Here is a 253,978-nt window from a genome sequence, read left to right on the forward strand (position 1 = left end):
CACTGGTGACTGCGGTTTTCTTCCAGGAGTCTGGCTTTTGATGTCTAACACCCAATCACGTGTGAGCTGTAGCAAAGTTCTCTCCTGACTGCCGGTACCCAGGGTATCGCGTGTCACGTGGTGGACGCTCAGTAAATATTTGTTGCAGGAATAGCAGCAGGCCTTTGCCCCCTTTGTTCCGCTCCCTACCGTAGTAAGACGTTTCCAGCCAGGAGCACCCCCTACGTCGTTTTCTCTCTGGGCTCTCCAAAATCTGAAGCAGCCAACTGTTCTAGGTCGGTGTTACAGACTCAACTATGACCCCTGTCAAATCCAGCCCCTAGCACCCCAGAATGTGACTTTACTTGAAGATGGGAGCCCTGAAGCGGTGATTAAATTGAAATGAGGTCAGTCCAGTGGGCTCCGATCTGATGTGACAGCCGTCCTTCCTCCTATTTTATCTTGTTTTATTTTACTATTTTGAGACAATGACTCACATAGCCCAGTTCAGCCTCAGACTTCTTGTGTATCTAAGGATGATCTTGAATTTCCGATCCTCTCGCATCTGTCTTTCGGGTGCAAGGATTACAAATGGGAACCGCCATGCCCAGTTTACGTGGCTTTGTGCATGCGAAGCAAGCATTTTACCAACTGAGCTGGATCCCCAGCCCCTGGCTGCTGTCTTAATACAGAGGGGAAATTCAAGCTAGGCCTGGTGGCACTAATGTATAACGTTAGCTTCTCCAGATCCTGAGGCAAGAAGACAGCAAATCCAACGGCTGTCTGGTCTGCAGAACAAATTCAAGGCCAGCCTAGGTAGAAGGCTTGCTTAACATGTACAAAACCCTGGGTTTTAACCCCAGTACCATAGGAGAAGGGGAGAAGCAACCCAGATGTTGTGACACCCCAGAGATCCACAAGTAGAAAAGACCCCACCCACTAGCAAGGGGAGAGGTCTCCCTTGGGAGATGCCACTGCTCCCAGGACCTAATTCTGGGCCTTCTGGTTTTCTGAACTTATTTGGTTGTTTCTACCCTGCAGTTTATGCTGTCTTACTGTGATAGCCCCAGTAGACTAACACAGGCAGAGTTCCTTCACAGCTTACCTGGGGGTCCAGCTGACTCTCTGCAAGCCCTCATGAGCAACTGTGTTTCCTTGATGCTTCCCAGGGATGTGTCTTTCCAAACTTAAACTGTCCCCAAAGTGCTGAACCTGAGTGTGGAAGGAAGACTCACCCAGAGCCCCAAGAATCCTGGCTGCCTGGTTGCTTATGCTGTGACTAGCCAGGAGAAGTATGCCACTGACTCCAATTTGCAGAGAAAAGAGCTGAGATGCTGAAATAACAAAACACAACACAGCATGCATCCTTGCGTAGGTGTGTAAGTGTGTGGGGATGTATGTCATGCACATGTGTGCATGTGTGTGGGCTCCTCAGTGCTAAGGGGAGTGAAGGGGGCTTGGAGACCAGAGGTTGATATTGGGATGTCTTCTCTTTCCCTCCTTCCCTCCCTCCTTCCTCCTCCTCATTCTCCTTTCTCTCTCTCTCTCTCTCTCTCTCTCTCTCTCTCTCTCTCTCCCTCCCTCTCTCTCTCTCTGTGTGTGTGTGTGTGTCTCCCCGTCTCTCTCTTTGACAGGATCTTTTCACTGACCCAGAAACTTGCTGTTTCAGCCAGATTGACTGGCTAGTAAGTCCTGACATCCCCACCACCTGGTGCTGGAGTTACAAGTGTATACCACCACACCCAGCCTTGATGTGAGTTTTGGGGATCCAAATGCTTATGGGGCAAGCACTTTACCCACTTGCTGTCTTTATAGCTGTCTCCCCTTTTCTGCGGTGCTGGTGACTGAACCTGGGGCCTGCTGGTGCATGTTGGACAAGTGCTATATCAGTGAAACTTCATTCCTGTCCACTTTTTACTCCATTTTGAGGCAGCTTCACTAAGTTGCTTAGACTGATCCTGAACTCACGATGCAACCCAAGCAGGCCTTGAACTTGTGATCCTCCTGCCTCAGCCTCCCAAGTATCTGGAATTACAGGCTTGTGCTCCAGGCCAACTTCAGGGCAGTATCTGGTTTTAAAGGTTCAACAAGAAGAGATTTGGAAGCCCTGTCCCTCGTTGCTCCAGCAGACCGCATCTCAGCTGATGAGATGGCTCTCATTGGTCATTTGGTGTTCTTCAGTGACTGTCCTAATGCCACTGCTGAAATGGCAGCCCGTCATCCAGGGTAATGGACTTTCCAGAGTGACGCGCCCATCCTCTAAAAACAAAGCCAGAGGCCCCAAGCCTTCCCGTGATTGCTCGATCCTTACTCTGCTTTTCTGTGCTTAGGGCATCCTTTATTGGGCCAATTCATAGCCTGTGGGAAGAGCTCCCCAGAGACGGACTCATCAGCTTGAGGATACTCAGAATCACAGGGGGGTGACTCTGGGGCTGGGTGGACTTTGTATACCACACATCACCACAGCCTGTCTTCTTAGTGGAGAAGGCGGGTGGTCAACCCTTCAAGAGCAGTCTCCGCTGTGTTCAGTTCAGACTATGGTCTTCCGGCCCACCAGCCTTGGGTGACCTCCCATCCAATCAGAAGCCTAAACTTGTGACTTCAGAACTACACAATCCCACTTACAGTCTAGAAACTTGTGAAAGTCAGCAGGCCTCCCAGAGTCACCCAAAGATGTGCTGTTTCTTATTGTCCTGTTTGTTTAGTACGGAGTCTCCCTAGGAAGGCCTGGTCAGCCTAGTACTTCCTGTGTAGACCAGGCTGGGTGTGGTCCTGTATACCCATTGTCCTATTGGAGGTACTCAAGAAGTAAAGGCTCTAATACAGATACCACACCCAGGAGAGAGCAAGGGTTTGGTTCTCAAAGCTCCCACGAGAGTTCTAAACCATCTGTAACTCCAGTTCCAGCTGTCTGTGGTACGCAGACAGACATGCAGACAAAACACTCATGCACATAAAATAAAAGTAAATATTCAAATTAGTTAAATATTATGGTTAATTCTGGATAGCGTGTTCAAATATAGTCTTTCACAGAGAAAGGGAGTTGTTCATAGAGTCACATCTGTAGCTGGTTCTTAATTCCTTTACACTTTTTGAGGGCCTGCCACCCAGCTCCCAAATAAACACCCAGAGATTTATTATTACTTATAAATGCCCAGCCTTAGTTTGGCTTGTTTCTAGCCAGTTTTTCTTAAATTATCCCATCTACCTTTTGCCTCTGGGCTTTTACCTTTTTCTGTTTCTAGATATCTTATTTTCCCTTCTTACTCCGTGGCTAGCTGTGTTGTCAGGTGGTTGGCCCCTAACATCCTCCTCTCCTCCTTTTTTTTGTTCCCTCTCTTCTCTCTTTCTCCTTCTATTTATTCTCTCTTCCTTCCAGCTCCGCCTAGCCCTCTCCTGCCTAACTATTGGCCATCCACATCTTAATTAGACCAATCAGGTGTTTTAGGCAGGCAAAGTAACACGGCTTCACAGAGTTAAACAAATGCAGCATCAAAGAAGACCACACAGCTTTGCATCATTAAACAAACATTCCACAGCATAAATTAATGTAACACATCTTCAACTAATATTCCACAACACACCTCCTTTGTACCATACACGCCTGGCATGCAGAGATCCTGTGTTCAATCCCCAGTGCTGTCGGGGAAGGGAGAAGTGTGGGAGCAGATCTTAAAAACAAAACAAACAAACAAAAAAAACAATACCATGCATAGCAGTTCAGGTCTATAGTCTCACCATTTGAGAGGCAGAGGTGAGAAGGTGGCCATGCGTTTCAGGCTAGTATATATCACAAGTTTCAGGCCATTCTGGGTTGAATATTGAGAATCTGTCCAAAAAAATCTTATTTCTCATGTGTAAGTATGAAATGTTTTAATCCATCAGTGTGTAAGATAGGCGTGGTGGCATTTGCCTGTAGTCCTGGGACTGGAAATGCTGAAGCCCAAGGGTTGCTTGAGTCCAGAAGGCTAAGACTAATCTAGATAACAGTCTTAAAAATAGAATTTTTTAAAACCATGCACAGCAGTGTATATGTGTAATCCCAGTGCTTGGGAAGCTGAAGTAGGAGGATCCGGAGTTCAAAATCATCCTTTGAAAGACCTATAGTGAATCTAAGAATGAACTACACGATACCCTGGCTCATCCTCCCCAAAATTATTAATGTGAAAATTGGAAAGCATTGCAGCTAATTCAAAGAACATGGTGAAGAGCAAGCACATTCATAAGGCAGAAATATTGTCTTAAAGGTAAATAATATAGAAATGTAGCCATACAGGCAAATGGAAACAGGAAGTGACCATGTCCCAGTGGGAGAAAAGGCTAGGCACTGGGCCTTGCCAGTGGTGGGTCCATGCTTACACGAGAAGAACCACTTTGTGCTGCTGTGGCTTATCTACAAATGACATGGCTGCAGTTCAGTCACAGAAATGAGAACCGCACCCTGGGAGGAGGTGCTGAGGAGGCAGGGCCCTGCTCTCAAACATCTTATAGGGTAAAGAGGAACAGGACGGAGGATGTAATAAATCCTAGTAATCATGACAGTCTAGATGACAAACATGTCACAGGTCCCTAACAAGTGCCTGTCACTGAGTAATTGGAAGACTAGTTCATTGGAAGTGCAGGGGCAGGAACAACTATTTTCTATTAGATAACTGGACAGGTCACAGTTTTGGAAAAAGAGAAATTAAAGCCCACCCCTCAGGAGTAGTCTTTGTAGTAACACACAGAGACATACATAGTGGGCCCTGAGTTCAATTTCCAGCCGTGTAATGAGGGGAGAAAGTGTGGCGGTGGGGCACCAATAGATGGAAAAAACAAACATGTCAAATACAGTCGTTTATGTTCATGACCCCAGCATTTGGAAGGCTGAGGCAGGGGGGTTTCCATGAGTATTTTATTACTTTTTTGTTGTTGTTTGTTTTTTAAACAGGATCTCCTGTAGGATTGGAACTCATTATATAGCCAAAAATGGCCTTGTCCTGATCCTCCTGCCTCTATCTCCCAGATGCTGGGATTACATGCATGCCACCATGTCTTATTTATGTGGTGCTGGGGGTCAATCCCGGGGTCTTATGCATGCTAAGCAAGCAGTCTATCCGCTGAGCCACATCCCCACCCAGGTTTTATTTTAGATTGTGCTTTTGTGTTACATGCTTGTAAGATGAGACCATTGTTCCAATATGTTATTATGCAGTTCTTCCAATAATGTCCCTCTGTATTCATGTAAAGTTGGTTCCAAGATACCATCCTCCCCAAGGATACATGAATCCTCGCATGTGCAAGTCCCTCATGTGAAACAATGTGATATTTTCTTAGAGCCTTCATACTTCCTCCTGTATGTGATAAATCATCTCTGAACTTGTTATACTTAATGATGTAATGCTATGTACTCATTTGTCATATTGCATTGTTATCAGAACACTGACATGAAACTGTTCTGTATATGTTCAGCACAGACACAAGTGTGTAGTGTGTGTGTGTGGTGTGTGTGTGTGTGTGTGTGTGTGTGTGTGTGTAGTGTGTACCCATGTAGAAGTCAGAGGAGGATGTTGGGTCTCTTTTTCTCCTAATCTTCTCCTTAATCCCTTGAGACAGAATCTCTAACTAAACCTGGTGTCAGGCTGGGGGCCGGTAGGCCTCAGCAATCCTCCTGTCTCCACCCCCTGCAGAGCAGTGATTCCATGCAACCCTGCAGGCAAGCCCAGCTTCTTACATGGAGGTTAGGGATTCAAACTCAGGGGTTTGTGCTTGCACACGCCCACTGATTCATCTCCCCAGCACCAGACACATTTTTTGGTGTTATTATGGTGAGTGTGTGGTGTGGTGTGTGTGTGAGTGTGGGCGTGCAGGTGCCACAGTGTTCCTGTGGAGCTCAGAGGGCAACTCCCATGAGTCAGTTCTCTCCTTCCACCTTGCTGAGACAGAATCTCACTTCTTTTGCCCTTGCTGGGAGCTCCACGTTAGCTGACCTGGTGCATCTGTGACAAGCGTGTAGTCCACATGTACACGTGTACACCTCGGGCCAGGTGTAATACACACCTGTTTGCTCAGCACTTGGAAGACCGAGGCAGGTAGGTCATGAGTTTGAGACCAGCTTGAACCACAACAGAAATGCTGTAAAACACAACTGTGAAAAAAGAAAACACCTCACAGAAGCCAAACCCTATTGAGATTAGGCACACAAGCATCACGCTGGGAATTTTTCTATGGAGATTCAGCACATAAGCATCACGCTGGGAATTTTTCTATGGAGATTCAGCACATAAGCATCACGCTGGGAATTTTTCTATGGAGATTCAGCACATAAGCATCACGCTGGGAATTTTTCTATGGAGATATGGCACACAAGATCACTCTGGAAATTTCTCTCGAGTCTGCTGCCATTTGTCCATTCTTACCACCCTCCTCAGAAGTATCAGGGCTAGGATATCTGCTGCGCCCTCAGTGAGTGTTGCCTGTTCTGGAAATTCATTTGAAAGGAATTATATTGCACTCTTTCTCTCCTTCTTCCCCTCCCCATTTGTATTTTAAAAAGTTTTAATGTCTGTGTGTGGGGGGAGGGGGTGTGTGTGTGGTGTGTGTGCACACATATAAGGAGGGCAGAGGACAGCTTGCATGTGTCAGTTCTCCTGGGATTGAACTCAGATTATATGCTTGGTGGCAAGCGCATTTACCAACTGAGCCATTCTGTCAGCCCAATAAATATCTGTGGTTTTTTTAAAATGTTGTTGTTGCTTTGTTTTGCTTTAATTTATTTGTATATGTGGGTTGTATGTGGACTCATGCCATAGAGTGCATATGGAGATCAGAGGACAACTTATGGGGGTTAGTGTGTGGACCTAGATATTGAACTCCGTTGTCAGGCTTGGTGACAGGTGGCTTTATCTGCTGAGACAAACACCTACAGGCCCAACGTGCACTCCTTTAGAGGAGGTCTCTTCATTCCTCTTTTCTCCTCTCCTTCTTGAGCCTAGATTTCTCCTCCTATTTATTCTTTCTGCACGCCAGTCCTGCCTATCCTTCTTCTGCCTAGCTATTGGCCATTCGGTTTTTTATTAGACCAATCAGGTGCCTTAGGCAGGCAAGGTGAAACAAGTATAATACATCTTTACATACTTAAACAAAGGCAGGAGAAACAAATGGAACATACTTTAACACAGCTAAGGTAAAATTCTGCAGCATAAATAAAAGTAACACACCTTTGCCTAGTTAAAACAATGTTCTGCAATAGTCTCTCACTCAGCATAATGCCTTGGGAACCCATGTCCCCAGTGTGTGTGACAGTCAACTGACCCATTTCTGTAACTGGGCAGTGATAAGAAGGTACCATCTCCTATTGATCGGGTCTCCTGTGGAAGAACACCTGATCTTTGGAAATTTGGGCTATATTTTTGTTGTTGTTGTTGTTGTTATTGTTTTCTGTCAAGATCTTACTATGTAGTCCAGGCTGGCCTTGAATTCATGGGCCTCTTGCCTTGGCCTCTTGATCGTTGGTATTGTGTCAATTTGAAGCTCTTTTGAAGAAAACTGCTGATCATTCTCTCACAGGTCACTTTGTGACTGTTCTCTGTTTTCCTTTTCTTGCCTAAGTAGATAGAAACAGAATTTCTGGGCCTAGAGTAACCCAGCAATAGTGCGTGTGTGCATGCACGCTTGCAGGTATGTGCTGGTGGGTGTGTATTCTAAATTTAATTGACAGAGTATTTCTTTTCTTCTTTTCTTCTTCTCTTTCTTCTTCTTTTCTTCTTCTTTACAAGACAGAGTTTCTCTGTAGCTTTGAAGCCTGTCCTGGAACTAGTTTTTGTAGACTAGGTTGACCTCAAACTCACAGAGATCTGCCTACCTCTGCCTCCCGAGTGCTGGGTGGCGTGTGCCACCACATCCTGCTTGGCAGAATATTTCTTTGCTTTTTATAAAATTATAGTTCTCAGAATAGAGACTAATTTTCATTATTAGATTATGGTGTCTCAGAGGGAAGGAGACATGCCTATGTCATCTTTTTAAAAACAGCATTTATCTTTATTCTTAGGAATGTATGCATGTGTACTGTGTGTTTTGACTTATCCATCTGTCCTTACAACCTCCAACTCTACTCAGAACCTACCATCTCCCTCCCTCCCTACTCATATTCTCTTGTTGTCGATGTTGTCAATAGTATCTTGAGTTTAGTTAAAGCTGACCATGTGCGGATGAGGTCATTCTATCTACTGAGGCCTGGAAAACCTACCAGTAGCCACACACTTCCAAAGTGACTCTCCTTCCATTGGCTGTCCACTAGCAGCCAACAAGTCTCCAGCTAAGGATGCTGTTTCTCAGGACACAGCGACTGTCCCAACAACAATCTGCACGAGCCCCCATTGTTCCCCATCTTGGCCAACCACTAGTCTTTATTTATATGTACATATGTGTCCACATGTATGTGTTAACACATGTGTGATGACCCTTGGAGGCCAGGAGAGGTGTCAGATCCTCTGGAGCTAGAGTTACAGGCGGTTATGACCCACCAGATCCGTGTTCTGGGAACTGAACTCCTGGCCTCTTCAAGAGCATCAAAGGCTCTTAACCATCAGTCTCTCTCCAGTCCCTGTCTTCAGTGTTTTATTTGACCAGAATTCCCAGTGCCTCTGGCTCTGGGCCTTGGAAACCAGGAGGGGTTTTCCTCTTCTTCGTGTGGGGTTCTGCTTCATGCCTGGCATTAGCTGTCTGTCTGAGGGTTTTCCCTGTTCAGATGCTGGTAGGAGTAACTACAGATGTAGGATTCAAATTCAGTTTTTCTGGCCCCATACTTTTTTGGGGTGGTCGATTGCTGTGAGGCTTTTCCCCTCCTACTCAATTTGAAGAATATTGGAAAGGGAGGCCCCAGTGTGAGGGAGTGGTGCAGAAGGGTCCTCAGAGAGCAGGGCTATGGGGATGGTGGTTCATACAAGAGCTGGAGTTTTTGGTCAGTGGGTTTGAATGAGTTGAGGGATGAGGTAAAGGCCTGCCAAGGACAAAAAAGAAAAACAGAAAAAAGAAATCACTGATCAAAAATATTGAAATTTTTAAAATGTATTTATTTTTCTGTCTTTGCCTTTGTTTGGCTGTTTTGTTTTGGGACAGGGTTTCTATTTGTCATCCAGGCAGGCCTCGAACATCTGATCTTCCTGTCTCAGTCTCTGGCTGGGATTACAGAAAGAGGATGTCTTAATTGACTTTATTCGGTAATTCTACAATGGGGCAACCCTTCACCTCACAAAATGGAGTGCATTCCAGTGACTTGAGCAGAAACCAAAAAAGGTGACTCCTGGTGAGGCCATCCAGGAAAACTGAACAATAAGTCAACACTGGTGGGTTGGGAGCTGGCCAGTTCGGGTCACCTTTCTGTGGAAGGGTTAAGGCAGGGTCAACTCATTATCAGGTCAATTAAACTGACCCTTTGAGAAATGGTCTCGGGTCACTTCATCAGCTTTGTTTCAGCTTGGTGATATGGAACCTTAGTTTTGTTGTGGGGTATCCACCAGAGAAGGCTGCTCAGGCATGGGTTTAAGCCAATAGGAAGTCTTCATTAGCCAGCCGGTGACTATCCTGAGTGTTTGGATTCCAGGGTAGCTCTGAGCCTTCCTCAAGGTAAGTGGGCTTTAAAGCATAAAGCCATGTTCTGAGTTGGTACACTTCAGTCAACAAGAACAGTGAGCTGGCAATGGGAACAGGGAGCCAGGAGCAGAACTACAGAAGTCAGAAGGCGAGGTTAGCACATTCAGAGACTTTCCCAGAATCATGGACTTTGATGGATTAGGGCTCTGTTTTCACTTTGGAAGGTGGTGGTGTCTACCTACTGAGTTTTATGACCTGAATGGTACTTCCATCATGGAGTCAGCTGTGCTAAGGTCTGGGGCTTCTGTAATAGGCCCCCAGACCTTAGCACAACTGACTCCATGGTGGAAGTATCAGTCAGACCATTAAAATCAGCATGTGAACAGCATCCCCTGCCAGAATGAAAACAGAGACCTAATCCATCAAAGTCTGGTTCTGGGAAAGTCTCTAATGGACTAACCTTGCCTTTTGACTTCTGTAGTTCTGCTTCTGGCTCACTGTTCTTGTTGACTGAAGTATGTCAGCCTAGAACATGAGTTTTTTGCTCAAAACCTCGTCCTGAGAAAGGCTTGGTGCTGTACTGGGATCTTAAACACCCAGTGTAGTCACCGGCCAGCTAATAGAGACTTCCTATTGGCTTAAACCCACATCTGAGCAGCCTTCTCTGGTGGGTACCCCACAACAGTCATTCACCTGTTTTCTTGTGGTACTGCGGATCAACCCAGAACCTCAGGCAGGCTGAGACATTTGCTCCTACTAAGCCGTATTTCCACCCCTCAATTTACTTTTTATTTTGCGGTTGGGTCCCATTAAGTCTCAGGCTGGCCTTGACTTCTCTCGTTAGCGCAGGAGGGACAGAGAGGGGGCACTTCAGATTCTGTATTATAAAGATACATATGCACTCCACTCTGTAAAATGGACCATCCCACACAAGAAGCAGTTTGTCTGTTCTGAGTTCTCTGTTTGCCTGAGCCCCGACATCTACAGAAAGAGGGAAGACAGAAGAGATGAGGAGGAGAGGGACAGGAGGGCTACAAGAGCCTCAGTTTCCCTGCCGATGAATGCTCAGTGGGGACTCAGGATTTTACTGGGCGCCTTCCCTCTCCTTTGCGAAACAGTGAAGAATCTTTCTTACACAGGATAGGGGAGAAGCTTCTTTAAGCATGTGGTTGCAGCTGGAGTGTTAGACCTGGTGAGAGCGTACACCTTTAATCCCAGCATTTGGAAGGCAGAAGCAGGTGGGCCTCTGAGTTCTGATCTAGCCAGATCTACAGTGACTTCCAGGACAGCCAGGGCTACACAGAGAATGAGACCATGGGCTCAATCCAGCACTGAGGGGTGGGGAAACCATAATGTCTCATGGAGGAGATGACCGAGAAAGATTCTTTGTGCTTTTCTTTCCCTCCTGCCTTGGGCCAAGTAGGCTGTGCAAAAGCAAGCTGACTGTTCTGCTGTGTTAATGCTGTCATCTTTTGGGGGGACGGTGATAGTGTTTCCCTGTCACCTGTGCTGTTGCCCCTTTTGGTCCTGTTGCTGTCACCTCATCATTATTAATATTATCTTCACCATTACACCTGATCCTTGGTAAAAGGCAGAGAAATGATTATTGTTATTGTGATCATTATGTGTTATTGTGTTGGGGGTCGAATCCAGGACTCATACAGACAGGGCAAATGTTCCTTCAAAGATCTATAGCCTTATCCTTGGAGCTGCCTCTTCCTTCCTTCCTCTTCCTCCTCCTCCTCCCCTCTTTCTCCTCCTCCTCCTCTTCCTCCTCCTCCTCCTCTTAGGCAGGGTCTCATAATAGCCCAGGCTGGCTTTGAATTCACTGTGTAACCAAGGCTGGCCCTGAATTTCTGCCTCAGACTCCTCAGTGCTGAGATTACAGGCACACACCACCGCAACTAGCTATTTTTTTTCTGTTGGGATCATGCTGGCCCCAAGTCGGAGATCCTTCCACCTCAGTCTCCTGGGTGCTCTTCCCATAAGGAATCACTCTGTGTAGTTCATCCCTGTGAGACAGAACTGGCCGAAGCTAAAGCCATCAGATGCCACTGTAAACCCATGGAATATCCTTTTTGTTTGTTTTTGTTTATTTTGAGACAGGGTCTCACTATGTAGCAGTGGCCCGCCTGGAACTTACTATGTAGATGAGGCTAGCTTCAAATTCACAGAGATCCATCTGCCTCTGCTTCCCAGGTGCTGGCACTGAGGGCACGCGCACAGTTCAATTGGGTGTGCTGGCACACGCCTTTAATCCCAGCACTGGGGAGGTAGGAGCAGGTGGATCTCTGTGAAGGTTAACCTAGTCTACATACACAATGAGTTCTGGGATAGCCAGGACTACATAAAGAGCCTTGTCTCAGAAAACAAATACCCCCCCAAAAGAATCCCAAAAATTCTAGAAATAAAATGAAGTGTATGAGTCTATAGTTCTCAGGACTTACACAAGGCTGTGCAGCCCTCCTGGGGTCTAACGGCACACCCAGTAGGTTTCTTCTCCCAAGGCTGAGGCATTACTACTCCACTGCTAATACTGGCTTTCTCTGGACACTTGCTGTAACTACAACATACACATGTGGTCCTGCCCTCACTTTGCAGAGTCTTCTGAGGGTTGATTTATCCGCAGTGTATGCAGTAACACTTCATTTTTCACGGTTGGGTAACACCCTGCTTTGCCATTACACTAAGCCGTTTGTTTATCCAGGCATCAGTTGATGGCCAGGAGTTGCTTCCACCTCTAGGCTCTTGGGAGCAATGCTGCTGTGCATGTTTGGTGACATCTCTCTGAGCACCTCTGTTTTCATTTCTCCAGGGTGTGTGCCCACTTTTCTGTCCACATGTCAGCAGGAAGATACTTTTATCCACTCAGGCCAAGATCCCTCTGAACATCCAGGGAACAAAACAGAGACACTGAAACTGTAAAACTGTACTCCGTCTTCAAGGCCCACTTCATTTTGTTTGTTTTGTTTTGTTTTTTGAGACAAGGTATCTCTGTAGTTTTAGAGCCTGTCCTGGAACCAGCTCTGTAGACTAGGCTGGCCTCGAACTCACAGAGATCTGCCTGCTTCTGCCTCCCGAGTGTCTGGATTAAAGGTGTGCGTCACCATCGACGGGCCTACTTCATTGTTGTGAACACTTATTGTCTATGTGTGTATTCTCTACCTGTTTTCAGGCACTGTGTTGTAAATAACAGGGAACAACACAGAACAGTCTCATCCTTTAGAAGGCTGAAGATTCAATGTGGGCAATAAGGAATTAAATATGCTGGTATAACTTCCTCCCTGAAGCTTCCCACAGCATCCCAAGAAAGGCTAAACTCTACTCTGGTATTCATTTATTTATTTGGTTATTTTTGAAACACAGGGTCTCTTGCAACCCGTGCTGGCCACAAATTATTATGGAGCTAAGAACAATTTCTTCTTCTTCTTCTTTTTTTTTTTTTGAGACAGAGTGTCTCTGTAGCTTTTGGAGGCTGTCCTGGAACTAGCTCTTGTAGACCAGGCTAGCCTCAAACTCACAGAGATCCGCCTGCCTCTGCCTCCCGATTGCTGCGATTAAAGGTGTGCACCACCATCGCCCAGCAGCTTCGAACTTCTGAAATTATCATTATTAAAATATGTGTGTGTGTGTGATGGTATGAGTGTGGAGGTCAGAGGACAACTTTTTGAAATGAGTTCTCTCCTTCCTTTGTAGGTAGGTTCCAGGTGTCAAACTAAGGTCACCAGCACTTTTACCATCTGAGCCACCTAACTGGTGCTGTGGCCTTGAACCTCAGATCTTTCTGCTTCCACTTCAGGACTGTGTGGGCCACTATGTCAGATTTGGCCAGGGATGAAACCCAGGACTCCACACATATTAGTCCAGCACTCTACCATCTGAGATATTGGCCATTTGAGACAGGGTCTCAGGTAGCTCAGGCTGGTCTCCCAACTTCCCAAGTACTGAACCTACACGCTCACACCATATTTGACCATTTATCATTGTTTTGCTTCAAAAGTAACTTCTCTACTAACACACTGTGATAATGCACGTACAGCCCTTGGCAAATCTGAGGTATTATTACAGAGACAGGGTTTACTCTGTGTCCTCCCATTTGTGCCCACGTGGAGGATGATGTATCAAAACATCGGCTTACAGTCTGGCATCCTCAGCTCTCAGGACAGTCCCATGAGAGCAGGCAGTAATATGGGAATATCTTAACGTGCTGACTTCGATGGAGCCTTTTCTGGCTCCATCAAGGTTACCCAAGCCAGGGCTTTCGGGTCCTTGTCTCTCAGTTTTGAAGAATGAGATTCATGGACCACAGAAAGTGAGTTTTACAGGAGAGGTGGACGCAGTTGGGAGCTGAGGGAGAGAAAAAAGGCCAGCTCCTGGGCCGAGGGAGGGAGTGGGACCAGCTCCTGGGCAGCACAGGGTCGAGGGAGAGAGTGGGATTGTGTTGAGTGCCACTGCCTGGGAGTTGGTGGGGGATTCCTGGATGGAGGAAGGGAGGGGGATGAGCTGGTCAGTCCAGGTGTCAGAGGTCTTTGCACTTTGGGTCCAGGAAAGGGCTACACTAACAAGACATAGAGCCCCTTCTTGGTGTCTCCAGCCTCTGGCTGTGGTAAAACCAGGGACACCTCTGGTTTAGACACTTCAAATATCTCTAGCCTCAGGCAAGTACAAGGCTCTGGGTATGCCCAAAAACATTTTTTTGGGCATTCAGCCAAGTAAGAGACTTCTTCGGGCTTTTTACCAAAACTAAACTGCCTAGTCAGTTTTCACCTGTTATCAGTAGCTGGGACAGTTTACCTTGGACCTGCCTTTCCCCACAAGTTTCCTGAATTCCTCGGACATTCCACTCAACTGGGGTCTTGGAGCCTACCAGCCGAGCCTTGGAATCCACTCAACCCGTAGTTTTCTTAGACACAGCCTGGCTATAAAACACCATGATGTCATGGGGGCCATTCCCACATTACAAGGTAGATCTAAGGATTGAAGAGATCTGAGGGAACTTGAAGGCGTTTCTGGGGTGGGGGTGGGGCAATGCTATGACTTGTCAGACTAAATAGGCCAATTTCTTTATTGGCTAGCCTACTACACAGGGAGATGGGGGGGGCTCCTACACGGGACTGGCAGGAGTTTGGAATTTCATAACACACGTGTTTTTTGTTTGTTTGTTTGTTTTTAACTTGGTATTGAACCTAGAGCCTTGAGCTTGGTAGGAAAGAGCTCTCTACCACTAGGCTACAGCGCCAGCCCAGTTCTAGTTTTAATTACCTTTCTTGGTCTGAGTATTCCTAAACCCAAGCACTTCAGAATATATGAATACGAGCTTCAGAATATGAGGCCAGAAGGCTCCACTGGGACGCCAGTCATTTCCAGGTCCCTGATCCCGCCGGGCCCTTCCGATGATAGTAGTAGGCGACAGCACTTCTTCCCGGGGCAGAGCTCCCGCGGGGGTCCCTGGAGAGATCAGATAGTCCGTTGGTTTCTTCCGGGATCACCCCAGCTGGGCCTTGCGGACCTAGGATTAGCAGTTTGGAGTCCCAGGACGAAGGGGCGGAGCCGGTGACGGCGCGGGGGTGGGGGCGCGGCCGACGGGTCACATGGTGAATCAGCCCAGCGGCGGGCGGAGCTGCCCGGGTACTTAGTGGGGTGCCGAAGAGGCCAGGTGCGGCTCGGTTCGGCTTGGCGGCTGCAGGCCGGGGCTGTAACGCTGCGCTCGGTGAGTGTGCTCGGGGCGCAGTGGCTCCGCGACAGAAGTCACCTTAGCTGGGACCGGGGGCCGGGCGGCGCGCGGGCGGCGGGGACAGGGCCCCTCGTTCGCCCAGGGCGCAGGCGCGGTTCCTCCGCGGCCCTGGGTGCTGTGCACCGAGAATGGTCTTGCTCGGCGGGGAGAGGATTCCTGAGTTCGGGCACTGCAGGCCAGCTGCACTGGCGGCCTGCACGCCCTTAGGGCCGGGCACGGTGACCCCGCGCGGGTCGGCGTACCTCCTGTGGCCTTGGCGCACTCCAAGGGCGGAGCTGGGGACTTCGGGGAGCTCTGAGGGAGGAGCCTGTAGGGAAGGGTTCGGCCCTGGTCCTCCTGCCAACCCGCGGGCTCCGGGTCTCAGGGGTGCTCAGGGCGGGTATTGACCTGCATCTAGTCCAGGTTTATGGCTTATTCTAAAGAATCTGCCCCGGCAACTTACCACACAGAAGCCCACGCAGTGCCTGGCACCCTAAAAGACCGGTCCTGTGGAAAACAGGAACCTGGTGGGTGGCTGGGGTGAAACCTACACGGAGAGTTAAACCGAGAAATAGGAAGAGAAGAGGAGTGGAATAAAGGATAGGGATACTTGGGTATCCCTTTCTCTGGACCGGGATGGCCAAGATGATGGGAATGTGGAGGGGTAGAGGAACGTGCAGGACAATCTTTATCAGCCAGAACCCTGCTAGCCCGGAAGCGGCGTGGGGTGGGTCTGCACTGGCAGGGTGTTGGGCAGGCAGACCAGGCGATAGGTGAATTGGAGTTAGTCCCTTCGGGGCCTGCTTAACCCTTGGTGTCTGAGGAACACTGATCCCCAGGTGCCTCCTCTGGGAGGGCCGAGGAATTCTATCCAAATTCAGAAGGGTAGCGTGTGGAGAACGTTGCTGAAGGTGCTCCCATGGTCCCGCGCAGCCCTCGTGGGAGAATTGCTTCTCATAGGTTCTGGTCATGGTGGCCTAAAGCTCCAGAGCTCCCAGAGGCATACCAGAACCAGGCGATCACAGCGCTTGGAAGGCTGAGACAGGAGGATCGCTGTGTACTGGAATCTAGCCTGGGCTACATAATAAATCCCAAGGCAATCTGACTACAGAGTGAGACTGTTCTCCCAATCCTCCTTCCTTCCAAAGAAGGACGTGTTTGAAAAAAGGCACCCTGGAGGAAATGACCTGTGCTCCTTTAAAAAGCATGCGTCCTGGGCCTGCAGGGACTGCTGGGGGCGAAAGGTGGGCTCATATTTGTGCTTCACCAGCCCAGGGGGGCCTCGGAGGCTTCCAGTACCCCTTTTGATGTTGACTATTTCAGACTAGTCAGGCTCTTGGCTCCAGGTTGGAACTGCCCCATGGAGGTGCTGGTTCAGCAGTCTAGGCTGAAGCCCTTTGTGGTATGTATGGGTGGAAACCTTTAGGTGTCAGAGTCGCGGGTTGGCCAACTGACTTTTGATGGTCTGTTGTAAGGAAAATACTAGGTATGCGTGAGGTTGAACTATATGCAATGGAACTTTTGAACGTCAAAAAGGAAACCAGGGACTTCAGTGGTGGGGTCAGCTGGCAAAGGTGAGGTATAGAAAAGTCTGTGTAGTCTTTGCTTAGCTCACAGTCCGAATCCTTGGTCTCATCATCTCAGTACTCACTGGGAGCTGCTTAAGAAAGGCAAGGGGATCCATCTGGAGTCCTTTTGTGGCTGTAGTTTGTATTGGGCCCTACATTGAGCGTGGTGGAAGTTCTAGGGGTGTAGCTCTGCCTGCAGTGCTTGAACTGTCTGGTTTGTCTGAGGTGCTGAAATCCAACCCAGGGCTTTGTGCGGGCTCATCATGCACTCTGCCCCTGGACTATACCATACCTAGCCAACTTTAGCCGGCCTCCTCCTCCATCCCTCCCAGCTTTTTGAAGCAGGTCTTACCCTGTGTAGTTCAGGCAGGCCTTGAACTGAACAGTCCTGCCTCACCCTCCCACATGCTAGGTCATAGACATGAGCTGTCACTCCTGGTTTAGTCTCTCTCTCTCTCTCTCTCTCTTCTTTCTTTCTTTCTTTCTTTCTTTCTTTCTTTCTTTCTTTCTTTCTTTCTTTCTTTCTTTCTTTTTTTTTGAGAATGGGTCTTATCACTCACTGTGTAGCCTTGGCTAGCTTGAAACTAGGTTTGTAGACCAGGATGACCCAAGCATGACAGAGTGCACAAACTCAGATAAACCTGCCTTTGTCTCATCAGTGCTGGGATTAAAGGTATAAGCCACCGTTCCTAGAAGGCCCGTCGTTTTTAGCTTCAAGTCTGAACTCCCCTTTCTGGAGATCTGATTCTCCCAGACTCAGGTTTGGGGTAGAGGTGGGGTGCTTCCCTCTGAGGAGACATGTTTCATTGTGATCAGTTTGACTCCTAGACTTGCTTTGTCTTTGATGAGGACTTTGGTAGCTGTTCTTTTTCTTGTCATTCTTTTCTACTTCTGTGCTTGAAATACAATGTATCCAATCTGTACCAAACAATGTATACAGTTGTTCTATGTAACTTAATTTTACTATGTGTCTTGTTCACCCAGTTTATAAGATTTGTTAATGTTGATACCTGCAGATTTAATGTTTATTTTAATTTGTTGGGAGTGGGGAGGGGGTGGCAGTGTGACAAAGGTCTCATGTAGCCCAGCTCAGACTCATTAAATGTAGGTGAAGATTAGTTTGGAGTTTTTTGTTCACTTTGTAGACCAGCCTGGCCTCGAACTCACAGAGATCCACCTGCCTCTGTCCCCCCCCCCCCCCCAGGGCTGGGATTAAAGGCACATGCCACCACGCCCTATTGTTCCTCCTACCTACCTCCCAAGTGCTGAGATCCCAGGTGTACACCTGTCATGCCCAGGAAATTTAGTTTGTTAGTCATTTTTTTGTTTGTCTGTTTGAGATGAGGTCTTTCTATATAGTCCTGACTGTCCTGTAAATCAGGCTGGCCTTGAACTCACTCCTCAGCCTCCTGAGTGCTGGGATTAAAGGTGTCTGCCATCACACCTGATCTTGAATGTGTTCACCTGGAGGACAGTTAAAATTTCCTACTTTTGTTTCTTTTCCTCCTACCTTTTCACTCTTGTTTCTAGTGAATTCTCTTGGGCAAAGCAAAATAGGATAAACTGCTAGATGGAGACCTGCACACATTTTGTTCTGCTGGATAGCGGTGATATCCCCTCCCTTCTGTGGCTGTGTCACCTTGCAGTTCAGGTGTTCCTGTTCCCATGTCCCAATTGGATCTTACCAGACCCTAATTGTCAGTGTGATGGCTTTCGAACGGTCCGCGTGCCTTCATTGCTGTCAGAGTCTTGATTAGTGAAGCTCTCCCTGGTTTTGTGGTTGGTCACAAGTAGCGCTTGTGCTAATGTTCATTTTGTTGTTGTTGTTTTCAATATTAGGGTTTTAGCTCAATGTGATAGCGCACTACTTTAATCCCAACCCTCTGAAAATTCAAGGCCAACCTGTGTCTACGTATCAAGTTCTGGGTCAGTCAGGGCTACATGGTGACCCTGTCTCAAAAAATTAAGAAAAAGTTTGGGTTTAGATTTGAGTTTTTTTTTTTTTTTTGAGACAGGATCTTATATAGCCCAGGTTAGCTTCAAATTTGATATGTAGCCAAGTATAACCATGAACTCAAGTTTTATTTTTTCTGCCTGCGCCTTTCACGTGTTAAGCTTAACACATGGATCCCACCATGCATCTACAATTGTCTGAGTTCTTTAGGTCATAAACCTGGGTAACTGAGCTTAGCTGGAATTAGTTGTAGTTTCTAAATAGGTCTCTGTGTATGTATATTTGTATGTGGGTAGCGGGGGGGGGACAGGCATTGACACTCCACTTCATAGGACAGCTCTACTTAAACCCCAGAGCTCACTGATTTGGCTAGTCTAGCTGGCCAGATTGCCGCAGGGATCCTTTTTCTCTGACTTCCAAATGCTGGGATTGCATATGCAGGCCACCAAGTCCTCAGCATTTCCATGGGCATTCGGGAGTCAAACCCAGCTCCTCATGATGCTGAACCATCCTCCGAGGCCTAGTTTTTACAATCCAGGAGGTATGTGAGGTTGGGGGACTTTGCAGATGGGAACAAAGCAAAGTCACCTGCAAGTCTGTCACGTTGTTAGAGTCAGTTGGGGAATGATGGTGGAAAGTGATCTGGAATTTGATCTCCAGAAGGTTATTCATGCCTACACAGGTATAGCCATTTGGGGCTTGGCCATGATCTCCTCTCATGCCTTAGTTTCCCTCACCCGTGAAATAGAAGCCTTCTTCGAGACTGGAGGGCTCTTTCCAGAACTATTTTGTAAAAGCTGAAGGCTGGGAAGGACCTGTGGTCTGTAATCTCAACTGTAACCTGTTTTTACTGGGCCAGTAACTCTATAGTCTAGCCAAGATGATACGGCTTTCCAACAGGCAGGGAGGAAGAGACTGGGGCTGCTGAGTGCCAAGTTAGTGTCCGCAGAACACTAGAGAACACTTGGACGATCTGCTCTCACAGCAGAGTTGGCTGCTCTCTGACCCTCTGACCTGCTGATTTGGCCCCGGCAGGAGGTGCTCATCCAGGAGGTGCTCATCCACGGGAGTCACATGTCCTTCCTGCTTGCCTAAGGCCGGTGGTGCTGGCCAGCTTGTGCTGGTGAAAAACCGGTTCAGCATTCAAGCAGCCTGCCACTCGTTCTCAACTTACTGATCCCCTCTGGGCTTGGGGCTATATACTTTGTTTTGATAATCAAATAGTATAATATACACCGGCATATAAGACTTTATTACAAATTGTATGATGATCATAACTTTTTTACCCCAATCAGGAGACCTGGTAGGGAGGAGAGGTGTTGTGAGACGGCCTCATATTCGAGGCTGGCCTCAGTTCACAGTGTAGTTCACAGTGTAGCCGTATCCTGCCTCTTTGAGCTGGTGTTCTAGGCATATGCCATTTCGTCTGGTTTAATGTGATGCTGGGGACTGAACCCAGGATGCTAGCTAGCGAGGCAAGCACTCTGCCAGCTTGAGCTTATCCCTGGTCTCCAACTGTATACTTTTTAAGATGATAATTACCCCGGGACAGTGAGCATTGATTGCTGCATACATAGAGAGCTATGTAGCCAGTTAGCAGAGACCTGATGCTGTACCTGATGGCTCTGCCTGCTGGTGGCTGCCCCGAGCCTGGTACAGGGAGACACTGTCCAAAAGAGTACCTCTGTCTATCACTTCTGTTAGCCTGGGGAGGAAGTCTTTCTTTCTGGGACCCCAAGAAAGGAGGCAATGCCCAGCTCACAGACAGAGCATTTCGGTTGCTTGTTTACATGTCTGCTTGGGCCTCCACGTGACCAGCCTGGAACTTAGTTTACCCTGCAGTCGAATTAGAGATCAAGCTGAGAAGTGTAGAACACGATTCTCATTTACATCTCAAGATCTTTAAAAAGTCTTGTACTGTGTATATTTTAGGTGCAGACTTGGGGAATACACTACCCCATGCACCTGGGGAGCGTTTCTGCAGGTCCTGAACAGAGCTGGAGAGCAAAAGCTTCTGGGAATGTTGACTGTCCACGCAAATTGTCTTATTTTCGACCAACAATGAAATGTTTTTCCTCCGAGGGCCTGTCCTAGTTAGGGTTGCTATTCCTGTGATGAGACACCATGACCGAAAGCAAGTTGGGGAGGAAAGAGTTTGCTTGGCTTCCGCTTCTACATCGTAGTCACCATTAAAGGAGATCAGGACAGGAACTCAGACAGGAGCCAATGCAGAGGCCATGGAGGGGAACTGCTTAATGGCTTGCTCCTCCTGGCTTGCTCAGCCTGCTTTCTCATAGAACCTCCTCCATCAATTGCTAATTAAGAACATGCCCTATAGGTCTGCCCACAGTCTGATCTTATTATGGGGGCGTACTCTCAATTGAACTGGTAAGCATTCTGCCTCTGAATTATGTCGGTAGCCTCCCCTTCCAGATGTGCCTTGGGTAGAAGGTAGCTGTGCTGTGGATAGCCCCAGGTTGTTTTTGTTCTCAGGGGTCAGCCATGAATCAATCACACTTCCCTACTAGGAGCTAGGAGCAAAGATGTGAAATCTGCAAGTCCACATCGAGGCTGTGATTCAGACTTCTCAAAAGGGGGCTTCTCTGGCCTCCTTCAGGTCTGCCCTGCACACCTTTGAGATTAGGATGTCTGCTTCCACCGTACCTGTCCCAGCATGGGGAGCGACTGAGCAAACCAGTCAAAAGGACATGAAACTCGTACGGTCTTGTTCTGTGGGTAGACTGAAGTGGTCAAAACTTGAGGAGCAGGCGCCCAAGCTGAGACAAGTTTGTTTTTATGGAAGAGAAACTCGTAAAATGCAGTGTTGAGGTCCCAGCAGGTCTCCCCGTCCAGCTTTCCCACCTTCCTAGCGTGGAGCCCCTCTGCACATCTGTGACGGATGGTCACAGTGTGTGGCTATCGGCAAATGAAGACACTTCATGCTTCTGATAGTTTAGAACTGGTGTGGAGAGGTCAGCCTTATGTTCCTGTACCACTGTCAGGGAGAGCAGAAGAGCCCGTGCCAGGACACGGCAGGTGGACTGTGGGTCTTTGAGATCTACATATTCTGTCTCCTTATAGCCTTAAGAATATGATGTAGACTCTGGTCTGCCTGAGACTCTGTGCCTATCAAAGAAAGCTTTCTTTGTCAAGCTTGTGCCCTCTTTTCCTCCCCCCAGTTTTTTAGGGTACCATTATATGATGCTTCCTTCACTGTGGCATCAGTTTCTCCATGGATGTCTGTTCCTTTTTTTTTTTTTTTTTTTTAAGCATCCCAGGGGCTATATTTGTCCGAGGAAGGGCATTCAGCTAGTTTGGGAAATCATTTTGCTGTTGACGGCATTACCAGTTCCCCAGCCGTTCTGTGCATGTGACAGTGTTGTGTAGAGACAGCAATAACAGGACATTGAGACATCGATTGCTGTATAATTTAGAAAGGAAAGAGGGTGGAACCCAGGAGCAGCTGACCTGAGCTAGAAATAAATTCTACCCACAACTGCCCTCCATCTGTACACCTGAGTCTGGTTAGCGGTAAATGTACTTGTCTGTTCCAGCCCCTTTCTTTTGTGAAATAAAGACTTTCTGTTAACTTAAAAAAAAAAATCATCACAGAATTGGGAAATAAAGGGAAGTGCTTGCTAAAGTAGGGGAAGTGAAAACCAGGGGCTATTTCAGGCAAAGACACGGAACCCGTGACAGGTTTACGGACAGCTTAGCTTATCATGGTCACTACTGGCTGTGTCACCGAAGTTCCTATGTGTGTGCTAGCTAGGAAGACTGACATTCTTAGGGAATCAGTGCCCTAGGTGGGGACAAAAAGCGTCATATACTTCCGGTGATGGTCTTGGGACCCTCCGTGTGGAATTCCTTTTGACAAGGCTTGTGGGTTTTCCTAAGGATGGAAGCTTGTGTTAAATCGGACTCCTGCCAAGTGGAGGAGTGGGTTTGGAACAGACTGGAATCAGCCAGCACAAGCTGGAAGGGAGAGTTGTGGGGAGAGGGTGGAGCATGTGCACTGATGCAGGGTCTCCCTCCCCTCCTCTGCTCCCCACGGAAACGTGGTACTTATTCCCACCTTGGAGGTGTAGAATCTGAGCCTCAGCAAAAGTCAGTGTTCCAGGATGACAGCGGCAGAACCAAGATCTAGACCCTGGGTATCCAGTCTCCTGCAGAACCTGGCCTCCTCAGCAGCTGGAGGCCAAGTGAGGAGCGGAGAATCTCTGTTTGGGAGGTGAAATCTTTTTCCTGGGGTTCATCCTGGTGTGAATAGAGCTAGACATTGACTGGGGACAGCTGAACCACTGAAGCCCCAGTATGTAGGTTTGCAGCCGGGCAGGAGCTGTGATGGTGGAGAGAATAAAGTCCGGTAGTCAGAGGCGGGCTGCAGAACCAATGGAAAATGAGTTTCCCAGACAGTGTCCTGGGAACCCTTGGGGGCAAGAGAGTGCCTGCTGCCACAGAAACCAAAGATACCTTGTTCAAGTTACCATGGAAATGTGCCTCTCTACTCGGCTTATATTTAACAGCTCAACAGATGCCACGTCCTCAGAGGGTATCTCGGGACACTGTTACTCTCCACACACATGGTGAGAACCCATGGGTGTCAGTTCACCATAGGAGAACCTAACATACTTACCAGCTCCTTCATTAGTCCAGACTTCCATCCTAGGGAGTGGACACACCAGTGTTTCTACATCAGGCCTCCTGTCGTGGATGAAAGATTCAGATGCTGGGCTTTGGAAATGACTTAGCTGGTAAAGGGTTTGCACAAGGGTCTGAGTTTGATTCCCCAGGAGTGAGTAATGCCCCCAACCCGTGTGAATACTGGGAAGGCAGAAATAAGCTCACTGGGCAGCCAGCCCCACTTCTTTGGTAAGGTCCAGACATTGAGAGACCCTGTTTGGAAATAAGCTGAATGGCCCCTGAGCAACACCGCCGTGAATGTCCTGGTCTCCAGAGGTGTGCGCACATGTTATACTTGCATACGCTTGAACATGCATGCACACAGAAACACAAAAAGGGTAAGATGCCAAGTACAAGACAGAGGGGGGTTTGGAGGTCATGTGATGGCTGACACATGGCCATGTGAGACAGGCTTCCCATGAGTCACTGGAGGTGGGGGCAGTAAGTGTTGGATAAGTTGTACATATATACGTGTGGCAATCCATTTCTCACTATTATAGAGATACTCAAAGCTGGGCATGTAAAAGAAAGGGGGTTTATAGAGCTCACTGTTTGTGTGTGGGGGGGGGAGGCTCACAGGTTTGGCATCTGTCCAGGGCCCCTTACTTTGGAGCACACCATAGTGCCAGAGCTGTGGCAGGAATGCCTGTGTCAGGGAGCCTCTACATAGCTAGAAGGGAAAACAGAAATGAGGTGGGGGTCGCACCAGGACCTCCCGCCGAGCCCAACCTTTTAAGCCCGCCTGTGTTAACTGAGAACCAAGTGCTGTGCACACGAACTTTCGCACATCTGAGGCACTCGTGCATCATAGCCGGACAAGACAGAAACGGAGCCCTCAGGGTGCGGCCACTGCCTGTGTGTGCTCTCCTTAGGACAACGCTATGTCTCTGCCCCTGACCTGCCCTCTAGCAGACAGCCCCTGTCTCCCAGTCATCTGCTGCTTCTTTCTCACCTAACTGTGGCGCTGGGGTGGTTTTACTTCATTTCTGCAGTGTGGTTTCCTTTAGCTAGTTCATTCTGGGTGACTGTTTGCCCTCTGTTTAGCCGCTTGCAGTGATTTACCAGTTCCTATGCCATTGGACTTTGTCTCACTTACGGGCTGTGTTCAAATGTTCGGTGGACATTGGTGTGCCTGTGTCATTGTGTTTAGGGGTCACTGTGTATGAGGTAAATGTTTAGTGACCATATGCAGATGCCACATGTATAGGTTCCAGTTGACAGGTCTAGGCTGGCTTCTCTTATTGTTCTCCCCCAGGAGAAGCAGCAACCTGCTTTGGCCTCTGAGACTGACAGCTTCTCGATTTTTACCTATGCCTCCCTGAGACTGGACACGTTCATATCTGTCTTGGCCATTTGCACTTTTTCTGTACTTGCTACATCCATTTTCCTATCCGGTGTTTCTGATGTGAGTGTGTGGTGCTGCGGTTGGAATCTGGAGTCTCAGCTATGCTAAGCCCATGTTCTGCTCGGCTGCATTTCAGCCCCAAGTCCTCTGACGTTCAAGTCTTGTTTTTTGGAGGACATAAAGCCTTTAATGGGAGCACTGTTTTTCCATATATCTTGGTTGCTGTTTTTATTATGAAGACTTGTTTATTTGTTGTGTGTGTGCACGTGGGGGTCAGAGGACAGCTTGTAAGAGTCAGATCTCTCCTTCATCAAGCAGGATATTAAACCAAGTCCCTGGGCTTGGCTTCAAGTCCCTTAACCTGCAGAGCCATCCCACCAGCATAAGACTTTTCATTTTAATGTGCCGCCTAACAGGTTTTGTTTTATGCTAGTTTTAGGCTTTCCAAGGAGTTAGTTTTGTTTGGGCTTTTTGCTTGTTTTGTTTTGTGTATCTTACTTAGTATAGCCCAGGCTGGCCTTGAACCCTTGCTCCTCTTGTCTCAGCCTCCAGAGCCCTAGGGTTACAAGCATGCCTCACAAACCTGCTCAGGCTTGCATGCTTTGATGTCGCCAGGTGTGCATACTTGGCCCTCCTTGTTTTCCCGGGAGGGGCAGCCAGCTGTGCAAGCACATCTGCAGGAGCTTGTTGGTCACTTCCTCTCTCCCTAGCCCACACACGCTTTTTCCCCATACCCAAGATGAGTTTTGAGTAGTCTGACATTTTTTTTTTAATGGAACTTTTCTGAGCTAGTATCACCAGGCATTTTATAATACATCATGATGTTTAGAAGGTCTTCATGGGAGCTTTTTCAGAATAGTCTTTCTGTCCATACACGTTGTTGCTCAACACCCCCCCCTCCACACACACACCAGACTTACTGTCATTCTAACACATTGAGGACCCAACTCTGTTGCTTGAACTTAAATGAGAGTTTTTAGTTTGCCTTCAGTATGCTTTTATGCCTATGATTCGGCACTCAGAAAGCAGAGGCAGGCCAACCTGGACTAAGTGAGATCCTTCTTAACTTCCCACTCCACCAAAAGTTCTCTAAGTATGTAAGTCTGTGTTCCAGTGTCCTTACAACACGTGACCCTAATGTAGTGCACTTGCTTCTGTAAGTCCTACAGTCGAGACAGGGTCCCAGCCCCACCCACACCTACTGTTGCTCCCTCTAGGCCCAGCCCCAGCTGTCAATACCCAGGAAAGACCTGACCTTTATAAGCTACTTGCTCAAGAGGGTGACTCATGGTTTGAGCAGGAAATGGCTAGTCTCCTGACTCTGAAACCAGTTCGCAAGGTCCAGAGGCCAAGGTATTGATGTAATAAGTTTTTCTTCTTAGGAGCTGGAAGCAAAGCCCTTGGTTGACAGGAAAAACCAGAGGGGCTCCTGAGAGCCTGGTGCCCCTGGCATACTCAGTATGTATGGTTCCTTAGTTCTCAGCAACTAACACCGGTCCAGTTTCTGTTGGCTTGAAATGTGCAGGGTTTACACCACATCCAGTTTCAGGATAACTGTCCTTCTGGAGCACTGAAAGAATCTCTTAAGCTTAGTTGTTGATCAGGTCCAGACAGTTTTAAAATAGCCAGGAGGGGCATGCATACTGTTACATGTTGTGTTGCAGGATCCCATCAAACCAGGCTACATATTGGGGCCATAAAGGCAGCCAGGAGGCCTAAGCAGTGTCCTTGTGTAGAAATTGTTTGGATGCTACCTATGTCTTTTTTTTAGGTGGGTGCAGATCCGGCTTCCAGAATGTGGTGGTCCTTGATCTCTCTCTCTTGCCTGCTGGCACTGGCGAGTGCCCACAACAGTCCTTCCTTCCACCCACTGTCGGATGACCTGATTAACTATATCAACAAACGAAATACGACATGGCAGGTGGGCAGTGTTGCTAATCTCCTATCTCTTTCTGTGGGTCCCTGCTTTGAGTCACCTTGTGCACACATTATTTTCTGGAAGTTGAAGCTTAAGGACCACACCAACTTCCTCTCTGAGCTCCACATTGTGTGCATGGGAGTACGCACGTGTGTGAACACTTGTACATGGAGGTGTGAGGAGGGACAGTGAGCTCCAAAATCAGGTTGACCCTAGGAAAACTACCATGGAAGGTGAGGCGGTTCCTTGGTAGTACTTCACGCCCTCATTTCCTCCAGGTCTGGGCAGGTTCTCTTGTTAACAACCTACAGCAGAGTAGAGAAGACACGGCGGTCTGAGAGCAGTGCTGACCCTGAATCGCTCTGCCTGTTCCTGTAGCTCCCAGAATAGGGCAAGACCCTTGGCCTACCGTCCTGGGAAACCCCCCCATGGGTGACTGTCCTGGTGTGACTCTCTTTCAGGCTGGACGAAACTTCTACAATGTTGACATAAGCTACCTGAAGAAGCTGTGTGGGACCATCCTGGGTGGACCCAAGCTGCCTGAAAGGTGAGCGATACACCACAGAGTAGACACTGCCCCTGCATATTGGCTTGTGAGCAGTAGTGCTAGTGTTGGGGTGTAGGCGAGGTAGAGGAAGCCCTCTCTGGAGTCCCTAGGTGTGCTCTTCTGGGCTGCAGAGACTGCCTCAAAATCTGATTTACTACCTTGTCTCTAAGTTGTCTCATCCTCCAGCGAGGTCCCAGGCTTGGAGTTGAGGTCTGGCTACACTCAGCTTTAAATAATTTAGGGAAAGTCCACAGGAGCTGCCATTAATGTTTTACTTTTCTGTAAAACTGCAGTGGGCATGCTCATGTAGACGTCTTCTTAGCAAGGATTAGGATGTCTGTCAGGATGAGGTAATCAAGTGTTGGTACACAGCAGTGATGATGTTATCTAACTCAGGTCAGGCTGTAGGCAAGGCACAGTTTAATATTTTAAAATTCCAAATTAGATGGGAAGAGATTAGAAGCATTTAGAATCAGGGCAAGATTTGTATAGAATCAAAGGCCCATGCTGCAGAACTTTGCTTGGCTCTCTCTTCTGATTACAGCTACACACAGATACACTGAGCCCTGAGGGGTCTTGCTATGGCCTTGAACTCATGATCTTCCTGCCAGACAATGCACCTCTACATCCAGCTCTGACCCCAGTCCTGGGCATCAAACTGAGGACTTACACATGCTTGACTTGACAGGCGCTCAGCTGTTGAGCTGCATCTGCAGACGTAGTGAGAGAATTGGATTGGTTTCTGTAGACAGCTGTACCATCTAGGGTAGGCACACAACACCCTTGTGCATTGCTAAATGCCTTTTCAAGGAAAATAAAATGAATCCCAGGACTGGAGAGACGACTTGGTGCTTAAGAATATTTGTTGTTCTTGCAGAGGACTTCCTGGCACCTATATGGTGGCTCAAACACATCTGTAGCTGCAGTTCTAGGGGATCTGGTACCTTTTGATCTGAGGGCACCAGGCACACACAGAGTGCACAGACATCCATGCAGGCAAACCACCCGTACACTAAATAAATAAATCTAAAAGAAAAGACTAAGGCACGGGTGGACCTGCACCTCCACTACACCAACCTAAATAAACCTGAAGGACTAGTGTTGCTGAAGTGGTTTGAATGAGACATGGTGGGGTATGCTTGTAACTCCAACATTCACTAAGGACATCAGGCTAGCCTGGGCTACATAGTCAGACCTTGTCGAGAGAGAGAGACAGAGAGAGACAGAGAGAGAGAGAGAGAGAGGCCAACCTGTATCCCACAGGTAGAATGTTTGAAAAACACCCATTAAATAAGCGTAGGAAGGGGTGTGTACACAGTGCTGAGACCTGCCTGTGTCTCACCACCTCTCTAGGATGGACAGTCCATCCAGGGACAGCCTCTCTTTACCTGTCCTCTCAGGAATAGGGGAGCAAATTATGCTTTGTAACTGAGTCCTTCTTTGCCCCAGAGTTGGGTTCGCTGAGGACATGGATCTACCTGAAAACTTCGATGCACGGGAACAGTGGCCCAACTGCCCAACTATCAAACAGATTAGAGACCAGGGTTCCTGCGGCTCTTGCTGGGTAAGACCCTGCTGGTGGGGCGGGCTTCCTGAAGTCTGGTTGGGATGTGATCGGGGTATCTAGGGAGGGACCAGATGGGACAAGGCAAGTGAGGAGATATTGGAGTCAGTTTCTTTCCGTCACTACGGTTTCTGACCCTTGTGGTTTCTGATCCACTTCATCCCTGATTTGCTTCAGAGATGAAGTGGATGATGGACATACAGTGGGGTCGTGAGATCGAGGTCCATGAACAGGCTGTGGAGCCGTGTTCCCTCAGTAAACACAGCAGCTCTGACTCAACACAGCTTCATGGGTGAACAGCTATTCTGTGGTTTTTGAACTGTGGCAAAATATGAATGACAAGAAAATGCAACCCTCTTAACTAAGTATGTAGTCCAGTGGCATTAAATATGCTCCCAGTGTTGGGTGCCCATCTCTACTGCCCATCCACACGGTCCTTTCATCTGCCCCAAATGAACCACTTCGGTCCTACTGACTCCCTGTGGCCCTCCTGTGCCTATGGGGGCTACCATCTGCTCTCTGCTGGAATTTGCTCCTTTGTGAGCCAAGTCCTCAGCCAGGCTTGGATTGGTCTCTTTAATGCTAAGTGTGAGCCTCACCTGCCATCGAAAGAGTCTCACCATTCAGAAGGTTCCATATATTTCAGGCGACAATCTTGGGACCTTCAGTGTGGAGTTCCTGTTGACCAGGCTTATGGATGAATGTTCCTGAGGGTGGAAGCTTGTTTTAATTCAGACTCCTGCCAAGTGGAGGCTGAGAGTGGGTTTGGAACAAACTGGAATTAGCCAGCATAAGCTGGAAGGGAAAGTTAGGGGAGAAGGTGGAGCATGTCCAGGACCCTCGTTGCTTCAGTTAAGATGGGCTCCTCACCAGTTGGGACTTCCTATTCCTACAGGCATTCGGGGCAGTGGAAGCCATGTCTGACCGACTCTGCATCCACACCAATGGCCATGTCAACGTGGAGGTGTCTGCTCAGGACCTGCTTACCTGCTGTGGTTTCCAGTGTGGGGACGGGTAATTATTGGGCACCTCTTCCTGTAGACCCTTAGCCCCTTCCTCCTTTGTACTGAGTAACTCAGGGCTCCCTGGGGAGGGGAAAGCTGTTTTTGTGGCTGGGACAGAGGGAAACATGGGAGTCTGCAGGCAGACTTGTTATTATAGTTGCTGCTGTTGAGCTTCTCGGGACCTAGAGTCCTGGCAGAATACTATCTCTAAAAGTTTTGCTTACTTTCTGTTCCCTGTCTGGTTCTTGTCCCACTTGTTCCCCATCTCTTCCCTTACCCCCCAACTCAGAGAAGTATACTAGTCTACTCTAGAAGGATGACAGATCCCAGCTGGGGAGTGGGGTCACACTAAACTCAGTCTGTAACTCAAGCGCTCACCAGAGTCCCCTGGCCCTTAGCCTCCAGCAGTGGTGCAGGTTAGACATTCCTGAAAGTTCCAAAAGGAATGTGTGTGGGCCTCACACCAATATACAGCATGGATACTCCAGACAAAGATGATGGATGTTCTATGCTGAATGGACCAGGGAGTGTGAGATTTTCTCATGCTACTCAGAACAGTGTGCAAATTAAAATTGAGAAATTAATTCTGGAATTTTCCACTTAATATGTTTGGACCTTAGTTGAAGATATAACTAAAACCTCAGAAATCAAAACTATCCAGGTGTAGTGGTACATGCCTTTAGTCTCAGCACTTGGGAGTAAGTGCCAGGACAGCCAGGACTTCATAGAGAGACCCTGTCTCAGAGAGAGAGAGAGAGAGAGAGAGAGAGAGAGAGAGAGAGAGAGAGAGAGAGAGACAGAAAGAGAGAGAGAGAGAAATTAAACTACAGATAAGGGAGGGACTGCTGTGCTCAGGGACTTACAACATCTTGTGCAGTTTTGAGAACCACTGTTCCAAAAAGGGAAGCTTTGAAGGTCAGTTTGATATGGACATGGAAAAAAGGGAGTCCTTGTGTCCTGGAGAGTCCCTGGAGGATTAGTGTTGCTGAAGTGGTTTGAATGAGACATGGTGGGGTATGCTTGTAACTCCAACATTCACTAAGGACATCAGGCTAGCCTGGGCTACATAGAGATGGAGCTGAATCGAGTCCCTGGTGAATGATAGTGGCGAGAGGATGAATTGGGATATCTCACTCCTGTGAGAGGAGTCTTGTGAGGACCCTGTATTCCCAGGGACAACCTCGATATTTGCGGTGATGTGTGGGAAAAGCTGGAAGTAGCTCAACATTGATAGATGCTCTTTTCCAGCTGTAATGGTGGCTATCCCTCTGGAGCATGGAACTTCTGGACCAAAAAGGGCCTGGTTTCTGGTGGACTCTACAATTCCCATGTAGGTGAGTATGTGCCTACAACCCCTGTCTTTCAGGTGGGTTTCATGGGCAGGTGTTGGTGGCTTCCTTTTCTGTTGTAAAGGGAGGGTCAGCGGTAGAGGGCCAGCTGATTGATAGTTAGCCAGACCACCTTCAATACAGGAGCAGCCCCCACGGGAAATAGACGTGGTCTGGCTGCATCCCAGCTCTAGCTGGCCCAGGGAAGGAAGCCTTGCATTGTGGGTTGCAGGCTGATGTCATCTTGTTCCCTCCATCTCTCAGGCTGCTTACCATATACCATACCTCCCTGTGAGCACCATGTCAACGGCACCCGGCCCCAGTGCACTGGAGAAGGAGACACTCCCAGGTGTACCAAGAGCTGTGAGGCTGGCTACTCCCCATCCTACAAAGAAGATAAACACTACGGTAAGCCGGGGCTGCTGAGGGGGAGGAGGCCAATGCCATTGAGTGTTAAGAATCCAGCACCGGGGGTGATGGTTGGGGCGCGTGCTTTTAATCCCAGCACTCGGGAGACAGGCAGGTAGATTTCTGAGTCCAGGGCCAGCCTGGTCTACAGACAGAGTTCCAGGACAGCAGGGCTACACAGAGAAACCCCAGGAGCAGCAGGAAGAAGGGAAGTCGAGTAATTCATACCTGACTCCTGGGCAGAGCTGCACACTCCATACTCTGGTCCATACTCTGCCCTGCCTCAGCCCATTGAGCTCTAGGGGACTAGGCAGACCATTGTGTCGCAAGGTTTAGAACCTGGCTTTAAACTGTAGGGTCTTCTTGGCCTCTTCTGGAGGGCTAGAGAGGCTGGAGGCACCTTCTCACTCTGCCTGACTTTGTTCCTTCTGCAGGGTACTCTTCCTACAGCGTGTCTAACAGTGAGAAGGAGATCATGGCGGAAATCTACAAAAATGGCCCAGTGGAGGGTGCCTTCACTGTGTTTTCAGACTTCTTGACTTACAAATCAGGTATCTATTGACTCCAATGGCAGCCAGGGTTGGAAGGTCAGAGCTCAAGGGCCCAGGGTCCACATGAGCCAGCAGGTCTCACTGGAGGTAGGCAGAGGCTTTGGGAGAGGAGAGCCCTGGGACTCAACCTCCCTCCCCACTCTTCTGGGCAGATAGATAGTCAGGTGATGGTGCCCGTCTGATGATGGTCACGGCTTCCCACTGCTGTGCTCACTGGCTCCCTCTGTGCGTGGTCTCCACAGGGCCTCTTAGGGCTCCTTTCCATCCCTGCATCCCAGCTCAGCCCCCTGTTCTGCGGATGATTGTCCTTCCATAGCAACCATAGCAGCCACCTCTGTCCTCGTGTCTCATCCACATTTGACTGTGTCATTCTTTGTCTTTGTAAAGGCCTAGGTCACCTCAGCCTTCCACGTAGCCGGGATCACAAATGTGACTTGTGATTAGCAACTCATAGCGTCTGTATAGTCAGGGTCCTCTAGAGCAGTGATTCTCAACCTGTGGGTCGTGATGATCCCTTTGGGTCAGTTTGTTAGCACCACGCTCTAACCAACTGAGCTAACCGGCCAACTCCTTTGGGTCAGTTTGTAACAATGAAAATACATCCTGCATATCAGATTCTTACATTATGATTCATGACAGTAGCAAAATTACAGTTATGAAGTAGTAAAAATAATTGTATGGTTGGAGAGTCGCCACAACACAAGGAATTGTATTAAAGGGCCACAGCATTGGGAAGGTTGAGAACACTGCTCCAGAGGAATAGAACTTACAGAATAAATGAATCTATCATCTATCTATCTATCTATCTATCTATCTATCTATCTAGTCTATCATCTCCCCCCCCATCTAGCTAGCTAAAGGGAATTTATTAGAATGACTTATTATTCATCTAATTATTCATTAGAATGACTTATAGGCTATGGTCCAGATAGTCCAACAATGGCTGCCTATAAATGGAAGGTCTAAGAATCCAGTAGTTATTCAGTCCACGAGGCTGGATGTCTAAGTTGGTCTTAAGTATACACTGGAATCCCAAAGAAGTCTAATACATGAAGGAATGGACTTGCTAGTGAGAACCATCAGGCAGAGAGAGAGAGAGAGAGGGAGAGAGAGAGAGAGCGAGTGCGAAAGCGCTTCCTTCTTCCATGTCCTTCCTATAGGCTGCCATTAGATCAGACCCAGATTAAAGGTGGATCTTTATTTTAAAGCCAACCAAGTGATATTTTTGTAGGATCCCATTTTAATATTAATTTGCATACTTAAGTGTGTTGGGCTTCCCAAAATATTTCTACAGTGCCGGTCATGGTGGATATAATTCCAGCACTCAAAAGGCAGAGGCAGGCAGACCTCTGAGTTTGAGATTAGCTTGGTCTACACAGTGAGTTTCAAGTCAGCTAAGGCTATTTAATAAGACCCTTTCTCAAAATACACACACAGTCAGGTATACTGGCAGCCATGTGTAATCCCAGCATTCAGGATGCAGAGGCAGGATTATGAGTTTGAGACCAACTTGGGCCTCTTAGACCCTTTCTCAAACATACACACACACCTTCTATACATATATGCACATACATACATATGTGTATAGTTATAATCTCCTGATACTATGGATACCCTTGTCATAGTCGCTGTTCTGCTGCTGTGAAGAGACACTCCTTTACTTACTCACTGTTCTATTGCTATGACAAGACACCATGGCCAAGGCAACTCTTACGAAAGAAAGCATTTAATGGGGGCTGGATTACAGTTTTAGAGGCTTAGTCCATTATCATCAAGGCAGGGAGCATGTTGGCACACATGCTGGAACAGTGAGAGCTGCATCTTAGCCCACAGGCAGACGGGGTGGGGAGAGAGTGTGGGACAGGATAGAGGCTAGGCCTGGCTTTTGAAACCTCAACACCTACCCCCACTGACACACAAGACCACAACCACATCCCTTATCCTCCTAATTCTTTCAGATAGTGCCATTCCCTGCGATTCCATGGCCTTGCTCGTCCTGAGCCCCTCTCCAGTCTTCTAGAGATTTCTGTGTAGAGGAGTGGTTGGTTCCTGTCAGCCTGTTGCTTCTGACTGGATAGCCAGTTGTCTCTGGGGACTCTGGGCAGGCAATAGCCTGCGTGCAGTCAGGACTGCCTTTCTCTTCCTCAGGAGTGTACAAGCATGTGGCCGGCGACATGATGGGCGGCCACGCCATCCGCATCCTGGGCTGGGGAGTAGAGAATGGAGTCCCCTACTGGCTGGTAGCCAACTCTTGGAACGTTGACTGGGGTGATAATGGTGAGTAGTAGTCCTCTTCCTCAGACTACATAATGAGCCATGAGCCCCTTTGCTCCACTGTGGCCTGAGGTGTGGTCCTGACGGCCTAAGTGTATAGATTGGTCTATACCATCTCTGAGCCATCTCTGAGCCCCAGCTCCTCATGGTTCTGTATACAGGTTCCATTGCACAGGCAGTGTGTGGAGGGAACCAAGGGATGTCTCTCAGATGATGCTGGGGGCCGCATGACTCACCCCCTAGGTCTGGATGAATCTGAGTATACCAACAGGTGTCAAGACCCAAGGCTGCTGGACTTGGTGGCCGTAATCCCTGCACTCCTATAGCTGAAACACTGAGGATGCTGAGGCTGAAGGATGGAGTTTGTGTCCAGCTTGGGTTACAGAGTGGGACACCATCTAAAAGCAAGGGTTAGACCAAACCCAGAGCATACTTTGAAAGCATTTTTTTTTTCCTCCCCAGGCCTCTTTAAAATCCTCAGAGGAGAAGACCACTGTGGAATTGAATCAGAAATTGTGGCTGGGATCCCTCGCACTGACCAGTACTGGGGAAGATTCTAATGTGCTGTGACTGGGTTGGCCAGTCCTTAGGGAATTTCCCCTAAATTTAGCTGCCCAGGCTGGGAGTGAGGCAGACAGGACAGTCTTTGATTCGTTGAATTCACCTATGATTCACGAAGCTTCCATCAAGGCTTGAGCAACTGGACCAGAGCGGCCAGCCATCGGAGCTGTCCTCTTCATTCTGTCCTTAGCTGGCTCCCTCCCAGCCTGTTCCAGGGCAGTGACCAGCCTGCATCCTAGCCTCCCCCTAGATTAGTGCTGTTTGTAGTGCCCACTGCTGTGGCTCTGCCTGCCACCCCTGTCCCCCCAACCCCAGTTTTTCCAGAGCAGGATAGGCTTTGGTTGCAAGTTTTCCAAGAGAATGGAACACCTACTTCATGATGAGGACAAATGCCACCTGTCAGCTGCACCTTGAAGCCAGTAACTCCCTCAGTCAGTGGCAAGCATTGACGTTGCCTGGTGCAGTTCTCTGGAGAAAGCTACCTTTTCCCAGGACACCTTGGTGATGTGGCAAGTCTTCCCAGGTCTTGCCCTCAGCCAATGCTTTTTCAATAGGAGTTATTTTTTTTTTTTTTTGTGCACCTCAACTGAGTATGTGAACAAACAGGTCTAATTAGTTGAAGAGCTGTACTGGTTTTACAGATTCTCTCCTAATCGTATGGCTTAAAACAAATGGTCCTGGTTTGCTGGGTGACCTACTGACCTCAGACACCACAGTGACGCTAGTCTGGCAAGAACCCTCTTTTATTTTGTAGAGTTGCCACTTCACCCTGTCAGTTTAACAAGTTTATTGACTGTGCCAATAAACCAGTTCTCCCTCTGCCTGACGTCTGTTTCATGGCCTCCTGGAGGCAGGGTGAACAGTCCTGGGCTGCATTTTCAAGCTGTTTGTACCTCTCCTTAGTTTCCTGTCACCCTCCGAAACCCTCTCTAAGCCATCCCCAGGGCTGTGCTCAGCCTTGGAGAGTCTTCCTGCTCAGAGATAAGCGAGCTGCACATTGACCACGCCTGGCATGCCTGGCACGTGTGTGTGTGTGTGTGTGTGTGTGTGTGTGTGTGTGTGTGTGTGTGTGTATTTCACGTGAGAGTGGACTGTTATCTTCCTAGAGGGCCCCATCTCCTTGGGGTGGAGCCAAAGCTTGTGCACCATGTTTTAAGTTTTCTTGGTCACTGAATACATGACTGGTCAAGGAATTCATTTATAAAATCATAGTTTAGTTATAGAGAACAGGAGGCTTCCCGAATCAGCATTCACTTTATTATCCTGTTGACCTATTTCTTTCCTGCTAGGTGGGAGGGGCTGGTTTTTTTCTAGAAGCTGAGGAAGTTTGCCTTCCCCTAAGTTGGGGATCAGAACTATATTGAGCTCTTAAAGCCTGCTGAGTGCTGGAGATGTGAGTCAGAGGTTAACCTGGCTTGGGTGCTGGGGCTTCGGTACTGCAAGACAGTTCTTGTCCCTAAACTACATCAAATAATCCCTCCTACGCTGCCTTTCTTGGCTCATCACAGGCCCACCTCCAATTCCATTCCTACCCTACAGCCAGTGGAGACGGGCCAAGAGGAGTCCAGGAGAGAAACCTGCCTTGTTGTACTCTTGGGGACGGCTCCGGATGGCTTCCATAAACAGATTATCTATGTGTGGGTTGTCGCCTGTGCCCAAGTCAGTAGCAGTGTTCCTTGGGTGCAAAATGACAAATGGGCACTCAGGAAGCAGAGGAAGAGAATCTCTGCGAGTTTGAGGCCTACCTGGTCTACAATGAGACCCTGTTTCAAAAGATAAAAAGTAGGTAGAAGAACATTTCCTTTCCAGCTGCCCACAGGGCCTTTGGTTCAGATTTTACACATCCTTCCCTTTCTACATGTTAAACTGGAGCACTGTGCTGTAAGCGTGCTGGTGTTGCAGGGGATCCTCAAACTGAGCCAGGGTCAGTCAGTGCTGGGCAGCAGTAGTCATTTGCTGCCTGACGAGGACATTTTTAGGTACATTAACTTTTGGGCAGTGGTCTTCAAACAGGTCCTATGACCCAAAGCATTCATGCCTCCCAGGAACTCATCAGGCACCATGCTAGACTTACTTGGTCAGAAGTCTGGTTCCAGAGCAATCACATACACACTGAACCTTAGTGAAAGTTACCGGAGATCCTAAAAAATGACACAGCAGGGGAAAATCACCAAGGGGCTGCCCCAGGCATGATTTGCAGATAACCAGACCCTTCCAGCTGCCGTAATGGCTGGACACGGGTGTGCTTCTGAGGAAGCCGGCACACTCCAATGTGTAAGGAACCACGTGGCTGATGGAGATGCTATAAATTCCATTGAGAGTCAAAAGCAGACTGGGGCTGTCTCATTGGTGGAAAGAGGGCTTCTCCAACATATGATCCAAGCAAGACCCTTGGTTCAGTGCCTAGCAACAACAAAGTAACAACGGGGGGGGGGGGGGGGGGAGATGAAAGGAAGGTGTGTCAGATGTAACCTATTATATGTGTTTCAGATAAATGGCTTTACAGAAATGTTCCATGCTAAATATCTGGATATAAACAAAACTATTTGGAATTCAAGGGGAGCGTGGCATCTTGTGCTTTATTGCCATGGGAAAACAGTCTTTGGGTTTTGTTAGAGATGGAGTCTTATGTAGCCCAGGCTGACCTCCACAACTGAGAATGACCTTGAACTCCTGATCCTTCTGCCTCTGCCTCCCAGGTACTGGGATTATTGTAAGAAATGATGAGCTTTTCTGTGTTTCTTTTGAAGAGAATTTAAAGAATCATGTAACGCATTACTTTGACTAGTTTCAACAGGGTGATACTGGCCCAAGGTTGAACCGCAAACAACCAATTAAATGAAGTCTCCATGCCCCAAGTGGTACCCCAGTCATAGTAAGGAAATTGTGTTTACATACAATGCTGTATGAACCGCCATGCTGGCTGAGGTACCTCAGTGGTGAAGTCAGCATACCCAGTAGGCTGAACAGGGGAGCAGAGTGCACTATACATACATGTCTCAGTGTGGTTTGAGGGTCCCCCAAAGGCTCATTTGCTGGAAGCTTGGTCTAGGGTGGCAGTGAGATGCTGAGGCACAGTGCAAGGTGATTAGGTTTGAAGTACCTGTCCTCAAAGGGGGTCAACGCTTGTCTTCCAGAGTTAGTTCTGAGACCAAGAATGGGGATGGCTCATGTCTGGAACCCTTGCATTCAGAAAGCTGATGGAGGGGCTCACCATTAAGTTCAAGGCTACACAGATTTCCAGGCCAACCTGAGCTAGTTTAAGACTATCAACATGCCTGGGCTTTGACTGTCTCTTGCTTCCTGTGCTCTCTCCTGCATGTCTTTCCATCAATGTGGTGTTATTACCCATGAGGCCCTCCAGAGGCTAAAGATGGGGCCACCTCATCTTGGATCTTCATCCTCCTAGGCTGTAAAGGAAATAAACCTCTTTCCTTGGTAAAGCAGCTGACCTTGGGTATTATGTTATAATGGGAAACAGGCCAGCCATGTTGCCTAGATTCTCTCTGCTGTCATGATTGTATAGCTGGCTTTCAGATACACAAGTAGCCAGGGGCCGTCATACAATGGAACAGACCAGGTTAGAATTCAAAACAAAACTACCAATATAGAACTGACCCTCCTGCCTGCTATTGTTTATCTTGAGATTCCAGTATAAAAATGTGGGAGGGGAAACTGAAACAAACGTCTACAGAGGTGGCTGATCGAGCAGATGCTAGTGGCAGGCTGGAGCAGCAAGGTGATGTACTCCTCAAGTAGCACCAGGCAGCCATCAAGCCCTTGCCAGTCCTTAGCAGCTTTGTTGTGGTGACAGATGACAGGACCTTAAGATCACTATCATCTGTCTGGGCTTTCAGGTAACCTGCACTTGACAAATTTAGTCATTACAAGGGATTTTTAATTTGTTACTCTGTGGTGCTGGGGATCAAATGTCGGGCGTTGTGGTAGTTTGAATGTAATTGGCCCCTTAATCCCAAAGGGAGTGGCACTATTAGGAGTGGCCTTGCTGGGGGAAGTGTGTCATTGTGGAAGCAGGCTTTAAGGTTTCAGATGCTCAGGATACCACCCAATGTGTCCGTCGACTTCCTGTTGCCTTCTTATCAAGATGCAGCCAGCACCATATCTGCCTCTATGCTGCCATGCTCCTCACCGTGATGATAATGGACTGAAACCCCTGAACTGTAAACCGCCACCTCAATTAAATGCTTTATAAGAGTTGCCGTGGTCATGGTCTCTCTTCACAGCAACAGAAGCCCTAACTAAAACAAGCCTTGTGCGTATTAGGCAACTGTCCTACCAACCACCTGAGTTCTAGTCCAGGCCTTACATGCTATTATAAAAATCTCAACATCAAAAGCTTTTACTGGAGGCCACGCTTCTGACAAGTGACCAATGGCACCGATGAACGCTTAAGTGCCCTTAGAGTGAGAAAGACACACCTGCATGCTTGGGAAGCTTGGCAGCCTCACCTAGAACGATGATGATTAACGCCTTCCACTGTCAAACTGATGAGAAAAACAGGAACAAGACGGAAGGAAAAGTCACTTCATTTTCTATTGTGATAAGTATTCAAAGGCTGTCTCAAATTAAATAAATTCAATTATTACTCTAGCCAGGTTCACTAGGGTCTTGTGACCATCACATGTGGCCACCCCATCTAAAGTGCAGCAGTGAGCATGCTGCCAGTGGCTACAAGAGGCAGACCACAACCCAACAAGCACCAGGCTGCTGGGGGCAGGCGTCCTTTCCTCCGCAGTTTCTAAAGGTCCCACACATAGTTCTCCGAGAGATTAAAGTAGGGAAAGCGAAAGGGAAGTCAAAATCCACCAGGAGGAAGGTTAACCCATTTCACGTGAACTTCGGCTTCCAGCCAAATAAAAATATCAGTGTTCTCCTGTCTGCATATAGTCTTCTGTGACCTGGGACATGGTGCTCAGGTACTGCCAGCTCAGGGCAGCCAAGAGCATGACAAACGACAGGTAAATGGGGGAGTAGTGGCTTCGGGAGATGAGCTGACAGTTGGGAAGGCTCTGTGTCCTGATGGTGGTGATGACCTGCTTGGTTTTGCTAGAAGATGGGTCTGAGTTGGGGATCCGGTGATAAATCTGTTAAGGAAAGAAGAGCAGGTACTTAGCACTGTTGAGTACGCCACACTTCTATCTTCCATGGTTTGGTCACCAAAAAGAAAACTCAAGTTCTGAAAGCAAGAGTGACTTGCTATTCAGAAAGTTGAATTAGCTCCTAGGCACGTCCTGCTGACGAGGACACACACAGTGCAGCACACATCCCACCAGGGAGCTACTAAGTACCTGGAGAGCTGCCACTGCACCACTACTTCAGATCCCCAGTGTCTCATGGGGGCAGGCACAGAGCAGGTGCCCGGTGCATGTTGGCATCATGCAGTTAGGCTGACCAAGGGATGTATTAGAGGGGAAAGACTGCAACAGCGGCAACAGCAGAGGGCACTATGCCATCCTGCCAAGACTCCTTACTTACTGCACTGCTCCTTACAGGAACCTCCCCCCCATCTGTGGAGTCCCTCTCCTTCCACATCCATGCCACCACACTGCCCGAGTCATGCCCTTAGTGACTCACGTCTGAGCCCCAAATCCACTCAGCTGTTCACATGATCAACAGAGATGGACAACCTGTTCTCAGGAACCCCTGTGCTTTCCCCATTACCTGCAGACTATCTGAGCTTATTATGGACATGAGGTGACTTGGGCCATACCATCTCCAGATGCACAGGCCACCAGGTACCTCTCTTCACACAATGCTATTGCCACTTCTTTCTCTCTCCCACTACTCCTTCCACACTGCATGTCTATATACCTTCATCAATCTCCTGCCTACCCCCCCAAATCTCCAATAAATCAAACTGACAGGAAGTGATGACAGTCTGAGCCAGAACTGGAGCATCAGTGGAGAGGATAGAGCAAGCATTTTACAGAATTTAGCCAAGCACATGGTGTACGTACAGTTTATCATTTAAGCACTCAGGAGGATGGTGAGTTGAGCACAGCCTGAGCTATACAGGGAGATCATTTAAAAATAAACAGGACCCAGGGCTGGAAAGATGGCTCAGTAGTTAAGAGATGTGTTCACATTAGCCCTAAGGAAGCTCACAGTCATCTGAAACTCCAGTTCCAGAGTTCCTGGTAATGCAGGACTTCATGCTACAGAAGCCAGATCACCTGAAAGGTGAATGCAGGTTGTAGCGTTTTGTATTGACACCTCATTGGTAGACATGTCTGTGTACCGTGTGTGTGCAGTGCCCATGGAGACCAGAAGAGGGTGGTGGATCTCTGGCCATGCAAGGGCTCTAGGATGTTCCTGGGAGTCCAGGATTAAGGCAATGTCATTAACAACTAGAGTTCATGCCCAAGGCTGTAGCTGGGTAACAGCCATGAAACATCTACATGAGAGGAAAAGAAATAAAATCAAGAAAGAATGCAAAGCAACCCACATCTAAAGACTACGCAGCAGAGGCAGAAAGGTCGGGAGCAGGCAGAGGAGAGGATAAGCAGGAGACAAGCATCGCTGAAGACGGAAGCAGCAAGGGCTCCAAGGAGAAGGAGTCCCTGCGTCAGATGACCTGGGGTAGGGGTGATCTAAAACAAACTGGTTTGGGGGTTTATCACCAAAGGCCATCACATTTCTTCCTCTTCTGGCTTATACAAACCCAACTGGTAATCTGTACAGTTAAGAAGGCCCAAGAGCCTGGCAAAGCCCAGCCACATGAAGGCACAGGAACATGAAAACAATGGCCCTTGCCAAGGCTTTCAGTTGGCAGAGCAGAGGATGGACGTTTCCAGGTATTTGCCCACATATTACTTCTGTCCCAAAATAGCAGGAAGACTTCCCTGGCTGACAGGTTCGCAGGCTGCTCTGAGCTAGAGTTCTTCAGCTACTGTGGAGCCATCTGTCCACCGCTCAGGACGACATGGGCCTTCACTGCACCTCTATGTAGGCATTAGTGGCCTCTGGGAAGCCTTTCCTTGGTACATTCTCAGCACAACTGAGGAGACACACTACACAAGGGACATGTCCGCCTTTCCTACAACGGCAGAAGTGGTCCATGAGGAGGAACAGGATTGGCTCCAGCTGGCATCTAGACACCAGCAGGTCAGTCTACCTGGAGACCTCATGTAAGTCTTAACTCATTGTGAGACAGCCTCACGTAGCTCAGGCTAGCCTCAAACCTGCTGTGCTGGTGAGGATGATCCTCCTGCCTCCACCTCCCAGTATTGGGATTTCAGCCATGTTTCACCATGCTGATTTATATGATGGGGGCTGGGGATCAAACCCAGAACTATGTGCATGGTAGGCGACACTTCCTACTAAGTTATACTTCCAGGCTGCAAGCTTCATTATAAAAACAATACTGAGAAATCTTCCATAAGCCATAAGGCTGACCCTGAACTCAGATTTTATTGCCCAAACTTTACAATTCCACTTTTTTCTGCACTGAATCAACCTAAACATTAATATAATCCTTTACTTTGCATTTCACTGCAGTAACTTAAAGAAAACTAGAAACCCTGGGTCAGAGGTCGGCACACGTTCTCTTTAAGGACCCAAAGCTATTTTTAGCTCTCTGGCCTCTTCTGTTGTAACTAGTCAATTCTGCCCTGAAGTTGCACAAGCAGTCAGACAAGAAGGGGACACAGTGGCTGGATTACAGCAGCGGCATTCACAAAAGCAACATGCCACCTTTGGCCTCAGACTCAACCCACCAGCAGTACTTCATTCTAGCAGCCAAGAAGCACACAACTCAAAGAATGAACTTTAGTGCCCATGAAGGTTTTTTAAAAATTAGCGATCAGTAAACCAGGTAATCCCCAAATCACGCCTGTAGTCCTAGCAGTTGGGGAGCCGAGGAGGGAGGATTCCAGTGAGTTCAAGGCCAGCCTGAGCAGACACCTGCTATGCATGCTCACCCAGCAGGGGGAGGTGTGCTTGGCTTTATAAGGTGGTTTTGGCATTTGAAATGAGAGTTGCAGAAACAGACCAGGACTTAAGAACCACACAGCTTAACAGCCTTACTTTGTCTATGTTCCCTCCTGGAGTTTTCAACCGAGGTTTGTGATATGACAGAACACACCACACTGAGTGTCAGGACACGAGCATTGAGTATGAGATTCACTCAGCCATGCTTTAGCCTCCAAAGCCTCCACTTCATATCCTTCACCCATCAAAGAAGCTTGGTCAGTCTCTAACATCATCTCACAGTTCAGGAGACATGATTCTTCCTGGGGGCTCTGTCTATGGCCTTGCTTCTTTTATGTCACCATGGGTCCTACAACAGGGCTCTGTGTATGTGTATTTTCTTCTTCTTTTTTTTCTATTGATTTTTATTGAGCTCTACATTTTTCTTTGCTCCCCTTCCTGCCTCCCCTTCCCCTTCAGTGTGTGTATTTTCTTTTTGCTTTTCGAGACAGGCTTTCTCTGTAGCTTTGGAGCCTGTCCTGGAACTAGCTCTTGTAGACCAGGCAAGCCTTGAACTCACAAAGATCCACCTGCTTCTGCCTCCCGAGTGCTAGAATTAAACGTGTGCACCACCACCGCCCGGCCAGTGTATGTATTTTCTAATAAGAGATACCAACCACTCTCTTTAGGCTATAACACTAAGTAGTAAGAACTAACTACTATCCAAACGTGGTCTGGTTAAACAGTGACATGACTTCATGCATAAAAACAGCTACAAAATACCCAGTATATTAACCGAAAACCCACCTCTTCTATATACTGTTGTATGATAGCTTTGACGGCTGGCATGTTGGTGGCATCCATCATGAGGGTAACTGCTTGCCCCTTCCGAATCTTCACTACCCCTTTGAAAACCTGCTGATTGTTGTAACAGGCAGCCAGTGTAGCGATGGCCATTACCTACAGGTAACAGGAGGAATCTCAGTTCATGAAGATGTAACACACAGCACTGCACGCACTCCCGGGAGCCAAGTCTTTTTGTGGAATACCAAGTGTTAAAGAGCCAATGTGTACCAGCCAAGCAGTACCACCCAGGGTAGGCCAGTCAGGTTCTACCTTTCCAGCTCCCCTCCTTTCTCAACAACAGGGCTAAATTATTCTGCCATTTAGTAAAAAATTCCAACTTATTTACAAACACAAGTAAATCCAACTTTTCCACACGAAAATTGTTAAGTTATTATAACAGAAATATATTTCAAAATAGTATCTGGGAAAATTTTTTTAGTTTATCCTATTATGAACATAATCATTACACATCAAAAACTGTGTGAGATGAAAACAAGGGAAGAGGGTACCCGTACCCAAAACTAAATGATTATTACCCGGATAGAAACCTAAATACAGATTTAGCTGAGCACCATTCAGGGCTGTCAGTACAACATAAAACCAAGCTTCTGAGGGAGTTAATTACAGAAGTAATTGGTAAAGGAAATTAGTAAGTGTGAGAATACAGAGGCAGGGCTAGAGAGATGGTTCAGCAGTTAAGAGCACTGGGTGCTCTTCCAGAGGCTCCGGGTTCAATTCCCAGTACCCACATGGCAGCTCACAACTGTCTGTAACTCCTTGGCACCCTCACACAGACATACATGCAGGCAAAACATCAACACACATAAAATATAAATTAAAAAAAGAATATACAGAGGCTAGGTCTATATTACTATCGAGTACAGAGGATAAAAATCCTTAGGTATTTAGTGAAGATGTTATTATATTTATTCATTTCATGTATATTTGCAATGTGAGATGCCAGGAATCTTAACTCAGGTGGTTACCTAGTGCAGAAGCCACGACCTACCAAGATGCCTCATGGTAACAGCCTTATTGGTTTTAACCAACATGCTGGTGGCCATCTAGGCTGAGGCCACACTTTAATTATTAGCATAATGATCTAGCTAGTTTAGAATGGATGATGGGAAAAGGGTAAATCCAGAAGGAAGGTTCTGGGGGGAAAAAAAGTTGACCTTGCTCCTGAAAGTGATACAAGGACCATGCTGTTGCTCACTAGCTACTCCTGAGCAAAGGAAAACACACCAGAGCCACTTTCCTAATAAACCATGGCCCTGAACACAGCAGAGCGAGGCAGACACTGTTCTACCCAGCCCAAACGCAACATTCCATACCTGCGGAATAGCACAGAAGTTAAACACACTTTGGTTCCGGAGCCTTGACAGGTAGGTGATGACGTCGGGGATATGGTGCAGGGTGTTGGTTATGAGTTCATTCAAGCACTGCACAGCCACATCTATGTTTTCTGGCTTAGCAAAGTCTTCCAGCTTCTTAACATATCTGCCCCACACCTGGCAGCCAAGAAAGTACAGAACCAGTCAAGAGGTGCACAGGTGGAAAACTTACATGTATTATAAGGTTTCTTCAGGGGTTGGAGGGGGCTCAGTGTAGACCATGTAGCATGCGATGAGTGGGACCTGGGTTCCATCCTCAGCATCATACGAGAGCTGTGCTATTTATAGTGAAATCACTTTACTGCTCACCGAGATTCATCTGTCTTAGGTTTCAGGTAACAGCCATTTACGGCAACTAGTCAGGTCCAATGACAACAAAAGAGGCAGAGTGGCATATGGGAACGTGACCTTGTAAATAATGTAGCACACACCAAGCAATGTCATAACGACCTCAGTCTACAGAGGCTTCGCTAACCGGAAGGATGTGAGTCTATTACTGAACACCCCCAGTACACACAAATCAGCTCCAGCACCACAAGCAAACTGTTCAAACCCCAAGATGGCCAATTCTGCTAAGAAGGTTGTCGAGCCAGAACATGGAGGGAAGTAGGCAGGTGTGCATCACAGTGCCACTGCCTCCCAGATTGCAGTAACTTGAACTTAGGGTAGTACTCTCTGGCCCCTCACTTCCTAACTGTGAGTTTACTGGGTAGTTTTATTTTTTGTTATTGTTTCTTTGGAAGCACAATCTCAGTGAGTAACCTCAAAATCCTTTTCTCCAGTTCCAATCTCTGGAATGCCAAGATGTTAAGTTTGTAGTTATCCTACCTGGCCTAGTTTCAAGATTTTTTTAAATTTAAGATCACTAAGCATGACTATTAAAAAATCTCACTACACACACGCACACACACACATATATACACACATACATATTTTATATATATAAGTATATATATATATATAAAATATGTGTGTGTGTGTCTGTGTATATGCCACATGTGCGTGGGTCCTAGGAACCAAACTCAGGTCCCGTGAGAGAGCAGCAGGTACTCTTAACTGTTGAGTCTTTGCTTCAGCACCATGTTATCAATTCTTAACATGTACCCAAATCTACCTAGACAGAAGGTACTAGGCTGTTTGCAGAACCTGGGGGTGGGAGAAACTTGCGGAATAAATGCTCCACCTGCTTCAACAATTATAGACACATAACAAACCTGTTCAATCTACACCCTACTTAAAGATTATTTTAAAGTAGGGCTGGATTTATTTTTTATCCATGGTCTGATTTCCATAAGGAAGTTGAACTTAGGGCCTCATGTTGTGGGATAATGCTCTTGTACACTGTAAAGACTTGTCATTCATATTGGTTTAATAAAACACTTATTGGCTAGTAGCCAGGAAGGAAGTATAGGCGGGGTGACCAGACTAGAAGAATTCTGGGAAGAGGAAAGGCAGGCAGTCACAGTCACCAGCCAGATACAGAGGAAGATGAGAATGCCTTACTGAGAAAAGATACCAAGCCACATGGCTAAACATAGACAAGAATTATGGGTTAATTTAAGTTATAAGAGTTAGTTAAAAATAAGCCTGAGCTAACAGGCCAATTTATAATTAATTAAGCCTGTGTTTTTCTTTGGAACTGGACAGCTGCAGTACCAGGCAGGACAAAATACTTCCGTCTACAGCCTCATGGATGCAGGCAAGTGTTCTACCACTGAGCAAAACTTCCTGCCTGGAACCTTTTGTGTATAAATAAAATATCAGGTCACATCTAAACACAAACGATTAATACTTAATATAAAAGTCTTCAAATTTACCTTCCCCCTCACAGTCTGCTCAAATCTAACCAAGATTCACATCCAGTACATGCTGGCTATCACTGAGGAGGTCTCCCTAGCCATTCACTTGTTGAAGAAAAGGGTGTGTTGAAAAAAGATGTCCTGGAAGACATTTTGACTTTTCTTTTTCTCCGACCAATCCCATAGTGTTTATGCATCCTGCTTTTCTTGTAAATGACAGGCCTGGCAAAAATACTCCACTGGTGATCTGTGTCATTTGCCTTTGTCTTTTGTTGTGATTCCTGAGAAAAGCAAAGTTCATGTGGACTTCTGGAAACCCTGTTGCTGGAAACAGCATCAGATCCAACAGGCTGAGGGGCTCAGGCTTCTAAGTATGCTCCCCAGCTCCAGTGTCTATTCCAAAAGCAAGTTGGCACCTGTTCAGTGCTCGTCATAAAGGATGCAGACAACAGGTAAAAGACGAAGAGCGAGCTGCGGGAGAAGGGTGCAGAGCTCCCTGCCCTCTCTGGTGTGCCACCCTTCAGACACTCCTACTTAGTCACCTATTAAGACTGAATCCTTGTCCTTTCGGGGTTTTGATAGAGGCTTCATCATGAAGACGGTATAATCAAAGGCCAGTGGAGGTCAAATCTATCTCTACTCACAGACTGTATGGAGCCCACAGCTACCAGATACCTGTTTGCAAAACACCCATGGGCATCAGAAAATCCCAGTCTTGGCACTAGGAGGTTGAGGCAGGATGAGCACTAAGTTTAGATCAGCCTGGGCTATATGGCAAGCCCTTGCTCAAAAAAATGTAAAATAAAAGATCCCAAGGGTTTTAGGAGGTCTGTGCCTGGAAAAAAAAGCACGAAGTGCATATTCTTATTATAAGTCAAAGATGAGATTAATGGCAGCACAGGCAACCAGCAATTTTATGATACCAGGTTTATGTAAGAATTTCAGGGGCTTTTTTTTTTTTGCTTTTGCAGTGCTAGGTATCAAACCAGCTTTCCAAGTATCAGACAAGCCCTGCACCTCTGAGGTACACCCCCAGTCCTTTGCCCAATTTCAGTATTTGATACCAATTCATTTTTTGAGTGTTTACTCAGGCTAGGCCTTGAATTCAAGATTTTCCAGCCTCAACCTTGAGGGTTCTGGGATCGCAAGAAGGTTCACCATTCCCAGCTCTGCTACTAAAATCATTTCATAATGGGATTACTTTTTCTTTTTTCTTTCCTTCCTTTTCTTATCCCCCACCACCCCTGCCACACACGGTTGGTGCCAGGGGTCAAAAACAACAACCTCACACCTGTGCAAGAGCGCTGAGTCACTTAGCCATTCCCCAGCCCCCCACCATGGGCACAGGAAACATTGCGGGAAACCTGCCATTTAAACAGTAGCAGAGCATATTCTACACTGGGGGCTTCTCACAGGGCTATAACCTGGAGATGACTCCACAGCAGTGTGGCTCATCTTCTCCTTCCTCTCCTGTGAGAGCAGGCGCATTGAGAAATTTTGCCTTTGCTGTCAACAGCCTCACCAGCAGCACAGAGCCCCATGGTCTCACCTAATGAGAAACGGCTGTTTGAGCCGACTCACGCTGGCTAACTGTGAACTGAATGTCTGCCTCGTTTCTGTCACACCTCTAGTCTATAGTACAACTCTTCCTTTTTTTTAATTAATTAATTTATAAAAAATGTTTCAAGACAGGACTTCTCTGTGTAGCCTTGGCTGTCCTGAATTCACTCTGCAGACCAGGAGGGCCTTGAACTCACAGAGATCCACCTGCTTCCCAAGTACCCAAATTAAAGGTGCCTCTTCTACTCACTCTGCAGACCTGTGCAGGGTCATGAATCACAGGCTCTTGATTCATGCTGTGTCTGTGAGACGCCTGGGCGTCGTCAGACAAGGCCCTTACCACTCTCCACCACTGAGGCATCACCAAAGCAGACAGCCAGGCAGAAGCTTTTCTCACGTCTGTTTCCCCAAGTCACCCGGAAGCGTAAACACCCTATGTGCTCATTTTTCTGGAAGCTGGCTGGTCTCCTTGTTGGAATCTTAGCACCTTCAAGGCTGGGTTGGAAAATCTTGAGTTCAAAGCTAGCCTGGCAAATGCTTAAACTTTAAAATTTGAGACTTTTAACAAAAAACAGTTCCTTTTATATTAAATATGAAATTTACATCTGTTATATGCATTGCAAATGTATTTTCCTCACTTCCTTAGCGCGCACAATGTCATGAGCCACACGTGCGGCACCTTTGTCCCTCGCTGTCAGAGACTTCCTGATCCAGTCCATCCTACTGTGCTGGCACTCCTAATGCAGGTCTGCAGTCAGAGGACTCAGGCCGTGCGTAGAGGAATACATGAAGGGAAAAGACCCAGCTCTCAGAGTTTAAGTTGGTTTGCCTGGGAGTTATCTGTGACTTGAAGGAAGTCTGCCCAAGCCACGCACAGAGCCTGAATCCCAGGACACAGCCGGTCTAGCCCAGGCAAATGACTAACACATGCAGTACCTCTGACAGTGCCTAGGGTAGTTTGATTTAGTCACTGCGACCACTGGGTTAAATGACTCATTTTTCAGAGTCTAAAATTGTTTTCCCCCAAGTACCCTGTGTCAGTTACCTCTCGAGGCCAAAACTCTCTTCCTTCTTGTTGGTCTTCCAGGTAATCACGAATGATATTTGTTTTCTGCAGGAACAGACCCATTGAGTTGGCACACTCTGTGTCTTCACCAACTAAGGGGTCTTCAAACTCTGAGGCCGAGAACAGACGAGAAAGGCCAATTCCTACCAACCCAGCAACGTAGTGACAATACTGCAAAAGATTATTGTGTAAAGTACTTTAATAATGACATAGAAAAGTCTTGCCAGGCATCTTAGCTACAAAACAGGGAGTCTAGAGCAGAATGTCTGGGCTATCCTTCTGATTAAAACACAAGCACATGGAAAGAATACAATCAAAATGTAATGACATCGTGTTCCTGACAGCAAGTGAGCACTCTGCAAGCATTCAATCCACGAACATCCACAAGACCTCAATGAGCATGTCAGTCTATTTTGTGATCTGAACCTAAGTTCTGCAGGAAATAGAAATCACACAAACTCTTTAGGTATTTGAGAGGTCAACAAATAAGGGAGCAAGCCACACACATTGTCAAGTCTCCCTTTGAACAGATGAGCAATCTATTGTAGCCCACAACTCCTAGCCTGACCTATACTCCACACTACCAGTAAGGAGGAAGCTCTGGCCAGACAAGCTATTACTGTGTCTGCTTCATCCCCACTCTCCTGACTCTCCTCAGGAAGATGCACCATGCCCACAGGGATAGCTCAGCTCTCCACGCGTCAGCGGTTGCTATGGATTCAGTTTCTCTAAAAGCACAAGCTGGGAAGTCTCCCGAGCAACGGTGCTGAGGTGGAGATGCCTCATGGGAGACGGAGGCCATGAAGGCTCCAGCTAAAGTAGATTAGTGCAAGTTATAAATGAGCTTCAGGCTGGGGCTCCCATCTCTTGCTCTCGTGCGCTCTCCATTGCTCTGGACATGTTACAGTGAGAACCGCAAGAAGGTTCTCTCTGGATGTGGCTTAACTTCACAGACATTTGAGAAAGAAGGCATGAAAAACTTGGAGACACCTAATTCTTCTTCTTCTTCTTCTTCTTTTTTTTTTAATCACTGGGGATTAAACCCAGGGCCTTAGGCAGGCTAGATAAGCACTCTACCACTGAGCTTCTCCTAAAAGCAAAAAGAGAAATAAACCCATCTGATGACTCACACACTAACGTGTGCATACGCACAGCATTCCATAACAGAAAACAAAATAACAGTAACAACAAGCATTGTTCTTACAATCTAAAAAGCACTGTCATTTCTGCATTACAGGAAATGATTTGGTCATTTACCTGAAATTTCACTGCAGCTCAGGATACTCTTACAACTCACTTCGGCAGCAGCGAGCCCTCTAGGGCACGGACTACCACTGACAACATTAAGATAAGTGGGTTTAAGGACACAGTCAACTTCAACAGACGTTTTCTGGTTAAACCAGAAAACCCAGATCTAGAGGCTACGCTGTCCTTCCTGAGTTTCACCATGGGGACAGCTGGCTGTCTAACTTAGCAGCTGTAGACCCTGCTTACAGAGACACTGACCTTGTCCCAGTCCTGTTTGGAGGTCACATGCTTGTCCACAAATTCTGCCATCCCACATCCCATTTTCTGGCAGATGTCAGCAATCACTGTTTGATATTTCTCCGCCAAATTTCTAAACTCCAGGGAGATCTGAAATGAAGAGCAAACAAAACAAAACACAAGATTACACACTTCATGGTACAAGCAGAAGTGCACAACCCCACAGAGCTCACAAGCCAGATCAGACAAGCCACTTCCCTTCATGAGTCAGGGTCCCCAAGTACTTCCTTCTTGAAGCTAGTGTCTTTAATCCAAGCAAATGAAAATAAAAGGTATCCAGTAAAACAAGAATTCTGTCTTCCTGGAACCCGGAGGGAAGATCTGTATTCTTCTTCAGGCTCTGATACTTAACACAAGCCAGGAGGGCTTCTCCCACCCTTGGGGGATCGAGCCACAACTATGGCACTCTCCCAGGTCCCTATATCACTTGCTGGTCGTTCCAAGGACATGAAGGCACATTATGGTGATAAATCTCTTGGGACAATAAAGGCCAAATCCCAAACAGGGCAAGAGGCTCAAGGCACTTTCATTAACTTTCAAAGGCAAACTTTTCCCCTTATAGAAGGCCTTGGACAGATTACAATTAAAATACTGGCTGATTTGTTGTTCTAAGCCCCCACCCTACTTCTGAGGCAGGCTCTTATTGTGATATTCAGAACTGGCTTAAACTCTTGGTCCTCCTACCTTCGCTTCTCTGGACTCACTGATGTGTGCTGATGTGTCTGGATGTTTTAGCCTTTTCTTGTTCTTTGGACTTTTTGGTTGCTTTTCAAACAAGTTTACATAAATCCTGGCCCCAAACTCACTATGTAGCTAGCCTTGAGCTCCAAATCCTCCTACCTCACCCAGCTATGAAAAGGCAGCAAAAGAGATGCACATATCAGTACCATTTTGCTGGGGTCAGGCACTCTGGGTTCCAATCCTGACTCCCCATCTAGGCAAGGGACTTTAATTTCTCTATACCTCAGCTCCCTCATATGCAAAAATGTAGAAAATACAGACACACTAGAGATGGTGTAAGTAAAAGCCAGGGGTGGTGGAACATTACAAAGGCTGCGGCAAACCCGATCACACACTTTAGGTCATAGCTCTGGGAAGACAGAGGCAGGCAGATCTCTCTGAGTTTTAGGTCAGCCTGGTCTATAGAGTGAGTTCCAGGACAGCCAGAGCCACCAAAGAGAAACCCTGTCTCGAAGCAACCTACCAAAAACCCCTAAAGGCTGAAGCAGACAAAAACAAGACAGCATACTCACATACACTGTGCATCCAGTAAAGGACGGCTTATTCGCAGAACAAGAACACGTGCAAATGGAGGTCCGCAAGTCACACGTGGCAAAACCATTTAAATTTATCAATGGAGCTAATAAACTGCCCTTGAAAGTACATTCTATCTACCTGGCCTTGATAAGCACAAGTGTTGCCTAGCCGTGGTGCTGAGTGCCTTTAATCTCAGTACTTGGAAGGTTTCTGTGAATTCAAGGCCAGCCTGATCTATAAGAGCTAGTTCCAGGACAGGCTCCAAAGCTGCAGAAAAACCCTGTCTTAAAAAACAAACAAACAAACAAACAAAGTGTATTGTGTAAGAACCTGAACCTTTTAGGTTTGAAGTTAAAATGCCTGGTACCTTCCAGGTTTTTCAAGTCAAACACCTCTGCTCCCTTCCCTTCCTGCTGCAGCTCCGTCCTTTACTCCTAAAGAAAGGTGTCCCAGGGCCAGAATTCCTCTACAAGCTTTCTGAACACACCTTTTCCATGTCTTCCTCTCTTAAGCCGATTCCCAGAAATGAGGGTCTCCCATTCATACAAAAACATGGCTTCTCGATGCTTCACCTCCATCAGGATATAAATGGCTAACAATAACAAATGGCTTCTTTTCTGGCCTTTATTTGTAGCTCCCTTTTTCTCTAGCTGGGACAGTTTGCTGTTTCCTAACCTTCTTGCGCAAACAGGAAAAGATCAATTTACTGCTCACCTCTGAAGCCCTTCAAAGCCAAACATTCTCTTCCATTGGACTGCCACATGCAACAAGGAAGACACTGGGCTTTACCAACATACTTGACGTGGATCTGAAAATTACCTATCTCCCCTAAAATACTTGAACATTCTCACAGTTTTGTATTCCTTCTGTTGGGCAGATGAGGCTAACTTATTTGTTTTGGTTCTTTGAGACATGATTTTTCTGTGTAACAGCCCTAGCTGTCCTGGAACTCCTTCTGTAGACCAGGCTGGTCTCGAACTCAGAGATCCACCTACCTCTATCTCTTGAGTACTAGGATTAAAGGAATGCACCACCACTGCTTGGAGGTTACCTTAAATTTGTATGATTCATGTAAGAAAATTATCCCACAACCAGAAAGTATTTAATGGTTATAATGTCCCAGTATGAAAAGTAGTTTGGGCCAGATATGATAGCACACATCTTTAATCCCAACACCCAGGAAACAGAGGCAGGTAGATGGAGGCAAGTCTGGTGTTCCTTAGGAGGTTGGAGTAGGAGGGTTACAAGTTCAAGGACAGCTTAAAATACAAAATGGGTTCATGGTCAGCCTTTGAGAAAAAGGCAGGCTAAGGATATAAAACAGTGATAATAAATAAGAGTACCTAGAGACCAAAGGGCCCTGGGTTCCATACCTAGTACTGAAGAGAAAAGCAAAATCTACGTCTGTTTCTAAAAAGGCACACCATGGGGTTCACAGCTTGTCATCGACACTGGCAGGGCTCAGAGGCTCAGTGCTGAGTTTCAGAGGAAACACGCACGGGCCATCAGGTACCTCGAAGACACCAATGCACCAGCTTCTCCCCTAGCTCAGAGCTCTAACAGTTCAGGCATTTCCCCAGACTTTCTTGGAGTCGTAACACAATACACTAGATTTTGGGCTTTGGCCCTGAAAACACCTCAGCAAGTGGAAACAGCCCTTGTCCAAAAGGAGTCTTTCTCAAACCTGGCTGGACTCCCGCCTTCTTTCACCTGACTCCCTCCCACTCAGACATGGGATAGATTCCTTCATTGTAAACATCATATGAGGACTGTTCTCCAAAACTCTAGCAAACTATGCACAAAACAGATGCCCTCTTTAGGATATCAGGGACCACGTGACTTTGCTAAACATGCAAATTCTAGAAAAGGACGAAGTGAGGTCCATGTACAAGAGGTTTAGGACCCCCTAAAGCTTGGGACTTTAACTATAAGCCACCTCAAGAGCGAATACCTACACAACATTTAGTATGTACCAGGCACTGACCTAAGAACTTTGTACCTAGGAAACTATCCAACTCTTGCAGCTCCACCCATGCAGATTGGGATACTGAGTCACAGCTCAGGGGAAATGCCAAGGATCTCACCTCAGCTGCTGCAGGAGCCCACACCCTGCCCACAGGTGTGACCCATGCTGAGCAGCAATCTCAGCCAGCCAGCCTCACTGAAAGCTACCCTACAGTCGACAGGTATGAGAGAGCCAGTCTAGACATCCACTTTTTTAAAAAATGGTTTTTTTGAGGGTATCTTTTAGAAGCCTGAACTGTGCAAAGTACGGAAGTCTTTCTGTGCCAACAGACCAGGATATCTCAACGCCCTGTAGAAAGAGAATTAACGACACTAGAATCAGGGAGCTGTTATCTCTCTACCACACAGAAACCGAGGTAGGGAGGGTCTCTACCTCATTACCAATTAGTAAGCTGGGATCCTAAGCAGAGACACCTGGTGCTGGACTCTCAGCTCCCAGAGTTCTCGGCCATTACGTCTCCGGCTGCCCTCAAACTGTTCCCGTCACCGCTCTCTCAGCTCCGGGGCTGACTAACAACAGCACTGCCAATTAGCAACATATGTACCCAGAAGAGAGTCCACTACCGTGGGGAAGTCCTCCAGCACTTGGCGGTGCTTCTCCTTGCTCTCCATGAACCGCCACTCTGGTTCATAGAGGAAAGTGTGGAAGTTGCGCAGCATCGGGATCTTCTTCTCCACACTGATGGTCATGTCATCTTCCACGGTGTCCAGAGCGCGGAGAACCAGATAAAACACACACACTGCGTGGCTGTGAAAAAGGAAAGGCTATTAACATGGCAAGGAGCATAACCTTTCAACATTTATTTATTCATTTAATAATCCATTGTGTATGGATTGATGTTATGGGTGCGTGTGTGTGTGTGTGTGTGTGTGTGAGTGAGAGAGAGAGAGAGAGAGAGAGAGAGCGAGCGCATGAATGTACCCCAGCACATGTGCGAGGTCAGAGGACAACTTCTGGGACTCAGTCCTCACTTTGTACCACGTGGATTCTGGGGACCCAACTTAGGTCGTCAGACTTGGCAGCAAATGTCTTTACCTGCTAAACTATTTCATTAGCCTCTTTTTGAAAATAATTTATTTTTAAGTCACATTTAAAGCAGAATAGTGCTTCATGCCTGTAATCTTAGCTTTGGGGAGGTTGAGGCAGAAGAATCTGGAGTTCAGGACAACTTGGGCTACAGAGTGAGACCCTCCTTCAATAAGTCACTTAACTTGTGCCAGGGCCATTTTCTAAGTGGTCTTCCCAGTAACTCTACAGAGCTAAGAAGTGATATTCAAAGACTATGAATCTTATATTTGTTATCCTATCTTAATGGGAGTGATAAACTCCACAGTTTTGTAAAAAGTAAAGTGAAAACCTAAGCAGGTGGGTGCTATACCACTCCTAGAATGCTTTACAGTTAACCAATGCATGTCAGGGACCAACAGTTTAGACCCATGTTTAGAAGGAACTAGGATTTTGCAGACTTAAAACTTTTCAGCATGAATGCTGTCGTGGTCACCACTGCAAACTTGTGTGCAATGTGAACATTCTGAAGACTCAGTATGCTTAAAATGTAAGGTGACAAACAAGCTAAGAAAAAATGCCAGGCCTGCTCACTGACAGGTGCGGGTGCCAGGCCTAAAAGACGGTAATAAACATGGCTGCCCCACCCCCTTCTCTGAAAGGACTGGCCCGAGGACAGACATTGGTAGATGGCCAGGTGTCTGGAAGGGCATTTGCAAGTAAACACGTTGGCACAGTGTGTGGGGGGGGGGGAGGGTTAGTACTGCCTAAGCCACAGCAAGGAGCCCATATCCTTCTTTTTTTTTTTTTTTTAAAGGAGCTCATAATTCTAAGTGGTGAGTCAACGTGGCTGCAGTGACTCAAAGTCCCCTGGAAAAGCGGTTCTCCCCAGTCAGGGCTCTCCACTAACCGCATTTCCCCATCCAGCGCCTGGATAACAGCGGCGAAGCTGCGACTGGTCTGATTCAGATACTTGTAGCAGGTCTTCAAGCTGCTGCTGAGCGAGTCCTGTGGGCAGAGAAGACACACCGCGGTGGTAGACGTGGAGCAGGAGTGGGGCTGGGGCAGGCAGCTAGCAGTTGGGCTCCGAGACCGGGACCAATCCTTGCAAGGCCAAGCGGTGGGGGGCCAGGAGCAGCACCGTGGGGGCGAGCCAGGAGTCCTGGGCGCAGCGACCGGGCTAAGCACCAAAGTGCGCTTGACCAAGGCCATGGCCTTGGTGCTGCCGGCGGCTGCCATGGGGAGTGCAGCGTGGGGAGCCCTTCCTCCATAGGCGCCCACCTCAGGGTGGAGATCGGACAGGGCTAGCGCTGGCCAGAGCAGAGGGAGCAAGCCTCACTCACCAACACGTGCAGGTCAGGACCACGCCCCCTGTCGTTTCTGGCCACGCCCCCACCAGCACGAACCCCTTGCCCACCCTTCTGCTGCGCTTTCTCCTGCCACGACAAATGGTCGGGGTGAGGGGGACGCGGACTGGCGCAGCTCGGAAAAGCTGGCTCTCTCTCCCTGTGTTTTTCCAAAACAAAACTATTTATGCAGGTTCCTCTGAATCCTTCTCAACTTGGCTGGCCTATGGTAAACTGAAGTGCTCTGTGTTTGTTTGTGGTCAGTCTGACTACCGAGCTCTGGCTGGCTCGCAAATCGTAATGTAGACCAGGGTGGCCTCGGACTTGATCGCGCACCCTCTTCTACCTCCCCCGAGTGGAGTGCTGAGATTAGCATATGGACCACCACACCCCAAAACGGGTCTATCTTTGCACGGCCCAATTTTAGTTGAAATTGTCCAACCTAAACACGTGACCACACTGGCCCAACTAAACCATAACCCTTACCCTCTCGTTTCCCTTAATAATATCAGGGATGTGCAGTGAGTTGGTCTTCGCGTAGGAAAACAAGGACTAAATACACTTTGCAAGGAACTGGAGGTTTGGAAGGTGTCTTACTACAAATGCAACATAAACCTGCGGATTTGTGCTATGTGTGTGTTTCATATGAACGTTTTATGTGCAAGAAAACTGAACAGAAGGTATAGCATTTCCACTTGCCCCTTGCACACAGTCTCTTCATTCATTCTAGGAAACAGAAAACACAATTATCTACTGGGGGAGTCGTTTTTGAGATACAGCATATCTGCTAGTAGGCAATCCACAGTTGCACTGGAATGGCAGGGAACCTTGGACCCTGGTGAGTCCTGGGAGCTATGTTCTTTTTTATTTGTATTTCCTACATTTCCTAATATGAATACACATCATTTTGTCCAAAGAGTAAGGCTTTCTTTAAAAAAAAAAAGATATATAATCCTAAATTTCATTTCGTTGTTATTTTCAGTAAGATATATTAGTTAAAACCAATACTTACTGATCAGTATATTTAAGTAAAATTCACAATCGAGCACATGAAAACAACCCAGAGTTTCAGTGAATAAAAAAGCAATACATTCATGGAGGATTTTAAAATACACTCTTTCAGAACATAGAAAGGTAAGAGTTCACAGGAAAAAAAACTGAGTAACTTCTCTTTTGGGATACTGTGTTACTCTTGTAGCCCAGGCAGGCATGGAACTCATGGCAATCCTCCTGCCTCAATCTCTTCACTGTTCAAATTACAGCTGTGATCCACACTCGGGGTGAGCATCTCTTCGGCAGCTCATTGACTCCCATCCTGAGAGCTTCATATCTACAGTGACAACGGTCTGGGGGCTGCTCTCACAGGAAAGCAAGCGGACAGTGGCACTGGGTTTGGAGAGCAGTCTTAAGGAGCAGTCCCCACCCCATCATCTGAAGAGACGAGCTACAGGATTCGCTTCCTCTGTGCCCTCCACATCACTCATTTGTGTCTGGTTGCAGCATGTCACCCTGAAGAACAGGCCCCCGAAACGACTAAAAATAATCCTACCAAGAACTGCACTGCTCTCTGAATGTTGGCAAGATTTCATATGTGAACTTCCTGTATGATGTCACAGCTACTGTCCTTTAGGGTCTCCCACGTTTTTCACTGCTGCTTGAGGCTAAATACATTCCCAGAACTCTCCAATGCAGGGAAGACAGGACTCAAGGGCATTTAGGACGAGGGTACAGACTTAGGCTCCAGCTGACAGCTACCAGCACCACTCCTACTTCCCCCTCTGCCCCTCTGCCATAGCCACCCCTCTTTTTGTCTTTTTCAGACAGGGTTTCTCTGTGTAGTCCTGGCTGTCCTTGAACTCACTCTGTAGACCAGACTGGCCTTGAACTCAGAGATTTGCCTGCCTCTGCCTCCCAAGCGCTATGAGCTAGCTATGAGCTATGATTAAAGGCGTGTGCCACCACTGCTTGGCTGTCTTCCCTTATTTTTAATAAGAGAGGTTTGCTTAGGACAAGGAAATCTAACTCTTAAAAACCCATGAACCTCAGAGCTGGATTTAACAGCAAGATTAACAATTGGCACTTATTAGGCACCCACTGTATGTCATACATAACACAAACATTACCTTGAACCCCTCCTAAATGTTCAAGGAAGGTGTAACAAGCTACAATCCACGCCACACAGGTAGCAGAGGTGATACTTTTTAGTGTTTTAGACAACAAACCATAGCACAGTCAATAATGTTGAGTCTTAAGAAAAAAACCTTTCAGTTACCCAGGCACAGTGAGCACAGCTGCGACTTATTACTTGGGAGGCTGAGGTGAAGGGTGAAGACGCCATCTGGGCTATACCCCAAGATCTCTTGGCATAAAGGAAAATAACAAATAAAAAATGAAACAAAACCCCTTTCATTCCCAGCCTGGAACAAGCAGGCTGTTGCTAAGGCACTGTATCTCTGTGCACTGCTATCTTACCGATGATAAAGAAACACGGAGATTAAGTTACTAACGAGAACATGAATGTCTAAGTAGTAAGAGTTACACTTGACAGAAACCAAATCTCCTTAGAAAAGGTTGGCTTCTTCTATTTTGTGGCCTCTGAGTAATGCCACAAAACTTGCATATGGGGGAATGCATTTAGATGTGCTGATATGCCCAGTTAATGACAAATTATTTGAACTTGATTTTTTTTTTTTTTTTTTAGGGTACTGTGTCAGTGTGTAGCCCTGCCTGCCCGTTCAAAGATTAAAAGCCTGCACCACTATGCCTGGCCTGAACCACGTTTGTTCCTTGTTACAGAAATAATCAGCCCTCAATATTGTTCAGGGTACATTTCCCTCAGTGTTTTCTTATTGTTGTTACTTAAGAAAGAAATGTTAAATGAAGGGAAATTCGTTTTCCTGTTTGTTTCCCCTAGTTAAAAGTATATTCAACTACTGCTATTTATTTATCGACCTGAGCTATTATCATGGCATTTAGGGTGGTCTGAAACTTCTGGGCTCACGTGAGCCTCCTGCCTCCACTTCTGGAAGAACACGCACCACAGCATGTGCCTCATCTGGTTAGCATGCATGAGGCCTTGGGGTCAACTTCCAGCACTGGGAGGGGGCTCTCACAGGGGCTTACAAAGTGCTCAGTAAACACACTGGCCATCAAACCCTCCAGGAAAAAGGGACAGCCCAAGCCAAGTCTTACATCCTCTGCCCCTTGCCATGGCCACCCACAGCCTCCAAGAGTCTCATTTTATAGAGGGAGAGAAAAACAGTCCCCTGCTGTAGATCACAACCCTAAGGTCTGCTATCCCTTGACCTCACCACTCTGACCTCCTGCGACTATGCTTTTGGTAATTAGTTATGCCTGAAACTCTGGGTACTTGTCTTACCTTCATCTCCCAATAGGACATGTTTGACAAAAGCCAGGGTCTTTGCCTAGTGTGTGGGGGGGTTTTTTTGTTTTGTTTTGTTTTTAATTTAATTACACAGACCAGTTCTTGCCTGCTAGCTGGGTTCTGGCAACACCTGAGCTTTTGAGGCTGAACAGTCTCCAAGGTAGAAAGAAGCAGAGGTGCCTGTGTGGCCAGGCCTGGCTGGCCCTCCCTGAGGCACACTTACAGGCCTGTGAGGGGAAGCTGCATCTGGAATCTACACCTGTAATCTACAAAGTGGCAGCAGCAACAACAGGACTTGTCCCTTTCAGATTACTAAGAGTGACAAAGTGCACTAAACTGTTAACTTGACTCTTCCCATCATGAAGGCTTTCTTCCCTCGCACCTGGCTCCCCCGGTGACATCTGGGGTCCAAGTGCACAGTAACAGATGTGACACATGCAGAATTCTGAAAAGTGTATGGGTATCGGGGTCTGCTCTCTTCCAGTGTCCATGAGTCCCAAGACAAGCCTGCAGGCCGATGAGCTGTGTGTCTCCCCTAAACTGACTATAACCTGCTACCACCCCTTCATCCAACCACAAGCTTGCCTGTCAGCTGAGCATGCCATGGAGAAATGGACCCAGTTGTCCCAGACCAGAAGCCCCAGCTGTCCCAGACAACTGTGAACTAAGTAGCAGTTGTTATGTTAAACCATTAAGTTTGGTTCCCTAAACCTAGGATAAACACACGCACAGCATGATTTGACCACCTCGCCTCCTTTCAGTAGTTCACCGGCATCAGGAAACAGCACACATTTCCCCAACTCCAGTCCACAGGTTTGGGATGATTTGTCCTCAGTAAAAGCTACATGAGAAGCTGGCAAGATTCCTCAGGGGATTAGGATGCTTGCTGAACAAGACTGGTGGCCTGAGTTCAAATTCCTAGTACCCGTGTAAAGGCAGACGGTGGAGAGAATCAACGCCACAAAATTGTCCCAGGACCGCCACATGTGTGCAGTGGCAAATGTGTACGAGTAAACACACACACAGAAACGCGTTCTTAAAAATCTAATTTAGGGGCTGGAGAGATGGCTCCGTGGTTAAAAGCACTGCCTGTTCGTCCAAAGAACCTGGGTTCAGTTCCCAGCACCCATATGGCAGCTTCTAACTACCTGTAACTCCGGTTACACATTTACACAGACATACATAAAGGCAAAACCCCAGTGGACACTAATTAAATCTTAAAAATTAATTTTAAAAATCTAAGTAATATACTCAGATAATAAATGGCTATAAAACAACATCTTCTGCCCTGGAACTCACAAACTAACCCTAGGGTGGCCTAGAACGCACAGAAATCTACCTGCCTCTGTCTCCCAAGCGCCAGGATTAAAGGCATGTGCCACCATGCCCAGGAAAGAAAGAAAGAAAGAAAGAAAGAAAGAAAGAAAGAAAGAAAGAAAGAAAGAAAGAAAAGGAAAAACATTATTACTATTTGTTCATTTATTTTTGTGGAGGATAGCAAGGGCCACAGCAGATATGTGGAGATAAGAGAACAACTTGCCAGAGTTGTGCTCTACTTCTACTATGTGGATCCTGGGATTGAACTCAGGTTGTTAGTTTCACTGGTGGATACCTTTACCTGCTGTGCCACCTTGCCCGTCAGGCTACGTGATAGTTCCTAAGTTACCTTACTTTTTAAAACCTCCGAACCACTTAAGATAAGCAGTTGTGTGCATCAAGCCAGTGTGTCCATCTCTTAGCTGGCTTTGAGCAGGCTGCTTAATGTACCTCTGTGGTTCATTATCCTAAGGATGAACAGTGTATTGGGAGAGAGAGCTCTGGAGGGGTTGGAGAGACAACTCAGTGGTTAAGAGCAAGTACTGCTCTTGCAGAGGACTAGAGTTCAGTTCCCAGAACCGGTATCAGACAGCTCACGACCACCCCTAACTCTAGCTCCAGGGCGGGATCTGATGCCCTCTGCTTACCTCACAGGTACTGTACTCACCTCCACAAACCCACATAGACACTGACAGACACAGACAGACACAGACACACACACAATTACAACATTAACAGTGAATCTTTTTTAAAAGAGAGTGAACAATCTCTACTCAGACCGAGAGTCAAAACCCAGCTTCCACTCCATAGCTACAGGACCTTAGATCACTTACTAACTTCTCCGAGCCCCTTCTATAAAACACAAAACCAGTAGATCCTCAAAGGGTGACAGATGAGAGGTTATGTAAAACAGTGTTTGGCACGGACCAAGAGCTAAAAAACATTAGCTAACTGTCATGGCACTCTCTAACTAAAGAGCACACACTTCCGTTTCAAAAGCCTTTCAGCAAGGAGGAAAAAGTCCCAGACAGGTGTCATTAAAGATCTGGGATGTCCACAGTGCTAAGCCTGAAGAGACTGCCTGAAAAAGCAGGTGAACACTGGCAAGGGGCAAACAGGTCAAGGTATGACGCAGAAGAGCCTCCTATGCAAGTACCGGCCACTGCATGCCAGCAACAAGTGCGTTCGGCTCTGAGCTAGATCTAGACAGTCGGCTGCTTTAGTGCTTTGTGAATATTTAATCTCTTAGTAAAGATATATGAGGAGAATGAAGTAAGTGTGACCAAAAGAATACATACTTAACCTCAGGTACAGTGGTTTGTTGTATTACTTTTGGTATTTTCTTGCATGAAATATCTTGTAGTGAAAATGCATTTTTAATTGGGTTTGGAAGCTCACACCTGTAATCCCAGCACTCAGGAGGTTCAGAGTTCAAAGTCAGCCTGAGTGAGTTTCAGATAAGCTTATACCCTGTCTCAAAAAAATAACGCCCAGAGTGCTATAGGTTCTGAAGTAGCCAGACGAGAATTGCCCAATTACCATAGAACCATGGAAACTGAACTTTAAAGGAAAAGGAGGAGCAGGGATGTGGCCTGGAAAGTGTCATACTACAAATAACTAAAGGACACACCTTTGTGGCAATAATACTTTCTTGGTCTGCTGTTGTTCCAAACAAGGTCTCAATATATGTTCAGAACTAGCCACGAAACTCAGTCTGAAGAGCAGCCTGACCATGAACTCCTAGAAATCCACCTCCATCTCCTCCTCTTGTGGTAGGATTAAAGGCGTGTGTGCCACCACGCCCGGCTGTGAATCTGTATTCTTAGAGAATATGAGAGTTTTAATACCTCAGGGTCTGTATTCCGAAACTGGCTCTAAAAGCAGCAGAACAAAAGGTTGAAGTTCAGTCCAAGACTTTCTAAAACCTCAACTCCCTGGAAGGAGGGAAGGCAGTGAACACACCTCCCTGGTGGGGGAACTATCACCGCCAGAGCCGTCAGGAGACCTGAACTGTAAGCTTAGGCTCCCCATCCCTGCAAGAAGCTGACAAACAGAGGCGGCTCCCCCCTCTAAGAGTTCAAATGAGCAACAACCTCCAGCCTGGAAGCATTTGGATTTCTGAAGATTTGTAAATGTGCAATGTGAATATGTAATCTTGGTAAGGGTGCCCAAGTCCAAACAGGCAATCCTTTCATGCTTCACCTGACCCTCTCACGCACACAGCTGACAGGTAACTTTTTACTACACTCTAACGTATCTGCATTTTCAAGATGATCTGTCACCTGCACGTGTGAAATCAGGTGTGGAAGCGGGCACTGATGGCAGCACATCCGCACTCAGAGAACTCTGACTAATACTGAGCCAAATGAATATTCGCTCACAAAAGTCACAGAACATTTGAAAGCTCTTACTTCCTTATGGTAACCCTGAAAAGATTAAACTCACATTAAACTAACAAGAACTGATTTTTCCCCCGCCTGTCAATTTCCTTATGACCTTCACTATCCCGCCACACTCGGGAAAGGGCACCAGGTTTAAAAGTCTAGAAGATTCTCCAAGGCAGCTTCGTTCCCTAATTCATCTTCACACATGTTGACAAGCTACTTTCTAGAAAGCCATAAAGACACACTTATGAAGAAAATAACCTTATTTTCTAGTATCTTAAAATCCAGAATTGCCAGGTGTAGGTGGTGGTGCACCTTTAACCCCAGCACTCAGGAGGCAGTGACGAGCATGACCAGAGGATCTCATCTGGAAAGTTAAGCTCCGAGGCAGCCAGGGCTACACAGTGAGACCCTGTAGAATCAAACTGAGACTTTTAAATTGGAACAAGCCTGCGAAAGAGAATCTTACACCTGGAAGTCAGCCTGGGAGCTGACTACCAGACTACAGGGTCTCTGAAGTTAAACAGTACTAGAGAAAGCAGGTAAGCGAACCTCACAGGTCAGAACGCGTTCCTCAGATTTCTACAAAGCATTCTGGAGACACTTTAGAAGGGTCCTGACAAGATGAAATCAGCAGTGACTGGAGAAGGCAGTAAACTGGCCTCCCCAGAGGAAGTGAACTACCTGTCGCTGGAGGTGTCACAAGACCAAGTGACTTGCATTCTAAAGCAGAGATTCTTTGCTTTTGGTCATTTCTCCCTGTAAGAACCTGACAACTGTGCACCCTTCTCCCCTGATAAGTACTCTTTGCATTTATTTCTTTGGGGGTCCTATCTGTCGATGCTACACAGCGACCCATGACTTACCCAAAACAGCACCTATCTATCCCAGTGCAGGTGTCCCGGAAATAAGCATCTGCTGAAGGGCAGAGAGGTGGCACTTGTCAGAGCTAAGGAGGATTCTGCATTACGAAAAAAAATTAAAGTGATTCAATGAAGAATCTCTTTAAATAAAACACAGTGTCTGTGATGTTTCCAGCAGATGGGAAAATTTTAAGGCTTCTGATATAAACCATTAATTCAACTGGATGTGCATTCGTGCAACCTTTACATTCTCTTATTACAAGAGTGAACATCACCATAAACGCACACATTTAACCAACGGTACAGTGCGATGAAATACAAACAAAAACCATGCTCTGGCCTTCCAGCAGCCAACAGCTGGTAAGAACTTGGAGGTTATGGACACAAGAAAACATACGAAGCACCCGGGAAGGAAATAGGGCTACAGGAAGATGAGAGAGCATATGAGGGAGATGATGTGTCTGAAAGCTGGAAGGAGTGGTGGGTGTGGAGTTAAATTTTCTCAAGTCTGTTCTCTCTAATCTCAATCTTGGAACGCAGCTGTTGGAATAAAAATAAACCTTCAAGTTTAGGAGGAAAAAGTGTGCAGGAAAACAGGTAGGGGGTAGGTTGGGACCTGTAAAGAGGATGATAGGGTCCAGCTGGGGTGTGGGACCCAGGCCAGAACCCCCCCCCCCCAAAGAGACCGGCGCTCGTGGCCGTTCTCCGTTATCTCCGGTGCATGCGGCGGCCACAGACCCGCGAGGGTACAGGGATGCTCGGCCTACCTGGTCCATCTTTGGTATGAACTTCCGCTGGCCTCCCATGCGGAATCGCAGCAGATTGTAGAACTCCTCCGGGTGGCCGAGACACTTCACGAACTCCATCCTGGCGGCTGCCGAACGCGAGGCTCACCTGTCTGTATCTCCGTCTCCCACCGGTGTCTAGATACTCGGAATCGGCCAGGGCGAGGAGGCGGGGCCAGCGAAGGAGGCCCCGCCCACCTCCCGCCCTCCTCAACCGGCCCCGCCGCTCGCGCCGCCAGCCTCGGACGAGCACAGTGGACTGACGGGCGTTGATTGGTCAGAGCCTCTCGCACCAGGAAGACGCCGACCAATCGTAGGTCAGAGGTGCCTGGCGCGATGAACACACCCTAGAATCTGATTGGAGGGCTAGAAAGAGGCCAGCGAACACGATTGGTTCCCAGAAGAGGGTCTTTGTTTGCTAGCTGCCGTGTCGGAGGTGGGTGGCGAGCTCCGCGCGTGGGTAGCCTGGATAGACGTTCAGGAGTGCGGAGACCCACGCGTTCTCAGGTGCCGGGAGGAGAGGCACCTCCTCCCCTAGTTAGCATTTACCTCTTGAGACGCCTAAGGGATGGGCTAGGAAAGCGGCGTCAGACGGGGAGGAGAGCAGGGACTGGAAATGTGATTGGCGGCTTGTAGATAGCCGTAGAGGATCACGGTAACCGGAGCTGCCTGTCTCTCGGGCTCTACACTGTGTCCTAAGGAATATAAGTTTCCAAGAGAAAATAGGCTTCGTGATTTAAAAGAAAACAGGGTAAACAGAGTCTTGCTTTCCTCCGAGTAGTTTCTTGCGGCTTTCCTGAGCCCCATGAAGCTTCAAGTGGGTTTGCCTACAGTATTTCTAAGATGCCCCCATCCCTCATTTGTGAGACACCATGGAGATGATTCTTGGATTGTATTTTCAAAGCTACTAAAACAAAGAGAACTGGGCTCTTGATGGGCATACCTCTCATGTTCTGGTTAATGTGAACCAGGATTTATGCGGTGCCTGCAAAATCTGCACTAGATTGGGCCCCATCTGGCATGGGAGGGGCAGCCAACCACCCCTCTAGTTAAGGGTTGCAAGGGTCAGGGAAGGGCTCCCTCCCTGAAGATCTATAGGTGGCTAATGGTTGCTAGTGGAAAAACTTTTTTAAAAAGTTATTAACCTAAATGACACACGAGTTTTATTATGAACTCTTCACACTTGTATATAATGAATGTATTGTGATCATATTCCCCTTTAGTTCTCATACAACTCCCACACTTGTCAATCCTTTTATTTTCTTTTTTATGATTTATTATTTGTATCAGTGTTTTGCCTGCATGTATATTTTGTGTGAGGGTGTTAGACCCTGGAGTTACAGACAGTTGTGAACTGCCATGTGGGTGCTGGTATTTGAACCTGGGTCCTCTGGAAGAGTAGTGAGTACTCCCAACCTCTGAGCCATCTCTCCAGCCTCTTTTATTCTTTCAAATAGGCCCATTTATACTTAAATCTTTTTATTATATTTTGATGTGTGTCATCACACACATTGCCAGGTATGGAGGTCAGCTCTTTCTTCCTCCATGTGAGTCCTGGGGATAGAATTCAGGTCATCAGGTCTGGTGGTGCCTTTATGTGACCTAAGGAGGGGCAGATTTTCTTCAGTGGTATGACCACTAGAAAGTTACCCATGCTTCTGTTAGTATCCCTAAATAAATCTATTGAGTGATCAAAAAGAAAAATGACAATTTCAACGAGGAAGATCATGGGAGGGGACAAGAGAAAATGGTAGGGGGGGAATATGATCAAAATACTTTATATACACATATAAAAATGTCATAATGAAGCCCATTATTATGTATGGTGAACATGTTAATAAAAACACTCTAAAGTATGTACCTATTTGGTTCTGAATGCTCATGTCCCTCTGAAACTCCCATGCTGAAGCCTTAGTCTAAAAGGGGGAACCTTTAGAGATGGAAGTTTGGGAGGAATAGTGTAGAAGCAAGATCATATATATGGTAGATTTTAATATGATTCCCATGGTATTGATGTCTTTTCTGCAAGGAAAAAAATATCAGACGAGCCCCCCCCAACACACACACAGAGTGAGGTCACAGTGTTCTAGAATGTGCCATCTGTAAACCAGAAGAGGGAATCTCATCAGATAACTGAATCTGCCTTGATCTTAAGACTTTCATCTTGTAGATTCATGAGAAGTGAGAAATTACCCAACCACCCAGTTCTTTATTTTTTAAATTTCCATTTAAAACATCAGTTTATTAGAAACAGTTGGGGAGTCAGTTAGACTTGGTCCCACACTTCAGGTCATCCAAGAAGTGGAAGAGCCCTTGGTAACACTTAAGCGCTTACCTGCCTGTAGCCTTACTGTTCTAGGGGCAGCCTCAAAGGCACCCACGTCCAGCAGCAATCAGAGGGTGTAGTGGGGCCACACCCACAGCTTGCCACCTTACTGTGGCACTCTCCCAGTGCATGCTAAGTCTTCTGGGAGGCCACTGTTGATAATGATAACCACGCCCCGCAGAGAGTGCTCATCAGTGAGCAGGTGGAGGATGTCAAAGGCATGCTTGATGATGTGCACAGTCATGAACATCGGTATTGCTGGGCTATAATGAGATGCTTCACAGTAAGGTGTGGTGTGAGCTTTGCAGAAGCACTTGGTGGCACAACACCAGGCATCCTGCACCAGTGCCTGTTGGGTCTCTTTGCTGGGGTGCAATCCTGAAGGTTACTGCCACTGATCTGCACATGGTCAGTGCTCCAAGTCTCCCAAAGCTTCATGTCAGAGGCTTCTGTTACCACCCTTGTGACTGTCTCCCCATTTATCCTCGGGACACAGCTAGGACATCTCTGGCACAGATGGAAGAGCTGGTATTTTGGTAAGGCGTGTGACAGTGGCTTTGGACCTTGTCTATTGTTTGTTTTCTCTCTGAGGCGGAGTCTCTGCAAAACCAGGTTAGCCTACCTGGGTGCCACTGCCTCAGCCTCCTGAGTAGCTGGGATTACAGCACCACCAGAGTTTAACTGTGTGGTCTTAAGTTCCATAACTTCCCCAGACTTTGTTTACTCACCCATAAAGTAAGGACAGTAAAGAATAAGTGCTCAGGACTGAGGAAATGGCTCACTAATCAAGAGTACACACTGTTCTCCTAGAGGACCCAAGTTTAGTTCCCAGCACCCACTCAGGTGACTCATAACCCCTGTAACTCTAGCTTCAGGGGATCTGACCTCCTCGGGTACCTGCAGTATTGTGCAGATAACCCCACACAAGACACATATTAAACATAAAATCTTTAAAAACAGAAAATAAAGCATTTTTAAGTGATGAAGTGTCCATCTCCATGGCTCATCCTGAAGGTTCTGAACAAGACCTAAGTGGCGGGTGCCTGGCGTGGGTAAGCAGACAGGGTGTGCTGGGAGCTGGAGATGCAGCTTCGTGACTAGGAGCACTCGTTCTTCTAGAATGATTCTCAGCACCAACACAGAGCAGGTCACAATTGCCTGTGAATTTCGCTCCAGGAGATTCCAACATTGCTTTCTGGCTTCCAAAGACACTGCATTCATGTCCACATATTACACACACACACATACACACACGCACGCACGCATACACACACCTTTCAGAGGTCAACAGAAGCCAAGATTCATCTAGTTCTCCAAGGCAAAGGGCAGATATGAAATTGCCTCCCATCCTACTCCTAAGGGGATTCATCAAGCCAACCCTGCAAGCCTGGGCGGCCCCCTTCCTAATGGTGAGAGCTGGACATAGCTCAGTGGTTCAGCCATTGTTCGGCACAAGTGAAGCCCCAGGTTTCATCTCAGCACCACAAAGCAAAGAAAAAAAAACCAACAACAAAAACCATTTCTGCCTAATGAAGAGAACATAGAAAGCATCACACTGTTTTATTTTCAAATGTTACCCTAGTTCCATGAATTTGCTGCTAACAACCCTGAGCACCTGAATTGTCACAAATGCCCATCTTAACCCAGTAATTTTTCTCACAGTCCCTGGGCACACCTCCCTATCCACCCTGGGTCTCCAGTCACTGGGAAGGCACCAGGCAGGCTGATCAGCAGTACCTGCCCGCAGCTGTGCCCTCATCCCTGACCCCTCCAGGGGAAAGAAGAAAATGGAGGGACTCACAATCAACCAGTTCCTAAAGCACAACATAACATTAGCAAGGCAGCCTGGGAGCATAGTATTCCCCAGCTGTCCCCACCAGTGCCCCTCCACCCCCAGCTGTTCCCAGTCCCCAGCTGTTCCCACCCCCTAGCTGTCCCCACGCCCCAACTGTTCTCAGTCCCCCAGCTATTCCCAGTCCTCAGCTGTTCCCACCCCCTAGCTGTCCCCATGCCCCAGCTGTTCTCAGTCCCCCAGTCCCAAGCTGTTCCCAGCACCCCAGCTGCCCCCACCCTCCAGCTGTTTCACCCTCCATATATTCCCATCCCCAGTTGTTCCCAGTCCCCCAGTTGTTCCCCATCCCCATTTTCCATGCCCAGCTGTTTCCAGTCCCTAGTTGCACCCCACCCCAGTTGTAGTCCCCAGCAGTTTCCATCCCCAGCTGTTCCCAGTCCTCCAATTGTTCCCAACCCCAGCTGTTCCCCATCTCCAGCTGTTCCCAGTCCCCCAGCTGTTCCCCAGTCCTCCAGTTGTTCCCAACCCCAGCTGTTCCCCGTCCCCAGCTGTTCCCACCCCCAGCTATTCCCAGTCCCCCAGCTGTTCCCCAGTCCTCCAGTTGTTCCCAACCCCAGCTGTTCCCAGTCCCCCAGCTGTTCCCACCCCCAGCTGTTCCCCAGTCATTCTTTTTCGGATCACTGCTGCTCCAGGCAGTTTCTCCAACCCTCTGTCAGGATTTTGACAACATGGTGGGATTATACAGAATTAACCAGAAAAGGAAAACATCTATCCCCCTGAAAGTTGTGGCTGATGCATAATCCAATGAGATGAATGTCAACAATACTGACCCTCCGGACCCCATCCCCATCCTGTCATACGAGTCCTGCCTACACCTTTCTCTAGGACACATGGTATCTGGATCTTCAAGGCTACAGGTTCCATGAAGATGGCCAAGTGTTTTACGACGACAGCAGATTCTACGGCTCCTCGGATGGCAGCCGGGGCTGGCACTGAGGGCACCACCAGGTAAGCCTCTGGAGTCTACCAGGGGGCCCAAAGCTCGCCTTCATAACCTGGTGACCAGAAGGGCACTGCTCCTTCTTGTAGATCTGTGTGTGCTGTTCCTTGCCTTGGAGTTTGTCCCGAAGCCAGTCTGAACTGAACTCCACCACATGACTCACGAGGGCCTCTAAAGAGGAAGAACTCAGGAGCGAACCGAGAGAGAGAGGATGGATCCCTGCTCTGTACAAGGCTTCATTCTTTATAATGTTCCCTGAAAACAAAGAGAGGCATGGGGTTAGGAAACACTCTTGTCAACAGAACCTCAAACTCACTATGGAGCCTAGGCTAAACTCGTGATCCTCCTGCCTCCTCCATCTTCCGAGTGTTGAGTAAAAGATGTGTGCCACCATACTAGCTCGCAACCTAAGTTGCGATGAGTGGAGACCAGCTTGCTGGGCCACCGAGCAATGACCTTGCTAAGGAGAGGAGAGTGAGCCCGATGACACACGGTGGCAATGGGTGAAACAGTTGTGCTCCCCCCACCCCCAAGAGTTTCACAATTGCACTTCCAGTTACAGGTTCTCTGTGAATTTGAGTGGCAGGCTCCCTGGACTCAGCTCAACTGCGCCTCTCACCAGCAAGGTGCCCTTTGCTTTAGTTTCCTCATCTGGATAAAAGAGAAAGCTAACAAGCGATTATCTCATGGAGTAGCCTGGGGCCAGGACCGTGTGCCTGGGTCGCTGGAGTCATGTGAGTTGCGCTGGCTGTCACCGCTCTCCGTATACCTCCAAAAGCTGCTTCTAGAAGCCTCGTTGCTCCTCTGGCATAGAAACTGGTTCACCCATGAAAGCACAAGGCTTTCCCACCTTGCTATAGTGAGCCGCACCCGTGGCAGGCAAAGTCACACTTTGTAGAAGGGCGCAGTTCTACTAATAGCAACTGCCAGCTGTGCAGCACTCACTGCTTGCTCTCCTGTGGGCAGCAAGAAGGCTGCCCTCCCTGGACCTAAGCACAGCACACTCCTTGTCTCGACTGGAAATGCCCAGTTTCACCACTCAGTTCTCGTGCCTTCTAAGAGCTGGGAGCTGGCCTGATGTTTGCCTCTTGGTTTGACAGCAGGAAGCTCCACCACCCAAGGTGTGTAGGAACACACTTTCCTCTCTTCTGATGGCCTTAAGGACAACCATTCATGGCATGTCATGGCCCAGAATCTTCTATATGCTCCAGAGGTCACCAGGCTTTAGAGGATACCAGGTATAAGACATTATCACCGTGTTAGGTGACACTAATACACCATCAGGAGGCTCACAACTGACAGTTCTGTCATGTCAGAACACAGTTCAAGAATGGAGTCACGGCTGGAGAGATGGCTCAGAGGTTAAGAAAATTGCCTGCACTTCCAAAGGTCCTGAGTTCAATTCCCAGCAACGACATGGTGGCTCACAACCATCTGTAATGAGGTCTGGTGCCCTCTTCTGGCCTGCAGGCATACACACAGTCAAAATAATTGTATATATAATAAATAAATAAATATTTTTTTAAAAAAAAGAATGGAGTCACATGAGGAAAATTCTGAGGACTTGTGAGAAAACTCAAAACACACACACACACACCAAAAAAACACAAGAGTCTTGTGCCCCCAGTTTCTTCAAAACAGAGTTCTTGGAATGTATGTTCATGCATTGATGTAGGTGGGCTTTCTGTCTATGTGTTATTTTCATTGGTTAATAAAGAGACTGCCTTGGCCCTTTGATAGGACAGAAAATTAGGTAGGCGGAGTAAACAGAACAGAATGCTGGGAAGAGGGCAATGAGGTAGATTCCACGGAGCCAGCCACCAGGTCAGACATGCTGAATCTTTCCCGGTAAGCCACCAACTCATGGTGCTACACAGATTATTAGAAATGGGTTAATATCAAGATGTGAGAGTTAGCCAGCAACTAACTCTCTAGAGATAATGGGCCAGGCAGTGTTTAAATGAATACAATTTGTGTGTTGTTATTTCTGGGGCTAAGCTAGCCGTGCTGGAGCTGTGCGGGACGAAAAGCAGGCCTGCCTGCAGCTCCTCACTACAATGCGTCCCTCAGGTATAGGAGATAAGCGTGTGTTTACTTCATTGTTCATTACAACTGCCTATTGTGATTTGTTTAGGCCTCTGTGGAAAACCATGTTTTTACGCTTTGTGGCTTGTCCTTGTGATTGTAATACAGCTTGAACTCATGAGAACATCACTTGGGTGACCCCTCTTAGCCCTCAGAGTCAAGCTGTCTGATGCTCTGAATAAATTTGGCTATTGCATGAAACTTCAGTCTGTCTCATTCACTGGCTCCATTTACCCAGGTCCCACTGCCTCTAGAGCAGTAAACTCTATCACGTGAATGCTGGGCCAGACAGAGAAGTGAGGACCACCTAATCCGACCTCTGAGTCTAAAATCTAGGGATGCTTGAGCCAACCTCAAAACCAGGAGTGTCAGCACAACTGGGATAGGAGCCCTCAAGTCTTGACTGCCCTACAGATGCGTGACTTCCCATTAAGAAAGCTGTGGGGTTCCTCCCCATCGCACGAGTCATACCTAATCCTGAAAAGTATCTCTGGTCCAATAGCGTATAGCACACAGGCTGAGCCTGGCTCAGAGCTTCCAAGGCTTGTCCTCGATGGAACTTATCAGACAAGATGTCGCAGGTGGGCTCAACCTCTGGGGGAGGACTCCACGACATCTGGCAACTATAAAATGCCAGGAAGCCACCGCCATCAAAATGGAGTACCAGCCTGAAGAGACAGATGGGATCGTACATACAGTGTTCTTACATACAATGAGATCATACATTACAGCCACCAATGTACATACAGTCAGTTCATGATACATAAACAGACTCCTATAGAGTCAGTTCACATGTATGTATAGTTATAATATAACCATCTCACACATGCAACTGTTAATGTACATCATCATATAGTCACCCCTGTATAATTATATCACATGTGCGTACAATGACCACTATGTAGATCACATTTATACACAGTTACCATTGGACAGACCACACACACACACAATTTCTCCTCGACAGCAATCAGGTAGACTGTTCATTAAGTTTCTAGACTAGTCTGGATCAAACTGGGAAGTTAAGGTTCCATGGTCAGAATCATAAACATCTCAGGGCCAAATGGAATGAAGTAAACCATGCATATATGTTGTTTTCTAATTACGTTGTAGCAATACGTGTTTGACAGACAGAAACATGAAAAGCTGTAAGTCTGAATCCAGGTTAGTGGCAAACTGACCAGAGGTGGGCAGGTGCATTAGGGAGCAGATGCAGAAATGGTGGCAAAGAGGGCACCACTCCCAGTTTCAGGCTGGCTTAACCTAGATACGTGTGTATGTCTCCTACACACCCTGAGCCTTTTGAATGTAAGGACAGAAAGGACACCTCACACTTTGGTAAGGAAACAATGGGATACTTTGTAGGGACAGTTAATCCAACAGATATGTCTCCACATGGAAGCAGGAGAACCCGAGTCCATGGCTGACCTAGTTAGTGTTCTTAGGAAGGGCAGAGAAAACTTCAGAAAGCTAGGAGGTGGGCACTGTGGTAATGCCTGTAATCCCAGCACTCGGAGAGGCTGAGACAGGAGGATTATGAATTCGAGACTAGCCTAGGCAATATAGGAAGACTCTTGTTATAAATAACAGCAATATTTCTTGCTTTCTTGTTTTCAATGGCCAGAGCCAACAAAATGGCTCAGAGGGGAAAGGTGTTTGCCATCAGCCCTGAGGACTTGAGCTTCATCTCCAGGACCACATGCTCCAGAACCCACCCACAGAACCAGGTGCTTCAGGTTGTCCTCTGATCTCAACACAATATGGCTTATGCATACGCTTACACATACACACACATACACACACACACATACACATACACACATATGGTGCGGGAGAATTATCTGTATTCTGTCAATCATATTTTAATAAAACGCTGATTGGCCAGGCAGGCAGTATAGGCGGGAAAGCCAGACAGGAAGTAGGGGTGGAGCAAAGAGACTGGGAGTATTCTGGAAGCAGAAGCTCTCTCTCAGCCATTCCTGCGCAGACCACCAAAGAGGCAACATGTAAGCTGTCACACTGAGAAAGGTACTGAGCCCATGTGGCTAACGTAGATAAGGATAATGGGGTAATATATGTTATAAGAGTTAACAAGAAGCCTGACCTAATGGACCAATCAGTTTATAACCTTATGGAGTCCTGTGTGTGATTTTCTTTGTTGCTTGCCGGCTGTTGGGGTACTGGGCTGGACAGAAACCCCAACAAGCCGGCCCTCATGTTACACACATACACATAATGAATAAGTGTAATAAAAATACTTTTTCAAGGATTGGAGGTGAGGCTCAGAGGACTTGCTTAGCAACACTGCACAGTGCCACAAAACAACCCATCAAACATAAACCAGAGTACCTGTGTGACTCGCTGGAAGTGGAATCTTTTGCTAAAAGGCAAAGTTACACGTGACCATTGACCATAAAAACTTAAAAACCCTGAATGCCGAAATGCTTTATAAACGCACTCAAAGGCTGCACACTGGCCTGGAAACAATCCTGACAACACAGGCTACCAGACTTCGTATCTAAGAGTTTAAAGAATGTCAGCATGAGGATGCTGAGTTGACCTAGCAGGCTTCCTATGAAACCCTAACCTGCGTTTGATTTCCAGGACCCACAGTGAAAGGAGAGAATCAGCTCCCAGAAGCTGTCTTCTGACCTTCACACTGGGATGTACACACGTACTCATGCAATAATAATGAAATAGATACTTGTTATTGCTAGCATGTATACAAATAGCCCAAAGCCAGTAAGGATTGAGCAAATCTAGCCATGAGAATGTTCATTCCCTTCCGGAAGCAACCGGGAACTGACTCTCAGGAAATAATCCTACACATAAGCTTTATACGTAAACAGAGTCCTCAGTGTTCACAAACCGAGTAAGAGGGAAAACCATGCCCCATTAAGAGTCTAGATATACTTTTCTTCTGAGTCAGTTCACCCTCAAGTGTCATGTTGGCTGGAAACCCACTCTGTTCTCTCAGTGACCCAGGCAGTTAGAATCTTTTGGAGTGCAGACCACAGTCCTAGTTCTTAAGGGTGAATATACACCTCTTACTTGCTATGGAATAAACCTTTTTCACTGTAAAAAATTGTCACTTGAATGGGTTTAGTAAAAAGCTGACTGGCCATAGCCAGGCAGGAAGCATAGGCAGGACAACCAAACTAAGGATATTGGGATGAAGAAAGACAGAGGCAGAGGAGTCGCCAGTCAGACAGAGAGTAAGCAGGACATGCCAGAGACGTAAATGCCATGAATCTTGGGGTAGCACAACGAGAAATAGAAATAAGTTAATTTAAGTTGTAAGAGCTAGTTAGTAATGAGTCTGAGTTATTGGTCAATTAATTATAATTAATAATAAGGCTGAGAGGTTATTGTGGGAGCAGGTGGGTGGGACAGAAAAACTCCACCTACACACTCTGCTTCCTGGATAGCAAGGTCTGGCCGTCCCCAAGTGCGACTGTTCAGCCACTGCCTTGCCACAGAGGGGACCGTATGAACACTGAAAACCCTATTAGGAGCCCTGTCAATGTCACATCATTACCTAGGCACAGGGTCTCTCCAGTCACCTCTCTTGTTAGCTTTCTTTGCTCTGGAGAAGTCATTCACCCAGATGCTGCCAAACAAACCAAATCTGACCTCTAGCCATCTCTGGGCAACTGCTAACAGGCTGTGTCCCCCAGGACCACAGGGATCATCAGATCCACTAGGCACAGGCTCCCCAGATCCAGAGGGGCCTGCAGAAGTTTCCTGAGCATGGGGCCCCAGGGCCAGCTCTGGGTCCTGGGCCTCTTTCTGCCACACTCCTTGTACAGGCTGAGGGCTGCTGCCGAGTAGCTCCATCTCCTCCTCTGGATCAAACCGAAGGAATAATTGTTTTCCATGCACCTAGCAAAACAAAACAACAATAAAAAAAATGAACATGTATTGGTCCTTAGAGCCCTACACAGGCGCCAAAGCTTCATAAAAAGCTTCTGCCAACAGTCTGGATCCTTCTCCTCACCCAAAGCTTGCCCGAGCACAGAGGATTTCTCTGTCCTTTGCTCTTCTGCCCCAGTGGTGTCAGCAGCAGGTGAATGGCTTTCCAAATGCCTGAAGGTAATTGGAGGAGTTGGATTAGTAATGGGATAGGTCGATGCCAGACAGCAAGGCCACCCAGAACATCCAAGGGCAGATGTTTCCAAAGACTTCAGGACCTCACTAGAGATTATCCAAATGCTCATTCATTTATAGCTACTCCTGACTTCATGACACATTTTTCTAGGCTAGGGTGAACCAGCATGTACACACTCAGCCCAACTACAGCTAAAGAAACGTCATAAGACCCAGAAGCATCCCCCACCCAGCAAACTGGACCTGGAAAAAGTTACCAACCACAGGAGAACTCACAAACTAAACAAAACAAAGAACTATAATCCGATGAGTGTGATGGCTCACGTCTGTAATCTCAACACTAAGGAGGCTGAGGCAGGGGGATTGAGAGCTCAAGATCCAGGCCATTGAGATGGCTCAGTGGGTAAACTCAAGCAGCAGATGAGACAAGGCATCCCTCTGTGAAATGGGAAGCAGGTACGGGATGCTAACACATGCGGAACAGTGAGACGCAGGGACCTGCCCTGTTGAATCCCACCCACTCTGACTCTAGACAAGCCCAAGGGTGGGAGGCCTCAAGAACTTGGCAGAGGGAGAAGAGCTTGAGGCTGGTGGCTAAGTACAGCAGGTTAAACCCGTAATGCCAGCACTGGGAGGTGCAGCCAGGAGAATCCCTGGAGCTCACTGGTCACTTAGTCTAGCCAAGTGATGAGTTCCACACTCAGTGAGAGATGCTGTTTAAGAAGATAACATGAGAACTCTTGCGGGGAAACCCCAACAGCAACTGATAACCTCCACATGTACAGGTATACTCGTGCAGGCATCCTTGTACATATGTTATGTCCCACACACACATGCATACACACTCGTGCACACGCACACTTGCACAATCTTCTCCCCTGAAGTATATCTATATCCTCTAATCTTCAAGGACCATCCCAAGTCCCATCTCCAGCAGGACAGAAGGACCCCTTCATGTCAAGGCATTACTGGGCCTTAATTACAGCTATGATTCTCTCCACTTAGTCTTGTTGGGCAGTTTTCTTATTAAAATACCAATCCTTCCTTCCCTACCTAAATCTACATTCCTTGGATGAAAAATCCTTAGAAGCACCATCTGGCAGTCCCAAGCTCAGGTCTCTCTAGGGTTTCTACAGCATGGACGTCTCCTCTGTTTCCTATAAAACAGGATCCATTGCATCTCCAGATCCCCTACCATACATTTATCTGTTTCCAAATCTATTCAGTGATGTGTAAGTGCCAGCTCTATGACAACTCTCATTATAAGTGCTGGAGGACCAAAGCCATGGGACCCGAACGTGGGACAGTCTCTACAAAGAGCCTGAAGTCTGGAAGACCCGAACCCTTAAACTTGGACAATTCAGAGTCTCAGTTTCCAGTGATGAACTATAGGGGAAGGGCTATGAGACATCTTCCAATCAAAGGATGATTCCATAGCCTATGAGGAGCGTGTGTACACATATGCATGCACGTATATAAAATGGAAGAGAACTCATAATCTAGCAGGGACTCGTATTGTGTGTGGGTTGTAAAGTCTACTCTTACAAGGGTTTTAACAAACAAGTATGTCTTAGTCTGTGTTCTATTGCTGTGAAGAGACACACTGACCAAGGCAACTCTTATAAAAGAACACATTGAACTGGTAGCTTGCTTCAGTTTTAGAGGGTTAGCCCATGATCATCATGGCAGGGAGCAGACAGGCATGGTGCAGTATTGGGGAGCTTTATATCCTGATGCAGTGGCAGCAGGCAGAGAGAGAGAGAGAGACTGGGCCTGGCATGGGCTTTTGAAATCTCAAAGCCCACATCTCCAACAAGGCCTCCAGTCCTAATCTTTCCCAAGAGTTCTGGTCTCTGATGACCAAGTATTTAAATATCTGAGCCTATGGGGACCATTCTCAATCAAACCACCACAAAGGGTTTTATGCCCCATATGCAATCGAAGAAATGAGAGCAAAGACAATGAGAACTTGCTTCAGATCACACAGCTAAGCAGCCACAGCAGGGACCAATTGCTACTGGACAAAATTCACCCCTGCGTGCAGATGCTCATAACTAAGCAAGAATACAAGATTGACAAGAACACAGCCTTGCCCTCTTTCTGTCTCTGTACATACCACAAAGGACAGACATTGCAAGAAGGATGCACCAGGAGGAAGTCGAGGGTATTGCAGGAGTACAGAGGAGTCATCTCTCCGCCAACGCAAAGCAGACAGGACAGCGTGACCAAGTGGAATCTGAAGGGAGGCTAACATTGCCATGGTGAACTGAAGAGGCAGGAGTGGAAACAGTTGAGGAAAAGGGAGGATGTGCCCAAGCAGGGGAAACATGTCTACACTGAGGGCAAGAACTAACCGAGCTATCACATGCAAAGAAAGACTTGGGGCTGGGTGAAAGGCCGGAGAGACAGGTAGGGAGGGGTCAGGGGTCAGTGCACATGGAGTCCCTGAGGCCCCTGAAGGAACTCTGATTCCCATTCAGGATGAGAAGGGTGTGAATCCCAATCTTCAATGGTGCTCATTCCTTCTTTCACAGCTGGCCTGCGGGGGCCAGTGGCACTACACCAGAGACATAGGTGAGAAAGGAGAGAAGTTCTCCAGATTATGCATGGCCCTTTTAGTATGTTCTTTCCAGACCCCAGTCCACTGTGACGGGAAACATCACACTGCAGGGCCACATGCGGTCCTAGCATTGCTGTCCACTGCTGAAAGAAAAGAAGTCATAAAACATCTTGGCTAAATGCCTCCAGGGGAGGTGGGGTGAGCCAGCATGCTTGAGATCTGGGGAAAGCAAAACTCACCCGGGCATCCTGGAGCCACAAAGACTGGAAGGAGGCAGGGTTCAGCTTCTTACTGCTGCCTCCTGTCTTGACCACCTTCTGGCCCACGAAAGGGGAGACAAGGCGGTGAAACTTCCTCACAGATGGCCCTTCCGGCATCTCTGCAGGTAGACAGTGGCAAATAAGACCACAATGACTTAGCTCGGTCCTCTAGAGCATATCTGATGGTGTGGTACCCCAAGGACCGAATTTGGGTCACCCACTTTAAGGGTGTACGTGCCAAAATGGGAGCCTGACTGAGGTGAGAGGAGTCACATCTCAGAGACAACTGAATTGGGGCAGGATAAGGCCCAGCTTTGGAGCTCTGGCTTCTCTTCCTGGTCCCTCATCCTTATCCATGCAGCAAATAGAACCAACATCGCATACTTGATGTCATGTATCAGGCATGGTCTGATTCAAAGTCAATGCCACCTCAGTGGTTACCCACTCCTTATTTGTTTGGCTTCTTGAGTCAAGAGTCTCACTATGTAGCTATAGGTGAGCTGGCACTGTGTAATTCTAGCTGTCCTCAAGACTGACAGCTCTCCTCCTGCCTCAGGCTCCCAAGTGCTGGGATTACAAACATGCAACACCTCCCTGTTACTTTTTGCAAGGGTATATTAGACCTCTACGTCATCTCCATGCCTTCTCTGTCTTTCCCAATCCCACCCCCAAAGCAATCACTCCAATCCTCTGCTCACTTACCCATCCTCGGCTCTGGCTCTCCCAGGACCACCCCAGGGGAGGGAGAGATGCACTAGTTATGAGATCAGTAAAAGTGGTTCTCTCTACAGGACTACAGTACTGGCAGAGCTCAGAACTGTGACAAGCTGACACCAGCCAGGCAAGGAGGCTACCAACCAGCTTGAGGTCTGATAACACGCCCGATGGCTGAAGAGCTACAGTAAACGCAAGGCAGGACTGCCTGCCACCCCTTGCCTCCCTGTTCTGTTCTTAATCATTCAAAGTCACTGAGAGGGGGCTGGAGAGATGGCTCAGTGGTTAAGAGCATTGCCTGCTCTTCCAAAGGTCCCGAGTTCAATTCCCGGCAACCACATGGTGGCTCACAACCATCTGTAATGAGGTCTGGTGCCCTCTTCTGGTGTGCAGACATACACACAGACAGAATATTGTATACATAATAAATAAATAAATAAATAAAAAACAAAGTCACTGAGAGCCACCAGGATGAGTGGTCTACATCCTGACTGTGCTGAGTGGGAGCTGCCCTACCCACCAAGGTTCCGCCTAACCTTATCTGCCACTCACCAGCCCCAGACTCCATAAACCATGGTGAAAATTATCAAAGGCACACAGCAGGTAGTTATTTCAGTGTTTCGAAAGGCGGGTTGGTTGTTGGCTTTCTGTTGTTTTGTTTTGGTGGTGGTGTTTTTTAAGTCTCACTCTGTAGCCAAGGCTGGTCTTGAACTCTGAACAATCCTCCTGTCTGAGTCTCCCCAATGTGAGCACTGGGATTACAAGTGGGAGCCACATACAACTCCCTCCCTCCCCTCTAAGACACTTAAAACTGATTTTAACCAGAAAATCGAGATACCCTAGACACCCCACAAATTCTCATAATTCATAAGCAACACCTTCAATAATGCTATTTTTCTGTCTTTTTTTGCTCATATTTTTTGCCTATATTCCAGATGCCAAGCTGGCCCATAGCCCTCTGTGTACGGATGGTCTCCACCCCATGGCCCTGTCATTCCAGAACTGCATGGCCACTCCTGGTTTATGCGCAAACCCAGGACATCTTGCAAGCTAAGCAACCCCTCTACCAACTGTGCTAAGTCTCAGGCTTCAGTGCAATATTTAAATTCATCCACACTTGGATTTCCACCCACACTCTTGGAAACGTGGTAAAAGTTCAACTACTCAGACCTTCAGGGGAAACTGCTGGGCTGGAAGGGGGCTTGCCAGACACTGGAATCCAAATTATCTCTCAGCTAAGAAACCCCCCTCCCCCGCCTCCGTCAGAGAAAGTTCTGGAAAAGTCCGCCTGTACAATGCACCGTAATCTTAAATTTCTACCGCCTGCCGGATGTGGTAGTGCAAGCCTTTAATCCCAGCAGCCCCAGAGGCAGAGGCAGGAGGATCTCAAGAGAACTGAGGCCAGCCTGGTCTACATAGTCTCAAAACAAACAACAACCCCGCCCACGGGCATGCTTTGGTGATCAGGAAAGGGATAAGATAATGAGAACCTTGGGCTTCGTTTCTAGGGCGAGGTGGTCAGGCTGTGCAGGACGTGGCCCCTGTCGTCCAGCCTCCAGGCTGAGTCTTAGGCAGCTGCGTTTCTCAAATCTTCAGAATGATTGAAGCGGGAGGGAACACGTGAAGGTCACGAGGGCCAGGGACGGCGGAAGGCAACGTGATCAACAAAAACAAACGTGCGACCTGGCTGCGCGTGACCGGAAGAGAGGTTGCTTAATTTTTCTGTAATTGACTTTTCACCAAAGGTTAAAAAGAAAAAAGAAGTGTTGACAACGTGCACGTGTGCGGCCCCGGGAGGGGGTGGAGGAGGCCGGGGTGCGCCCAGGCGGGTCCCGCAGAGCTAGCTGTACTCTACGAAACCGGGTCCCAGCGGCTGCTGCGGGAGCGCAATCCGCTCGCGCTTTCCAGTTCCAGACGGGAGACAGTGGTGGGGAGGACACGGATGCGGGGACGAGGGACGACAAGTTCAGCCTGAGGGAGGCGAGGTGGCCCGGCGGCCCGGAGCCGAAGAGCTCCTCCCGGGGATAGGCAGGAAACCGCTTCCGGGACTCCAGGGCTCCTCTAGGGACCCAGCTCGTCCTGGAGGTGGGTGGGGAGCTGCGGGCTTCTCTCCAGGGAGCTCTGGAGATGGGGACCCTCCGAGGTGGAGGAGCTACAAGCTCTTCCCCTGGGAGTGCTGGAGGTGGGGTTCGCCCCGGGACGGAGAGCTGCGATCTTCTCTCCTGGAAGAGCTGGAGACAGGGTTCACCTCGGGATGGGAATTGCGGGCTCCTCTACTCAGGCTCCTCCCACAGGTAGGAAGGATGCTGCGGTTTTCTTCCTGTGGTAACCACTGGAGACGCAGCTTTCTCCCTGGGCAGCTTCCGCTCTTTCGAGGCAGGCTGGAAGCTTATTCGCCTGCTCCCCGGCACCCACACCCCTCTATTCCTCCTTCCCCACGACTCCCCGCGGGCTTGCCAACTCCCAGAGTCTGGGGGAGAATGGACTGGTACCAAGAAAAGGCAAGCGCTCAGGTGCTGGTGGTCTTCACAGGGTACAGGCCAAGACAGACGTTTCCGGTCCTCCGCACTCTTCTGGGAGGTTTTGGTTTTATGAGAAAAAGCCTCACAGTAAAATGCGGGCTGGTTTGGAATTCACTGTGGCACCCTGGTTACCCTTGAACTCCTGGGTGACCCTCCGGTCTTAGTCTTTAAAGTGCTGGGATTTTAAACACAGCACGCCCGGCCTGAAAAACTTTTAAAGAATGAAGTTAGTTTTTACTTTATATTATTTTCATAGTGTTTGAGTTTTTACTATGTGCTTTAAAAAACTTTTTTTAATTGTGTATTGAAATTTTTATTTGGAAGAATAAAGATGGTAGCGGGTTGTTCAACGATAGTTAGGACTTCAAGAAGGGTGGAGCCAGCACTTTCCAGGAAGCTAGCGGACCTTTGGCGAACTCCGAGCAGGCCTACAGGAGGTGGCTAGGGTGTCAGCCCCTGGACCTTGCAACTGAGGGCCCCAAGAGGACTTGGCCAGCACAGGGAAGACAGTCCTGCCTCAAGGAGTAGCTCAGCTAGTCTTTCACCATAGTTCCTGCTGCAGGTCAGAGAGCAGAAGAAAGGAGAGGAGGCCTCTGACATCCGAAGGGCAAAGGTCCCTTAGGGGCAGAAGGTGAGCTTGAGGGGGCAGCATTTTAAGGAGGGGGGAGGTCCCTATTAATGTATAAGTACTGGAGTATGGTTTCCCACTTCTGCAGCTGGTCTCTTCGGAGAATCACATCTGCTACAGGATTCAGTGCATTCCGGTGGCAGCTTCCACGCGTGCGGGACACACACACACCATTTTGTAGACTGACTGTGCTGGATAGAAGCCATAGCCCAAATCCCGCCTTATCTGGTGGAATCAGAGCTGTGCACCTAAGAGTTCTCTTCTGAGACCGAGGAATGCTACAACTGAGAAAGCGAACTGTTCACAATTTGCTGCTGTCACTTAAAATCGCCATTTTAGTTTACTGAGCACACGCTGTGTGTAAGACACCTTGGAAAATCTTTACGTAGACTGCCTCGTTGTTAGCTGTCGGAAAACAAGCCGGCCACAATACCTAAATCTGGTGTTTAAATGGGACATCTATGCCACAGCGTTACAGACGTAAAGCCATATTTCGCAAACTCTGGTATGTGTATGAGTCACTTGGAAACGTTTAAGTGTTGATTAATCTTTGTTGCAAAACATGATTGCAAAGATGTAAAAATGTTTTGATAAGGATGTCAATTGTCTAGCCTTCAGTAGTGCTCAATAAGCAGTAATGCTTTTGAGTAGAAAAGTTGGGTTGGGGTTGACCTCAGATTTAACAGCTGGAAAACCAACTATAACAGACGTGGAAAGGGAGACGAGAATGCCTGCGCCCCCACGTGGTGAATGTGTGAACTGCAATCACAGTGCTTCCTTGCTCTCTAGGCGGGGTGGGGGGTGGTGTCCAGTAAATGCGTCTTTCTCCCACCAGCTGTGGCCATAAGGAAGTTCCTTGGATGGCAACATTAAAGCATTTGGACCGTCAGATGTACCCTGAGACCCCTCTGATCTGACTTTCCTTTTTGTAGCTAGATTGCCTTCAACTCTCCCATGCCGTCTATTGGAGACCATTGACACACTCATTCTTAGCAACTGAACCCCTGTAACCCCACTGAACTCCCATAGGCTTGTACCTCCAGAAAGGGATGGAGGGATTGGCAGAAATTATCCAGCCCTCATTAAACTAAGGCTTTCTTCGGGCTCCATTTGTCCCACCAAGCATTAGGGCACCCTAGACAGGTGTGATGGTTAATCTGACAGACAGCCTTCCAACCCCAGACTACACCAGAGACTAAGAACTCAGGCTGGTCTTGAACGTGTGAGCCTCCTGCCTCCGCCTTGTGAGTGCTGGGGTATCGGGTGTATCCCACACCTGGTTTAGGCAGTGCTGAGGATCGAACCCAGGACTTCATGCATGCTAGGGAAGCACTTTACTAATGAAGGTAAAGCCCCAGTCTAAACCTTTCTCCTTCATGTCAGTTATCCCAAGGTAATTATGGCAAGGGAAAGGTGACAAACACAGTCAGCACGCCAAGCATTGAGGACAGGGGTTCCTCCTGATAATCCTCCGGCCCTGTTTGGTGCAAATTGAGTGATGAGAAACTTGTAGCCATTGCCATCAACCCAACCACACCCGGTCACAGCTAAGCTGCCTCCTGCTCAGAAGCTGGGGCCAATGCATATCCGACTGCCTATGGACTTAACCTGGCTTCCAGAAGGTTTTGTAAGCCAAAAGTGTGACCATAACGCCATGTGATTTGTTATGTAGACTTGTCCCTTGAGAAAGTGATTTATCCTAATGACATCATTTTGTACCCTCTCCCTCGCTTCTCCCTCCTCCCAAACGTGTCCTAACAATTTGGAAATGCATCTTTGTTGTTGTCGATGATGACTGAGATAATGTTCACGACCAGGCCCGTCTGCATCTTTTATAGTCTCTTGGCTGCAACAACTCAGGCTTCCTTAAGGCAATAAGTCTGATGATCCAAGAGGCCAGTTATCTTACTGGAGAGAGTGTATGCAGAAAGAGGCATCTGCTGAGACAATGTAGAATTTTGTTCTGAAATCCATTTCTAAAGAGAAGTGATGTATGCAGGGCGGTGGTGGTGCATGCCTTTAATCCCAGCGCTTGGGAGGCAGGGACAGGCGGGTCTTGAGTTCAAGGCCAACCTGGTCTACAAAGCAAGTTCCAGGACAGGCTCCAAAGCTACAGAGAAGTCTCAAAGAACCAAACCAAACCAAACAATGTGAATGCTTTAAGCAAAAATGCCCTAACAAAACCCATGGGCCTCTTTGGCCGACAATTTGGAATCTCTCTTCTTACTAGGACTCACTTTACCTGATTGACAGTAGTGGGTTCGGCTATTCTTTTAAGAGTTGTTAAGTGTTTCTTGGGCCAGTAGGATTGGGTCACTTGAGCCAGGCCGTGGTGGTGCACACCTTTCGTCCCAGCACTCCGGAGGCAGAGGCAGGTGGATCTCTGTGAGTTCGAGGTCAGCCTGGTCTACAGAATGAGTTCCAGGACAGCCAGAGCAGCTCAGAGAAACTCTGTCTCAAAAAGGAAAACAAAATTAAACAAAAAGAGGTCACATGAGCACAGCGCTTGCCACACAAGCCTGACCACCTGAGTTTGAACCCTGGACCCATGTAGAGGTGAAAAAGAGAGAACTAACTCCCAAACGTTGTTCTGACCTCCACTGGTGTGCTGTGGCATGTGTGCCCCTTCACACAATCAACTAAATAATTTTGAAAACACTTTAAAACATTCTTCCGGTTTTACATAGAATTGTGTGTGTGTGTGCGTGTGTGTGCGTGCGTGCGTGCGTGTGTGTGTGTGTGTGTGTGTGTGTGTGTGTGTGTGTTATTACTACTAGAAAATAACCAGAATGCCATGAGATCTGAGGCCCTAGATGTCTGGCAGATGTGGCATAAGCTGGACCTGAAGGTGGGTGATATGTAAGCCCAGCCATGCCGCAGGGACCAAATGGCACACGGTCTTAGGACCAACGATTGCTCCGCGTTCCTCATATTTCTGAGGTGAAGCAGATCGGCAGGTGTGACCTGAGGATAAAGGAAGCAACCGTCTTTGTCTCACTGGGATATTTGTCCCTTGGGGGCCACTCAGAATGTGTCCTGCATCCGGAGACAGGAGAGACCGAGGACCATTCAGTTAAAGGAAGCACAGGCTAGTACCCAGGCAAATGCTCTAAAATGGCTCCACTCACAGGGGATAGAAGGTGGGGACAGTAGCTTCAGCTCCGGCTGCTCCCGCCCTCTCCAGGAAGCTGAGCCTGTCCTGAGATCCTCCACTTCCATTCCCCCAGCAGCCTCTGCCACTAACTCCAAGGTGCCAAGTGCCAAAGCCCTGAAGGGGAAACTGGGTAGAGACAGTCCCTGCCCTTTGGTCTACTGAAAAGGGCATGAGCCTCAGGACTTCTAGAAAAGAATTTCGAGGAAAAGAGGAATACAGATAAATTTATTAGTTAAATACTGATTTTACAGCCATTTCACCTTAAGACAATGTTAACAGGTTGTGGAGGGGGAGGCACGAGAGGGCAGCCTTCAGGGGGCAAACGGTGTAAAGGATGATTACAACAATCTTGGTTCAAAGCTATTCTCTGCTACGGCCAGTAACGTTTCGGGGTAGGGGCTGGGAGTTTGGGGGTACAATGGATCATGCCATAGTTGGCTACAGCTCTGTGGGGTGATGAGGACAAGGAAGGATCTTTGGGGGCCCCAGGAATGGGGGAGGGGAAGAAGGCCAATTCTAGGAGAGCTACAAGCACGGCAATCCCATCAGGCCCTGAGACGGCTTCCATCCATCTTCCATCTGTCCACCTTTGTCCTTCCGCAAATCTCCGTCGGTTCTTCCTGCTTTGAATTTGTCTTGCAAACGCTCTGGGTTTCCTAGACAAAGGACCCAGGCTGGAGAAAGGCCCAGATCCAGGTGACTATTTGACTTGAGAAAGGCCATGGCCTGGTAGGCTCAGAGCAAGCAAGCTGGAGTCTGGGAGGGCTGTGCTGTAGACACAGCACAGCCGATGAGTGCAGTCACCAAGCTGCTTAGGTAGCAGGTTTTGTTCCTCCGCGGAACCCCTGTGTGTGAAGGGGTTGAAAAAGGATGCTAGGCACAGCACCACATGGCCCTAGCCTGCTACACAACTGAGCGCTAGTTCTACAGAGGATAGGAGATGTTCCGGCTGGAGAGCAAGGGTTTAATGCCGGAGTTCCTGGGAGAGGGGGAAGGGAAGGCTCGACAGTTGGACTGTGATCTGATGCATACCCTGTGTGAGGGGTGATGTGCTTTCGCCACCGTCTCCCCAGGGAGCACTCAGTAACATCTGCACTGCACCCGCGCTTCTGGAGTCAGATCTGGTATGGGGCATGCAGGGATATGCCATGCCTCAAGGGGAGTGTTGGACAAGGGCAGGGCTGCCACGTCCAGTCCACATCAAGTAGACACCCTGCACAGGCTGGAGACAGTGTCTTGAAGCCTGGGACCCTACAGCCACCCTAGGAGCACAAAGAAAAAAACCCACTACCTAGAACCACTGGGGTGGAGAGTTGGGGTGAAGGAGATTAGGTCTCTGTCCTGGACAGGCAGGTGGAGAACAAGAAAGAGATCTCCTGCTCCAGGGAAGAGCCTCATTGGGCCATGCTCGCGTGAAGGTGGGCGTGTCTCTAAGGTCGCAGGCTCTACCCAGGGCTCCACCTGAAAAAGGTGTTTGAAGAAACTCAGCACCCACATCCCTAAGCGATTGTCAACAACTTCAAGTTCTACCCAGTTGTTCTTCCGGGAGTTGTTCCCAGACGAAGGGGCTGGCCAGGATGCCCCAGCCTCAGACTTTGCTGGCCCCCAGGTCCCAAGTCCGAGCAGGAATTTGAAGAGGGAGAAGGGATGATTACGCGGTAATTATGTCCCCGTGACTGTCAGCCAGGACCAGGCTGTTCCAAGAGTCCTGCTTGGAGCTGGCCTGTGATGTCTGAGTGACCGGAGATGCATAGCCTTGTGGGGAGAGCTTCAGAGCCGACAGCACCGGATGGATGGAGGGCCCATGGCCGGACACAGTACTGACAGAGAACGCCTGGAAGGCAGAAAGCAGGGTGAGTCAGTAGGATGCCCCTGGGGGCCCAAGGACCAGGTCTGGGAAGAGGATGAGGGAGTAAGCACTCAGCTGCTTCTCTAGGGCCCAGGGCCCAGGGCCCAGCTGCAGGGGTCTGTGTGCTTCCCCAGGGCTCCGGAGCACAGTGTAATTAGGGCCATAACCCAGGAGGTTTGTGCAGCTGTGCTTTCTCAGAAGGCTCTGACAGCCATAGGAGACACTCTTATCACCACTTCCGGGTCAGATAGAGGTCTTTCCGGGTCAGATTGAGGTCATCCTCTCCATCCTGAAGGGGTCCTAGCACTTTTGTTTCTGTGGAACCAGGTTCTGTTCGGTTCACTCTGAAGGTAGAATGCTCAGACAACCGCCCACCCTTAGAGGTAGTGGGGCTGGAAAAGGGGAAACTGTGACTTCCTCATCCCCAAAGAGGCAGAGGAACTGGGAGCCATCATACCTTCAAGAGGGCATGGTCCCCGGCTGGGCCATTCTGGAGGCTCTCAGGAAGCTGGGACTTATGAAGATGGCTTTCTGCCCACCTCTCACTCAAACCTGAGCCGTGCTAACCTGCCGTCCCCGAAAAGCCTTCAAGGCCAAGGTCAAAGTACTTCCAACTCTAGAGGAGTTTGCTTCTAACCTCTAACCGCAACACCCAAGTCTGAGTCAGGGGATAGTTGGTGCTTTCTGTCATGGGCATCCTGGGTGCAGTCCCTGCGTCCTCCTCCTTGTTCCCACAGGTCATAGCACAGGGAAGATGCTAAATATGTGGCATTCTTTGGGTCCGAATCACCGCAGCTGGACAAGAGGTACCAAGGACTCAGAGGCTGAGCTATTTGAAACTCAACGGCTCAGGGGCAGGCTACAGCTCACCTCCCAGGGCTGGGCAGGCCACCAGGGATCCGGAATCTACTTTCTTATTAGCCTCGTCACCACACCCACCTGGGATACGGAGGTGCTGTGGCCGTAATGAGAGGGCAGCCCAGGCTCTGTCTTGATGGGGCGCATCTCCTCACTGCTGCTGCTGCTGCTGCTGGTGGCGTTGCTGGAGTTGCTGGAGGCGCTGCTGGTGGGCGGGAGGCTCTCGCCAGAGGGACCTGCAAGGAGGCAGAGTCAGAAAACTCAGTCCAGCTGCAGGCATGGAGGCCCTAGTTACATTGGCTGGGAAGAAAAGTAGGAATCTTTACGGTGAAGAACAGCGGTTCTCTGATGGACCGCAGCATCAAAAATTCCAAAGAGACTATTTCACGTTCTTAAAACTGCGTCCACTGTAGTCCAGGCTAGTCTCAAACTCACTATGTAGTTAAGATGCCATAGAACTGGTACTCCTGCCTCCTCCACCTCCCGAGTGCTAGGATTACCACGCCCAGTGTATGGAATGCTGGAGATTGAAGCCGGGGCTTCCTGCATGCTAAGTACTCACTGAGCTACATCCCCAGCCCTAAGGGAACTTTTGCAAAAGACTCAGTGATGCCCTCATGACCCTAGATCCATTAGCCCTGGAGACCACATTCTGTGTGGGGGATTCCACGCTCTCAGCGTAGTTTTTCAACGTAATTACTATGTATTTCAGGAGACTGCCAGAGGGTTCTGGGACAACAACCTCTAATTAACTATATTAACTTCTCTCTAGCAAAATGTGAACACCGCTCGGGGGAAGTGGTGATGACAATGTCCCGTGCCTCTCCAGAACAGGTCCTGCTACAGAATTTATGGTCCTGAATTCCGACTTAGGAGTTGAGGACTCCACACCTGAGCCCAGGGGCTCTGCTGCGGTCCTAGTCCGGGAGGCGGAAAGAGGAGTGGCAGAAGATTCAGGTAGGAGATACTTCTTCCGGAAGTCCCTGTTTAATGTAGGAACCTAGAATGCCGGCCATGGCTTTTGTGAGTCCGCCTGCCTGGGGTGAGAAGGTGAGCTGTCCACCACATCAGTCAATTCATTCCCTCTGCTGAAGCCAATCAAATCCTAATTTGGAAGCGTAGAGCACAGAAGGCTCTGGGTAGGAGACATTAGTAACACTCTTCTCTCTCTCCCTCTACCCCCCCCCATCTCTCTCATGTGTGATTTATTTTATTTTATGTGCATTGATGTTTCGCCTGCATCTCTGTGTGAGAGCATCAGAAGCCCTGGAACTGGAGTTACAGACAGGTGTGAGCCCCCACGTGGATGCCAGGAATTAAATATGGGTCCTCTGGAAGAGTAGCCAGTGCTCTTAACTGGCTGAGCCATCTCCCCAGCCCTGTAACCCTCTTCTTAATCTAGAAATTAAGAAGGCATTGCCACTAAGTGAGCGGCTCACGCCTATAATCCTACAATTTAGGAGGCTGAGGAGGAAGGTCATGAGGTCAAGGTTACTCTGAGCCACATAGAAACCCTGAAGACAGAACAACATATTGAACAGACTATTGATCCCAGAGTGCAGCATTCCAAATCCCAGCCAATACTAATGTGATTTTAAGCCATTACCCTCGAGCCTCAGTTTGCTTATTAGGAAGACAGACTAACAGTCTGCTTCTGTCAGGTCTTGAGGGGATCCCTGCAGGAATTTGTGCCGGTTCAGAGCTCTACGTGACATTAATGTACCCCCAATTACAGATCAATCTGTCAGGAGCATGCCTAACGAGAACTTGTCTGCTTTGATTGCAGCATTAAAGGCGGGGCCAATGAACATCACTCTCTCAGGCCGCACACTGGTCCAGCCAGTCTATTGCAAGGGGTCTATTGCAGGGCAATCATCCTATGGCTTCATGGGCCTGGCTTCTTTGCTGGGTTCTTTTCTGTCCTGAGAGGATGGAGGAGGCGGTTACCACCATACTCTGGCAGCCTACCGAGGCAGACATGGTTCTCGAATGCTCTGGGAATTCCTGACTTGTTCACATGTCTACACATGGATCTATTCCTCACCTGCTGCTGTCTTCGATTTATTCAGGTTCTTGGGTTTCCGTTTTCTGGTTTGAATTCCTTCCTTCCGCATTGCAAGAGGCCTGGGTACCTGAAGGGTTGGAAGTTAATATATTTAATATATCAATTTCCCTTTGTAGATGTCTGCTATGGTCTTGAAACACACTCTCTCTTTTTCTGTCTCTCTCTCTCACACGCACACACACAAATTAAATGAAGGTTTGTGCTATGGTATTGAAACACACACACTCTCACACAAATTAAATGAAGATTTGTACTATGGTATTGAAACTCTTTCTCTTACACACACAGACACACACACACATATTAAACGAAGGTTTGTGCTGTGGTATTGAAACTCTCTCTCTCTCTCTCTCTCACACACACACACACACACACATACATTAAGTGAAGGTTTGTAAAAGAAGAAGCATGTGGATTCTATTCTTGAGGAAAGACAAGTGAGACCTGCAGAACAGAAATGGAGGAGGCTCCTGTCAGGCAGAGCTGAGGGCATGAGGGGGCATAGGTGGGGCATAGGTCTGGCACGGCAGGGCAGGGCATTGACTCACCCCGTGGAGCTTCATGTAGAGACCACAGGCGTTGCACACAGGCTCTCCCTCAGCATTGCGGCGCCACAGCGTGGTGGTGGTGGTCTGGCAGTTGGCACAGGAGAGGCCTACCCGGCGGGAAGCAGACTACAACATAGATCGGGGTACGGTATGAATGGCCTGGCCACTGTCAGCAGAGCATGGCTTTCCCAACGTGGAGCTCATGGATGCCAGTGTCTGACTGTGTTTGGGGAGAGGAACTTGATGGGCCTCAAAGAGGAAGCTTCAGGGTGTCTCTCTCTCTAGTTCCCTTCTCTGGATACACCAAAGTGGGTTGGTGTTGATCAGAGTCAGGTGGCAAGAAGAAGAAGAGGAAGAGAAGGGGGAAGAAGGAGAAGAGGAAGAGAAGGAGGAGGAGGAGGACAGGAGGAGGAGGAGGAGGGGAAGGAGGAGAGGAGGAAGAAGAGGAGGAAGAGGAGGGGAAGGAGGAGGAGGAAGATGAGGAAGAGGAGGAAGAGGAAGAAGAGGAGAGGAGACACAGGCAGCAAACACCTGGCCCCATTACAACTTCTGGTTTATGTTGGCCTTCAAGACAAAGGGGCTGAGATCAAGGAGACCTGGATCTGGCTCCCTGTGGCTGGTGCCACTCACCTCTCTGAGCTTCATTTTCTGCTATCGCATGATAGGGGTGATGAGGGTGGACTAGCTGGGCCAGTATCTTTGAAGCAAGCCCAAGCTCACTCTAAAGGTGTAAGAAGCTCCCTCCTTCCTAACCCCTCAGCTCATATCCCCCAATTCCGAAATTTACAGCTGGGCAAGAGTCTCAAAGTCTGGTGCAGCGAAAACGGACGAAGCTGGCTGCTCTCCAGGCAACTGGCCCTACGCCATAGGGGTGCTTGCTTACCAGCCGGCGCTGAGGCTTAATGAGGGGTCGGTTGATGCCATTCATCTTGTGGTAGAGGCCACAGGCATTGCACAGGTAGTGTCCTGTCCCGTCTCGCCTCCAGAGCGGGGTGGACATGGCCCCACAGTTGACACACTCTCTGCCTTCTGAGAAGTCATCAAACATATCTACTGGGGGAGGACACAGGAGAAAGGGAACACAAATGATTACTTTTGGTTTGCTCGGAGACCTTTCACCTGGAACGCAGGGCCCGAGGTCTCCCCAGAAGATTCCTTCTTCCTTGGTCAGTACTGCAAGGCAAGCGGGTGCCACTGTGTGCCGTCCAGGTGCAGCAGAGCTGCCTGAGGAAGTCATCCGCTCCCTGGGTGAGAGGGGACACTTCCGAGTCCAGATCCTGCCACTCCAGTCTTCACCAAACCACCTAACCCGCTCAGACCTTTCTCTTCATTTTCCTTCTCAAAATTATGACCGTGTGATGGTTTGAACACGAAACGTCCCCACAGGCTTAGGTTTTGCACATCTGTTCCCAGCCATGGCACTATTTTGGGAGACTGTGGAACCCAATAAGGAGGTGGGGCCTGCCTGGCAGAAGTCGACTGCTCAAGGTTATAATTCCAGGCCCCTTGTTCTATTCCTGTTCTCATTGCCTCCTGGTCTACTGCACTTCAAGAAACCTCCACAGTATTCTGTCATCCCATCCATTCTGCTACACCTCCCTCACCACTGTAGACCAAATCCCTATGAAATCATAAGCTAAAATCAATCTGTCTTCTGTTAAACAATTTCTCTGGGTATTACAGTCATAATCATAGCAAAAGTAAATCATACAGATTCTTTTTCTTTTTGGATAAATATATTTACATTGTAGGAGAATTAGTATTGAAACATGTGAGGAAAGTATGGGTCAGTATTTTGTGAGCATGTTATTTTATTCTATCTTTTGTAAGACTTTCTATGTTGTATTTTGCGAGCGTGTTGTTTTATTCTACCCTTTGTGAGACTTTCTATGTTGTATTTTGTGAGCGTGTTATTTTATTCTACCCTTTGTGAGACTGTCTATGTTGACACATACTTTTGCCTAGTTGAGGTCAAGCGATATGGCAAAGCCTATCTTGCTTTGCTCTGTTTGCCTAATGCCCTAATGTGTTACCACATTAGAAATGTATTATAAACTCATTTCAGCATGGTATAATATTAGTTCATCATTGAAATGTGCCCCCCCCGACGTCTGCTCTTCAGTAACTGCTTAATCTCTCTGTCTAGTTTCTGATATTTGTTCTGTAAACACGGGTCTCTTTGTAGATACATCTGCGATGAGTTTTTTAGTTCCGACTCCGAGTTCTATCCTAGAAGGAGAGTTTCTAGGTCATGGAGACGAGGGTTCTATTTACATTCTTAACTTTATTGTTCACTTAGGTTTCCTCCTGTGCTGGTTAGCTGGAATTGCCCACTTGTCACCTCACAACTCTCATCAACTAGAATCACCTCAAGAAAGAGTCTCTACAAGGAACGGCCTACATGGGACTGGCTGTGAGCATGTGTATTGTCTGAATTAAGTTCATTGATATGGAAAGACCCTGCCTAGCATAGGCAGCACCATTCCCTAGGCAAGGATGCCTGAGCTGTTCAAGAGTAGAGAAAAGGAGAGCAAGCAAGCAAGCATGCGCGCAAGTATGCATGCACTTTCTCTCTGCTCTTGACTGTAAACACGGCGTGTACAGTTGTCTCTAGCTCCTGCAGCTGTGACTCCCTACAGTGATGGACCTGGACTTGTCACCTAAAATAACCTCCTCTCTCTTCTCCCTCCCTCCCTCCCTCCCTCCCTCCCTCCCTCCCTCCCTCCCTTCCTTCCTTTCTTTGTCAGAGTATTTTATCAGTAACAGGATAGTACTTTTAATGTATATGTGTGATCTTGCTTTTTGTTCTTTTTCCTTGTATGTGGCACACACACTTAAAGACACCTAATAGAGTCCATCAAATGTGTCATTCCTCCACAAGAAAGCTGCCTTCATCTGTCACCCTTTCACTTGCCCTTTTACTGGTGAAACCCTCGTGTCCCTTCTCATTGCCTGAGTGAGAGAGGTAGGGTTGGTTTTCGCACTCCCTTTGACCTATATAAACTCTGCTTGGAAACTTCCAGAAGTCCCTCTGACTCATGCTATCTAAGTTTTCTGCCTCTAAGCATAGCCACCTTGGTCTCCAGATTGCCCTTGTCCTGACACCAAAGGCAATGCTGAGTTCTTCTCTGGGAAGGCCATCTGCACCCCCTCCGAAGGCAGGATTAAAGGTCGGCCGCTCCTTCAGGCCCCAGCCCTGGGGTTTAAGGCTGAACATTTTGCCAGCTCCACTGTTCAGTAATCAGCTCTAAGGGAATGTTGGCTGGAAGAGGGTAGGGCGCCCTCCCCATAGCTCTGGGCACGCAAACAGTCATTTACACCTGCAAAAGGTGGCGGCGTGTCCACACCAAGCAAACAATGTTACAGGTGTGAGGGGCTGTTTGCTCAGGCCAGGAGCTTAAGCAAAGCCAGCACCGAGAGGCTATTTTTACACCTGTGTTACACTGAAGGCCCTTCATCAAGGTCACCTGCCTCCAGAGGTGACTCTTGTCCGTGGCTTACTCTCTGCTGGGTCACCACCAGTAGCCAGCACCAGCACCTTGTCGGTGGCCTGCCAGCCTTGCTCTTGCCTTTCCAGCCCTCCGAAAGCAGTAGAAAGACCAGGAATTCCCAGAGCCAATATCCAGCAGGGTTGAGAACGAGCGGTGGCAGCCCTTTGTTTGCCATGTACACTAGATGGCGCTGCAGCCTCATAATTGAACCAGGACCACAGACGAGGTTAAATCTCACCTCGGAAGAAAGGGCTTTACTCATTGTTTTAGCCCAAACCTACTGCAGTCCTTTGATTCTGTTTCCCTTTATCTTGATAAAGAGTTATAGTCCAAGGACGGCAGAGTATAAGAGTATAAAATACGCTCCTATTTAACCATCAAGCGGCTTCCCGTGATCTGTGGGCAATGTCACCTTGCCTGGACCTTTATCCATTTTAACCACCCTGTACTACAGAAGAAAACCTGAGATCCTTTCATTTCAGCTCATCAAAGTCTCAGCCCGTCTCTCCCACAGGTAAAGATACTCGCACAGGTCTCTGTCTCACTCTGGTTCATTTAAGCTCTCTGGTAAAACCCCTTTGCGATTTGTTGCTGTTTTTGAGAGGGGAGGCCCCGCTTTTCTTCACACTGAGTACAATACACGTGTGCATACATCATCGAGGGAATAGCGCCTGTGGGTACATCCTCTCTGTCCCTCAATTACCCCTCCCCGCTCTGAGGACTCAGCACAAAGGTTGACCTGGGAAACTCATGCAAGGACACCTCAGGTTCTGCCTTCTAGCAACTGTTTTCCTACCCAGATAAAGTCGCCAGGCATTGGCAAATATGTATTTGACACCCACAAATATTTACCAAACACCTGTGATTGAAGCAGGACAGCAGATGCCACAGGAGCGAAGAGGGTGCCTTGCTCTCGGGGCGCTAATGATCTAGTTTAACAGACTGGACCTAGGAATCAATAGTGGGCGATAAGATGAAGCATTCCGTTTTCAAACTCCCAGCAGAGTGCGGGATTTGTGGCAGATACCATTGGTCTTGGACAGGAAATGTGCAAGTCCAGCCCAAATAGACCAGTCAGTGTAGCTCGGGAGCCAAAGGAGGGAACTGGGCAGGAAGCAAAGACCGTGTTTCTTCAAGATGCCTAGCCAGGCACACCTGTGTACATATTCCACCACGAAATCTTACTACCCGACCAGTTCAATGAAATGTTATGTGGAATTTTTATTTCAAAAAAAAAAAAAAGAGATTTACTTCATGCCTATGAGCATTTTGCCAACATGCATGCAGCTATGTGTGTATGTATGTATGTGTACCGTGTATGTGTGCCTGGTACCTGCAGAGGCGAAAGGGCATTAGACCCCCCTCAGACTAGAGGTACTGGTGATTGTGAGCCACCATGGGGGTTCTGGGAATTGGACCCCAGTCCTCTGCAAGAGCAACAAGTGCTCTTAGCCCCCAGCCGTCTCTCCAGCTCCTACATGGAAACTGTAAGTGGCCAGTAGAGAAGACCTGGGATGGAAGAGAGCAGTGCTGACTCTGGCGTGCAGACTGGCAAAGGTGTCCAGAAGAGTGGGGGCAGCAGAGCCTAGAAGACAGGAGCTTTGGCTGGACGGACTCTAGTGGGGACTTCTGCTTTCATGAAAGCGCCGGTCTAGAAAATCGTAACTACTGATTTTTAAAATTCTGATTTAGAAAACAGAGGAATCTGATCCCCAACAGAGGGGAGCGTTTTTACGTCTGTCTGACTTCCCTTGCCTCCCCACCCCTCGCCCCAGCCCAGGGCCAGGGAGTGGGAAGAATGCAGCCCATCTCAGCAGCTTAGAGCTTACTTCTGGGAAGAAGGGGTGCAGGACTGCCCAGTCCCCAGTCAGCACCTCTTACTCTTCCTCAGGAAAAGCACAGGGTGTAACTTTCCAGAGGGCAAGTTGAGGGCCCAGCCGTGTGGCTCCAGCCGGTGACAGCCTGTCTCCCATTCCCACCCCTGTCCAGCACAGGCACTGGTCCACCCACTGGGGCGCAGTGGGAATCCAACCTTGGAGAGTGGGTCAGCATCTCTCCACTCTAAGAGGACAGTCTTGTAATAATAGCTGTAAAGTACTTTGCAAATGAGAGGAAAAACTCACAACAATGGCTGTGGAGTGCTCTGCAAACACCCAGTGAGATAGCAATGACCATGACGGATTATTGTTCTGAGGCTGGAGAAGAGGGGCAGAGGGAGGGAGAAAGGCCAGGGACAAGGGAGAAAAGACTTGGAAATCTAATGCTTTCTGGCATGGATGAGGCCAGACTCAGATCCATGGGGTTCCCATCTCAAGTTTGAGGCTGCAAGCTACAAACACTGAAAGTGAAAGTTCACACTCTCTGCCTAGGAATTCTCAGAAGCTGCTCATGGGAAGTGGAATATTTTCCTAATCCCAGAGACAGACACCTAACTCCCCACTACCATCCCATGCCCGACTTTAAACAACTCTCTTTTAAACAGGAATACATTGCTGCAGGACGGACAGTTCTAGAAATCATGGCGCACTACACCTGTCCAAGTGCCTGGAAGGGAAAGGGGGCCCTGATTTCCCCAAGGTTGATGCAATCAAAGGTAGGAAGGACCCTGCTCCATTTCTCCTGTAGAGCGCACCCACCTGGCTCTGCAAATCACAGGAAGCAAATGGGGGCTGGGGGAAGGACAGAAGGAGTTGAAAAGGAGAGAGAAAGGGAACAGCCGGGTCATGGCTAGCAGCACCCCCTGGGCACTGCAGTCTGTCCCTTGACCTTTCCAATCCCAGGTAGCTGATGCTGCCTTGAGTTTGCACTTTGAGTGTCACCCAGGCCCTAGTCTGCCCTGGGTGTGTCCTTCAGTCTTGAGTCTTGAGTCACAGCCCATGCTGGAAGGACCCTTGCTCTATGTTTGGGGAGCAACTTGATGCAGTCTCTCCTTTTACCCTGTGTCTGTTATCTACTGACCCCTTGACAAGTGTTCGGCACACAGGCATGGCAGAAAAGTTGGAGCAAAATCTCTGTCCCAAGGTGTATGCATTGGCCTAGCTGAGAAGACACAGCTCCAAACAAATAATTCTATTAAGTGTGGCACACTGCGGTGAATCTGGCCTTCGGCACCCTCTCTCCACTTCCACTGTCCTAGATCACTATTCAGAGAAAGGTGGTACACCACCATGCAGTGATGATGCCCGTTTCTTAGAGCAGTTAGCTATCAGGGCTAGGAAGAGAGCCAGTAGGAGAAGAGAATTCAAAACGGAGAATTTTGGGGGTAAAACAAGGCACAGTCCAGGCGGGGTGCAAAAGGACCTTTCCCGAGGACCAAAGGACTTCAGGAGAGAAGTCTGCAGCCCCACCCCAAATGTCCCATGTTGAACCCCAACCTCACACAGATCCAAGGTTCAGTAGATTGGGCCTGGGTTTCCCGACAGGCCTCAGTTCATCCGCCACCGCTGGCGCCTGGGTCTGGGGCACAAGAAACAAACAAACCCGGGGTTTTTCTGGCAGCCACTGAGTTTCATTTCTCTGGGCTTCATCAGGCTGCAGCAGAAGCCCATGACAGGAAGCTGGCTGGCCACGAGGGCCACAGCTCCTACAGTGCTCCGATGGGATTGAAGTACCTATTTTAGAAACCCTGGGACTGTGGAACAGAAGTGGTTACACAGCCAGGCCTTGGGGGTGAAGCCCGCCCTAACCTCTGCTTCTGAGAAACACAATGCCAGTGCCCATGTGGGGACTCTAAAGTGTGACACAGGTCCTGAAACATCATATACAGGCAAGGACATTCTGGAAGGAAGGGAGGGAGGGAGGGAGGGAAGAAGGGAGAGGGAGAAATGCATCAAAGGGAAGAGGAAGGAAAGAAGAGGGGAGGGGAAGTTAGGCAGGAGAGGATAATAATAATAATAATAATAATAATAATAATAATAATAATAATAATAATAGAATAATGAACAACTAAAGAGAACATCTCCAGCTATTTCTAAGAGCTAATACTCACTTGCCGCAGGCCAGCAGCAGGCAATCCTGTCACTGCAGCCTGAAGGCAGGAGTAAGCAACTATTCCTCCTCCCTCAGAAAGCCCGACAATCCCAGCTACCCTGCTCCTACCTGACCTGCCACTGTTGAGTTGGGGTTAGAGGTCAGCCCAGAACAGGGAGCACCTGAAGAATGGTCTATAGTTGTGGCTTAAAAACCAGAGGCGTCATCTGCTACCTCCTGATCTCGGGGCTTTGCTGCCTGTCCCAACCCTCTCTGCCCAGGGCCTAGAGAGGGCTGTTGTCCAAAAATTCAGTCTCAACAGGATGCGTTAGCAGGAGAGCCTAGAGAAGTCCAGGACCCAAATATACTGTCATCCCAGCTTGTCTGGTCTCAGAGACTTTCAGAGGTAGATCGGCATTGCTCTGCAAGGCGCCCACTAGAAGGATTCTTCCTGCTGCCAACACTGTTGTGAGCGGATCTTCAGGAATATGGTAAGGAAAGGCTTCCCTGGAGTGGAGTGCAGGATCCACCACAAAGCTCCAGGAGACCCGAGAAGGCCATGCCCTGTGCAGGACTCTGCCCTGGACCCCTGTGCTCTGCAGAGCTGGGCCCAGGCAGGACATAGGAAATACTATGGTATCAAAAAGGTATAACATCCAGACCCTCCCAGATAGGGTGCTCATAGGAAGCCAAACACATGGCTCAAAAATCCTGCCATCCCTGTTTCTCTGACGAGTGCTAACATCCCAGAGCCCTCTAGGCTTCATGGTTATCAACATCAGTTCAACTACACCCACAGCGTCCTGATGAATGAACCAGCAAAAGACTTCCTGGACTCTGCCCAAGGTGTCCTCTCTTCCCTGGCCCTGGCCCTCTGACAGCTGTGCAGCTCCCCACACCTTCCCCCACGTAGGCTCGCGGCAGAGCAAGGCTCCTGGAGAATGCTGCGGGGAAGGAGGTCCAAAAACCAGAGAGTGGGGCGCATGCATTTCCATGACTCTTCAGAGGAAACCAAGGTCCAGAGAAGACAGGTGACCTGCGAGCGAGTACCACTCCCAGAAAGGTGAGTGACCTGATCTTGTCCTCCCACACACTGGTGGCACTGCTGTCCTCTGGGTCACTCCACCTGCCGTGCTCTGCACAGTGACCCGTGGGACTCGACACAGATCTGAACCTCCAGGTGTCTCATGGAGCAGAAGATCACCAGGAGAGCCAGATGGATTTGAGTGACCCTCTGTCCCTGGCCACACGCACACTGGTCTGGGAGAGCTATCTGCGCAGCAGAGGGTTGCAAGTACCCAGCTGCGTGCCCGTGTAGAAGTAAATGTGTGTGCACGTGTAACGGCGTGTAACGGATGTGTGTCTGTGGAAAAGGACACCACATCGCGCTAACCACCGCCCCGACAATTCACTAGAATATTCTCCACAGGGGGAGATTTTTATTTTAGATATTTTCATGGCAAAACATGGAAATGACCCACGTGCTCAGTGATCGGGAGCAAGAAATAAAAACAAGGTTCAGTCAAGAAATAAAAATTTGGAGTTTAAAAAAAGGTATGTATATTTAATATTGTATTAAAATATTGAGATTTCCTTCCTCAAACAGGACTTAAAGTAATTAAGTAGGCAAGCAATTAAACAAGTCAGTCTTCTTAGCATGTGAAGGATAGGAGATGTCTACTCCCCCGCCCCCACCCCGCCTTTAACTCTTGGGATATTCCCATCTCAAAATAGACGGAAAGAGCCAGCTGTGGTGCACATCTGTAATCCCAGCACTTGGAAGGTGGAGGCAAGAGGAATAGGTGTTCAAGGCTACCCAAAGCTATATCTCAACTGTACAATTGTATCATCCTGTAAGATACATGAGACTATCTCAGAAGACAAGTAAATAGGGGGCCGGTGAGAGAGTGCAGCTGGTCAAGTCACTTGCTGACAGGTCTGATGACCCGAGTTTGATCCCTGGAACCCACATGACAGGAGAAAACCAACTCCTGAAAGCTGTCCTCCGACTTCCACAGGAGTGCCACGGTGTGCCCATGAGTGGACACAGAATAAATAAACAAAGGGGTAATAAATGCCTCCCACAAAGGACCTTCTCCCCAGGACCAGGATTCTCCTGTCCAGAGCAGTAAACTCACCAGGCTCAAGTATCCACCAAGGCATTGTGTTTTCTGCAGAGGAAAGGGAAAGCTCTCCCTACAGGGGACAGTTCCAGCAAGTGTGAGAATAGAATATAGTTTATCAAAGGATGCTGCCAACCACACTGTGGACAAAGTCCAGCACTGGTCCCGTCTCCGCCAGTCACTGGCTGTGTGCCAATGGCCCTTCCCTGCCTACCTCCATCTTTTCGTGGTGCCCTGGGGAGGGGGTGAGCAACAAGCCTCCCGGATATGATGAGGAGTGTGGCAGGAGGCATGACCCAGCCCAGGGGCGTGGCGACTTGACACTATCATATCACAAGTATAAATGGTGTGTGCAATTTGATCCAACTATTCCTCTTCTAGGTATGTTTGCTGTGAGTGCACGGACCCTTGTGTGAATGGCTTCTAAGGAGTAAATTCATTTTCTGTGATAGCAGAAGATGGGGAAGCCAGCCCAAATATTCTTCCCTATGGAATGGTTGCTTCAGCAAGCACACATACCATAGCTGGGAAGCCTGAAGAATTCCGCATTGATTTGAAAGCCTTACAGGTTTATGTTGTAAGGACAGGGCAACACATAACAATGCCTCTCACCAAAGGAAGATATAACCTAGGGATGGGTCTGTTTGCGTTCACAGTGCAGACTGTGGAAGGATGGAGCAGGTACAGTAAAAAGTCACTTCCAGAGAGTCGTCTTGGTGGCTCAGGGAGACGTCTTGTTCAATGCACCCTTTTGTACTGCGCCTTTATTTTCAATGAGCAGTAAGTATTCTGCATGGTCAGGAATGTGAATAACTATGCCCCAGACTGGCGTCACCCCTGCTCCGTGTAGCAGTAGCATTTTGAAGTCAGGCAGGCTTCATGTTCTGATTTTTCCATAAAAGCATCCTATTTCACAAAGTGAGAAAAGGGAATCCCTTCTCTAAGTGCTTACTTAGAGAAGCACTCCGCTGTCCTTTCTCTGTCCCTTCATTCCATACCAGGGCCCCATACAGGCAGACACAGGCCCCGATTCTAATAGCCTCCCTCTCCTGTGCGTGGCACAGTTATGCAAGTGTACATGGCCCCCAGTGCCACTGGCTCTGCCTGATATTTCCAGATCAGTTACACACATGCACATACATGACCCTAGCTCCTTTACTAGAAAGCCTGAGACGGGACTTTCCTAGGCGAGGCTGCAGTCAGGCTACCATTTGCCTCTGCACCCGTGTAAGGAGTACTGCAGGCTGGCAGCCTAGACGGAAACACTGAACAAATTGCCAGGGCCGCTCCCCTGGGGATGAGACAATGGGTCTTCGGAGAAAGCCTTTTCCTTCCAGGCTTGCAGCCACTGTCAGAAAGAAAACAACTTCCTCTCCGGGACAGAATGGCAGCAGCCAGCCAGCCAGAGGGGAGATTTATGGAGATATAATGTGACCTCTTTATTGCCCTGGACACTTGGGAGGTGTTTCAGGGGAGATTTACGCCTTTTCGAAGGGGAGGGAGGGGAGCCAGGGTGCTGAAAAGTATCCACCAAGTCTGTTTTCCCCTGTTGGGGTTTCTCAGGGATTACTTCATCAAACCAAGGTTAAGCCCCAATCGCCTGCACTTAACATTTTCTCCCACTAATGTACCCAGTTACCCTGAAATGCTGCAAGCTTTCTGCATGAAATATGGAGTCTGATGTGAGTCGGCAAGGTTCTGTCCAGTTCTGAGTACAGTGAACAAAGCAAAACCAAAAAGAAAGACAGACCAACTACATCCTTCTAAAGGCTCAGGAGATCGTCACACACACCGTTGCAGTACCCCCCCCACCCCGCCCCGCTATAAAAGAGGGTGTTATAGAGAGGGCTAAGTTTGGGGCTGGGAAGATAGCCCTGCTGTTAAGAACACTAGTTCGATTCCCAGCACCACAGGGAGCCGGTGTCTGTAACTGACATTCCAGGGAATCCAACAGTCTGTTCTGTGGCCTCCAAGGGCACCAGGCAGACGGAGGGTGCACAGACATACACGCCAGCCAAACAGTCCATACACAAGAAATAAACAGAGAATCTATGACTGAAGCGCTCTCTCCCTAACTTGACAGTCATTCAAATTAATAGATCAAACGTTATCTGCATATTGCTCTTTCTGCAGTGAGAGGTTTCTCGTTTGCTTGTTTCGTTGTGGTGGCGGTTGTTGTTTGTCATTGGTTTATAAGCTGTAGAAGCCTTTCTTTGAAGAAAATCAAAATTAACATAACTTCAAAAGACAGAACCACAGCTGGTTGGTAAAAGGGCTCCCAGTCTCTTCCCATCCACATGGCGTGGCCCCAAGGAAGGTCCTCCAACCCCTAGAGGGCACTGTGGGCAGCCGTGTCATTGTTCTCTACTGTTAAGGTGAGACTAATGCTGGCCAGTTCCACTATCAGAAACTTACCAGACTTAAAGACGAGGGCCATGGAAACCGATTGCAGAAGTGGGAATGTTTACCACAATTGGTTGCCTCTCTTCAACTGATCTTCACTTGAAAATGAAGTCTATAGAAAAGATGGTTTCTGACTTCCTGCTTGCCGAGCCACCTGACTTGACACTCTATTACAATGCTCCGGATTAATATACTTTTAGGTTTTCTTCTCCTGATTTATACCTAAAATTTTGTATTTAAGCTATATAAATTAAAATTGCTACAAAAACTTCAACTATGCTTTAAGAGAGAGTGTCTCACTTTTTAAGTCTCTCCTGTCACCAGGGACCATCCCTAGTAATAGTGGCTGGCAAGTTTATATTTTCCTTAATTATAATTTTTATTTTTTAGGAAAAGTTTAAATTATAGAAAACTACAAAAAATTTTACTTGTATTCTTCTTCCACCATCTCTGAGCCAATCTTTTGAACGTAACACATAAATTTTCTGGCTTCCTTTTGTACCTTTGCACAATATATCTCTGTACAATGTAATATAATCTTGTACTTTTTAAAATTTTTACAGGCGTGCTTCATGCTCTGCAGTGAATTTATACTTACTTTAAAAAAATAAACCATCTCAATCACTGAATGAATGAGAGCACAGCAAACAATGGCACCCACCACCCGGCGCTGTCAAATCTTTATTATTTTGTCATATTGGTGTTTGCTTCCTATCCCTTTTTCCAGCCGTGGGGATTGAACTCGGGCCTCCTGCATGCTAAGCACATGTCCTGCTGCTCCGCTGCCGCAGCTCCTGCTTCCGATAGTTTTAGGCGAACAGAGCATTGCAGATGTAGCCCCTTCCCTTTAGGGGCTATAATTCTGTCTCAGGTCCACTCTCACAATGTGGACCCGTTGTCAGTACCACCCCGTGTTTTCATTATCTCAATCCATCACGTTTCCTTAGCCGTCGTCTCACTGAGACAGTTTGTGTCCCTGCAGCCTAAACCCAACATGATGACGTGGGGCTCTCAAGAGGTGACTGTGTCATTAGATTGAAGCACTCATGGAAGGAATGAATACCCTTATAAGAGAAAAACAGACATCTATCTCACCTCACTTGAGGGAACAGAACATCGTAATCCACAAACTACAAAGAGTTCCCTCACTAAATGTACTGGCACTTTGATCTCAGACATCCCTGGTTTCAGAATAAATGTCTGTACTTTAGCTACCCAGTCTCAGATATTCTATAGCGGCTGGACTAAGATGGATTGGCTGTGTTTTGGTTGTCTCCAAGTTTTGTTTTAGTAGCAATGCCTCAAGCAAGCATCCTTGTACAAACCTCTTTATAGGAGAAAAGGTTTTTGTTCTGTTTTATCGTGTAATGGACTTGTTACAGCCTTGCCAAGAAGTATTTGCATAAGTGGCTTCTGCTTAGTTGTCAGCAGAAATGCACCAGTCAGCTATTGTTAGCTTATGTGGTAACAAACATCTTCCAAATCTCAATAGAACCTATAATTAGCTTATAATAATATTAAGGACCTTTCTCTCTTCGCATTGCGTGTCAGCTGCAAATTAGTCATAGTTCTGGTATGTACCTGTGCTTCATTCTGGAATTTTAATTTTTAATGATGCTTTTGCTTATCGGGAGGTAGGCATGCGCCGTGGAGTGTGTATGAAAGAGAACAATTTTCAGGACTTGGTTCTCTCTCAGTGTTGGACTTGGCAGCAAGTGCCTTTACCTGCTGAGCTGGCTGTCTTGCTGACCCTCCAGCTGGCATTTAGACTGAAGGTGACTCATTCCTTCCACGGGGCAGAGTATGAAAATGATGGCAGAGCAACACAAAAGTCCTCTGCTAGATGGCTGCAAGGTGACGTCCAGGTAAGTCCCATTCGCAAACTCACATCTTCAGGGTGACAGAAGAGATAAATGCGTACTTATCTTAGGGGGCAGCAAACAATACCCATTCCTCTACAGATCAGTTACTCCCTGAAAGCATGTGTCCTGGGGCATTTTCTACACAGGCACAGGTCAGGTTCACTCCTTTAAACATATTTCTTAGATTTATGTGCATGAGTGTTTTGCCTGCATGTGTGTGTATCTATGCACCTTGCGCATACCATGCCTGTAGCGGTCCGAAGAGGGCATCAGATCCCCTGGAATTGGACTTACGGCTGGTTTGTGAGCCACCCCGTGGGTGCTGGGAACAGAAGAGCAAGCAGTCAGGGCTCTTCGCTGCTGAGCCATCTCTCCAGCTCCCTTCACTCTTTTAAGAGAGCTTCTTAGTTTTACACGGTAACGGCACACAACATTTACATTCTGTCTTCCAGTCCCCACAGTTGTTCAGCTGGTCCTGATGCTGGAAAGGAAGCCGTGCTAATGCCAGTCTTTCTGCGCTTGCCTCCCGGGACCTAACGCCTTGGCTGGCTTCCAATAAGTAATTTTTCACTTCCACTCACAACAGGGCTGTACTGAACAGCGCTGCGTGCGTTTCTGTGCCAGGACCTCGTTGGTTTGTTTTGATTTCTGATAAGAAAAGTTCCCTTTTCTTAAAAGTCTTTGTTTTTAAAAAATTATCTTGACTATTCTCATACAATAACTCTTCCACAGAAATTCTATAATCAACTTGACAAGTTGCATTTAAGAAATCCTATTGGGCTGTTTCCTGAGACAGCAATAAACATATAGACTTGTGTGTGGGGGATGTGAAATAGAAAATATTTCCGTGCTCCCTACTCCAAGATTTTGGTGTCTTTCCTACTCTCGGGTCTTCTTTTATGCCTTCCCATGCTTTATGGGCACTCCCTAGGCACATCTCATTTGTTTACTGAGTTGACTGTCTTTCAACTAAGAAACTAAGGCATCCACATTTCATTTCCAAACACATTTGCTTCGTAAACAAGGAAACTGGAACAGCCAGAGGTGGGAGAGATGGGCTCTCAGCCTTGCCCCTTGGTGTGTCCTGGATTTCTATTAACATTTGGCAGAAAATCCCAGCACGGGGGCATGAGCTGCTCTCTAAATTGGCTGATGATGAAACTTTTACCTTATTTGTTTTAACTGATGGAGTGGCCTTGAGGAAGGAAGCAGAGAAGGCAAACCCTTGCCCTGTCACCTCCCAGCGAGACCCAGTTCTGTCACCTGCTGTCCCTCTGCCGTCTGCTCCAGTGAACTCCATGGGTGCAAATGGCAGTTGGTCACTTTTATCTCGAGTCGCCTATTTTATCCTTGATAAATATCGTTCTATCATAAATATACTTGATAGGATAGCATTTAACTCTCTTGGCTGTGTGTTACTTTCCCCATGTTTGGGAGAAAACGTCTGACATAAACAACTTAAGGAGGGACCATGCACCTTGAATTACTCTTTGAGAGGATACTGTCCATCCTGGGGCAAGGCCTGGAGGCTGGGGTTCCACCTATGGTGGCAGGAGTTTGCTGCAGTTGTTTCTTACATACAGTAGACAGAGATGGGTGCTGGCATCCATCTTGCCTTGCCTTTGCCTTTTTTCCTTTTAATTTGATCCAAGATTCCAGCTCGTGGGATAGCACTACCTACACTTTTCTTCCTAAATCAGTTTTTTTCTGGAGACGCATTCACAGACATACTCAGAGGTGTGTCTCCAGTGACCTAGGGATTTTTCTAAAATAATGTTACTTTTAAAAAAATTGTTTAATTCTTTACCCCCACTCCTCCCCCTCTCTCTATGTGTGGCCATGAGCGTGTGAGCACAGGTGCACTTGGAAGTCAGAAGCACTGAACCCTCTGGAACTGGAGCTGGAGCATCAGGTGCTTGTGAGCCTCCTAGCACGGGTGATGGGAACAAAATGTGGGTTCTTTGGAAAAGCAGTTCACACACTGAGCCATCTCTTCAGCCTCCCCTAGGCATAGCTTAACCCAATCAAACTGTCAATCAAAATTAACAGTCACTCTTTTCTCCCAAACCAGATTTTGCTGCAAAACTAAATCATAAGTATGTAGATATAGAATATACTTCATACTTTGATAATATTTATTTTCTTTCTCCTTTATTTGTCTTTAGCCTCAGAATTATTCAGCCCAGCAAGCATCTACAAGTCAATTACAAAGCAGATGGAGTGAGGCCTCTTTACCATGCTATGGGAGGGAGGCCAGTCCACCACACTGTGGGAGGGAGGTCTGTCCACCACGCTGTGGGAGGGAGGCCTGTCCACCACGCTGTGGGAGGGAGGTCTGTCCACCACGCTGTAGAAGGGAGGCCTGTCCACTACATTGTGGGAGGGAGGCCCGTCCACCATGCTGTGGGCTGGCACACAGACCTCATCCAGCTCAGCCCTCTGCACTCTCTGAGGTTAGACGCCTGGGCTGTCCTACTGGGGCAGCTTGAAGAGAAAAGGCCTCTGAGCTCAATCCATCCCTTTACATCCTAGGGAAAGTGTGGAGCAGTTACAGCTACAGAAGGCACTGGGACTGTGTCTTGGCTGGCAGAAGGCTTGCCTAATGTGCATTAGGTTCAATCCCCAGCACCACATTGGAAAAGGGGGGAGGGCATGGTATCTTATTCATATAACCAGCACTTGAAAGGCTGTCAAGAGGATCAGAAGTTCAAGGTCATCCCTGGCTACTTAGCAAGTTCCAGGCCAGTCTGGGATACATAAGACCCTACCTCCAAAAAAACAAAGTAACCATGTAGACTGGTTCAAATCTGGAGTAGAGCTCTACCAGATCCTCACTCTCCACCTTTGTGGAAGGAAAGAACAGGTGTTGGGGAGAGAAGCCATTGCCCTCCACAAATGGCACTTTCCTTGTTCTTTACCTTTCTGTATCTTTAATTATGGTTAAAAAAATACATAAAATTTATCATCTCAGGAATTACGAAAGACATAGTTCAATAGAATTTGATATATTTACACCATTGTGCAAACAATCTCCAGAGATTTTAAAAACATTTTTTTCAGAGCCAAAACTCTGTACCTACCAACACCTTAACTCCCCCCTCCCTCAGGAATCCCCAGTCTCTGCCTCTGGGACTTAACTTCTCCATGTCTCAGACAAGGGAAATTTTACAATGTCTGGTTCTTTTGTGATTGGCTTATTTCACTTAACACAACATCCTTGGGATTTATCCCTGGTGTGGCCTATTCCAGAATGTTCTTCCTTTTTAAGGCTGAATGTGTTCGATACACATTTGTTACCCACCCACCCTGTCCCCTTGGTAGACACTAGGTCGCTGCCACCTTTGGGCAGTTGCGTTTCTTTCCCCTTAGTACTGTGTTTATAAGTCAGCCAAGTCTGCTGACACAGGCAATGGGAAGTCAGACTGCTCCAGGGGCAGATTGTCTTGTGTTAGCGGGTCCCATAACTGTGATTTCTTTATCTATCCTTGGACATGGCAGCTCCTGCCCAGAGGAGTCAGTGAAAAAAAGATGCCATGAGGAGTAAGGAACAGTGAGTGTTGGGGTCTAATGTCTCCACATGTCACGGCTTCCCCAAGGCATTAGACCAGGTCTGGGAACATGGGCAGTATCTATCTCTGTTGCTTCTGCCTACCTGCAATCTTCAACCCTTGAAGACGGTCAGACAAAAATCCTGCTCCTGAGAGCAAGCACCCACATAAGTGTCATTCACTTTCCTCATTTTCCATGTTCTGCTTTTTTAATTTAAGGGTCTGTATTTCAGGCTACACTCAAACTCCCTATGTAGTTGAGGGTGGCCTTGAATTTCTGATCCTCTTGCCTTCACATTCCAAGCATGATTACAGGTGTGTGCCCCCATGCACAGTTTATGGAGTGATAGGCTTTATAATGCTAGATAAGTACTCCATCAACTGACCTAGGGCCCAGGCTCTATTCCTCCTTCCCCAGTTCACAGTCATTATTACATCCCAAGACTACACTCCATCCTTAGCTTTGTGATTCCAGATCCAGAAAGGCCCCCATACCTAGGAGACACCATCCGGTCATTTTCACCAAGAACCAGAAGCCTAGGCTAGCCCGCCTACTTCCTTCAAGACAGGCAGCAAGCCCCGCTCTGTTTCTCTGATTGGGATGGAGTCCAGGGCCTCGTGCATGCATGCTAGGCAAGAGCTTTTCAACGGAACCGCACCCCTAGCTGTGTCCAGGTTATAGATGTGAAAACTGGAGGGAGGACCTTGCAAAGAATCAAGGCAGGGTTTCAAATCAGGTGTCGTTCTCCAGACTGGCTTCCTACTCGCAAGACCCTGTCTCTCATTTGTCACCCACCAAGTCATAGGAAGCTGCAGGTCCCAGTAAGGAACATAAGCAAAAGTTCTGAAAATAAAGAGAAAGTTTGACAACAAGGACTCCCCGCTTCATGCGCACAGCTGGTTACACTGTCCATGTGGCCAGCTCTCCCCTTCTTCCTCTCCTCACCGCCATCCCTCTGTTCTGTCCGGCGAACAGGTCTCCATTATTAATGCCATTTCTGGAGGCGTGTTTACACAGGGCAGGAAACTTAATATCAACATTCCCCGAAGGAAAGTGTCCTGTCACTTCTGTGAAGCACTTGCAGGCGGGCAGAGCTCTCCTCCAAAGTCAACAGGCACTTACAGGCTTTAAACAGAGTCTGACTGGGAATTTGTGTCTACAGAGGATCTCGGAGCTCCTCGGCCCTTTGTTATGAAGAGGCTGAGAGACAGGCCCTGGTACATGCAGCTCCCTCCTCTCACCTCTCTAAGGAGGAACCCGGATTCCACTCAGCAGAGGAAGTTGGGAAAGAATAGACTCAGTCCCCAGCAATGGGCAATGACAAACTACAGGCCAAAAACCCAGGTCTTGATACAGGTGGTACCCTGTGAAACCTAAAAAGGCACCACTGCCCTCCCTGCCCTGACCCAGAAAACTATGGGACCAAGGTATGAGCCCAGATATAGTTTTCAAAGCATAATTTGGAGAGGGCACTTGATTTTACCAAGATTTTAGACACAAAAATGAAGTGCTAATTCTTGCTCTACAGATACCTTCAGTCCAGTGAAAACCAGAAAAACTACAGCATCAGCAGGGAGATGTGGCTTAGCTGTTATTGTTTGTCTAGGATGCATGAAACCCTTCTTTGCTCATGAAACTCCAGCAGAGTGATAACTGGGCATGGTACGCACTCACAACCCCAGGAGGAGACAGGGGGATCAGAGGCTCAAGGCCATCCTTCGTTACATAGCATGTTTGTTCAAGGGCTACATAAAACCCTGTCTCAAAACAACAAAAAACAAGCAAACAAGCCAAACCCAGTAAGTAGCATGAGGTATAGAGAGGCAGAGCATGGGCCATGTACTAATTCTTGAGAACTCTACCTGGGTACATCACACACACACACACAGACACACACACACACAAACACACACACACACAGAGTACTTAAAGACTTTCAAATGAGACTTTTCGTATGAATATAAGAATTTTAGGTGTTAGCACCCGTGAAAAATGTAACACGGTGCGGATGCTGTGGGAAATAGGTTGTTCCTCAGAACCACATGGAACTGCCACATGCCATTAAACAGCAAGGAGGGCTCGAACAGACTACATACTCCTATATAAGCAGGAGCGTTGTCTACGCTATCCAGAAGGCAGAAGCAGTTCAAGAGCCCAACCGGGGATGGCTGGATACACACAATGTGACACATAGGCATAGTATGTAACCTTGAAAATGGAGACAATGCGGACTCACGCTGCAAACCAAGGGCACATTGAGAATGCTATGCTGGTGAAATACGCCTGCCACAAATGCATATATGCGGTATGAACCTACTTTCACGTGCTATCAGGGGCAGATCATACAGACAGAAAGTAAACTGGGGTCTGAGACTGGAAAATTTGCCACTGAACTGGGAATTCCCCTGGAGAAGATAAAAACTTAAAATGGATGCCCGTGGTAAATGTTCATGCATTTGGGAGACATTCACTTTTTTTTTTTTTTTGAGGTAGGCTCTTATGTAGCCTAGGCTAGCCTCAAGCTCAGTGTGCAGCTAAAGATGACCTTAAACTTCTGATCCCCCTGCCTCTACCTCCAGAGTACTAAGGGTGCTTGCATCACCATGCCTGGGTTACACAGTGATGGGGATTAAACCCAGACCTTCACAGGTAAACACTCTACCAACTGATCCATACTCTTAGCTCTGAACTTTGAGTTATGCATACTTTACCACAATCTAAAAAAAAGAAAGAAAGAAAAAATAATAAAAGAAAAAGAGCCATGAAATGCAGCAGACACCCAGATGTGTGGTGCACATCTTTAATCCCAGCACTAGGGAAACAAAGGATCTCTCTGAGTTCAAGGCCAGAGTGAGTTTCAGGATAGTCAGGGCTACATAGGGGAACCCTGTCTCAAAAAACAGTAAGAATAACAGCAAAAAAATGTAACAAACATTCTTACATTGAACTTCCCAACTTGAACTGAAAACACTGGTGTGGATGCACAGGCTGTGTCATCTCTTTTCAGAGAGGAACAGGTTGTGTCTTTGCCTGCTGGATGACCAACACCATCCTAACAAGCATGGCCAGCTGAACTGGCTCCAACCGGTCTCCAGCGCTGTTTCTGAGGAGAAAACCTCAGTTTCCCAAGAATCGGTCAAATTCAGGTTTGGGAGGAAGACACACATCAGGGAAGTTTGGGACGTTCTGCAGCACAATGCAGAAAATTATTAACGTGAAATTTCGTCAAAAGACTCAGGAGCCAATCTGAACCAGTTCTGACCAGCAAAGGGGCGCAAGCTGAGCAACAATCAGGACAGGTGACCAAAACACACCAGAAATACGTAAACGCTGGGAGATTCAAAACTCTATTTTTTTTAATTTAATAATCTCTGAAGGATGCTAGGGAAATTTTATTACTTTGGAATAAATGGAAAGTAAAGTAGAAATCGTTTATTCTACTCCCTGTCAAACTCTACTCCAGGCAACCATTTTCTTGTCACGAACAATTTCAGGTAACAAATGAGGAAGGAAAGACAGCATTAAAACAATACCATTTGCAGCAGGGACTGATCAAGCCTGCAATTCCAGCTACTCAGGAGGCTGAGACAGAAGGATCCAAATTCAAAACCGGCCAGGGTAGCCTAGTGAGACTTGAGATCAAAATTATAGTGATGCATGAGAGAGTTTCAGAATCATACAGAATGGCAGGCTAACCAGGGCCCTTCAGCTTCACCCTTAAGCCTTCTAGTACACAGGGACTTAGGAAATGCACCCCATGGGGTGCACTGATACTTGCATAAATACAGGTCAAGGCTATCAGTACAGGCCTGTCACATTCTGGCTACTGGGGAAACTGAGGCAGGAAAATTGCAAATTCCCAGACCTGTCTGGGCTACCAAGTAACTTAAAGGGCAGACTGGACAATTTGTTGGAACTCTACATCAAAATTTAAAATAAAAAAAAAAAATTAAGATGGAGATGTTAGAGGTGTGGCCAAGTAGTTAAGTGCTGGGCTCTATCTTTGCATCACAAAGCAAACCAGTATTTCTCCCAGGAAACAACTGCTATTGCTATTTAAAGCTACTCCCACCATCTCCCTCATTACAGAAAACATAGATGGGTGGAGCCAGGACAAGGGCAAGGAAGTGGGTGCTACAGAGACTGCCTCCCTTTCTTGCATCCCAGAGCTGGGTGGAGGATTAGGGGCTGAAACTCATTGACTTGCGGCTTGATTCCCTTTTGTGATTCTTTAACCTTAACAACAGGCTATTGTGCGCATGCCCCAGTGTTGAAACCACGAGGTTGCTTTTGCCCTACAGCTTTAGAATATCTATGTGGCGGAACACTCCATTGACCCCCCGAGGCTTCACTGAAGTCTACCTCAGTGGGTTGCGGATGCAGAATGCAGAGAGACGACTATCACTCTGCAGAGCGGAGGTATAAAATAAGGCAGGAGTCACAATTCTGATCCTTTCATCATCAAAACCAAAGTGCTCAGTCTCAAGGGTCACTCAAGCACACTGCTCGGCTTCCAGGTCTATTGACTCCCCAGGCCATCCGCATCTCCACTTGTTCAATGCCTCTGTTTGTGATCCAGCCTTTACCAGAGACTGCCTGACACCAACCAGCCTTAGCCAGTACTGACCTTCTCTGACCCAACACCCATCTGGCCTACAGGACTCCACAGGCCCCCTTCTCTGGCAAGCCTATCAGTACCAGTACTAGTGTACCGGGACAGGTGGAGGTATCACCTGAGCTCCTGCAGAATGGACATATTTCCCTTTGACAGCTCTTAGATTGCACACTCGCCTATTAGCTCCCTTCCACACTGTGAGTTGCTGTCATTTGGAGGTCTTCTTGCTCGTGTTTTTATCTCCAAAGCCCAGCTGTGAGGCTCACTGAGAGTGTGCAGAGATACCTCTCGGCCTCGTGGCCGAGGAAGAAAGGATGTCTACCTTCTATGAATCTCTGGAGCTTCCTAGAGCCTCTCACAGTGGATGGGTTTATTACTAAACCAAAGCAACAACACATTGACACTGGGGTCACCACCCAAAGCTTCCCCAAGCCCATTTTACATTTCAGTGGCTTGTGCTGCCCTGTTATGTATAAGAAAAGAAACTGAATTGTGGCATCTAATGCGTGATTTCAAATATACAGTTGTTCAGTGAGCAAGGCAGTCATGGAAGCCTTGACTCTCCGATGGAATACACATTTGCTGTCGTGGAAGTCAGTGGTATGAGACCTGTGGTCTACACTGATATGGTCTCATTCATATGAGGCATGTTGAACTTTCAAAATCTCCCTTGGAGTTGGAGAGATGGCTCAGTGGTTAAGCGCACACACTGCTTTTGCAAAGGACTCACATCAATTGGCTCACAACTCCCTGTAACTCCACCTCCCGGTGATCTACACTCTCTTCTGGATGCTGCAGGCACTCACACTGACATGCACATCTATATGTATAATTTAAAAAATGAATTAAATATTAAAATGTCTTCTACGGGCTCTAAGACAGCTCCTCGCACGATTTCTTTGCTTGATTTCCTTATTTACCAGCAAGTAAAGAGAAGCTTCGTAAGGGGTCCAAAGTCACCCAGCAGGAAAACAAGTGGGGACCCACACACCGGCAGGGCAGATCCATAAAACCGGGTCATCAGTGCCATGAACCTATGAGCTGTCACCTCCCTGTAACTGCTGGTCTCCTGGAGCCCTTTTTAGCTGCAAGTTGACAACTATGGCTCACATTTCCCAGCCAGCGGAGCCTCATACATCAACACATCCTGCAAGAAGGGACTTCATTTCAAAGGGTCCAATTAAGAACTTAAATAAGCTGAAAGGATAGCTGGGTTAGGAGATGTGCTTAGCAGGCTCAAGGCCCCGGGTTCAGTCCCTAGCACAAAAATAATTAACAAATAAAGCAACTCTGCCTTAGCTTTACACTGGCCAGCACTCGTCAACTTTAAGGGTGACAACATCCCTTCACATAAACGTTTTTGCATTTGATGGCTCTTACTGCCAGTTCTTGGGGCCAATTCTTGAACTTTGCTTTATTGAGGGTCCAGTCCCAGTCCTTGGGAGCCAGTCTGGTTCACTAATCTTAAAGAAACTCCTCGGTGCAGAGTGACTTTAAACAGTAGCTTTTACGATGATTTAAAAATAGAAATAGCCATGCTTAGATCTATGTACAGCAACTAAAAAGCCGGGGATTGCCGCCTGGCACTGGCTAGCTTGGTGTGGTAAGACTTCTGATGATTTGCACACTGAAAGTTTTTCATTTTGCCTTATTCTCATACATCAAGCTTTACAGAAGAAAGATAATTGAAGTTTTCCTGAGACAGAAAAAAAAAATTGTGTGTATTTTTCTGAAGCCATCATCACCTGGAAAACATCTCTTTTTTTTTTCTCCCCCCACCCCATTTTTTCCAGATCAGCAGAATTCTCCTGCTAACTGTGCAATCCTGGGAACCACATTCTTCATGCAGGGTCAAGTTAAGTTCTTACAAGCTAGGGAAAGGTCGTATTTGTTGTTTGTTTTTCCACCCACTCAATTTTGAGGGGCGACTTGTATTATTACCTCTCTTCGCCCAGTTTGATTTATGATCTTGGAAGTCAGGTCATTCTTTCCCAGGTCAAAGAAAGAAAAGACGAGGGGGTGGTCTCCTGGAGCAAATACCTGATAAAATATCTGGAAAGGTCCTATAGACCTTGACAGAGACACACAACTATTTCAGGCTAATCTTATAAAGCAATCAGAAAACTTTATCAGAGGAAAATGTAGCCTGCTAGGTCCCAGCTCAATGGATGAGCCTTTTTTTTTTTTTATCTGAAATGACAGACTTCATGCGATAGGGAAAGCTGCAGATAAGAACCAAATTGAATTGTCCCAAATCAGATCCGATTGTCTGCTCGGCTTCAAACTGCCACACCTGCTCCCATGGGTCAATGAGCACCTCTTGGCATGGTCCCTGAGGGGTCTGAAAACACTGCAAAGTGGTGAACTTTGAGACTTCTGCGTTTATCCTGCGATTATAATTAACCTGCTCCCCAGTTGCCATCGATCAGCTCAGAGTGGATCTCTGGAAGCAGAACTGGAAATTTCAGTGGGGAGAAAAAGGAAGCTAAGTTTATCCACAGTTGGGAGACCCTGCAGGACATAGTGCATAACCTATAAAGTTTCCCACCCATCCTGGACATGTGATTTCTTCATCTCTCATACAAAATAAAAATAAAAAATAAGGTACATCTGCGGCCGTTCAACCCAGAGTAAAAGACAGCAACGACTACCACTGGCAGGGGCATTTTGATAGCTGTGAACACAGACTGGCTTCCCTGCCTAGATTAGACTTGTGGCAACGGATATTTTAAATACAGTAAAGGCATGTATTGGGCGCCTGCAAAAATGCCAAAAGTCAGAAAACCAAATGCTCTTCAGTGAGATAAGAAGTTCGAATATCCTGGTTCAATTCAGATTAGAGAGCAGCAATAGATAAAACCGCAGGCCACCTGCCAGCCCCAAGAAAGCCGTCACTGGCAACTGGGCTCTGTGCAGAACAGACTTTCCCAACTTCATTCCCAGTCTGCATCCGTGTCCCCCATTGCCTCATTAGAAACAGACCCTTTCAGCTTTCCCTCTCCTCTTCTGCCTACCACAGTTACATCTGTGCAGATGGGGAAGAGGCAACAGATCTCTCTAGAAAGTCCTTTTTGAGAGAGCCATGGGGTTTTAATTTTCCTAAACAGGCCCTCTGAAGTTAGGAGAACATCTAGCTCTGAATTTGGGGACTGTCTTTCATGATCTGCAGACCAACTTCAGAGAGGTGAGAAGGACATGCAAGCGGGGGTTCCTATTGGTGTGTCCACTCCTTTTCAGCTCTGTAGGTGGGAATAGGCAGGATGGAGACTCAGGAAGAGCCAGACCCTGCAGAGACAATAGTCCCCTGGAATTAAGGAGGCAGCTACCATGTAGAAGGAAGCCCTTCAACTGCCATGAATCTAGTAGTTCTGAAGGGCTCAGTGTGCCCTAGTATATGGGAAGAGGAAGTCTTCCTAGAGAGGTTTCTTTTTTCCCTAAGCAGGAACTCCTGCTTGCTCCTGCAGTGGGGAGCACAAGACTTCCTGAGCATAACAAAGACCAGTGCACCCACCCCAGGCTGCAGCAGCCTTCCAACTCCCTACTCACCGTGGACTGGGTGAGCTGGTGTAGCAGTGTAAGGCTACTATCTCTAAAAGGTTGCTAGTGTATGCACGCCCGCAGACCAAGACTATAAATTTGTTTTACATAGATTATAACAGACTGGAGGTTAATTCCTAGTATCCCTGGTTATATTATCTTTCTGTTTGCTTCAGAAGGTGACAAAAGAGCAGCTGTCTAGATAGCCAATAAAATGTGAGTAATCCGTTCGGAGAATGCTCGGCGAGGCCTCGTCATGATCTACCAAAGGTCAAACAGTGCCCTGGAAGTTCTCATAGCAGCAGGCCAGACCAAAAGAATCAGGCTTCTAGAAAGGCAAGGAAATCTCCACACCCCCACTCCTTCCTTCCCTTTTACCTTCCCTCTCTCCCTGTCTTCTTTATCTATCCATCTCTATATCTATCTATCTATCTATCTATCTATCTATCTATCTATCTATCTATCTATCTATCTATCTATCCATCCATCCATCTATCTCTTTGTCTATTTTTTTCTCAGTCAGCAGAAGCAACAACCTTTGCAGTGGGTTCTTTTCTCAATCTAGCACAACTCCTTAAGTGTGAAGTGAGTGTGTGTGTGTGTGAGAGAGAGAGAGAGAGACAGACAGACAGACAGAGACAGAGACAGAGAGATCAGAGGGCGACTTCTGGTGTCTGCCTCAGTCACTCTTGACCTTATTTTTTTTTAATTACATTTAATTTATTTGGGGGGAGGGGATGCCATGCCATGGTGTATGTGTGCAAGTCACAGGACAACATGGGGAGGCTGGTTCTCTCCTTCCACCATGTGGATTCTGGGGATTGAGCTCAGGATATCAGGCTTGGCAGGTAAGTGCCATCTTTCTGGCCCTCACTTTTGAGGGTCTGCTACTAAACCTGGAGCTCACTGATTTGACTAGACTGGCCAATGAATTACAGAGATCTATTTGCTCCCCAACCCCCGCTGCCCCAGCACCAGGGTTATAGACTTGCAATACCATACTCCCCTTTATGTGGGTATTGGAGATTTGAACTATGGTTTGCTTGCTTGCACAGTAGACGCCTTACCATCTGAGAGGTCTCTCCAGCACCAACTCCAACAGTTTTAAAAGGTAGTTTAGGTGACCAGTTTAAAAGATCAGTGGTTTTCCAGCAGGTTCTGGTCCTAACATCACCTGAAGGAGGCTTGCCCACCAGAAGTGATCACTAACTACCAGGTATAAGTGTTTGTGCCTCACTGCTGCTGTCTTACCTCCTGCCACAGCATGAGATAGATCTGTTCTCAGTAAAGGACCAAAGTCAAAAGCCAGATTCAGGGTACAGGTTAAGGATATTGAAACAGGGCATGGGGAAATTCCAGGAGTTTGTAAAGAAACATCAGACCAAAAAAAAAAAAAAAAAAAAAATCGAATTCAACCTGCTTTTCCTGTCTGTAAACACTCTTAAAATTTTTCTGTGAGTAATGTGTCTGCTTTTAAAAGCTCAACTGGTTTAATTTTTTCTTCATTATTATTGGGTGGTGTGCACATGCCACGGTGTGTGTGGAGGTCTAAGGACAACCTTGGACTCAGTTCTCTGCTTCCATCTTTGCATGTGTTCTGGGTATCAAACTCACTCAGGTTGTCAGGACTGCACTGTCCAACAGCAAAGACACTTATCCACCGAGCAATCTTGCCCATCCAGTTTAATAGTGTTTAAAAGTAGATCACATCATTCTGTTTTTCAGAATTCAAAAGGCTCCATTGCACATCCAAGGCAACAGGACACCCGGCAGCAGGTGGAAGCCAGTCAGGTGTGCACCCACACGTGACTGGGTAAACAAAATGTGGTGACAAAGTGAAACCCTCCTCAGCTGAAAGAAAGCAACTGCCATATGCTACGGCTTGGGCGACCCTCGAAGGCGTGACATTGAGCAAAGCACACCCTACACAAAAGGCAAAAGTGCGATGTAATTTGCTCATAGGATGCAGGGAGAGCAATCAAATTCACAGCCACGGAAAGCAGAATGAAGGGCACTAGTGGCTAGGGACATGAAGAATGAGGAACTGTTGCCGTTCGTAAGATGAAAAACATCCTCAAGATCCGTCGCATAGCAATGCTGAGACCTAACACTGAACTGCATATGAAAACTTGCTACGATGAGAAAGGAAAACATAGTAGTGCCAGCTAGATGGCTCCGTGGGTAAAGGCATCTCCTCCAAACCTTGACAGCCTGAGCTGAATCCCCAGAACTCCCGCAGTGGAAGGAGAAGACAGATTCCATAACAAGTTGGTTTTTGACCTTCATCTGTTCATACGCACAGGCACAGACACATAGACAGTCAGGCAGACACACACACACAGAGGGGAAGGGGGGGACAGACATATATACTGTATGTGTGTATGCATAAATAAAATTTAAATGTTTAAAAATGACATCAAACCTAAGTTTAAGTGTATTTTCAAAGATTTGTATTATATTTTATTTAATTACTGTATGTGTGTTTGTGCATGTGCATTCATGGATCACAGCGCATGTGTGGCAGGCAGTCAGAGAAGAACCTTCAGGACTCAGTTCTCCCCTTTTATGATGTGGATCCAGGCTTGGAGGCAAGCAAGCTCCTTTACGCACTGGACCGTCTTGCTAGACATAAGAAGGTTTTTATTAGTTGGTAGAATTACGGAGCACAAAAACGGCTACCAAGCTGATCGAAAGGGTATTTTCAGTTCTACAACATTCATGACTGTTACAAGCTCCTTCCCCAACTTCATCCTGGACTCCCTATAGACAACCAGTGTTACAAATTCTTTACCTATGGCCTGAGGGAGGCTCCCAGAGATAATTTGTGTATTCTCAAATGACTACAATGTATTTTCTCATTTTTTTTGACACCAAGAATGTAAGTGCCGCACACACCTCCACCCCTTCCAAGTGGCTCGGAAAGAATCTTATGGGGTCCAATACCGACCACCATCATCTTCTATGCACAGGTGTGTGCAGCATATGCACAGGTGTGTGCAGCATATGCACAGGTGTGTGCAGCATATGCACAGGTATGTGCAGCATATGAACACAATCCGCTGTTGGTGCACATTTATGTTACTTCTGGATTTTGTTATTCTGGATGCCAATGTAGCGAATATGCACCCCAGAGTTAACTGTTTGAAGTCAAAAGTTCAGTGTCAAAGCTATCTACTCTGTAATTTGGTTTACTGAGGACTCTCTACAAAGGTTATACCAGCGAACGTTCCCACCCACAGGTATCAGAGTTCTCATCCCCCAAACCTCACAGTGTGTTTGTTTTCTTGGTGCATTTAAAGAAGAAGAAGGGAAAAAAAAATAGCAGGGAGGGAAATAGAAGAAGGCGTTATCTGAAACTGTCTCCTGAACATCATTCCACCAGCAAATGTGGCCTGACCTTTTCATGGGACACAATCCGGCAAGCGACAAGTGTCACTGGAGGCAGAGACACACCCCAGGCCACTCCAACACACCTTCCTTATTTAATTGGTTCTCCACTTCGCAGCACAAACCAGCCCCCACTCTGATTGACCCGCTCAGGGTGGTAACCGGAAAATTAAACAACTTTGATTTTCTCGAAGACTGACAAATTGTTCTCGAACTGAACAGGCTACTTCAGAGATCACAGCATTCCCCGTTTAAGCAAACTAGCTCTGAAAGCAACTGGCCCAGTTGATAAAGGAATCCCCCAAAGACCTAGCAAACACTACGGCATATTCTGCTGACCTAACACCTTGCGTGCGCCACCCACGCAAGATGGAAGAAGGCTTTTCACTTGTTTCAAAAGCACTAGGCAAAACACACATTCATTTCCTCCTGTTAGTCTCATTGAACCCGCTAGCAACTCCATTTTTTTTTGATCCTTTAAGAATAGTAGGATTGCTTATGTCTCTAAGACACAAAAGAATTACTCTTCCTTAGAAAGTTTGAAAGTTCCATTTCTTAGATATCCCAGTAACAGCTACAAGTGTGGCATGCCTTCCAAGGTCTATTTATGTCTAATTTCTCTTTCAATCTCTTTTTTTTTTGGCTTCAAGTCTATACAAACCTTAATGGGCACAAAAATCTATTAGACTGTGATGTGTTGTACACACAATAAAAAAATCTTCTACTTTAAGAATCTATCCCAGGATGGAGAGATGGGTCAGCAGTTTAGAGTACTTGTTGCTCTTGCAGAGAACCTGGGTTTGAACCCAAGCACCCACATGGTGGCTCACAACCACCCTTAACTCTAGTTCCAGGGCATCTGATACCCTCTTTCTAGCCTCTACCCTTCACTTCTGGCACCAGGCAGAGCCAGCATTCTCCAGTGGTCCCAGGTTTTCAGAGTGCTCCCCCATCCTGCTCTCTTCTTGTCTGAGACTCTCCAGTTCGATTTTTTTTTTCTTTTTTTAAGCAGGGAGTTGCTCTGTAACCGAGACTAGCCTTGAGTTGAGTGCTCATTTCTCCTGCCTCAGCCTCCTGAGTTCTGGGGTCACAGTGTGTGCCACCACACCCAGCTCGCTCTAGTCTGCTTCTTAAGGACACCGGTAGCCATTCTGTGTGGTTTGACCAGGGCAGGGCAGAGTCCTGGGGCAATTACCTCCCAGATCTTTACTCAAATATTTGCTACTAGTCCAGCATGTGCCAGGCACCTACCTATGAGTAAGACTCTGTACCTGCCTCCGGAAGGTCACAGAATTCCATTATTGTGTCTAACTAATGCTTCCAACAAATTACTTTAGGGTCCTGGGTCTGTTGAACTTGGAATGAACTAAAGTTCACATATGTTACAGTGAGGGTGTAATAATCTCTTTCTTGCCAAGGTCGTCTTTTCACATGCCCCTGTTGGTGTTTATCCTTTTGACTTCTGCCTTATTCTAACAGCCAACACAAGAACTTGCTACATGTTAAATGTTAATAGCAAAACAGTCCAGCGTCACAGAAAAGAATAGTGGTATTTGCTTATTTCTCCTCCACACAAATTTAAAACATTTCAGACTTAGGAAGTAGCCTCTGAGAGTTACCTTTGGGGGTGAATCTATTATTGAAGCAAAGAGCAAGCTGTACTGTGTTGTTTCACAATTCAACATATGAGCCACGTTAGTGAGTGGATGGCTCTCTCTCCCTTCTTTTTTTTTTTTTTTTTAAACTGCAGGTTCCTTTCCTGGCAAACGTCTGTGACAAGACCCAGGGCAGATGGTGCCACCTAGGTGAAGACCTCCAGGCTTTCAGGGAGAAGTTCCTTTCCTGCTTCCTCAGCTTTGCTCGCAGGTCACCTCCCCTTACCTTACCACTTGGTGAGTCATTTCTACATTCTCACCTCTACTTAGGGGAGCCAACCATCCCTGCTCAGCAGGGACTATCACAGGCTTAATATGAAAATTCTCAAGTCCTAGGAAGCCCCTTAGTCCAAGAAAATGTAATAAAAAGCAGCCATCATTTATAAAAGATCAGTTACTAGACATCACACGGACCACCTAAGTCAGGACAACTCTGAAACCAGTTGAGCTGACCTGAAGCCGCTCCACAGAACATGAGACGAGATGGCCAGAGGTAGGCAGCTTGCCCAAAGTCATGAGATACTGAGGTTGGGGGCTCTACATGAGCTTGGTGGTCATGACATCCATCCAAAGAGGACCTCGCAATGGGCATCAGAGAATCTGCTCTTGTCATCTTTCCATCACTTGCTACCATCAGCTAGTCGGATGGCTGATTCTCACTAAGGCTACCAAGCATTTACTAATGTCCATGCCTAGGCAAGGCAAGTATATAAGGTATGTGGAGGGACAGCGGCTGGGACTGCCTCTCAGTGGTAGAGCCCTTGTCAGGGACTCTGCTTGATCCTCTGTCTTGGGGTGGGGCTAAAGAAGAAAATGTCTTCACAGAGAGCACTTTTAACTGAAGTAGCGCCATCAGATCGCCAGATCCTCTGGTGACTGTGTGATAAAAAAAATGAGTGTATCCCCCAAATACATCAAAGAAAGACGACGGGTTCTCAAACTGCCTGGGCCCCCCCCTGGCGATCCCAGAGCACCTCTTTAAACCCTGAACTGAAAGCAGTGGCTCCGTGGACTGACTGGTACCACAGAGATGAGAGTCCAAACACAAGCTCACAGGGGGAGAGGTGTCCCCTGTTGTTTTGTTGGCTGTGTGTGGGCCCTGGAATTTTGGGAAACCTTCAGCCCCCGGGCTCACATGTATAGTCACATTTCGTTTAGGTTTTGTAAGCTGAATACCAGAATGTCTTCTTCATCTTTAGATGGGGACTTCACTCTGTGCTGTATCCAAAGACTAAATTTTAACTCCAAGATTTCGTTTTAATTAGCCCAGGCTATCCTCCCCGGTTCTGGAATTACAGTCATGCATCATCGCGTCTTATTTTAAGCTAGGAGTTGGGTTGGAGGGAACTTGGCCTCTCCAGGAATGCAGGCCAGAGCCCCTGCAGACCAGCTTCCAGCCTCCACCACATGGAAGTAACCACCCTGCTCTGTCTCAAAGGTCTGAGCCACGCCGGTGCTCTTATCCCTCCTGCTCTTATCCCTCTTCCTTAGCCTGCCGCCTGCTTGGCCCTGCCTGCTGGGGGAAGAGGAGCGGATAGGACAGGACACCGACAAGCTACAAACCCAGCCCTGGCGCCACCTCCACCAGTTAATCAGTTTACCTGGGATGTAGATTTGGCTAGACCCCCCTCCTGGGGACCTACCATGGCCACCCAGGGTTAGAGAATAACTTTAAACCTCTTCAAAGCCAGTGCCTCTACTCAGGAGACAACCTAGCACCGGGAGGGGCAGGGGGATAGACTTTACTCTTCAAAGTGACAGCAAACGCAAAAGGCTTTAGCACTTAGTAGGTAGTCAATAAATGTTAACTTTGTTTCTCAAGTCTGTGCTTCCTCCCTTCCCCAACAGCCAACTCCATCCAAAGGCCACCTCCAATCCTTTCTAGAAATTCTACACGAATTTGGGTAGTTGGCACTAGTAGATAGTCACTTTTCCTTTTTTTTTCCCCCAGCCCAAGTGCCCAGGGCTCTTCTGAAATGCCAGTGTGTTGATTGGGTAAGAGGGGCAAGTTAGCAGTCCCTTCAGGTCTGACATTGAACGGGAATAATACTAGCCGTCGTGAATGTTAACCAGGTCCTCCTAAGAAGAGGCGGCTCTAGGCGCTGCAGCCCTACAAAGTCTCCATTTCACTCAGCCATTCTAAAGAAGCTCCTCGGCACTAAGGTCTGAGCAGGGGAGTGGCTCCATGAGACCCCACAGTGTGCCCAGGAAACTTGGAGGTTTAACCCACCTCTGGCGGCGGTCTCCTTTACTGAGCTCTTCATTATTTCCGGGTGTGAAAACCCCCCACCGGAAAGTCATCTGCCACCCTAAGGGATCCTCCAACCTGGCTGCCAAATGGCGCAGGTCTCAGGTTTGCTGAGGACTCAGAAGAAGGGATGGAGGAAGTGGGTGGGGGCTGAATCCCAGAGAGCAGATCGCCAGACTGATCCAGCTGACCCTACAGAGCCCGACACCTCTCACTGTCGCCCCTAGGCTGTGCAGACCAGTCCACCCAGTTACAAAAGAACTTTGCTGGACTCCATTGGCTAGGCCACTAGGTCACCACGATGGCCCACTGCCACAAATCTCCCGCTTCCGGGCTGCCTTCCTAGGAGGTTCATCGCATCAAGGATGCTCCCCAACCCTAACAGAGCTGGGAAAGCTGAATGCCCAGACGAGTCCCTTCAGTACTCACCGAGATTGGGGTGTCGGGCAGGGTTGGCCCGTCCGGGCAGGCTGTGCAGGACTGGGCTGTCGAAGGGGCCTGCGGAGGCGGCGGCGGCTGCGGCCCAGGATGCACCCACGTCGGCCATATAAGTCGGGTAGGGGCTAGAGTAGGAGCCCGCGAAGCCGGGGCGCCCGTACTGCTCTCGGCCAGCCAGGCCCGCGCCCGCCGCTCCGCCGCCACTGCTGTAGGCTGCAGCTTCTCGAGCCGCGGCGGCAGCGGCTGCGGCCGCCAGGGACCCAGTGGTCCCCGGGAAGGAGAAGCGCGGGGACACAGGTGGCGGGGTGTAGGCAGCTCCCTCGGCTCCAGCCTGGCTCCAGCCTGGGCTGCCCTGCTGAGTCCCTGGCCCTGCACCCGACGGGGCGGCCCCGGAGCTGCCACCCGAGGTTGCTCCGGAAGCGGCGCCCCCTCCTCCGCCCTGCAGGTACGATAGGCCTAGCACAGAGGAGGGCACCCTCGGCGTGGGCACGTAGACCGGCGAGGACGCCGCGCCCGCGCTGTGCATGAAGGCGCCGGCGCCACCCGCCTCGTAGGCGCCGGGCGGGGGGCCGTGGTTGGCGGCCATGGCCAGGCTTTGGTACATCGCCCCAAGCTCTGCGCGTCGGTGTCCTTTCTTCACTTGTGGATCAAGGAGCCACGCGAGTACAGCAGACCAAAGCGACAAGAATTAGAATATAGGTGTGCGGAACTGTCACGAAAACGGAGATCAAAAATCAATTGGGAGAGGCCCAACTCGCTCAAACTATATACGAATTAAATCCAGCATGAGAGGAGCAACCTCTAGGCTCTGGTTTGCTGAGAAAAAAAAAAATCCCAAATTGGATTTGTGGTTGTTCCAGAAGGTAGTGCAGAAGGGCTGACTCTGCTCCCGAGCCGGGAGACTGGAGGTGCCCCTGGACGTAGCCGAGGCTGAGCTCGAACTCCCTGAGCAGACCTTCGGATCACCCACCGGTTGGATGTGCCTAGTCGCAGCACTCCGCCTGCTGCAAGCCCAGGCTATACCGCTAGCTCCAGCAGGGCTCCAGCGAAGAGGGCCGAGGAGGGCTCCGTCTCTTCACTGCCGTGGCAGTCCTGAAAGAGGAAATAAACCACAGGTGAGTTCAGCCCAGGACTTTCAGAGCCTCGGTCAGCTTTCCCGTTTTCCTGCTCTTCTCCAGCACAGCGAATAAAACCGCCCTTTTCTAGCCCGGCTCCTGTGGTCTCGCGGTACAGCCTCGGCCTTTGTTTGATCCGGATCAGGCTGCCGGTGGCAAGTATGTTGGAGGACGACCTAAGAAACACTGAGTCTCGGGCTTGCAGTTCTCAGTTGCGATTAGGGCCAATTATTTTCATAATTGCTTATCAGGAAGTATTTTAATTTTACCTTATCCTCCAAACACCTTTTCTTTCTTTCTTTTTTCTTTCTTTTTTATTTTGTCCAAAGTATTCTGTAAGTACAAGGTTTGGAGTTCCGGAGAACGCTAGTGACTCAAAAGCTCTCCATCGTTTTGTATTTTTCAATTGTTTCCTCACCTTTCCTCAAACATTTCCTCGATCAAACAAGAAAGAACTGCAGATTGGGGCAGGGCTGGCATGGGAGCAGGGGTGACAAACTTTATAAAAACCAGCAACCTACGAAAGTTTTGTTTGCAATCTTAAAAAAGAGCACCTAGAGGTAGAATCTAAATGTTTATACATGAGCAAGTGTCGGCGAACCCATAAAAAGGATTGTGAAACTCCTTAATCGTACTGTGCACCATGTGGGTGTCAAATCAGACAGGCCACACGTTTCTGCAAATAGTTACATTTTAAACACTTTGCAGACTGTATACCGGGACCAGAAAAGCAGGAGGGTTGAACAAGGTCACTACAGAACTCAGGGAAGCACTCAAGCTGGCTTTTTCCAGTGGGATTGAAAAATCTATCAAAAGCAGAATTGATTCTTGGTAATTGATCGCCTCCTTCCAGGCATCCCGTGTTGAGCATTACCAGAGAATATGGTGTGTGTGTGTGGGGGGGGGGCTCCATTAAGTAAAGGTGCCTAAATTTCCTTATTTTTACTTAAGAGGGAACTTAAGTATAGGTGAGTTTGAAACTTGCTACAGCCCAAAAAAATACATTGCTGGGGATGCTGGAGGGCCTTGAGTATTTGAAATCCCCAATACACATTGATTTTCCTTTAAGAGGCGGCCTCTTTTGGTTGAATACTTTCTTTTCTTTTTAACTTTCTTTTCTGTCTTCCTTTGCTTGTTTGTTTCTTTCTTTTTAGTGCAACAATGCATTTGCAAGAATATTAAACAGAACTAGATACAAGCCCAGGTCTGCCACTCCCTAAATAAATAACTTTATACACCCCAGTCCCTCATCTGTAAAATGCAAATATTAAAGGTACCTGTGTCTCGAAGTCATCGGAGGATTATGGGTGGGAGCTATAATTTAACACACACAGAACATTCATAACCAGGCTTTAGAAACTTGTGACAACAGTCACCCAGAAGATTCTGTATAACAGCTATTATGGTCTATCTCTAATACATAGCAAGAGAGTGCCTGGGATGTAGCTTATACTTAACAATAAACCATCATCTTAATTACTGTGAAAGTTCTGGAATGGGGCATTTAATATACAAATTAATTTTTATTATCTTTGCATCATCTCTAGCAAAAATGGAACCATGACAAAGTATGCTGTCACACAGTGACTGATAAAAATGTTTAGTATTTACTTTTTCAAAATAGACAATAAATTATTGGTTTGACAGTTGGACATTTCCTTCTAGTAAGTTTGGCTGGAGGATGGAAACATGAAATTTGACCTGAGGTGGTCAACTCTTCCTTTGAAAAGAAAGACAAAAAGCTTAAACGTTCCTAGAAATCTTAGGGTTGCGATATGCAAATACAAATACGTAGATTTACATGGATAAAAATATTTATTATTCAATTTTTTTGCTTATTTTTTTGTTTTTTTGTTTTGTTTTGTTTTGTTTTTTCCCCTGAGACAGGGTTTCTCTGTAGCTTTGGAGTCTGTCCTGGAACTAGCTCTGTAGACCAGGCTGGCCTCCATCTCACAGAGATCCGCCTGCCTCTGCCTCCCGAGTGTTGGGATTAAAGGTGTGCACCCCCAACGCCCGGCCACATTCAATTTTTTATGTCAAGTAGTTGGCCTAATTAATTGTAATTTCTGTAATTTCAACTCAGGAAGTTGTTTTAAAAAGGTTTGTAAATTTTCTTTTCTCGACTAACAAAGGAAGAGATTTAGTTCTGTAATCTAATTTGCAAGCTTGAAAAAAATGCAAGCGCTAAATCAGTTTGGGATCTCAGGCTTACGTTTAGAAGCGCTCTGCAGTTTTAAATGGCTGATACTTTAACCTGAAGCTGGGTGACTAGAACAATAGAAGGTGGAGAAAATTCTTGTTCTCTTTCTGGAAAGGCCAGACACAGTACCCTTAAGTGGATTCCCGCCTGTGAGGGGGCCCAGCGACCTCCACATTCTCACAGTAGTCCAGCCCGGCCCAGGGTTTTCACAGTCTTTCGGATCACTCCACGAACTTCACCCCAAGTTCACAAACAGAAAGCAAATATCTTCTCTTTTCATAATTTCGGCCACATCTCTTTAGGGATCTTTTTTTTTTTTTTTTGAGAGTTGGAAAATGCAACATGCCATAAAGGGTCCCATTACAGATCTTTTTCCCTGCGGCTCGCGTTTTTTGCGGCTCGCGCTCATGCGGTGGCTCTAGCCCCGCCACACTGAGAATTATCACCAACCAACTAATATACTGGCTTCAGAAACGAAGCTCGGCCGGCCTCACCAGGCAGCTTTTCTTCCTTTGGACGTACGAAGCGTCATTCCTGCCTGCCTTCCTTTTCCAAAGGTACAGGAAATAAACTCCCAGGTGCTTCCCAGCAGCGCGGCCTTGTTGCCCGAGCTCTGCCAACGGCTCCGGTCCCTCGCTACCTTCTTCCTTTGAACCGAAAAGCCCCTCTTCCTTCCACCCGGTGAAACTTGGCCACCTAGACATCTATCTCTCTCCCAAGTGGTAACAACTGATCACTCTCAGGCCACATCCAGGCGATCTAATTTATGGATGAGGGAGCTAGAGGTGGCTAGCCAGGAACATCCCTGCTGTCCGCCGTGGGGGTTTCGGCCCTGGGCTGCTTTCTCTCAGAAGCAGTGAGGGTGGGCGCTAGTCAGCAGTGTGCAGCACACACAATTCATGGGCCCTAGTCTAGAGTTTGCGGAGGTTAACTAGAAAGCAGGAGAAAGCAGAAAAGGTCGGGAGGCCGCTGAGCCTACCTCTAAGTGCCTCTAGCCTCCCCCGCGCCCCAGGTCCTACTGTCGTCTGCCACAGCCACTCTGCATTCCCCCGCGTCGCAGGCTGGAGATACTCCTTCGACTGCACCCCCAAAGAGTGGGGGCTATGCGGCCTGTCCCAGGTCGGTCAGTCAGAGAGATTACATGGGCCCTGGCCTGTGGGGTGCAAAACAGAACTGGAGAATCTGCACACAGGACCGATTAAAAGTGACCAAGTTTCTCCCTAACAATTCAAACGCACGCTCGCGAGCACCTACCGGATTTTTGTTCTCACTCGATTTAAGATTTAAATAAAGTCCTTGCTAGGCCAAAGTCAAAAGTGGAGCCGGCTTTAGCCAATCTGGGAACACTGCTGGGACCGGCGGCTCCTTTCCCACTTATAGCTGTTTCCCTCCCTGTTCCAGACAAACTAGGGCAGAAGATTGGTGAGTTTTGCCTACCCCGGAAAAGAGCAGGAGGTGGGGGAGCCCTACCTGGCCAGCTCGAGCCTCTCGGAGAGCCCGCACGACCTCCCAGCACCCGCGGAGTTGCAGCGGCGGCGGAGCCTCAGGCGGCCACTGTGCCGGCCTCCGGCTTGTCCCTTGCTCCCGGCTCGGCTCCCTGGGCCCCCGCACTGGGCTCGTAGGCGCTGACTGGCTTGGAGAAGTCACGTGCAAGGGCGGGGGGCGGGGGTGCGCGGCGGTGGCTGCACCTCCGCCGGGCGTCCGCCAACCCGGCTGTTCCCAAAGCTCCCCCAGCAGGCAAAGTCCACGCGCACGGACCTCGGAGAACCAATGCGCTCAGTACCGGTGCCGACCTCGGCCCACGGTGCTGTCTGACAACCTGGCGTGTTTTATTCACTAGTTCCTTCTCTTTCCTCCCACCTTCAGTGGTCTACGTTCGGGCGCGGTGGGCAAGGGGCGGGGCTGGTAGAGGAGAAGGTGACCCCGCGCGCTGGGTTCCTTCTTGATCGCCCGTGGGGCCACTGGGTCACCCGGAGTACCTAGCTGGCCTCAGATCTACCCTGCCCCTGAAATGCGTCAGGAGGTACTAAAACCCGAACTGGACCTTAAGGTCTGTGCCTAGAGACCCAAGAGTCCTTTTCACCTTCCCACCAGCCAGTGGAGACTGCAAGGCGCCGAGAACCCGCCACCAGCCCAGGAGTTTATGTATTTATACAAAACGTGTACCGTACGGCTTCCAACTCCTTCGGCCTCCTGTCCCTTCTCATCTGTCCCTGTGCTCTCTTCAGCCCTCCGCGACTGGGATCCAATCAAAAGAACTAGGAGGGGATTGAGGAGTCTGTTTCCAACGTTAAAACTCATCTAGGGGGCTGTAGTCCCCACCCCACCCCAGAGTGGGGGCAGGGAGGGTGTCAGACCTGAGTTTGGAGTCGGCGTCAGGGCCTGTAGGCCCTGGCGCAGTGGGGCGGTGAGGGGAGAGTCCCTCAGACAGGTCTAAAGGTTAATAGAGCAATCACAGGGCCCTATTACCGCGTAAAAATAACCCATCGATTACCACAGCCTTCAGCCGCAGATAACAACTCGCTGGTGGCTCTCACGCTTTGGGTTAAACTAACTTTTTTTTTTTTTAAGGCCGCATTTCTCTTCCCAGCACTGGTTTCTCATACAAGATTAGAGGGGTTAGAAGGGGGCTGGAATACACCACCCGGTAAGAAACCTGCGCAGCCAGAGAACTGGGGATGCTTCCGCTCCCGTCGTTGGAGATCGACAGCAGATTGCCATTGCCGGCCGGTGCATAGGCACCCCAAGAGATAGGGACAGGTTGGGACGCTGAGCGGATTGAAAGGAAATACCCGTGGGACCTTGGCCAACCCGTGGGGATCTCAGGAAAATCCCAGAGGAAGGACTGAGCGCGGCTGCGTTGGGGGAATTCTTTTCTAAAGCCAAGGGGCCGAGGTCCAGAGCGGCCGTAGGGGAGAAGAGAAAACTGAGGCCGTCAGGGTTCCTGAGCTGCTGAAGTCCTGTTCTCTCTGGTCTGACTCACCGACGTCGCCTGAGGTGCCGCCTGCTTGAGTCCTTTGACGCCCCGGAATCTGGGGTCCCAAGACTAGGGTCCAGTCCCCCACTTCCCACCCTATTTTAAACAGTGTTTGGACAGAATCGGGCGCCACAGGTTTGAGGTCTGGTAAAATTCTGGGGGATCTCAGAGGCCTTCGCTGGGCATCAGAGATCTCCCCGAGCAAACTCGGATTTGGGCCTCTCAGATGCACGAAGAGAATGGTATGGCCCTTGCTTTATTTACGAGGAATTCTCAGTCACCCGGTGAGCAGGAGAGACGCGAAACCAAAGGCCCACGGCCCACGGAAGAAAAGTCTCTCTTTCCCTCTCCTTCCCCCTCCCTCCCTCCCTCCCTCGTCTCTCCCTCTTTCTCTCCCCCCCCCCACCCCCCACCTGTGTGCCATAGGTCTCAGATCAATCCTCATAGATCAAAATGTACTAAGGTTGGGGAACAGGGCCAGCATTTCTGATTTTGTTTGTCATTAAGAAGCCTGAGGCTTGAGGTTTAGTGTCTGAGGAAGCAACCAAGTGTCACTCCTCCAGGTCCCCAAGGTCTCTGGCCACTGCCAGGCACATTCTCTCTGGTGTGTGGGATGGGCCTTAGCGAGGTGATGTCCTGGAGTCTTCACCACCCGTGTCGTGTCGCTCATTAGCCTTCTGTAAACTAAGCTCCTAACAGTTTAGAAAGAGTGTAGCCGAGCTGGGGAGGTAGCTCAGCGGGTAGACTGCTCAACCTAACAGGCAGGAAGCCCTGTTTTCGCCTGGGGACAGTGGTGGCGCAAACCTTTAGTCCCAGAGGCAGAGGCAGGCGGATCTTTGAGTTTGAGGCTGTCCTGGTCTACAGAGCGAGCTCTAAGGCAGCCCGGGGTACACAAAGAAACCCTGTCTTGAAAAACCAAAATAAAATAAAAGGAGGATGCCCTCGAGTTAAGCTGAGGATATTGCTCCGTGTGGTTGTTGAGAAACTCGAGTGGAGTCTCTAAGAGAGTCGCGTGATTCATAGCTTTTGCTTGCTGCCGGCTACAACCCAGGTTCTCCTAGGCCACTTTTCCCTCCCAGGCCTCCAGCGTCTCCTGCTGGGCTGAGAACCGCGAGCCCTAAGGCCCCCAGACAATTCTCTGACTCTGCCAGGCGCCTGGGACGGAGACATTTGTTCCAGCTTCCTGTGACTTAACCCCCACACTTTGGGTCCCACACACCAAATTTCTCCCGGTGTGTGGGCGGAGAGTCAAACCAGACGTGTTTCTTGGGCGCTTTTGGTTTTGCCCCCGTTCCCTCCCTCCCTCTCTTTCCCTCCGACCCTTCAGTTGCTCCCTTCCTTTGCTGGAACCAGAGGAACCAAGGCGACCTCTACGCGTTGCCAGGAGCGGGGAGCATTTCAAGGCCTTGCTGGCTGGAGCTGGAAGGGGGTTATCGGCTGCCTCTAGAGGTTCCCAGGCTTCTCTCAGACTAAGGGAGGCCGCTGGGAGGAGGGGGGCTGGGCCCTCTAAGCTTCAAACTTGGCTATTTTTAAGAAAGACGTCCCTGGGATGGACGGGGAAGGGTGGCCCAACCTCTCCCAAGTTCTTCTTTCCTCTTTCCTTTCTCAAGATTTCTGCCCTTTGGGCAGAAACGTTCCGGCTCACCTTCCACCTTTTAGATCTTTTGGCTCATGGGGGAGGTGGAGTGTCTGAGGTTTTCCATAATAAGACGGGCTTAAGTGAACTGTACTCTTCAATAATCCTTGCAGCACCAAAGAATAAATTTATTTCTTGCTCCTTGAAGGTTCCTGAGATTAAAGCCCATCTGTGAGCTAGCAGAAATGAAACCGTAGGCTGAACACGACCATACAGAGGAATTGGGACTCGAATTCCCTCGAAGAAAAAAATAAACAGCAGATGTTGGACTTCACACAGAGACCAAGGGAGGTTTCCTCCCCAGAGCCCGGCACCAACGCGTGCCCCCTGGGAATCGTGTAGTTTGGTTTAAACCGTGGGCAACGTCGAACCAAGCGCCGCAGTGCCAGCGTTTCTGGAGGCGGATGACTATTCGGCAGGAATCGACATACGAGCCACGCAGTGAGAGAAAAACGAGTTCAGGAAAGAATGTGAAGCTTGGGCAGTTTCCAGTGTCCTGTGATGGGAAACGGGAGCCAGAGGGAAGACTACAGAAGTCCACCTTGGCCCCATAGAATGCGTATCCCAGATGCAGATGTGCCTCTGAGGCAAAAGGCGTTGGGTTCGTCGTGGAAAGAGACCCGCGCCAAACGAAAGCGGTGTGCTGCCTGACAGTGTCCTGGGATTCCCCAATTCCCCAGGGGGAGCCAGACGCCACAAACACCATCTCCTTCCCCTCTGTGACTGATAGTCCACACCGCGAGAACCCCTGAACAAGCAGAAAACTCGAAGTAAGCAGCTAGGTGCACCCCATCCTGTTCAAGGGAGAATGAAGAACCAATTAACTAGAAAGGCCACGCCGGTGTACCACCCCCCACCCCCACGCACTCTTCCCCCCACCCTGGGCCTTCTACACGTGGGATTCCAGGTGGAAAAGGAACCGACATAAACTCCCTATTTATACAAACCCCAGAACTAGCCCCACACCGAGGGTCGGATCTTGTTGATCCACCCCAGGAAGAAGTAACTCTTTAAGAACAGTCTCGCTTTTAAAGAATTGTTCAGTGTTGCAAGCCAAAGCCGTCCTTTCTCATAGACCTCGGAAAATGTTTCAGGTGCTTCCAGACTGGAGACCAGTCAGTGGCTTATTTTACAGTCACTTCTAAATTACAGGTCACTTTCCTGTTTCATTTTTCTTTGGGAAAACAACACCGTGGAGCAAGGATGAGGAAACCAAAGTTACCCTCGTCATCTTTAAGACGACCCAGAAAGGTCGGGACTCAAATTCTAGGTGACTAAGTGTCGGTGGAGGCAGCAGGTCTGCAAACGAGATTACCGTCTTACTTCTTATTTTCATAGCAACCGTAAAATGCTGGCTGTAACAGTCGTCTTTTTTATTCTCTAAATTTCCGTTACTGCGCGTGTCTGATATTTAAAAATGCAAAATTTATTTAGAACGAAACCTGAAAAGCCTTGTGTAAATTTTTTTTTCTAAGTTTGTGAACAACGCCAGAGGTTTTGTGAATGGGGAGGACGCTCTTCAGTTCGGAGTCCCAGTCTTGGCAAGGACGCAGTCGGGTCTGGGAGCCTAGAACTGTAGTTTTGGAATAGACTTGCTGATATACCCCCCCATCCTCCCACAGACCCCCTTCTTCCGGCTTCTCTAAGGACTCCTTCACCTTCCTTAGGGAAGGGCGGTTGTTGGGAAAGCGGAGGAGGAGCTGCAGACACCTGCTGGGTGCCCAGGAGTTTCCAGTAAGCACGGTCACCTGAGACAACAGGCTCAGGCTGCTGTCTGCAGGGGCTGCCACCTCTTAGATGCTTTTGGTGACCTGGTACCCCAATTCATTCACCCGTTCTTCCTCATTTATACGGTTGAAGTCGCCCAGTGATAGTATTATAACCAAAGACAGAACACCATTAATTCCCTATGGTGATATTAAATATATCTATTTAATTTATCCTTAGGTGTTTCTTCCCTGGGGTTAGAAATTCATTTGTCTGTAATTGTTGACAGACACCTTCACACCAGCACACTCTCCAGAAAGTAAGCTCCCTAAGGTGAAAACCAAGGCCAGTGCACAGTAGGTGTTCAATGAGTGCTTGTGGAATGGTTGAATTTGAAAAAACAAAAACAAAAACAGAGGAGAAGTTGTTCATTTGTTTTGTTTGAGGCAGAGTCCTGCTGTGTAGACCAGTCTGACCTTAAACTCAAAGAGTTGTCCCTCTCTGGCTCTGCTTTTTCTCCCTTAAAATTGTGTAGACCAGGCAAGAGGGGCAGTTACTAGCTTCTCTGGTGTTTCTGGAAGAACACAAAGCTCTTTTTAAACGGATTGGTCCTTGGGTGATGCACAACTTTCACACTCAATCCTAGAAGAGGGACTCTGCAGAGGGCTGATTCAGCCCTGGTGGCTCATATCCCTAACTACAGATTGCCCACCAAAATCTAGACTATTCCCAGGAAACAGTAGAAGCCCTGGGATGGGGAAGAAGAATGGATGTCTAGGTTAAACTGGATACTGGAGTCAAGATGAGCAGGAGAAGCTAGCTAGGCACCAATGCAGCAGTGATTGACAGCGAGGTGGTGGCGATCCTAGAAAGGCAACCCACCAAGGGAGGCTCTGTCGTCTCAGAAGGCCCTCCATAAATTCTGGAGGAACAGGGGACTGTCAGAAACCAGAACAGGGGAAAATTTAAGGATGAGGAGGACAGCCTCAAGAGAGAAAGGGGAAGAGACAGAAATGAAGCAGGCAGAGACAGGAGTGGGGCAGGGAGGAAGATCTGAGGTTCAGGACCAAAGCTAGGAAAAGTCAAGAAGAGATGGGGTCCATTTCAGTCATTCGATCTGCATTTCTTGGGTACTGTTGTGTGGTACAGAACTTATAGGGGTGGGACTTGGTGATGTCCTGGTCAGCTTCTTTCCATAAAATGAAGACAGATGAAAAACACGACAAATAGGTAGAATGTCAAATGGCAGATACAGTGTGTGGGTCCTTGGGGTGGAAGCTTGGGACACACAACTAGGTGCTAAAGGAGGGGACTATCCCGGGATAAAACTATACAGGACTGGTGAACCTTCAGACCTTCAGAACTGTACACCAGCACTCCCCCACTCAAGAACTCTAAACACAGGGGAAACCCTGGGAGTCCCAGGGACCTGATGTTTACAGCCCCAACTTGGACTTGTTTCTGTATGGTAGCCTCCCCCCTCATCCTAAGGTGGCCCGAAAGAAAGCTGCCGACCCCCGGCACCTTTCACCTCACCCTCGGAGCCAGAGGTGACTCCGAGCCAGAAAAGACGCCCAAGCAGGCGCCGCGTCGTGGCGGCCCGGAGAGACAGGAAAGTGTCAAGGAAGCCCGAAGCCCAAGTGCAAAAACAGCCGTCTGACTCAGGCCCAGTCCCAAGCTGGCTGGAGGAGGGGGTGAGCGAGAAGTTGGCGGTAACACTGTTCTGCCAGTGACCAACCATTCCCAGGCTGACCCTTCCCAGTCAAGGACCAGCAACAAAGCCACATCCATCTACTTCCCACTACTGCGGCAGGTGCCCTCCGAGTGCCCCTTCCTTCCCCTCCCGGAGTCCAGTATCTCTCAGTAGGGAAATAGTCCGCACCTTGTTTCCACAGAAGAAGGACTCGGAGCCCGGAGTCCGGACGACTAGAGAGGTCACAGCTCAGTAATGCTAGCCCACGGCCCTCACACAGCGCTCAGTGACTGGCTTCAACTTTTCCTTCCTTGGTTAGATGAGGGACTGGGTGTATTCCTCTTAAAGTCTGAGTTCTTCCCCAGAGATGCTAGTGTATAACAAATTGCTAAGACACAAGGATTTGAAGGGAACCCAGGAGCAAAGAAATGAATTGATAGGTATCGAGGTTCGGGGTGGTGGGGGCTGGCGGTGCCCCTAGAAAGGTGCCCAGCTCCAGGAAGTCGCCTCTACTTCTCACTTCATTGAACAGAGAAAAGGACCTTTTCTCGGGAGAGGGGCAGAATCCATATCTATCTCCGAGGAAGTCTCCGGAGATACCCATTTCCTGATGCCGCACTGCTTTCCAATGGGTGGGGCAGAGAAGCGCAGAACAGGTAAGGTCTTTCTTAGAGTCTTTGAGTGCTGGATAAGCACAGGACTAGTTTTATCCAAAGCGGATTCCCCACCCTCCTCCTCAGACTACACTTTGTTAGGGACTAAGTCATACTAGTCCCTTCTTTTGCAAGTTCACCAGCTCTACTGTCTGTAATTTACACTGGAGTAGCAAGAGCTTTGTAAATAAACACGTAAATAATTTTTTTTTCTGTGTCGCCCTGGCTTCTCTGGAACTTGTTCTGTAGACCAAGACAGCCTCAAACTCAGAGAGAGAGTTGGCTGCCTCTGCCTCCCAAGTGCTGGGATTAAAGGCGTGTGTCACCACTGCCTGGCAATTTTCTTTTCAATTTTAAAATAAAATCTTATGTGGTTCAGGGAGGCCTCAGATTTGCTATGTAGTTGAAGATAGAGGATGACCTTGAACTTCTGATCTTCCTGCCCTCACCTTCAAGGTCCTAGAATTACAAGCATGAGTCACCACAGCCAGTTTTATTCTGAGCTGGGTTTGAATCCAGAGTTTCACACATGATAGGAAAATACTCAATACTAGCTGAGCCACATGTCCAGCTTCTCAATGTTTTGTTTCATGTACCAAAAACTATCCCTGATATCTTAAAAGCCTACAGGTTTGTTCATAATTCCTAAAAACTGGGAAGCTCAGGTGAAAGATAACCTGTGTGCCCATTCATGCAACAGAGTAGGGTTCAACTGCAAAAATGAAGGAGCTGCTTCTACACCCAAGGACATGAATAATCGAAGATGTGTTCAATGCCATGGAAGAAGACTCAGTGGACTACATTTTAAGAAACATGTATGTAGGATATTCTAGAAAAGACAAAACTATAACAGCTGAAGACAAATTAGAGGTAGCCAGGGCCACAGAGTAAGACAGAGCTACATGAAGGGGTGGGGGTGGGGTGAGAGCAGAGAATTAGGAGCAGGCTAGGACGGTGGTGATGTCTTGAATGTGCTGGTGTTTACACGATTGCTGTGTTTGCCAATACACATAGAATGTATGATTTAAAAAAGGAGTAGGTTTACAATATGGAGAGAACATGTCAATAAATGTGACAGTAAAAAGCAGAGGGGAGAGAGAGAGAGAGAGAGAGAGAGAGTCTGTGTGTGTGTGTGTGTGTTGGGGAGGCAAGATAAAATTCTTCAGTCCCCTCTCCTCTCTGCCTGACTCTCAGTCTCCAAGGAGCATCACACCCCTGGTACACATTTGACTCCCACTCCCAACACTCCAGGAGAGTGATTTAGATACACAGAAGGCTCTGGACTTCTTTTTAAGGGATGCAGACCCATCCAGCCTTGGTCCTCACTCCTTGCTCAGCCTGGCTGCACAGAACTGACTCAAGGTTCCATCCTGGGTGTGCCACCCACATCCACCCCCCCACACATACACACACAAATACACACACATATACCACAGCAAACTGTATAGAGGTCAATGCAGGAGCTAATGTGTTTCTACCCCTAGCCTCCTGGACAGCAACTGCAGCCTCACTCTGCAGTCCTCAGGCAGCAACCTCTGGGCTACATGAGAGGAAGAGTGGAACTGGGAAGCCTAGGCAGTCAGCAAGACTGGTTTTGTGCAGCCAGATTCTAAGTAAGCCAAGTTCAAAGCTTTGGGGGAACCCAACAGGCTTTCCTTCCACCTGCCAGCAGCAGAAAACCAACTGGAATCTGAGCATTTCCAGTACAAGACAGCATCCTGCCCTTGCCTGTGCTCTCATGCCTTGTCACTGCTGTCACACTCAGGTGAAGTGATGAGGAATTATACCCCAAACAACCCCAAGCCCCGCCCCCCTTAAAAAAAAACATTGCGTTTCCTGTTAGACGTGAAGCAGTCTGGCCTGGTCTGTTTCTTTCCTGGGGTACCTGGTCCAAGCCTCTGGAGGGGTTGCTAAAGAAGCAGTAGGAAAATAAAAAGGTGAGTTAGGAAAGCAAGAAGTGAGGGATGAAACAGATGCTGGAGTTTGCAGCTGGAGCACCTTGACCCAGCCACATTTTGGGGGAGAGAAAAGGAGAGACCTTGTGGGGCCACACCAGCTTCCACCCTCCCTAGGAAGGCTTGAATAAATCAGGACCCGTGTTGTGAGCCTCCTTGGGTGGGGTGAGGAGAGGTCCCAAGTGTCCCTCTCTACCACAAAGCTGCATGGTAACAATCCCCTTACAAGATCTGCTATGTGATCTGCTTGCTATGGGCTAGGCAAACTCTGTAGGTGTGACTGCACACTCAAGCCTCTACTACCATCAACCTCTTCTTGTGAGTCCGGTTAGCAGAATAAGGAACGGATAAACGAGGGGTTAGCATGTTCCCTTCTTGGGAGAAAAGGAGTGTGAAACTGGAAATACTAAATAAATTCAAGGAGCTCCCCGTTCCTCTTGAGACTGAACTTCAAGTAATCCAGGTTAGCTTAGAAGAACTATGTAGCTGAAAATGGAGAATGACTAAAATTCTGATCCCCCTGCCTCCACAGCCCAAGACCATCGTGGCTAGTATATGGGGCCCAGTAGATACCATCCAGGGCTTCAGGTTTGCTAAGCAAGGCTCTCTACCAACTAAGCTACACCTCGAGTTCCAGAAGTTTATTATTTTTAATGTGTAGGTGTTTTATTGACAGCTCCACTTAGCCTATTCCATTTGTCATACGTGGGGCACGATTGTACCAGCGTGGATGCTGCAGAATCTAGATGCCTAGGTGAAGTGCCACAGGCTCGACTCAGGTTTCCGGAACTCAATGAGGTGTAAGTACTCTTCTGGAGAGGAGAGTTCTGCCTGCCACCCGGCGGCGTGAGCACGGAGCAGCGAGCCTCGGGGAGGCCCTGGCTCCCGCCCCCATGTACCCGCTGCCCGGGCTTGATGGATGGCCGCGGAGCCGGCGGCCTGTCAGGTCTTATTGATGAGGTGCGCGCTGACCGCCGCCGCCTAACCCGAGGCGGCGGGAGGCGAGCGCGGGCCGGTGGGAGGGCGCAGACTCGCCGGCGCTCGAGGTCAGCCCCCGGCCGCCGCCAGCGCCCCACTGGCGCGCCCCGGCCCGGCTCGAGGGCGCTGGAGGCCGAGCCTGGCGCCCCGCTCGCCGGCCGCGCTTCCTTCCCGGCCCAGTGTGCCCGGTCCTTGGCTCTTACCGCTCCGCAGCGCCGCTCACGGTCAAGGCGGACTCCACGGCGTGGAGCGCCCAGTCCTCCGATAGCAACTCCAACGACTAAAATATCCAGCTCGTGTGTATACAGCGACAGATGACAGATAAGATGGCCCGGTAACTAAAGCTAAGTCGTTTCGCAGGTGAAGACAGCAAGGTCCCTTCGGTACCCTGTTCGTTTTCTACCAACTGCCTCAGGCTGCGCCCTCCTCCATATTGGCTAGTCCAGGTTTTTTTCTCCCTTGGCCTTTGGATGGAGAAGAAGGCTTCCTGGGTGTTTAAAATCTGAATTACAGCAGACTGGAGAGCCAGTCGCCCCAGCTCCTGAGGGCTTTACCTTTCCAGCGTTTTTTATGGAAAGTCTCCCGCGCCCTGGGATCACCTTCCCTGTGGTAACAGTGGAGAAAGAACATGTCTTTCGCCAAGCACTTTCAGTTGAGGCGAACTAATGCAGAAACAGCGCTGATGCTCCCCCACCCCCCAGCACCCACATCAAATTTCTGGACAGCTGTGAAAAAAGGAAGTGCGGCCCAAGAACTAGAAAACTTTTCTTTGGGATCGGAGAAAAGAAGGAGGAAAGACACCTTCTCCTAACTCCATTACTGTGGCCCCAGGCACTGGTAGAAATAGATGAGGGACAGTAGGGACGCAGCAACTAGTGGTCTGGGACTTCAGATTCCTGGGTGGCTTCTGGCATTGTCGCCAGGTGAGTGTGAAATCACAGAAAGTCATCTCCTTCACACATCACATTCTGTGACTTTCAGCTCCACAAAATGATTTCGCCAAATTTTCCTCTTCTGCCAGCCAGTCAAGTGACTCTGTAGCAGAGATACATTCCTTCCTCCCCCGCGGTTTCTCTATGCAGCCCCTGGAACTCAGATATCCATCTGCTTCTGGATTAAAGGCCACCACTGCCTGGGCTCCAGGAACACACTCTTAGTCCCACATAATGTGTAGTGGGGAACACCTAGCCATTAAGGTCCAACTCAGTCTTAACCCTAGATAATGTGTTCTATGATGAACCTGAAAGGGGAGGCCTAGCCCAGAATAGTGGTGCATGCTTTTAATCCCAGGACTTAGCAGGACAAGGCAAGGGGGTCTCTGTGAGTTCCAGGACAGCTGGGGACACATAGAAAGATCCTATCTCAAAGAAAAACAAACAAAGCAAAAGGAAGGGGGACTGAACAGATGACTCCGTGGTTAAGAGCACTGGCTACTCTTCCAGAGGACCTGGGTTCAATTCCCAGGAGCTATTTGGCAGTTCACAACTAACCCACTCCAGTCCCAAGGGATCCAACACCCTTTTCTAGGACTCTGCAGACAATGCGCATATATGGTGCATGCATACACATGCAAGCAAAATACCCATATATAAAACATAAAGCAAAATAAGGGAAATTGTAAAGCGAGGCCCATTTGAACGTGTTTGGTAAAAAGCTTGGACTGCAGATGAACCTTTTAACCAGTTCCCTGCGTGAACATTCCTTGAGCAATGGCTAACTTGGGTGGTTCTCTATTCCCTGCACGTTGCCACGTGTGCTCTCTGAGCCACCTCCCCATTCTGTCAGTAAAAGAGATGGACAGCCATAGCTACCCAGTACCTTGTCCAGTTTAGTACGAGCAAAATTAAGATTAAGATCAAAACTCAAGTGGGTTGATCCCAGTGCCCAGACTGCTTCGCGCAGCAGTGCATCAGTATCACGAGGGATACAGGAGGGAAATGTATCACCTCTTCTTACAATTGCCGCCCCCCTCCCCCCCCTGCTCCAGAGTCAGCCTCGCTTCTGCCTGTGCTTCCACAACCTTTAGAGCATTATATTTCTTTATCTTCTCCGCACCTAATTGTATGTGGAGACCTCTCTCCTAAGTTTTAGTCTCCTCATGGTGGGGAGAGAAAAGATCCTACCTATCTCCCATAGCGTCTAAGGTGTAGTAGCTTTTGTTGTTGCTTTTATGTTGACTTAAGGGGCTGGAGAGATGATTCAGTGGTTAAAAGCACTGGCTGCTTTTGCAGAAGACCCAGGTTCGGTTGCCAGCATCTACATGGTGGTTCTCAGCAATCTGTCACTCAAATTCCAGGGGATTTGACATCTTCTGACCTCCAAGGGCATAGGCAAGCACAAACTGTGTGTGTGTGTGTGTGTGTGTGTGTGTGTGTGTGTATGGGGGTGAGGCTCTGTGATCCCAGCATTTAAAAAGATCAGTTGTTCAAGATCATCCCAGCTACATAATGAATTTGAAACCAGCATCCCTTAGGTACATGCAACCCTGAATTAATTAATCAAAAAAAAATAGAGGTTTCAACCTACCTCTGTGTTGTGTAAATCTTTCTCCTACCTATGGTGAAGGGTGTAGCAGAAACAATTGCATAATGGTCTCTTTCATTGTATGCTATCTCAGAGAGGCTCATGTAGGGACACTGCCATATGATGCCTCATCAGCACCATAGCCAGAATCCCCTGTTAGTGGTAACCATGGCACCAGGTACCTTTGGCCCACTTATCAGTTCTGAGCCAGCCTCTCCGGCTTTACTGTGGAGTTCTGTCCAATCCAAATGATGTAAATAGCGCCCAGAGAGGATTGCAGACTTTCCTTAGTCACTGACTTTTTTGGTACCATAGCTAGGACTGTTGCTGGCCAAAACTAGGGATCTTGGAGTGGTCATCAACTTGCTTTTCCATTTCAGCATCCGAAGAGCAAATATTCTTCACTTTAATGTAACATCTAGGGGAGGAAGGTAGCTCTGGCCTCTGGGAGATGGGCCTGAAGGCCAGGGAACCTGGTTTAGCTTTCATCCCTTTCAAAGAGCTGTCCCAGTGATCTGGCCCTTGTCAGTCATGGAGCTTCTGGACAGGTAAAGGTTTGATGACTTGATAAAGATTCATGGGCATCCTATGCCCACCTTAGACTGAATTCAAGCCATTCCAAAAATCAGATCTGTATTATATTCCTACATTAGCTTCCAATAGTCCTGTGGATTACTACATATCCCAATGCTTGCAATAAAGAAAATGGGTGCAGGGTAGTCACCAGGGCCCAGGCATCTGAATCTGCCTTGTTCTCCTCCTCATTGTTGACCCACAGGAGACACAGTGTCCTGTGTAGCCCGAGACAGGCCCAAGGGACACCGGCACACACTTGTATTTTCACCCTCTGTATGAGTTACTTGAATTTGCTGAGCCAAGTGAGTCTGGGGTTCTGAGCAAACATTTTCCCCGTTCTCTTTCCAGTAGAGTCAGTGGTCATGTGACTGAGCACCTAGGCCAGACACTGGGCAAGTGAGCAGAGCCACGTGGTGGTGCCTTGTCATGGGGTCTGGCACCCCACGGAGCAAAGTCACTTACTGGATCTGTGGCTGCCCTGCTATTGATGTTGAACTTTGGGCCTGAGGTCAACTATTGGTGAACTGGGACTGATAAAAAAAAATTAATAAATACAAAGGCAAACCAGTTTTCCCGAACAACACGTGCCCATTCACTAGTATACTGTCTGTTGATTTACTTGTTTTTCAACGTAGTCCCCATATGTGGTAATAATGATTGGACAGATTCCATCAGCTGTCTTCTAGGCTGTTGGTGTTTCGTGGCCTTTGGGATTAGGTTCTTGGTTTAGGCTATCAATTTGTGGTTTCATTTCTAGCTATGACATCACCCAGCCCCTTTCATTCTTCATTTTTGGGGACAGAAGACTTGTAACAAGGTTGTGTCTCCCTTAGACTTGACAGACAGCCTTCTCTTTCTTTCTAATCATTCCCAGGCACACCTTCCTCTGACTCCAATTGACCCTGCACATTATACAAGCTGTTCATCCCAAAGGCTCATGGCAATGAGATCCAGGTGTGTGCATTTGTATGCCTTCTATCCCATTGAATTTAAAAGGTGTTAGAAATAGTTGGTGATTAATAATGTAATTTCCCATAGCACTGTGCATGCAATAGGTGCTCAATATTACTTTGAAGAATGAATTAGTGACTGAATTCATATGGAAACCAAATATTGAGCTCTATATAAGAACCACAAAACACACCTGGGCTGGTAAGATGGCTTAGCTGGTAAAGACACTTGCTGCCAAGTCCGATGGTCTGAGCTCCATATCCAGAACCCATATAGTGAGAAGCAAGAACTGACACTTTGAAGGTGACCTCCAACCTCCACACATATGACATGGCACATGCTCCCCAAGAGATTAATTTTTACAGCCTGTTCGTGAAATGCATATAAGTCCCCTGAATATTTTCCTTTCTCTTGTCCCACGTGATCTGGGGCCCAGACACCCTCTAAATGCACAACTTTGTAGACCACGCATTTTTAGCCCTTCTGCCCTCACATGTGTGGGGTCTGAAACTGCTATTTGCTTCACTTTGTAAGTTGTACTTGCAGAGGCTGGATGATAAATGGGAAACGAATAATTCCTTATTGCTACTTATCTGCTCAATCTATAAACGAGTGCTCAGTGGGGGTTAAAGCTGTGCTGGTATATTCATTAACTTGCTTAAAATACGCCATAAAAATGGGCTTGGTAGGCAGTTCTTTTAACTAATTTTTTAAAATGACATTGGTCATTCTCTACTTACACATGACTGACCTTTGACAGATCACGTTAACCCCTCTGGGCCACACCTGTGGAAGGGGTGGGTCGGGGCAGGGCTCTACCAGCCCTAGGAGCCTAGAACTGCGCTATTGCTATTCTTTAACTCCCTGATTTTGGGATAGGCAAAATAAGGGATCCTGATAACCCCTATTAGAGCAATTACAAAGCAGTTGATAAGGGGCCATCTGATCTCAGGCATCATGGAGGGTGGGGAGGCCGTTTGGGGTAGTTAAAGCAAGCATTAGAGTTTAATTCTGTTACTTATTAGTGATGTGACCTTCGGCAGGACAACTCCGAGTCTCAGTTTCCTCAACCAGCACAGTAATACCCACACTGATTACTCCAGAGGGCTGCTGGGAGGGGCAAATATAAGACATTCCTGAAAGCATTTGGATACACTAAAAATGTCAATACCATTCTCAATGCAGAGACGAGGGAGCTAGTACCCTGTGCTTTAGCACTTGAAGCAGAGCAGGGGAAAGGGCTTTTTAGAACCTCTGTTCTTCATGATTACAAATGAAAATGATTTTATTATCATGCAGAGATTGGGTGCCTAGGCAGTTTCCCTGAGGTACTATGGTTGTTTAATAAAAAACCTGGGCTGAAGAGACACTTCTGGAAATCCTGCTGGTACTGTAGTAGCAGTCAGGGTCACACTGACTCACAGACTCAGCAGCACCAGCTATAGGAATGAGGTGGTTAGTCTGTTTTCCAAGGGCCAGGGAGACAGAAGCCCTACCAACCTAGCTCTTTTGCTTCATGGTATCCCTTGTTGCATTGCTGCTCTGCCATAACAGGGTCATACAAAATGCATCTTGCTATGGGTTTGGTTTTTTTAAATGTAAATATAGGATAGAATTGACTGCTGACAAATTTGGGGCTGTCAGCAAAAGCTTCTGGATCTTGCCCCCTCCTTGAGACTCTGGAGAGGGGACTCATGATGGCTACAGTCTGGCTGGGTCTTGCTTACCTTAGCAGAGATGGGAAGAGTTAGAACAGAGATAGGATCAAAACCACACCACAGAAACCTAAAGCTCTGCAATTTGTAGGAACCATTTAGCCACTGGCTGATCCTGAAGTTACAAAAAAGAGTTGAAAACTTGGAGAAAGATGATCGAAGTGTCATTCACAGCCCGTGCAAGTACATGGCACAACCTAGTCATCACAACTCCAGTTAAGGAGCCAGGGATAGGGGTAGAACCTGTGGCTTGTGTTTTTACCCACTGCACATGTTACTTTGACATAGCAACAGTACGTGCTCTTTTGAGGCTATTTCAGTTACACAGGATCCGCACTGCCATTTTTTTGGGGGGGGGGTGGGATTTCCTTTGCTCATTCTTTTTGTCCCCCCCCCCCCACACATACACATTTTGCTTGCAGAGGGAGAGAACTGCTGGCCTCTGGAAATTGCTAAGAGATTTCAAAGTCAGAAAAGAAAGGCACCTGGTGACACCTGGCGCTTAGTTACCCTGCCGTGTTTTTGGTCTCTGAAGTTCTGGCCGTAATTCTCTGGTCTTCACCAAGGCCTTCCTTTCTGAACATCCCTGGCCTCTTGGCCCTGGCTCAAAGTTTCACCTCCCCTCAACCCCCAATGCATCCTCCTCCTCCTCTTCCCAGGCTGGGCTAATCAGCTTGACTTCCCAGCTGGCCCAGCACCTGGCTCGGCATCCCCAAATCCTCCTGCCAGCAAAGGGAGTATGAGTCCAAGGAAAAGTAACCAGAACAGAGGGATTTCGGTTTTAGAAACTCAAGGCTGGGCCTCCCTACAGGGGGAGGAGAGGCCTCCACAGCAATCATCCTTTCTGGCAGGAACCTCAGCAGGCAGGAAGTATCTGGAACTATTCTATAATCTGACCACATTGAGTTGGGGGCCCACATAGCCTTTGCCCTGAAAACAGCCCCAAGGATCTTTTTTTTCCTTGTTCCTCCTAAGGTAGAGTTTCTTGGCTGTCCAGGAACTCACTCTGTAGACCAGGCTGGCCTCAAACTCACAGAGATCAGCCTGCCTCTCTGCCTCCAGAGTGCTGGAGCGCTTAGCCACCACTTGGCTAAGTCGTAAAGATCTTAGGAAGCCTGACCCATTTCTTCTAAAACAGTTTGTTTTTTCTTTCAAATTTGAAATAAGCACATGTATATTATTCTCATTGGAAAATACAAGAAATATAACAATGGAAAACCCCATTCTTAACCTTACTCCTGGAGAAAGAACCACTAAGAACATTCTAATTCATTCTGTTTTCTCAAAGGAGTTTTACATTCTAAAGAGTGGCTCCCAATCCATTTTAACTTAAAAGAAGGGGTCAGTGGTTAAGCATATAGTTGGCATGAAGGAGGCCCAGGGTTGGAGCGTCATGGCTAGCAAAGAATCAGAAAAATATAAAAGTGAACTCCCATGAGACTTTGTTATATAATGAAAAATCTCAAAAAATATAGCAATAGGGACTGGAGAGATGGCTCAGTGGTTAAGAGTATTGCCTGCTCTTCCAAAGGTCCTGAGTTCAATTCCCGGCAACCACATGGAGGCTCACAACCATCTGTAATGAGGTGCCTTCTTCTGGCCTGCAGACATACACACAGACAGAATATTGTATACATAATAAATAAATAAATAAATAAATAAATAAATAAAATGTAGCAATAAACACATTATGAATTTAGTCGCTTATGAAATAAATTCTGTTTACAGTGCAGGTTGCTACCCATTTTTGTTTTGCTAACTACACTTCTGAGGTGTGACTGCCAAGTCCTAAGATTTAGTCATTAATACATTTTTTCTCATAGGATTCTCAGCAATTCCTTAGGGTGCCTGTCTTCCGGTGGAAAAATGTGAGGCACAGAATCACAGGGATTTGCATGCAGACTAACCAGTAGCCTTCCAAAAGCCCACAGCCACAGCTGCCACAGTGCTTCCCGGGGCACTCAGTGTCCGATAAGATAGTTAAAGATATAGTCGTTGATTTAGGAAAATGTCAGCTTCTTATTAAGCCTATTTGATATCTGAAGAGTTTGTAAGGCCTAAGGTTAGAGAAAAAAGACAAAATATATAGAGAAAGACCTGGAGGCTACTAATGTCCAGCTGAATGCCTTTTACTGCAGGCTCCGGTTTGGGGGGGACTTTAAAACACAGGGAGCTGAAGCACAGGCATTTTAGATAATTTGCCTGGGATTACCAGCCAGGAAAGTGATGGGAAAACTTCCAGAATGTTCGTTGTGTCCATGAATTGCTTTCTGTGTGACCTCAGACAACTTAGGGAGATCATTTTTATCTTTGCAGAAGGTGGCAGACTCAGCTACCGGAGCACATTCATGCAGCTTATTTCTACAATACGTTACAAGAATAACTTCTCGAAGGTCACTTAGCTTGTCACTGGGTTGTGTATTGGGTTTGGAATCCAGGCTCTGGACGTTGTTTGACCACTGCCCAGTGTTTTATCTAACCTGGCAGCATACATCGCCTATGGGCAACTGAGGAGAGACAGCTTGGCCAAGGTTCATCGTGTTGTCAAGTTTCAAGGGGGGCAGTGCCAGCAACCCAGGAATTTCCACTTCCAGGACAGAAGGAGAGCAGTGGCACTTGGGTGGGAGAATTAGTAACCTCTGGCTCTTGGACTACAAGTCGCCAAGATAGAGTCACAGGAGCAGAAAGGGGCTGGCACTCTTAACTTAGGCAAGAACAAGCCTAGATCTTGCTGAGGACCTTGGACTGCTGTGGTTCTTTCAGAGGGGACTCCCAGAAGGCGGCTCTTAGCACTCACTGGTGGAGGGCAGAGGCAGGGGTCTGATCAGCAGCGGTTTGGGGAGGGGATTCCTGCATTGAATGGAAGGCTGGACCAGATAACCTCTGGAACCCTTTCCACTCCCCACGTCTCTGATTTGTATGCCTTAGGGGAGAGAAACAGTCAGTCATGGGATTGCAATAGTTGATTTAGGGTCCCGCCCCAGTCGTCAGCACAACCCTCATCTTAGGCAAATAACTTAGCCTGTCAGTACAAGGCACAATGTCTGGCATGGGGTAAAGCTTTGCAAATGTTTGCTGAATGAATGGACGAATGAATGGGTGGATGGACTTATGTCTGCGGTCTCAAGGAACACCGCTGAAAAATGGAATCTTAAGGTGTCTTTAGGATGATTAGTTTAAGTAAGAATGTAAAGCATACAGATCTCTTTAAAAGAAAAGCTGTCCCTCCGACTCAAAGAGGTATGGCAATGGGCGGAAACGTCATTTATCCAGTACCAGGACACGCCACCTCATTGGTGTGTTTTAGTTTCATTCATTTCCCCATCCCCAAAGGCACAACTCTGGCTGCTTGCAGTAGGACCCAGAAGCACAGTTTTCTCCGTCCACCCCCACCCCGGATAAATGCTAAATACTGAGGGCTAATGGATTGTTCTTGCTGCTGACCAGATTAGATAGCAGTCCTTCGTTATCACAGTTGAAGTAAACCCCAGCGGTGGTGGTGGTGGTGGTGGTGGTCGAACACTGGGGAACCAGGAAGGCACAAAATCCAGAGTTTGCTAAGAAAGTGTCAAACATCAAGGCCCTTTCACTTCCCCTAAATCTCAAGTCTTCCCCAACCCCTGAGTAGTTCCTGGTCAGGTGGGTCGCTACTGTCAGTGGGGTTTTGGGAGGAAGATAGAAACTCTTAGATTCTAAATTCTGTTCTCAACATTAAGGGTTCAGAAATGCTTTGAGATGCCCTTCCCCCATAACCCTTCCTGTTTTTTTGTCCGGGGGGGGGGGGGTTAAGACTCCCAGCATTGAGCCCAACTTTCTTCATTTTTTGCTGTTTCAAATCATGAGACAGGGCACAGTGTTCATATTCATACTTGGCTTCATCCACCCCCCCCAAGTTTCCTGTGTCAAATATCTATCCGTTATTGACCTTCCTTTCTTTTTGGTTTTTGTTGTTTTGGAGATGGGATGGTCCTTAATCTGTAACCCAGACTGGCCTCAAAATCATGGAGATGCTGCTGCTTCAGTCCCCCTGGTGCTGGGATTAAGAGGAGAGGCACCACGCTTAGCTAATAATCTTGGTTTTTTTTTTTTTAAAGTTTGTTATAGATTTGTTTTAAGAGTTAATGATTTTTTTTTGTTTTCTTCTTAAGAGAAAAAAATTCTTTTTGGGGGGCAGTGGTAGTGCACACCTTTAATCCCAGCACTTGGGAGGCAGAGGCAGGAGGATTTCTGTGAGTTTGAGGCTAGCCTGGTCTACAGAGTGCGTTCCAGGACAGTCAAAGCTACATAGTGAGATCCTGTGTCAAAAACAAACAAACAAAAAACAGACAGACAGACACAGACACAGACACACACACACACACACACACACACACACACACACACACAGAGAGAGAGAGAGAGAGAGAGAGAGAGAGAGATTTCCTTTTCTCTATTTAGAGGCTAATTTTTCTGCCTCAGAGAGGACAATTCGTCTATTATCAAGACTCGTCTATAAAAATGTTCCTCATGTATGTGTGATCTAACAACAAATCCTACATAAGGCAAACAATTGGCACTCAAAATCATTATTTATCTACAAACAACAACTAATTGTTCTATCATTATTATGATAGAACCGCCAAGATTTAACAGAAAGCAAATACAATCTTAGCTGGTGACCAAGGAGTTACACTTGCACCCTGTCCTTTTCCTGCTAAATCTCTGGAGCCATAATAAATACAGTGGCAGGATAGAGCATCTGGCCTCGTTTTACACATTGCTGCCCACTTTGAAAAAAAATCTTACTGTGGAGTCTTTGGAAAAGCATTATTGTTTAATAGCTATTTAGAGGTGGAGACTTCAGAAACTCCTCAAGGGCCAACGAATTAGCTGCTACGGAGTTTGATGTTCAAAAATTGAAACGGAAATACCAATTCATCATTGGAAGACTTTTGATTCATCCAATGCAAGGGGAGTAACCCATGAAAATGAACAAGACAGATGTATTCTAAAGAGCAAGGATGGTGTCCCATTGGAAGTGGAAAGGCCCAGTAAGGCCCTGCGGGAAATTTAATGGCAGCCGGTGTATTTGGAGGTAACTGGCAGGGAGTAAAAAGGAGCAAAATTAGAAGAAAGGGGGCCAAGTGAGGGAGAGAATTTTCATTAAGTAGAAACCGGAAAATTATAGAACAGAGTTAGAAGAGGAGAGTGAGAACTGGGGGTAGGGAAGAACGGGGCGGGGGAGAGGTAGTGAGTAAGAAAGGAGGAAGAGAGAGGGGGAGTGGAGATGGGGGAGGAAGGTAGAGGTCGGAGAGAAGTGGAAATAAGAAAACCAGGTTAAGCAGGTCGTACAGCAGGAATAAAGACACCCCTAAGGATGACAATTGGGACGCGGTGGCAGAGGCACCTTTTCCCGGTGCAATGAAACCACAGCGTCGGGTCAAGGGAGGAGCGCCAGCTACACGGTGGTGTAGTTGCTTAGGGGTACCGGGGTAGGGAGATTGTGCCATCACTCCAGCATTTAGCCAAGCGTGGTACTGTGGGGCTCTGCCAGGCATTTCTCTAAGATGGAGTTTTTGTAAGATACGGGACGCGAGTGGAAGGAGGAGTGGCTGGAGATGGTCCTTCCTTCCCTTGAGCTGGTGCTAGAGAGGGACGCGGCTTTCCCAGACGAGCAGGCTCCCCGAAATTGAAGAAATCTACACCTTCAAGGATTGCTCTGGATTTGTCAAAGTCAGGAACCAAGAACTGAGTTGAAGCAGTTTTCCCTAGGTCTACTTTCTCTGGCCATTCACCCACCACCCGCCTCCCTCTAACCCTCTAACCCTCGTTTTAAGGTCTCTATCGTCACTTCCTCAATATTGCTCCACATTTGGCTGGGAAAAGACGCGAACAAAAATGCGCACAGTGTCACGGAGCCTGGGGTGACTAAGACCCTCCACTGTGTGTTTTCCATAGGGGTACTGAGAACAATCAAGTTGGGGGCACATATAACTTTGAGTGGAGAGCTTGTCAATCGATCTACCATTGTCCTACATCACCTCTAAATGTACAGTTCTCTTCTTTCCTTTCCGTGGGAGCAGGCTACTACCGAACCATTTTGAATGGACAGTATTCCGGGTTCTCACGCATGGCAGTAGTAAACTTGAAAAATGGGTCCTAGGCTTCCTAGGAGTTTCTCCGTTTAGATGGCGATGGCGAGGTCTTAAGTACCGCAAGCGACTCCGGAGAGGGCTCGTAAAGCAGTAGGCACAATGCCCTCTCTCCTTGTGGCCCCAGGTCATCCGGCCCTTGGGATTTCTTCCTCTGTGGAGTCTCTCAGGCGCTAAGCACAATGGCCCAGGCCTGTCACCAGAGTGACCTTGGTTGGAACCTAAGGGTAGCCCGAGCTCCCTAGCCCACCGACTCTGTACGTGAGGAAGCGGACCCGCTAGTATTCCCTAACCTTGGCACATTCGATTGCCACTTTCCCCACCCAAGTGACTTGGGCCGCCACGGGCCAGAAACGCAATCCGAGCAATCCAGCCTCGGATTTTCCACGGAGAGCTAAGTGGTTAACCCATTTGCGGGGAACCTCCAAACCTAGCGGAAGGGCCTGCTCTGAGCCACTTAGGGCCGCCTGGCCACCCGACTTGCCTTGACAGCTCAAGCCCACTGTGGGAAGGTCAAACGAACCCCAGGAGCCCGGGGGCAAGCAACGCAGTTTACAGGCTCCAGGGTCACGCTCCCTGCTGGCTGCGTCCCTGGACCCAGGCGCCTCGAGGGGAGACTTTCTCTAAAGTCCCTTAGTGACTAGACCAAGCCTCTCTTGAGGCCGACTTTGGGCATATTTCTCCTATCTTTCTCCTACTTCTACCGGGAGTGAGAAAAACAACCCAAACAAGGATACAAGAGATGTTTGTAAGCGGCCTGGCGCTGCATAACAAGGATAGATTTGACAACATTAATGATATTAACTTCTCTCACTAGGGGACATTTATGTGTGCTGGGCAGTGGGGTCCCCCCACTTTGCACCCTCCCCATTAAAAGGGTATCACTTTCTGATCCTCTCTAAGCCTAACTGGTGGCGAGTTTCACAAGGGCTCCTTGGGACACTTGGGGACCCGCGGGAACAGGCTGGGTGGTGCGCGCCTTTCCACCTGTAAACTGACACTCGACAAGGCCTCCTCTCCCAGCGGCTCCCCGCACTCCCTCCCCGGGCTGCAGCGGTTTTCTTTTAGCGGGCTGCCTGGATCTTGGTTCTCCCTGGCGCTCAACTCTGGGCTTTCCTACCCTCCGCCCAAGCCTGACGCCGCTGGGTTTATTGACTTTAGATCTGCTCGGGGGCCTTTATCACCGGGGATCCGGGCGTCATGCGGCGCCCCCGCCTCCTACCCCCCTCCCATCTCCTTTCAAGCCTTTCTAGAAAGCTCCCTCAGTTTCCTTGACAGAACCCACAGAAAAGCTATCCAAATTTCCGAGACTGCTGAGAACCCCCCCCCCCCCCGGGCCTAAAGACATCACGGGTTTGTCCCCCACACCGCACTTTCGATCCAGATAAAGCAGGTGAAAGTGCCCGTCCCCCATTATTGGGATAATTGCTCGAATCTCCACTTAGCGTTGTGTTTAGACAATTGGAGATTGATGGCTGTAGCCCCGAACCCCTTTCTCTGGGCAGTTCTCAGCTCCGAACCTCCCCAGACTTCACGGGTGCCAAACAGGATTTCCCTCCCGGTGCAAACAGAACTAGGCAGAAAGCCGTTGGAAATGGGTATTTGATTGGCCCCGAGAGACACAACCGAGACCAAGAACAGCTCATGAATATTTCTTCCGTGCCAATCACAGAAAGCCGTCTTTAAGATCCTCTTAAATTTGATCCAAAATTACAAAAATCTCGTTCAGAACACGTTCCTAGAAGAACGAAACGGATGACAATAAGCCCGTAAAAAATAACTTATAAATGGAACGTTCAAATACTGTTTACCCTAGACTGATTTATTAAAATAAAGATAGCAGAAATGAACCACTTGAGACGTCTAAGCCGCAAGACCAACAATGTGGACAACGAAGCCGAGTGACCAGAATTCATAGAATTTTTGAAGTATAGTAGTACAAAAAGTACAGTAGTAACTTTTTCCTTCAGTCCATATAGATACTCTTTTTTTTTTTTTTAAAAATTCTTTTCCCCAGCTAATCTGAGGATTTCCTTTAGTTTTGGAGAGTTTGCGGGGAATGAGAATAAGAGGAAATGTGAGGTGTTGGGGATGCCTACTAGGAGAAGATGTGAGTTTCCAGGCAGCTTTTGAATTTACTGCTGGTCGTGGGTGCTAGCTGCTGGGGAGGGGCTAGACTTACTGCCGAGGAATATGATCCCACGCTCTGCTTTGCTCAGGCAATGCGTCCTGCACCAGTGCAGGGGAACCTAGACACTTTCTAGCAAATCCTACCCAACGTCAGAAGAACACCAAAGGCAGCAGTATAAAAAATGCTCAAATGTCTGTTGTCAACCTTTGAGCGAGGGGAGGAGGTCTGGACAGCCTTAAGTTGCCTGTCGGTGCTGTTTGCGGCTCTTCCAAGGTCCTCCGATTTCATTTTTCTAAGCCGGGTCCTCACAGTACTGCCTCCTTTTTCTTGACTCCTTTTCTTTTGGATTGAGCCCTCTCCTCAGCTTTTCTGCTACAAACAGCGCTCAAGACCCACCACCTCGGTCTTGAGAAGCAGGAGACGGAAGTTTGACTTAGCTGCAAAAGTACACACAGCCCAAGGCTCCCCCCCCCCCAACTCGGCGCATAGTGAACAGGAAGAGAAAACATGCTTGCTTCCATACACCTGCAGGACCCACTTCTATCCCAATGAAGACCGACCCCAGAATCAGTAAAATTCAAACCCACGCGGTGGTTGACTGACCCTTGGCCTGATTGAGCAAAGAAAAGGGAGTGCAAATTCAGAAAGACCCATTTGCGACTAATCCAATACAATCAGTGGGGAACTCTGGCATGATTGGGAAGGGCTTGCCTGAGTTCGCCACGGTGGTCCTTAAGAAGACTCAGGTAGCAGCCATGGGGGACCCCCGGAAAGGCTGTAAAATCTGGTGCTGGAGGGAGCAAAGGCCCAGTGACACCTGCTTGGGTCTGCTTGGCTTCTGTAATCAGCCCTCCGGCCTTCACTCCCTCGATTTTTCCTAGGGAAACCCACCATCCCATCAGTTTCTGGCAGTGAACCAGGAAAGAGAGAAGCTAAAATGCCAGCCAATTGTAAGAAAGAATAACAGCGATAGAAGGAGAGAGAGAGAGAGAGAGAGAGAGAGAGAGAGAGAGAGAGAGAGAGAGCAGGAAGCTGCTTCAGCAGGTTGTCCTTGAAACAAGCCTTTCTTTCCCATCTAGGCGAAAAGCTGAAGAACTCCTACCCCACTAAGCCTGGGTGGGTGCCCAGGGCTGAAGCAAAGCCTTTTCTTCCCTCCTTTCCCAGGTTCCTCACCACCACGCACAGTACTCCAGTGGCTTCCATCCCTCAACTGCTCCTCCGGGCCTTCCCTGGCAGGAGGGCCACTTGGAGGTGACTCACCCAGGAATAGAAGCTCTTCCAGGCTTATTGAAGGCCAGTTTCCAGGGACAGATCAGTCTCAGGGGCCCAGAGATTCCAGCCTGTTTCAGCCGGGTGGGAGGGAGACGTTGTGAGCTACATCTCCCGGCTCCCTCTGCTCCCAGCTTTCCTCTCAGAATTAGATAACAGCAAAAATAGATAAGAGAAGTGATTCATTAATTCAGCGAGTCCCGTGGCTGGCTTTTTCTTGTTGGTACGTGTGGAAGTGGAAGGAAGCTTGGCGGGCATAGAGTTCTGACTGGATTTTTTTTTTTTTAATAACAAGTCTACATTCAAGAGGTTCTGCTCAGGCTGTCCAAGGTCACTCCGAAGGACTCTACACAGATGGAACACACCCCGGGTATCACCATGCACAGTGAGAATGCTCCTCCTTCAACCTCCTGTTACACCCCAGACTTGCCCTTAGAAAGTGGTCCTTCTCCAAACACCTAGTATGGCAGTGAAAAACAGTGGATGTTTTAGACACTGTTGGTTAGCACCAGGGGCAGTGGATCCATAAGTGTAGCTTGTGATGCTGATTGAGGTAACCAAACTCAGAGAAGTGGCCGAGTGACAAAGCAGGGAAGGATGGAACCCACAGCGAATTCCCCATCAGTTGAGCCCCTAATTCGTGATAACTTGTGGGTTCTCAGCATAGGAATAGCATCAGAATTGTTCCTTCCACCCGTAGCAGGACTCTTCTGCCAGGTGACAGCGCCTCTCGAATACTCCTAGGCATGGGGTCCCCACTGTCCCCCAGATGACCCAGGAATGAAGGGCTAGGCACCGAGAAAGGTTCACAGAGTCAGCCGTGGGAACCAGGCAAACAGATCTCTCTGGTTTTACTCAGGGTAGATGGCCCCTGTGGAGTTGGTGTCTCCCGGAGGAACGTCTTAATAATAACAAGAAGAATAAACACAATGCCTGCATACTTTAATGCATTTCCCAGTCCATAGCTTCCCGGGTTCCTTGAAACAGCCCCTGCACAGTGGCGAGAACTCAGACAAGTTATTACTGATGTGCAAACATAGCGCAAGAACCTGGAACAGAAGAGCCCAGGGCCGGGGATGCTACCAGGAAAAAATAAAATATGAGCTGGAGACAAAGAGAGAGGGCCTGGAGGAAAAGGGGAAGATGCGGAAGAACCAGGACTGCCTTTCCCTTCCAAGAAGTTTGTTATGAATATTTTCAGAGTGATGAATAAGGTGTCCACTACGGCCCTCTGTCTCTATGTTCTGCCTTCACCAGATGACTTACAGAAACTATTCCAGAGGAAGATGCTCATGTAAAACTCTCCAAAGCGTCAGGTCATTAAAATTCCTGAAGCGTGAGCTGAACATGACGAGGCACAGGCCTTCCCTGTCCAGTGGGCCGACTGTCACCAGCCCGGTGCTTTGGTAACATGGGTTCTAGGGTTGTTATTGTAAAATAAACAAAACACAAAAGTTACTGCTTCAACCACTTCACACTGTAGGGTTCAGTGCCATTAAGGACGTTTATGTACAATCATATTCCTCTGCAGACACATCCCTCCCCCCCCCGACCCCCCGCCATTACTGGGGTTGAACCCAAGCCCTGAATGTGCTAGGCAAGAGCTCTACCACTGAACTCCACCCCAGCCCCACTTTTAATATATATTATTTATATATAATATGTATAATATTATATATTAATATTTACTTTTGTTTTTTGTTATGTGCCCAGGTGTGTATCTGTGTGGGAAGCTGGAGTTACAGGGAGTTGTGAACCGCTAAGATGGGTGATCTGGTCCCGTGGGAGAGCAGCAAAGGTTTCTCATTACAGAGCCCCCTCCCTAACAGCTTAGTTTGGATTTGACACAGGGTTTTACTATGTATCTCAAGTTGGCCTTGGATGTCCAAGCCTCCTTGCTCCCTCTTGCCTCAGTGCTAGAATTGCAGGCATGTGTCTTCCTGTCCCTGCTCCTTCCTTTCTCCCTTTCCTCTCTTCTTTCTGAGACCAGGTCTCTTGTAGCCCAGGCTGGCTTCAAACTTGCTAAGCAGCACAACCTGAAATTCCTGACCCTGCCACCACCTGTGATTATAGGCATATATTACCATGTTTAGTTTACACAGAACTGGGGATCAAACAGCTTCATTCATGAAACCCAAAGTTCTTAATGTTTTTTTTTTCGGGGGGAGTGGAAGGTGGAATTGAAACCCCACCATTCTGTAGTCTAGCCTGTGTTTCTACAGTAAGCCCCTCTGCCTTCTACTTAAATGAATTTGATGATCACTGCCACCTATGACTGGCGTCCTGCATTTTCTGTCTTTTAGTGACTGGCTCGTCTCACTTAGCACTGTGTCCTCATACTGCATCCATGTTGTAGCACACACTAGCATTTCCATTCTCTAAGGTCAAATGACACTGAATTGTGTGTATAGACCACATTTTATTTCTCCATCCATCCGTTGATGGGTATTTGGGCTGTTGCCAATTTAAAGACCGATTTCCTTTACTTTTTGAGATTATAATGTAATTACATCATTTCTCCTTCCCCTTCCCCCCTCAAAATCCCCTCATATACTCTCCTCCATGCCTCCCTGCTTTCTTTCAAATTCATGGCCTCTTTTTCATTAATTGTTGTTACGTGCAAACGTATGTATATGTATGTGTATCTATATCTATGTATATTCCTAATAATAAGTACCGCCTGCACAGTCTGTATAATGTTACTTACATGTGTATTACAAGCTTTTCCGAGCTTACCATGTGGTATTGGGTAACCAGTTGATGAGCTCTTTCTTGGAGAAGATGTTGCGACTTTTAACTATTGAGAGCAACAGGGTTTAAACACTGCTTTCTGCTCTGCGTTCCCTTCTTTTGTGACTAGCTCCAAAAGTGAAGTTGCTGAACCAGATGGTAATTTTGTGTCTCCTTTCCTGAGTAACTATTACAACACTTTCTGCCTTTTATGGAGTTTTGATCTAAAATTAGAGAGGGTCTCTCTTTTCCTTGTTGGGAGCGGCAATATGCAGTCACTTCAGTCGGTGTCCCATTGAGAGACAGACTGCAGACCTTCTGAGGAGTCCTGTATGGGGACGCGAGTTCTGTAGTCAAGGAGATGGTGTGATGTGAAGTTCTTTGCAGAACTGCATCAAAGCTGAGAGGACCCCGACAGGAAACTCTGGGTACTGTAGTGCACTGCCAGTGAGAGACCCCAGGCTCAGATGTCAGCCCTGCCACTCTGTGCAACAGAATCTGGGCTTTCTATAGCCCAGATTTAATATTCAGGAAAAAAACCCCACATTTTTGGGGCTCCAAAAAAGAATTTTTTAAAAGGCAAGACTGGGTGTGTGGCTCATTCTATAATTCCAGCACTTGGGGGGTAGAGGCAGGAAGCTCAGGAGTTCAAGGTCATCCTCAGCTGCTTCGCCAGTTTGAGACCACCCTGAGCTAAATGAGACTCTGTCAAAAGAAGTAGGGTTAGGCAAACCTGCGGTCGCTAATGACACATACCGTGTTTTAATTTCTCTCTCTGTTGAGTTATTTATGTTGTGAAGTGGAAGGAAGCCTGGCTTTGTTTTCTTGGCCTCTAACTTCTGAGCAGCTTCGTATATTTTGGGAGGACCTGGCGCTCCACCATTTTGGGGTCAAGCTTGTGGTTCTGTTGCCACAACTAGACCAACCTGATTCTGAGGGCGAAGAGAAGTCATTGCTCAGAGAATAGAGGTTGTGATGGAACTCTTTTCGCATGACCTCAGTGAAGATACCTTGAATCTGTGCTTGCACTCCTGGGTCAAAGGGACAAGGCAGGGATGAGGCCCACGAGGGTGGCAGAGCTGTAGGTACGAACAACTCCAGCCAGAGCGCAAGTCACAGGGACCTACATCTGAGCCAGTTTGGTGGTGCTCTTGTGTAATCCCAGTACTTTGGAGGCAGTGGCAGGAGCATTGCTGTGGATTTAAGGCCAATCAGGTCTACATAATGAATTTTAGGCGGGCCAGACTACATAGTGAGACCCTGTCTCAAAGACAACAACACACAGGAGAGGTCAGAGGGACTTAGAGAGGAAGCTCCATCTGAAGCCCCTTTTCCTGGTTCTTTTAACACACACACAAACACAACCGCATATGCACACACACACCTACATACACACACACAAACACACACACACACACATACATGAAAACATACTTTTTTTTTTTTTTTGAGACAGGGTTTCTCTATGTAACCCTGCTATCCTGGAACTCATTCTATAGACCAGGCTGACCTTGAACTCAGAGATCCACCAGCCTCTGCCTCCTAAGTGCTGGCATTAAACATATACACCACCACCTGACATGAACACACACCTTTATTGGTTTCTCTTATCAAAATGTTAAGTGTTCGTTGCTTTAAAAAGTAGTGTAGGCACTAGAAATGAGACTGTCCCTTACCTTTTGGCCTTTCCCCCTTCCTCCCTCACCAGACAGCTCTTATACCTTCTGTAGCAGGATTTTCCTTTCCCTAGAAGAGCTGACATTGATTCCAGACTTAAGAGAAAGCCTCTAGAAGTGACATTTCTTCCTCCATGTGAGCTCATCAGTAGACACTTTTTTGTTTTGTTTTGCTTTTGCTTTTCGAGACAGGGCTTCTCTACATAGCCCGAGTTGTCCTGAAACTCATTGTGTAGACCAGGCTGGTCTCAAACTCATAGAGATTTACTTGCTTCTGCTTCCCAAGGGCTGGGACTAAAGGCGTGTGCCACCATGGCTGACATTAGTGAATATCTTTAAGCCTCGGTTTTCAAGTCTATAAAATAGGTAGAGTAATAATTCTTACTGTTCAGGACTCCTGTTAAAATTCACAGGATTCTGTGATTCCTGACATCAAAACATTGACAAAGGGCTGTTATTTCTAATATTACCTGTGGGCAAGATGGGTTTTATGGTTTGAGTGTGACATGTTCTTGTAGGCTCATGTGCTTGAACACGTGACCCTTAGCTTAGGGTGGAGAGGCTACAGAAGAAGCATGGTGGCCCATCACATAGCAGCCAGGAAACAGAGGGAGAGAGGGGGTCAGAGTGAGCTAAGGCATGTCTTGTGAAACCAATCACTTCTTACTGATTAGTTCTTAGTTCTTCCAGGTGGGAACCAATCTAAAACATGAGCGTTGAGAGACATTTCATAACTGGATTAACTGACACCCACCCCCATGTGTGTGTGTGTGTGTGTGTGCACACGCGCATGTGTGGTTTTGGGATTGGAACCCAGGGTCCTGTGCATACCAGGAAAGGGCTGTACCCCTGACAAGCACTCATTTCCATGTGTGTTTCCTGACCTTTGTGTCTAATTTTACAGAAAGGCCTTGCATTCGGGTCTTCTGGCTCCCACTCTTGCCTGCTTGCTGGGCAAGGCCCATCGTGTTCTTCATTGGGTTTGGGTTCCTCTACTCACACTTCCAGCTGAGTAGCCGAAGCGGCTGTCTGTGCTGCAGCAGGCAGTTTACAAGCGCTCCCATCTCTCATCCGGTGTGACCCTCCCCACAGCCAGTGCATTTGAGCGGCCGGTATTTTTCATATTTGCCCTCCTTTGAATCTGCTCCTGGGAGTCTCCTCGTATAAAGCACTCTATTCCAGTCCTTCCAGATTCTTGGGATTCCAGACCAGCACAGCGACGACCCCATCTCTCCAGCCTCAATGGTACCTCTTATACAGGTTTTGCACTCTCTTAAAACAGGAATCCGACATTAGTACAGGTGTGCCAAGTCCCCTACCATTTTATCCCAAATAGACATGTGTAACTGTCTGTAACCACCTTTGCTGTTGTGTAACATCTGTAACCACTACTGTAACATGTGTAACCACTACTGCTGCGGGAACACAGGACCACACCCCACCTTGAAGCTCCTCGATCTAAGAGCTTGCATCACACTCACCCAAGTGCACCCAACCTCCCTGATTGCTAGCAACCACCAGTTTTCTCCTTCTCTATAAATTGGTTATTTTGAGAATGTTATTAAGTAGAATCATACAATATGTGTCTTTGGAAGGTTTGTGTTTTCAGTCAGCATAAAGTCCTGGAGATCCATCCAGGATGCCTTCTGTGCCCTCAGGGCGTTCCTGCTCATTGCTGTACCTCTGCAAGGGCATCGCGGAGCTCACATACATTTGCCCACTGTGGGACAATTTGGTTGTTTCCAGTTCTTGGTGATTACAAGTAGAACCGTTCATAGCGGTTGTGCAAAGGTTTTCTGAGAATGTGACTGCTTCCTTCTCAGTACAAATAGCAAGAAGCAGAATCCCGTGGTCATGTGGTAAACGTGTGTGTAGTTCTCACCCCCATCCCTTTATGGGGGATTGAAGAGACAAAGGAACAGATTAGACCTAGAGGTGGATTTAATGGAAAGGAAGAGCTAGGGACATAAAGTACATAAAGCAACTGGCAGACTGCAGAAGTGGCATCTGGTCTCATTGAATCTAGGAGAAAACTAAAGCTTGACTCAACTCAGAAATCCTTGGGACAATAACAGTTGTATGGTTTGAGTTGTTAAAATGTAAAACCAGCTGGGAGATGGTGGTGCACGCCTTTAATCCTAGCACTTGGGAGGCAGAGGCAGGCGGATCTCTGTGATCTCACTGTGTAACTCTGGGTGGTCTGGAACTCTCTATGTAGACCAGGCTGGCCTCAAAAAAGCAGAGGTCTGCTTGCCTCTGCCCTTTAAGTGCTGGGATTAAGGGCATACACCACTATCATGCCTAGCCCACAGATTTCTTCTTAATATTGAACTATGAAACCATAATTTTTTTTTTGACTGACACTAGCCTTAATTACAGTAATCCTTTTACCCCTACCTCTCAAGTTCACAAACATAAGCCACACCTGACCAATGCAACAGTTTGAAATGAACATGATGCTCTCAAGCAAAAATCAGCCCTATATTGAAAATTAAGGCATCAATGCCCAAAACTCATTACTTCTAGACACCCAAGTACCTTAATATTAAGAAACAAATAGAGAGACATTTAATACAATTCAGCATCCTTTCCTGATGAAAATGAACCTCAGCAGAACTTCGACTGTAGTTTTATAACGGGATAAAAGTGAGCCAATGAGTAGTATTAAGTGGTGACTTAAGCTGAAAAGGGTGGAAGGTTCATCCTCAGCTTTGGTGGGACAAAGACGCCATCTTCGGCTTTCTATACAGGTGCAAGTCATTGTGATACTTCAGGGAAAATAAATGGGAAAATTGGAAGCAAGAAGTCAGGAGCAGTGGTCCATGTCTATCGTGTCAGCACATAGGAGGCCAAGGCAGGAAGTTCAAGGTCACCTTGGGCTACAAACTCACACCATCTTAAAAAAAACAAAAAACAAAAAACACTGAAGGAAGGAAGCAAAATAGGCACAGTATGCAAGTTTAAGCCCTAGCCTCTGAGCTTCAAATCTACCTTTCTCTTGTTTGCCCTGGGACGCTTTGGTTCAGACTGTGAAGCATTCCTGATCCTGGAGCTATAGAGGGGACTCAGCCAGCAGGAGTGAGGGTCGCGGGGTGGGGGTGGGGGGAGTTCTTGGTGTCTTGCTTCCTATCTCTGTCAGTGTGTCATCTAGCCCCTAAATTCTGGAAACACGCCAGCTGAGTCTTAGTGTTCCTCTCTCTTTGCAGGTGCCATCTGTCAATCAACGCCTCTTCAGCAGTGTGGGATCTGCTACCAATCTTTCTAGGTCTAATGACTAATAAGTTCAGCCGTTCCCTATGGATTGCTCAAGGATTGCCCTAGGAGTGATGCCTGCCTTTGGGTTTCTGCCTAGATGACATCTTAGGGTTAATATGCTGCCTTTTTAGCTTTTCAAACTTAGTTGTCCTAGTTCGAGTCAGTTGTCAACCTGACATAGCCCAGAGGAATTGAGGGGGTCCCCACTGGGGGCGGGGGTTGCCAGGTCAGATTGTTCGGTGGTCATGTCTTCTTTGAGGGATTGTCTTAGTTGTTGGCCGCTGTGGGATGGCCCAGCCCACTGTAAGCTTTGCCGTCCTGGGTAGGCGGTCTGGAGCTGTCTAAGAAAGTCAGATGTGGATGATCCAGAAAGCTCCTCCATGATTTCTGCTTCAGTTCCTGCTTGATTTTCTGCCACGACTCTCCTCAACGATGGACTCTGACCTGCAAGGGTGAACTGAAAAAAATCCGTCCTCACCCAGTTGCTTCGGTCGTGGTGTCTACGACAGCAATACCAGGAAGATAGTTAATTAGAACGCTCACTGGCAGGTCCTTCATTAAGTCATTTCTGTTAAAGCCAATCATACAACTCTACACTGTTAAAGTGGTAAAGTCACTCATGCAGTCTCTACACTGGTCCCTGGCACAGACTCCCAAGAGCCTTCATTCCTGCAGTTGGTTTTAACATACTTAAACAAAAAAATTAACCTCCATACAACATTAATAAAGGGATATGATTCACTGGTTGCTAAGATTGCAGTCGTAAATGTGGAGGTGAATGGGTCAAGGGATGGGATTACCTGCTATCGGGGATAGTGAAGAGTTTGCTTGCCTCATAGTCTATTTCAAAGTTGAGGTCAGGAAATCATAAATGCCCAGAGCCGAAACTGTCGATGTTTTACAAAGACAGGTTTTGGTGGCTTTAAGAGGAGCCGTGGACTCCCAGGAACACTGTCTATGTATCAAAAGGTGGTCACGATGCCCCCTCTACCCATTGTCCCATAACTGCTGTCTTATCAGGTCCCTCACATATATTGACTCAATGGCGTCTCAGAACCTCCGTCACACACAGAGTTGTGACTAAGACAGGTGAGGGGGGGTCCATGAGGCCACGGTCCTGGAGGCTGGGCGTAAGGAGCAATGTTGAATCAGTGACTTCTTGGGAGTACATAGACGCTCATGCATATTGCCTAGTGGCTTGGTGGTAAGTTCTTCCCTGTCTCAGTGGCAGCTCAAGAATGGCACCAGAGACTTTCCATGTGGCCTGTTTGTGAGAGAAGGCTACGAAGTTCAAAGACACAGGTTCAGGTTTGTACCTAGCAAGGTCCCGAAAGACTACGTTTAAAGCTTGCTTTCTAGGGAAATGGGATGAGGAGCTGAGGAGATGGGGAGGTGAGATCTGGGGGATGGTTTACTATTTCACACAAACACGCACATGCACACACACGCACGCACACGCACACGCACACACACACACACACACTTTTATGCTACTTGTACAGCAGGAGAACGTTTTTAAAAGGACTTTAACAGTGTATTCAGGCGGGTGGTTTCCATTTCCTACCTCTGTGTCTCTGAGCTTTCCAAATCTCACTTTAAAATTCTTTTATTTATGATGATGATGTGTGTAGTAGACGTATGTGAGGGACGGCATGTGTATGTCACAGTGTGTGTGTGTGTGTGTGTGTTTGTGTAAGTCAGAGGACAACTTTTGAGAGTTCTCTCCTGACACTGTGGGTTTGAGGACTGAACTCTGGTTTCCAGGTTTGCATTGGAAGCACTTTTCCCTGGTAAGCGACCTCATTGTCTCCATTGCCACTTTTCTTATTGCTGTTGTTTGTTCGTTTTTTTGTTTTGTTTTGTTTTGTTGGTTTTTTTTGTATTTTTTTGTTTTGTTTTGCTTTTTGAGACGGGGTTTCTCTGTGTAGCTTTGGTGCCTGTCCTAGAACTTGCTCTGTAGACCAGGCTGGCCTCAAATTCATAGAGACCCTCCTGCTTCTGCCTCCAGAATGCTGGGGTTAATGGCGTGCGTCACCACCGCCCAGCTCCAAGTGCCATTTTTTTTTAGGCTGGATTTGGTGGATTTGGTATCATCAGTGTTTTACCAGGTGACCTCTTCCAAGCCTTGAACTGAATGTCGAACTGGAGGAATGAGGCAGAGTGAAGAAATAATTCATCCTGGGCAAATTCTTTTTCCCTTCTCTCTCTCTCTCTCTCTCTCTCTGTTCCCCTCCCTCCTTCCTCCCCTCCCACCCTCCCTCTCCTCTCTGGAAACTGAGTTGCTGGAAGTAGGTTCTCCTGGGGATCCCCGCGGTTGTCATCTATGACCGTCACGGAGCACATCATAAGTCAGCCTCATTTGGACACGGTTCTCTGTAAATCTTTATTTAATCCACCAGCCTTCCTGTCTTAGGATCACTTGGCGTGCTGTGGGCCATTCGTCCTCATGATGGATGTCATTTTCTCCTTCATAAGTGGAGAAACTGAGTCCGGAGGTGTAGGATGATTGAGCACGGTTTTTTGTCTTATCACGGGCAGCCCTGGGGTTCGTCCTCCCCGAGTTAGGGCTGATGGATAGCAGGCCGGAGCTTGTTGGAGTAGACAACAGTTGGCGGCTTTGGGCTGATTATGAAACACATTCATCATCCTGCTGCCGCCTCCCTCTGTTCCTCTTTGGGGTCCAATTCGCCATCTCTCTGTGGTGTTTGTTCATGACACGATCATACACAGACCTCTGGAATGCACACACACACACACACATACACACACACACACACACACACACACACATATGCGCGCGCACATACTCCCATGCCCACCCGCACGCATGCACGCTTGCAAGCACGCACATGGGCATGTAGGCATGCAAGACAGTTTGGTCACACCTAAGTCACAGATAAAGCTGAAGGAAGCCTGTGAATGAATCTGTAGATAAAAACTCCAGTATCTGGGCAGGGTAACACCCAATGACAACAGAACTGTGTTGACTTACACTTTTCCTTATCGGGAGGAATCAGGTATTCGTGTAAATCAGAAAAGTATTTGATAGATGCCAGCTCATTGGTGTCTCAGCCAATAGACAGGTTTGGTTAAACAAAATATATATTCTCCTTATCTCCAGCGGCGACTATCGCTACAACTCCCCACTCCCCTCTCCTCCAAGCTCTCTAAAGACAAGGGCCTTATCTGGAGTTTGTAAGAGTTTCATGGCTTGCAGGCTCTGCTAAAATCACTCTGACAACGTACAAGCCGGCCCAGCCCGAGTTATTGTGGCAGACAGATGAGCCCCGCTTATCTCTACTGTCTTGGCAATAAACGCCCTTTTCTGAAGATGCTTGTTTAGACTATCCCAGGGGAAGGCCAGGTACCAGCTCCCTCAGTGGGAGGGGTCCTTAGGAGCTGAGGTTCTACAGATGTCTGCTGAGCTGCTCTGTCTGAGAGATGCAAGGCAGAATGCACAGACTCTCAGGAGGAACTGACTCCCCGTTGCATGGACTGCAAACATGCAGAAAGGAAAACTCAGAAACAATCCCTCCAGATGGGGGACCTGAGGGAAAGCAGGAAGTTTTGGGCTGGGCATAAGGATGGGGAGAGACAGGGAAAGGTGAGAGCAGTTGGGAGGAGATGGGTCCCTTAAAAAGGCCACAAGGAACAGAGGGTTCCAATTGTTTGTTGGAAAGGATGATGGCCTCCATAGAGGTTCGTGGGCGGCAGGCATGTGGCAACTGGGGGACACAGTGAGGTGCAGTCAGAAACTGGGCAAGACTCTGCCCCTTTTCTGCTGAGGGGGTTCATCTTGACCACACCTCTGCCTCCTGTGCTCCAGAACTGGCTTTCTAGAACAATGGCAGAAGGTTCCTAGCTGCAGGAGGTATCAATCCCGCCTCTGCCCAGCAGGGAGTAAGGTTGGAGTTGGGGGACGTGAATTTGCCAGGAATTGGCCTTTTCTCATCCTTTTAGGCTTCTCAGCTTTTAGGATCAAGGCAGTAATTGGTCAGAATGAAGGTCCCCGGGGTGACCTCAGTCAGCATGCCATCTTGTGAGGACTTGTTCCTCCACCCCCAGAGGAGTGCCCACCTCACACACCAACAACCTGACAGCACAGATGTTTCCCTGTCCCTGAGAAATCCAGGTTTGTCTTGCTTTGGCTTCTGCAGGCCTTTCAACAATTCAGCCACTACAGCCTTTGTTTTCACTTATGGTGGTGCTAAGTGTCTCTTTGTGCGATATTGGCTATTTATGTATCTTCTCTGGGGCTGTAGGTTCTAATCCTCCGGCCAGTTCCAATTGCATCGTTTTGTATTTGTTGGTAAGGCAGGAGAGCTTTTCTTTCTTTCTTTCTTTCTTTTTCTTTCTTTCTTTCTTTCTTTCTTTCTTTCTTTCTTTCTTTCTTTCTTCCGTTCGTCTGTCCGTCCGTCCGTCCTTCCTTCCTTCTTTCCTTCCCTCCTTCCTTTCTTCCTTTCTTTCTTTTTCTTTTAACTTTTTATTAATTCTTTGTGGATGTCATATCATGTATCTCTATCTCCTGGTCCCTCACCTCAGCCCTCTGCCTTGCAACTTTCGTCCCCACCCAAAAAAATATTTAAAAGTAAAACCAAAACAAGACACAAAGCACAAAATAAAACAAAAACAAACAAACAAACAAAAAAATCTTACCTGGAAGTTGTTATGGAATAGTGAGTCACACGGTGTACCCTTTAGTAGATATATCTTTGCTTGTAGGTCTTCATTGCAATGAGTCATTGGTCTGGTTAGAGGCCTCCGGCTTCTGCTACACCCTCGATACTAGGCCCTCACTGGGGCTCCTCTTGGATATCCTGTTGTTGGCCTGTGTCATGGAGATCCTGTAGCTTCGGATCTGTAGGTCTAGCCTCTTCACATGCTCCAGCAGTTCATAGATGAGGTGGGTGTTGGGGTGGACTACCTTGTAGTCCTGATTCTGGGCCTGGGAGGTAGCTGGGTTGGTCAGCCTGCCAGCTTTCCCTCATTTGGCCAGCACTCCAGCTCGGCAGCACTGCCCCAGCTAGCTCACCCACCTACAGCAGGAGCAGGGCCAGACATCTTGTTCTCACACTCTCAGGTGCAGCTCACCTGCATTCACACCACCAGGCTAGGTGCAGGGCCAGCTCTTTCGTTCTCATGCCCTGAAAATTGACTCTCCTGCCTGTTGAAGGTGGCAAGGGGTGAGGGTGCAAGGAGGGCATGTTTCCCTTACCCTTGCCATCCCATGGGATACGGGGGGGGGGGGGCGGGCGGGACATATTTCCTGCTCTCATGCCCACAGACCCAGTTCACCAATGCCCCCAACAACAGGGTCAGCTCTAGTATGCCGCCCAGGCAAGGTGCTGTGTCTGCCCTCCTGTGCTGCAGCTGGTGAGGGGCAAGGCCAGCTCTCCCACTCTGTGGCCCTGGGGCCAGCTCTCTGACCTGCCACAGGTGGCAAGGGGTGAGGGGAGGGAGAGCATGGTTTTCCTCACCCACGCCACCACATGGTAGACAAAGGGGGTTGTGGGGTCAGTCCTCCAGCTACAGGAGATCTTTATGTGTCGTTGATATTAACCCCTTCTTAGACAAACAGTGTGCAGATAATTCCTCCCATTCTGTCACAACATTTCCACTCAGAAGTTAAGTGTGAAATACTACACAATTCCTCAATTTCTTTTTCTTTTTTTTGCTTGTGCTTTCGGGATTAATTGTTCTTTAGGTTTTCATATAGGTAGTCTGGGATTGGAACATTGATCCAGGTTGAGGGTATAAACATTCTTTCACTTCTGAATGACCAGAAGCTGTCAACCTTGACAGGAGGGTCTTCTTTCAGAAGCCATGGGTCATCTTTAAGGGTCCTTGTTGACATGGCTCTCTCCCTGTTTGGCCAGCCCAATCTTATGTCAATAACACACCTCTCCTCCCTTCTCTCTCTCTCTCTTTTATTCAAGGTCACACTTTTCTAGATTGTTCAGTCTGTTGCCTTCTGGGGAAGTGTACTTGAGGATGACTGTAAGTTCCTTAGGGTGCTTCCTGGACAGCATGAGATCTCTGCTTTGGAGAGCTGAGGACAGGCAAGTCCCATGAACACAGGTCACAGAGAGCGAAAGAGCAGGGCCAAAGACCTGCTTCAACAAAACTCGTACGTTCCAGGGTAGGGGCATAAAAAGTAGAATTATTAAGCAAAAGGAACAGAATATAAGAGAAATAAGAGACAGAAACACAGACCAGCATCGGGAGGGACGTTCAGTGAATACTGAATCCACCTTATTTATTCTTCCGCAAGCTCATAGTGTTCACTCCGAAAGCGGAGTGGGGAGGCAACAGACTTCATTAACATGATATAAGAAATAGACTTGAATTCTCCGACCTTTGGCCCAGGTGGAGTGGATCCACCTCTACACCTAAAATACTAATTAGCCACACCCTAGGTCAGCACCTCTCATTTGTAGCCACACCTATTGTTAACAACTTCGAGAGAACAAAAATAAGCTCAAACTGTCTGACCTCCAGTCAAGAAGGAACAGGCTCACAACTCTGTCGGTCCCTACAGAGCAGCATGCTATAGCCCCGTGTTCTTCTGGGGCTGTGAGAGGGAGAAAGAGTATCTTTGGACTGACAAGAATACTTATGTAAATAATGACATGGAAACTTCCTATTAAGTTTAGGCTTGTCTCAACTAGCTCTTATAATTCAAATTAACCCATTTATATTATCCTACGTTCTGCCATATAGTGCTATCTCTCTCTTTCATAGTGCACCTTTTGTTTCTTCTCCCTTTGGATGGTGACTACACTCTTCTTCCAAGGTCCTCTCTGTCCCTGGAAGTCCCGCCTAAACTCTTTTTGCCCAGTTATTGGCCATTCAGTTCTTTATCAAACCAATCAGAAGGTACCTTGGCTAAAGCACATCTTCATAGTGTAAACAAATATTCTGCAACAGGAGAGGGAGGATGGGGGAGCGGGAAGAGGACTGCACCTACCAAGCCCTCCCCGCCCCCCCACATACTCCTAGGGGCAGACTTTTTTGGTAATATTGGGGCCAGAATTCACCTTTTCTCTTCAGGGCTGGTTCCCTTTTGAGGCTCTCAGCCCTCCTCTGTCAAGCACTCATCTTTTATGCCACGTTAGTCTCTAATTCATGTCATTATTATCGTGAAAACGGCTGCCCTAACTAGGAATGAAGTCATCCTCCCAACTAACATTTAGAAAATCCAAAGAAGTTGGGACCCCGCCACAGCTCCATATCTAGCTGTAGCCCGCACAATAAGCTGCTGGGATCCTCTCCTCTCCACTCCAGTGAGAGGAAGTCAAAGACAGGCAGAGAGACAGAACTCTGTGCATATTTAGGTTCATATTCTCATTATTGCTGGTCACCCTGTATTTCGGTATGTGTTTTCAGGGATGATATCCTGTGTTTAATGCCTTCACTCCTCTGCCTTTTTCTCCCCTCTCCATCCTTCCATCCTTAGAGACAGCATAATCTCCCCCACCTTTCTTTGCCTTTTTCCGAGACAGGATTTCTCGGTAGCTATGGAGCCTGTCCTGAAACTCGCTCTGTAGATCAGGCTGGCCTTGAACGCACAAAGATCTGTCTGCCTCTACCTCCCGAGTGCAGGAATTAAAGGTGTGCGTCACCACTGCCCGACTAATCTCTCCCTTCTTAAACTCCACAATTCTCTCTGACTTAATCCACATTCCCCCTAAGACAGCAAGAGAGCACGAACATTCTAGGAATTGTTAGAGTGTCCTCACACAGTATGGGATATTACATCAAGGCTATAGGAGGTGATTTTGGGTGGAGCAGCTGGGTTCCCAATCCGTTTTCTCTGGGCAACAGGGAAGCATTTATTGTTTTGAGGTTTGAGGGAGGATCCAGGTGCCTCACTAAGGTCGTCAGACTCGGTGGCCAGCATCCTTACTAGCTGACCCTCTCTCATTTTTTTTTAAAATATTTTTATAGTTTACTTAACTTTATTTTATGTGCATTGGTGTGAAGGTGTCAGATCCCCCGGAACTGGGTTTTCAGACAGTTGTGAACTGCCATGTGGGTGCTGGGAATTGAACCCGGGTCCTCCAGAAGAGCAGTCAGTGCTCTTAACCGCTGAGCCATCTCTCCAGCCCCCTCTCTCATTTTTTAATAAGCTGGAGGAGAAGGTGAAAGCCAAGATGGGTCCTGAAACGTGAAGGAGAGAAGCTTGCTCTGGAACAGAGGACCCCACAATGACGCAAGTGTATGGTTATTTTGACAAATGTGGACCGGGTGCGGTGCTGGCGGACTGTGTAAGGCAGCTGTTCGGGCCCCTTAAGAGAATAGTCGGGATATTGGCATAAGAACAGACAGGAGGACCAATGGAACCGAATAGAAGACCCGGATATCAATCCACACATCTTGGAACACCTGATCTTTGGTAAAGAAGCAAAAAACAAAATCAAATGGGAAAAAGAAAGCATGTTTAACAAGTGTTGCTGGCATAACTAGATATCAACACGTAGAAGAATGAAAATAGACCCAGATCTATCATCATGCACAAAACTCAAGTCCAAATGGATCAAAGACCTCAACATAAAGCCAGCCACGCTGAACCTCATAGAAGAGAAAGTGGGAAGTACACTTGAATGCATTGGCACAGGAGACTTCTTCCTAAATATAACCCCAGCAGCACAGACACTGAGAGAAACAATTAATAGATGGAACCTCCTGAAACTGAAAAGCTTCTGTAAAACAAAGGACACAGTCAACAAGGCAAAACGGCAGCCTACAGAATGGGAAAGATCTTCACTAACCCCATGTCAGACAGAGGTCTGATCTCCAAAATATACAAAGAACTCAAGGAATTGGACACTAAAAGATCACATAATCCAATAAAAAAAAAAAAAAGGAGTACAGACCTAAACAGAGAACTCTCAAGAGAGGAATCTAAAATGGCTGAAAGACACTTAAGGAAATGTTCAACATCCTTAGTCATCAGGGAAATGCAAATCAAAACAACTCTGAAATTCCATCTTACACCTGTAAGAATGGTCAAAATCAAAAACACTGATGAAAACTTATGCTGGAGAGGTTGTGAGGAAAACAGAACACTTCTGCATTGCTGGTGGGAATGCAAGCTGGTACAACCCCTTTGGATGTCAATGTGGCTATTTCTCAGAAAATTAGGAAACAACCTTCCTCAAGACCCAAAAATACCACTTTTGGGTATATATCCAAAGGACGCTCAATCGTGCCACAAGGACATGTGCTCAACTATGTTCATAGCAACTTTGTTTGTCATAGCCAGAATCTGGAAACAACCTAAATTCTCCTTGATCGAAGAATGGATAAGGAAAATGTGGTACATTTGCACAATGGAGTACTACACAGCAGAAAAAAATAGCGACAGCTTGAATTTTGTAGGCAAATGGATGGAGCTAGAAAACATTATTTTGAGTGAGGTAACCCAGACACAGAAAGACAATTATCACATGTACTCACTCATAGGTGGTTTTTAAACACAAAGCAAAGAAAGCCAGCCTACAAACTACAATCCCAGAGAACTTAGACAACAATGAGAACACTAAGAGAGACTTACATAGATCTAATCTACATGGGAAGTAGAAAGTATAAAAAGACAAGATCTCCTGAGTAAATTGGGAGCATGGGGACCTTAGGGGAAGGTTGAAGGGGAGGGGAGAGGCAGGGAGGGGAACGGAGAAAAATGTAGAGCTCAATAAATATCAATAAAAAATTCCCCCCAAAAATAAAAAATAAAAAGAGAATAATTGTGAAGGTGTGCTTTTTAAAAAATAAAGAAAGGAGATTTGTTCAGGTTTATGGTTTTGGAGGTGCAAGGTGAAGGTTGCCTCTGGCAATGACCTTCTTGCTAGTGATGTCACATGGCAAGAGACAGGGAGCCTGTATCTCTGTTGGTGCCTATTCTTAACCAGGGTTGAATCACAGTGGCGTTCTACCCGATGGCCTCCTTTAATGATTACTTTCCACAAATCTCACTTTGGAGCACTCCAGTCAGATTAAGGCCCATCTATTCAAGACTGCGGACAGAGATGGTGCTGGGGAATAGACTCCTGCAAAACTTCAGGACAGCCATCTTCAGACAATGGTGGGAGGTCACAGGTCTGGAAGGCTCTGGGAAACCAGAGAACAGATCATATTCCCAGAAAGCCAGGCTGTGGGAAGAAGGTCAGTGGCCCTCAAGAAAGGCACTCAGCAAAGGGCCTGGTGTATGGGGAGGGAAGAGGGCCACCTCTGGACAGTTTCAAGAGTCAAAGCGGCCAGGAGACAGGTGGTAGATGGAATAAGGTGGGACTATAGACTCCGGGAGGTGACTTCTCCCAACAGGAAGTCCTTGAGGATTGGCAGCACTTTGCACGCTCTGCAGGTCATTGTGGGTATGTAGGTGAAAGGTGACCTTTTCACTTCTGAACTAGGTAAGCAGGACCTCTCCCAACGTCTGCTTCGGAAAGGGCGCGCCAAAGGCCGTGGGCGATCCTCCTCTTTCTAATTCTATGCTTTTATGGGACTCTAAATGAGGACAGCAGGGAATTAATAAAAAAAGGAGGTGCCAAGACAAATAGCAGAGTCCTTGCCCATGTGGCACCCACAGTCTAAAGGTGTGAGTGTTGCAATCCACGGCTGCTGTTCTCGGGTAGGTGGGTGGAGCTACCTCAGGCAGGCAGCCTGAGGTGATGAGGGGCACAGAAGGAGCTGGTAAGCTCCACTCTCAGGAATGGTGGGGAAATGGGGGAGCTCTCCTGGACAATGCAGGGAGTGGGGCTGGTGATGGGTGGTGCAGACTTTCAGGGAACCTGAATAAGCAGAGCTAGGGCCACCAGAGTTGGCGTCCTTTGCTTTCCAGGAGGAGAGGAGGGCATGTCTATCGTTGTGTGGATGGAGTACTGTAAAGAACAGGCGGTCAGTGGTCAGCCCCGTGCCGCAGCTGCCAAGAGCATCCAGGAGGCAATGCAGGTCCAGGAGTTCTCAGGGAACCACCCTGGTAGGTAGGGATGGATTCCTGTGTGGCGGCAAAGACTCCAAAGAAGTTAATGAAAAGTGATGTAAGTTTGGGGAACTTTAGCAAGGCCTGGACAGGCAGAATGAGACTAGGCTTGGGGGGGTTCTGTAGGAGTGCCAGGAGGGCTGTTCTGCAGGGGAGAGTGGAGGATGAACTTGGGCTTACCTAGGGAAGGCTGCCAGCACTGGGGCTCTTCGCAGAGAAGATGACTCACCAGGCCACCATACTTTGGTTAAGAAGCTTCCTAAATCCAGAAATTCAAACTTGAAGGCATCATACCAAGTGAGATAAGCTACCCACAATTAAGATAAACGAAGCCAAACGAAACCACTGTGGTGGCACACATTTGTAATCCCAGAACTCAGGAGCCTGAGTGTAGTGGTCTGAAGGAGAATGCTGCTATGACTCAGATATTTGAATACTTGGTCCACAATTGGTGAAACTGTTTGGGAAGGATTAGAAGGGTGGACTTATTGGAGGCTGTATTAGAGTTCTCTAGAGTCACAGAATTTATGGAATGGATATCTTTCTATATCTATCTATCTATCTATCTATCTATCTGTCTGTCTGTCTGTCTGTCTGTCTGTCTATCTATCTGTCTATCTATCCACCTGTCTATCTGTTTATCTATCTATCTGTATGTCTGTCCATCTGTCCATCTGTCTGTCTATCTATCCCTAAGGAATTTATTGGAATGACTTACAGGCTGCAGTCCAACTAATCCAACAATAGCTAGCTGTGAATGGGAAGTCCAAGAATCTAGTAGTGGCTCAGTCCCATGAGGCTGGGTGTCTCAGCTCTTCTTCTGTATATGCTGGAAGCCAGAAGAAGTAGGCTCCAATGCCAGTGAAGGAATAGATGGCTGACAAGGCGAGGGCAAGCAGGCAAAGAAGAAGGAAACCTTCCTTCTCCCATTGTCTGTACATAGGCTTCCAGAAGATGGTGGGGCTCAGATTAAAGGTGTGTCATCCAGCCTCGACCTGGATTAAAGGAGTGTGTTACTCTACCTCAAGATCCAGAAGAAAGGCATGTGAGTTGCCTGCCGCAAGATCCGGATCACAGGTGGGCCCTCCATTTCTGGATTGTAGCTCATTCCAGATAGAGTTGAGTTGACCACCAAGAATAGCCATCGTAGAGAAGATTTTCAGTTAGCTCTTTTGGTTTCATGGTTGTATCTGAAGATACAACCTCTCAGTTACTGCTCTAGCACCATGACTGTATGTCTACTTCCAAGATGGTCATGGACTCCAACCATCAAGAAACTCTTTCCTCTATAAGTTGCCTTGGTCATGGTGTCTTATCACAGCATCAAGAAGTAACTAAGATGTTGGGATAGAAGGGTTTGCAGTTTGAGTCCAGTCTGTGCTATATAGCGAGACCTTCTTTTACAGAGGTAGGGAGAGAGGGAGAAGAAAGGGGGTTATAGATCTTAGGGTTAATGGATTCACAGAAGCCAAAGTAGAATGGTGGGTGCCCAAACTGGGGGGATGGAGAGTTGATATTTCAAGAAATTCTAATTAAAATATTATATTATTTAGCCCCCCTCTAACAATTTCCATGCCTTTTCAATTTTGTGGCTCCTTTTTCTTTAATTATTACTGTTTTACACACACACATGCATGCATGCACACACACACACAGAGGAATAAATATATAAATGCAGACTGCTGAGTCTGTTTCGTGTTGCTTATATGTGTAGGTTTTAGGACTGACCACTTAGTTTTAGCCAGTTAGGGGGCTCATCCCCAGGGAAGATGAATTCCTCCTCTCCGCAGTTTATAATTACTTCATCAGGGCGCGTCTCATGGAATTCCTCTCAACCATATTGGTATGTCAACTGGTGTTGTTTCTGTTCCGGTCTTGTTTAAGTAGCTTGTGTTGTTGATGTTTCATGCATGTAGCTTCCCTCTCATACATAGAACATACAATGCAGCTGCGGACTCCCTGGTCCTTTGGTGCTTACAATCCTCCCTGACCCTTTCCTGTGATGTTCCCGCAGCTGCAGGTGTGGGAGTTCTGTGGTGTCAGCTGTAGAGGAATCTCTGCAGTCAGCGACTCCCTGCATCTTGGCTAACTTTGGCTTTTTGCAGCAGCAGATTTCAGTCTGCTACAAAAAGAAGTTTCGTTCTGTTTGTTTGTTCATTTGTTTTGCTTTTCAAGACAGTTTCTCTGGGTAGCCCTGGCTATCCTGAAACTTGCTCTGTAGACTAGGCTGACTTCGAACTCACAGAGATTCACCTGCCTCTGCCTCCCGAGTGTTTGGAATAAATGTACACACCACTATGGCCAGCAAAAAGCTTCTTTGATGAGGGCTGGATACCACACTTGCCTGTAGGCAGAAAGAGAGCATTTAAGGGCAGTTAAAAATTATAGTGGCTCCAGGAAGTGGTCGGAGCAGGTTCTCCGCTAAGATCCATGATTTTACTAGCTACAGGTATCTGGCTAGATTCCATTACCAGATGTGATTTTCCTCTGGTTAGGCAAGCATTAAGTACAACTAGACAACTGCTGGTTAGTGTCAAGATGTAAGTGCCAGGGCGGCTGGAGAGAAGGCTCAGTGGTTAAGAGCACTGACTGCTCTTCCAGAGGACCTGGGTTCAATTTCCAGCACCCGCATTGCAGCCCATTGTTACCTAGAATCCACCAACCTCACACAAACATACAGACAGGCAAAACACCAATGTACATAAAATACTTACCTAGAATGCACAAAGCCAGGGCGTCAATCTCCAGCACCACATAAACCAGGTGTGGTGGTATATACCTGCATTCCAAGCCCTTTGGAGGTAGAGGCAGGAGGAGTAGGTGTTCAATGTCACCCTCAGCTTCACAGCAAGTCCAGGTGAATCTATAACACATGCGACTTTGTCTCAAACCAAGGAAAACACTCCCAAACACAGCCATGCATGTGTTATAGGCTGGGGCGTGATCCTTGGATGACGTCATTAGATGATGTCGTGGATACACGATATCATGGAGGAGTGACATATATCTAGATGGCACAGGTCAGCTGCTTGAGGTGGCATTTGATGTCATCAAGGGAAACAGTAAAAGTGAGGTGTGTGAAGTGGATGGAAGCAAGAGTATATTTTTTTGCAGCAAGGGTTTTTATAAGTAGAAGAAGAGCATGCTAAGATAATAATTTGCGAGTATAGCAAATAAGGACACCAGAATCACAGTCGCCGTCATTCACTGCCGTCATCGCCAACGCTGTGTATGCAATTGCAGGTGCTCGGCATTCATGCCACCCAAGCAGGCGGTGTCTTCATGCCAGCTTTGTCACACACAAAAGAGGAAAGTGTTGTATTTGGGCGTTAGGACCATTTAAATCACCAAGTCATTGTGAGCTGGCACATCCGCCGTCATGTGAATTGTATATGAATCGTGGTGTATGGTACTGAGGCCTTGAACAGTCACTGGCCCCCTCCCAGGCCGCTAGACTCAGCCAATGCTTCTTAGGAACGCACAACGTGTTGTGTTCCTTCTTTCCCTCGGGATCTGTAGGAGAAGGGCGGATAGCCTTCAGTTTTGGAATTTTGGCACTTCTGGGGCCTTTTTAGACCTTAAATCCCTATTCTCTCCAGGATGGCCTTCACGCGTTCTTTGAAACTGGCTTATAAATTTTGCTGTGAACCTCTGATCCAGTGAGGAGCAAGCTATTTTAGCAAATCACCCATGGGTGTGGAGGTCTCTTACAGCCCTGGGTCTATAGTTCTTGCAGAGTGATTGCCAGGATCAGTGGTCATCAGTGGCCCTGCTGGAGCAGGACAGGTGCCCTGGCCCGGGCTTAAGGGGCAGAGTGACCTCCAACCAGCTCTGTGCCAGAAGCCAAATGAGACACAGCAGGAAGTATTAAATCATCTAGATGTTTATTTTCTATGACATAAAACATCTGGACTCTGGGAGTCATTTGGGAATTGGGAGTGCTGGCGGGGGGGTAACATCTTTCGAGGATAGACTTGGCCTCCTGTTGCTGGAATCTGTCAAGAGATATAGGAAGCCGGAGGAAGGTTAGAGGATCCAGGATCAGGGTCCAGACAGATCCTTCTCACATGGTTGGTAGAGACTCTCTTCAGAGTGACAGGGAGAAGGCTCTCCTCCCAGGGTAAGGATGGAGGAAATGGGAGGAAGACCAAAGCAACGAGCGGATTGGAGTCGGGGCCAATGAAGCAGACTAGGAAGGGCCCAGAGTTCATGTCCTTCCTGCAGTAGCAGGTGAAGACGCTTGTAGCAGGACGGAGAGAGCGTGTAACCTCCGGTGCCTCACCTGTGAAAAGGAAAGACATGTGGTCTCTCGAGTTTCCTGAACACGTGATTTAATCTCTTGGCTCAAATCTTGGGATGGAGCTCGGTGGCAACATTTCCAGCATCATCTGTGCACGTGAGCACTGAGGCTCTGTTCCGCCCTATGGAACTGAGCACCGAGGGCACTGAGCGCGTTCCAGCGGCTTAGGCGCCTTCTAGTTCATCTAGGTTTTCTGTGGCTCCAGTGAGTTCCTGTTCCCTTTGCAGCCCCTCAACAGTATCGTTTCCCTCTGTGTCTCAAAGCATCAGGACAAGGCTCATGGGAGCCCAGGGTGGGAGCGAACGAAGGGGATGTTCACCTCTTGGGACGGTTCACCTCTCGGGACAACGGTGGGCACTCATTGAGCGCGTGTGTTTATTTGTAGTAGTTATTTGGAGACAAGCTATCATGTATCTCAGGTTGTATAGCTGAGGATAACCTTGAACTTCTGATGCCCCTGCCTGCATCTCCTCAGTGCTGGGATTACAGGTGTGTAGTGCCATGGTGGTTTATTCAGTGTCAGGGATGGATCGCCCAAGGTGTCTATCTACTGAGCTACATCCCTAGCCTAGAGAGCTGGCCTTGCTCATCTGCCGTTCCTTGGCCACTTACAGGGAGTTTTGCACAGAGAGTCCCTCCAGCTGGGAGCTGTCTTTTCTTTCTTTTAGCACTCTGGCTGTCTTTACTCCTCCCTGCTCTTTATCTCCTCCTGGCTAGGTTGCCTAGAAACTCCGAATTCCTTCCACTTTATTATACTCTGCTCTGCACTTGGCTCGGGCAGCCTCCACGAGCCAAGGCTAGGGAGGGGGGGAGAAAAGACTTTGGAGGTGATTTGGAGAAGAAAAAGAGATAATGGAGGTGGTTTTGGAGAATGGAGAGAGCCACGCAGGCCAGGAGCTTCTTTCCCATGGGTCTGACAGAGGCTGACTGCTAGGACCGATGTGGGCCCGAGCACTTGGTTGGACTCTTTGGAACAGGAACACTGGGAATAAGACAGGAAGCTTGTATCTGCCCTGGAGTCTGTAGCATGACCGCCTTGGGCTGATGCTTAGAGTTTGCTTAGAGTTGAGTGTGACAAATTGGGCCCTGAATGGTTTGAGAGTTCCACCCCCAGTGTAGAGACATTGTCAGATTCTGGGTCTGGGTATGGGTAAAGAAACCCTGTAGCGCTGGAGTGAAGAAGGGTTTTGACTCTAGGCTGGGCTGTCAGCTCGCAGATCCTGGTGCTGTCCAGTTTAGCTTTGTCCCCGTAAACAGGAGTGACAGGGATGACCTGCTTTAGGGAGATGCTGCAAAGATTCAGTGAGATACTGTCTGTGTAAATGAGTTCGGGAGTGCTCAGCTGGACTTAGTTGTTATTTTACAGATGCTCGGACTGGGAGAGTGCACAGCTGGTAGGGAGGCTGCACATATCATGTCCCTAAGGAAGTAAATCTGGCAGCTTTTCGTTGCTTCACTTCTGTTCACTTCCCAAGAACACTCTGGCTCCATTCACCTCCGTTCTGCCTCAGTAACTTTCCCTCTGTTTCACCCTCTCCCGGCACATGGCTGAGCATCTATGGTGGTCTTGGTGGCCTGGTTCTGTCCAGGGCCTGTGGGTATAGGGTCAGCAAGGAAGACCCGGTCAGACGATTTTGGGGTAACTGGACAGGGTGGGATGCTGGACTCTCATGTCTCAGGAGCTGGATGTTACTGAAGGAGTCTTGGGGTGCTGTGGAATCAGTTATGAGTCTTCATGGGAAAGTCATAGCACAAGAGAGATGTCAGCGTCTGGGCAGTTTAGTCTTCACAGTTCCCATTGCTTGGAGGTGACCTGGGAGATGTCTTGTCTTTAGCTATTTTTATTTTTCCCTTGTTTTTAGGATTTGTTTATTTTAGTTTACGCGCATGAGTGTCTATCTGCCTCTACACATGTGTCCCACATGAAGGCCAGGAGAAGATAGCAAAGGATTCCCTGGAACTAGAGGTACAGATGGTTGTGGGCTGCCATGCAGGTGCTGGGGATTGGACTCAGGTCTTCTACAAGAGCAGCAAATGCTCTAAACCACTGAGCCATCTCTCCAGCCCCTTTAGCAACTTCTTAAAGGTTTATTTTATTATGTGTATGTGCATTTGCACCTCTACGTGCCTGTGTGTACCTGTGTGTTTATGTGCACATATTTGTGTGTGCGTGTGCCAGCAGAGGCCAGAAGAGAGAATCAGAGCCCCTGGAGCCAGAGTGGCAGATGATGGCAAGCTGCCGGGTGTGTTGCTCGATCTTTCCGCCTACTGCCAAGAAGGTGTTAACAATGCCTGTGCTTTGTCATATTGGTGGGTTTGCTGTCTTCTGAGAGAGGATTGGCGGATTCCCACCTTGGGAAGTTTTGTAATAGCAGCCAAAGCTGCAGCAGCAATGTAAGTAGTAGTAATAGTCGCAGTAATGTCTGCAGTAGCAATAGCAGTAGCGTCGACGGAGGTAATAATAGCCATGGTGGCAAATGAAGTATTAGTGGCAGCAATGTCAATGGAGGTAATGAGCACTAGTGTCAAGGAAAGTCATAGAGATCCAGTCAGGTCAATGGTTTTATAAGCAGCTATAATATATGAAGGTAGCCTAACTGACACTATATACTTACTGCTTTTGAGATAGTATTTGAAGACTTCCACGTGGGTTATCCCAGTGTTAGTGGTTGAGGGCAAGTTTATGCAAATGCAGGCTTGCATGTGAACCTAGCCTTGCCACAGTGGTTGCGTAAAGCCTCTGCATCCCAAATTTCTGCAAATGAGGTCTAGAAATGGCTGTGAAGCCAATGAAAGGTGCTGTGCCTCATCAATTACTTGGGAGATAAAAACCACAAATCACATCCATACACCACATCCATAAGGACGACTGCTTACAACTAAAACCGGAAATGAGTAGAAAAAAAAAACGATTAGACACATGGTACAACCACTGTAAAAAACTGGATAGGACTCTTTAAAGATTAAATCAGGGCAGGGGGATGGCTCAGTCAGTAAAGTGTCTGCCTGGAAAGCATGAGGACATGAGTTCAATTCCCAGAACCAATGTGTGCTGGCTGGATTTCTGTCAACTTGTTATGAACTAGAATCATCAGGAAGAAAGAGGCTCAGTTGAAGTAATGCTTCCATGAGATCCAGCTGCAAGGCATTTTCTCAGTTTGTGATCAAAGGGAGTGGGTTCTGGGTTCTATAAAAAAGCAAGCTGTACAAGCCAGGGGAGCCAGGGGAAGCCAGCCAGTAAATAGAACTACTCTGTGGCCTTTGTATCACCTCCTGCCATGCTTGAATTCCTGTCCTGACTTCCTTTGTGAATGAACAGGAATGCTGAAGTATAAGCCAAATAGACCCTTTCCTCCACAACTTTTATTTTGGTCATGATGTTTCATAGCAGCAATAGAAACCCTAACTAGGGCATGATGTTAAAAAAAGGGGGGCGGCAGGTGGTGGTAGCGCATGCCTTTAAAATCAGTACTCGGGAGGCAAAGGCAGACGGATCTCTGTGAGTTCGAGGCCAGCCTGGTCTACAAAAGCTAGTTCCAGGACAGACACAAAAGCTACAGAAAAATCCTATCTCAAAAAACAAAAACAAAAACAAATAAAAAAGAGAAAAAGGAAAAAAAAAAGCTAGGCATGGTGGTGCATGTTTGTAATCCCAGTGCAAGGAGATCCCCAGGGCTCACTAGCTAGTCATCCTGTCCTACTTGATGAGCTTCAGGCCAAGGAAAGAACCTGTCTCAAAAATGATGGATGGTACTTGGCACATGTACATATGCCACATGTACATATGTTCTCTTATACATACCAACACATGCACATACACATATAAATATAAAAAGAAATTGAATGCCGAGCTATCATTTAACCAATCAGTTACACTTCTGGGTACACGTCCCAAAGTATTGTAAGCAGGGTCTCAAAGAAATGTTTGATAGCACTTTCACATTGTTCTGATAGCCAGCCCAAGTACCTGTGAATGGGTGAGTGGATAAGCGAACATAACATCCTATAAAAGGGAGAATTTGGGCTTTATATGAAGGAAGGAAATTGTGGATGGATTTTCTTTTCCACTGCCAGCTCCCAAATAATGACACAGAGACTAATTATTAATTATGAGAGCGTGGCCTTAGCTTAGGCTTGTCCCATTAGCTCTCATAACTTAACCCATTCCTTTTAATCTACATTCTGTTGACTGGCTCGTTACCTCATCTCTCCATACTGTTCATGCTGCTTCCTCTGCATCTGGTTGGTGACTCCACCTTCTTCTTCCCAGAGTTCTCTCTCCCTGCCCTCAAGTCCGCTTATACCTCCTTCCTCTCTCCCGGTCATTCAGCTCTTTATTACACCAATCATGGGAATACATTTTCACTCAATGTACAGATATCCCACTGTAGTGGGAGGAGGCCACCTATTGATTCCCAGCTGCCCAACTAGCTTAGACCTGAAATAATCACACAGAAACTATATTATTTAAATCACTGCTTGGCCCATTAGCTCTAGCTTCTTATTGGCTAACTCTTACATATTAATTTAACCCATTTCTATTAATCTGTGTATCGCCATGAGGCTGTGGCTTACCAGGAAAAGTTCTGGCGTCTATCTCCGGTGGGGCTACAAGGCATCTCCCTCACTCTCCACCTTCCTTCTCCCAGCATTCAGTTCAGTTGTCCCCGCCTACCTAAGTTCTGCCCTATCAACAAGCCAAGGCAGTTTCTTTATTCACTAACCAATAAAAGCAAGACACAGACAGAAGGACCTCCCACACTAATCCCACAACAGAGACTCACGCACATGCTCAGACATGGAGGAACCTCAACGGCACTGTGCTAAGTGATGTACACCGGTCATAAAGGGATAAAGACTGTGTGGGTACACTTAGGTGAAGTCCCTAGAGCAATCAGCTCAGAGAGACACAGCAGAATGGGGGTCGGCATTGTGGCTGCATGGTGGGGGTGGTTGTGTAACATTGGCTATGCCTGTAGTACACCTCAACTTTACGTGTGAAGGGTTTACATGGCATATCATAGACATATTTAACTTACCACAGTTTTTAATCGGGGAAAAGAAACTTCTGTTTTTGTTTCCTCTTATCCAAAACTGGGGGAAAACCCCACTGTTCCCCCATAATGGTGGAACTGACTTTGTGAACACATTTGATATTCTCAGAAGCATGTCGGATGTGACTCTCCTTGGAGAGAGACCATGTGGTCATACTGTATTTCTGCTACCAGGACCGTGGATGGTCATCCTGAGCCCTTTCCTAACCTCATTCAGGGAGGAGGTTGCAGGAGAACGACCAGGCCCCTTGCCTCTCTGTGTGCTAGTGTGCACAGGTGTCACCCTTCCCAGAGAGGTACTGATGTGGGGGTGACATGTGAAAACTCCAGTGACTGGCCTTGACTCCCCAGCCACAGAGGTCTGCCCAGGTCTGGAGCCTTCGTCTCCGAGGCTTGTGAGGAACATGTGTACCTGTGATTGATCACATGTATCTGAGTAGCACACCTTTCCTGGGTCATGTGTCCATCTGCACAGTGACATTAGAAGTAGGATCCTGTAGATGTACATGCAGAGGGAAAGAGGCCCTAACTGAATGCTGTAACTCTCATTTCGGTCCTTGGGATGAGAAGCAATGAAGAATGTTTACCGCATCAATTGATTGTAGGCTTTCTGTTCAACCATAGCTGTGTGTGAAGTCCTCTATGGGAATGTTAACACCTGAGCGTTACCTCAGCTGCTCTGGAGGTGGCCTGGATCCAGACCATTCAAGGCTTCCTTGGGTATTTAAGGTACAGCCAGGACAGTTACCTCTGTTCCATGGATCTAGAGAGTAAACTCTCGAGCCTAGGCTTACATGGGCTTTCCTGGTTAAGGAAGCTTGTGTGGTACAAGGGAGGCTACCTATAAGCTGTTTATTACCTGCCTGAATTACTAGGCAAATATTGACCGGAGGCTCCAATGTCCTGAAGGCTACCTGTTGTTCTATGGGCACGTCTCTGGTGAGATGGAGTTTGGGCGATGGACGTATGGTAACATAAAGTCAAATCTCTCCCAGGAGATACAATGTCAGGGAACACTGGACTTTTCTAGTTAGCAAGTTCAAGTGCAGGAGAGGCCCTGATAGTAGGCTTGGGCTAAGTTTTGACATCTCTGACTTCTAGTCTCTGAATCTATGTGACAAGGACAGCAATAGCTAGCTGCAGATTCACTGTGAGAACGAAATGGCTTGCGATGTAAAACACACGCCACAGAGTCGTCATTACTCAAAAGATGGGTGTTTCTTTTTTTATTCTGGCCAAGAGGAACAGTTGGTTGCCTCGTCTGTGGAAAGTAGCTACTGTCTTCTTGCCTATGATGTCAAGGTTTATTAATCAGTGAAATTTGACAGCTCCTGGGAGTGGCTAGAAGATGCTTGGCTTACTCCTCCTGGTGATGGTCCCAACTCTCACCTCATACGTTCAGTGTGTTTATTTTTTTGTTTTTGTTTTTCGAGACAGAGTTTCACTGTTTAGCTCTGACTGTCATAGAACTTGCTCTGTGGACTAGGCTGGGCTCAAACTCAGATCCATCTGCCTTTGCTTCCTGAGTTCTGATAGTAAAGGCATGTACCACCACTGCCTGGCTGTATCCTCATCCATTCTGTTACTGAAGATCAGTGGCGCTTGTTACAGCAGCCATAGCAGACTAATACATCTTATCCCAACCTGCGTTGGCTCCTTCTCTGCATCAACCACATAAGCATTCATCTTTCTCTGGTCATTTTCCAGATCCTTGCATCTATCCTTGCCCTTCAGTTGTATCCGCATTGAATCTTAGAACTCTCCAATTTTGCCTTTCACTGTTCTCTCCTTTAGCCTCCAGGACTTTGTCATTTACCTTCTCACCCTCTCGGGCTGACCTCCTACTCCAGGTTGTCTTCCACCCTCAGCTAAGTTTGTTAGGGTTGCATAGGATCATCGACCTATGTTTCATCCTCAGCAGCTGCAGGAGGACCCAGGATGCATGTAGCCTTAAGTCTTCCACATTGGACTCCCCAATCCCCTTCACTGCTGCCCAGAACTTCCGTGGCTTCTAGAACCTGCCATGCTACTTTGCCCTCTTTGGGCCTCTGCCCATCAAGCACCCGTTCATTGTAGCTCTTTTCCAATGCATTTGTCTAGACAACCTCCCCAGATCTTCCCAGGCACAGTTTCTCCTTCCTGCCTCTCTTCATCCACCCTTCCCCAACCCCATGCCCAGAGTAGTGTCCTTTGTTAGGCACAATGAGCCTTCCTTCCTTTATATTGTGAAAGGTTACCCCCAGAGACCATGCCCTGTTTTCATTAAGGCCTATTGTCTAGTCCAACATCCAGGGCACACTATATTGCTCAAAAGATGCTCAATGATTGAGTGAAGGAATTAAGTGAACAACCCAGGCTGTATTTTTGGGTCAGGCACTTCTCTGAGATTTTGGTGGGATAGGGGCTGGCCTGTGTACTGTAGTCTGTTTATTTAAGATCAGTATCCCTGGTCTTACTCTTCCTTCATGGAGTAATAACTCCAAACATCTCTAGACATTGTCTCACATATCCTGGGGACAACACTTTCTTATTGTTAACTGCTGGTGTAGGCCAATAGAGGTCCCTTAACGTTTTGAAAGTACAATATCTTCTCTTACATACGAAAGCTAGCTTAAAGACAAAAACTGAAAAGAAGCTCAGAAGAGGAGGCTATTAGAAGTTGGGGTAGTAGAAGGAAGAACTTTTTGTGGGGAGGACGGGAAGCCCCAGAGTAGGTGCAGAGGGCGTGAATGAGGGAGCAGATGAGAACAAAATGTAAGGACAGAAATGTATGAAAATGCTATAAAGAAACCTACTGCTTTGCATGCTAGCCTAAAAAAATTAATTAAAAAAAAACCTACCATTGATACCAGAGTTGGTAGGACGTGGGTGCTGGTTTTATTGGAGCCTGAATTTGAGTTCAGTAGAGATTTTGGAGGCTTTGTGCTGACTGGTGGTGGTGGGATGGGTCCTTGTCCTGAAGTTAAGATTGAGGAGACTCCAGAAGGTTGGCTTTATTTTCTCATTAAACTGGATGCAAATCCAAGGAAAGAAGACAGGTTTCTCTCCAGGCAAGGGCTCCCTGGCAGTCAGGAGTACATTTCCCTGAAGTCCCATAGGCGCCTTGCTCTCCTTCCTTCCCTGACAAAATCTCTTCTGGTCCTTCCATGGTTTTCTCCCCATTGATGTTTGGCCCCAAAGCTTCCTGAACTCGTGAACGCACCAGTAAAAGTCAGTGTTCTGAGATCACTGTGTAGAACTCTCCTCTCCCTCTGCGTCCATGCTGTCCATTCCTGCCTTTCCCTTGCTCAGCAGGGCTATAGAGGGGCTGTAAACTCCCTCCTGGGTCCATCCAGAGAGACTCTGGTAGTCTGTTTTGGAGGGAGGGGTGCGACCCACATTGCCTGGAGTCAGCGCCAGCCCTCAGCCTTCCCATGAGCCAGGGCGTAGCCTCCTCATGGGGCCAGATGTCTGGATTAGCACCTTTTCAGATGTGAAACAAATTCTTCTCATGTCAGCCATGCACCAGGCCCCAAAGCTCCTTTCTAAGCTCATAACTGCCCGTCCTCATCCTGTTAGAAATCAGATTTCCTGAGAGACTAGCAGATGGAGCATTTTAACAGGGGTTGCCAACAACAATAATAACAAAACAACGGCAAAATAGAATGGTCCATTAGATTTGAGTTTCAGGTAAATCACAAGTAGTAATTAACATAGATGCTCCAAAGATCATTCACAACATACCTTTAGCTAAAAAAAAAAAAAAAAAGTACTTAGCTGGGCCTACTTGCATACTTTATAATCCCAGCACTTAGCAGTCTGAGATGGGAGGGTTGTAAATTGGAAGCCAGCTTGGGCTACCTAGTGAGACTGTCTACAATGGCAAAAATAGGGGCCCAAAAGATGATTCAGCATGTAAGGATGCTTGCTGCCAAAACTGAAGAACTGAATTTGGTCCCCAGAACCCACATGGTAGATGAACCCTGACGTGGCAAGCTGTCCTCTGACCTTCATGTGTCTTTTGTCGCTTATTATTATTATTATTATTATTATTCCCATAAAATAACAGACAAACCGTCAACAAATAAAAATATTAAAACAATCAAAATTATTCAGGTTTTTCTGAAAGTCAAATTTAGGTGACCATCTTACGTTTGTGTCAGCTCAATGAGATCCCACTGAGTAGCCAAGCTCCCCTCATGTTCTTTATGGGGAGCAGACATTTGTGAAGCCATGGAGCTGCCTGTCAGAAGTGACCAGGATGGTGGCCCTCCTGGGTCCTTCTCTGTGGACTGATTTGCCAACTGAACTTCATCTGTCATGAAACAGCTTACGGAAGAAGCCCTCTTCCCACTGAGCCCGAGGCCGCCATAGCAAACACGCATGTGAGGCTTCTGTGCTGGCCTCTTCTCCCAAAACTTTTGGCAAAGAGGGTCAAAAAATAGCTTCTGTGGAAATTATTTATTTAGTTTTAATGGGGCAAAGCTAGATCTTGGCGAGACGTCTCAAGGAAACAGGCTCACGCCACACAGTCCTGTTGGAAGGCAGACTTCCTGTGACCCCAGAGTTTTAACGAGCACCAGAGAAGTTATATTTATAGAAGCCCTGTTAATTTTATCCTCCGTCCCCACATTTAATCCCAAATACAACAAATCCCGGAATATCTGACAGTCACCCTAGATAGATGAGCCTGCGACCAGGAACAGACACAGGGCTTGAGATTCCTCTGGTGCAGTGTGACTGTTCCTTGTCTTGAAGAAGCAGCAAACACAGTCAATTAATAAAGCCCTCGGCCACCAGCAGTGCATTTCAGTCACGTTTCCTGGAAGGCGCTGAAGTCATTTCTGACCACAGCATCTTCAGAGAGGTCCTGGGAGAGCTCGAGGCCCTGGGCTTTGCACTTGCTCCTCCCGAGCCAGCGGCTGCGCCTGTATAAATGGCTTAACTGTCTCACTCGCTCTCTGGAAGCGAGCACTGGCTGAAGCCCCTTCTTGTAGTAAAGTGACTATTAGAAACTCCCCCCAGTTAGGGCCATCCTGGTTCAGATAGAGCTGGAGGGCTGGAGGAGACGTACAAGGACGAGGAGAGGAAGGATGCAGATGTCCACGGACAGAGAACACACACATGCTGGGGAGGGCACGACAGACACTCTCGATGGAAAGAACACCAGAAGACCAAGTCTGGCAATAATGGCTGCAGGTGACCTTGACAAAATCATCAACCAGTCTGATCGTCCCTCTCCCTCCCCTCCCCTCACTCCTTTCCCTTCCCTCCCCTTTTGCCCCATCTCTGTATGAGTGGGAAGAAGCCAGAGGTCAATGTCAGGCATCCCCTTCAATCTCTTCACCTTACTTTTCATGAAGAGTCTCCCAACAAACCTGGTCCTCATTGATCTGGCTAGACAGGCTGGACAGCAAGCCCCTAGGCACCCTCCTGTGGCTACTTCCCCAGCACCGGGATTACTGCTACAAGCCACTTTGCCTGGCTTTTTTGTGGGTGCAGGGGATCTGAACTTAGGTCTTCTTGCCTGCATATTAAGCACTTCACTATCTTACCTGGTCTTTCTCTTCTTATCAGGTAACAAAGGGACAACTCTTCTGTTTTTGCCTGGAGGTTCTGGGGGGTATCAGTGATGTAATATATGTAAGTTACTGTTCCTAAAATCGATACCAGGAACATCTGAGCTGAGCATGCCCACTGGGCCTGGAATCTGGGTATCAGAATTCAGTGGAGCGACCCATAGAGTTAAGACCGCCTGGGACCACAATTCCAGAAGGGCCAGGTGATGAGTAAGTATAGCCCACTAGTAACCTACCACCTCTTCTGAGGCCCCCTTAGGCCCCCAGCACTCCTTGCATCTAGTGCTTGTCCTATGACAAAGCAGCACTTTTCTTTTCAATAGTGACAGCGAAAGGAAGGGAAGAAATAGGCAGAGAACTGGAACACGTTGCACCATCAGGGTGAGCCTTGTTTTGAGGATTCTGCTTCCTGTATCTTAAGCACTCAGGCGTGTGCATACCCGGCTATTGTTAAAGATACACTTCTTACTCTGAGGTACGCTGAACACATTTAAAGAGTTGCTTTGTGCAAAGACCATCTGAATCCCACCTTTGGGAGCTTGGAAAGGAATATCCCGCTGAGGCCAGGAGTCCAGAAATGCCTCCTTGATTAGGGGAGTCGTGGGGTGGTGTCATGACACAGTCACACTGACGCCAGACATATTTTGATAGTAACTCTTAGCTCGCTAGCTCTGAACCCCATTTCCTAACCCTTGACACAGTGGTCTGGCTTCCAGAACCCCAAGCATCCCTCCCGTGCAAACCCGGGCTTTTGTCATCTTTGATCATTCTTACAGAACCACTGGGCATCCTCAGTATGTGGGAAGAAATCGAAGACTCTTCGTGGGGACAGTCCTATACCGCCACTTCCCCTTCTCTGGGGACCCGTGTCTCCAGCATCCTTGGAGGTATAGAAATAAGGTGCTGTGCTTTCCCCTCCTTGTGTTTAAGGACTAGACACGTTAGAACGAGCTTGACTTGGATATCTTGAGAAAGGAAGCAAATCAGAGTGGCCTCTTCCAAAGCTGTAGGAGGTCTTTCTTTCTATGTGTTGCTTTCATTGGTTGAATAAAGAAAACTGCCTTGGCCTTTTGATAGGGCAGACCTTAGGTGGGTGGAGTAGACAGAACAGAATGCTGGGAAGAAGAGCAGAGTCAGGGAGATGCCATGATTCTCCTGCCTGAGACAGACCCTGCTTAGACTCATGCTGGTAAGCCACAGTCAAGTGGCAATACACATTAATAGAAATGAGTTAATCAAGATGTGAGAGTTAGCCAGTAAGAGGCTAGAGCTAATGGGCCAGGCAGTGTTTAAATGAATACAATTTCTGTGTAATTATTTCAGGTGTAAGCTAGCCGGGCAGGACAGAACAAAGGGCCCGCATTCCTCTTGGGCAGCGGGATGTGGCCAGCTCCTCCCTATAACATAAAGCTTCTTGGATGAGTCCAATTTTTCAAGGAACCCAGGCAGGATGGTTTGAAATATAAAGTGGTTGCAGGTTCCCAAGAAGGTTACAAAAGCAGTACAAGTTCATATGTCCCCAGTCTTCCCAGTAAGCGGCTCCCTCACAGCCCTCCAGCGCAGTGAAGGAAGTCAGGGCACAGAAGTCCTTCAGGTTACTTACACCATCAGTTAAGTGACTGACATCAGTCTTCTGGGCCAGGGTGTAGTCTAGGGCAGGCTCATATGTCTCCAGAGCCACTCTGCCTTGCTCCCTCTGAATCCAAATTCTAGTGCTAGAGTCAAGAACCTTTGCCTGTAAAAAATCAGGCAAGCTGAAATATCTTATCATTAGTTGTTCTGTTTTGTGTATATATGCAGTGTATTTCCAGGGTGGGGCACACATGCCCACACAAGAGTGTGCCAGATTTTAGTCATTGGACTCCATCACCATCTATTCCCTTGGGACAGGGTCTCTCACTGAACCTGGAGGTAGGCTGACAGCCAGCGATCCCCAAAGATGCCCCTGTCTTCAAGTTCCATAGTGCTGGGCTAGCAAGCACACGACTCAGCCTAGTTTCTCAAGAGATCTGGGGGTTCACAGTGAGCACTCTTTTACCCACAGGACTCTCTCTCCAGTAGTCAATTAGTTTTATTTGTCCTAGGTGAGCACCACCTGAAATCTAGGCCAATAGGTTGTAGGGATGACACACAGGCATCCCTGGAAGAATGTTTCCTCAGCCACCCAACAGTCAAGTAGACTCAGCATTGTGGGCAAACTGCCCAGGTGAGGGAGGGGGAGGCCAGGTCTGGTGCTAAGGGGTGAGGAGCCTTATTCCTATTTGGCGGAGGTGTGGGGTCAAGACTGAGCCCAGCCATGGTAGTATGACAGATGGCTTTGCAAACAGCTGCATCTACTTTGATCCTGTTTGCTTGAGATAGAGTCTCCTGTGTAGCCTAGTCTGGCCTTGAACTGGGAATCCTCCTGCCTCAGTCTTCTGAGTGCTGAGATAACAGGCCTGCACCATCCTGCCAGATTTCTAGGCTGATGCATTCAGATACCAGTTAAAGACAAGACTTCACCGTCTCTGGGTGGAACCTTACCAGCTGCCCCATCCTAGGCTCCCCCTCAGAATACAGGGTGGCAGTGCCAGGCTTAGTAGGGAATGACTATAGTAACACCAGCACTCAGGAGGTTGAGGCAAGAAGATCAAACATTCAATGCTAGCCTGAGGCTCATAGTGAATTTGAGGCCAACCTGAGCTACACGAGACCCAGTCTTAAAATCTGAAACCCTTAGAATCCTAGACAGACTGAATCAGCTGGGGACAGTGGGGTGGGTGGAGGGGAGGGTGACAAGGAAGGGGAGGGGTCCACCTTTCCAGCAATCAAAGCCGCCATTGTTCTCAAAGAGTTAACCCGAAATACCGGGCTTGCAATTAGCAGGGAATAATGGGGTGTGATGGGTGGAGAAGAAGGACTGGAACTGATTTCAGCTTGTGTGAGAAACTGCCTGCTGATTCCGTCCCTGTTTCTTTAGTGCACGGCCTGCGGACTCAGCAGAGCAGAAATCCTTGGGGGAGGGGGGCTGCTGGAGGGAGCGATCTGTCTTTGAATCATTTAAACGCCGCCGCAGTGCCGCCAAACTAAATGGAGCTTATCCAATGTGACACCTCTGCTAGTTGCGCCCGCAGGTGGAGGGATATTAGCTGTAAAGCCGACTCTGCTCAGAGAGCCCCAGAACCAGGCCTGCGAGCCACCAAAAGGAATGGGTGACTGGTGGAGGGGGGCACTGCGACGGGGGGGGGGGGTGCGGGGGGCGGCGGCGGTGGCGGACTGGCTGGCTCTGAAGCCCAGACCAAGAAGCCAGTATCCGAGTCCAGGAATTAAACAGTATTTGTTGAACACCTACTGCGTGCAGACCTGAGGGCCCCTTTCCACAGACTACTCCCAGCATCCTTTACCACAGTTGTACAACAACTATTGTTATTCATGTAACTTTTTTTTTTTTTGAGTGTGGAACTCAGATACTGAGATGCTAAGATTACATGCACGCACCATCATATCTAGCTTTATATACAGTTTTGAAGATTTATTTTTATTTGTGAGTGTGTGCATGTCTGTATGAATGTATGCCACATCTGTATGAGTGCCCACAGAGGCCAGAAGAGGGGGATAGAGTGACCTGGAGCTGGAATTGTAGGCTGATGTTAGGTGCTGGGGACTGAATTTGGGTCTTTTGGATGAGCAGGGTACACTCTTAAATTATTGAGTCAGTTCTCCAGCTCCATATTCAGGTAAAGATGCCCTTCTGGTCCTTGTCAGTGTTGGAAACCCAGACCCCACCAGCCTGAGTGGAGGGATTTGGGTCTTCTCTTTTTAGAAATTGTATGTGTGTGTGTGTGTGTGTGTGAGAGAGAGAGAGAGAGAGAGAGAGAGAGAGAGAGAGAGAAAGAGAGAGGAGAAAAGAGAGAGGGAGGGAGGGAGAGAGAGAGAGAGTGAGAGACTTGTCAGAATCTGTTCTTTCCTTCTACCATGTGGGCCCTAGAGATTGAACACAGGTCCTCAGGCGTGGTGGCAATCCTCGTTACTCATTGAGCCATCTTGTTGGTTCCTCTCTTGTGCAGTGAAGAAGTCTGAGATTAGCTCCACTCAGGGCTCAGATCATCTCACCAGGATCGGTCCCCAAAACTACCTCTGTGCTACCTTCTTCTGAGGTGGCTTTGGGTTCAGATTCCTTGAAGCAGTTAAGTGACAGCAGCTACATAGGCCTCTGATCCTTGGAGGCCCAAGGCTAGCCAGTATAAACAGCTTTGTTCTAAAGTCTGAGCAGTACTGACCTCCATCACCGGCCAGAATGGAACAGCAGGGACCAAGTCTACTCCCACGTTAAGGAAATGGAAACCAGGACAGGCACATTAGCAGTCCTGGACAAGGACTGAGAGGCACAGGACGGGGCTTTGGAGAGAAGGGTTGTTCTGCCCTGTTTTCTTGGGAATCCTTGGGCTTCAACAGAAGGGTAACCCATGGGGAGCCTGGTGGGCAGATGCATGGAGCAGTTCAGAACAGAGAATGCATGAGGACCTCTGCACAGGGAGTTCAACAGACCTGTCCGGCTCTCCTTTCCTATCTAGCAGAGAACAGAGGGATTCGTTTGTGCCAGGAGCTGCCTAGTGCTCAGGGAAGAAGCCTCTTGACAGAATGGGCATCATCAGAGCCCTCACGGGTCAGGAATAGCTCCTGTGGTGCACGGACATTTAGAAATGATGGCTTTGGTAGTGGGAATTAGTTCATTTTGCCCTGCACTTGAGGCTGCTCTGGCACTAGTGAGTTTTGTGCAAGGCTTGGGAGGAAGAAATTGCTTTCCTGTCGCTCATCTGGTCTCCTGAATGAAAGCTCAGGTACAATAAAAGATCCAGAATCCAGAGAAGGCAAAGCTCACGTAGACAATTAAGAAATCAGAGTGCATACAAAGTTGGGATAGAACTTGGGAGGCTGAGATGGGAAGATTATGAGTTCAAAGCCAACCTGAGGAATACAGCAAGACCCCATCTCAAAACAAAGCAACTCCCCATAAACAAACAAAATCCTACCAACCAATTAATCAACAAAACAAAAACAAACAAATAAAATTCCACAATCACAAAGAAGGTCTGGAAAGATGGATCTTGAGGACCCAGCTTCACGTGCTCAGCTCCTGTGGCGGTATGTGCCCAGTGCTGGGAAGGTGGAGGTGGGAGGATCCTGGAGCTTGCTGACTAGCTAATTTAGCCATTCTCTGAGCGCTGAGTTCAGACAGACCCTGTTAAGAATATGGGCTGCTCTTCTAGAGGATCTGGGTTCAGTTCCCAGCACCTACAGGGTGGCCTGCAATGGTCTGTAACTCCAGTTCCAGGGAATCCAATGCCCTCTTCTGGCCTCTGCAGGCACCAGGCGTGCAGCTGGTACATAGACATGCATGCATACCAAGAGAACAAACAAATAAACAAACCCAAAAACAAAAAATAAAAAAAAACCCACTCATGCACATAAAATAAATAAATAAAAATAAGAATAAACAAAACGGAAAAGTGATGAAAGATACCAGATGCCAACCTCTGGCTTCCATATGTACACACACACACACACACACACACACACACACACAGGGGATGGGGCACAGGTACATGTAGGCACACATGCAGAAAATATATACACACAGAAAAAATAAAATATACAAAAAGTAGTTAAAAGGAACTGGAGAAATGGCTCAGTGGTTAAGAGCACTGGCTGCTCTTGCAAAGGACCTGATTTCAGTTCCCAGCAGCCACATGGCAGCTCACAGTGATCTGTGCCTCTAGTTCCAGGGAATCCTTTGCCCTCTTCTGGCCTCCACAGACACTGTATGCACTGTGGTACACATATGGAGATGCAGACAAACACTCATACACTGGCGCTGCAGGATAAATGAAACTAAACAATCTGCAGATGTGCTAAGAAGCAGGAAAATAGAAGCCATGATGAACAGAAACAGACCCGGGAATGGCACGGCCTTTAGGACTCACAGCCGAGCTGCTACAACTGCTGCTGCACTTTCCACGTGTCCAAGAAGAGAAAGAAGAAGCAGGAGCATTTTAGATAAAGACAGGGAAGAAGAAAACAGACCCTACGATCACGTCTAGAGGTGGAGGAACAAGCTAACCAACCATCCACCACATAAAAGACGGGGAGGGACGAATCATTAGCCATTACCAGGGAAAATGAGTGAACTCACAGAAGTGGGAATAGAAATTGTCAAAAATGAAATGGACAGGAGATAAAGAGGAGAAGACAACAAGCAAACAGCCCCAAACACAAAACCAAGACAACTTAATACACACCAGGGTAAGCCTGGTGGGGGGAAACATGGGGGGGCAGCTGTTTGTTCACTGCTGGCCTCCGAGGTGTGTGTCTGAAGCGGTCATTTGCTAATTGCTGCTGTCACTTTATAACTTGGAATTTCTCCTACTCTGGCATGACTGGGCCGGTGACATCGTTGTATTGGTGACATTCACAGTGACGAAGCTGCTGGCACTGTTGAGTTAACTGGATCTGTACAGTGCAGAATACCATAACCCTTCCTTTCACATTTGTGAGCTTAATTACACTCATATATTAGGGGAGGAAACAGGCATACAAAACCATCCTCCCTCACAGAGGCAGAGTGGGGCCCGGTGTCTCGGGGAAGTCTGTTTAAATGAGCAGTTCTGTGAGCAGTCAAGGTCCAAAATGGGCCCAGAATTGTGGATAGGAACCTGGCTCTGATTCCATCCCACAGGTAACCTGCGTGTGAGTGATCAGTATCTTCCTCCTCTGGGCTCACGTTTCCATCTTAATAAGTAAGATTGTTGGAATCAAGTGGTCTCCAGGAGCTCCTGCAGCTCCAACGTGAGGACCACTCACAGTGGGTCCCATCGTTGTGCATTCCTTTCCCCAAAGGCTCACGTGTGACAGATGTGTGAAACCCATCCTGGTGGTGTAGAGATCTAGGAACCAGCTCACCAACCAATGCCAGGGCTGCAGGGGACAAGTCTTCATGTTGGAAAAATGCAGTTTGGCAAGTGTCCACAGAACCTGTATTGCTAACATCAGGAGGCTGGGTGGTTATGGCGGGTTAAATGAGAATGTTCCCCTCATAAGTTGAGATGTTTGGATTCTTGGCTCAGGGTTGGTGGTGGTGTTTGGGTAGGTTTAAGAGGTGTGAGCTTGCTGGAGGAAGTATGTCACTGCGGGGTGGGCTTCTCTCTGTTTCCAGCTTGTGGTTTAAGATATGAGCCCTTCTTTTCCTGCCCCAGCTGCCAAGCTTCCCTGCCAGGGTGAACTCACCGACTCTAGAACTATAAGTCAAAATAAACTCCTTCTTCAATAAGTAGCCTTGATCATGGTGTTATATCACAACAATAGAAAACCAATGAAGATAGCAATGTCTCTGTTGGGTGACTCTCAAGGGCACAGCCAGGTCAGGTGACAAGTAGGAGAAAGTTTTCCCCTCAGGAGATTTAAAGATGACCCTGACTGAACTTGGAGTATTTGAAGGGATGGTAATTAGGTTGCCAGGCCTCTCTTTTTGTCATTTAAACCACTGTGACTGAATATGCAGACTTCACTAAGAAGAAATAACCAATTGTATGACAAAGCCACGAAGGAGTTGAGCTCAAATGTAGGCACCTCCTCGCAAATTTCCTCTTTTCTACCAGCGGGAACTCAACAGCTGTCATCTCTCTGTGAACTTGCGGCCTCTAACTCGCAGGTTCTCAGAGCAGCATTTACCCTCCAAACCCATTGTGTATTTTACACTAAAGTGTTTCAGAGAGAAGTGTGGGTCTCACCACACATCGTGAATTCCAGAGGTCTCCAAAAGCTATTTTCCCATATAGTCAAAATTACATTGCAGCGTTTAATCATTACTAATAACCTCACAGTGTGTCTGCCGTCACTCCGCCTTCCAACGTCTACAAACGTCTCACCTCCAGGGTTCAGCCTGTGGCCATGCATAAACTGGAAATATAGATTTTTTTCTCCAGGTTGGAATTAACAGTCCCTATACAATTTCCAGACCACGCTTTCTGGATTCCTCTGGTTGCTTGCCCTGTGGTGTCTTTCAGCTTCTGCTGTGTCCCCTCTCTATTCTGTCTGTCAGTTCTTCCTCTCAGCCTGCTGATCTGGGCATTCTTCCTAGCCGCAGAAGTCTTCTTCAGAGAGTGGGAGAACTCTGTCACCCGCACCTTGGCTTCAACACCAGGCGCTCTTCTCCTCCCTTCTTCTAAAGAATCCCACAGTTTAACTTGGTTCCGTCTGACAAAAGGGTATCAAGTTCCCACTTGGGCCAGGCGTAAAAATAGGGAATAAGGTCTCAAAGTTGGATAAGACCCAAACCTTGAACTCAGCCAGTGGCTGCAGTCAGATGCCCCCAGCACAGCACAGAAAGGTTTTTCTATGGGTCGTGGGGAGTACGGGGATGTAGGGTGTCAGTTTATGCTGTAGTCAGAGAGTTCCCAGGACACGTCCTCTGAGATGGTCTTAAAGAATGCATGGGCATTATGCCAGCCAAGGAGGGTGCGGTGCACATCGCAGCCAGGGAAAAGACCCAGGTAGGGCATCAGTGCGGGGCACAGCAGGATGGTCTCACCCAGGGCAAACAGGCCATCCTGGCTAGGGTACAAGTGTGGGAAAGTGTGAGTTATGATGGCCAGAGAAGTAAATGTGGCCCCAGGGGAGCAAAGTGTTCTACTAATGAACTGGGACTTCAGTTAGAGAGCAGTAGGGACTTACTGAGAGATGACAAGAAGGCCCTAGTCTACATGTTAAGGGTTCGTGTTGGTGTACTGGGCCCATTATTCCTAAGGGGCAGGACTAAGGAAGGGATAGAAAGACCATTGGTAGATGTCTGACACACACAGGTCACTAGACCAGTGTCCATTATTGCAGAGAGGGGGCAGAATGTGAGGAAGAGATGAGGGTGATTGGGATTATTATTATATTACATTATTTTGGCTTTTCAAGACAGAGTTTCTCTGTAGCTTTGGAGCCTGTCCTGGAACTAGCTCTTGTAGACCAGGCTGGCCTCGAACTCAGAAATCCACCTGCCTCTGCCTCCCGAGTGCTGGGATTAAAGGTGTGCGCCACCACAGCCCGGCTGGGATTATTCTTAGGCATAGTTTATTTGTGGTGTTGGAAGAGCCTCCATTACAGTTTCCTCACCTTGGACTGAGTAGGTTTAAATAAGTGTGTTGAGCGGGAGCTGGGGTGCTCTAGTGTGTGCGCCTGTACTCCGGAGCACATATGGAAAGTACACCTGTTGCCAGCAGATAAAGATCAACTGTCATTCTGAGAATCAGGGTACCGCCTGCGTCACAGCTAACAGAGTGGTCTGAGTCAGGAGATGAGGGAAGAGTGCGGAGTGTGACGGCCAGAAGCTGCTGAGAGGGGCTTTAAGATTACAGAGATTACATTCAGTGCTAAAGGCCCAATAAGTCAGAGCCCAAAAGCAGCCCTGGAAATTGGAGAATAAGGAGGTTACGGGTGTCATTTGCTAATGCCATTTGTCTTAGAAAGACGAAGAAAAAGACTAATCCAGCCTGGAAGACTCTTCCAGGGAGAAGGAGAGGGCCAGAGAGACCGAAACAACGGAGAGAAAGATATCTCGAGTTAAAATCCTGGAGTTAAGCAGTTGGCATACCAAAGCTGTTGACTAAGTCATGTGCTCACCCTGAAAGCTGATCCCCTCATCAGTGCCAGACTGGAGGCTGTGCTAAACCTGTGTCCTTCCCTCCAGAAAATCCCACAGATCAGCTCTGAGCAGAGGGACCCTCCATCCTTGAAGACCTAACTGTTCCTCAGCCTGTCACCTTCCCCAGTCTCTGAACACCAGTGTCCTGCTCCCCATCCGGTTCAGTCATTTGGAAGGCCTCTTCGTCTGTGCCGGCAAAAAACCATGATGCCCCCAATAAAAGATCCAGCTCACTGTATTTTTATTGGCTAATCTTCTCTCTTATCCAGCTGAGAATCCAAGTCAGAAGAGACATTTTAGGGTTGGATATCATAGCTTCTCTTATTGTATTATTATTGTTTGACCTAGGGTCTCACTATATAATCTTAGACTCACCATCTTTCTACCTCATCCTCCTAAGTGCTAGGATTATAAGCACGGGCCACTACACTTAGAAGACCACACGTGGAGGTGCACGCCTTTAGTCCCAGCACTTGGGAGGCAGAGGCAGGTGGATCTCTGAGTTCGAGGCCAGACTTGTCTACAGAGGGAGTTCCAAGAGTCAGGGCTACGCAGAGAAACCCTGTCTCAAAACAAACAAACAAAAAAATGTAGTCCCCAGGATACATTTACAAAACAACTCCCACACCTAAGATTCGGAGAACACTGCACAAAAGGGGGTGTGGACCGTTTGTAAGATCAGGGAGGTTGCTGACATTGGATTTACTAGTAACGTCAGAAACTCTACCCATGTGACTACCTAAACAGTAACTGAACAAAGAGAGCAACAATGGACGGCATCAAGGTGGGTTGAGGAACGCCTGTGCCTACAAGGCCTTAACCCTACACAAAGAAGTATGGACAGCTAAGGAATGCTGAGAATGGGAGACGTAGTCCTCCCCAGGGAAGAGCACACCCATGGGTTATCCAGTACCAGATGGTCAGCCCTGCAAACACACAGACAAGTCATAGTATACAGATGCAGGTAACAGCAATTCACGAACAAGAGCTTGTAAATTTGAACACAAGCAAGGACACAAGCAAGGGAGGGTCTGGAGGAAAAAAAGGAAAGAGGGAAGTCATGTAATTATACTCTAAAGACAAAACAAAGAAAGCAAAGCCCCACCCACCTACATTGCCCACCCCGGATTCAGGCTAGGGTGGAGTCCCAATAGAGGGACATTTTCAAGTGAGACAGACATCTTTGGGCTGACTCCAGACCTTCACCCTTGGACAGGGCTCCCTGACGTACCCGCTCTCCTCCTCTCCTCTGTTCCAAGCACCAATTTTTCTTAAATTTTATTTATATTTATGTGTCTCTGTGTGTATGTGCGGGTGTCCAATGGATGCAAGAAGAGAGTGTTGGCTCCCCTGGAGCTGGAATTGCAGGGACTTGTGAGGTGCCTGATTGGGGGGGGGGCTGGGAATTAATCCAGGTCCTCTGGAAGCACCTCAGATGCCTCAGACAACCGGGGCTGCAGAGAGCGAGCAGGTGAGATGTGGCAAGTCTTGACCCTTCTGCAAGCCACGTGAGAGCTCGCCTCACTTGAGGAGGCATGGTTAACAGCAGACATGGCCTTCGGGAGACCAACTCTCTGCCGAGGGGCTGAGGCCATAGACCAGGCACGGGGAAATGCAGAAACCACAAGAGACATTTCGTGTATAATACCTCAAGTCACCTGTCACCTTCACAGTCCTGACTTCCTGTTTCCGAATGCCCTTGTGAGGTGGGCTGAGCGTGGGGGAATTCAGTAACAAGTCATGGACCCTAACAGGACTGGCTTGGCCAGGATGTGGCTGACCCGAGGATGCTGTGGCCTCTACTGCTGCCCGCCTATGCCCTCGCCTGCTCCCTTGTCTCCTAGAGATCATCCCTTGGAGTAATCGCAGCCACATGCCTACATTACCTGTTTCGTTTTTTGAGACAGGGTTTTGTTATGTAGCCCAGGTTGGCTTTCAACTCAGTAGATAGACAAAGCTACTGGTCCCTCCTGCCTCAGACTCCTGAATACTGGGAGTATGGATGTATACCACTATACCAGGCTTTTAAAATTGTAACTCAATTTAACAGATTCAGAGTCTCTTGTATCCAAGGCTGGCCTTGAGCTTGTTAGGTAGCTGAGGACGACCTTGACTGTCTGATCCTCCTTCGTCCTCCTCCTAAGAACTGGAAATACAAGCACAGGTCACCATTTTCACAATTTTTAACTTTGTCTCACAAAGTGGATGACTCCCTACATCCTTCCCAATTCATGGACACAGACACACACATACACAGACTGACCCATTAGCACACAGACATACTTGTGTATATAGGATACATGCATACATACACTGACACACGTTCACAGATACACTGATGCACGCACATGCGATGACACGCACAGGGCACAGGCACGGCGTGTGCAGACATTGACCACTTAGACACCACGATACACGCATTGACATGTATGTGAACATGCTCAGGGGTCATAGCCACAATGATGGCTGTAGAAGTACCTCTAAGTACCTTTTTATTTTCTTGTCCTTGCTTGGAGTCTACAGTACTTGGAAAATGTCAGGCGTAGGAGGCCTTTCAGTTCTGGGTTAGGCTAAGACTCCCTGCACATATTTGGAGGATGTCCAGATCCTGTGAGTGTGCTCACGGAGGAGCAGATAACGGTGACCTTGCTGTCAGGGAGGATGGTCCACTGGGGCCAAGGAGCTATGCTAGCTGCTGAGGTCACTTCTCCTCCCTGCTGCACCTGGGCTGCCTCTGATGCCAGGACCCCATCCCAGCACCCTACTCTCAGCCTCCTGGGTCTATGTCCTGTGGTGGGAAGCAGGCTCAGCTCTCTAGGAGGAGGCTGGGAGCTGAGTACTGGCCTTGCAGAGTCACGGTTAAGAAGAGACAGACTCTCCCCAAGGGCCTGCTGGCTGCTGCTCAAACGCCCCCATATTGCCTTTCAGAAGACACAAAGCAGGTCTTTATAAAGTAGCAACTGGCTTCTCAGGGCCTCAGCTCCATAAAGAGAGGTCCAAGCTGGTGCCTCTGACTGAAACATGCCTGCTGTGTTTGTGTGTGTGAACTAATGCACAAAGTCTGGAGTGTGTATGTATGTGTGGTGAGTGTTAGAATGTTAAGTGCCCCCCCCATTCAGCCTACTCCTTTAGGGCAGGGACTTTTTTTTGAACCCAGGGCTTACATTTTCTTACTTAGGTTGGAAGCCTGTAAGTCTCCAGAGACCCTCCTGTCTCCACTCCCATCAGAAATGGGGTTGCAGGCATTTGTGGGGACACTTAGCTTGCTATATAGTTTCTGGGCGACCTAAACTCTGATTCTCAAGATTGTGGAGTAAGCACCCTTAACTGATGAGCCATTTCTCCAACTCTCACATATCGTTGAAAGCTGGAACCCTCCATTTAGCAAATCCTTGTGGATAGCCAGGCTGGGAGCTGAGGTCACACGCGTGGCTGGCCACAGCAGTTGATGGTGTAGGGAAGGAGGCTGGTGGGAAGATAGCAGTGGGCCACAGGGAGGGTGCTGGGCTTGGGGAAGGGGCAAGTCTTACGGAGAAAGTTACTCTGATCCTTGAAGCACTTCCGACTGAGAGGGCAGGGTGGACAAAGGCTGGGTAGCGGTAGTACCCCTTGATCTGCAGCTAATTCCAACCTGTCTGTATAGGGCCCTGACAGCTGAGGGCAGCCAGGATCCGGGCAAGTAACATACAGAACTCCCGGTGAGTTTTCAAATGTCCACCTGTCCTCTAGGTAGAGAGAGGGCCATCCAATGTCTGTGCCAGAGTTCAGAGGGGCTTGCTGTGGTGACTTGTGCAGGAGGGGACAGGGGCAGGAGGTGAGGCTGAGGCCATTAGGCAGAAGGCAAGGGGTGGAGTTGGGACCTGGCCAGGTTCTCCTCTGCACACAGCTCCAGGCTCCGCTCTGACGGATCACCAACACCCGGAAGTCCCTCCCAGTCAGTCGGCACCTCTGCTGATACCAGGCTTCCCTTGCAAGGACGGTTTGAGTGTTGTATATAGGGTGGAACGCGGTGTTTTAGAAGAGCAAGATTTAGCATTTTCTCTTCTTTCTGGGTGCTCGCCTTCTGCCACCAGTTGACACAAGCCCTGTGGTAGCCATAGTCACAGCCAGCTCACACCACAACCACATCGCCTCTTGAAAGCCAGAACCCTCCCCGCCTAGAATCTCAAAACTGTGCTCTTGGACAGGAACATGGAGGTTAGTGTCACATACAAACAGGAAGGGAGACTTGCTGTTACTTACAGCCATCCCTTAAGAGTTCTGGTGTGTTGCATCTACCCTCCTCTGTAAAGCTGAGAAGCCTGAAGCTTAGGCTCTGGGTCGATGGTGACTATCCATCCACCAATTCCACCAGTAGTAGAGAAAAACAAATGCTGCCTTTCCATTCCATGGAGCTGCAAGGAAACTGGTATATATGCATTTTTGACATATATTATTAATTATATATAACAGGTTCATTGTAGTACTTACGACACTTTCATACACGTATATGATGTATTTCAATTATGTTCATCCTCAATTATCTTCTCTGTTTTCAAATTAAGAACTCTATCTTGTGTGTATAGGTGTTTTGGTTGCACGCATCTGTGCACTGCATGGGTCCAGTGTCCACAGAGGCTGGGAGAGGGCGTCAGGTTGTCTGCAGCTGCAGCTCCAGATGGTTGTGAACGAGCATGTGGGTGCTACGACTCAAACCTGGCACCCCTGGGAGAGCGGCCAATGTGTGTGAACTCTGAGCCCTCTTTCCAGCCCCCACCATTACCTTCTCTTGTCCCCTCCCCACTCCCATGATCTTTTTCTTTTCAGTTCATCTCATATCCTTTTGTGTGTGTGACCCAATGGGTTTCCGTCAGGAGGCTTACAGGAACATGACCTTACAAGTGGCCACACCACTGGAGAAAGTCTCCTTTCCACCCCTAACAACTGTTGGCCAATAGCATGACAGCGAAAGGCAGGGCCTCACGGGTTCATAGCTGAAGAAACAGTTTTTTTTTTTTTAAAGCTGTCTCTAGAAATTACGGTGGCGACCACACTTTTTTATTTCCATTTTGAGGAGACAATGTGCTGCTAGGGATATAGAGCAGGTAGGGGAACCCATTGGCTCTGCTCACCTACCAGAAGCCCCAGCTGGTCTTCAGTCTGGCTTGTGGCCCACCAGACAAACTCTGGAAGGACTTAGCTTCCAAAGTGGACTGTTCTGTGATCATTCTGCAGAGGGGTTGCTGGTGGGGTGTGCTTCTCTTTTCTGGGACCTCTGAAAGAAAGAAAGGGGGTTGGAGTGTGTGTGTGTGTGTGTGTGTGTATGTGAAATGGGGGTCAAGTTATTAGGGGTAGAGGGAAGGGAACTGTTTGATTAATGGGTGTCCTGTGAACCTGCACATTTGCCCAAGGCTGCATTCCTGGGCTTTCAAACTCAGGGCAGTTTGATAAGCTGAGACCAAAGTCCCCTTTACTCCCAACAAGAAGAGCAAACAGGACGACTCGGCTAATCCCAGCCCTGGCCTCCACGGCCGTTTCTCGGCAACCAGTCTGCCAAGTGGCCTTTCACAGGCCAATCAATGAAGCACCCCCGGTCTTCTGGGAAGCTGTGGCCAGTTCGTAGTATAGTCTCTTGCCTGAAAGGAGGGGTCTGAGGAAGGAGGCCAGAGCTTATGCACCCCTGAGCATTGCTCTGAAGGCCCTTCACTGTGAGGCATCTGTCTGTTGCGTAGCCAGCTGTTCTAGCTGGGACCCTTCTGTGGGACGCTCCTTCCACTTCTCTTCCAGCCGTTGTTCCACCCGAGCAGAAGTTTATCAACAGACCTCTCTCCATCTCCCTGGGGGGCTTCTCTGAATGTTCTTTCCAACCCATGACATTAGCATGATCTGATCCTCCGGCACCATGTGCATTGTGTGTGCACTGTAAGCAGTGAGACTCACGTGTTCCATCAAGGGAACTGCATCTTGGCTTCTCCTCACGCAGGTGCCGTGCCACACCTGCACGGGAAGGAAAGTCATCTGTGCATAACAGAGGGGAGTGTGGCTCACCCACGGCCTCACTAGGCCTGGGAGTGACACGGTGGAGACACTGTCACAAGGGTCCCAGGCTGCCACCCCATATCCCGGGTGAGGTTGCGTGTCAACCCTTTCTCCATTTTTCCTGATGTTAGTCCTATTGTTATCCAACAAATTTTCACTCTCTGGCCTCACTCAAGGCTTTCAGCAAAATGTCTTACCACCCTGCCTCCCCAGCTTGCCCCTATCCCCCAGACCGTTTTCTCCCCCTTTCCTCAAAAGTGTGTGAAGGGAAGAGGAATTCCTTTCCCGTTATCCTCAGGCCTCCAAAAGGACAGGCCGTGGCCGCAAAGTGTGAACAGAAAGGGCTTGCCAAGCGCACCCAAGTGGTTATTTTAATCATGTGGAACAGCCCTCTCTTCATGGAAAATTTTCTACTCCAACACCTGCAGCATTAAAGGCGTCCTGGTTCCTTCTCCCCTGGGCTACCGGGAGTCACTCTTTCACCAGGGCAGGCTGCCAGCTCAGGTAATTATTCTTGCCCTTCCTTGCCCTGGGCCTCCTTCCTTCCCAATCTACCCTGCCCTCCTGTGGGAGCAATACTACCTGACTTCTTGTTTCATGGTTTCTAGAAGCGACTAGCAGGCAACCATGCCGCCTACCTCCTCACCAAAGTCTTCTCTGGGCTTCCTGGCTTGCCCCTGCGCTCTTGTGTTCCTCTGCTTCCTTCCTATTTTATTTGGACGACACAAAGAACACACAAAGAACAGTGGGGCTTAATTTGTGCAAGGCTGAAGTCGCGCCTCTGTGGAACAAAGCTGTGGGCGTCTTGTTCTTCAACACAAACCCCATCCACCTCATGCTCCCGAAAGCTCTGCAGAGGACCAGTCAAATGGTGGGGCTCATAGGAAACCTCTGAGTCGGATCAGGTGTTTCCTCTGCCACGTGCAACCCATTACCTGTCCACGTCGTGAGGGCCAGCTAGCATCCTCTCCACGACAGTCAGGAGTGATCTTTCCACACACCAACATTAGCACAAGAGAAGGAGGGCCGTTAAAGCAGAGGTGGGGACAGGAGACAGAAGGAGACTGGCTGCTGGCACTGACTCTCCAGCCTACAGACCAAAATTTAGACGATCATTCTGGACGGTGAGTGCTACGGAACTGCACTGTTTTAGGAACACTTGGTAGCAACTGCGTACCAGTTTTGGCTAGCCACCTGTGTTGCTTTGTACAGAACGTATCTGTTCATGTGAGTGTGCATGCGCTTACACTTAGGTGTATGTAGAGACTAGAAACAGAGTGTTTTCTCCAATCACCCTTCACCTCCTGTTTGAGGCAGGGTCTCTCACTGAACCTGGAGCTCACAGATTCTGGTGGGCTTGGCTGGTCAGCAAGCCCAGGATACTCCTGCCTCTGCCCCCCAGCACTAGGATTATAGGTACATGGCTTATAGGTCGCATGGCTTTTATGTGGGTACTGAGGATAGAACTCAGGCCCTCATTTTTGCTCAGTAAGCACTTTATTGACTGAGTCATCTCCATAGCCCCGAGTAGCTTATCTTTTGTAGCAAGGCTCTGCCCTCCTGTGAGTCCATTTGGACGGCCATTCTTGCCCATGTTCGAGGACTAGTTTATAGTTCAGGAGCCATAAGGGAGACCCTGAAAACAAAAGCCTGGACTGAATCTGACTTTAAGAGCTGTCACCACCCAGGAGCTCAAGAATCAGTAATAGAAATGCCCACAGTAGGCTGATGAGATGGTGCAAGGTATGGCTTGTGGTACAAGTCTGACAACCTGGGTTTGATCCCTGAAACCCACAATGGAAGGAGATAACAGAGTCCTGAAAGTTGTCCTCTGACTTCCATATATATGCTAGCACACACACACATCCTCCCTCACACAGGCACATGCCACACATCCACGCACATTCATCCTCACACAGGCACACACCACATACACACACACACACAAACACACACACACACACACCTCACACAAGTACACGCACCACAAATACACAAACATCCACTCTCACACAGACACACACCACACACATCCACCTTCACACAGGTATACACACCACACATCCACACACACACATCCACATACATTTCACCCTCACACAGGCACACACCACATCCACACACACACACACACACACATCCACCCTCACACAGGCACACACCACATCCACACACATCACACATACACACACACACACACACATACACACACACATACATCCACATACATTCACCCTCACACAGGCACACACTATACACACACACACACACACACACATCCACCCTCACACACAGACACACACAACAAAAAAATCTTTTCCAGTGTCTGAGATGATTGTGACAGGAAGGAAGAGGCCATTGGGCAGGACAGTGTGCTTTAGTATGAAGAACCAGGGGCCTGACGTGGGACAGTTGATATAGGAAAGGACTGTGAATGGAAACAGCGCCATGGGTGCCAGAGAGAGCCTGAGACAGTGCACGCATTTACTCTGCTTGGGCAAAAGCTGAAAGAAACCTTTTCCTCCCCAAGCTGCTTCTGGCCATGCTGCCTATCACAGCATCAGAAAACATCCTAGAACACCTTGGAACTCACAACAAGGACAACTCAAGAAAGGGAGGGGCTGTTTTGGCTCACATTTTGAAGAAACTGTCCATCATGGTAGGGAATTCTTGGCAGCAGGAGTGTAAGGTTCCGTGGTATCTATAGTCAGGAAGCACTCTGATCCTAGTGCTGGGGAGGCAGAGGCAGGAGCATCCTGGGCTTGCTGACCAGCCAGCCCACCAGAATCTGTGAGCTCAAGGTTCAATGAGAGACCCTGCCTCAAACAGGAGGTGAAAGATGATTGGAGAAAACACTCTATTTCTAGTCTCCACATACAACCCCAACGTATTCAGAAGTGTGCGTTCTCTCGTTTTCTCTCTCTCTCTCTCTCTCTCTCTCTCTCTCTCTCTCTCACACACACACACACACACACACACACACACACACAGAGCTAGCTTCTATACAGAGCAACTTACCATCTGGTAGCTATCACACCTCCTGGGCTGTTCTCCTTTGACTCTCCCAGGTGAGCCCTGGGGCCACTCCCTCTGTGGCTCCTGAAAACACCCTGTCTACGCCCAAGATGGCCAACTGCACTCAAGTACAGATATATGGCTACTCTCCATTGTCAACTCTTCGGGATTGAGAATTACGATGAACACACCTCTGGGTATGTCTACCAGGGTATTTCTAAAAAGGTTTTACTAAACAGGCAAGACTCACCCTGAATATGAGTGGCACCATTCTACATACTGAAATACTAGACAGAATAAAAAGGGGAAAGCAAAACTCCCATCATTCAACTCTCTCTGTTTCCTGATGGCAGATACCACATGACCAGCTGCCTCGCATTCCTGCTGCCAAGAATTCCTTACAAAACAAACCTCCCCTTTCTTGAGCTGCTCTTGTTATGGGATCCCAGGTGTCCTAGTATATTTTCCATTGCTATGATACACAGCATGACCTGGTACGGGAGAATTGTCTGTATTCTGTCAATCATGTTTTAAATAAACGCTGATTGGCCAGGCAGGAAGTATAGGTGGGTCAATCAGACAGGAAGTAGGGGTGGGCGATGAGAATAGGAGAATTCTGAGGAGGAACTCATTCCTCTCTGTTTTGCCCAGACCACCTAAGAAGCAAGATGTGACCCGCCCCGCTGAAAAAGGTACCGAGCCATGTGGCTAACATAGATAAGAATAATGGGTTAATATAAGTTATAAGAGCTAACAAGGAAGCCTGAGCTAATGAGCCAATCAGTTTATAACCTAATATAGACCTCTCTGTGTGATTTTCTCTGGGACTAAATGGCTGGGGGACCGGGCAGGACAGAAACCCCAACGAGCCCGGCCCTCATGTTACAATGACCAAAAGCAACTTGGGGAGGGAAAGGTTCATTTCAGCTAAAGGGTTAGTGAGTCATCAAGAGACGCTAAGGCAGGAGCTAAAGCAAGAACAAGAAGGCAGAAATTGAAGCAGAGACCCTGGAGGAATGTTGCTTGCTGGCTTGATCCCAGGATCACATCTAGCTTCTTATCATAAACAGCCCAGGCTCAACCTGCATAGGGATGCTTCTGCCCTCATGGGCTGGGTCCTCCTGCATCAACCAGAAATCAAGAAAATGCCCCCATAGAGCAATGTGATGGAGGCCGTTCTTATTGAGGCTCCCTCTTCCCCAGTGTGTCAAGAGGACAGCCAAGATAAGTCATTACACTGGGATCAAACTCAGGTTCTTGGAGGAACCAGAAAAGAAACGAATATAATAACTAAGTCACTTACTGACTGAACCCTGTTGGCCAGGACAAGCTGGACTCAGCTTTGTTTCCCCACAGCCACACTTTATTCATGATTTATCTGTCACATGGATGACTTTAGGACCCGCAAGCTTCCACTGTGGGGTACACATGGTGACTTTGTGCTGTGCTGGTAGGTCACACAATCAGGCCTCAGGGACAGTTTATAATCTAGGTAGCCTTTAATTGCTCATCCCATCTCCCAGGCCTCACACTGATTGGCTGAAATGTAGGCATGTAGCCTGAGCAGAGCCAATTAGAATCCTCTTACAGAATGATGTGTAGACTTGGAATAGTCCTCCTCCTTTTTGGATCATGATGTATGACTACTAGAGCCCAACAGTCTCTATTCACCATGTTTGAGAGTCTTTGGCAACAATGATGACAACACATAAGGCCAGCCATCCATGGAGACAGACACTAAAATGTCTGATGTTGCCGTGTGCATTGTGACACTCCACACCGTGCCATTACAGAGCCTGTGATGTCTGTCTTTGCTCACTAAGGTTCACCTGAGCTGGACTTTTGTTCCTCAAGCCCGAGTCTTGACTGATACAGTGTCTATCACTAGTAGGAATTGCGACTTTGAGCAGTTTAAGGAATCCCAGGCAGACCTTAGGGAAATGGGAATTTGGGGAGAGGTCATCCTTCTGTACTGCTGTAATTTGGGGGGCTAATTCAGAACTATGAGCTTAGAGGAAGACAAGGGGCTTGGAGTCATTGCAACTCAAGCTAGAAAGGAGTGGTAAATAAGGGTCAGACTCTGGAAGTAAAATTGAGGCTCAGAGGGGGAGGGTGTGAGGATTGAAGGGCAGGGAGACACAGCCCCAATACATTTGCTAAGTATGGTCACCGGGAAGGCAGAATCCCGTGAAACATGGCTGAAATGCATAGATTTCTAAGGTTGAAGAGGAGACCCAATACCAGGGGTTGCCCCTGTCTAGCCCACCCTCTGCCCACTCATTTTGATGGGCAGGTACTGTGTCCATTTCTTGCTACATCTGCCCAGCTTCCACTCAAATCTGTTGCCTTGTGAAAACCACCACTGTGCCTCGCAGGGTTACAGATCCTCCAGTTCCCAGCCTTATCTCTCCAGTTCGCGCTTCCGACTCAGAGATGTTTCTAGACTGCCACTCTGTTCTGCCTTGGTTTAATGGCAGAATAATGGCATTGCCTGAGCCCTCGGGGACTATGGTAGAAAAAGAGAGGGATTAGAGAAGCAGAGAAAAGAAAGTTATGGTGGTTCAGACCGGGCAGTGGAGGCATCCCACCATTCACAGTAGAGGGATACACATTGAAGTGATGCTTAGATTCATGTAGACAGAAAGAGCCTGGATGGATGATCCATATTTTAACCTTTACTGCTGTTGGTGTTTTAGACATATCTCATTACATAGCCCAGGCTAATCTTAGACTCACAGTTAGACTCACAGTCCTCCTGCCTCAGCTTTTCCAGATGCTGAATGGCAGATGTGTGCCACCATGCCCAACTTCATCTCTTTTTGGTGAGGAAGAAGTGAGGAGTAGCTGTAGCCACACTATGTGCTCATTATCCAGTATCAGGCCTGGCAGGCAAAAGACTTTAGAAACTGTATCTGTGGCCATTGCCCTTTCTGGGAAAAGAGGAGAAGGTAGACTTAATTTCTACTCAGTCTGATGGCCATGACTTCATTTTCTGCTCCAATTGAGAAGGACTGGGGTGTCTGGAATGCGGATATGAACATGGTGAAAAAGGGGTGACCTCCATTGTTTGGGTGATCCTCTCAGTTCCACAGATGTCTGGTGAGCAGGCAGTGAGTGAGCGGCCACCCAGCGTTCCTGCTGATTGATTATTTTAAAAGCCAACTCTTTGTCTTAGTATTTGAAAACATATCTTTGATTTTATGTAAACAGTTCCCTGGCCACTTTTTTGATAGTAAACCATATGTAGTCAGGGGCTACATATTTGAAGTCTAGTTAAACAAATCCCATAGTATTTATTAAGTGCCAACTATGTACCAAGGCAGGGCCGTGCTGTGATGCCTGGCAGTCTGGATTTTGACAGCCAAGAGCCCCCGAAGGGTTTACGTCAGGATTTGGTGGGAGCAGCGTAGTGTTTCACGGTCAAATACTAGGGGCATCTCCACTGAATTTTCTTCTCAAGAGCCTCAAAAAGGGAAAGACAGAAAGAAGAATGGGGCTGCACACAAGAAGAGGAAAGTACTATCAAGTAGCAGGGATGCGGGTGGTACAAACAGGCTAGAGAAGCCCCATTCTTTAGATGGCACAGAATTCTTTATTTTGTTTTCGAGACAGAGTCTCACGTATCCCAGGCTGGCCTCGAGCTCTTATATAGCCAAGGATGACCCTGAACTTCTGACTTTGAACCTCTGAGCTTGCCACCTCTGCTCCCGAGTCCTGGGGTTACAGGCCTGCTCCTTCACACCCTGTTTTACACAGCGCTGGGGAGTGAACTCAGGACTCCGTGCGTGACACACAAGCAATCTAAACCAGCCGAGTTGCAGGCCCAGCCCTGAGAACTCTGCTCTTTGAAGGAACCAAAGGGCCCAGGAAAAGAAAGAATAGATGGTCACTGTTGTGTAAGCCTCGAGAGAGGGGGAACTTTTCACACTAGCGACTGGGCTCAGCTGCTGGCGTAGACAATGCTCTGGCTACCGTGGTCATCTCTGGGAGACTGATAACTGGACTGATAACACGGTAGTCACTGGAGAGACCAGGAGAGTCACTTCTTCCCCTAAGTCACTGAAATGGGAAAAAAGGGGGGGGCAGGACTCCAAACTACAGACAGTTTCAAATATATAAAATCAGGCAAGTGTTTGTTACTACAGAGTGAATTTCTGAAGAGCTAAGAGATACAGTGAGCTCTCCAATTATAATCTGTTTTCAAGCATAAAGCTTTAGGTTTCCAAATGCTGTGCTTGCTCTAGAATGACTGAGCTTCACCGCTGAGCATGACCAGCCAAATAACTCAACACGCTTCACCCCAGTGCCAAACATTGGTTGCTCTTGTGGCTTCTTGTCTCCACTGACTTGAGTTTCTAGTCCTTCCAGCCTAGGGAGCGCCAGCATTTCCAGCATTTCCTTTTTGTTTTTTGTGTAGCTGGATATCCTAATGAAGGAGGAAGTGCTAATTTAATACAAATAACACATCAACAAGTGCTGATAAGTAGGCATAGGTGGCTATTTGCAGCCACACAGCATCGTCCAGAAAGTTACAGCTCAGTTGGCTGGGTGTTTGCCTAGCATGCGTGAAGCCTTGGGTCAATCCCCAGCACCCAGTAAAACTTTGTGCATGGCTTAATTCCAGCATTAGGAAGGTAGAGGCTGGAGGACCAGCAGTTCAAGGCTATCTTTAGCTATTTTGTGAGTTCGAGACTAGCTGGGGCTACATGAGACTTACTTTCCATGATACCCCCTTTCCAAAGGGGGGAGGGGAAGCCATACTATGGTTCAAACAATGGAGCTCCTACATGTTCTATGTGTGAAAGTGTGAGCACGAGACAATCAAATAAAAGTGAGGGCCATGTGGCTTCTATTTACATTTATTTAGGTAGACACTCTCTTCTGTTTGACTTTAAAAAAATGGAAGCATGATGTACAGGGCTCCCGTGTGTGCCATGAGTACAGTTTATCACACACACTTTTTTTTGTTTTTAACTCCTCATGGTCCTTTGGTGGAAAGGAGGAGTAAAATAAAATGGCTGGAGCATGTTACCAGTTTGAAAAACAACAAAACACAAAGATATTTAATTTCTAGGGAGTGGTAAAGGAAGAGTTAATAGGATTCAAGCACAATGTACATGTCTGAAAAGATTGTTATGCTAGCAATGATTTTGGAAAAAAAATCCTGTAAAATGCGGTTTATAAAAGAATGAGAGGTAAGGCCGGGCGGTGGTGGCGCACGCCTTTAATCCCAGGACTCAGGAGGCAGAGGAAGGCAGATCTCTGTGAGTTCGAGACCAGCCTGGTCTATAAGAGCTAGTTCCAGGACAGGCTTCAAAGCTACAGAGAAACCTTGTCTCGAAAAACCAAAAAAAAGAAAAAGAAAAAGAAAAAGCATAAAAGTCTATAACTAATTAGTTTGTTTAAGAGAGATATTGTCTTGATTGACAGGTCTGAGGAGTATAATAATGCACCACTCAGAAAAAGGAAGAACTATTAAAAATCAGGATTCAAATGAGGAAAAAAATAACTGTAGATTAGTGTAAAGCTGAAGCTGGAGAAACTCCCAGAAAAATAGATCAAAAAAGACGAAAAGTTTCAAGTGCCAAGCCAGGTTTCTAATATCCTGCTAACAGAACATCTAGGAAGGGAGCAGAGAAACCATGGGCAGAGGCAGAAACTAGCTAAGAAATAATAAACGTTTCTCACGGTTGAAGGGCATGTGTTTCTGTCTAGGATGATGGAGGAAAAAGCATCACGTGCTTTTTGTGATGTCTTGTTGTTGGGTGCTCCCAACAAGAAGGACGGGAAATGGAAATGTTCCAGGCTGCACTTGGAGACCCAGGCCAGGGAGTGACAATGGATTCAGCCCTGTGAACACACAAAACAAAGATGATTTCCACCTAGGACCTAGGACCTCAGCAGATAAAAATTATACTTCCCTAGAGAGACACCGTTCAAGAGCAGAGAGTAGATTCAAATGAAGACAGAGATGCAAGAAGCAGGCTTACAGAAATATTTTTAGTCTCAGAATAATCAGGGAGGATTATTTAGTTCAAACATTGCAAAGGCATTGAATGGATGTGGGGAGGAGGCGCAGGGGCTGAGTGAGGTTGCTGGTATCTCATTTGCCGGCTGATGTCTGAAGTTAGTCGTTAGTCAGGGAAGACTCGTTATTCCAAAAGGGAGCCTCACAAAGGGAGCAGCAGCTAGGAGCTAACACTGGTTTCCAGGGAGCAGAGCCTGAGAGGGAGCGGACTTGTAATAACAGGTAGCCCAGTATTTTTCTTTTGTTGTTAAATATTCTTTTATTATTGGTGGTAAGGCCCAGCAAACATGTTTGTGACTTACTTTGATCAAAAAGTTAAAATTCTGTAAAAAACTATTCTTGGGGATATAGTTCAGTTGGTCGAGGGCTTGCCTAGCACACATGAGACATTGGGTTTGATCTTCGGCTTTGCAAAACAAATAAACAAATAAACAATCAACCCCGTAGCAGGAAAACCGAGTGCATCTACTAGGTTAGTTAGAGCTGGTACGTGTCTTGAGGAGAAGCAGAGGGTCAAAGTCAATTTCTGCCTGAGCCTGAATCTGTCCTGCTACAGAGACAGGATGAAAGCTTGTGGGCACACCAGGAGGCTTCTGGGAAGGGATAGACCAGGCAGCACTTGTGGCTTCTCTGCTCTCTGGATCTTCTCCTGTTGCCCTCCGCCCTCCTCCTGTCCCCTCCCCCCTCCCGTGCCTCTCAAAGTCGCCCTGGCTCTGGAATCCCTGTCGCCCAGGGACTCAGCTGACACCCGACAGACAATGGTATTTCCCATCAGCCCGAGTATCAGGAGCCGGGCCTTATCCAGCACTGTTTTTCTATTAGTCTAACACCCCATTGTCCACCCCTTATCACTGAAATGTTGATGTCATGCCTGGCTTGGAAGTGGTTTCTGCACCGGGGCTGTGACAGCTTCGCTTTAATTGAGGAGGGGGGAGGGGTGGAGGAGCCCATCTATCAGAATTCTCATGAGAAGTCACCCTGTTCCCTCTAACATCCTGGACACTACGGGAGCCAGAATGGGGTGGGTGCCCCGTGAGTGCCCCCGCACCCCCTCTCGGGTCCCCTCCCCACTACAATTCCATGCCTTCTCTCTGGCCTGGGGAGGTCTTCTGGACCTCCACTGACTGGCATCCCTCAGACTTTTGAGCCTTTTCTGTAGGCTTTGGGACTTTGCACATTTCCATGGTTTTGGTAGAAGGTGAGCACTGGACCGCCCTTGGCTTCCCTTGTTTAACGTGTTCCGAAGCGGATGAAGGTTTCACCAGGGCCAGGCTTGGCAGGAGCCAGATAAACACATTGGGGCAAGCCTTCTGGCCCAGTCTGAGCACCCACACCCTATCCCTAGTGTGGTCAACTTACAAGGAAGGCTTTGTGCGCTCCATGCTCCTGGCCCTTCTGGGATTAAATTTATAGCCTGTATGTGCACGTGTGTATGTGTGCGTACACAGTGCACACACACACACACACACACACACACACACACACACGCACGCGCATTAGAGGTGCACTCATTATAAAGCATCCTGGGTAGAATATCTGGCTGATGGAGAAAGAAGCCCACTGAGGGCTGAGTGGACCCTGGGCAATTTACTCCGATGCCTTTCCTAGATGCCATTCCATGACTACTGTGGTGTAACAGTTATGTCTCTGGTTCGAATCTCGGTGGAACCTGTTCCTTGAGGAAGAGACCTGGTCAGTTATCAACTCAGACCATGAAACCCAGTATAAATGGACTGCCTATGCATGCTGTAGCATTGCCAGGGGCATGTTTCACTTCACTGTGAGACAACTTGACCAGTCAGCGGCTTCTGAGGCAGTCAAGCCGTGGAGATGCCAGGGACGGACAGTTAAGGGCTGAACTGGGTGTCTGGTCTTTAGGGTGTGCTGTAAGTAGAAGCTGTGATTAGTTGAGTTCTTGGGGAATTTGTTCCAAAGGCGGGTCTGGGGAACTATCAAAGAAGACAGAATGGAAGGAGGGCTGAGGCCACTGTCCTGGCATCCCTTTTTGGACAGCTGGGGCAGAGAGGAACCCCATGGACTGGGCGGGCCTACATTTGGAAAATGAGTCACTGGGCTTCAAGTTCTTCCCTTATCTTTGAACAGGAAAAGCAGGCACGCTGCCAGGCACATCCAACCTGCAGACCATGGGCCAAAGGCAAGCATAGGACAGTTGTTTTGGTGGCCCAACACAAAGTGGTAAAGTGACTTAAAATGCCATCAGGCTTGTTTTGGTGACTCGGTTGTGATGCTCTCGAACCTGGGCTTTGTAGATTCGAGACTGTGTCGTGAAGCCAAAAGGTTGGACTTGTGTGCAAGTGTTTAGAGGCGACCACTGCCTACCGAGTCAAAGTTTGTGCATAACAAGTACATTCAAACCTTCCCAAGTGTCGCTAGCAAGCTCCAATATTTGGATTTACTTGTTATTTGTTTACTTTATAGCATAGGCTGCTCTCAAATGCATAGTCTTCCTGCCTCAGCCTCCCAAGCGCTGGGATTGCAGGTGTGTGCCACCACGACCCACTCTGAAAGTTTTGTGTTAAGGAGGGTTTTACCTGTGCAGCGTGGCCCAGCAGGTGAGTCCCGTTGCACACACACTTGCCAGCACTCTACCCATAAGAACCTGAGAGCTTTGGGGAGAGACTTCTGAACACATAGGATGCAGGGAATTTCTTGGGTGTCCAGGTGTCCAGCTCCTCTCACTGTGGCACAGCAGAGTTGAAGCTGAGCTCCCAAAGCTAAACCAGAAAGTTCCAAGGACCAAGTGTCCACAAGGGAATCCTATCTTACTAGTTTCTTGCCAGGCCCCAGAAGGTCTTCTGGGAAGGCCTTCTGCCAACCTGGTAGCCAAAGCCACTGTCTATTGTTGGAATTAAAATCTAGGTCTTTTGAGTCCAGATTCGGGCTTTTTTCCATGACATCAAGAGGCAGAAGATAAGTCTCTTGACTTTGTCTCTTAAACACACATTCCTGGGATGAAAGGAGGCTTAGAGCAAGGGCGGGGCTGCATGCTCCACCGTAGAGGCTGCCTCCACTCCCCAGGGTCTTCCAGGTGCACGGTTAGCATCCACTGTTCTTGGGGTCTTGGCTCAGAGACAGGCCAAGTCCAGGACGAGAAAACCATCATCCCAGTGCCAGACACCACAGACTTACCTCTCTTTCTGATAACACCACCCTCCTGTAAACTCCAGAGGCTCAGAATGGTTGCAGAAGCTGGTGGCAAACACATCAGTGCCATGTGATGAAAGATGTCCCTTCTGTCTCCCGACCCCACCCTCCCATAGTGGAAACTGAACCCAGGGCACTCTACCAAAAAGGCTATTTAATTTGTTCGTTTGCTCGTTAATCTTGTTTGAATGGGATCTCATTTAGACTTGGCTGACTTTGTATCTACTATGTAACTGGGGATGATGTTTAACTTCTGATCTTTCTGTATCTACTTCCCAAGAACTTGGATTACTGGCATGCGCTACCTCTCCCCAGTTTCTATGGTGCTGGGGATTGAACTCAGAGCTCTGTGCAAGCACTCTGCCAACCTAACTACATCACAAGTCTTGATTCGCCCTGGACTTTTCCTTCTTTCCTTCCTCCCTCCCTGCCTTCTTTCTGTCGTGTGTGTGTGTGTGTGTGTGTGTGTGTGTGTGTATCTCTTCATGTGTGCACATATGTGTGCATTTCTGTCTATCTGTGTGTGTATATGTGTGTATATGTGTATGTGTGTGTGAGAGAGGTCTGTGTGTCTCTGTGTGTGTTTATGAGAGTGTCTGTCTCTGTGTGTGGTCAGAGTAAAAATGCACCTCTAGTGTATGTGCGGGTAAGCCCACACACAAAGTCCTGAGCACTTTAACTCACTCGGTGTCTTCCGAGAGTGCCAGGAGCCCAGGGAGAAAGCACCTGTAACAAGTGAAGGGGTACAGAAGCAGGAGAGACATGACTTCCGGATTGGGAATTTCCTGTGCTTTTGTTTTCATTTTAGGAAGGGGTGTGTGATTTCCTCTCCTGTGGAGCCCTATGTTTGGGATGAACTCTATTGGTTGGTTCTTTGGATTCAGGTGACATTTCCAAGGTGTTCCCCTGCTCAACCACATTTCTGAATCTCCCCCATCCCAGCAACTCATTTCTGTGAAGGGAAAGGGTTTAGCTGTGTTTCTTAGAAAATTCTTACAAACACTGAAGCGCTTTCTCCCCTTCCGGAACAAACAGCCTTGTTTAGAGAGTTATCAGAGCTCCACTTGGCCTTTGAAATCCTGCTTCAGCATACAATGTCAGGAGACGATCCCTTTCTCCTCTCCCCTCCATACAATGCCTGGAGACTATCGCCTTTCTCCTCTCTCCTCCGGTCTCTGGCCTTGTCATTTACCTAGCTTCTCCTTGCGATTTGCAATTCTGTACATGGAATAATGACTCACTTCGGAAGTCAGTGACCCTCCCTGGGGAAAAATATGTTCATCCTTGACCACACCCCTGATTTAGCACCCTCTCCTCATCCCACACCCACCCCCCAGCCTGCCCCATCTCTTGATAACAAATCTCTTGCCAGGGTTCGTAATTATTATTTGCTAATTTCCCATCCCCCTTCATCAGATTTCAAGCTCTGGGGGCAAAGACTGTCATTCTTTTTTTTATTATTATTATATATACAATATTCTGTCTGTGAGTATGTCTGCAGGCCAGAAGAGGGCACCAGACCTCATTACAGATGATTGTGAGCCACCATGTGGTTGCTGGGAATTGAAGTCAGGACCTTTGGAAGAGCAGGCAATGCTCTTAACCACTGAGCCATCTCTCCAGCCCCAAGACTGTCATTCTTGTTTTTACTACATAGTTCCCACATCTCCATGAAGAGGCAAGCACACAGACACGTGGTTGGTATCTGTGAAGTTGGGGAAGGTGAAAGCAGAGGCGTGTCAGACAGAGGTCTGGGTTTTAGAGCAAAGTGGACAGCTCTATGGGAAGCAACAGGTTTTAGACCCCAACAGGGAGGCCCCAGGACTGAGAAAGCCGCACACACATTACAGCCTCCACAGCGGAGCACACTGAGAAGGGAGGAAACAACACTAAAGGCCCCTGAAGGGAATCAGTCTGCCAGGTTCACATGTGGAGAGAGGGCCCATACTCAAGGGCATTCTTCTGAAGGGGCTCAGGTTGCCTCATTCTCGGGCCTCACTCAGCGTCCAGCCCAGCCTGGCTCTTCAGGAAGCGTGTGGTTGAGGGAGATCAGTCTCTCTACATGGTGGGCAGTTAGAACCCAAGCACAGGGTCGGTTAGGTCCTGCATAGAGGGGCAGCCTGGCGCTGTCTGTCAGGAGCTTCGCCTGTGTGGAGGCAGAGCCTTCTTAGCCAGAAGCCCACTGTCTGGGACCAGAGCTGCTGAGGGTAGTGTCTCAAGCAGGTGATGCCCAAACCTGAAGTGGCCAAAATCCCCACACAGGAGGAAATGGCTTCCAGAGAAGGAGGGGGATGAAGATCCAGTGGTGAAATCATGCTTCTAACAACGCAGGCTCCACAGCAGTTTCCTCAGGGGATGAAGGATGGGTTAATCTTTTGATGGAGGGAAGGAGGGACTCCTGGACCAGAGCAAGCTGCTGTCCGTGGGCCTCTTGTGCCATCTGGCAGCCAAATAGACCAACGTCAGCGTCATGGTGAGACCAGTTTAAGACCTTTCCCTTCCTTCTCGCCTTCCTCAACCCTTGGCTGCTCCTCCCTGGCTCCGGGGTCTGTCTTTATCTTGTCCCCTGTTTCCACTGCTATCAGCCATTATCTAGGTGATGCCGCCAGACTGGCAGAGCAGGAAGCCAGCCCGAATGTCCTCTCTCCATTCCCCACCCTCTTCCTCCTGGAGAGACAAAAGCCAAAGCAGCCCCTTTAACAGCTGCGCGTTTCCCTTGACTCTTTGACTCTCATTTCCCACTCTCATTTTTCCGTAGGCTCCAGCTTTCCACAGCCAAGCTGTCCTTAGGAGCCACCATGTCCCCGGAGGCACGGAGGCCCACAACTGTCACTTCCTCTCAGCGCCTGTCTACTGAGGACCCAGTACAGCCCTCCAAAGCCAAAGCCGCCTGCCAGGTCCCTCTTATCCACAGTGGAATCAGCTGTACTCAGAAAACAGCCCTGCACATCCGGTTGCTGGAGCCTGTCTGGGCTGGACACAGCTCTGGCCTTCCTCACGGACAGGTCTCCCTGTAGTTCTTCCTCTCTGTGGCCTGGCTGGGGCTCCAGTGACAGCTGCAGGAGGGCGCGTTTTGGTCAAAGGGCACCGAGCATGGTTTATTATTTTAGCCTTTCTCTGGACATTTACTGTACCTGTCTTCCACTGCTACCAGAGACTCAGAGATGAGGGAAATAGATTCAAACAGCACATGGTCCGGGGAGAGTAGGACGGCTGCATGAATCCCAGTGCCCTAAAGCCTGGTTGAAGAGACCCCAGTGCGATGAGAGGGTGAAGACCAAGTGCCTTGAGCAGGCATGGGGTGAGATGGGTGCTCCCAAGGAGAGCTCTCGTGGTTCCTATCACTCTCTCTGTGACAGGTATAATGCTAAGGGCTGGGCAGACTTGTCTCCTTTAGCCCTTAAGCAAAGCTGCAGGGCAGGTGTGATTGCCATCCCCAGATTGCTCAGAGTCTGAGGTCTAGAGGAGTTAAGCCATGCTAGTAAGACTCTGGGACTAAGGGGCAGAGGGTGAGTTCCAGGCTGCGAGCAGCTGAGATGCCATCCCATACCTTCCCCATCCTATAGCTTCAGGCCCTGGTCTCTTGTGCCTGCTGAATGACAGCAAGTTCCAATACATCTCTGGCTCAAGACACTTAGTCATACAGACTCTCAGATTCCCTTTTCTGTAGAAGGGGCCAAGAGATTCTTCCTTAGGTTTATGGGGAGCTTTCTAGGATCAGGCAGATTAGTTGCTCAGTGGTGTCTGATCGGGAGCATGCTCTCTAACCAGGCCATCCATGATAGTTTTTTTTAGTTACTGTCACCAGGGGCTCTGTAGGAGAATGTTGAGGAGGCCACCATCTGAACGCACAATTTGCATCTCTCGTCTCTCCCTAGGTTTGCCTCTTTCTTCCCCTCTCTGGCAGAGCCGAGTCTCCACAGGGCTCCAAGAACCCTCTAAAGTCAGCTGGAGCCTGAGTCCCTTCCCAGGAGATCACCCAACTGCAGTTTTTCATTCTACTAAAACCATAAGAATATTCAAAACCGTTTACTAAAACCATAAGAATATTACCGATCATTGTAACTACTCTAAATAAAGGGTACAGTTCAGGGGCGCTGGGAGCAGTCGTAGCAGCCGTTATAGTCGCCAGACTTCCTCGTCTTCCCAGACTCCAATTTTGTCCCCACTAAGCACTGTCCCTCTGGTCACCAGATGCTGACATCCTCTACTCCACTGTCTGTCTCTACCTGACCAACTATTCTTAACACCTCATGTCAGTGGATAAGACATTTGTCGACCTTTTGTGACTGATTTGATTTTCAGAACATACATGCTCAAGGGCCATTGATGTGGCACACACCAACTCATCCTTCCTTTTTGAGACTATTTAATATCAATATCCCATTCATAGAGCAACACGAGTCTTTACCATGCTTTTGATAAGTAATAATGATATGTGAACATGAGCATACATGCATTATTTTCTACTGGATTTGTTTTTATTTCTTTCATGTACATATAACTAACATGCACTAAATACCCACATTCTGTAATTGATGGATAAAATGATAATTCTGTTTAATGTGTGTGTGTGTGTGTGTGTGTGTGTGTGTGTTTATACATGTATGCACATGCAGGTTGATACTGGGTGTTTTCTTCCACTTTATTTATTTATTTTTTGAGACAAGGTCTCACTGTATCTCTACCTGACCTGGAACTCACTGTGTAAACCAAGCTAGCTTCAGATCCACAGAGTTCCTTCGGCTTCTGCCTCCTAATGGATGGGATTAAAGGTGTGTGCTATGGGAGAGACGGTCCCACTCCTCAACATAGGCTTGGGAGAGCTGGCCCTGATGACATGGTTCTGGGAGAGTTGGCTCTGCCCCTCACCTGGGGGGGGGGGCAAGCCAACCAGCTCATCTAGCACCCAGACCCACATCCTGGGCCTTGGTTGGGTCCACCCTAACTTCTGCCCCGTCTGCGACCTGCTGGAGCCACAAAGGGGCTGGTCCTGTGGAATGATAACCTCGGGATCCCCATGACTCAGGACAACGGGAGGATGCATCTGAGAGGAGTTACAGTGAGGGTCCAGTGATGATGCTGTGCCAGAGACCTTGAGCAGACATATACCTCATTGCGATGAACAGTTTCTGGTGGGACTGGTTGGACAGAAGGGTGTATATCATACACCGCAGCTCATGATGCCACTAGGGTGAATGGAGAGGTGCTGGAAAGACAGAGGAGTGAGGTGGCTTTTTGTTTGTTTTGTTTAGGTTTTAATTCATTTTGGTAGGGTCTCTTTGGGAGGCATGCTGCAGGGGTAAAGCGTAGATATGGAGGGACTGTGAGGTGAGTGAGATTGGGGTGCATGATGTGAAATTCTCAAAGACACAATAAAGAATTATGTTTAAAAGGGGGACACTATGCCTGGCTCCATCTTTTTTCTTATTATTGTGTATATGTCTGGATGTCCGAGTGAGTGTCTGTGTAAGTACAGATGCCTTCAGAGGCCAGGTGAGAGCCTTTGGTACCCTGGAGCTGGAGTCATAGGCAGTTTTAGGCAGTGAGTATTGGGAACCGAACTCAGGTCCTCTGGGAGAGAAGCGAGTGCTCTCGATTGCTGAGTCATCTCTTCAGCCTCTCTGCCTTATGTTTTTGAGACAGTCGCTTACTGAAACTGGTGCTCCCTGACTGGCTAGACTGACTGCCAGCTGGCCCTAGGGATCATCCTCTCTCCAACCCGTGGCCCCCACACTGGCATTAGAGGAATGCATGGTGCCTGGATTTTTTATGTGGGTGCTGGGGATCCAAACTCAGGCCCTTATGCATGCACAGCAAGCCCTACACCTACCGGGACACCTCCCCAGGACCATGCTAATTTCTCAGAGATTCTATCCAGACCATTTTTGTTTCATCGCTGCTGTAACAGTTTGTGACCATAACAGTTGGGCCCAGGGGCTCCGACGTTAACGTAAGCTCATCAGCACTTGCTATTTTCTGTTTCTCTTGACAACAGCCATTTCAATGACTGTGCATGGGATCAGTTTCTGTCAAACCTTTCCATGAACGAGAGACTCCTCGCCTCAGGAGACATTTTGTGTTCAAGTACTGGGAAGTTCTTTCCATCCCAACTCAAAGCCACACTGGGCCCTTCACTGACTGGCCTGGCTTTGTCCTGGGAATCACCCCAAGACTATCACCTTGTCCTTGGCCCCCAGGGGTGCATGAACACAATATACTGGTCTCTCTTTGTGCCTGTTGGCTCCTAATGTGTTTTGAAGAGGGGGACTGATAGATTCATGCCATCTGTCCCTGACACACACCTTTTATCTCCCCTGGGCACAGGCAACCAACATGGCTGGAGATGCACCGTCCCTGTCCCAGGGAGGGTAAGTTATTGGCGGCAGACTCAGGCTCCTTGAGGAGTTAAATCATCCCTGGACTCAGAAAGAGCCCTTTGACCCATGGGAGAGCATTACTCATGCCGGCACCCCCGGGACCAGGCTCTGTGTCATGGAGAGCGCAGCTCCCATTCTCTTCGCTCAGAAACTCGTAAATCATGCTTATTAACACTTCAGATCTTCACACAGACATGAGTAGCTGCCAGTTCTAGGTCTCCTAAGTGTTTCGGCGGGGGGGGGGGGGTAATGCCTTGGGGGCCCAAGGGACCTGTGCTTCATCCCCAGATGCTGTCGCTCTATTTGCGTTCCCTTGGGTGCCAGCCAAGACTCCCCTTGCTGGTTCATGTGAGACAGAGAATAGCATGTCTGGTGGTGTGCCCAGAACAGGTATGGTTGAAGAAGGGGGTTCAGGGGGCACCCAAATGAGGGTTGTCTCACCAATTCTATTTATGGTGACCACTTCCTTTGGTGCTTCTGTGACAAGTGTTCCAAACTTATGCCCTAAGGTCATGTGGGTCTGCCATGTTCCTTATTTTCTTCATCTGTGAAATAAAGGAATGCTCTGTGGGTCATCAGGGCACCAACCAGCTCTGTCCAACCTTGGCTCGGCAGCCAAGTGCTCTGAATGGTCCACAATTACAATTCCAGCTAGCACTTAGGCTTGCATGACCATTTTAACTGGAGCGGTGGGACCAACCTGAGCCATACTAGAATATCTGAACACCGGAAGAGAGCTGGAAAGAGAGCAGCAGCCAGTCCAAAGAACAAACCTGAAGTGCTTAAACCACAGAGGCTTGGCCCACATGGGGACAGGTAAGAACCCTTGCCTGGCCCTTTGAGGATATGTAGTGCGTGTGTGGTGTCCAGGGAAGACGATCCTTGGTTCTTGATGGGAGATAGAGCGTGGCATTCTACAGCCATCTCTGGAGGTAGACTGCCTCCAGTATCCCTCACACACATGTGGAGCAGCTTTGATGGGGCAGTTACGGATGTGTGCTTATAGTGTTCACATCCCAACCAAGGCTGAAGATTAGCTACTCCACAGTTTGTGGTTGACTGGTTCTTGAATGGCAGCAGTGAGCTCCCTAATTCAATAAGGAGCGGCATAGCACAAATCCATCCCAACCACTTGATCAATAAGGTTTATCAGTAAGCCTGGAAATGGGAGCTGATTGGGGGAGAAAGTTCTGGATTAGGAAGCAGAGTTCCTGAGTGCTCCCTCCTCTCCCCAACTGTGCCTCTGGCTAGCTGAGTTACCAAGCAGACTGGGATAGGTAGACTGTCCATCTCGGTTCTGCCACCCCACTTGGAGGTCATGTGTCATTGCACTGTGTCACATGTCTGACCAGTCACCAAACTCAGCCTTAAGAGATAACGATGGGTCCATGAGGCCAACGGGAGAGTAGTGCCCTTCGTGGCTTCTGTACAGGCTGTTCACACGGAATGAGAAGTTCTTCCTGAGATTGCTAAGTGACCAAAGTCTATTGTTGTCACAGATTCCTCCTCTGTAGGAGATTGCCAGGGCCAGAGTACAGGGGACCAACACTCAAAGGGCAAAGGAACCAGGGGATGGCTTCAGGAGAAAGCCATGGGAGTTTGCTTTGCATCTTAGGATCTGGCATTGCCTGAGGTCCCAAACATTCATGCTCACTCGCTCTGGCTGCTTTGAGTTGTGACCACTAAGGGAGCTGTGACCCAGAAGACCACTTTGCTGAGAGGGTGCCATGAAAATGAAGATAACCATGTAGGTGAGAGCTTCTTTTACCAGGGAGCCCCGAAGTCAAGCTTTCTTCCTTTTGAAACCTGGATGCTCTCTGACGGGAGCAAGGTAGGAGTTAGCAATCTCTGAACGCCTGCCGCAACCTGCAGTCAAGCTTTCTGGTTTAGTATTCTCACGATTCCTTGAAAGAGGTGTCACCTCTTCCTTCTTCAGGCAAGGAAATTGAGGCATGCGCAGGTTCCCCTAACTGACTCAAGGTCACAGAGTCAGTGAAGTGAGCGAGAGATGGGGTTAGAATCTAGAGCTCATGATGACACCCTGGAAGAGGGCTTTAGGCACAGATAGGCTCAGCAGTATCTTCTCTCTGTTGTGTGTGGGTGTAAGAGTGTTGGTATGTGTGCACACCTGTGTGTGTGTGTGTGTGTGTGCACATGTGCATGTGGAGGCAAAAGGTCAATGTCAGGCATCTTCCTCAGTTGCTCTCCACTTGGTTTCAGTTATTTTGTATGTATGACTTTTTACCTGCTTGTGTATATGTGCACCCTGTGCATGTCTGGCCCAAGGAAGTCAGAAAGGGCATAGGATTTCTAGGAATGGGAGTTACAGATGGTTGTGAGTTGCCACATGGGTGCAGGGAATGGAACCTGTGTCCTCTGTAAGAGCAATAAGTGCTCTTAACCATTAAATCTGTTCAGCCTCTCCTCCTTGTCCATTTTTGAGATTTCACTAGAACGCCTTGCCAATGATCTCTGGGGGTCACCTCTCTGTCCCCCTTTAGCACCCAGCACTGGGATTTCAGGCACATGCTGACACACCTGGCTTTTACACGAGTGCTGGAAATCTGAGTTGTCGTCCTTGTGCCCCTGAGGTACTTTACTGATGGAGACATCTCAGCATCATCTTCGTGCCACCAGGAGTGGGCTCACCAGAAGTGTGCCTTTTGGTGTATCGAAAGCTAGAGAACCCAAGTAGGTTGTCAACACCAAGATCCTCTGGGACAGGGTGGTCTCTGCTCTCTGTAAATGCTGGTCCATGAAGCATTTCTCAGCAGCCAAGCGTTTTCTCCCGTGACCTTTAAAAACTCAGCTCTAGCATTCATGTCTGTCCGGCCCCTGACTGTGATGCAATGGGACCGGTGCCTTCACAACTCTGCTGCCGTCGCTGCCCCACCATGATGGACTGTGTGCGCCAACTGTGAGTTTGCCATTTTCACGTACTTCGATATAGCAATGAAGAAAACAACGAATTCACCTTCTCCAGCCCACATCCCCACCTCCACCGTGGCCTTGGCCTTAAGTCCTGCTTTGCTCTGATTCACAGCATCCACGACTCTGAACAAGAAAGAGGACTCTTGTCTGTGCTATGGAGAACTGGGCTAGTGTTCCTGTTGCGTGTTGACTGGTGGCCCTCAAGGAGACTGGCCTGTGTGGGAAGTCAGAGTCTTCAGAAGGGATCATCTTGGATTCCCCACAGGGATCATGTCTGGTCACATGGGTTTTTATAGTGGGATGGGAGAGGAGCAGACACAGACGTACCATGCTAAGTCAAGAGACGTTAGAGGCAGACACAAGATGAGAACGACCTGGAAGCTGGAAGAAGGCAGGCAGTGTCTCTCAGAGTCTGTGAGGGGACATTTCCCTGCTGACACCTAGTTTTCAAGCCTCTGCCTCCGGGACTGCTCAAGAACAAATGCTTGCTGCTTGAGGCACCAGATTTGTGACGGTCACAGAGAATGCACACACCTGTACTCAGTACGGTCACTGTTAAGACAAACTCTGTGAAAACTGAACCAAAAGTTAGGACTAGGAGTATCTTCAGTGTCACCAGCCTCTCGCTGGACCCGTCAGCAGTGTTTACAGAAGTTAGACAACTTAGGAAGGACAAGAGGACACAGATGAAGGCAAGACTGGGACATCTCCTTTGGTGTTCCTGAGATGAAGAGAAGTCAGCTGGTCCGGTGGGGACACCAATGCCCATCCACATTGACTGCAAAATAAGAGCAAAAAGATGAACTTCAAGAAGACCTGTCGTTTTCAATATGGGGAAGAAGCTGCTGTGGTTGGATGGCTCTGCCCCTCTGAATCTCTTGTTGACATTTAACCCTACAGTGAGACATCAAGATGGTGGGCATTTAGCCTGATGTAACCAGAGAGTCTTTGGTAGCTTTATGATTAGATGAGATCTCCAGAGTGGAGCAGGGCCCTATGGTTGAAAGTCCTAGCAGTTCTATATGGAGGACAGAGACCCAAAGCAAAACACTGTCCCATCTCTTGTCTCTTATTGGGTATAATTTACTAAGCCTCTGTAGACCCTGCAAGCAAGAAGGCTGTCACCAGACTTCATCTCTTGACCTTGAACATCTAGAACTAGGATCTAAAATTCACACTTCCCAATTTTTTATAAAGTGGCTCAGTTTACAGTGTTCTCTTATTAACAACAGAAAATGGACTGGTATAAAACCCTCATTCCTGATTTTTTTTTTATTTTTATTTTTTGGTTTTTCAAGACAGGATTTCTCTGTGTAACAGCCCTAGCTGTCCTGGAACTAGCTCTTGTAGACCAAGCTGGCCTCAAACTCACAGAGATCCCCTTGCCTTTGCCTCCTGAGTGCTGGGATTAAAGGCGTGTGCCACCACCACCCAGCCCATACATACAGTGATGTGGGAAAACTAATCTTTTATAACCACCTTTGCAGGCACCTGTGGTGCTGATTCCTTCCTACCCCATTCGCCCTCACCCTTCTGACCACCCAGCTAGCTTCTGTGGCAGAAGTTCGGGGTGGACACTGAGGCCAGGGTAGAACTATCAGGAGTTTGGGGATGGACACCAAGGCTATGGAGCATGTGCAGCCCTGTTCCATTCCCTACTCTGGGGCCTGAGAAAAGGAGGGAGATTCATCTCTCCCAGGGACAGAAGCCCACATGGATGCCTGAGCATAGAGAAGACCATGGGTAAGGGCTCAAGACTGTCACGTGGGGCAAACCCTGAAGAAACGCATTCTCTCATACTTCTCTGATCCTGACTTGACCATGGACCACTTGACGGACTCCATCTTTGATTTCCTCTCTCTCCTTTCATTGGTCAAGCAGCTGCTGAGTGACTGTGTCTCCTGATTGAGTCAAAGGTCCTATGGAAGCTTGGGCCCCTCTTGTCTCCTCTCCCCTTCTTTTATTTTGTTATGAGACAGTGAGACAGTGTTGAGTGTGTAGCCCGGTTCGGCTTTAAAATAATGACCGTCTAGTCTTAACTCTCAGGTGTTGGACTATAAGCCTGAGACACTAAGCCTGGCACTTGTGCAAACCTCCTTCTCTCTTCCATTCCCTCCTTTGATTCCTTCCTTCCTTCCTTCCTTCCTTCCTTCCTTCCTTCCTTCCTTCCTTCCTTCCTTCCTCCCTCCCTCCCTCCCTCCCTTCCCCTCCCTCCCTCCTCTCCCTCTCTCCCCCGTTCCTCTCCCATCCCTTCCTTTCTTTTTTCCTTCTCTATGGTTCAGGCTAGGCTGGGACTCATAACCCCCTGCCTCAACCATCTCGATGCCCAGTATGTCTCTGTACCCAGTTCGTGGGCCGATCTTCTGTTGCCGCCACAACAAAGGCTCACAGCCCTGGCGACTCACACAATAGATGTTTATTCTCTCCCAGTTTTGCAGACTGGATGCTTGTGATCAAGGCTATGGCTAGCTCCCCCAAGACCTTGCTGCTTGGTGTGCAGACGCCATCCTCCCCCATGTCCTTACACCGTGTCCCTCCGTGTGTGCTTGTGTGCCCTGATCTCTTTGTATAGGGACACCAGTCACACTGGATGAGAGCCCAGCCAAATGACTCTAGTTTACCTTAGCTACCCCCTTGAAGATTCCCTGTCCAAATCCTGTGCTATTCAGGACTCTGACCTGAATCAGGAGAGCACAGCTCAGCCCCTACAAAGCCCATGAATATCAGTCATACTGATTGTGGGGCTCAGGGAAGGCTAGGGCTAGAGGGTAGTGAATAGTCTTGAGGGTCCACTGTAGCTACACGTATGTATGGAATGTGATAAAGGCCCAGGCATGTCTAGGCAGGAGTCACAGGGCACTGTTAGGATGCTACGATGCGCAGGACAGAGGATGGATGTGAGAGGGACTTGTGCTCAGGGAGGGCTTGGAGATCCCAACCTGAGGGAGCTGCTATAGGAATGTGTTTATTTATTACCACGAAGCTGCTGAAATCTGCCCCTGGCTGACACCTCTGCTTTCTGGCCTTGACGCCCACCACTGCCGATCTCACGGTCTCCATCTCCAGCTCCTATTTCTTGCCTGCTGTCACTCTGTCCTGGTCCAGCCCACACAGAGTGCTACATCTTCAAGGTCATGGGAGGCCTGGGACGGAATCAGGCTGAATTCATGCCCTTGAGCTGCCTTCTCAAGGGCACTGTTTTAGGCAACAGCTGCGGTTGCCCTGGGAGAGCCAGAAAGTTCTAGTTTGTTGTATGTGCAAGGGGTTGGCGATGAGAAGCAGCTCCTTCTGGGAAAGGGCCTGGGAGCCCTGTTCCCCTGGTGCTCAGGCGGTCTGTGACCCTGGGAAGGCACAAGGACACTTGCAGGGCTAAGGCAGCTGGCAACATTCTGCAGATGCTTGCTTTGGGACTCTGACATTGCTGTTTTGGAAGTACTCTGCAGATGGTGGCTATTTTCTCAGCATGCAGGGTACCCCTCTGCACAGGGCTAATGCCCCTGATGGTAGCACCCACTCCTGCACAGCAAGGATGGGAAGTAGGCGACTGCCATGCCTTTGCTATGTGGGAAAAACACCTGAGGCTTAGAACGAACAGCCGCTCCAGGTAGCTAAGGTGGGTGCACTGATCTCCAGCCTCCAAGTCAGTGCTTTGTGCTTGCCGTTTAGCAGATCCCTCCAATGCCTGGAAATGGGAGCTGAGGCCTAGAGGAGAGAGGCAGGCCAAGGCCACGACGCAGCCAGACTCAAGTTGTTTTTCCTGATCTCGAACCTAGTTATACACCTGTGATTAGTGGGCCGAGTGACGGGTAAGGCCACTGCGTCCCCTCACTGTGCTAATGGTCTACAGCCTCCGGGGCAGTGCCCAGGGCTGGTGAGCACTTGGCTTGGGAATGAGATCCCCCAGTCTCTGGCCTGAACTAGGCAGCAGCTATGGCAGCAGCAGTGCTGTGACTCTAAGTGTGGGAGGAGCCTCTGTGGGAGGAGCCGGCCTCTCATACCGTTCACTGGGAGTCCAATCAGGGAAGAAGGCTAACGTGGACAAAGAGCAGACCATAGGATTTCGGTAGGTCCAAGTCAGGGGTCTAGGCGGATGCCAAGTAGACAAGCTATGACTAGCTGCAGGGTAATTCCCCTGCATCTCCATCTCTCTGTCTGGGAGGTGAAAGGGATGATGCCTGCTTGGTGAGATTGCTCAGAGGATGAAAATGAGCGAAGTGTGTCAATCATTCAGCCCTGGACCTGGGACACCGTAGATGCTTAGTATCGTTAGGTAACAACAGCTCATACCGTTGTGATAGGCATGGTGAGTTCAGGGCCTGGCCAAGGCAGGAGCTGAGAGCTGGTGCCGGTGGCTCAGGCTGATGCCCTTGCCTCTCTTCTCCTGTCCTCCGTACATGGCCCCTGAGGTCAAAGGCTGTGGGTGTGTGGACTAGCTGTAGCATTTGGTTACGCCTCCTCTCCTTGTTTTCCCAACGTGGAGCTGGTATAGGCAACCTTCTCCCAGTGTCTCAAAATTCAAATGAATACGTGGACACAGAAGTGCTTCCCACATACATGTACCAGTGTCTAGCTCCATAAATCACATCACCGGTGTCACTACCACCAGCCATGGTGTAGCATCCGGGCCTGGAGAGCATGGATGAAGGGACTGGGCAGAGATGGTCAGCCATTGTTGAGCATCCAAGCATGCTATAAGCAAGCAAGGAGTGTCCAATCTACTTACAGTGCTGGATCCCTGAGAGCACATTGTCTAAACGGTGTCCTTGCCCTATACGAGGCCACGTGCCATCTCTGTGGGTGGTCAGGGGCAGCGGATGGATCTCTGAACTCCTTTCAGACCCGTCATTACAGGAGCTGTGGCTGGGCCTGCAATGAGCTAGGTCACTTGCAGGAAGGACATGGGCTCCTACCTGGCCCCATGGGCTGTTGATGGAGGGAGCTGCTTTAGTGGTTGGTCAGTAGGAAATTGTGGCAGTGACTCAGACACAAGGAATTGGGGACCTGTGAGCCCTGAGCCAAGGAAGAGGTATTCACATGAAGTTGGGTGTTGGAGAGGCTCCTTAATGCCTGCCCAGCTCACTTGGAGGCCACATACAAAAATAAGCATGGGAAATCAAAGGAAGCATGGTGTGTGTGTGTTCTGTGTGTGTGAGAGAGATAGAGTCTAACAGTATCTGTTATTGTTGAGACACAGTTTCAAGTAGCCCAGGCTTACCTAGAACTCAATATGTAGCCAAGGATGGCCCCAAACTTCTACTGCATTTACAGGTATGCAGTCCATGCTTGGCTGGGATCTACTGTTCAGGACTCACATGGCTTAGTTTTAAGGATATATATATATATATATATATATATATATAATGTTTCCTTCAACTTAAGCACATGCTCAGAAGAGGGCGAGATCTCCTTCCCCCTCTTTACTGTCATCCCCTGGGTCAGCAGGGCTTGGCACACAGCAGACATGAAACATTCATGAACAAAATGGAACAAGTGGAGCCTCACAGAATAAATAAGGAGGGCAGGACACACAGAAGGGGGAAAATTGGCCTGGGTTTTTAAGGATAAGCAGGTGTTCATCAGGGGGCACGACAGGAGCAAAGGGATGTTTTAAGACTCCTATTCAGATCTCAAATAAACTTTCTGTTGATGATAATGTGAGATCTTTAAATCAGCTAAACTGAGAAGTGGAAGTTAGAATAAATGTCTTGAGGTGGACACACCAGGAAAGGCATTGATGAACACTGGCAACATCCCGTCCAAGTTTTTTATCTCCACCTGCTAGCCTCCCATCTAGACAGCCCTCCTCAGACACGGGTCTCTTTCTGCAGAAAGGCTTCCCTGGTGGACAGGATTTCCACAGAGACAGGACTTTCTTGGAGAGGGGCCTCCCTAGAGTTGGCCTACCCGACAGATGGGCATGTACATGACTGTCTCCCAAGCCCTCTGCTTCCAAAGAGCCTGCTCTTTTCTAGGCATTATGGCCCTCCTTCCTGAAAGGCAAAGGCAGGGGACTGTCATCGTTACCGTAATTACTTAGCTTTTTGCTAGAACTCCAAGGCCCAAGGTCAGAGCTTAAAATAAGCTCCAAGGATTTCTATCTTAAAAAGTTTAAACAGTCTTTTGGGGGCAGGGAGATGGCTTAGGCTGTACTGTGCAGAGTTTGAACCCCAGAACCCATGGTTTAAAAAGTCAGGTGCAATGGTGTGTGACTATAATCCTCATGCTGGGGAGGCCGAGACAGGGGTATCTCTGGGCCACTCTACTGGATCAGTGAGCTGGGGAACTCAACGTAGGAAGTAACTTGGGAGGACACCTGCCACCCTCCTCTGGCCTCTACTCGCATGTCTGTGGTCTACATTCTCCCTATCTTCTCTGCCTCCTTCTTGTCCTCCTGGCAGAGCAAGGGTGTCCTAGAACACTGGCAGACCGGTGCGGAGGTAAAGGAACAGCCGTGCCATCGTCACCAACTCTGAAAGGTTCCCAGGCCTGGAGGAGCGACGGTGCTCTCCGTCTATTTCCCTGCAAGGGAAGGTCCAAACGCAGAGTGGCGGGGGAGAGGGCAGAAGAGACAAGATAAGCTTCAGCCATTTGTCATTTTAATTGGCTCAAATGCTCTGTGGAGAGCCGGGCCCTATCCTGACTCTGTCCTGGATGGTGTCCAGACTCAGACTGTGGGCTGTACAGTGTGGGCTGCAGGGAGTCCAGGGCTCTGGTGCCCAGGAGGGGCACTGAGGAGGACGGGGTCAGGGCCGGGATGAGAGGCACAGGAGTGGTCTGAGGCAGGCTGGCTGCCCCGGCATCTCAGAAATTCAAGGCAGCAATGCAGCAACCGAAGCAGACATGTTGTAAAGAATTCGTGGCATCTGAAGGGCCTTCCTCGTTCTCCTAACTCATTCCACTGCTGAGGAGGACCCTGGCAACCAGCCAGGCTGAACGAGTTCTGGGTACAGCAGAGACAGGGTGTACCCAGAGAGAGGATGTTGCTGAAACTTAGATCCCTCTTCCAGGCAGTGACCAAGCACAGAAAGGGACTCCAGACAGGGATGGTCCTCACACCTGTTGTGTGTATGTGTCCTTGTGTCCCTGGTCACAGGACGGGCTTCCCTAAACTACCGGAAAGAGCAGCACAGGTCTTTAAGGATGCTTGGTGCAGACAAGGACTGTGACAGGCAGCTGACCCATGCCAGTCTTGTGGTCTATGACAGTACCTAGCCCTGCAGACCTGGGCACTTGACCAGAGGACATCCAGGTTAGCTAGGAATGGTGATTCCCACCACTGGATCTGCACTCAGCTTCGAGGGGCCATTAAATTCACGCAAGTCCCCACTCAGAACCATCCTGGCCAGGCTGGAATGAGAGGAAGGATGCCAAAGGTGGAAGGGCACAGGGTGGCTTTTCTTAGCGGGTTTGGTCCAGAAAGTGAGTTGTGAGGGCAGGGGAGGGAAGGAAGGGTGATCCCAGTGAGTGTTGGATTTTCCAGACAGTAAGAAAGTAAAACAACTGGGCTTCAGTAGGTACTTGTGACAAGGGTCTTTCAATAGGCCTCTGACACTCAGATCAGAGTAAGACATGGACACTGGGCTTCACAGGAGCATTATAGCATATGTCCACCAGGTGGCAGTCGTTTGGCTTGGCAAAGGCATCTTTCTATTCCATAGGAAGATTTGTGATGGCCTAGGTATAGAGTAAGTGGAATAGACAATACCTGAAGTCATCCCACCATTCGATAGGTACAGAAAAAAGACCGGTTGTGGACTAGCAGCTCCACACAAGAGCCTCGGAAACGGCTGTGTTTGTTCGGCTTTGCCAGGGGCCAGCAGGAAAGCCCAGAACTCAAAGGCACAGGTATTAGCCCCGCACAGAAAGAACTCAGAGCTGCCGAGGTGTCAAAGACATGAGGATGTGAGAAATCCATTAGCAGAGACATCCAGGAGGGGGCAGCTGAGGATTTCCCAGTGGCCCTTAAAGAGCAGAAATGCTAGATGGGGGTGAGCTAGCCGGCTTCGTGGATCACTTCCGACCCCATAGGAAGTCATTGTGGGGGGAAGAAATGCTACTAAGAGCCTGAGCCCATGGAGGAAGAAAGCATACTGTCGGGATGTGTCCACCTGTCACCACACACCCATCCCGGTGACACACGGGGACAGCCTGTCCGCCAATGGAGGGAGCTGAACAGACAGGTCAGTGCTGAGGGATCAGAATGGCTGCTTGCTCTCCTGACCAACTCATGAGACCTTTGTCCACCTCATTGATGGGACCTCAGTCTCAGCTGCCGTTTGACAATTTGGGTGCCCACTCAACGGATCCCCATCCCTAAATACTGACTCCCACCAGTCCCATACAGACTTCAGCAAGGCTAGCTGTCCAGTTTCCCTTTCTTGGTCCTTCAAAAGAAAGACAAGATGGGAGAAGATGTATATTGGTTTGCAACCATATGGAGAACTCTCCTAAGACTCCACAGACCCTAAAGATACCGTCCCCATCCACCCCCCAACTCCAGACACCTCTGACAGTAACCATACGTGACCCCACCTTGGCAAGCGTCAGCCGCTGTTGACCGTAATCTTTGAGGAGGGAAAGCAGTGCCAGAGGGACGAGCCTCTTCATCCACATCCCGCAGATATAAACACTAACAAGGAGTAATGACAGGGAGACCCCTCAAAGCCAGTCTCTGGACTCACTTCTCCGTGCAGAGTCCCCCGCAGCTCCGGCCCTAATGGCCAGGGATGGCAGCTCATTACTCTTATCTTCTGCGGGCGAAAGCACCTCTGCAAAGACATTCCTAGTGCCTCGTTCTGGGTGTCTCAGTAGTCCTCTCATTTGTGTGTGTAGACAAGGAGATCAAAGGCCCCGGGGATGCATGAAGTATGTCAGGGCTGGGGCTCTCTATCCATTAGAGTTGACAAATGCCTTGTTCAGCTGATGGGGCACAGATAGCCACCCTGCCAGAGGAGAGAACTGTGGGGAGGGAGGTAGAGGCGGTAGCCACAAGGCCACAGGGACAGGAGAGGAACTGGAGTGGCAAAGGAGGGCCATAGTTAGGGCCCCCCAGCCTGCACTATCACCCTCATTCCTTTCTCCGTGTGCATGTACGGGTGCATGCAGGTGCACATGTGTGTGGGGGTCAGAGGATAGCCTTGCTCTTATTCCTCAGGAGCCATCTACTTTTAAAATTTAATTATCCAATTAATCAATTGATTAATAAATCAATTAATTTGTGAATTTTGTTGTTGTTGCTTTGAGATAGGGTTTCTCTGTGTATTAGCCTTGCCAAGGCTATTTGTCTGCATGTATGTCTGTGTACTACTTGTGAGCCTGGTGCCCAAGGAGACCAGGAGAGGGCATCAGATCACTCGAGGCTAGAGCTATAGACAGTTCATGTCTTCTTATTTTCATGGAAAGCAGTGTGTATAAAAATTGCAATGTCCTGGGGTCAGGTGGCGGTGGTGAACACCTTTAATCCCAGTGCTAGGAAGGCAGAGGCTGGCGGATCTCTGTGAGTTCGAGGCCAGCCTGGTCTACAGAGTGAGTTCCAGAATAGCCAGAGCTATTACACAGAGAAACCCTGTCTTAAAAAACAGAAAACAGAGCAAAACCAAAACCAAAAAATTCCTAGAATGTTCCGCGAAGGCTTCTTTCCAAGAGGCTCTACCTCGTAGGTGTTTTGGGAACCCGACCATCCCCCTCCCACACACACACACTGAGGAGAGGAAGGCAGGCATAGAGGAAGATGTCATCCGGAAGGGGCAGAGGGAGAGAGAAGGCATGAGAAAAGAAACTTGGTATCGGTGACCTCTTGAAAACTGCCTGCCTGTAGAGTACACCCCAACCCCCATGTGCCCCAGTTTTTGCTCACAGGTGAAGGTGCACCCTGAAGCCTGCTGAGGTGATATTGATGAGCTAAGAGAGAGTATTCCAGTTCCAAGAGGAAGAGGTCATGGCTGTGTCCAAGAAAGGGAAAGCATGAGCAAGAATGCTCCTCTATGGCCTTCTCATAGGACCTGACACAAAATCGCTCCTGCAGGGCCTCCGGTCTCTGTCCCTGAGCTCCCATGCTCCTTTGGGACTTCAGACTGACCCACAGTAATGCTTCTAGGACCAGATGCTCACCCTGTGAGCCTTATGCCTTCATCACAGGAAGTTGCTGTGTACCATAGGAGCTGGTCCATCTTCACACTTCCATCCATCCCAGCCCACTTCTTCACCCACAGCTTAGACTCCACCCACATCCTAGGCCACACCCACATCCTAGCCCCACCCACATCCCAGGCCACACCCACATCCTAGGCTCCTCCCACACATTAGACTCCACCCACAGTCTTAGGAGCAGTGTTGCCAGGAACAGCAGCATTCTTCCCTATGAACAGTGTGATACTTCCAGTTCCCCAAACCCATGGTCTCAAGGGTCATATGTTTACAATGAATGCTATATGTTATTACAAACTCATGAATAAAACAAAACACAATATTTAATAAAAAAATTCTTCCTTCCCCAGTTGCTGTTTCTTGAGGAGGAATGGCTTTAATGAAGAAAAGGTGAAAGGAGTCAGGAAGACCTGCATTTATGTTAAATGGCCCCTGACACCCACAAAGACATAGCGACATTGACTTTTCAAGATATACAAGGCTGGGCACTATTCACAGTAGCCACGATGTGGTGAGGCTCCCTGCCAGGCGAACGGATAAAGAATAACACTCGAGGCTCACCACTCACACACTGGAAGGCTACGCAGCCGTAAAAAGCACAGAACCCCGACCTTAGCAGTGGCATGGCTGTAAATAGAGGGCTTTCTGCTGAGAGCAGTTAGCCAGGCACAGAGAAACGGACACCACAGCCACCCGCTGTCTCATCTGTGGAATCTAAAGAGGTTAATCTCTCAGTCCTCAGAGTAGAGCTGCGATCGTAGGAGGCTGTGCCTAGCCCGGGTTCTAGACTCACCCAGGCTAGGCAAACCTCTACCCCTGAGCTACATCCCCAGTCCTCTTGCTACTTTTTGGTTTATTTACCAAGCTGCCCAGTTGCCTTTGAACAATCACTGTAATCCTTCCAAGCATTTTACCTCAGCCTTCTGAGCAGCTTGGATCGTAGATTAGTGCTAAGCCCTGCTTGCTTGTCTCTGGAAGACGAGGTTCTGTCAATGTCTCCAGAGTTCCTGCCTGCCCCACTTGCTGCCTTCCTTTGCCAGGTCACAACCAATGCAAACCTCCAACCCCCATTCTTTTAGCCAATGCTTCTGACCCCAAGCATGGACCTTTTGTCCCTAGGACATTCTTCCCTGGTGTTGGCTGCTTAGCTTGTCTGTCTAGTGAGGAGTTCAGCCCTGGCCGTAAGGGGTTCCCAGTCACGGGCCCACTCTCACAACCCCAGCCCCCTGCTACTAGCTCTCACCGTTTTTCATTTTTGATGACATGGACTGAGCTTACCTCCCCTAGAACACATACTCAGCCCTAAGAATGGATAGCAACCATCAGTTTCCCCTTGGGGAAACCCAAGGGGTCTGGTTGATAGAAATAACCAGTTTCTTAAATATAGCCCAGCAAACTCCGTCCCATATGATGACAGATCCTGGACCAAGATTTTTATGGAAATAAATGAGGAAATTTTGGGTAAGAAGAATTTTTTAGTATGAATTTTTAAACTTTATTTAACTTTATTTCATGTGCATTGGTATAACGATGTCAGATTCTCTTGAACTGGAATTACAGACAGCTGCGAGCTGCCGTGTGGGTACTGGGAATTGAACCCGGGTCCTCCATAGGAGCAGTCAGTGCTCTTAACCACCAGCCCCGGTAAGAAGAATGTTTGCATCTAATAGTATGCTAACCTGTAGCCCTATCTGAGAGTCAAATATAATCTGAGGCATTTCCCAGACTTGCCTGGTCATTGCTTCCTTTTCTCAATGAGGTGATCACCAGAGGTGCCCTAGGTCACACAGTTTGGGAACTGGTGATTTAACCCCCCTGTTAGCCTCCATTCAAGACACCGTTGCTGGGAGACACAGAGAATGTTCTTGGAATGATGTCATCAAGATTTTAGTATTCTAGCTTTTATCATTTGCTTAATAACCATGAATTACTACATTTATAACCCCCCTTGAGAGAAGGTTTCCCTACATATCCCGGATTTGCCACAAACCCTATCCTCCTGCTTCCTTCCCAGAACTGAGTTTACAGATGTGCACCACTGCCTAGCTTGATAGTGCCATCATGTCCTTGGGGAAGCCGTTATCCATCACCTTGGAGCTGAGGGAAAACTCACTGTACGTTCAAGTGAGCCTGCAGAATGCTGGGTAATGAGGCCCTCTGCCAAGCCTTCACTTTTAGTGAGGCCATCCTCTTAATCAGGGGCCTCCTCGCTTCTTGTTTGTGAGCAGAACTTGTGAGTTTTGCCACCATTTATCAGTATTTCCCCTCAGTCTTTTTGTGGCCGAACTCCTTGGATTTCAGTGAGATCCAGCCATCTGGAAACTGCTTTATACTTAAAACCACAACCGTAGAGAGTGGCTCCAATATGGTGGCTCACACGCATGCCCAGTGGGGCCATGATCACCCCACAGGGCCTCATAGAGACCTTGGATTCTAAGATATGGTTGGAGAAACCTGTAAGGTGACAAAATTACCTCTGGCCTTCAAAAGAGGACACACAAATTCTCAACGCATTCTGTGTAATTCATTTTCTTTCTTTTTTTTTTCTTTTTAACTCTACCTTTTTGGCTCTTTATTCTTTTTCTTTTTGGAGGGACCACCTCCCAACTCCCAAATAAATACACATGGAGTCTTATTCTTTCTTAAAAATGCCTGGCCTTAACTTGTCTTATTTCTAGCCGGTTTTCCTTAACTTAAATTGTCCCACCTACCTTTTTCCTCTGAGATTTTACTTTTCTCTCTTTCTGTATATCTTTTCTTTCCTTCTTATTCCATGTCCGGCTGTGTGATTGGCTGGCTGACCCCTTCTTTTCTCTCCCCTTGATCTCTCTTCCTATTTATTCTCTCTGCCTGCCAGCCCCATCTATTCTTTCTCCTGCCTAGCTATTGACTGCTCAGCTCTTTATTATACCAATCAGTTATTTTAGACAGGCAAAGTAACACAGATTCACAGAGCTAAACAAATGCAACATAAAAGAATGCAACACATCTTTGCATCATTAAAACAAACATTCCAAAGCATAAACAAATGTAACACTTTTAAAAACCAATATTCCACAACAATCCTGTCTGGACTGATATTAGCTCTGAGGTGACTGAGCCCAGTTTCAGCCCTGATTCTCTTCTGGTTCCTTTATTCCTGGCCCCCAACCACAGCCCTCGGTGTCACCAATTGGCTCCTTCACACACTGCTTAGGGAAGGAAAAAATACTTCCTTGGACTTTAAGAATGGAGACATGGAGGGCCTCCTGAATTTGTTCCTTGAGGAAGGAAGTTGCACAAATCTTTTTTGAGGGGTTCACTTTCCAGGTTAGGCACTCACCTTAATTTTGTTGATATTTTATTTTTTTTTTTTTTTTTTTTTTTTTTTTTTTTTTTTTTGGTTTTTCGAGACAGGGTTTCTCTGTAGCTTTGGTGCCTGTCCTGGAACTAGCTCTTGTAGACCAGGCTAGCCTCGAACTCACAAAGATCCGCCCGCCTCTGCCTCCCGAGTGCTGGGATTAAAGGCGTGCGCCACCACCGCCCGGCTTGATATTTTATTTTATGGCGACAAAATAACTCGGTATTAAAGTTACCATCTTAATGGTTTTAAAGCGGGCAGCCCAGCGCCAAGAGCACATCCACTGAGTCCAAGCATCCCCATCATCTACTCCTAGAACTCTTGTACCTTCCAGACTGAAGCGTGGTACCCCATAGACACGCTGCACTTCCCACTCCTCCAGCCCCAGCCCCACCACTCTGCTGTCTGTATCTATGTGTGTCACTGCCTTTGGAACGGTGAGCCTTAGGACCCTGGGAAGAGGGTAGGGTGGCATTCAGGCAGAGACAGGGAAGGTCTGAAAGGTTCTACACACACACACACACACACACACACACACACACACACACACTCACATACACGGTGCGGAGGAAGACAACGACAACAAAGTGGAAGAATGGGACTAGGTGTGACCAGCTCTGAAAAGGCCTTTCAACTTCCATGTTCTCTTCCCCAGCAGATGCCATATAGGCTGCCTCTCTAGTCCCTCCCTTTCCACCTTGGAAAAGGACATCTAGAGAGGCAGAATTCACAGTGTTCTCCATGCCAAGCCCCTACGATGGGCACTGTACTACCCAATGCCCACAGCTACTCAAAGCTAGGCAGGAAAGAGGTATAATTCCCTACTGGCAGAATAAGAAAATATGGCTCACAATGGTCCTCTGGAATCCACGGGGAATGTGGGAAATGCTGTGATTAAGTAGCAAAGCTTATAGGGTCAGCATTTGGGGGAGGGCACGTTGGACAATGTCTCTTATGCACCACACACAGGTCCCTGTGGGCATGTTCATTCGTTTGCTCATAGGTGAGCTGGTTTCTGGGGCAGCGTCTCCACACTGGGATGCTGCCAACAGGCCCGAGGCTTCCAGCTGAGTGCTTCTGGGTCCACGCAAATAGCCGGGGATGCTTTGTGTTTACACAGCCTCCTGTGAGATGAGAGACCTGAGCCTACAGCACCACCCCTCCCAGACGCAGGGAGAGTGGATTGCTGCCAGCCCCAGTTGACCTAGGTGACCTAGAGCTATCACAGGGAGACAGTGGCCTGGGACCACCCATGGTGCAGCCAGCACAGGGTGGCCAGAGAGCAAAGAAGGAAACAGCAAAAATATTCCTCAAGCCCTGGGCCAGTGCTGGCCCCCCAGTAGGTGGAAAACACCTGATGCTCTAATGGACAGGGATTGAAACCCTAACTCACATTTCCTGAACCCTTCCACACACCATTCCAGAAATTCTTCTGGAAGAGGCACTATTAGGATCCACATTTGACAGCTAAGGAAACTGAGGCACAATACAGTCAGGATGAGTAACCTGTCTGAAGTTGCTAACCCCCAGGCATTGGAAGAAGCAGGATTTCCAGGCAAATGTGCCTACCTCTGGAGACCACACCTCTCTCCACTGGCCCCTGACAAAGCCCATAGGAATTTCTGTTAAGGCTTTCTCTACTGAGTCCTTCGGCCAAGAACCCTTGGCTAACACAGGAACTTTCAGAGACAAGTGGAGGAGACTGAGCATCCTTGGGGTTGGTGGACAGAGTGCCATTCTTCAAAGACCCATTCTCTAGACAAGGAAACACTCATCCAACATCCAGTGGGTGATAGCAGCTATAGATACAGCTATTAGTTCAGGAAGACTGATCTCAGCTGCAATGAAACTCCAGAAAGAGGTCACAGCATTGTTCAGGTGACCAAGGTCATCTCCTGCAGCCTCTGCCAAAGTAGATATGTCTGGTCTTTGTGTTGATAGTGTTTCAGACTGTAGACAAAAATCTATCACAGGGTCCTGTACTGTGGGACAATGGTCTTTTACCCTGTTGCTTGTATTATTTTTTATAAACTGCTGATTGGCCAGTAGGCAGGCAGGAAGTAGAGGTGGAGCAATGAGAATTCTGGGAAGAGGGAAGATTCATTCTGTAGTCATGACCCAGATGCAGAGGAAGCAAGATCCACCTGCCTCTGCCTCCCGAGTGTTGGGATTAAAGGTGTGTGCCACCACACCTTGAACTCACAGAGATTCACATGCCTCTGCCTCCCAAGTGTTGGGATAAAAGGTGTGTGCCACCACACCTTGAATTTATAGAGGTTTGCCTGCCTCCCTGTCTCAAAAAGCCAAAAAATAAAAATAAAAATAAAAGAATTAGAGGTTCAAATATAGCCATGTACAGATGAAAAATTCACAGAGAGTCTGGATTATGTATATTATTGTGTTATCTTTGAATTTCTTGACTGCAGAGAGACATTTGATTCTGGGGATGCTAAGCTAAACCAACATATATGTTTTAAAGGTTTCTTGAATTCAAAATATGGGTCTAAGGATATGTTGTTTTGGAAAAGAGGTTCTTCTTTTGTTTCCACAGAGGATAAGAATCTATGGATTGCTTCCAGACTAATATGGTTTGATGGATCAAGATTCTCTGAAAGGTTGCCGTGAATACCCCCTAAAAATTACTTTGCCTAATAAACAGCAGGAAGCAATTGGAGAAAACTATGCTCATATTCTCAAATATTGTTTATAAACATTTGCTTACATTTAAAGGGGGCTATGCTATAGCAATATGCCTTGGTATGGATCTTGGTTTAATGATGTATAATTAAGACATATAGGTTAATAGATAGTCATCTATAATAGTCAAACTTGTAGTCATGTTAGTTAGGTTTTCTAGATGTGCAGAGATATATTTCAGAAAGATATGTATTCTTCAAACCTTTCAAAGACTACAGAATATAGCATTTAAAATAGTTTAAGAAATTAGAACTTTTCATGACAGAGACACGTTTGCTTCTGGCAGCACCAATTACTTTAAGAGGAAGATGGGCATTGAAGAGTCTTCTTGTGGAGTTGGTTAGTCATTTGGGCAAGAAATTGTTCTTGCCTGGACTGCTTGATGAACTGGAACATGCAGGACCAACAAAGAAATGACTGCTAAACTTGCATAAAGGTGAGAAAGAACCGTCAAGGTTCCTGCTTCATGAAAGAGTCTGCCAGACACATTCAGGACACAGAAGAAAGTGACTGACAAACTGCCAATATAGGCAGAATTGTCGTTGAATTTTCCTGCTTCGTGGAAAAGTCTGGTGGATATTATAGGCCTGTAGGCTGAAGATGGATGCTCCAATGGCATGGAAGAACTTTGGGTGACTGTCCATGTAGCGAGATGTCTCTTTCAATTCTAAAGTTTTGGAAGCTGCTTACCATGCACTTCCTGTTCACTTAGGTAATAGTATATCCTTCTGCAGTCTTTGATGGAATTGAAGAATTTATAGTTATAGTTATAAAATAGATATAAATATTATAACTGTAATTCTTGCTTGATACCTGTTTTGTTACATGTAATTTTACTATGTTAAAGATAAAAATTTCCTTTTTTATTTAGACAGAAAAGGGGAGGTGATGTAGAATTTCCCTCTGTATGTTGTGATTACCATTAATGAATAAAGAAACTGCTTTGGGCCTATAGCAGAGCTATAGGGGAACAGAACTAGGTGGGGAAAACTAAACAGAATGCTGGGAGAGTGAAGGGTAGAGTCAGAGAGATGCCATGTAGCCCCATTAGAGACAGATGCCGGAACTTTAGCATTTAAGCAACAGCCATGTGACCATACACAGATTAATAGAAATGTATTAAATTAATATGTAAGAGCTAGCCAATAAGAAGCTAGAGCTAATGGGTCAAGCAGTGCTTTAATTAGTACAGTTTCTGTGGGATTATTTCTGGGCTGAGCAGCCAGGAACCAACACACAGCTGCCTCCTCCTTCTACCAATTGGAGCCCAATATGGGGCTTGAACCCACAACTCTGCTTAAACCACATGGTGCTGGTATATTCAGTTATTAGCACTGCCAAAGCTGGGCCTCAAGCTCAGGATCACAAACATGCACGACTGATGCTCTACCACTGAGCTGCACTACCAAGTCCTTCAGTTCTTTTTACCAATACGCATGACAGTTTCACGCTGTCTAGCCCAATATTTAAGAACATCATACGAACCTAAGAGAATCTGATGGAAAATCCCAATGGAACCCTCATATCACACTGACCTCAGTCCTTCCCCACCCACTTGATTCAACTCTTGGCGGAATGATCTCTCCAGTAATGGTACTGGGGGATCAAGGCCCCCAGTCTGTCAGCCCACCTTACCAACTGAAAGAAAAAGATACAAAACCAGAAATTACTCTGGCTGCTCATCCACCCACTTCCCTGTCTCAGTTTCCTCTTCTGTGCCCTCTCAAGGGGGTGTAGGTCAGAATGACATTTGTAAGGTCTCCAGCTTCAAACAGGCCTTCAGCCAATGGCTGCTAGGTAGGTTTGGGGTGAGGAAGAAAAGGACTATGTCCAGCCTAGACTGAGCTGCTTGGAAGATCCACGGCTGGATCCACGGTTCATTCCAAGCTTTCTCCCCCATTCTAGTGCCAGAGGAGACCCAGTAGGTACCCACAGCCACTGAAAACCATAGCTGTGTGGACTGTGGCTTCTCTTCATCCATTTTCTTGGTCTGTTCTATCTTTTCTACCAGCCTGTCTGGAGTTTATGACTGTAGACTTCATAAACGTGGTCACATTTGCTGATGGAGGGTCATGGGTTAAGGATATGGCTGCCCTTTGCTCCAGCCCCATCCCTCTAAGATAGATCACCCACACATTCCTCCTTTAGAGCTGTTCCTCATGCCGCACACACCCTAACCACTCCATGACATACGCTTCTCTCCCATGACATGCCCACCCTTCCACGTTCATGGCCTCCGAATAAATTCATCCCGTCATGGCACCTCACTCGCCATAACCCACCCATGCCTATGTCGCCTCCTCGGTAGTATGCCCACCTTATCTTCTGATTCTTCTTGGGCACTGGATGGGGTCCCTGCATGGTCAGCTGTTCTGGGAACTGATCCAGGCAAGATATAGCCATCATCACTGGCATCTGGAAGAAAGAAGATGATAGTGGAATTTCCCCAAATTAACCTGTCCAGGCCTCCATAATTGTCCCTAACAACTGGGGAATGTAGAGTAAGACTGACACACTCTCTCTCTCTCTCTCTCTCTCTCTCTCTCTCTCTCTCTCTCTCTCTCTCCCTCTCTCCCTCCTTCCCTCCCTCCCTCTCTCCCTCCTTTCTTCCCTCTCTCCCTCCTTCCCTCCCCCTCTCTCTCCTTCTCTCTCTCTCTCTGTCAGTTTTTTAGACAGGGTTTCTCTGGCTGTGCTGGAGCTCACTCTGTAGACCAGGTTGGCCTCGAACTCAGAGACCCACCTGCCTCTGTCTACGAAGTACTGGGATTAAAGGCATGCACCACCACTGCCTGGCTGAGGAAGGGGTTTCTAAGAGGCAGTCCCTGCCTCAGGAGGTAGAAGGAGTATATAGTCTCCAGACTAAAAACCAGAATGCAAAGGTATTTGGATGTCAACTAGAAAGCCCAGAGTTTGAATGTTTACAGAAGTGACTCGGGGACCTTGTAGCCCTGCAGTACTGAGGGCCTAAGGGTCTATGCTGAGGTCTGGGATACCATCTTCCACTCAGAAATGATAGCAGAACCCAGAGGAAGCTGTGGTTTTGAAACTAAATCTCCAAGACTCAGGTGATAGCTACAGACCTCTAGAGAATCATGTTGCTTGGACTCTTCAGGTTTTCACCCAGGGTGTTTTCCAAATCCTAGACCACTGCACACTTCTCCCAGAAGCCACTCCACAGGGTCCTCCTCCTGGAAGTCGTACTTGTCCTTGGGGCTGGGCGGTGAGTAGAACCTGAACTCACACTCTAGCCTCTGTGCAGTCAAACTGAAGATCTTTAAAGTAGGGCTGTGGTCTTGCTTTCCAGGAGATACGATGCCTGGAGAGGGACTAGCAGCATCTCCAGGGGTTGGCTTTCAAAGAATAGGCAGCTTCTGAACACCTTTGGAAGGTCTCTGGAAGCTTCTTAACCTTTCAACCCAGAGTGAAAACCTGACTCTTTCACACAGCTTGGCAAATCCTATTTCACCAAGAACAGTAAGCATCTAAGATACTCTGCCTTGGGCGGTCAGAATTAGAGAACTACAAGAGACAAGAGAGATTATGCAGTCCTTTTCATTTTAAAACGAGGAAGCAGAAGTGCAGAGATTAACTGATAAGATGATGGTGATGATGATGATGATGATGATGATGATGATGATGATGATGAAGGTGATGGTGGTGACAATAGCGGTGATGGCGATGAAGATGATAAGGACAGACATAGTGGAGTCGGTAATTTTGACGACAGTGATGACGATGGTGGTGGTGGTGAAGGTTGTGCTGGCGATGGTGAAGGGATAAAGATGTTGAATTCTTGACACTACGAACACAGTTGTAGGCATAAAGATTCCTAGGTCCCTATGAGCTAGCTCGAACGCACCTGACACTTGCCTTATTCTCTCGGAGACTTTTACGTCGTTCATTTTGTGGCTCGGACAATGAGGCCAGTAAGTGGCCTGGTTTAGTTCAGAGAAACCTGGGTACCAAGAGGCCCTGCCTGCGCATTGCTCCTCTCACTGCCTCAGAACCAAGGAGTCTCCCATTTGCAGTTGATTGGCTTGTTAATGACATTTGTGTGTGTTCCACTTCTCCTTGAGACCAATTTCACTTCCATGGAAACAGAGAGAGAGTAAGTCACTGGTGGGGTAAAAGTACACAGGGCTGGCATTGCTGGGGGGCACTGGAACCTTCTGCTTCCTGAGCAGACATCCTGGTCTGCCCATGTGTGCATTGCCACAGTACTCTGGATCCCAACTCTGCGACCTGCTTTCTGGTCCATCCGTCCCTTCCTATCTCTGAGCATGTCTGCATCTGCGAAAGGGGCACTATGGGGTGTACCTGATAGGACTCTATCAAAGTGTTCCTGCCTTACTCAGTGGTCGGTGCACCATAGGAGCACCTTTAATGGCTGGTGCATAGGAAAGGAAGGGACAGAGAGACAACTCTTTGTTTTTGAGACATGCTAGGTCCGGTGGGTACCTTCAAACAGGCCTCTGCACACACAAGGACAGCGACCTCGGCCACCACACCCCTTTGCCTGCGGCTGGTGGCAGAGCTTCCTGGGCCTCCTGGCCCATTTCCCCCTTACTGGAATGAAAGAGCGGCCGCTGATAACACTGAAGGTTGAATGCGGTGGAAATGGGCTGGTGTAGGGTGGAGTTGGGCTGGTATACAAGGCGTGGTATTGAGCTCCAGGGTGGGACCCAACCCCTGTGGGGGTCACACCATACATTCTCTGCCACCAGGCTAGATTGCACAGATCCATCCATCATTGCCTTCGGGCCTGGCCTTTCCCTTCTCCAAACCCATTAGTGCATCCACACGGTAAAAGACTGTGGGAGGCAGGAGGGAGAGCTGACAGCACCCCCTCTCTGAGGGTAGCCCACCCACCCCACCCACTCCCTTCCCAGAAGTCAGAAGAGTCTCTTGGGTGGGGGATCCTGTGGTCCTTCACTGCCTACAGACACATAAGCCTGAGGCTAACAAAGATAGGATTGGTGTGTTTAATTGGAGCAGGAAGGATTTCTGCTTCCCACCCTGAGGCTCCCGCCTTCCCACCTCCACACCTTGAAGAGCCCTTTCACGAGAAAGCAGTTTAACACCCCTGTTGCCTTTTTCCATCTCCGAACGTCAAAGTTAAAGCCTCGTAGACAAGTCCTGCTATTCCTCTCGGGAGAAATGCTTTGCTGAGGGTCGCCTTCCAGACGTACAACAACCCCACAGGCTGCTGAGCCTGATCACAGAGCACTCCCATCAACCTTAGGACAAGGGTGACTTCCTGCTTCCTCTGCTGTGTGGAATGGTGGCACAAACGCCACCTTGCTGTCTCTCGGCAGAACATGATGCACCTGTGTTGAGTTTGCTGTATTACCTTGCGCGGGCACACCAAGCACCTTTTCCGTTTCCAGGCTCGGCGAGGCTCTCCCAGGCACTGCCCCTCTCTTATCGCTTCTTGTCTCCAGGGTGTTTAGGAACAGGAAGCCCCCCCTCCGCTCCCCCACCTTGGGTTTTCTTTGCAGTAATCCTTTGTTATACAGGCACTGCAAATATTTTCTTCCCCAGTGACACGTACTTTAACTTTGATCAGAGGTCACTCAGAGAGTCTCCAGCAGGGCATTGGCTTCAGGTTGTTCGATTCATAGTTTTCCCCCAGGAAAACTCAACCTGGAAAATCCTCACAGTCCCCTTCCAGGGCTGCCTGCTGTGGACCCAAGGACCCAGCCCCTGCTTAGCCTCTGCTTAGAGGATGCAGAGGGAGGGAAGCTGTGCTTGGGACTGACTGCCTTGTCGAAGGCCACATGGCAAGCAGGCTGGAGCCTGGACTTGTCTGGTCTGAGTTTGTAAGCTGTGAGAGTCTCTGATTCAGCTCTTCCTGAACTCTGACTCGAACTGAACCCTGCTCCGCTGGGTTGTCCAGATTCAACATGTCACTATCTATGGGCTGTGGGAAGAGTAGCACATTGGCTCCCCCACCATTCGAGAACACAATGGAGCCAGCCCTTCCTGTGCCATGGGCTGGGGCATAGTGGGAAACAAACACTGCCTAGCTCGCCAGAGGGTAGAGCCTGGCCGGGATGCTTTCTGCTGCTCCAGGCTTATTTATTCATACACAACCAAGCCCTGCATGGTATGTGGGAGTGGGGGTGGGGGTGGGGTTATGGTGCTGATGATACGCTGAGGAACATCATCCGCGTGGAAACGTGGGAGGTGAGTGAGAAACGGCATAGTGCGGGAACAATGCCAAGAAGCTAAGAGGATTTCACAGTCGCTCCCTGCCTGGGGTCTCTGGGAAGGCTGGACCATTGCATGTGCAGCACACAGCCTGTGCACACACCTGCCTATGCCTGTGCCTTGTTGTCACCACCTCCGGACAGGTCTTCTATGTAGTCTCCCGCTCTCTGAGGAGCAGAGGGCACAGAGCCCAACTGGATCTCTGAGAGGCCAGGCCCAAGAGGTTCATGGGAAAAGGCCATTCCCAGTCCAGGGCAGTGACCAGGAGGCTAATTTTAACCAAGAGAGCAGGCTGACCTTGGGACTGGCAAGGGCTTCGACCGAGATGGCCCTAGATGGTACCCTGGCCCTTCTAGAAGGCAACAGTCTGAGATAGCGTACTCCCCCCTCTCTCCTACCTCCTCCATCCCTGTCAGCTGCTGGGCAGCATTCCCTCCACCTCATCAGTCCTCAGGAATCTTCCTCCATCCCCGAGACTGGCTCCTGTCAGCCTCCGTCAGACTCTACTATCAGCCTACGCTGCCCACACAGGCCTGGTGGTCCAGGGGCCAAGGTGCAAGGTGGATGTGAAGGAGAACAGGTTGAGGGGTTGGGGGGGGTCTAGTTTGGCAGACTGGGCCCCGAGGTGACCCCTCTATAGCCTGACTTTCTACTTTGAAGTGTATCTAAGGGAAGGGACTGTGTGTGTATTGTTGCTATCCAGCTGCATGCAGAACCCCGGGCCTGAAGCTTTCCAAACATCACACAGATTCCCCACAAGATGGAGGAGGAACTGACCAGGGTCCCCGAGTCCAGTCGAGGCAGAGCCAAGGGGTGACTCCTCCATAGCTGGTTCTTCCGTGGCTTGCCCACTCACCGCAAGCAAGAGAGCCATAGTCAGATGAGGGCTGAGCTCAGGCCTTGGGGATTCTGAGGCCGTCACCTGCCCAGGCTCCTGCTTTCTGCATTGTCTGGTTCTGTTTCTCCTAGGACACTAGCTGAAGAAGGCTCTGCAGAGTCAGGGACACCTGGCAGGGTCCCAAGCAAGGAAAACTGACAGGAACCACACCTTCTTCTTGGTTTGTTCATGACAAACCAAGACACACACAGAGTCTTGGTTTGTTCATGACAAAGTGAGAGGGGACCGTGGCCTGAGAAGAGACCTGAGAACACTTGACACACCGGCGGCCATACTGGCCCGGGGAATGTCTTAGCATCCTTGTTTGGGAGAACAATATCCTTGCTTCATGGAGGGGTGAAGAGAGAAGCTATCCTCGGGAGGGACCCTGTCCTGTTCCTGGGTGTTCCTCTTCAGGGCTAAGTGCGACAGCTAGATATATGCCTTATGCACCCACAAGTTTAACTCAACAGTGTCCTGGGCACTCTCCAGTGACGCCAGACAGACTTGTAATTCTATGAATTGTGGATGGTGACCTAATGAAGAGGGACTCTTCAGGACAGGGGATAGCTGGGATGCTATTCAGCAGCTGAGTCGGCCAGGCTAGGGGCCTCAGCAGCACCTACATCTCTCTTCCCTGCTTTCTGTCATTTTTTATGACCCCTCAGTTCCCTTGCTGACCTGGAGTTTGCTTAACCTCCATAAAACATGTTTCCTGGGGCCTCATTAGTACTGGGGTATATCCCCTGGCTCCCTATTTGTCATGTGAATGTCATCCTCAGGGTCCGTGACTGAGTCCTGCAGTGCTAGGCATTCAGGGGGTGCTGGGAGTCAAGGTCCTGATCCCTCTTCTTAGGGGTACAGTGGTGAACCACAGCCTGGGTGTCTCTTTCTGTATGCTGTCTAGTTAAGGGAAGACACTGGAGGCCAGACAGCACAGACAGACAGACTGTGCAGAGCTGTGCCGACCCAAATGCAGCTTGTTCGTAGGAGCGATGGCTCTAGAGACACTACCCTGTGCTCCAAAAGAAGTGCCCAGAAAGCTGGGCGGTGGTGGCGCATGCCTTTCATCCCAGCACTTGGGAGACAGAGGCAGGTGGATCTCTGTGAGTTCGAGGCTAGCCTGGTCTACAGAGCTAGTTTCAGGACAGGTACCAAAGCTATAGAGAAACCCTGTCTCGAAAAAACAAAAAACAAAAACAAAAACAGTGCCCAGTGTCTGGCTAGAGAACAGGACTCCTTAGTGAGCATCCAGCCTGGTTTGGAGAGCTTCTTAGTGTGTATCTCGTCACCTATTTCCTCTTTCTGAAGAACCCAGGGCAAGCCACTATCTGTCGCCAAGAAGTTGAGGTAACCGGCCACTCAGATCTCACCATGCCACCCCAGGTCCTCAGGAAAACACCTTGTTTGGCCCCCGTTTTCCACTGGTGAGAGGTTCAAGCTCATTCTGGAGCAGATGTACAGTTTTCAGAAAGCATTTTTGACTGTGTTCCGTTACCTCTTACAAGGCAACCATGGAAGCCAGACCAGCCAGCAAGGACGATATAAAATCAGAGGAAGTCACTTCTCCCTTCCCGGATCCAGTTCACCGTGAACTTCCTAATCCCGACACTAGCACAGTCCCTCTCCAAAGATGGTTGCCTCTTACCAGCTGCATGGCGAGTTAACTTAGCCTCTCTGTGCCTCAGTTTCCTCATTTATAGCATGAGGACCTCCTGGGGTCCTCAAAACTTGCACTTCATACTCAATGCTGACTGTTTATAAAGGTCCCATTTGCATGGTATGAAGATTCTAAACTGGGGGCTGGAGAAATGGCTCAGTGGTTAAGAGCACTGACTGCTCTCCAGAGGACGCGGGTTCAATTCCCAGCACCCACATGGCAGCTCACAACTGTCTGAAGATCCAGTTGCAGGGGATCTGACACCTTTACACCAATGCACATAAGATAAAGTTAAATAAACCATAAAAATATTTTTTTTTTTAAAAAAAGATTCTCAACTGTGTGGGGTGTCAACCTTTCTTTGGAGGTGCTCCAGACCTGGCTGGGTTGTGGGCTATGCCCATGAGCCTGGGGGAGGTGTGGGTGTCCCTCAGGTTCCCTGCTCTGCCTTCTGCACTGTGCCCTCTGTCTCTCTATAACTCCGAGACAAAGGCTCAGAATGAGACACACGCCCTGACTGTGACAATTCTGAGTGGGGATGTGAGCATGTGTGCAGCAGGTCCACCTGGGAACATTTGATGAGGGTCCCTGGAGGTTCATCAATGGACCCCAGGACCGTAGGGCCCAGCCCATCAAGCAGGCAGGGTCTGAAGAGGTCTAGTCAGTCCCACAGCACTGCCATGTCTGGTGACAGTGGGACAGCAAAGTGCAGAGACCCCAGGCACCGGGAGACTACCAGGAGCACGTGACACACCTCACCCATCAAAACATCTCAGGACTGAGGGCTTCCGGGGACCAAAAGCAAGACGACTTGGGTTATTACAACAGATGTGAGACGGCCCCCTTGGCCCATTAGCACAAGTCCTATGAAAACAGAGCAAAGCAAAAGGTCAGGAACCACAAGTGTCATGAAGATGTGGAGGAACTGGGACTTGGGACACAGCAGATGGCGAAAGCCGTAACCGTATATTGGTTTCTCGGAATCAAGCCTCAGATGGCCATTTACCCAGAAGACACACAGGTTCATAGCTGAGTTACCACAAAATGTCTCCCCACAGACAAGGGGACGAAGATAAGTGTAATGTCGACTAGGTGGAACAGGATTCAGCCTCGTAAAGGAGTGGGACTCTGCTGTGTTCTGACCTTAGATTTGCAGGTGACTGGACGGTGAGAAATAAATGCCTGAGTGCGGCCCAGCGGCCTGCAGGGGCCCTAGAGAGCCCCACTGTATCTCCAGAGTGTTCTCGAGTACTTCAAAGAGCCCTTTAACAGAGGTATATCCCCACCGTCTACACGGAAGGAACTGCAGGCTTGGAGGAAGAAGGAACAGGGTCACTTCCTCAAGTCGCATCCCTGGAAAGTGCCACACATGTCCCCAGGCCCCGGAGAGATGCAAAAGAAAGTCAGTGAAGTGCTGGGGCAGAGGGTGAAGCCCAGAAGAGGATACCAGGAAGTGATAGTGTGCAGTTCCCTGGGCCTGCAGGCCAGAGCCCTGTGCCTGCTCTGTGACTATAATGCTGATAGAGCAGGCGATCCTGCAGCTCCCTCTAACACAGGCTCTGAAATAAGTGCCGCCCACAATTGAACCTGTTACCTCGAATCCTCACAACACACCTGCTGTGTGCCCATCTCACAGACAGGAAAAGTGAGGCTCAGAGGTGTGCCACACTGTACCACATATCCTGGGAGAGGGTTCCCCTTCTTATCTCAGAGAACTCATTGTCTCTCATCTTGAAGGTCGGAGTGCCCCGTTTCTGGGGAAACATGCCTATCTCAGGTAATAATGGTCCCGGGGCTCCCACACTCGGTCTGTATCCTTCACCAGAGCTCTGGGCAAAGGGGCTACCGTCATATGACCAGATGACACAGGTACAGGCCCCTTGCCAGTGTCTTACTTGGCCACCACCACAGTGGGAGAACACAGCGCTCTGTAACCACCTCCCTTCCCATTAACAAGATGAGCTCTCCCCCAATGATGCTTTTCCCTATTCTTATTTTCTCTGTTTTCGCCTCCCACCCTCCCCCTCCCCTCTGTCACCTTCAGGTTGGGATGTGGAAGGCTCTCTGTCCTGTGTAAATTTGTGAACGAGAACACAGAAGGGAACCTTCTTTCAATACGCAGGGAAAGTGCGCCCCCTTGTGGAGAGAACTCTTACCGGGCTATAATGGGCTCCAGTTTCACCTGACCCAAGGAAGGACAAAGGCACTCTGCTTTGCCTAAGTGAGCCAGCCTTTGAGGTGACCTATACACCAGAGCCAAGGGGCGTTCACATGGAGCCAGAACTCCTGAGAAGTAATATGTTCCAACAGCCCACTCGGCTTAGCGGCCCACATCTGGATCCTGGGCGGTCATTAGTGCCAGCTGGAGATATTTAACTCTGAAGCCACTGGTCATGGAGCAGGCTTAATGTGAACGCTTGCTCTGCACACATAAGGGCTTGAGTTTGAATCCCCAGTGACCATGTAAAATGCCAAACATCATTGTGGGTGCCTGTAACCTCGCATGCATGGAGGCTTAAGGCAGAGGAGATACTGGGAGACACCTAGGTCGGGAAGACTTCTCTTTTTAATTTGGGCTTGATGGATTCGTGTCCTTGTGCTTCTGTGGAACACAGAGCGTAGCGTGTGAACCCCGATGTATGTCAATATCATATGACACCCGATGTGTGTCAATATCAGCCCCTCAGGAGGTGTAAGTGTGCTCACTATTGCGAGATGTTAATAACTTAAAGGGCTGAGGGTTTATGGTTATGGTTTATGGAGAATGAACGCTTTCTACAGACTTAAATTGCCGCCCCTCCCCCGCCCCACTAAAAGCCCGATATAAACAAAACAGAATACATGGGAGACAGAAAAAC

The 253,978-nt window shown here is 48.2% G+C and overlaps 4 protein-coding genes and 3 long non-coding RNA genes across 10 annotated transcripts; 4 read left to right on the forward strand and 3 right to left on the reverse strand.

Moving 5' to 3' along the window:
• The first annotated feature begins 15,129 nt into the window (after positions 1 to 15,129).
• On the forward strand, positions 15,130 to 35,791 carry Ctsb (cathepsin B). Its single transcript, XM_048422276.3, has 10 exons — positions 15,130 to 15,262; positions 26,587 to 26,736; positions 27,195 to 27,280; positions 28,730 to 28,844; positions 29,740 to 29,858; positions 31,097 to 31,182; positions 31,441 to 31,584; positions 32,019 to 32,135; positions 34,284 to 34,412; positions 34,872 to 35,791. The coding sequence occupies exons 2-10, from the start codon at positions 26,611 to 26,613 to the stop codon at positions 34,967 to 34,969; spliced, it is 1,020 nt and encodes a 339-aa protein (XP_048278233.2). The 5' UTR covers positions 15,130 to 15,262; positions 26,587 to 26,610; the 3' UTR covers positions 34,970 to 35,791.
• A 3,714-nt stretch (positions 35,792 to 39,505) lies between these two features.
• Positions 39,506 to 65,643, reverse strand: Fdft1 (farnesyl-diphosphate farnesyltransferase 1). Its single transcript, XM_048421849.3, has 8 exons — positions 65,460 to 65,643; positions 56,308 to 56,405; positions 54,956 to 55,139; positions 51,071 to 51,199; positions 49,544 to 49,735; positions 45,080 to 45,256; positions 43,707 to 43,859; positions 39,506 to 40,075 (listed from the first exon to the last, which is right to left on the reverse strand). Exons 1-8 carry the CDS (start codon positions 65,556 to 65,558, stop codon positions 39,854 to 39,856), a joined length of 1,254 nt encoding a protein of 417 aa, XP_048277806.1. The 5' UTR covers positions 65,559 to 65,643; the 3' UTR covers positions 39,506 to 39,853.
• A 4,580-nt stretch (positions 65,644 to 70,223) lies between these two features.
• Neil2 (nei like DNA glycosylase 2) lies at positions 70,224 to 81,953 on the reverse strand. The gene is made up of 5 exons (XM_087912176.1): positions 81,812 to 81,953; positions 79,587 to 79,726; positions 76,219 to 76,562; positions 73,152 to 73,348; positions 70,224 to 70,850 (listed from the first exon to the last, which is right to left on the reverse strand). Exons 2-5 carry the CDS (start codon positions 79,722 to 79,724, stop codon positions 70,555 to 70,557), a joined length of 975 nt encoding a protein of 324 aa, XP_087768302.1. The 5' UTR covers positions 79,725 to 79,726; positions 81,812 to 81,953; the 3' UTR covers positions 70,224 to 70,554.
• Positions 81,954 to 82,476: 523 nt separating this feature from the next.
• LOC146892276 (uncharacterized) lies at positions 82,477 to 84,360 on the forward strand. The gene is made up of 2 exons (XR_015004873.2): positions 82,477 to 82,615; positions 83,560 to 84,360. It is a non-coding gene; the product is annotated as an uncharacterized LOC146892276 (long non-coding RNA).
• Positions 84,361 to 86,830: 2,470 nt separating this feature from the next.
• On the reverse strand, positions 86,831 to 155,704 carry Gata4 (GATA binding protein 4). 4 transcript variants are annotated; one of them, XM_085698635.2, is made up of 7 exons: positions 155,424 to 155,704; positions 125,214 to 126,314; positions 92,829 to 92,998; positions 91,946 to 92,071; positions 91,377 to 91,464; positions 89,414 to 89,568; positions 86,831 to 88,459 (listed from the first exon to the last, which is right to left on the reverse strand). In XM_085698635.2, exons 2-7 carry the CDS (start codon positions 125,824 to 125,826, stop codon positions 88,277 to 88,279), a joined length of 1,335 nt encoding a protein of 444 aa, XP_085554761.2. In that variant the 5' UTR covers positions 125,827 to 126,314; positions 155,424 to 155,704; the 3' UTR covers positions 86,831 to 88,276. The 4 variants fall into 4 exon arrangements, with proteins under 4 accessions (XP_085554761.2, XP_048277898.3, XP_085554763.2 ...); XM_048421941.3 differs by having other exon boundaries at positions 92,829 to 92,995; positions 155,424 to 155,703; XM_085698637.2 differs by lacking the exon at positions 155,424 to 155,704 and adding an exon at positions 155,266 to 155,411.
• Positions 132,269 to 134,591, forward strand: LOC146892277 (uncharacterized). Its single transcript, XR_015004874.2, has 2 exons — positions 132,269 to 132,963; positions 133,299 to 134,591. It is a non-coding gene; the product is annotated as an uncharacterized LOC146892277 (long non-coding RNA).
• An 18,051-nt stretch (positions 155,705 to 173,755) lies between the features above and the next one.
• On the forward strand, positions 173,756 to 198,891 carry LOC125392388 (uncharacterized). Its single transcript, XR_007229485.3, has 3 exons — positions 173,756 to 173,785; positions 175,018 to 175,151; positions 198,699 to 198,891. It is a non-coding gene; the product is annotated as an uncharacterized LOC125392388 (long non-coding RNA).
• The last annotated feature ends 55,087 nt before the right edge of the window (positions 198,892 to 253,978 follow it).

The sequence above is a fragment of the Myodes glareolus genome, chromosome 12 (assembly GCF_982192425.1).
Source record: "Myodes glareolus chromosome 12, mMyoGla1.1, whole genome shotgun sequence".
In the NCBI taxonomy this organism is placed as follows: domain Eukaryota; kingdom Metazoa; phylum Chordata; class Mammalia; order Rodentia; family Cricetidae; genus Myodes; species Myodes glareolus.

Bases quoted from the DNA above. Each gene is read 5' to 3' on its own strand.
- Ctsb (XM_048422276.3), top strand. From the start codon at position 26,611: ATGTGGTGGTCCTTGATCTCTCTCTCTTGCCTGCTGGCACTGGCGAGT. The intron at 28,845-29,739 runs GTAAGACCCTGC...CTATTCCTACAG, and splicing joins GTTCCTGCGGCTCTTGCTGG to GCATTCGGGGCAGTGGAAGC. The intron at 34,413-34,871 runs GTGAGTAGTAGT...TTTCCTCCCCAG, and splicing joins CGTTGACTGGGGTGATAATG to GCCTCTTTAAAATCCTCAGA.
- Fdft1 (XM_048421849.3), bottom strand. From the start codon at position 65,558: ATGGAGTTCGTGAAGTGTCTCGGCCACCCGGAGGAGTTCTACAATCTG. The intron at 56,406-65,459 runs GTAGGCCGAGCA...CTCTGCCCACAG, and splicing joins TCATACCAAAGATGGACCAG to GACTCGCTCAGCAGCAGCTT. The intron at 40,076-43,706 runs GTGGGTTTTCGG...TTTCCTTAACAG, and splicing joins TACAACAGTATATAGAAGAG to ATTTATCACCGGATCCCCAA.
- Neil2 (XM_087912176.1), bottom strand. From the start codon at position 79,724: ATGCCGGAAGGGCCATCTGTGAGGAAGTTTCACCGCCTTGTCTCCCCT. The intron at 76,563-79,586 runs GTGAGTTTTGCT...TTGTTTTGCTAG, and splicing joins TGTGGCTCCAGGATGCCCGG to GTGCATGGAAAACAATTATT. The intron at 70,851-73,151 runs GTATGACTCGTG...CTTTGTTTTCAG, and splicing joins GAGATACTTTTCAGGATTAG to GGAACATTATAAAGAATGAA.
- Gata4 (XM_085698635.2), bottom strand. From the start codon at position 125,826: ATGTACCAAAGCCTGGCCATGGCCGCCAACCACGGCCCCCCGCCCGGC. The intron at 92,072-92,828 runs GTAAGCAAGCAC...TCTATGTTGTAG, and splicing joins TTAAGCCTCAGCGCCGGCTG to TCTGCTTCCCGCCGGGTAGG. The intron at 88,460-89,413 runs GTGGGTGTGGTG...TCTGCCTTCCAG, and splicing joins ACAGCACCTCCGTATCCCAG to GCGTTCTCTGTCAGTACTGT.